Source organism: Elephas maximus, chromosome 21 (genome assembly GCF_024166365.1).
Source record: "Elephas maximus indicus isolate mEleMax1 chromosome 21, mEleMax1 primary haplotype, whole genome shotgun sequence".
NCBI lineage: Eukaryota > Metazoa > Chordata > Mammalia > Proboscidea > Elephantidae > Elephas > Elephas maximus.
The window spans coordinates 9719994-10008351 of record NC_064839.1 but is presented as its reverse complement, the minus strand read 5'-3'; positions in this window follow the sequence as shown (position 1 = coordinate 10008351).

Here is a 288358-nt window from a genome sequence, read left to right as displayed (position 1 = left end):
TCAGGAACCAAGATACTGAAGGAAGGAGTCCAAGCTGCACTGAAGGCACTGAAGAAAAACAAGGCTCCATGAATTGACAGATCATCAATTGAGATGCTACAGCAAAAGGACGCAGCGCTGGAAGTGCTCACTCATCTATGCTAAGAAATTTGGAAGACAGCTACCTGGCCAACCACCTGGAGGAGATCCGTATTGATGCCTATTCCCGAGAAAGGTGATCCAACCAAATGCAGAAATTATCAAACAATATCATTAATATCATATGCAAACAAAATTTGGCTGAAGATCATTCAAAAGCGGCTGCAGCAGTATATTGATAGGGAACTGCCAGAAATTGAGGCTGGTTTTAGAAGAGGACATGGAACCAGGGATATCATTGCTGACGTCAGGTGGATCCTGTCCTGGCTGAAAGCAGAGAATACCAGAAGGATGTTTACCTGTGTTTTATTGACTATGCAAAGGCATTCAGCTGTGTGGATCATAACAAATTATGGATAACATTGTGAAGAATGGGAATTCCAGAACACTTAATTGTGTTCATAAGGAACCTGTACATAGATCAAGAGGCAGTTGTTTGGACAGAACAAGAGGATACTGAGTGGTTTAAAGTCAGGAAAGGTGTGCGTCAGGCTTGTATTCTTTCACCATACCTATTCAATCTATATGCTGAGCAAATAATCCGAGAAGCTGGACTATATGAAGAAGAACAGGGCATTAGGATTGGAGGAAGATACGTTAACAACCTGAGTTATGCAGATGACACAACCTTGCTTGCTGAAAGTGAAAAGGACTTGAAGCACTTATTGATGAAGATCAAAGACCACAGCCTTCAGTATGGATTACACCTCAACATAAAGAAAACAAAAATCCTCACCACTGGACCAGTGAGCAACATCATGATAAATGGAGAGATTGAAGTTGCTAACCAAAAAGTTAGTGGTTTAAATCACCCTGCAGTGCCACAGAGCTAGGCCTAGTGATCTAATTTCATAAGGTTACAGCTTCTAAAAACCCTGTGGAGCACATTCCACTCTGACACACACAAGGTTACCATGAGTCAGAATCTACCCAATGGCAACAGGTTTGGTTTTGGGTTTAATTTATCTCCTAGGACAGAGACCATGTCCTCTCTGCATTTGCAAAAATACCCAGCATTATAGATGTTAGTAAATAAATTTTAAATGTATTTTAACAAACTAAAGTCACTATGGCTGTTAACCAAAAGGTCAGTAGTTTGAATTCACCAGCCACTCCTTGGAAACCCTTTGGGGCAGCTCTACTCTGTCCTAGAGGGTCACCATGAGTCAGAATCAACTCGACAGCAACAGGTTTGGTCTAGTCACCAAAGTCACCAAAGTTTCAGAGCCGTGGCAAATTCCAGTGATCAATCAATTTCTCTCTCTCCCCCAACATCAAAGCCACATCCACTTGGGCTTTCCAGAAAACTACTTTCTGGCCAGCTCTGACTGAAAACACACCTTCCAACTTTCCATTTGCTCTAGCCCACTGTGCTCAGAGCATGGAACGTACTTAACAACTTGATTGAATCTAACTTTTACTCTTCTTTCTGTAAGACATGCTCAGACTTGCCATATCATTTAAATTTTCTCTGGGCCCTTAGAAAATAGAATCATGAAGAGATGCATTACCTTCCAACTTTAGAAATTTCTCCTCAAGTCTTCAGACAAAAGGAGCGGGAGAAAGAAAGAGATGGAGACGGAAGAAAAGGTGGAGGACGAGGCGGAGAAAGAGAAAATGAAGGAATTTTTTTCTTCAACACTGTTATTTGATACAAGGCTAATAAAAGTAAATCATTTTTTTTTAACTTTTATTGAGCTTCAAGTGAACGTTTACAAATCAAGTCAAACTGTCACATATAAGTTTATATACACCTTACTCCGTACTCCCACTTGCTCTCCCCCTAATGAGTCAGCCCTTCCAGCCTCTCCTTTCGTGACAATTTTGCCAGCTTCCAACTCTCTCTATCCTCCCATCCCAAAAGTAAATCAGTTTTGAGGATATAGATTTCATTAAACACTCCCACACAAAGCCAATTATCATGATTTAGATGGTGTTTGCATTCATGTGGGCAAATAACAAGTTTAATATTTTTTAAAGACATTATCAAGCAAAATGGCAGTAAACGATCATATTCTGAGAAATCATCTTCTAACGACTCCAACCTCAGAAATTCCAGAACCAGAAGCTGGGGGTGGGGGGCAGTTTTTTAAAAGGTCTGAAATTAGTGGATATGGCAAGGCAGCTTTTGGGAAGGTATGGATCTAGCCCCTCCACCCACTGCCTAACGGCTTTCTGAGAACTGGACTTCAGAATTCACTTGGTCAACCCAATGGTCCACATTTGCCTTGACCTTAGGGTTCCTCCTGGTAGAAGAAACCACCCCCAAAAAAACATGTAATTGATGTGAAGCAAAGAGGTGTTAACTCTTTGGGGAACTGGCTCCCCAACCTTTGAAAGCAAGTGACCAGTGGCCTCCGCATTTCCAATTTGGGGCTGGTAGAAACATGCCCATACCTTGGTGCAACCAAACAAATCCTGCCTCTTTCTGAAAGCAGATATTCCACTCTATCACTGGCCCGGGAATTCACTATAAAAGATTCACTGTCTAATTATATCAGGAGAGTTCAGGACAAGCCATATAATTAGATTTTTTTTTTTTGAAACTGTTTATTTAAGCAACTCAGCATGAGAAAGTTCAGATTCAATTTCAAGTTTTTAAACACCTCTTAAATAAGCAACTCATTAAATGAAAACTGCAAACACCTGTGACCAGCCCCGCACTGGTGTCCTGTATTACCAAGAGCCAGAAAGAACAGACAGATGAGGAAATCAGGTGTGCGGCAAGTCGCAAGGATTTTCTCAGACCCCCAAAATTGTGACCAGCAATTACGGGACCAGAATCAAGGTCCCCAAGTCCTAGCCTGAGAGGTGATGGTGGGCAGGTGGAGTAGCCTCATGAACAGAGTCAGATATCAAACAGAAGTCTTGGTGAAAATCCAGGACGTGGCAGCAAACTTAGCTGGAAATGCAATCTCCTCTTTAGAAGAGGTGTGAGCTCCCTGCTATCCCAGAGAGCATTTTCCCTTCGACCAGCAGTTACTGACCTGAATTTATTTAGTTGTGGAGATGGGTGAGGAAGGCCTACACTGTGATGAGCTTATGGACAACAGGAACCAAGCTATCTTTCTGGACGATGACATTTCATGGCATACTGAGATGTATGCTCTAGGAAAGAGACAAAACACTATGCTGCCTCTAAGAAAAGAAAATATGGCAGAAAGTCCTGGGGGGAAAGGAGAATTATAACTCGGAACCTGTCCAATGTATCTACAGTTATGATCATTCCAACAGTGTGCTATCAGCACCAAGATCAACAAAAAAGATCAATGGAATACAGTTACCAATCCAGAAAGAGATGCATGTGGGACTTTAGCATGTGATAAAGATGACATGTCAAATTCGTGGGGAAAATATTCAACACATGCAACAGTTTGGTACCCATTTGGGAAAGGTTAAATTTAGACCACTCACCCAGTACCATAAACAAAAAATGAATTCTACACGGTCCAATGAGCTAAAAAACCCATATAAGTAATAGATGAATCTATATATTTTTTAATGTTTTTATAATTTTGGGGTGGGGAAAGGTATGACATGAAACCCAGAAGCTATAATGGAAGAAGACTGAGTGATTTGACCGTTTACATTTTTTAAACTTGTATGTAGCAAGCATATAAAAAAAAGGTTAGCTTTTATCATTATTACTAAATTCGTAAAACAAGCCTGCAAGGTAGTATGATCCTGTTCTTACCAGGAAAGAGGCTTAGAGAGACTTGTAGCTCAGCAGGCTCTGCCAGGAGAAGGGGCGATGCTAAGAGGCAGGCTTTGCTAACGGTCCCCCACCCCACTCACTCCTTTGTGAGTCAGTCCAGGACTGGCAACGTGTTGCTCAAAATAACTCTCTGAAATCCGGGTCGAGTAGCAGGAGCAATAACTTGTGTTCTACTCTGCACTTTTCCAAGCATTTTCTGTGGTCACCTCACTTCGTTCCCACAGCAGCCCTGTGCCATGGGAACACGGGGCACTACAGTCATGGCCATTTCACAGATGAGGAAATTGAGGTCTGTGACAGTCAGTGGCTGGCTGGGTCACGGAGTTCATGAAGCAGAGATGTGGCTGGACTCCAAAGCCCTTTCTTCCTAGTTAAAAGCTTCCATCGTTTTATCCTGCCATCTCTCTGAAACACTCGCCAATGTTTTAGCGTCTTCAGCAGCGAACGGCAAAACATCTCCAGTTTGCAGACATTTCAATGTAAACCTGTGCATCAGACAGGCAAAGAAGACTCAAATCCTCCCCAGAAGAAACCCAGAGAGCAGGCTCCTTACCTCCACCTTCTAGCTTCATACTTAATTCCATGGGTAGCATTGCTGATAAGCCAGCCTTCAATTAACTGTCAAGAGGAAAAGGTTTCCCCAGCCTTTCTGGGGGTGGATGAGAGGCAGCAAGGAAAACCCATGATTCCAGGGTACATGCTCACCATCCTTCTCATTGTGTCTCAACACGTTTCATTCCTCTGCATTCACTCTTCCTGCGATGCTTGAGCAGATTCTAACAACCGATACGGCAAGCAGGCCGAGTGGGTATATAGATTCCCCGTAAGCACACAGGCAGTTCCACTTAATTTATAATCATTTTTATTTCATTGAAAGACTCAGACAGTGTCATCAGGTACTATTAACTTAAGTGCTTCGTGGTAGAGATGCACTTATTGGGGATAATGGAGAGAGACAGTCACTCTCAGTAGAGTCGCTATGAAGGCCCTTTCCACTGGAGGGAGAGTCAGGAACAGCGTCATGAGATAGCATCGTAAAACCGGCCATGATCTCTACGTAATTACGCTTTATGGATCTTAAAGGGATCTGCTTCCCGGGAGTGTGCCATTAGCAGCTGTCTCATGATACTGACCAAGTCCAAGCTAGACAACTCACTACTGTTTCTGTAAACCACAGACAAGGGGCCAAGAGCTAGAACCATCTGGCCAAGAGCTAGAAGGGCCAGTTCTAAGGTGGGGGTGACAGGTTCCCCAACACCCGACCCACACCTATGTAAATCATCTCTTCTTGAATTAGCTTAATTTTCTGTTTGCTAACTGATATATTATGCTTTGTCATATGCTAAGTTTCTAATCTTGTAATTATGCTCTTTGTTCTTCTCTTTGATGTAAGACAATGAAATGGGGTAAGCACAATTATAGGGAGCACACAGGTGGTGGAGGAACACATACTAGGGACATCTAACTTAGGATGAAGCAATCAATGAAGGCTTGTCAGGAAAATAATATCTAAGCTGAGACCTAAAGGGAGAAGAGTTTGACAGCAAGTGCAGAGACCTGGAGGGAAGAAAGAGCAAGAAGAAAAAGGGAAAATTAAGAGTCCAGAAGGTGGGGCCAAGATGGCGGACTAGGTAGATGCTACCTCGGATCCCTCTTGCAACAAAGACTCGGAAAAACAAGTGAATTGATCACGTACATAACAATCTACGAACCCTGAACAACAAACACAGATTTAGAGAGGGAAAACGAACAAATACGGGGAAGCAGCGATTGTTTTCAGAGCCTGGAGCCAGCGTCCCAGTCAGGTAACCTTGGTGCCCGATTTAGGGCAGAGCCTAGGGGAGCTGACGGCGCAAACAAGGGGCCCAGCCCTACCCCCCTGAACTCACCCCGGGAGGGGGCCCAGCCGGTTCACGCCGGCGGCGTGGCTACGCAGCCGGTGGGAGAAGTCCCCGGGAGGCAGTGACTGGTCTTGGAGCTGGGAGAGCAGCGTCCCAGCCGGGGAACCGTCCCGCCGGGATTTTGACTGGGCGCTGGTACAGCACAAGCATGGGGAGCTGCTCCACTCCCCTGAACTAACCCCAGGAGGGGGCCCAGCTGGTCCGCGGGAGTGGCGCGGCAACGGCTGGTGGGACAAGAAGTCTCCGGGAGGCAGTGACTGATTTTGGAGCCGGGAGTAAAGCATCCCAGCAGGGGAACCTTGATGCTAGGAGTTGGACTGGCAGCGGGTGGCTTCAGAGGGCCAGAACCCCGGGGGCAATCTCCACACAGCCAGCACACATAGGCGACACGCCCCGCGGGAATCTCAGATATAATAGTCATTCCAAGCAAGACAAGCAACTCTGGCTATATTCCGAGGTGCTACTCTCCTATCTCGCTGATCCCTCCCCCACCCTTCCCAGGCGGCTTCATTAACATTGGAATTGCCTGAGCCAGAGGGAGAACGGCTCGGCTCCGCGGCGGCTTTGCTTTTCCCCCTTTTTTTTTCTTCTTTTGGTCTTTTCCTAACCCACTCTTTCGGCCTGAGAGAAGGAACAAAAACAACAACAACAAAAAAAACCCAGGGACCAAAAATCCACCCTTAATTGGACTAAAAACACAGAACCAGCTACAGCCAAGCATATATGATCCAAATCTCAGACTTTAATCCTTACAGGGAACAAGGTGGCGGTTATAATCCAAAGGCAATTCTGATAGAGATCTGACTGCATTTTTTTTTAGCGGATTTTCTGGAAAAACTAGTTTCCCAGTGATGGCTCGGAGACAGAAGTCCATATCAAACCACATAAAGAAGCAGACCATGACAGCTTCTCCAAGCCCCCAAACAAAAGAATCAAAATCTTTCCCAAATGAAGATACAATCCTGGAATTATCAGATACAGAATATAAAAAACTAATTTACAGAATGCTTCAAGACATCATAAATGAAATTAGGATAAATGCAGAAAAAGCCAAGGAACACACTGATAAAACTGTTGAAGAACTCAAAAAGATTATTCAAGAACATAGTGGAAAAATTAATAAGTTGCAAGAATCCATAGAGAGACAGCATGTAGAAATCCAAAAGATTAACAATAAAATTACAGAATTAGACAACGCAATAGGAAGTCAGAGGAGCAGACTCGAGCAATTAGAATGCAGACTGGGACATCTGGAGGACCAGGGAATTAACATCAACATAGCTGAAAAAAAATCAGATAAAAGAATTAAAAAAGATGAAGAAACCCTAAGAATCATGTGGGACTCTATCAAGAAGGACAACTTGCATGTGATTGGAGTCCCAGAACAGGGAGGGAGGACAGAAAACACAGAGAAAATAGTTGAAGAACTCCTGACAGAAAACTTCCCTGACATCATGAAGGACGAAAGGATGTCTATCCAAGATGCTCATCGAACCCCATTTAAGATTGATACAAAAAGAAAAACACCAAGACATATTATCATCAAACTTGCCAAAACCAAAGGTAAACAAAAAATTTTAAAAGCAGCCAGGGAGAAAAGAAAGGTTTCCTTCAAGGGAGAATCAATAAGAATAAGTTCAGACTACTCAGCAGAAACCATGCAGGCAAGAAGGGAATGGGATGACATATACAGAGCACTGAAGGAGAAGAACTGCCAGCCAAGGATCATATATCCAGCAAAATTCTCTCTGAAATATGAAGGCAAAATTAAGATATTTACAGATAAACACAAGTTTAGAGAATTTGCAAAAACCAAACCAAAGCTACAAGAAATACTAAAGGATATTGTTTGGTCACAAAACCAATAATATCAGATACCAGCACAACACAAGGTCACAAAACAGAACATCCTGATATCAACTCAAATAGGGAAATCACAAAAACAAATTAAGATTAATTAAAAAAAAAATACTCATAACAGGGAATCACGGAAGTCGATATGTAAAAGATCACAATAATCAAAAAGAGGGACTAAACACAGGAGGCATAGAACTTCCATATGCAGAGTGATACAAGGCGATATAGAACAAAACAAGTTAGGTTTTTACTTAGAAAAATAGGGGTAAATAATAAGGTAACCACAAAGAGATATAACAACTCCATAACTCAAGATAAAAGCCAAGAAAAAAGTAACGACTCAACAAACATAAAGTCAAACACTACGAAAATGAGGATCTCACAATTTACTAAGAAAAACGTCTCAGCACAAAAAAGAAAGTGGAAAAATAAAATTGTCAACAACACACATAAAAAGGCATCAAAATGACCACACTAAACACTTATTTATCTATAATTACGCTGAATTTAAGTGGATTAAATTCACCAATAAAGAGACAGAGAGTCTAGGACTGGATAAAGAAACACGATCCGTCTATATGCTACCTACAAGAGACACACCTTAGACTTAGAGACACAAACAAACTAAAACTCAAAGGATGGAAAAAAATATATCAAGCAAACAATAAGCAAAAAAGAACAGGAGTAGCAATATTAATTTCTGACAAAATAGACTTTAGACTTAAATCCACCACAAAGGATAAAGAAGGACACTACATCATGATAAAAGGGACAATTGATCGGGAAGATATAACCATATTAAATATTTACGCACCCAATGACAGGGCTGCAAGATACATAAATCAAATTTTAACAGAATTGAAAAGTGAGATAGACACCTCCACAATTATAGTAGGAGACTTCAACACACCACTTTTGGAGAAGGACAGGACATCCAGTAAGAAGCTCAACAGAGACACGGAAGACCTAACTACAACAATCAAGCAACTTGACCTCATTGACTTATACAGAACTCTCCACCCAACTGCTGCAAAGTATACTTTTTTTTCTAGTGCACATGGAACATTCTCTAGAATAGACCACATATTAGGTCATAAAACAAACCTTTGCAGAGTCCAAAACATCGAAATATTACAAAGCATCTTCTCAGATCACAAGGCAATAAAACTAGAAATCAATAACAGAAAAACTAGGGAAAAGAAATCAAATACTTGGAAACTGAACAATACCCTCCTGAAAAAAGACTGGGTTGTAGAATACATTAAGGAGGGAATAAGGAAATTCAAAGAATGCAACGAGAATGAAAATACTTCCTATCAAAACCTCTGGGACACAGCAAAAGCAGTGCTCAGAGGCCAATTTATATCGATAAATGCACACATACAAAAAGAAGAAAGAGCCAAAATCAGAGAACTGTCCCGACAACTTGAACAAATAGAAAGTGAGCAACAAAAGAACCCATCAGGCACCAGAAGAAAAAAATAATAAAAATTAGAGCTGAACTAAATGAATTAGAGAACAGAAAAACAATTGAAAGAATTAACAAAGCCAAAAGCTGGTTCTTTGAAAAAATTAACAAAATTGATAAACCATTGGCTAGACTGACTAAAGAAATACAGGAAAGGAAACAAATAACCTGAATAAGAAACGAGAAGGACCACATCACAACAGAACCAACTGAAATTAAAAGAATCATATCAGATTATTATGAAAAATTGTACTCTAACAAATTTGCAAACCTAGAAGAAATGGATGAATTCCTGGAAAAACACTACCTACCTAAACTAACACATTCAGAAGTAGAACAACTAAATAGACCCATAACAAAAAAAGAGATTGAAACGGTAATCAAAAAACTCCCAACAAAAAAAACCCCTGGCCCGGACGGCTTCACTGCAGAGTTCTACCAAACTTTCAGAGAAGAGTTAACACCACTACTACTGAAGGTATTTCAAAGCATAGAAAATGACGGAATACTACCCAACTCATTCTATGAAGCCACCATCTCCCTGATACCAAAACCAGGTAAAGACACTACAAAAAAAGAAAATTACAGACCTATATCCCTCATGAACATAGATGCAAAAATCCTCAACAAAATTCTAGCCAATAGAATTCAACAACATATCAAAAAATAATTCACCACGATCAAGTGGGATTTATACCAGGTATGCAAGGCTGGTTTAATATCAGAAAAACCATTAATGTAACCCATCACATAAATAAAACAAAAGACAAAAATCACATGATCTTATCAATTGATGCAGAAAAGGCATTTGACAAAGTCCAACACCCATTTATGATAAAAACTCTCACCAAAATAGGAATTGAAGGAAAATTCCTCAACATAATAAAGGGCATTTATGCAAAGCCAACAGCCAGTATCACTCTAAATGGAGAGAGCCTGAAAGCATTTCCCTTGAGAAAGGGAACCAGACAAGGATGCCCTTTATCACTGCTCTTATTCAACATCGTGCTAGAAGTTCTAGCCAGGGCAATTAGGCTAGACAAAGAAATAAAAGGCATCCGGATTGGCAAGGAGGAAGTAAAATTATCTCTATTTGCAGATGACATGATCTTATACACAGAAAACCCTAAGGAATCCTCCAGAAAACTACTGAAACTAATAGAAGAGTTTGGCAGAGTCTCAGGTTATAAAATAAACATACAAAAATCACTTGGATTCCTCTACATCAACAAAAAGAACACCAAAGAGGAAATAACCAAATCAATACCATTCACAGTAGCCCCCAAGAAGATAAAATACTTAGGAATAAATCTTACCAAGGATGTAAAAGACCTATACAAAGAAAACTACAAAGCTCTACTACAAGAAATTAAAAAGGACCTACTTAAGTGGAAAAACATACCTTGCTCATGGATAGGAAGACTTAACATAGTAAAAATGTCTGTTCTACCAAAAGCCATCTATACATATAATGCACTTCCGATGCAAATTCCAATGTCATTTTTTAAGGTGATAGAGAAACAAATCACCAATTTCATATGGAAGGGAAAGAAGCCTCAGATAAGCAAAGCATTACTGAAAAAGAAGAAGAAAGTGGGAGGCCTCACTCCACCTGATTTTAGAACCTATTATACAGCCACAGTAGTCAAAACAGCCTGGTACTGGTACAGCAACAGGCACATAGACCAATGGAACAGAATTGAGAACCCAGATATAAATCCATCCACATATGAGCAGCTGATATTTGACAAAGGACCAGTGTCAGTTAATTGGGGAAAAGATAGTCTTTTTAACAAATGGTGCTGACATAACTGGATATCCATTTGCAAAAAAATGAAACAGGACCCATACCTCACACCATGCACAGAAACTAACTCCAAGTGGATCAAAGACCTGAACATAAAGACTAAAATGATAAAGATCATGGAAGAAAAAATAGGGACAACCCTAGGAGCCCTAATACAAGGCATAAACAGAATAGAAAACATTATTAAAAATGACTAAGAGAAACCAGATAACTGGGAGCTCCTAAAAATCAAACACCTATGCTCATCTAAAGACTTCATGAAAAGAGTAAAAAGACCACCTACAGATTGGGAAAGAATTTTCAGCTATGACATCTCCGACCAGCACCTGATCTCTAAAATCTACATGATTCTGTCAAAACTCAACCACAAAAAGACAAACAACCCGATCAAGAAGTGGGCAAAGGATATGAACACACACTTCACTAAAGAAGATATTCAGGCAGCTAACAGATACATGAGAAAATGCTCTCGATCATTAGCCATTAGAGAAATGCAAATTAAAACTAAGATGAGATTCCATCTCACTCCAACAAGGCTGGCATTAATCCAAAAAACACAAAATAATAAATGTTGGAGAGGCTGTGGAGAGATTGGGGCTCTTATACACTGCTGGTGGGAATGTAAAATGGTACAACCACTTCGGAAATCTATCTGGCGTTATCTTAAACAGTTAGAAATAGAACTACCATACAACCCAGAAATCCCACTCCTGGGAATATACCCTAGAGAAACAAGAGCCTTCACACAGACAGATATATGCACACCCATGTTTATTGCAGCTCTGTTTACAATAGCAAAAAGCTGGAAGCAACCAAGGTGTCCGTCAACGGATGAATGGCTAAATAAATTGTGGTATATTCACACAATGGAATACTACGCATCGATAAAGAACAGTGACGTATCTGTGAAACATTTCATAACATGGAGGAACCTGGAAGGCATTATGCTGAGCGAAATGAGTCAGAGGCAAAAGGACAAATATTGTATAAGACCACTATTATAAGATCTTGAGAAATAGTATAAACTGAGAAGAACACATACTTTTGTGGTTACGAGGGAGGGAGGGAGGGAGGGAGTTTTTTATTGATTAATTAGTAGATAAGAACTGCTTTAGGTGAAGGGAAGGACAACACTCAATACATGGAAGGTCAGCTCAGTTGGACTGGACCAAAAGCAAAGAAGTTTCCGGGATAAAATGAATGCTTCAAAGGACAGCGGAGCAAGGGCGGGGGTTTGGGGACCATGGTTTAAGGGGACTTCTAAGTCAATTGGCAAAATAATTCTATTATGAAAACATTCTGCATCCCACTTTGAAATGTGGCGTCTGGGGTCTTAAATGCTAACAAGCGGCCATCTAAGATGCATCAATTGGTCTCAACCCACCTGGATCAAAGGAGAATGAAGAACACCAAGGTCACACGACAACTAAGAGCCCAAGAGACAGAAAGGGCCACATGAACCAGAGACCTACATCATCTTGAGACCAGAAGAACTAGTTGGTGCCCGGCCACAATCGATGACTGCCCTGAAAGGGAGCACAACAGAGAACCCCTGAGGGAGCAGGAGATCAGTGGGATGCAGACCCCAAATTCTCATAAAAAGACCATACTTAATGGTCTGACTGAGACTAGAGGAATCCCGGCGGCCATGGTCCCCAAACCTTCTGTTGGCACAGGACGGGAACCATCCCCGAAGACAATTCATCAGACATGAAAGGGACTGGACAGTGGGTGGGAGAGAGATGCTGATGAAGAGTGAGCTAATAATATCAGGTGGACACTTGAGACTGTGTTGGCATCTCCTGTCTGGAGGGGGCATGGGAGGATAGAGAGAGTGGGAAGCTGGCAAAATTGTCACGAAAGGAGAGACTGGAAGGGCTGACTCATTAGGGGGAGAGCAAGTGGGAGTACGGAGTAAGATGTATGTAAACTTATATGTGACAGACTGACTTGAATTGTAACCGTTCACTTGAAGCTCAATAAAAGTTAATAAAAAAAAAAAAAAAGAGTCCAGTTCGTTCATTCAGCAAATGAGTATTGAGGGCTACTATGTGCCAAGGGAAGCCCTGGTGGTGCAGTGGTTAAGAGTTCGGTTGCTAACCAAAAGGTCAGCAGTTTGAATCCACCAGCTGCTCCTTGGAAATCCTATGGGCAGTTCTACTCTGTCCTATAGGGTTGCTATGAGTCAGAATGGGGTCGACGGCAATGGGATGTGCCAAGCACCAAGTAGAGAGTTCGTGGACACTAACAATTAAAACTACCCGTTGTCATTGAATCGATTCTGACTCATGGCAACCCTATAGGACAGAGTAGAACTGCCCCATAGGGTTTCTGAGGCTGGAATCTTTACGGAAGCAGAATGCCACATTTTTTTCCCGTGGAACAACTGGTGTGTTCAAACTGCTGACCTTTCAGTCAGTAGCTGAGCACTTTTAACCACTGTGCCACCAGAGCTCCAGCCAAAACTAGAAAGGCTAATTACAGATAAGAGTACTGCAGGGGGAGGAGAGAACTCTTAAGACTGCATGGGCGGAGTAGTGCTCTCCAAGGATGCAACATTTGAGTCAAGGCCTAAAGGAGGAAAACCAACAGCCCTCATAGAGCTAGAGGAGAGCATCCTAGAAAAAGGAAAAAGCAAGGGCAAAGTATGAAGGCAGAGAATGGCATGGTCTATTTCAAGAGAAGCAAATAGACCAATCTGAAGAAGAGAAAGGAGGCCTATGTGTGTGGGGAGGAGGGTGTGTAGGGACCGAAGGAGAGATGGTTTGGGGTGAAATGATTAGGCTGCTCTCACATGAGGCCAAGAGAGCCAAAGTTTGATTTTCATTTCAACTGCAGTGGGAAGCCTTTGGGAGACTAAGGGGGGGCCGATATGATCCAGTTTAAGCTTTAGATCACTGTAGCTGTTTGGAGGAGAAAGGATTGTAGGAAGACCAGTGACAGCAACTTGGATGGAGTTGGCAGTTGTAGAGAAAAAGAGAGAAATGGGGGGATTTGAAATATATTCCATAGGTAGAGCCCACAAGATTTACCATCAATATCGAACGAGGAAAAAGGAAGGGTAAGAAATGACTTGTAGCTTTGAAATTGAGCAACTGGATTGAATGGATGGCTGGGGTCCAGCGTTTGATGCAAGGCGGGAGGTTGGGGAACTGTTGAGGGATAAGGCAGGAAAGGTGGGGAGAAGCCAAGTCATAAAGCTCCTTGTAAGTTCTATTAAAGAATTGAGTTTTTTTCATGAGGGCCGTGGGAAGCCCATAAACAATTTGAAGAAATCAGTCTGTTGTTGTTGTTTTAGAAGTACCACTCTGGAGGTCTCACCGGAAACGGGCAGGGACGGGGATGAGGGGCACTGTGAGGGTGCAGCCATGCTGGGACAAGCAGGGCCTGCCATGGTCTTTGGAATTTAGCTGGGTGCACTGTGGTTGTTTCCTTGTCTCGTCAAGCCTCATGCCTCCTCCAGGGACAGCAGAGTTTGAAGTGGGAACCTGCCCAATGATTTATGGGGCTCTCCCTTGGGGGCTGAGGATAGATGCCCTGTCCTTTCAGGGTCTCCGCTTCCTCCCCCTAAAAAAACTGAGGACCACAGAATTCCATCCTCCTAGTAAGCCAATTTTTTTTTTTTTTTTAGTAAGCCACAAATAACTCTGCTTTCCTACCAAGGCTGACTGTACTTAAAATCCCCCAGGAAACACCAAGGAAAAGATCCTGGACACTACTAATCTCCTTGGGGATGGGTGGCAGCGGAGGGGGGAGTGCTCTTATGCTAATGTCAAGTTGCGATTCCTTATGGTGTTTTCTTTAACGACTGAATTTCCCTTTTAAAAAAATCACATTAATTAAACAGTGTTCTCCTGCCCCCAGCAGTCTAGTTATCACAGCCATGTAATCCATTAAAGTAGCTGGATTTAAATGTTTGATTTGAACACCTGATTTTTCTAGGAAGAAGTTTCCTAAGTGCCCGACATTAGCTAATTGGAGAGAAAAAAAAAAAAAAAAGACCATAACTTCTGGCTTAAATATAGCCAGAAAATAAGCAGCCAGGTCATCCCTCTCATAGCACAACCCTCCAGAATCCAGCCCTCAACAGAATTAAGGGGTCTACAGAGATTGCTCTGAAGCTCCCCAGCTCTGACACCACCACCGAGCACCAAGTCCAACCACCAAGGCTTTTCTTGCCCTGCATAATGTAGAGGTTAAGGGCACATGCAGTCTTGGGACTTGCCCTACTTACCTCTCTGGTCTTTCCTTCAGAGGACTGGTATGAGTAACATATGAGTTAACATATTTACATGTTGTCTTTCCTTCAGAAGATTGGTATGAGTATCATATGAGTTAACATGGTTACACATGGTCTTTCCTTCAGAGGGTTGTATGAGTTCACATGTTTATACACTTAGAGCAGTACCTGGAACACAGTGAGAGCACGTCTATAACTCTTACTATGTTCTAAGTGTGCTGTTATTATTATTTTTATTACCACTTCTACCACTGCCAAAGGCTTCCTTATTTACTATGTGGTGTGGATTTAAGACGCTGACTTCGTTCTCTCAGGGGAAACTGCACTAAAGCTATAGCCCTAATGGTGAACCAAAAGCGCTGCTTCTGGATTGTGGTGCAATGACTCACTTAATATGGCCCTTCTAGTCATGGTCTTTGTGACTCGCACACAATGACTGAGTGGGACTGTGCAAATAAGGTATATGGAACCTGTGATGGTTGGGGTTATGTGTCAACTTGGCTTGCCGTGATTCCCAGTACTGTATGGTTGTCCTCCGTTTTGAGATCTGATGTAATTATGCTAATTTTCTCCATTTTATGTGTTGTAAATCCTGACCTATACATGTTAGTGAGGCAGGATTGGCGTGGGGTGTATCTTGAGTCACAGCCTTGCAGGAGGGTGTGACTCAATTCCTACCCTTACACAAGTTGTGCCTTTCCCTCGGTGTGGCTTGTATCCTAGGAATTTATGTGGGTCCTTTGGTGGGGCTCTCTCTGCATCTGGATCCTGTGTCTGGTTTGTCTCTGTCTGACCTCCAGTTTTAGGAACTTGAGCCAGTGGCCTGCTGTCTGACCTGTTGATTCTGGAATTTCCCAGCTTCCACCACCCCATGGACCAGAGACCTATTGTCTGACCTGATCAGCCAGCTTCCACAGCTATGTGAGCCAGCAGCCTATTGACTGATCTGACTCATCAGCTTCCACACCCTTGTGAGCCAGCAGCCTGTCACCTGGCCTACTGATTTGGGTTCGTCCACCACTGTGGCCATGTGAGTCAAGACAAGCCTATGCCTGATCCACAGATTTGGGACTTGCCAGCCTCCACAACCACATGAGCCATTTTGTTGATATGGTTCAAAAGGTCTGTGAGACATTGCTGCAAATTAGGGAACCCAAAAACATGCGGGAGAACACTGAGGGGAGGGAGAGTAGTTGGTGTTAGAGATGACAGAGTGGGACAGCAGTTTGGAAAAGCTGGACATCTGGGGCATCTTTAATCTCTGCCTCACAGGCACCAGCTTTATGCTGATCCTTGTAAAACAAATTATTCACTTATGTGTTAAACTTATCTCAGGCTGAAGGGAAGTAGAGAGAAGGCCTCATAGAAGTGAATGTTTCTTCCTGAGGGGGAAAAGATGTTCTCCTGACATCTGCCTGGTCCCGCACGCAGACTGAGCCTGGCCTGCCTCCCCTCACCCACCCTCCCTGTTCAGAGGAGTCAGTATAGGCCTGGGTTACCAGACCCGCAGCCTATACTGGGGTTTACCAGCTGCCGTGGAGTCGAATCTGACTCAAGTGACCCCATGTGAGTAAGAATAGGATTGTGCTCCATACGGTTTTCAATGACTGATTTTTCAGAAGTAGATCTCCACGGCTTTCTTCCAAGGCACCTCTGGGTGGGCTCTAACCACCCACCTTTTGGTTAGCAGCCAAGAGCGATAACTGCTCCACCCAGAGCCTCCTTGTACTAGAGTTTAGGATCTGGGGAAGAAGAGAGAGGAAGAAAGCTCAGGTCCCACTAATTTTACAACCAGAATATCCAGAAAGGAGCTGTTTCAATTTCAGCATACACATGCATTTTGTTTTGTTTTGAGGAAAAAATACACACACACACACACACACACACAACTTCCATCAGCTCTGAGCAAACCTGCATGGAGGAGAAAGGGTTGTGGGTCCACCCTCTGGCCCTAGGAGTAATAGCTATGAACAGACAGGAGCACACCCTCCGTGGCCCAACAGCCCAGAATATGCAGGGAGACAGAGTAGGGGGCAAGGCAGGGGACCCCATCCCCCAGCTGGCCACATTCGCTGCTCGATTCCCACCATGCACCTGGGCAGCCACAAAGCCCATGCCCGTGATCACAACAGAAAAACGGAGAGTGACAGAAAGTTGGGTGCTTTTATGTTAATGCACCCAAGTCATGTTGGACCCCTGTTTAGAAAAATGATTTGGTTTTTCTTTTTTGTTGTTGTTTTTGTTTTCATTCAATCAGTGATTTAATTATGAGAAAAGCGAATAGTGTTAAAGCTGTGAGAGGCTCCCTGAGTCCGGGAGGCCTGAAAGGGTAAATACAATTACGCATTGTAATGAAAGCTAGTGGAGCACCTTCCTGCCGCTGGTTCAGAGCACTCGGATATGCTTCTGGAGAGGCATAAACAATGCAAAAACCTATAATTGCTGTGTCAGTCACGGAGTACAGGCAGAATACCAAGTACTACTCCCAGCTGCTGGCTTTCCACCCCCATTCCGAAGGCAGGATGGGCGTTCAACCACATAGTCCTCTGCTGGGTGCCCCCCCCGAGGGATCAGCGTCACTTCTCCCTGCCCCTGGCAGTGGCCCAGGCCTTCATCCGCCCACCAGAGATGCCTTCAATTACATGCCACCCCCCCATGTCTACCGCACACCAAAGTCACAGGCTGTAGATGATGTGGGTGGTCTTGCTGCCTCAACTGCCCCCCAGGGCACCCTGACCCATGGCTTCATGAGCACAACTCTCCCTAGGGCTGCGCTATCCAGTAGAGATGGTCCGAGCCACACCTGCCATTTCATGTTTTCTCAGAACCACATTGAAAGTGGAAAAAAGAAATACGTAAAATTAATTTTAATAGTTTATCTTGTTTAACTCAATTTATCTAAAATATTATCATTTCAACGTGTCATCAGTATAAAAAAGCATTAGTGAGATATTTCACATGCCTTTTTGCAGGAAATATTTGAGGTCTGGTATGTATTCTGCACTCAGAGGCTCAACAGCCACGTGTAGCTAGTGGCCCAGCACAGCCCAGGGAGCCAAGATAGCCACTGTCTTCCTGGAGCCCACCTGCCCAGGACCCTGGAAGTCCCAGTCACCCCTAAATGAGGCAAACCCTGGCCTGGCTCTGAAAGCCAGAATACCGGAGATGTGCCCGACACCTCCTGTGCCTCCCTCCTGCACCCAGCTGTTCCGAGACCTCTCCTCCAGGCTGGAGAAGAAGGCCTCAGGGCCTGGGCTGGCCCAGGTAACTTGCTGAGGTTGGATAACACTTCTCTTTGCACAGTGGCATCCACCAAGAGCCACAGGAGACCAGAGGTTCAACAAAGATAGCTTTTGAGTCTGGGGACTAGGAAAAAGGATCGTCAAGACTTCCCTCTAGTGACAATGGAGACAGAGGGAGAAAGGGGACCCCACACAGACAGCCTGTGCTTCAGTCTGCCGCAGGAGGGTCTGCCTGAAACACTTCCAGCACGGTATTCAGCTTACAAAACTGTCCCAGGGGAGCTTCTAAAGCCGGGCCCAGCAGCCCTCCCTCCAGGAAGTCCAGCCCAGGAGGAGCTGGAAGCTGCTCTCTGGGCAGCAGGGGGCTGCGCTAGCCCTAGGTGCTGGCTTTTCTTTTAATGCAGCTCAGTCTGCCCTCTGGGCACCTGTGGGCACAGCACAAAGAGGCCACACAGAGCAATTTAATTTCCTGTGGTGCAGACAAAGGTAGCTGGTCTTCCAGAAGAGGGAGGAGAGATGCCTGCCTTCCATACTCCCAAAGAGAGTTGAAAATCCCATGCATTCCTAAAAAAAAGAGCACCCCCTTCCCAAGGACCTCAGGTCTCCCACCTCTGCCCCCTTTAACTCTGAGGGCCCAGTTTACCTTCCCTCCTCTCTCTTCCACTCAAATGAAATGCTTCTCTACCCAACCCATCCTCCTTCCTTCCCATCTCCCAAGAAAAAGTGTCTGGGGAAAATCCTACCCCCCAACCCTGGTCCAATCCCCTTCCACCTCCACCCAGGCCTTGTTCACCCCAGTTTCCACTGTCTGGCACCTTCAATTTCTGCTTCTCCAGACCCCTTTCTGCGGCCCACACACAAGCCTCCTCCAAGTTCCCACTGCACCTCGCCTTCCTCTCCTGGTCAAGCCTGCTTCCTTCACACCCCTTGTTCCCTGATCTTTGGCAATCTGACTTCCCTCCCCATCGCTCTGGGCACCACTCTCAGAGTTCAGCAGGGCTCTGGTCACACAAAATCTAATGCTCACCCACCTCTCAGAGCCACCTTCACCATCAGCCCACACTCATCCCCTCACCTTAGTCTTTGTACAGCTTGCAAGCCCCTAGGTGTACTGTTCAAGGGCTCAACAGCCACAGGTATGGTGGCACAGTTCACTCTTTGGGCCTGCGCAATGGGATCTACACCCCGTAAGGGGGCTTCTTGATTTCAGGGGCCGTGACACCCATTATTCAGTTCGTGCTCTACAATAGCTATTGAACACTAATGTCTTAGTTTACTAACACTATTGTGGCAAAAATACTACAAATGGGTGGTTTTAAAGAACAGAAATTTATTTACTCACAGTCCTGGAGGGTAAAAGTCCGAATCAGGGTCTCAGCTGTGTTGATTCCTCCTTGTAGGTGGGTCCTGGCGTTTCTTGGTTCCTTGGCTTGTAAACAACTCTTGCACGTCTGTCTTTCCACGCGTGGGTATGTTTCTGTGTATTCTGGTCTTTTTTTTTTTTTTTTTAACTCAGAGGTGATTAAGTTTAGGATCCACCCTATGTTGGTTGATTGATTGATTGATTGATTACACGACTTTAGATTGCATTATGAAATGTGATTGCATTCTATTACATCACATCATGAAACGTTACGCACTCTATCCAGGGCTAACTGATTTCATCACATATAACCACTCCATAACAGCAACTAGACTAGTGTTTGGTCGAAAAACTAGGAACCAGAGCCTAGCCAAGCTGACACCTAAAATTAACCATCCCACCTCCTGTGTGACAAGCCTGGGCTAGGCCTTGTGATCCTGCAAGAAAGAGAACAGCAAGGTCTCTGTGCCTTGCAGATCTTACCTTCTAGTTGCAAAGACACTAAATAGGCAAAAAAACAAACTAAAAAATCAAGATAACTGCAGATAGGGGAAAGTGGGAAACCCTGGTGGCGCAGTGATTAAGAGCTATGGCTGCTAACCAGAAAGGCTGGCAGTTTGATTCCACCAGCCACTCCTTGGGAATCCTACTGGGCAGTTCTACTCTGTCCTATAAGGTCGATAAGAGTGGGAATCAACTGGATGCCAACGGGGCTGATTTTTTCCGGTTTAGTGGAAAGTGCAATGGAGATTAAAGAAAAAAAAAAACAGAGAGGCGGAGCCAAGATGGCGGACTAGGCAGACGCTACCTCGGATCCCTCTTACAACAAAGACACGGAAAAACAAGTGAATCGATCACATACATAACAATCTACGAACCCTGAACAACAAACACAGATTTAGAGACGGAGAACGAACTAATATGGGGAAGCAGCGATTGTTTCCAGAGCCTGGAGCCAGCATACCAGTCAGGTACGGCACAAGCACAGAGACCTGCTCCACCCCCCTGAACTAACCCCGGGAGGGGGACTAGCCGGTTCCACGGGCGGCGTGGGACGCAGCCGTTAGGAGAAGTCCCCGGGAGGCAGTGACTGATCTTGGAGCAGAAAGAGCAGCACCCGAGCCGGGGAACCGTCCCACAGGGATTTGGACTGCACGCAGGTACGCCATAAACACGGAGAGTTGCTCCACCCCCTGAACTAACCCCGGGAAGGTGACCATCCGGGTCGCGCGGGCGGCGTGGGACGCAGCCGGTAGGAGAAGTCCCCGGGAGGCAGCGACTGGTATTGGAGCGGGGAGAACAGCGTTCCAGCCGGGACACTCGGTCGCGGCACAAGCACGGGGAGCTACTCCACCCATCTGAACTAACCCCGGGAGGGGGCCCACCTGGTTCACGGGGGCGGCACGGCCACGCGGCTGGAGGGACGAGAAGTCCCCGGGAGGCAGCGACTGATTTTGGAGTCGAGAGTGCACCGTCCCAGTAGGGGAGCCTTGACGCTGGGCGTGGGGCTGGAAGCGGAGGATCTGACCGTGACTCCAGCGGGCCAGACCCCCCGGGGGCAATCTCCACACAGACAGCACACATAGGCGACGCGCCCGCGGGAATCTCAGATATAATAGTCTTTCCAAGCAAGACAAGCAACTCTGGCTATATTCTGAGGTGCTACTCTCCTATCTCTCTGTTCCCTCCCCCACCCTCCCCAGGCGGCTTCATTAACATCTGAATAGCCTGAGCCAGAGGGAGAACTCTGATAGGGATCTGACTGCAGTTTTTTTTTTAGCGGATTTTCTGGAAAAACTAGTTTCCCAGTGATGGCTCGGAGACAACAATCCATATCAAACCACTTAAAGAAGCAGACCGTGACAGCTTCTCCAACTCCCCAAACAAAAGAATCAAAATCTTTCCCAAATGAAGATACAATTTTGGAATTATCAGATACAGAATATAAAAAACTAATTTACAGAATGCTTAATGATATCACAAATGAAATCAGGATATCTGCAGAAAAAGCCAAGGAACACACTGATAAAACTGTTGAAGAACTCAAAAAGATTATTCAAGAACATACTGGAAAAATTAATAAGTTGCAAGAATCCATAGAGAGACAACATGTAGAAATCCAAAAGATTAACAATAAAATAACAGAATTAGACAACACACTAGGAAGTCAGAGGAGCAGACTCGAGCAATTAGAATGCAGACTGGGACATCTGGAGGACCAGGGAATCAACACCAACATAGCTGAAAAAAAATCAGATAAAAGAATTAAAAAAAATGAAGAAACCCTAAGAATTATGTGGGACTCTATCAAGAAGGATAACCTGCGGGTGATTGGAGTCCCAGAACAGGGAGGGGGGACAGAAAACACAGAGAAAATAGTTGAAGAACTTCTGACAGAAAACTTCCCTGACATCATGAAAGACGAAAGGATATCTATCCAAGATGCTCATCGAACCCCATTTAAGATTGATCCAAAAAGAAAAACACCAAGACATATTATCATCAAACTCACCAAAACCAAAGATAAACAGAAAATTTTAAAAGCAGCCAGGGAGAAAAGAAAGGTTTCCTTCAAGGGAGAATCAATAAGAATATGTTCTGACTACTCAGCAGAAACCATGCAGGCAAGAAGGGAATGGGACGACATATACAGAACACTGAAGGAGAAGAACTGCCAACCAAGGATCATATATCCAGCAAAACTCTCTCTGAAATATGAAGGCGAAATTAAGATATTTACAGACAAACACAAGTTTAGAGAATTTGCAAAAACCAAACCAAAGCTACAAGAAATACTAAAGGATATTGTTTGGTCAGAGAACCAATAATATCAGATATCAGCACAACACAAGGTCACAAAACAGAACGTCCTGATATCAACTCAAATAGGGAAATCACAAAAACAAACAAATTAAGATTAATTAAAAAAAAATACACATAACAGGGAATCATGGAAGTCAATAGGTAAAAGATCACAATAATCAAAAAGAGGGACTAAATACAGGAGGCATTGAACTGCCATATGGAGAGTGATACAAGGCGATATAGAACAATACAAGTTAGGTTTTTACTTAGAAAAATAGGGGTATATAATGAGGTAACCACAAAAAGGTATAACAACTCTATAACTCAAGACAAAAACCAAGAAAAACGTAACGACTCAACTAACATAAAGTCAAACACTATGAAAGTGAGGATCTCACAATTTACTAAGAAAAACGCCTCAGCACAAAAAAGTATGTGGAAAAATGAAATTGTCAACAATACACATAAAAAGGCATCAAAATGACAGCACTAAAAACTTATTTATCTATAATTACCCTGAATGTAAATGGACTAAACGCACCAATAAAGAGACAGAGAGTCACAGACTGGATAAAGAAACACGATCCATCTATATGCTGCCTACAAGAGACACACCTTAGACTTAGAGACACAAACAAACTAAAACTCAAAGGATGGAAAAAAGTATATCAAGCAAACAATAAGCAAAAAAGAAGAGGAGTAGCAATATTAATTTCTGACAAAATAGACTTTAGACTTAAATCCACCACAAAGGATAAAGAAGGACACTATATAATGATAAAAGGGACAATTGATCAGGAAGACATAACCATATTAAATATTTACGCACCCAATGACAGGGCTGCAAGATATATAAATCAAATTTTAACAGAACTGAAAAGCGAGATAGATACCTCCACAATTATAGTAGGAGACTTCAACACACCACTTTCGGAGAAGGACAGGACATCCAGTAAGAAGCTCAACAGAGACACGGAAGATCTAATTACAACAATCAACCAACTTGACCTCATTGACTTATACAGAACTCTCCACCCAACTGCTGCAAAATATACTTTTTTTTCTAGCGCACATGGAACATTCTCTAGAATAGACCACATATTAGGTCATAAAACAAACCTTTGCAGAGTCCAAAACATCGAAATATTACAAAGCATCTTCTCAGACCACAAGGCAATAAAACTAGAGATCAATAACAGAAGAACGAGGGAAAAGAAATCAAATACTTGGAAAATGAACAATACCCTCCTGAAAAAAGACTGGGTTATAGAAGACATCAAGGAGGGAATAAGGAAATTCATAGACAGCAACGAGAATGAAAATACTTCCTATCAAAACCTCTGGGACACAGCAAAAGCAGTGCTCAGAGGTCAATTTATATCAATAAATGCACACATACAAAAAGAAGAAAGAGCCAAAATCAGAGAACTGTCCCTCCAACTTGAACAAATAGAAAGTGAGCAACAAAAGAATCCATCAGGCACCAGAAGAAAACAAATAATAAAAATTAGAGCTGAACTAAATGAATTAGAGAACAGAAAAACAATTGAAAGAATTAACAAAGCCAAAAGCTGGTTCTTTGAAAAAATTAACAAAATTGATAAACCATTGGCTAGACTGACTAAAGAAATACAGGAAAGGAAACAAATAACCCGAATAAGAAATGAGAAGGACCACATCACAACAGAACCAAATGAAATTAAAAGAATCATTTCAGATTATTATGAAAAATTGTACTCTAACAAATTTGAAAACCTAGAAGAAATGGATGAATTCCTTGAAAAACACTACCTACCTAAACTAACACATTCAGAAGCAGAACAACTAAATAGACCCATAACAAAAAAAGAGATTGAAACGGTAATCAAAAAACTCCCAACAAAAAAAAGTCCTGGCCCGGACGGCTTCACTGCAGAGTTCTACCAAATTTTCAGAGAAGAGTTAACACCACTACTACTAAAGGTATTCCAAAGCATAGAAAATGACGGAATACTACCCAACTCATTCTATGAAGCCACCATCTCCCTGATACCAAAACCTGGTAAAGACATTACAAAAAAAGAAAATTATAGACCTATATCCCTCATGAACATTGATGCAAAAATCCTCAACAAAATTCTAGCCAATAGAATCCAACAACACATCAAAAAAATAATTCACCCTGATCAAGTGGGATTTATACCAGGTATGCAAGGCTGGTTTAATATCAGAAAAACCATTAATGTAATCCATCACATAAATAAAACAAAAGACAAAAACCACATGATCTTATCAATTGATGCAGAAAAGGCATTTGACAAAGTCCAACACCCATTTATGATAAAAACTCTTACCAAAATAGGAATTGAAGGAAAATTCCTCAACATAATAAAGGGCATCTATGCAAAGCCAACAGCCAATATCACTCTAAATGGAGAGAACCTGAAAGCATTTCCCTTGAGAACGGGAACCAGACAAGGATGCCCTTTATCACCGCTCTTATTCAACATCGTGTTGGAAGTCTTAGCCAGGGCAATCAGGCTAGACAAAGAAATAAAAGGTATCCGGATTGGCAAGGAAGAAGTAAAGTTATCACTATTTGCAGATGACATGATTATATACACAGAAAACCCTAAGGAATCCTCCAGAAAACTACTGAAACTAATAGAAGAGTTTGGCAGAGTCTCAGGTTATAAAATAAACATACAAAAATCACTTGGATTCCTCTACATCAACAAAAAGAACACCGAAGAGGAAATAACCAAATCAATACCATTCACGGTAGCCCCCAAGAAGATAAGATACTTAGGAATAAATCTTACCAAGGATGTAAAAGACCTATACAAAGAAAACTACAAAGCTCTACTACAAGAAATTCAAAAGGACATACTTAAGTGGAAAAACATACCTTGCTCATGGATAGGAAGACTTAACATAGTAAAAATGTCTATTCTACCAAAAGCCATCTATACATTTAACGCACTTCCGATCCAAATTCCAATGTCATATTTTAAGGGGATAGAGAAACAAATCACCAATTTCATATGGAAGGGAAAAAAGCCCCGGATAAGCAAAGCACTACTGAAAAAGAAGAAGAAAGTGGGAGGCCTCACCTTACCTGACTTCAGAACCTATTATACAGCCACAGTAGTCAAAACAGCCTGGTATTGGTACAACAACAGACACATAGACCAATGGAACAGAATTGAGAACCCAGACATAGATCCATCCACGTATGAGCAGCTGATATTTGACAAAGGACCAGTGTCAATTAACTGGGGAAAAGACAGCCTTTTTAACAAATGGTGCTGGCATAACTGGATATCCATTTGCAAAAAAATGAAACAGGACCCATACCTCACACCATGCACAAAAACTAACTCCAAGTGGATCAAAGACCTAAACATAAAGACTAAAACGATAAAGATCATGGAAGAAAAAATTGGGACAACCCTAGGAGCCCTAATACAAGGTATAAACAGAATACAAAACATTACCAAAAATGATGAAGAGAAACCCGATAACTGGGAGCTCCTAAAAATCAAACACCTATGCTCATCTAAAGACTTCACCAAAAGAGTAAAAAGACCACCTACAGATTGGGAAAGAATTTTCAGCTATGACATCTCCGACCAGCGCCTGATCTCTAAAATCTACATGATTCTGTCAAAACTCAACCACAAAAAGACAAACAACCCAATCAAGAAGTGGGCAAAGGATATGAACACACATTTCTCTAAAGAAGATATTCAGGCAGCCAACAGATACATGAGAAAATGCTCTCGATCATTAGCCATTAGAGAAATGCAAATTAAAACTACGATGAGATTCCATCTCACACCAGCAAGGCTGGCATTAATCCAAAAAACACAAAATAATAAATGTTGGAGAGGCTGCGGAGAGATTGGAACTCTCATACACTGCTGGTGGGAATGTAAAATGGTACAACCACTTTGGAAATCTATCTGGCGTTATCTTAAACAGTTAGAAATAGAACTACCATACAACCCAGAAATCCCACTCCTCGGAATATACCCTAGAGATACAAGAGCCTTCATACAAACAGATATATGCACACCCATGTTTATTGCAGCTCTGTTTACAATAGCAAAAAGTTGGAAGCAACCAAGGTGTCCATCAACAGATGAATGGGTAAATAAATTGTGGTATATTCACACAATGGATTACTACGCATCGATAAAGAACAGTGACGAATCTCTGAAACATTTCATAACATGGAGGAACCTGGAAGGCATTATGCTGAGCGAAATGAGTCAGAGGCAAAAGGACAAATACTGTATAAGACCACTATTATAAGATCTTGAGAAATAGTAAACCTGAGAAGAACACATACTTTTGTGGTTACGAGGGGGGGAGGGAGGGAGGGTGGGAGAGGGTTTTTTTATTGATTAATCAGTAGATAAGAACTGCTTTAGGTGAAGGGAAAGACAACTCTCAATACATGGAAGGTCAGCTCAATTGGACTGGACCAAAAGCAAAGAAGTTTCCGGGATAAAATGAATGCTTCAAAGCTCAGCGGAGCAAGCGCGGGGGTCTGGGGAACATGGTTTGCGGGGACTTCTAAGTCAATTGGCAAAATAATTCTATTATGAAATCATTCTGCATCCCACTTTGAAATGTGGCGTCTGGGGTCTTAAATGCTAACAAGCAGCCATCTAAGATGCAGCAATTGGTCTCAACCCACCTGGAGCAAAGGAAAATGAAGAACACCAAGCCCACATGACAACTAAGAGCCCAAGAGACAGAAAGGGCCACATGAACCAGAGACCTACATCATCCTGAGACCAGAAGAACTAGTTGGTGCCCGGCCACAATCGATGACTGCCCTGACAGGGAGCTCAGCAGAGGACCCCTGAGGGAGCAGGAGAGCAGTGGGATGCAGACCCCAAATTCTCATAAGAAGACCAAACTTAATGGTCTGACTGAGACTGGAGGAATCCCGGCGGTCATGCTCTCCAGACCTTCTGTTGACACAGGACAGGAACCATCCCTGAAGACAACTCATCAGACATGAAAGGGACTGGTCAGCGGGTGGGAGAGAGACGCTGATGAAGAGTGAGCCAATTATATCAGGTGTACACTTGAGATTGTGTTGGCAACTCTTGTCTGGAGGGGGGATGGGAGGATAGAGAGAGAGGGAAGCCGGCAAAATTGTCAAGAAAGGAGAGACTGAAAGGGCTGACTCAAGACGGGGAGAGTAAGTGGGAGTAGGGAGTGAGATGTATGTAAACTTATATGTGACAGACGGATTGGATTTGTAAACGTTCACTTGAAGCTTAATAAAAGTTATTATAAAAAAAAAAAAAAACAGAATGATACAATAAGAAAGAGAGTTTTATGGGGGGCGGGAAGCACTTAAGATTGGGTGGTCCCAGAAGGCTAGTCTGAGATGGAGACAGTTGATTTGAGGCCTGAGTAAAATAAAGGCTCAGGTCAGGGCTGGTATGTGGCTGGTGGACAACAGTGCAGACATTCATGTTGCCCACAGCCAGCACCTGTTCTTACTGGTCAGATCCCATGCTGTGCTAGGCTCTTTCCTCTGGCCCAGCTGTGATAAAGTGAAGGGGCAGAGCACACGGTACAGAGACCCTGAGCTGAAGGAGAATGTGACTTGTTCACGAGAGAGAAAGTGAGATGGCTGCCCGGGAGATTAGAAATCATGGAGGCCAAGGACATGGTCAGGGTCCAGACCACATATGTCTTGTCCACTTCAGTAAGGGGGTTGGATTTTCAGTGCCTGGGAAAGTGCTGAACAATTTAAGCAAGAGAGCAACATGCTCTGATTTGTGGGTTTTTTTTTTTTTTTTAATTGTGCTTTTGGTGAAAGTTTACAGCTCAAGTTAATTTCTCATACAAAAATTTATACACATATTATTATGTGACATTAGTTGCAATCCCTATAATGCGACAATGCACTCCTCCCCTTTTCACTCTGGCTTTCTTGTGTCTGTTCAACCAGTTTCTGTCCCTTCCTGCCTTCTTATTCTGCCTCCAGACAGGAGCTGCCCATTTGGTCTTGTGTATCTGACTAAACTAAGAAGCACACTCTGCACGAGTATTATTTTATGTTTTATAGTCCAGTCTAATCTTTGTCCCTGAGGAAGGACACCACGCTTGGGAAAGTAGAGGGTCAAGGAAAAAGAGGAAGACCCTCAACAAGGTGGATTGATACAGTGGCTACAACAATGCACTCAAGCATAACAATTGACTGTGAGCATGGCGCAGGACCAGGCAGTGTTTCGTTCTGTTGTCCGTAGGGTCACTATGAGTCAGAACCAACTCGAGGGCACCTAACAACAATAACAATCTTTGTCTGAAGAGTAGACTTCAGGATTGGTTTTAGGTCTGGGTTAACAGAGTGTCTAGGGCCATGGCTTTGGGAGTTCCTTCAATCTCAGTCAGACCATTAAGTCTGGGCTTTTTACGTGAATTTGAGTTCTAAAAGATAACTCCAGCTGCTCTGTGAAGAGTGGATTTGAGGGAGGGGAGTGTGAAAGCAGAGAGCCTAGATAGGAGGCTGCTGTCTTTGGCTGGGTCCTCCAGATCCAGACTCAGAATGAGGCATCACATGTAAGTAGTTCACCTGGAAAGTGATACCAGATAACTGAAAGAAGAGAGGGGAAGCGAGACAGGGAAGGGAAGGCAGCCGATATTGGGTGTGTTCTCAAGCAAGTTACCATCATGGGCAACTGGAATTTAATTCCTCTGGGGAACTTTGGAAGGCAGTGTGGGGTCACGCATCTCAGATTGTCCCACTTAAGTGTCGAGGAAGCGGAGTATTTACACCCCAACTCCTGTCATTGGTTGAAGGCTACAGAGGGAGGGAAGGCTGTTGATGGTGTTAATTCCCAGCATTTCTGGTGCTGGGTATGTAAGAAGAGGGAACTCTGGCAAAGAAGGAGACATGGGTGCTGGCAGTGGGAAGTCAGGGCATGTGGGTAGGGCACTGGCAGCATCGGCTACAAGAGCTGTTTTTGTAGTCCAGATGAGAGACCACGCAGGCTAAGAACTGAGTGGTAGAAGCAGTGATGAAAGGAGAAGTGAAGAGATTGAGAACATGAGTGCAGCCCATGGGACAGGCTGATGCGTTGGGTGTTGTGGGTGACAGAGAGTCATCAAGGACGATGGCTAGGCACTGAGAGGACACTATCTTATATACACTGCCATTACCCATTGCTTAAGCCAAATTAGTTGGAAGCTGCCCGGTAACGTTGGCTGAATGGCTTCTTTGGGCTTGGAAGGTCACAGGGAGCTCACCAGGAGAAGGACTGGGCATCTGGCAGTCTTACTCACAGCCTGTCATAAAATGTAATGTCCTCAGTTTCTTTTCCCTACCCACATGCTTTGCACAAAGCTCCTCAGTAGCTATTGGGTCAGCTGAGACGGCTAGATTCCAGGGAGCTGGGTGCCTTCAGGTCACAGCCCATCCTTTTCAGTCAACTTTTCACCAGTCTACCCAGGGCTGCCATCCATGAGCAATGGGTGCTGCAGCCAGAAGCCAGTGAGCAGGTTCAACACGACCCAGCGTGCATATACCGCCACCAGTGTCCTTCTGGGCTTCCTTCTTACCTGACTCAGAAAGTCTGCTTTAGCTTATTGCAGTTGGCTAAATCAATAAGCCTACATTTTATTCGATCTCCTTTTAACTAGCTGAGCTTGTAAAGCTATATGTGAGCCAAGTGAAAAACGTCACCTGTGCAGGCTTTTGCATTGCATCTCATTGAACCAGTACGATTTTCTGCGTTGACTTAATTCCCCAGCAAAGAATGCTAATCTGTTTTAAAGAATGATGTCTTGACTCAGTCACAGGCTGAGGACTTGACAGCGCTACCAAGAGTGGCCATGATGAGTGTGTAATGGGCCAGGTGGAGAGGGGATAGCCTAGCCAGAAACCAGCCCCTTTGTGTGCACGCAGAGCTTGTACATATAAACACTGGCAGAGACTCTGAAGACATCTAGTTCAGCTTCCGATTTCTCTGATGGAGGATGTCCAGCCCAGAGAGGCTCAGCGACTTGCTCAAAGTCACGTAGTCATAAGCGTGGCCAGGCTAGAGCCCTGGACTCCTAATTCTCAGGCCATCGTCTTTCCCTGGTGTCACACTGCCTTTCATTGCCAACAAAGACTTTCCAGTTGACTCCAATGTTACAACATCATAATGAACTTTGGTAAGAAGAGCGAAATGCAGCAAACAGAGGTAACAGCAAAGCATAAGGAAGGGCTACTCTGTGCCAGGCATGTGTTGTCTCAATTTGCCATCCTGCTTGCTAAACCTGCATGTGTGGGAACAGTGGGGTGCACAATTTGACCCTCTGTGTCTGCAGGTTGCCCTGATCCAGAAGATCACATGAGAGGGAAACACACAAGCAAGGGGTGAGGGGGGAGTCTGATCAGGATGGGACACCAGGAAATATCAAAGGGAGAGTCTGGCTGGCAGATATGGGTAGGAGGATGGCTTGAGCCTTACAGGCCATGTGCTGCCCACTCGGCTGTCCTTTCAGGGCTATTTATCATCTCCATAAAGCTGGGCTTAAATATGTCCATGAACAATGTCAGCTGAACAACTGCACCTAGTTATGCTTTTCATTGCAGTCTTTTAAAACCCCATCCATTCCTGCCACCTCCCCTCATTATGAAAATGGCACTTGCAGTCATCACAGGAAGAGGCACCTGTGCTGCCCACCTCACACCTCCTCCCCTCCTGGCTTCCCCTCCCATCCTGGAAGGCCGTCTGGACGGCCAAGGAGAAGCCTCTAGACCTGAAATGAGGTTTTATTGAGACTGGAAGGAAACTCTGCTGTTTTTCATGGGTGGGTGGGTGTCGGGGGGAAGCCTGAGTCTCTGGTGCACATTTCTTTACCACCCACAGTGAAAATTTCTCAGTTACCAGCTAAGTCATCCTCTGGCTTCATTCTTTCCTCATCACAGTTTAATGCAATTAGAAACAGGTCAGCCCCCAGGCTAGTTAAAGCCAGCATTTGTGATGGTCATTGTTGTTAGCTGCCATCAAGTTGGCCCCTGACTGACCATGACCACACGCACAGTGGAATAGTGTCCCATCCTGTGCCATCCCCATGGTCAGTTGCAGATCATTGTGATCCATAGGCTTTTCATTGGCTTATTTTCTGGGGGTAGATTGCCAGGCCTTTCTTCCTAGTCCCTCTTAGTCTGGAAGCTCTCCTGAAGCCTGTTCAGCATCACAGCAACAGGGAAACCTCCACTGACAGACAGGTGGTGGTTGCTTATGAGGCACCTTGGCCTTTAAGGCAGTTTATTCCAGACTGGGAGTGAGGCTGATGGAGACAAAGCCTACAGAAGGAATCTAATAACTCTAAAATGGGGGAGTAGGCTGAGGGGGCTTCACAAAGGACAGGCCATCCAGATGCCCCAACGCTGAGTGGCTATGCCTCTTTCAGTGTCTCCTTAAGTTTGGGCTTTAGTATTGACACAAAAAAAAACAAAAACTGTGATGATTGAAATCACCCCTGAACCTCTCTAGAAAGACGCTGTGCTGGACACCAGGACACCCTCTCATGATGGGTCCACCCTAGCCAGCTTCCTGGGTTGGCTTGTGTTTTAGCAGCCATGCTGTACGGAAAGTTGACGAGTTTAATTAACAATCAGTGATGTAAGTTGCTCATATCTGGAGGCATCTAGGCCCAGCATGAGCTGTTGGTGGGCCCACGGAGTCTGCTCTCCCCTTGCCGGGACAAACATTCACTGAGGGGTCATGGGCACAGCTTGTCAATGCTGTTTACATTAGTCTCTCTCTCTCTCTTTTAGTTCAATTCTTGTCACCTTAATACTTTTGTGGAGGACTTCTCTGCCCAGCCCCACATGTGGCCTGCGTGTGCATGTCTCTCCCACCCAGTGGTGGTATTTTCACAGAGCCCGTGTGTGTCAGCAACATTTGCTGACTGACTGCAAACACACTGGAGTAAGGGAAGCAAACGTCTTCTCCTAACTCTGTATCCACTCACAGTGCACACAGGCCAAGGCCCAGAGCAGGAAGGAGCCTGACACCTGATTGTTGGTGAGATCCTCATAGCACGGGCAGCCCACAGAGGTCCTTCCCCTGATGCTAGATGGAAAAGCGCTCAAGGCCCCTTCTGGAGATGTGTGCTTCATCCAGTCCAGCTCTGCAGCCTCCTCCTGACTAAGCATGCTGCCTCTGAAGCTAAGTACTTATACCCTGTGTGGGGGGCCAACCGAGGCAACTCCCTTCCTGCACATGACCCCAGCCTAACACGGCACCTCCAAGAGCCAGGAGATACCTGGCCAGGCTGTCACCGGTCTCAATCAGATTTCCTGGAAAAAAAAAAGGGGGCCTAGGGAATGATGAAGGGCTGGGATGGTCATCATGCCCCCAGGACCCCTGCCAGGGGTCTCAGGAAAAGGGGAAAGGAGGAGGCTGGGGACTCAAGGGGAAATCTTCTGACCATATTTTCCTAACTTCTTTCGAAACAGGTTAGTCAACCCTGCAACTGCACCTTCCTTGATCCCTTGCGTAGAGCCAACTAAAACGCAAGCAGGGTGTGACTGAAGGCCAGTCGCTGGACCGCCAGTGCCCTGGGTTCTTTTCTTCTGTAAAATGGTAACAGTAATTTCACAGGATGATTTTGAGATTAAACAAAAGGAACTCAACGTGCGGTGAGCTATGATGTTCATGAATGCTTGTGGGCAAAGCCCCACCTCCAGGAGAGGCTCACAACATTTCACACGATTTTATAAAAAAAGCAGAACATGGACACTGGAGTCAGCGCCAGTTCAACCCACCCAGGTCAGCCACGGCAATGGAGCCTCAGGGTTGATCTCTCCCTGCCTGGCCAGCACCCATTCTCCCTTCTGGTCACTTTCCTTTGGGGGACACCCCTCCTCTGCTCTCAGTCAGCCTGTATTTGGGCCTGGGGTTTGTAAGCTGACTCCGTGTCCCAGCCCCAGGACTTCTCAGTTATATAAACCAATAAAAAGGTGCCCCGGTGGCACAGTGGTTAAGCACTTGGCTGCTAACCGAAAGGTCAGCAGTTCGAGACCACCAGAGGCTCCATAGGAGAAAGATGTAGCAGCCTGGTTCCCTAAAGGTTACAGCCTTGGAAACCCTCTGGGACAGTTCTGCTCTGCCCTGTACGGTCATTATGAGTCAGAATCGACTTGATGCTTGATGACAATGGGTTAACCAACACAGTCCCTTTTTGGTTAAGCCAGTGGGTGATGGGCTCAAGTTACTGATAACTGAGAGTCTTCTCTAATTCAGGACATTTGGAAAATGGGTGGCATTTAACCAAAAAAAAAAAATCTGCTCCACAGGGTTTCCAAGGGACTGCTGGTGGACTCGAACTGCCAATATTTTGGTTAGCAACCAAGCTCTTAACCACTGAGCCACCAGGGGCCTGCAAGATGGAGCCAAATTAGCCAAGGCCTTGAGTGCCAAGGGAACTAATTGGCCATGCTGTGCCAAGCAGTGTCACCTCCATGAATTTGAACTTGCTTTGCCTTTTTGGGCTGACTGGTGGGCTCAGATACAAGGCAGCCCGTGCTGACACAGCGCTCACCTACCCTTGCATCTGTCTTGCTCTCAGGAAGCCCAAGGGAAGCAATAAAAGTTAGTGGAAAATGTGAACACAGCATGTTCTCGGGTGATTCACTTTGGGTCTCCAGAGTGGAGACGCCTTTGACAAAGGAACCCAACGTTCCAAGCCTTCAGTCCTACTAGGAGAACAAAGGCATCCTCTTGTTTCAGCAGTTGATAAGATGCTGCTGACATGTCAAATGGTTGCATATGAAAATTTGGACAACTGTAAGTATTTCTGACTGCAAAGTATCCTGCCGCAGCTGCAAGATGAAGAGGCTGTTTCAGAACCTATAATGACCTGTAAGAGAGATTGACTCATTATCTCCTGGGAACCTAGTCCATTCTGGTAAGAAAAACCTATTCTATTTTCAACTCTGGTAGTCAGATCTCCTGGGCCACCACTGCCAATCACAGTAGTTCTGGGTTTTAATACAACAGGCACCAGCTGCCTTGGGTTTTTCTCCGGCACCTCTGCTACGTTTCATTTCCAGCCTCTGCTACGTTTCATTTCCAGCCTGCTACAACCATAGAGGGACCTTTATCGAATCATGTTTCATGACCGTTCAGGGGGCTGGAGGTAAAAATCAGCATTGTCATCTCATTGTACTTTCATAAACTGCTGCCATTTCTTTCCACCCATAAGAGTTGAAACCTTCAAGTTGGACAGTTTTAAAAGCCACACAATCAAATTTTGATGATTTATGTATTTGCCAAAATCACTCCCCTTCAGTCCTGTCTAAACATGTGGTAGGGAGAAAACTGAGGGTTTGCAACAAACTGTTCTAGGTTTTCTTTTTTTTTCCCCAATGCATATTTCTCGTGTGTCATTCCTCTTGTCAGGGAGGCAGGTTTGATAGTTGCAAGAAAGCCAAAGAATCCACACACAGATGCCCAGACACATGTCTCTCTCTCCAGGCATGCTTGAACAGCACAGCAACCAGTCAGAGAAGACAAGCTTTGCCTCCATGGCTGTCATGGATTGAATTATGTCCCCCCAAAAATGTATGTATCAATTTGGCTGGGCCATGATTCCCACTATTGTGTGGTTGTCTTCCATTTTGTGATTGTAAGTTAATGTTAAAGAGGATTAGGGTGGGATTGTAACACCCTCACTCAGGTCACATTCCTGATGAAACCTAAAGGGAGTTTCCCTGGGGTGTGGCTGGTACCACTTTTCTCTCAAGACATAAAAAGGAAAGGGAAGCAAGCAGAGAGTTGGGGACCTCATACCACCAAGAAAGCAGCACTGGGAGCAGAGCGTGTCCTTTGGACCTGAGGTCCCTATGCCTGAGAAGCTCCTCAACCAGGGGAAGACTGATGACAAGGAATCATCCTCTAGAGCAGACAGAGAGAAAAAGGCATCCCCTGGAGCCAACACCCTGAATTTGGACTTGTGCCTACTAGACTGTGAGAGAATAAGTTTCTTTCTTAAAGCCATCCACTTGTGGCATTTCTGCTATAGCTGCACTAGATGACTAAGACAATGATGGGGATATCCCAGGTATCCAGGAACATGAGATTCTGCCTTGGGAAGACTGTGATGTCAGGTAAGAATGTTTTCAGGTAGCCACTGCACCCCCTATGTGACTCTGTCCTAGATTTCTAAGTCCCTTCCCTTTCTAGTGGAAACCCTGGTAGTGTACTGGCTAAGAGCTACGGCTGCTAACCAAAAGGTCAGCAGTTCAAATCTACCAGGCCATGCTTGGAAACTCTATGGGGCAGTTTTACTCTGTCCTATAGGGTCACTATGTGTCGGAATCGACTCGATGGCCATGGGGTGGGTTCCTTCCTAGCAGAGCCCTGGTGGTACAGTAGTTAAGAGCTCAGCTGCTAGCCAAAAAAAAAGGTCAGTAGTTTGAATCCACCAGCCGCTCCTCAGAAACCCTAGGGGGCAGTTCTACTCTGTCCTTTAGGGTCACTATGAGTCAAAATGGACTCGATGGCAATGAGCTTTTTTCCGGGTCCCTTCCTAATAGACTAGAACCTTCTCTCTGGTTCTGTCATCACAGTGCATCCACATCCACTAGAGGGGGAGACCCATGTTCAACTCTTCCTCTTTCACATAGACTGCCGACCGGTCAACAGGGATATCGACTGTTCCAGGCTCTCCCGCTACCCACCGCACAGAAAAATTGTATTAAAGCTCTGACGAGAGGTAAACTTAAGTTAGTATACTCGAGCAGCTGCCAAATTCTGGCTGAGAACAACAGAACTAAAGCAAAAGCAAAGAAGTTTCCTGAATAAACTGAATGCTTCAAAGGCCAGCGTAGCAGGGGTGGGGGTTTGGGGATCATGGTTTCAGGGGGCATCCAAGTCAATTGGCATAATAAAATCTATTAAGAAAACATTCTGCATCCAATTTTGGATAGTGGCGTCTGGGGTCTTAACCGCTAGCAAGTGGCCAACTAAGATGCATCAACTGGTCTCAACCCACCTGGAGAAAAGGAGAATGAAGGACACCAAAGACACAAGGTAATTACAAGCCCAAGAGACAGACAGGGCCACATAAACCAGAAACTACATCAGTCTGAGACCAGAAGAACTAGATGGTGTCTGGCTACAACCGGTGACTGCATTGACAGGAAACACAACAGAGAACCCCTGAAGGAGCAGGAGACCAGTGGGATGCAGATCCAAAATTCTCATAAAAAGACCAGACTTAATGGTCTGGCTGAGACTAGAAGAACCCCAGTGGTCATGGTCCCCAGACCTTCTGTTAGCCCAAGACAGGAACCGTTCCTAAAGCCAACTCTTCAGACAGGGATTGGACTGGACAATGGGATAGAAAATGATGCTGCTGAAGAATGAGCTTCTTGGATCAAGTAGACACATGAGACTATGTTGGCATCTCCTACCTGGAGGGGAGATGAGAGGACAGAGGGGGTCAGAAGTTAGAAGAATGGACACAAAAATAGAGAGTGGAAGGAAGGACTGCGCTGTCTCATTAGGGGGAGAACAATTAGGAGTATATAGCAAGGTGTATAATGAACATCGACTAATTCTTTTTGGTATAATGACTCTGTATATTCCTTCCATCTTCTTTTGATGCTTCCTGCGTCATTTAATATTTTCCCCATGGAATCCTTCACTACTGCAACTCGAGGCTTGAATTTTTTCTTCAGTTCTTTCAGCTTGAGAAACGCCAAGAGTGTTCTTCCTTTTTGGTTGTCCATCTCCAGCTCTTTGCACATGTCATAATAATATTTTACTTTGCTCAAGACACCCTTTGAAATCTTCTGTTCAGTTCTTTTACTTCATCAATTCTTCCTTTTGCTTTAGCTGCTCTATGTTCGAGAGCAAGTTTCAGAGTCTCCTCTGACATCCATCTTGGTCTTTTTTTTCTTTCCTGTCTTTTCAATGACCTCTTGCTTTCTTCGTGTATGACGTCCTTGACATCATTCCACAACTCATCTGGTCTTCGGTCACTAGTGTTCAATGCATCAAATCTACTCTTCAGATGGTCTCTAAATTCAGGTGGGATATTCTCAAGGTCATATTTTGGCTGTCGTGGACTTGCTCTGATTTTCTTCAGCTGCGGCAGTATATCGACAGGAACTGCCAGAAATTCAGGCCAGTTTCAGAAGAGGACGTGGAACCAGGGATATCATTGCTGATGTCAGATGGACACTGGCTGAAAGCAGAGAATACCAGAAGGATGTTTACCTGTGTTTTATTGACTATGTAAAGGCATTCGACTGTGTGGATCATAACAAACTATGGATAACATTGCGAAGAATGGGAATTCCAGAACACTTAATTGTGCTCATGAGGAACCTTTACATAGATCAAGAGGCAGTTGTTCAGACAGAACAAGGAGATACTGATTGGTTTGGTGTGCGTCAGAGTTGTATTCTTTCACCATAACTATTCAATCTGTATGCTGAGCAAATAATACAAGAAGCTGGACTATATGAAGAAGAATGGGGCATTAGGATTGGAGGAAGATTCATTAACAACCTGCATTATACAGATGACACAACCTTGCTTGCTGAAAGTAAAGATGACTTGAAGCACTTACTACTGAAGATCAAACACCACAGCCTTCAGTATGGACTGCACCTCAACATAAAGAAAACAAAAATCCTCACAACTGGACTGATGAGCAAAATCATGATAAGCAGAGAAAAGATTGAAGTTGTCAAGGATTTCATTTTACTTGGATCCACAATCAACAGCCATGGAAGCAGCAGTCAAGAAATCAAAAGACGCATTACATTGGGCAAATCTGCTGCAAAGGACCTCTTCAAAGTGTTGAAGAACAAAGATGTCACCTTGAAGACTAAGGTGCGCCTGACCCAAGCCATTGGTATTTTCAATCGCATCATATGCATGTGAAAGTCGGACAATGAATGAGGAAGACCGATGAAGAATTGACGCCTTTGAGTTGTGGTGTTGGTGAAGAATATTGAATATACCATGGACTGCCAAAAGAACGAACAAATCTGTCTTAGAAGAAGTGCGGCCAGAATGCTCCTTAGAGGCAAGGATGGTGAAACTGTTTCTTACATACTTTGGACATGTTTTCAGGAAGGATCAGTCTCTGGAGAAGGACATCATGCTTGGCAGAATACAGGGTCAGCGGAAAAGAGGAAGACCCTCAATAAGGTGGATTGACACAGTGGCTGCAACAATGAGCTCAAGCATAACAACAATGGTAAGGATGGTTCAGGACCAGGCAGTGTTTTGTTCTGTTGTGCATAGGGTCGCTGTGAGTCAGAACTCACTCGACGGCACCTAACAACAACAACAGCAAGGTGTATGTAAATTTTTGTATGAGAGACTGACTAGATTTGTAAACTTTCACTTAAAGCACAATAAAAATTAAAAAAAAATTCTGGCTGAGAGATGATCTCTAAAGAAGTCAGACTAGGGGAATAGTAATTCCTACATCTATCTTCGTGTTTCACTTTATCCTTGTTGTTGTTGTTAGTTATCGTTGATTCGGCTCCCACTCATGGTGACCTTATGGATAACCAGGACAAAACATTGCCTGATCCTGTGCTATCTTCATGATCGTTGGTATGTTTGAGTCTGTTGTAGCAGTTGTGTTGATCTATCTCATTGTGGGTTTCCCCCATTTTTGCTGACCCTCTGCTTTACCAAACATGATGTCTTTTTCTAGCAATTGGGCTTTCCTGATGACATGTCCAAAGTGAGCTGAAGTCTGACTATCCTCATTTCGACAGAGCATTCTGGTTGTATTTCTTTTAAGACTGATTTGTTCGTTCTTTCGGCAATCCATGGTATATTTAATATTCTTCGCTAACACCACAGTTCGAATGTATCAATTCCTCTTCTGCATTCTTTTTTCATTGTCCAGCTTTCCCATGCACATGATGGAACTGAAAAAACCTTATGTTAATATTAAAATATTAGATCGACCAAAATAGGCTTTGGCTTAGTTCCCATGGAAATGCTGAAACTTTCATTGAGTGACTCTCATAAGTTGTTTCGTACCTTAGATTCTGTCAAGGCTACTTTTAGAGACTGTAAAGTTTCGTGGATGCAGCAAAGATTTTGGAGGCAGAAGTCCTGAGTTCCAACTCCAGCTCCACCTCTTACTACCTGTGAGACCTTAGGCAAGTCTCTAAACTTCTCTGAGCCCTTGTTTCTGCATCTGCAAAATTCCTCTCTCCTAAAATGATGGCATATGTCCCCTTAACAGATAAGTAGGTACCTGTAGCTTTAGCCTGCCCAGCCTCAACTTTCATCTCTCCTGTGAGCAGTATCTCAGCTCTGGGGGGAAGAAAACAAACCCTTCTTACTCTGCATTCCTGGGAAAGGTTGGAGGTAGTGTGTGGTCCCACCAGTGATTTCAGAGTTGGGCATGAGACCCAGGCCTGGCCAGTCAGATTCCCATCCAGCCAGTCACAATGGTTGGTGCAGAGGAGGGTGCATGACTCAAATGGGTCTAATGAGAGTCAGCCCCCAAATTTGTGTCCCAGTTGTATCCTGAGTAACCTGACATAGGGAAAGGCTCACAGTAGGTACCCTTTCAAAGGTTTAGTGGTCCAGGTCATTCTTAAATTTTTCCCGCTGCTGATCTCACCATTCTGAAATGGCCTCTGAATACTTCCACTTCAGATCCTGATGTCGAAACGGCCATGTGAATGCAGTCCTGGCTGCCCAGAGAGCAGCTGAAACCACAGAACATAGGGATTTCAGTAGAGACTCAGAAGCTCAGTTATGCTGATAGTCTCTAACTGCAAGCTTCTGAGACTGTCTACCTGAGAGCTTCCTAAATTGTATTTGTACCTGCACAGAGGAAGGGCAGGCAGGAAATGCTGAGGGGCTGATGCCCTTAGAACAACCTCCAGACAAAGATGGGGTTAGCTGCCATGGAGTCAGCCTCCAACCCATGGTGACCTTAGCTTTGACAGAATGAAGCGCTGCCTGGCCCTGCCGCCATCTTCACGATCATGGGATATTTCAGTCCACTGTTTTGGCTATTTTGTCAATTCAACTTATTAAGGGTTTCCCTTGTTTCTGTTGACCTTCTACCTTACCGAACATAATGTTCTTTTCTAGCAATTGGTCTTTCCTGTGGATGTGTCCAGAGTAAACAAGCTGAAGTCTCACCATTCTCTCATATAAAGAGCTTTCTCGTTATATTTATCTAAGACTAATTTCTTTGTATATTCAACATTCTTCACCATCACCACAGTTTGAACATATCAATTCTTCTTCTGTCTTCCTTTTTCACTCTCCAACTTCCCATGCATATGAGGCAATTGGAAAGACCATAGTTTGGGTCAGTCATGCAATAGTCATCAAAGTGACAACTTTGCTTTTTAAAACTTTAAAAGAGGTCTTTTGTTAAAGATTTGTCCAATGTAATACATTTGATTTCTTGACTGCTGCTTCTATGGATGTTGGCTATTAATCAAGTAGAATGAAATTGTTGACAACTTCAATATTTTCTCCATTTATCATGCTGTTGCTCATTGGTCCAGTTGTGAGGATTTTTGTTTTCTTTATGTTGAGGTGTAATCCATACTGAAGGTTGTAGTCTTTGATCTTCATCAGTAAGTGCTTCAAGTCCTCTTCATTTTGGGCAAGGAATGTTGTGTCATCTGCATGTCACAGGTTGTTAATCTCAATCTACCACAGTAGGAAAACTGACAGATGGGTGGTGGCAGCCAATGACAGTTGGGACTACAGGATAAATATCTCAGGTTCCTCACTCCTCAGGTGGTATAACTCTAAGGCTTATAGTCCATACTGTTTCCAAGAGTCCCAGGGGACTTGTGCCCCAATTGTCCACAGCAGTAACCTGTACATTACCACACCATGTATTGTTTTTTCCCTCACTGTCTCTCTTCATTCCTTCTCTTTTGGCGCTTTCTGAGATCACCTCCCAAACAAACTCCTTGCACTAAAATCCTTGTACCAGCAGCAGCTGCTTCTGGGGGAACCAGGCCTAAGATAAGTCCCTTCAGATTCAAGATAACAGGTCTACCCTAGATTAAAATACAAGCAAACCTAGGTTGGCACAGAACGGAAGTAGTAACACCTCTGATGAGCCATCTTAGTAAAGTTCTTGTTTCACAAATTGATTCCAAAACCCAAACATGAGAATCTATCAAATTATTTTACTGACATGCCTTGCTTGCACTTTAAAGTCATAGAATCTTACAGCTAGAAGATTGTGTCATCTAATGACTTGACTTTTAAACTCCTTTTCTTTAGCAGTAATTTTTTTTTAATGAAACAATTGTTAACAGCAGGAAATGTTCATTGAGCTCTTTCTCTGTATTATCTCTGTACTAAGAACTTTCCGTACTCTTGTTCTTAGGTTTCTAAAAAAAAACTATGATACAGGTTCCATTATTTTACATAAAAGGGAATTGAAATCTTACAAGGATCCTCCCCACCCCCGTATGAAGTGAATGAATGCAGGAATTCTTTTGTAGAAGTGATCAGTGGCCACAGACAGAGTACACATGGCAGATGACTTTCTTGGACTGGACAACTATTGAGAGGCTGCAGGGACATGGGACCCACCTTCCCCTAGAAATGAAAACACAGTAGTACAGAGTTTTTCTTTAAGACTTCAGAGGATATCCATTCATAGGTCATCTGAAGATCCTCCCACTCTCCCTCCTTCACCCTTGGCATCTCACCAGCATCCCCCAAAGCCCTGCCCATTCTACATGCCCAAGATGTCAGACTTACCCTGCATATGCAATTAGGGACACATCTCTGGTTCTCCAGGAAAAAGAAAGATACTAGATATAGCACACCAACAGTTAAAAGGATGCTTTTTCCCCTAAAATCCCTCTTCTTTTTGATAATGTTAAACCTAGCCGTCCCATGCCTGCTCCTACCAACCAACGCGGCAGTGATTATAGCCAATTCCTGCCCTCCCTGCTGCTTAGATCCCAACCAATAGCTGACTTTTGCTGCTTCCTAGCACTTGCAGGAATGATCATAGTCCAATGTTTATATTGACCAATGAGTATGTGGCTAGAGCACTTTTGAACGATGAATGTCTAGTTCTACAGAGACTATCAATCGTGGCTAAATGAACTGATGGAGTTTTCAGGTCAGAGGCTAGAGATCAATGTGAGATGTTGCCATCAACACCCCCCATTGCACTTGCAGGCTGCGTATAGGACCAGCGAAGACCCTGCAGTTTGAGGGTGGTCATCTGCTGCAGCCACCACAAGGGGGGGCCCTCTTTGCTGGGGTGCATAATAGACCTGTGGTTTCAAGGAGCTTTTGCTTAGAAGTAATGGTTCTCCTTCCGGACCAATGGCTGGGATTATTACTTTTGCTTTTAGAAATTCTGTAAAGGAAACAAGAGTCTGTCTTCATTCATTCAGCCAAGATTTATTGAACTCTGTCAAGTATTATTATATCCATATTCGTGCATTCATGGATACGGATCCTGCATGCATGAGTTTAAACGCTAGCTGGGGAAGACGGACAATAGGCAAACAAACAAATAAGATTATTTCAAGCAGTGATAAGTGCTATGAAGAAAATGAAACAGGATAATGAGAGACAGGGCTATGAAAATGAGGAGGGGGGTTACTTAAGATATACTGGTCAGGAAAGCTCTCTCTGAAGAGGTGACTCTGGAGGTACCACCTGATGGAAAAGGGCCAGCTAGTGAAGGCCAGGAAGACAATACCTTCTGGGATTGATATGAGCTTGGCACATTCAAGGGACAATGAGGAGGCCCGTGTGGCTGGAGCAGAGCGAGTGAGGGTTGTGTCATCAGTGTTGGACCAGTTCCTTCTGCTGTAGAACATGTAAAATCCATGGTTCTGACTCCTCAGAACCATGAACAGAGGCAGCCCCACAACCACACACCAGTTCTTGCCAGGTCCCTCGCAGTCTGTGCTGCTTTAGCCCAGAGGCTCCCACGCCCTCTCACCTGGACACCTGCCCACCTCCCTGTAGCTCTCTGCCTTCAGCTTCATCCTCTCCAACATGTCCTGTCCAGGCCCCCGAGTCCATTCTCCTGAAGCCCAGCTCAGAGTGGGTCATGCCTGCTCAGAAACCTTCTCTGGCCTCCTGCTGGCTGCAGAACAAATCCAAGTGCCTCTGCTTGGCTCTCAGGCCCACTTCACGCTGGCCTAGCCTCCTGTCCTGACCTCTGCCTCTCGCTTCTCCTTCATGGCCCTGCGTCTGGGTCGAGGCATGCTGCCCTCCTTGTGACTTCTGTTATGAAGCTACTCCTTCCCAGCTGAGGGCCTTTGCGCAAGTGGTACCCTCCTCCTGAAATGATGCTGACATTAATAATGGACACGCAAATTTCACCTTGATGTTCACAAAGCCCTTTCCCACATGTCATTTTCTTCATCTTCTTAACCTCCTAGGTAGGGCTCTTCCTCCCATCTCTACAAACCCAGCCCAATCTTCAGGGCCCAGCTCCAATGATGTCTACTACAAGGAACTCACTCGGATCTCTCCTTCCTTTGTACAGTCGTGGTCCACTCTCTGCCTCTAAGAGCATTTATCATGTTCAACGTTGTACATTCATTAGTTCCCCAGGCTGATTCCCCCACATCAGACCATCCGCTCTTTGAGGACAAGGACTGTGCCCAGACCTTCTCTCCATGGAACCAGCACAGGATGGAGCAGAGCCTCAGGCAACACTCAGCACTGAACCAACAAATAACGATTGGTCAAATGTATATCTGAATGATTGAACAAACACATGAACAAGCTTAAAGTCTCAATCCTTAGTGGTTCTATAGATAGGAAACAAAGAATAATCCAATACCTTCCCTAAAATCACACATAAGCTTCAAATGTATAGAACGCACATGGAATTTGTAGTATGCCTCTACAGGAAGTCCGCCAGGAGCCCCCATCCCTGAACCTATCCCCGCCCGTAGTACCTACCTAGAACCAAACGTGTTCCATTGCTGTTTGTATATGTATATCTGTATACATACTTATGGATCTCTTTGCCCAATTGAGAATTCCAGCAATTTTTTAAGAGCAAGAACAAAGCCGCAGCCCCTGGTGCCCTTCCCCGACACTGCCTCAGCAGGCAAGGGGGAGGTGCCACACCACATCAGGCAGGAGCTTGCCAAATGCTATCTAGAATCAGGAGTGCAGAGAAATGGAAGCCATTTCTGACAGCTCTGATATACTCACTTTTCTGCGCCTCCCCTCCTGTTTTGAAGTTCCCCGGCTGTCAGATTCAGACGCTTCTGTCCCACCTCTTCCATGTCTTATAATGATGTCTGTTACAACCAACTCCACTAAGAAAGCACACCCCCACTCCCGGCCCTGATCTCTGTGCCCTTACGTAGGCCTGGAACACTAGCGACTCCAAGACCCTGTGGGAGAAGAGACACCATGGATGTCGAGCTAGCATTGCACTCACCAGAAACAAGGTCCACCTGGGTCTCCAGGAAAATCTGTGTTCCCTACTCTTCCCTCCAACCAGCTGGAATGATTGGGTCTTGGAGAGTTTGTAGGATTTATTTTACTTATTTGAAAAGCACTCCAATATTGCATACCAAACACTGTCCTTAAACCTTTGTGTTAGCCCATTTAATCCTCATAACAACCCTAAAAGTAGGTATTACTATTATCTTCATTTTGCCTATGGGGAAACTGAGGTCCAGCAAGGTTAAACAACTTACCCATGGTCACACAGCTACTAAGCAGCAGACGCTGGATTTGAATCCAGCAAATCTGTGTTCTTAACTCCCATTTGAGTCTGCCTGTGTAAGTTAAGGGCAAATTCTCTGGGTATAGGACCTAAGATCTAGAAGTTGACTGCAACTACTCCTTTCAAGGGCCCCAGACTAACCAAGATCATCAGCATGGCTGGTTTTGATGTTTGTTGGGGTCTGTGTGACACTGTGTTAGCACAGAGGCCTCACGGTACAGCCCTTCTTGGGTTTGGAGGCAGGTTTCTTTCCCTGGGGCCTCTCTGAGTCTCTGCCTCCTTGTTTGTACAGCTATAGTTATCTCGTGGAGATGTATGTGGGATTTCACAGAGATAACCATGTAACCTGCCTTGGGCAAGGTGTGGGATCTAGTCAGTGCTCAGTGAATGTTAGCTGATGTTCTTGTTACTTGGCTGCTTCTTCTAAACAAGCTTCCTTCCTCTGGCCATCCAGGTACCTTACGGCACTTAAAAGTACCGGGGGGAGTCTGATAAATGCAGATTCCTGGGTGCCACTCCCCGAAATTCTGACTCAGTAGATTTCAGGAGGGGCCCAGGAATCCGTAGGGGATTCTGATGCAAGAGTTCTTAGATTCTGAGGCACCCCTGACCTTAAAGACATTACAAAAAATTGCATTAAATTCCTCACAAATTACAAGAAGTGTCCACTGCTAAGTAATCAATGGACTTTGGCCTTCTTAAAACAAGTACAAATGGTAATGGAAGTCGGTGATGGCTGGAGCAAGCAAATGGTCTCTGCCAACTGTCTCCTTTGCTCTCTATAAACACAGATATTTCCCAGGCAGCCCTGCCTTGTAGAGAGCTGGATTAACTGCAATACAGCTAATATTTACTGAGTGCTTACCAGGGGAAATCCATCATTCTAGTGCTTTCTACACATCTCCCATTGAGTTCTCCTGACTACTATCTGTTATTATCTCATTTTATAGATGAGAGAACTGAAGCCCATACTCACTCAGTTTGAATTTAAGTTTGAATTCTTGTTCCATTGCCTACTGTCCAATTCCAAAGCTAGTGCACTCAATTAGTGTAAGACCAGCTACAAAATTGGTGCCCGAGGACCCAAGTTTCCAACCATGCCAAGTCTCCATGACATACGACCCTCCCTGAAATAACTTGAACACGGGCTGTTGACCGAATTGTCAGTGTTATGGGTTGAATTCTGTCTCCCAAAAGTATGTGCTGAAATCCTAACCCCTATACCTATAAATAGGAGCCCTGGTGGTGCAGTGGTTAGAGTACTTGGCTGCTAACTGAAAGGCTGGTGGTTTGAATCTACCAGCCCCTCCATGGAAGAAAGATGTGGCTGTCTGCTTCTGTAAAGATTCACAGCCTTGGAAACCCTATGGGACAGTTCTACTCTGTCCTATAGGGTCACTATGAGTCAGAATTGACTCGACATCAGTTAGTTTGGTTTGGTTTTGGAACCTGGAAATATGACTTTGCTTGAAAATAGGTGATTTTCTTTTGTTGCGTTAATGAGTTCATACCAGAGTAGGGTGGGTTTTAAAGCTAATCACTTCTCAATTATAAAAAGAGCTGAATGGACAGATATATACACAAGAGGAGTTGGGGAAGAAGACAGATGACAGAGACAGATGCATCTACAAGCCCAAGAACATCAAGCACTGAGGCCAAGCCAAAAAAAAAAAAAACCACATCCCCTGGTGCTGAGTCAATTCCCACTCATAGCAACAGAGCACAACCATCCCATGGGTCTCCAAGGCTCTTGTACTCATAGGACAGAGTACAACTTCCCCATGGGGTCTCCAAGGCTGTGAATCTTTACAAAAGCAGACTGCCACATCTGTCTCCCATGGAGGACCTGGTAGGTTCGAACCACCGACCTGTCAGTTAGCAGCTGAGTACTTTAACCACTGCCACCCACCAGAAACTAGGAGAGAGGCCTGTAGAAAAAACCAACATGGCTGAAACCCTGACTTGGACTCTTAGTCTCCAGAGCTGGGAGAAAATAAACACCTGTTCTTTAAAGCCATCCACTTGTGGTATTTCTGTTACAGCAGCACTTGCAAACCAAGAAAATTATTGCCCCAAAGACCTCATGATAACTCAGTTTTTACAAAATTGAAGGAATATGACATACAATAAGGGGTATTTAGTTTTTAACAAATACAAAATTAGATGGTCAATGAATTTTGTCCTCCAAAGATGGCACCTCGAGGATCTGCGCCCTTGTTCCAGCATGTGGCTTTTATGTGCAATGTTTTTGAGAACTCTTTTCTTGGCATAGTTTCCAGACCAGGGTTTTAGCCTCACAAAGTAACCCATATATTATAATTAATTCTTGCATTGGATCAAGCACAGTATTATCCAGTTTGAATATCAAAAGCTGCATATGCCCCAAGAAGATAAAATAAAAAAACATAGGAATAAATCTTAGCGAAGATGCAAAAGACCTGTACAAAGAAAACTATAAAGTACTACCACAAGAAACTAAAAGGGACCCACATAAGTGGAAAAACACACCTTGCTCATGGATAGGAAGACTTAATATAGTAAAAATGTCTATTCTACCAAAAGCCATCTATACATATAACGCACTTCCGTTCCAAATTCCAATGACATTTTTTAATGTGATGGAGAAACAAATCACCAACTTCATATGGAAGGGAAAGAAGCCCTGGATAAGTAAAGCATTACTGAAAAAGAAGAAAGTGGGAGGCCTCACTCTACCTGATTTTAGAGCATATTATACAGCCACAGTAGTCAAAACAGCCTGGTACTGGTACAACAACAGGCGCATAGACCAATGGAACAGAATTGAGAACCCAGATATAAACCCATCCACATATAAGCAGCTGATATTTGACAAAGGACCAGTGTCAGTTAATTGGGGAAAAGATAGTCTTTTTAACAAATGGTGCTGGCATAACTGGATATCCATCTGCAAAAAAATGAAACAGGACCCATACCTCACACCATGCACAAAAACTAACTCCAAGTGGATCAAAGGCCTAAAAATAAAGACTAAAACGATAAAAATCATGGAAGAAAAAACAGGGACAACATTAGGAGCCCTAATACAAGGCATAAACAGAATACAAAACATTACCAAAAATGACTAAGAGAAACCAGATAACTGGGAACTCCTAAAAATCAGACACCTATGCTAATCCAAAGACTTCACCAAAAGAGTAAAAAGACCACCTACAGACTGGGAAAGAATTTTCAGCTATGACATCTCCGACCAGCGCCTGATCTCTAAAATCTACATGATTCTGTTAAAACTCAACCACAAAAACACAAACAACCCAATTAAAAATTGGGCAAAGGATATGAACACGCACTTCACTAAAGAAGATATTCAGGTGGCTAACAGACACATGAGGAAATGCTCTTGATCATTAGCCATTAGACAAATGCAAATTAAAACTACGATGAGATTCCATCTCACTTCAACAAGGCTGGCATTGATCCAAAAAATACAAAATAATAAATGTTGGAGAGGCTGTGGAGAGATTGGAACACTATACACTGCTGGTGAGAATGTAAAATGGTACAACCACTTTGGAAATCGACCTGGCATTTCCTTAAAAACTAGAAATAGAACTACCATACGACCCAGAAATCCCACTCCTCGGAATATATCCTAGAGAAATAAGAGCCTTTACACAGACAGATATATGCATACCCATGTTTATTGCAGCACTGTTTACAACAGCAAAAAGCTGGAAGCAACCAAGGTGTCCATCAACAGACGAATGGATAAATAAATTATGGTATATTCACACAATGGAATACTACGCATGGATAAAGAACAATGATGAATCTGTGAAACGTTTCATAACATGGAGGAACCCGGAAGGCATTATGCTGAGTGAAATTAGATGCAAAAAAGGACAAATATTGTATAAGACCACTATTATAAGAACTTGAAGTTTAAACTGAGAAGAACACATGCTTTTGTGGTTATGAGAGGGGGGAGGGAGGGAGAATGGGGAGAGGGTTATTTACTGATTAGATAGTAGATAAGAACTACTTTAGGTGAAGGGAAGGACAACACTCAATACAGGGGAGGTCAGCACAACTGGACTGGACCAAAAGCAAAGAAGTTTCCAGAATAAACTGAATACTTCAAAGGTCAGCAGAGCAAGGGCGGGGTTTTGGGGACTATGGCTTCAGGTGACATCTAAGTCAATTGGCAAAATAAATTCTATTAAGAAAACATTCTGCATCCCAGTTTGAAGTGTGGCATCTGGGGTCTTAAACACTAACAAGCAGCCATCTAAGATGCATCAATTGGTCTCAACCCACCTGGATCAAAGGAGAATGAAGAACACCAAGGTCACAAGGTAATTATGAGCCCAAGAGACAGAAAGGGCCACATGAACCAGAGACTGCATCATCCTGAGACCAGAAGAACTAGATGGTGCCTGGCCATAACCGATGACTGCCCTGACAGGGAGCACAACAGAGAACCCCTGAGGGAGGAGGAGAACAGTGGGATGCAGGCCCCAAATTCTCATAAAAAGACCAGACTTAACGGTCTGACTAAGACTGGAAGAATCCTGGCGGTCACGGTTCCTAAACCTTCTGTTGGCCCAGGACAGGAACCATTTCTGAAGCCAACTCAGCAGACATGGATTGGACTGGACAACGGGTTGGAGAGAGATGCTGATGAGGAGTGAGCTACTTGCATCAGGTGGACACTTGAGACTATGTTGGCATCTCCTGTCTGGAGGGGAGATGGGAGGGTAGAGGGGGTTAGAAACTTGCAAAACAGTCATGAAAGGAGAGACTGGAAGGAGGGAGTGGGCTGACTCACTAAGGGGAGAGTAAGTGGGAATATGTAGTAAGGTGTATATAAGTTTATATGTGAGAGGCTGCCTTGATTTGTAAACTTTCACTTAAAGCAAAATAAAAATTATTAAAAAAAAAAAAAGCTGCATATGATGGTACTTCTCACATTCAACACAAAAACCATCTTGAACAAGGGTTGTAAGCCAGTTAGAATGCTTTTAAGAGCACATGGTACAAAACCCACCTCACAGGTCACAAGGAGAATGGGGCAGGGCAGTTCCTGAATTGGGTACTTCAGATGCCCAGCAGCATTATTAAGGACCAGGTCCTTTCGACCTCAATATTCTGCCCTCTAGGCCTGTCAGTCTTGGCCCCTTCGTGTTCCCAGTGGTACTATTTCTGCTCCAAGCATCACATTGTCACACTCCAAAGTCAAGAGCAAAAAAGGAGGTATTTCTTCCACTCATCTCTTTTTAAGAGCCAAGAAACATTTTCCAGATGCCCCACACTGGCCTTCACCCTTAAGTGTCTCTCCGTCCAGATGCATATTCCATGCCTTTCCTAACCCTCCCCCTAGAAAGGGGAAAGGAATTAGCGTGGTTTTCTTAGATTAGTGGAGTTCATCCCTTGGAACTAAGGAAAGGGCTCCTTCCCTAGTCAAAATACACACCTAGGTAAAACTGCCAATGAACACCTGTGGTGTTTTCTATAAGAGACACTGAGAGGTTGTATAATATTCCAGAACATACAAACCTTTGAAGGAGACATCTTCGGAATTTACGTTCTGGAGAGTTCCTTTAAAAACCAGCCAAACTGCTTTATAGTTACAGCATAGTGAATTCCCAGTGATCCTCAAAATGAGAGACAGTGACTAAGTCAGGATTACACTATTGTAAAGCATAGAAACTGACTGGTCAATTTATACTGAAGAAAAAAAAAAAGACTGTAAGGACATGGCGAAGCTCATAAGATGGAGACTAAAAATTCAGGATCAAATGAGAACAAGCAGCAGGATAGTCTAAAGGATTGTTGTTGTTGTTGTTGTGTGCCACCCAACTCATAGTGACCCCATAGGACAGAACAGAACTTCTCCGGAGAGTTTCCAACGTTGTAATCTTTTCGGAAGCAGACAGCCACATCTTTCTCCCACGGAGCAGATGGCCAGTTTGAACCACCGACCTTTCAGTTAGCAGCTGAGTGCTTAACCACTGTGCCACCAGCGCTCCTTGACAGTCCCAGCAAGGCTGCCCTCAAAGACTGAGGGGAAACCACCATTGTAGTGTTTTCTGTGCATTTCTCACAGAAGAAATTCCCCCAAAAGAAAAGTGAGATGTTGTTAGCAAAAGAAGGAGACCTGGAGGCCAGGAAACCCGCGTAACAGCTGCCCAGTACAGATGCCAAAGAGTGCAAATCTGATCTTGGATCTTGAGAAGCTGCGGTGTCAGAACCATGACTTTTTTGAGCCCCAGAAGACCAACCGTCAGTCTTCTGGAAACCCCATGTGGTAGACGCTGTTGGCCCTCAGGCACCCCACTTTATCAGACCACCACACGTATCTATCCCACAACTTACCACATTGCCCTTCTTCAGAGAATTGGTCCTGTCCAGCAGGATGCATCTGACCGGAATTGCCTGAGGGGTCACACCTTACCCCCGGTACGCTCATCTGCATTCTGTGGGGAGTAAAGCACAGGAAAGGCCTTTTAAACATTTGCTCCCAGTGAAGAGGGAAATAGAGTCTATCATTTTCTTTAAGAATCAATGAGGTAAATAAAGTATTTACTATCCTGTAGAGATGTTTCCATATTCTGGATAACATGAAAGAGACTAAAAACTAACATTTTGACCCATTTGCCCAACACTGAATGGAGTAATCAAGCAACCACCACATTGGGAGCCAACCCAGAGAAGGCTTTGCACAGAACTAATCTGGTAACCATAGCAACCTGTATGCATTTCATCCCAACTTTGACTAAGTGGTTATTTGAATATGATTTAAAAAAAAAAAAAAAAGTAAATCTGGGATTCTCTTCAACATCAAGAAACAACAGAACTGTCTTACCTTAGAAAATAGGGCCTTGAAAGTTTAAGAAAGGACACAAGGAATTGGTTTGTACGAGGCTGATTTCTGAGGACTTACAGGTGGACCTCAGCTTTGCCTGAAGCCTGACCCATAACATCTCGGAGGTGCAAGGAATTTTAGTACCTGCTGAGAGAATCTAATTTGTTAAACATCCCATGAAACTCTCCTCTCTCTTTCTCCTCTGGGTAAAAATCCAACCATTTTGGCATCAGAAAAAAAAACACCCTGAGTTATCCACTTGGCACATTCAAGGTATTAATTTTCCAGAGGAAAAATCATTTCCCAGCCTCTTGCCTCAATGATGAAGGAGTCTGTTGTTTCAGCTGGAATGGCTCCCATGAAAGTTTGATGTTTCTGGCTGAGCTAATGGAGTGAGAGGGCAGGGGTTTGTCTGCCGGTGAAGGAAGGCCACAATGCCGCCATCGTTCAGTTCAAGTCAGAGCCAGCCACTTCCGTCCCCTACGGCTGCTCGCTGAGCTCGGGAATAAATGATTCCCCCTTTATTTGCTATGCCAAGAAAAGATAATGCAGCACATTCCGTTAACATTTGTCACCGAAGCACAGTCCCCTCCAGGGATAATATGTGAAAGCAGCAAGGACCCAGTATTGCCAATTAATCAGAGCCAGGATTACTCATGCAAGAAATGAAAGGGAAAATTTAATATTTGGGAATAGAATGAAAGCGGTAGCCAAATCTAATTAAAACACACTTTCTGCTTTTAACTTCTGTGACAGGCTCCACTTTACCAGTCGCCTTAATTCTTGAGGTATTTCTCTTGCCCTCCCCCCCCCCCCCCCGCCGGGGCTACCCTGGGTAAGGCTCCCAGGTATTCCTACCTGCAGAGGGACTTCTTCCTAGCACCCTTCCGGGAAGCCCGAAGGCAAGACCTGTCAGAGGTGACCAGGCCTGGTGCAGGTCTGTCTGGCTTGTGGCCGTGTTGAATTCTTTTTCCTTGCCCAAGATTACACCCTGGTACTCGTGTGTATCAAGCCCTACTCTTTATTCCCAAAGGCAGCAGCACCTAGAACTCTGAGTGAGCAGCTGGAATACAGCTCTGTTGGTGGTAAATCTGTGGCCTGAAGCAGGCTTTCGTGAACACACCATTCCCCTCGCTTTCCTCTGCCAGGGTTGGAGCAGACCCACTTGGGCCCTGAGAACTGCAGCAATGTCATACCACAGCCAAGAGGCTCCTACCAAGAGGCAAACCAATATCCAGTATGGAGTTCTGAGCCAACTAAGCATAGACAGGATTGGTTGTGACTAATTAGTTTTATCACTTCATAAAATAACAGCCCAGGTCCCTGGTTTTCAGGGAACTTATTACAATTGCAAATGAGCTGGCATCACTGAAAGAGAAGGTCTTCAATGCCAAGGTAACTACAGTCCCCACAGTGTCTCCTCCGCAGTTCACACCCTGCCCAGGCTCGGCTCCTGGCTCTGGGAAGACCCATGAGCTCCTGGAGTCACCCAGTTGCCCCGTGGGCCTGGCTTGGGTGCCAAACACACGCGGTGGGTGAAACACACATTCATGGGCCTCTTCAACTCCCTGTGAGTTCACAAAAGATGTCTCAAGGGTCAAATATTATTTTATTTTATTTTCACAGGCCTGGATCAGATAACCTGAGCCTCACAACAAGATGGACATCCATAAATGTGTGTAAACAGAAGGCTTGAGCTTTGGGAAGGCTGTAGGATTCTTAGACAGCCAGAGATAGAGGCCAGACCCTGTCAGGAGTGGGACCGATGAGGATCTTGCACTTTCCGAACATTCACGGTGTTAGAGAGTGAAAGGAGACAAGAAAGAAAGTAGAGGCTCCCCTTTTGTGCCGGATAAACTCAGACATTAAAAAAACACCCTGACTATAGAAACTTGGAGTTGTTGTTGTTAGTTGTCATCAAGTCAGCCCCGATTCATGATGACCTTATGTACAACAGAACGATCTGCTGCCCAGTTCTGTGCCTTCCTTATGATCGTTGGTATGTCTGAGTCTATTGTTGTGGCTCTTATAGATAGGTTTTCATTGGCTAATTTTTGGAAGTAGATCACAAGGCCTTTCTTCCCAATCTGTCTCAGTCTGGAAACTCTGCTGAAGTCTGTCCACCATGGGTGACCCTGCTGACAGCATCATAGCAACACACAAGCCACCACGTCATAGTGCGACAAACTGACAGATGGAGTATATGATTTAAATAACTAGTTAAAAGGCCTATGTTTTTTTTTTTTTTACTTTTCAACTGATGCCTTCAGCGTCATTTAGACTTAATCATCACTAAGAAGAGCGAGAAGGAGAAAGAGGCTAGCTATAGATTTACATCCAGCATGGATATACATCCATTTCTATCCTCTTTATATAGCTGTGTGGACCCTGTTCTCAATTAAATTACCATTGCTGGGCCAGGAATATCACTCTTAACGACACCTTCATTTGCGAATATATAGGCACTGTCAGATGCTCAACTCTGAGCACATCACCACCATTGGTTGAAACTTAAAATGAGTCATTGTCACATATTTCTCCCAGAGTCTTGGAAGGAGCCCCTTTTCTCTTCATTCTGACTCCAACCCAACCTAGTTTCACCTCTGGCTTTAATCCTGGGACCATTCCTTTGCCCTCACAACACTTTTGACAGCCTTGACTAGAGAGGGACAGAACTGGTTTGGTAGATGTTATAGATTGAATTGTGTTCCCCAAAATGTACATCAACTTGGCTAGGCCATGACTTCCAGTATTGTATGGTTGTCCTCCATTTGGTGATCTGATACGATTCTCCTATGTGTTATAAATCCTCACCTCTATGATGTTAATGAGGCAGGATTAGAGGCACATACGTTAACGAGGCAGGAGTCAATCTACAGGATTAGGTTGTATCTTGAGTTAATCTCTTATGAGATATAAAACAGAGAAATGAGCAGAGAGGAGAGGGATCTCATACCATCAAGAAAGAAGGACCGAGAGCAGAGTGTGTCCTTTGGATCCAGGGTTCCTGTGCTGAGAAGCTCCTAGACCCAGGGGAAGATTGATGGCAAGGACCTTCCCCCAGAGCCAACACAGACAGAAAAGGCCTTCCCCTAGAGCTGGTGTCCTGAATTCAAACATCTAGCCTCCTAAACTGAGAGAATAAATTTCTCTTTGTTAAAGCCACCCACTTGTGGTATTTCTATTGCAGCAGCACTAGATGACTAAGGCAATAGAGAAGGTCAGCCAGAGGCCTGGCAGAAAGGGTACGCTGACCACACACAGAAAGGGCCACATCAAACATTTGAATGTAGAAGCGGGAGAAATAGGGACTCTGAATTCCATAGCTTCTTATAGGAACAGAGCTCAAGGCTTTGCCCATCCTTCACTTTTCCCTCTGTCTTCCCCAGACAGGAAGCAGCTATCTATCTCCCCTTAGTGACTGGATGTACCTCTTCCAGCTCAAGATTACTTAGGCTGCTGTGTTCTCTGCCCAAGGCCTCAGAGCTTACCCTCTCCCAAAGCAAAATGTTAACGGGCCCCTTTGCCTTCCCTGTCCCTCCTGGCTGGCCTCAGGTGGCTATTTTTTCCTAATGTCATAGTACCATAGTCTGCTCAGCCTTTTTCCTCAACCCACAGAGATTTCAGCAGAGATGAGACCTTCTCAGGGTGTGCCTTCAGGGTGCACAGCCCTGGGGACTGAGCATGGGAATCACCCCACCCCAAATCCCCCCTGCTCCAAGGAGTAACAGAGAGGCAGAGTAGACAAGACGTGCCAGAGCTTGCTCCCACACGTATCTCAGAAACTTCCCACTAGAGAATACATCTTAGAAGGGAAAATGACAAAGTATAAACTCAGAGGCGGAATTTTTTAAATCTGACTATAGAAAAGAATTTTGAGAAAATGTGTTAACTTTGTTGATAACACTCTGTCCAATTACCCTTGTTATCCCAGAGCAGTGATTTCACCCTTCTTAACCTTTACAATGGTTAAGAGCTCGGCTGCTAACCAAAATGTTAGCAATTTGAATCCACCAGCCACTCCTTGGAAACACAATGGGGCAGTTCTACTCTGTCCTATAGGGTTGCTAAGAGTCGGAATTGACTGGATGGCAACAGGTTTTGGTGTTAATATTTGAGTATCAGCCCCCCGGTTCTCCTCAGGAATTTTATAATTTTGATTTCAAACTCTGGGCGGCCAGGAGCTGATGTCTGTCCTCCATTTTTTCAGAGCTATCAGTCCACGTCTGCGTGGAGAAGGCGGTGTGGCTCCATACGGTGCTTCCTACTCTGGGAATGTCTCACCCAGCAAGGCCCCATCCATTCCTGTCAAGCCGAGGTGGTAGAGTGCTCTTCTTGTGGCGAGCTTTATACCAAAATCATTTCTTTCTTCTCAGTCTCTAGATAAGACAATTTGAATTCATTTTGATAGCTTGTAATTCTGGACTGCCTGCCTATAAATCAGAGTGCTGTAAGGGGGGAGAGAGAGCTCTTCTGAAGCTGGGATGAATCCCATTGATGGACTCACCTGTGTCTACACATTTAGTGATGGCTCCCCACACCTGACTGTACAGCCCACAGCTCAGCATCCATCATGCTCAACTAGGCCGGTGTCCATTCTATTTACAAACCAAATCCCAGGTCTTGTCTTCACAGGGTCCCTACCTCCCCCCAGGCACTAGACTTTAGAGAGGCGTCCTTCCACCGGCTGGCTTTTCCCAGAAGAAATCCAGCCCCTTGCTTTGCCATTCCCCTCTTCCTTGAAGCAGGTTTTTTTCTCTCAGACTGAGGAGCATGGTAACCCACGCCAGCCTGGGAACCCCTTGCCAGGCCACCTCACACACACAGGCCCTCTAGTGATCCCTTTGGTGTCTCCATTGTCTCACCACTTTCACCTCCCTAGGTCTGGCCTGTACGCCAGAGTGTGCAGAGAAATACATAGTAAAGACAACAGAGATATGAAACCACATGGGAAACCATGTGGAACCATGATTTATGAGATCTGGGAAATATTGGAGGCAACAACACACGCACAAACTTAAAAAAATGCAGAACCACACACACACCCATACAAAGGTATAAAAACTAACATGCACACACAAATATATACATACACAACTTCCACTAAATCCCTGAGAAATTTTGCTTTAGTGTTAAGGATATGGTATTTCTACTCTGGATCTTTCTGTAAGAGGTATTTGTCTCTCTCGAGAATCAATCTGGCACCCACTTTCAACCAAGTAGGTAGGAGAATAGCATGTCTCTCTCATAGGTAACCTGTATCGTTTTACCTACATGTCTTCTAAGCACCTCTTTTCCAGCCATTCCCAATCTAGAAGTTCTTCTCCTTTTTAATCTAAATTTTTTAAAAAATAAAACTACTTTGAATTCTTGAAAAAAGAAAAATAGGTGGGTTACTTTTCTCTCTGGGTTCTTTGCTTCGAGGGGCTGATCACGTGCAGGTCCTCTAAGGAAGAGGAGCTGAGGACCTTTGTGCTCAGGGCTCTCTGGGCCATCTCCTGACTGCTAAGACTGATGACAGTGACTCTCAAGGCACTATAATAAGGAAGTGCCTCCAACAGTCAACTCCTGCCACAGAAAGGAATTCCTCCAAAAACGGTGCCTTGCTCTGCAGTGTTGCTCCTAAGATTGACAAATGGCCCTGTTTCCTCCCATCAGCCAAGCAAGGCCACAGTGCCAGGTGAGGGAGGTCAGAGCATGGAGGATAGTGTGTCATGGAACCATAGAAACTGGGGCAGTGGGGACTTGAGCCCTACCATGTTTCCCCTATCAGCTTATATATTCACTCAATGAATATTTACTGAACACCAACCTTTGCCAGACTGGTCTGAGCTTTGAGAATAAAGTGTAAACAAGACAGAGAAGATGCCTGGTCTTGTGAAGCCTGGGGACAAGGAACAAGGTACATACAGTAAATAAGCAAGTAAATGAGACATTTTCGGATATTCACATGTGCTAGGAGGATAATTAAAGGGGCAATGTAAGCGGGCATAATCGGGGAGGAGGGCTACTTTAGATTGGGTCCTCAGAAGGCCTCTCTGTGTTAAGACTCAAATGGAGAAAAGGGACCCAGTTATGTGAAGGAGGAAGATTCCAGGTGGAAGAAACAGCAAGTATACAAGTCCTAAGGCAGGAACATTTAGCAAAATAAGTGGTTTTACAAAACCCATTCAGCCCAAATGCCACCTCATTGAGGTCGACCAGAGATACTGCATATCCCATCCTCTGAGTCCTCTGAGTCCTGTGAGGTGCTGGGCCTTTCTGGTGGCCCAGATCACATACCATCCTGCTGCCTCCCTCACCTTCTCTAGACTGCAGGGACAACATCTTCTTTAGCTCTGTCTTTTCACATCACCAAGGAAGAAGTTGAACAGAGATTTACTGAGTAACCGAACCAACGAATTAATGAGTGAGTGGAAAATATCGGACTAGAATGACATGTTTGTCCCTTAATCGGTGATTATTTTACCTTTCAGGCACCCGCCCATTTGGGGTATATTTCTCCATATGAGTTGACCATGAGTTGTTTGGGGGATTTCACTGCACCTTTTTCAGATAAGGAGATGTAGGCTGCTCAGTGTCTTGAAATCAAGGCCAGTCTCATTGGGCTGAACTGACAGGATATCTGATGCCATAGAGACATGGTCGCAACATGGCCAGACAGGTTTCACAACAACTTCGAAAGGAAAAAGAGAAGGCAGACGTCAAAGAAAATGGAGGAATATGGACCTCCAAAAATTCATTATTCTATAAAAGCAATGAAAAAACTGGCAAAAAATGTCAGAATCAACTTTTTCAAAACTCTAGAAATTGACCAAAAGCTTGTAGCAACCCAGAGAGCATTTATAATTGAAAAAAAAAAAAAAAAGCAGCTAAATCTTGGTAAGAAGAGTGGGCTTTGTGGCGTTTTAACTTACCTAGTCCCCTCCTCCTTCCCCAGCTCAGTGGTAGCATTGAAAATAACAGCCTGGATTCTCAGTGCTAAGGGGAGCAGAATGAACCTCATTCCCCAAGAACTGTCCTTATTTGACCTATCTGATAGTTCCCTGGAAGGCCTCACGTGAAAGGGTTGTCTTTATCAGTGGCACAGTGTTAAAAGTCTCTTGAGGGGGTGGATACGTGAGGCCATAGACAGCAGTTGGGGCTAACAATAAACTAACCAAAAAGTTTAAAAAGAAAATCTGCAGAAAGAGATACATAGAGAGGCTTTGAAAAGCTTCATTGTATTCCTGGGAATCTAGAAAGCCCCTTGCATCTACAGGGCTATGCTTATGCTGAGGAAAGGTCTGAAGAGACCCTAAGCTCTCACTCTGGCTGATCTTCGACTCTGCAGAAGCAGAAAGTAAAGGCTAAGGCAGTGTTGTAAGCTACCTGGCTGAGTGTGGAAGGCATGGCCCAACACACACACAGAGCCCCTTGGTAACGACTGGAAGATTTATTGGTTCCAAGTGTTTAAGAAAATCTATACCCAATCATTAGCTATCAACTAAGTTAATGGACCACCACCTGTCTGTCAGTTTGTCACACTGTGGCAGCTTGTGTGTTGCTATGATGCCGGAAGCTATGCCACCAGCATTTCAATAACCAACAGTCACCCATGGTGGACAGGTTTCGGCAGAACTTCCAGACTGAGACACACTAGGATGGAAAGCTTTGCAATCTACTGTCAAGATTTAGCCAATGAATCCTGAGACTAGAAGAACTAGATGGTGCCTGGCCACAACCGATGACTGCCCTGACAGGGAGCACAACAGAGAACCCCTGAGGGAGCAGGAGATCAGTGGGATGCAGACCCCAAATTCTCATAAAAAGACCAGACTTAATGGTCTGACTGAGACTAGAGGAATCCCGGCGGTCATGGTCCCCAAACCTTCTGTTGGCCCAGGACAGGAACCATTCCCGAAGACAACTCATCAGACATGGAAGAGACTGGATGATGGGTTGGAAAGAGATGCTGATGAAGAGTGAGCTACTTGTATCAGGTGGACACTTGAGACTGTTGGCATCTCTTGTCTGGAGGGGAGATAGGAGGGTTAGAAACTGGCAAAATTGTCACAAAAGGAGAGACTGGAAGGGCTGACTCATTAGGGGGAGAGTAAGTGGGAGTATGGAGTAAGGCGTATATAAGCTTATATGTGACAGACTGACTTGATTTGTAAACGTCCACTTAAAGCTCAATAAAAATTATTAAAAAAAAGATTTAGCCAATGAAAACTTTATGGATCACATCAGAAAACTGTTCAACTTGCTGCTTTGAATGGGTCATCAAGAGGGATCAATTGCTAGAGAAGGACATCATATTTGGTGAAGTACAGAACCAATGAGGGAGGAGCACACCCTCAGTGAGATGACTGGTACCATAGCCACAAGGATGAACCTTGAACATGTCAGCATTTGAGAGGATGCCGCAAGATCAAGCAACATTTTGATCTGTTGTACATAAGGTCACCATGAGTCAGAGCTGGCTTGATGACAGCTGACAACAACAAAAAGTTAGTGAAACTAAGATTTCAGTGGCCATCTTTGACAAAGAATACAGACCAACCAGAATTAGTTCAGAAAAGTCACCAAACAAACAAAGAGTAACTTCAAAAAGCAGTAATAACAACAAATCAAGGGGATGGGGGAAAATCTGATTTCCAGAGTTGGCACATTATATTACTTATAATGTTCAGTTTTCAACGAAAAATTATGAGACATGCAAAGCAACAAGAAAGTATAGTCCATACACAGGGGGAAAAATCAATCCATAGAAACCGTCTCCGAAGAAACCCAAATATTGGACTTACTAGACAAAGACTTTAAATCAGCTATTTTAAATATGTTCAAGGAGCTAAAGGAAATTATGAGAACAATCTCTCACCAAACAGTGAATATCAATAATAATAAAAAAAAAAGAGACTGAAATTACAAAAAAGAAACAAGTAGAAATTCTGGAATTGAAAACAGCAATAATAAAATTTTAAAATTCATGAGAGGATCTCAACAGCAGATCTGAGCAATCAGTGAACTTGAAGACAGGTCAATTGAGATTATCCAGGCTGAGGAACAAAAAGAATGGAGAAAAATGAACAGAGCTGCAGAGAACTGAGGGACACAATTAAGCATATGGAGTTTCGTTTTGGGGTAATGAAAATGTGCTGGAACTAGATAGCAGTGATGGTTGTACATCTCTGTGAATACAGGTAGTCCCCACCTTATCAAGGGGTTCCATTGCAATGACTTCACTGTAGGTCAATTCTGACATAAGTCGAATATCACTTTTTTTTTAAGTTTTCAGTATTGTGGTCTTTATTATCAGTATCTTTATAAACCCCCAATCTTTGTTTGTCTTTGGGGTGTTGGAAGCATTACATGTAAACTTGTAGATGCGATGATGTCAGCAAATTAGGTGCTGCAACACTGTACGGAGTACTTACTGCTAGTGAGAAGGCTTACCCAGCCAGGAGAAAGAAGTATGGGCATAAGTATGGATCATCCTAACTTGAATACTTTAAGTCAGTGGCTGGGGGACTACTGTAAACTAAGGACCACCGAATTGTGCACTTTAAAATGGTAAATTGTATGTATGTGAATTATATCTCAATAAAAAAATAATTTAAAAAAAGGAATAGTTTCATTTTACAGCACTTGCAAACACTAAAACACATTGTGGTGAATGTGTCCTTCCTCCCCTGAGCAGTAAGTTTCCTGGTATATATGTCTGAACAGTTGATAGCTACTTTCTTGATGCTGTTGTTATTTTTCTAATCTATTGTCCCTTTTACAGAATAAAGGTGAGAAAATATGAAAGGAAGTTTACAGAAATAATGGCAACTACTCTTTGCATTCATGTAGCGCTTGGCAGTTACATGATGCTTTCATCTTTATTAATCAGCTTAATCCTCCCTTTGAACGTAGGGTAGCTAAAGCCAATGGAAGAAATGATGACGTAAAAGAGCTGAACAGAAGATTTCAAAGGGTGGCTCAAGAAGACACGGTAAAATATTATAATGAAATGTGCAAAGACCTGGAGTTAGAAGGCCAAAAGAGATGAATGCACTCTGCATCTCTCAAGCTGGAAGAACGGAAGAAAACATTCAAGCCTCAAGTTCTAATTTTGAAGGATTCTACAGGGAAAATGTTGAATGACACAGGAAGCATCAAAAGAAGATGGAAGAAATACACAGAGTCACTGTACTAAAAAGAACTGGTCAATGTTGAGGCATTTCATGAGGGATTTGTTCTCACACATCCTATTTTAATAAGGTAAAAAGGTCATGCTTCTTTTCAAAGTACAACAGGCTATGCCAGTAATGCTGGTTCTAGAACTGTAGGAAACAGAGGCACGCTCAAACTGAAGGATAAGTTGAGGGTGTCTGTGGGGTGCAGCTTGTGCTGCAGGAAACAGGCTGATCTCCAGAAGAGAGGAGCCTGGATTTGAGATGAGATGCCCCTTGGCTCACAGGTTTGCACTAGCAGCGGTGCGCATACCCTCAGTCACCAGAGCCTCACCAGGTCCACGTCCTCCTGTGCATCACTGTTTAAGTGCAGCAGTAGAGGCACCGTGTTGGCCAGAAAATGAAGATGGCCTGACACTCACCCCATCCCTCACAATAGCCAGTTCCTAAGGATTACTGGGGGGCAGGTCAGTGTGTCATTAATTATATGGCTATTATGCCAGCTTTGGATCCCTGGGGGCTCAGTGGTTCAGAGCTTGGCTGCTAACCAAATGTCAGCAGTTCGAATCCACCATCCACTCCTTGCAAACCCTGTGGGGCAGTTCTACTGTCTCCTATAGGGTCACTATGAGTCGGAATCGACATGAGGGCAACAATTTTTTGGTTTTTTATAATAGCTTTTCCAGAATGGAGTTTTCCAGCCCCACCTGCCCCCAGAAACTAATGTGAGCCCCCTACTGAGTCTTAGTGGTGAGTTACATCACTCAGCAGCTTTATTCAGAGGATTTGGGGGTTCTAGAACCCACAAAGAGTCTGTTGGGCTTCTGCAGACATGGCAACTCTCTTCCAGGTTTGGAGTGAAAGCAGTCCTTCCTGGTGGAAAAGAATTTCAACAGCAGCAAAGCTCTGGTTAACAGGACAAGAAATAGTGATCTCCCAGCCTCAGGAAGATAGGATTTCATCCTTATCTCTAAACCTAAACTTTCAGAGACCAGCAGGCAAATTAGCACAGTACAACACTGCCATCAAGTGGTCGAAAAAGGAAAAGAGCCAATGACTGAGGAGGTGGTTTCCAACAGCTGAATTCTAGGTGAAACTTAAATGAGATTCATCCATACCACCCTAACTATACTTTTTGTCCAGGTAGACAGCACAAATGTCCACATTTTAACTCCTTCTTTCTCATATCACTCTTTTCAGTCTGTTTTCCTCGTCTCGGGGGCTTTGCTCTTGCTTGCCCTCTGCTTGGAATGTCCTTTCCTTAGATCTTTTGATGGTTGATCATTCGTGTCACTCAGGTGTCAGCAGAAAGGCCACCTCCTCTGGAAACTCTTCTGTATTACTGTATCTGTGTCTCACCTCACAAGACACTCATAATACACAACTTTAATTTTTCTTCATAGCCCTTCCACACTCTGAATTACCTTATTTATTCATTTATTTACTTCTTGCCTGCCTTCTCCACACCCATATATCGTAGAAGGAAATTTCATGAGAGCAGGAAGTCATCTGTCTTCATCATCATAACAGCTACATGGAACAGTGCCTGGGCTACAGGAGCCGCCAACACAGTACGTGAGGCTTGGGTGGGTGGGTGGGTGGGTAGATGGACGAATGGAAGGACGGACGGATGGACCGATGGATGGATGGATGGACGGACGGACTGACAGATGGGTGGATGGATGGACAAACAAACAAAAAAAAATGCTGGACAAACAAGGGAACAAAAATGCCAATGTTTTACATTGGAGGCCCAAGGAATGCTGTCTCCATTAGCAATCCAACAGCCAACACGTGAGTTCTGTGTTTTTCAAAATTCAGTGACTTTGAACACAAGGACAGCCGATATCACCCATTCTTATTCAGAGAACACCTGCAATCAGTTAATCTGGCTTCAAGAAAAGCCACTCCAATCTTCTACCAGGTACAGAATTACCCCAGGTATTGTGCACAGGCTGAACCTTCCTTTAAAACCCCTCTCTGCTCATAAAGGTGCTGTTGACACAAGAAGACTTAAATGAGTCTTTCCTGTGTAAACTGAGAGCACTCAGGCTAAGATACAGAGGCTCTCTGGCAACAGAAAAAGGACGCACATTCGCCTGCTGAATATGGCAATTTCCTCCAACCAAAGGCCTCCGTCACAGTCATTTGCTTGTGTTTTAGGTCCGGGGCTTGAGCTTGCAGATGTGGGTTCATCAATGTACCCTACCAACAATGGGCATCCACTTAAGTAAAATCAAAACCTGTAAGCAAACTTGCCAGAGCTGGTGTTTTGTGGGGGCCTCTTCTCTCCAGAACTAAAATTAAGTTAGTGTTACTGTTGAATTATGTTCCCATTCTTACATAAATAGCTTTGGCAGGTCACAGTGGAGGTGACATTGCTAAGGAACTCTGCAGTGCTTTCTTGAATTGCCACGCCACTATCTTAAAAGGCAGGCAGGTAGTCTATAGCAATTGTGCAGAAACACTCAAGCTTCTACTTAGATCCTCAGCCACCCCTTTAGGTAATTAGATTCAAAAATTTGCCCTCTGACGCAGATAAAGATGATGGAGTTTTCCAGTAAGGAATTGCATGGCAAATCCAGGTGAAAGTTCCCTGCCAAAGTGTCTGGTAACTAAGAGGAAAATCCTTTAGACTTCCTAACCTGCAGGGTTTTCAGGAAACATTTGGAGAAAACCCTGCAAACATGCAAAGACGGTATTTATAGCCCCAGGGCTGGAAAAGTACCTTTCTACCTAGTGACAACCATTCTGGCTTCCCTGTAAGCTCTTGTGAATTGCTTTCTAACTTACATGCAAAACTATAACATCTGCCTCTTCACACATACAGCCAATATGAGGAGTGGGTACACCCCACCTTCATGGCACAGGCCAGCTGTTCTTACGCATCCAGGCCTTCATTTAACAGACATGTGCTAAGCACCTACTAAGTGCCTACAGCCCACTGTGCCAGAATCTGAGAGGCTATCCTACCCTCAAAGCCTAGAGTAGTTATAGCACAAGGAAGAATATTTCTTTGAAGCAGAAAACAAAGGCAGCAGTTCTGAGCTCCACCAATCACTCACGATGTGTATTTGGCAAGGGGTTTAAACTCTCTAAGCCTCAGTTTCCTTGCCTATAAAATGGGGATAATAACAGAATCTACCACTGAAGGATACCAGGACCCATGTAAATTGTCCAGGACACGTTCAGACTGCAATAAAACCAAACCCGTAGCCATCGAGTCAGACTCATAGCAATCCTATAGGACAGAGTAGAACTACCCCATACAGTTTCCAAGGAGTGGCTGGTGGATTCCAACTGCCGACCTTTTGGTTAGCAGCTGAGCTCTTAACCACTGCGCCACCAGGGCTCCAGACTGCAATAAGCACCCAACAAGCCAAGAACTTCAAGGGCTCAGAGGAGAGAGGGGAGAGTTTCCAGGGCACTCATGATCACACAGCTAGTGAGCATGCTCTGAGAGGCTTTGTGGATACCTGGCACTTTGGGCAAGTCACTTCCTTGCTCCAGGACACATTTCCTCACTTCTCAGATAAGGAATTTGGGGTAGAGTTGATTGTATCCTGCTCTTACTTTCTGTGGTTTGATCTGAGTCTTGAAAAATGAGTATGACTTGGATTTCAGAGATAAAGGAGGAATGGACATTCCCAGCAGAGACTAGAAGGGAATGTTCTTTAATCAGAAAAATCACATTTGTTGGCCACTATGTAGGCTATTGAGCAATTGCTTCCTGAGCACCTACTGTATGCCCACGGGAGACATTCAAAACATTTAACAACCAAGCGTGGGTCCCCATGGACCTAAAGAAATGGATACATGGGCCCCCACTGGCCTCAGGAATGGATGCCGGCCAAGGTGTTGGGCAGGATCCAGAGATCCCTGATGGGCCAACATTACCTAATGGCAGCTGGATCACGGGGAGATCCTGGGAGGAGCAGGTATGGCCAGGACAAGAACAAAGGACAGTACTTTGGCAGCTCAGGACACCAACCCATTACCACTGGGCCCATTACTAATTTGACACGTAGGGGAGCATGGCAGCTTTCCAATACCAGCACCCCTGTGTGTCAAAGTTGAGTTAAGACCCAGCTCCTATCCTCAAGGGGCTCTCAAGCAAGTAATGCTCCCACAGGCTGGTAAGCTGTACAGTGGAAACTGTGACTAGGTCTACTGGAGCCACCCAATCCACAGGAGGCAGGGGACAGCACTCTCCAAGCAGTCAGGGAAGTGGAACCAGGCACAGTGCTCCTTTCCAGGTCTACTCCTGACCCAAACTTGGCTGCAGCCATAAGTGTGGTCTAAGGGAAGGGGGCAGAGGTGCTAATCTGTGCAGAGCAAGGACCAACTGTTGTTGCTGGTAGGTGCTTTCAAATCGGTTCTGACTCATAGCGACCTTATATACAACAGAATGGTCCTGAGCCATCCTCACAATTGTTGTTATGCTTGAGTCCATCGTTGCAACCACTGTGTCAACCCATCTCTTTGAGGGTCTTCCAATTTTTCGCTGACCCTCTACCTTACCAAGCATGATGTCCCTCTCCAGGGACTGATTCCTCCTGACAACTTGTCCAAAGTATGTGAGAAGTAGTCTCACCATCCATGCTTTTAAGGAGCAACTATGGCAATACAAATGTAGTATGGTGTCTACAAAAGTAAATATGGCAAATACAGGCAAAGCCAGGAGTTTTTACAAGCAAGTCTAGGGTGATGAACCAACCCTTCTTTGGGAGGTGCATGGTGTTATGTGTGCTTTTTAATCATAACCATCAGAAGAGACACAACCAGTATGTACAGCTAACGTGGGCCCTGACGATATCCAGTGTTTATTAAATGTCTACCCTGGCTCCGATGCTGTGGTAAGTCACCAGAATGCATGATTTCATTTGATCTTCAGAACAGCTCTATGAAGAAGGTACTGATGTTATCCCCATGTTACAGAAGAAGAAACTGAGGCTCTGGAAGCTTGCGAATCTTGTCTGAGTTCACAAAGCAAGCTAGCAGCCAAGCCAGGACTTATGCTAAGGCCTGACTGACCCTGGAGTCTAGTTCACAACCACCTTCTTCAACTACAAAGGTTGGTGTGTGTCTGCCGTTAACCGAGAACACACCTACCCATCAGCTGGCTGACCAAATCCCCAGCCCTGCACCATGAGCACTTGGTCACTTGGAAACTATCCCAGAATCTAAAATCAGAAAAATGAAAGCATAGTGCCCCCTGCCCCAAGAACACAGCACTGGTCTTCCCAGTAACCAAAATTTTTGAAACAAAACAAAAAAACCATTACTGTCAAGTCACTTCCAACTCATGACGACCTCACTTGTGTCAGAGTAGAGCTGTGCTCCATAGGGTTTTCCACGGCTAATTTTTCAGAAGGAGATCACCAGGCCTTTCTTCCGAGTTGCCTCTGGATGGACTCCAACCTCCAACCTTTTGGTTAACCACTTGCACCACCAAGATTACTGGGATAATATTCTGAGGTACCAGCTGAGGGTTTTTACCACAGAATTTCATTGTATCCTTTTCTTTCCCCCTGTCAGACCACTAGGTCATTTCCTGTTCACTGAGAGAAAGAATGGCATAGAGGAGTGAGAAAGAGCAAGGGGTTTGAAGCAAGCGCTGCATCCACATCCCTTGGGACTTCATCGTGTCCATGTGCACCTGCCCGAAGCCCAACCTCCGTATCTGCAGTTCTTCCCCTGGGAGCTTTCTCTTCCCAGGCCCAGGGAAGGCCAAATGTGTGAGGAAAATGACAACTTCTAGGAGCTGCTCTCACCAATATCTAACGTGAGCTGGTGGATCCATACCGCGACTCCCTCAGCCCTGCGGTGGGATGACTCTGAAGCTTGCAGTCTACACTGGCTCCCAGAGCTCCCCGGCAGCATGAAGCTTCAGTTCACAATGGTTACTGGCTTGATATTTCCTGCTATTGTTGTCAGGTGCCATTGAGTCAGCTCCAACTCATAGAGACCCTATGTACAACAGAATGAAACACCGCCCAGTCCTGCACCATCCTCATAATCGTTGTTATGCTTGAGCCTATTATTGTAGCCACAGTGTCAATCCATCTCATTGAGGGTCTTCCTCTTTTTCACTGACCCCCTACTTTACCAAGTATGCTGTCCTTTTCCAAGGACCGGTCCCTCCTGATAACATCTCCAAACGATGTGAGACATAGTCTTGCCATCCTTGCTTCTAAGGAGCATTCTGGCCATACTTCTTCCAAGACAGATCTGTTCGTTCTTCTGATAAGTCCATGGTATAGTCAATATTCTTCTTCAACACCATAGTTCATAATGCACCCGTTATTAGCTGTCTTCCCTCCCTGTCTGGTGTTCCCACTCCTCTATTAGTGCTTCCTGGGACCATCTCCCAAACAATCTTACTACCCTTGAGCCCTTGTCTCAGGGTCTACTTCTGGGACCAAGCCAGCCTAAGAAAAGAAACAGCTTTTCATTTATGAATCTTAAAGGCTCCAAGAAACTCAAAGCATAGAATACTAACAGAAAGGGCAAGGTTTTCACCCTTAGAGTTAGAACAGATCCTTGATTTGAAGAAAGCGTGCCAGGACTGCCTGAACCTTGAGTGTCTGAGAAGGTGGTGCCCTGCCCTGTCACCACCTCCCACCACCTGCTCCGATCCAAGAGGAGAGAAAGCAGAAACTCCAGAGGTATTGGAAAGGGCCACCAAGTTCTCTTTGGCTGGGTTCCCTTTCTGGAAAGAGCCAGAAAGAAAACAAACACATCTGCCTGGAATGTCTCGGCGACCATGCCAGGCAGCATCACGGAGCGCCACTGGGCGCAGTGATTCCCCATGACACATGGGGGCCCAGTAGCAGAGCATCCTCCGGCCCAGCATAGGGGAGGGGCAGCTACTGCTGCCCATCTGCCCCAGGTGGCAGGACTTGCCACACACCCCGAGGCAGAGGACCAGACATGGCACACATCTTGTGCACGCAACAGCACATCTCATGTGCCCACCCCCATCCTCATGACCTCTCCCCTGATTTCACTGTGGCTGCAGGAGTGGTTTTGCCCACTTGAGGGTCTTGCTCAATTGCATGCTGTACCTTGTTCACTTTCTGTACCAGGTCTTCTCCAACACTGCCAGTACAGGGCGGGGGGCAGGTAGAAGCCCATTTGCATGAATGTGGAGCAGCCTAGAAGAATAGAGAAGCTGCTGCCTCCCACCCCAGACACTGGAAAAAGAGAACAATGGATAAACGGCCAACCCTCAGATGGACAACTCTGAGGGGCCATCACATATTCCTCTGAGGTCCCGGGGAGGGGGGGGTCAAGCACCAGCTGCTCAGAGTATGACCAACTCAATGGCACACCTATCTTTTGATCTTTCCCATGTTTCTCACCCCCTTGGTCAGCTCCCAAACACACCACTTGCACAAGCAGTCCCTCAGGTCTTCTGCCAGGGGAAGCCTAGGCTAAGAGATACGCTCAGGAGAGGCCAGTGTGAACAGTGAAGATGTGAGGACCTTGGCACTGTAGAAGCTCCTCAGAACTAGACTCAATTCCTTTGGAAGGGCAAAAACTCTAATGGACTGAAATGCCCATCGCCCACAAGAAGGGGAACTCACAAAATAAATTTTTAGTTGTAAAAAACAAAACAAAACAAAAAATAGACAAAGTTGCATTTCTTATACACATGAGTTTGTGGCCTGAAAAAACTACCTGCAACTTGAGGACGAAACATGAGAGAAAGGGTACTTCTGCTCATCGTGCCAGGCAGGCCAGGCTGACGGTTAGGCTCCAACGGGTGAATGAGTGCCAGCTCACCATTTCTTCATTCACAAAAGATCATGACTGCGAGGAGCTAGGCAGCCTGGCTCTCCACATTTGCAGTAAAAAGGACATTTGGGGACATTCTCTAGGTTACTGTGGGTGGAAGAGATTCTGATGAAGCGGGCAGGTCAGGGGCACTGCCACTTGCACAGTGAGAAAACCCGACCAGGTTTCCACTTCACTCATGCCCAGTGATCACAACACGAGCTAGCCACCAGGAGCTTCCACTTCCACACTGCCGGGCATCCCAGGTGCCGGGTTCTCCCTCGGGCTCTGCAGCTAGCTGAAGCAGGGGCTGTGGAGTAACGGGGGCTCTGACGGCCCCGAGGGCTCTGTCAGTAATGGGGTGACGTGGTTTTCCTGCATTTCTATGTGAAAAGTGCCACGGAAATGATGGAAGAAATAAGTGAAGGACCCCTAACGTTCATAGCCAAATCCCTGAATAATTACGCCAAAGGTAGAAAAAAATGTCCCTAAATATGCTGTTAGTGGAGAGAAGGTTTTGGGGTTCCCACCTTCTGTTGTACTCACCATTAATCCTGGAGACAAGGACAGGCTGTGGCAGACGCTGAACGTTGCCTCCCAACAACCCTTTCACTTTTATTGCTCTTTTACAGAACCCTGAATTTGTGTAGGTGTTGGGCAGTCTCTCTTCAGGGAGAGGACTTGACTCACTTCTCAGCCCTAGAGGGTGAGTTTTTATTGGTAACAGCCAATATAACTATGTCATTCGCCTTTCCACTGATTGGTCAGAACAGGGTCACACGCCCACCCCTAAGCCAATGAGGGGCGGGCATATGATATAGGTCTGTCCAGTAAAATGTGAGAGGAAGGCTTTAAGATTGCTTCTAAGAAAAGTTTTCCTTTTAGATACAAAGAAAAGCCTTTGCAGTTGAGGGGATTCCAACTCATAGCAACCCTATAGGACAGAGTACAACTGCCCCATAGCATTTCCAATGAGTGGCTGGTGGATTCAAAGTGCTGACCTTTCAGTTAGCAGCCGAGCTCTTAACCACTGTGCCACCAGCATTACTCAGATACAAAGAGGGGGTAAAAAGTCCCTCTTCTGTGGCTGGCAATTTTGTGTCTATCTGTGATGCCTGGTGCAGCAGCAGTCACCTTGTATCCATGAGGGAACAAGCCTGTGGACTAAGCCACTACACCATTGATAATGGAGCAGAAAAAAGAAAGAGTCTGCATCCTTGAAGTTATTGATGAGCCACTGAATTAATCCTATAAGTGCCTGCATCTTTCCTATTAAGATAATAAACAGTGCATTGTTTTAAAGTATTTTTAATTAAGGTCTCTGTCTCAACTTAAGTATTAAAGACAGAAAAGGATTCTGCCATGAAATAAGTTTGGGAAATGGTGATTTAAATAAAATTGAACAGTTTCTGACTACAGGACTTCTCAGAGAGCAAGTGCACCATGAATTTTCAAGGAGCGAATTGTCTTAGTCAACTAGTGCTGCTATAACAGAAATACCACAAGCGGATGGCTTTAACAAAAAGAACTTTTCCTCACAGTAAAGTAGGCTAAAAGTCCAAATTCATGGCATCAACTCCAGGGGAAGGCTTTCTCTTTCTGTTGGCTCTGGAGGAAGGTCTTTCTCATCAGTCTTCCCCTGGACAAGAGTTTCTCTGCGCAGGAACCCCGGGTCTAAAGGACCTGCTCTGCTCCCTGTGCTTCTTTCTTCGTGGTATGAGGTCCCCAACTCTCTGCTTGCTTCCCTTTCATCTCTTGAGAGATAAAAGGTGGTGCGGGCCACACCCCAGGGAAACTACCTTTACACTGGATCAGGGATGTGACCTGGGTAAGGGTGGTGTTACTATCCCACTCTAATCGTTTTAACATAAAATTACAATCACAAAATGGAGGACAACCACGCAATGCGGGAAATCATGGTCCAGCCAAACTGATACACACATTTTTTGGGAGGGACATAATTCAATCCATAACAGGAATGTGCTATAGAAATCCAGTAATCTGGTATGTTCCAGCCTGGGATGGTGCTGGGTTACTGAATTTTTCAGGCCAGTGGAAGTTACTGTATTGATTCCCCAAGACACCTTCATTCCACAATGTCACGGATTGAATTTACGTCCCCCCAAATATGTGTTTATCAATTTGTTCCAGTACTGTGTGGTTGTCTTCCACTTTGTGATTGTGATTTTATGTTAAAGAGGATTAGGGTGGGATTGTAACACCATCGCCCAGGTCACATTCTCATTCTCGATCCAAGGTAAAAGGAGTTTCCCTGGGGTGTGGCCTGCACTACCTTTTATCTCTCAAGAGATAAAAGGAAAGGGAAGCAAACTGAGTTGGGGACCTCATACCACCAGGAGAGCAGCACCGGAAGCAGAGGTTCCTGCCCTGAGATGCTCCCAGGCCAAGGGAAGACTGATGACAAGGACTGTGCTCCAGAGCTGAAGAAAGCCTTCCTCTGGAGCTGACTGCCTGAAGTTGGACTTCTAGCCTACTATAGTGTGAGAGACTGAATTTCTCTTTGTTAAAGCCATCCACTTGTGGTATCTCTGTTATAGTAGCACTGGATAACTAAAACACACAATTATAATTAAAAAGAAAAAAAAACCTACAACTTAAACAGGAATTCTCATTTTTCATGGAAAGTTTTCTGTATTGCAGTAAGTATAACTTAAATTATAATATTTATTATTTTAAAACTTTAAAAGTTTGGTTCACTTTTAACGTAAAAAAAAAATTATTTTCTTATAAAGAGCAGTCAACCAATAATTTGGGGCACTCTCCCTTGCCCATCCTCAGGCCCCGGCCACAGTCATGATGGTTGTTTTCAACAAAATCTTGAACTAAAGCTGTGGCAGGAGGAGCTGAGGATAAAGCAGTAGACAATATTCAGGTCACTGGTTTCAGCTGTCATTACTACATGGGTGACTGTCACCTCTCTGAGTCTCAGATGCCCCATTTATAGCACAGAGGTCTCATCCACCTGCAGAGGAAAGAGACCCAGAGAACACAGGGAAGATGCAACATGCTTACTCAGCACAGTGTGTGGCTCACAGCGAGTGCGCGATCCACGTTCCACGTGGTCGCTTCTTCACCTCTCTACCTCTCTGCTCTTCCTCGGCAAGGCCTGCCTTCGCAGCCCCAGTAAACATTGTTTCCTCCCTTCTCTGAGCCCACAGCACTCTCTGCAAATCACATACTAACTTATACCCAATGCTGTTCCGAATGGTCTCTAGCATTTTCCTGTCTAGGTTTCATCTCTAACAGTAACAGAATCCCGCCATTGCTATGGCGCCTCCACCCTGCATCCCATATACCTCACCCAGTGCCGGGTGCCACCTCCGCCCTGCAGCCCGTACACCTCGCCCAGTGCCGGGTGCCACCTCCGCCCTGCAGCCCCGTACACCTCGCCCAGTGCCGGGTGCCACCTCCGCCCTGCAGCCCGTACACCTCGCCCAGTGCCGGGTGCCACCTCCGCTCTGCAGCCCCGTACACCTCGCCCAGTGCCGGGTGCCACCTCCGCCCTGCAGCCCGTACACCTCGCCCAGTGCCGGGTGCCACCTCCGCCCTGCAGCCCGTACACCTCGCCCAGTGCCGGGCACAACAGAACTTGCTACTTGGCCTCTCCCCGAACTCCTTCCCAAGTGGAAGGCAGATGTGGGGGCAATGTCATGGGAAGACATTCATTTCTTCTCAATGGGTCCATGTAGACTTTGGTGTTGTCATAGGTGCTGTCAATTTTGACTCATAATGCCCCATGTGACAGAGTAGAAGCTCCCCATAGGGTCTTCTTGACTGTAATCTTTATGGAAGCAGATCACCAAGTCTTTTCTCCCAAACGGCCAACCTTCCATTTAGCTGCTGAGCGCTTAACCATTTGCAAGACTCTCCACCGGAGATCAATTCCAATGTACACTTCAGCAGATTTCACTATCAATGGTAGCTTCTGAGAAATTCCTTCTTACAATTCAGCGCCAACGATAACACCCCCTCCGACTCCCCTCGCTCCCTCATAGCTCTAGGTGTGTGACGGCTGCCACTGAAGAAAGGTCCCCAAAAGCTTTCCCGGGCACCCATGAGCCCTGCGTACAGACAGGAGACTGAAGCTCCGTCATCCCCCTGCGCTGCACGTCGGTCCTGCTGCGAGGCTGCTGGGCTGGCAGGTGCCTTCTCAAGAGTCCAGAGAAACTCCAGGAGGAAGGCCGAGGAAGCTCTGACCCTCTGTGGTGGGCGGCCACTGGTTTCTGTCAGGCACCCTGGTAACAGCACTTGAATTTCCATTCTAGGGGCCACGTCCCCCTTCTTATCCATGCGAATGGACTCTCCTCCCTCATGGGTCCATTTCTGGACCAAGCCATTGAGACTTGACTCAGGGGCTTTAGTCCTGGTCTGGTGGCACAGTGATTAAAGCAACTGCCAACTGAGACATCAGTGATAGGAAACCACCAGCAGCTCCGTGGGAAAAAGATGTGGCAGTCTGCTTCCGTAGAGACTGACAGCCGTGGAAACCATATGGGGTCACTAACCTTGGAAACCGTATGGGGTCACTATGAGTGGAATCAACTTGAAGGTGGTGGGTTTGGATTTTTTTGTTTTGTTTTGTTTTCGTTCTGAGAAACACTCCATTGCCCATAACTTTGCAGAGGACACAGCGTGGGAACGGCAGCCAGTGCGCGGAACAGGACAGAGAACTTGCAGGAGGGGGAGAGAACAAAGAGCTCCGTGGGAGCCCCCAAACCCAGCTCCGCCTGGCCTTCACCCCCCCAAACCCAGCCCCACCTGGCCTCTGCCCCCCAAAACCCTGCTCCGCCTGGCCTCTGCCCCTGGATCTCTCAGTTATGTCCACCATCAACTTCCCTTCCACACTTCAATGTTTCCAAAATGTTTTTAAGACAGTTTGAAAGGGCTTCCTGTCACTTGTAATTCAGAGAGTCAGAGCAGCAAAACTTCCAAACGAATTGAAAAAAGTTCAGCTACTAACAACTGACTATAAAATCCCTCTTTCTTTCTGAAAGCCACCTCATGTGCATGGTCTCATTTCACCCTGAAAGCAGCAGGTCAGGAATTAGAGACCTCCTTTTACAGAGTCCGCCTCTGAGCCCGGAAGTTGCTGTCAGCTGCCCATGACCCCTTAGTGTGAATTAAAGAGCCACCCCACTGCTGGGCTGCCTTTACCAGGTCATGCTCACCTCCAACTTCCTACAGAGCATCATCTCCAAGCTTTAGAGGGTCAGGATGAATTTATCCCTCATCACTAATGCTACTTAAAGCACCTTTTCTGCACCAGGGCAGCTGTGGTGATAAGGTACAGGTGTGATCTTTCACAAGCCAGGTGCCTTGGCCAACACACTGCTCCCACACCCGAGCGTGCTCCACAAAGCTTCACTCACCAATTTCATGAACTCCCTGGGAGAACAAGAGGATTAGTAAGAGATTAGCTTAGGCATCTTGAATCTCTGCAGGAAAAAATACAACAGTCATTCTTTAAGCTCCCAAAGATTCAGCTGCTGGGGAGGAAGAGAGGAGTCGGAGATGGGCTACTGCTTTGTTTCGCTGCCCTTCTTGGTTTTAAACCTGCAAGAGAAAAAGATTTTATGAATCCTTAGGCAATTGCTAATGAGTTTTGAACTGTGCAGTTCAAAAGTAGTCTTCAGAGAATTAATTTTTTCTCAGTTGTGGGGTCTCTGTGGGCTTCAGCAACTCTGGAAATGAGGAAGAAGTCTCACTGATGATGTGAATGATGGTGTTGTCATCAGACGTACTATAACTGTTAGAATGGGCTTGGCTTTGCTGTGGGGCAGTGTGGTTCAGCGGTAGAATTCTCAACTTCACGCGGGAGACCTGGATCCCATTCCCAGCCAATGTATCTCATGCTAAGCCATCATCCATCAGTGGAGGTTTGCATGCTGCTATGGTGCTGAACAGGTTTCAACAGAGTTTCCAGACTAAGACAGGCTAGGAAGAAGAGCCTGGTGATCTACATCTGAAAATCAGCCAATGAAAGAAAACTCTCTAGATCACAATGGTCTGATCCACAAATGATCACAGGGCTGGCGGAGGACCAGGCAGCATTTTGTTCCATTGTGCATGGGGTTGCCATGAGTTGGGAGAGAATAACAACAATGACAGATTTTGTTGTAATAACAAAGAACCCTAAAATCTCAGAGCTTGTGATGGTAAAGGTTGTGTGTCAACTTGGCTGTACCATGATTCTCAGTGGTTTGGCAGTTATAATGTAGTTTGGTAGCTGTGAAATAATATAATCACCTTCATGATGAGATCTGTTGTGAGTAGCCAGTCAGTTGAAAGGGAGTTTCCTTGGGGGTGTGGCATGCATCCAATATAGGTGAGCTTTCTGGCAAAGCTCGTTGGCTCTTGCTCGCTCTGGATCCTGCAGCTGGCTCCTGTTCATCTGACCTTCATTTCTCAGGACTTGAGCTAACAGCTTACCTGATGATCTTGGAATTCATCAGCCTCCGTGGCCTGTGAGCAAGAGGCCTGCTGTCTGACCTACCGATCCTGGATTCACCAGCCCCTGCAGACACATGAATCAGGAGAAGCTTCCAGCCTAACCCACAGACTTGAGACTTTCCAGCCTCTACAACTCCGTGAGCCATTTCCTTGCTATAAATCTATCTAGACATATACATATTTATACACTTATATGCTTCTCTAGAGAACCCAGCCTAAGACGGGGCTTAACACAATAAATCGTTATTTCTTAGGTACGCTCCATGACAGTTTGGTTAGGTCAGCATCTCTACTCATGGTGGTCACTCTTGGACCCAGGATGACCAGAAGCTAATTTTGGCATGTGCTTCCATAATCACTGCAGAAATGAGGGAAAAAAGAAAAGAAGGAAAAAAAAAAAAAAAAAACGGTGAATTATAGGCTGGCTCCTAAAGTTCCCACCAAGAAATGACACACATCATTTCCACGGGTGCATCATTGGCTTGAGAATCACACGTCCATGCTGAACTTCCAATGGCTGAGAAGTTAATCCCACCACGTGCCTGGAAAGAGAAAAGGAGGGTCACACGTGGCTTAACATCTTAAAACCACAGTGACTGCCTCAGGTGACCCTCACAACACCCTACAAGACAGAAAACCCTGAGACGGCTACCGCCTTAGTAGATGGAGAGACTAACAGCACAAAGACTGTAAGCTACAGGCAGAGGAAATCTCGGCGCCCTGGTTCTAAACCCAGTTTCCTTTCCTCTATATCATGGACCCGCTATCATCAGGACTTGGGGGGTGCCAATCCGTCTCGGAAGAAGTACAATCAGAATGCTCCTTAGAAGCAAGGATGGCGAGACTACATCTCACATACTTTGGACAGGTTATCAGGAGGGATCAGTCCCTGGAGAAGGACACCGTGCTTGGTAAAGCAGAGGGTCAGTAAAAAAGAATAAGACCCTCAATGAGATGGACTGACAAAGTGGCTGCAACAATGGGCTCAAACATAACAACGATTGTGAGGATGGTGCATTTCGTTCTGTGGTACACAGGGTTGCTATGAGTCAGAATCGAACCGACAGCACCTAGCAACAACAAGTATCAGTCCCTTGTGGACACATTAATGAGAGGCACATGGAAATCACGTTTCAAATAGATCCTGTGAAATCGGAAGTCATGATAATTGATGGACTCTCAGAGCTGAATGGGGTGCAGTGTGGAAGCCACTGCACTAGATGATATCTAAGTGTTTCTAGGGAGCACATTAAGAATGTCCTACTAAGGGGACAGGAAACCCAGACAAATGGAAACGGGGAGCTCAAGGTTGAGAAGGGGAGGGCATTGAGACATCATGGGGTTGGCAACTAATGTCACAAAACAATTTGTGTATTAATGGCTTAATGAGAAAATAATTTGCTCTGTAAACCTTCACCTAAAGCACAATAAATATATATATTCTATTGATATAAAGTGGTTTCATATAAAATGGTTAAGCACTTGGCTGCCAATTGAAAGGTTGGTGGTTTGAACCCATTCAGCCATTCCACTGAAGAAGAGACCTGGAGATCTTCTCCCACAAAGGCTATAGCATAGAAAACCCTACAGGGAGTTTTACTGTGTCACACGGAGTTGCTGTGAGTTGAAAATCAATCTGACAGTGCTTAACAACAGCAAGATGAAAACATCAACTGCCTTGTGTATTTGGATAAGCAGCAAGCAGCAATTTTCATTTGTAACACAGTTTGTGGCACTGGAAGAAAAGGATGCTGTGATTGTTGATATAAAGTATGTCATAAATGCAAAAAGAAAGTGAAATATTAAAAATATATATATTTTCTAAAAAAATTATTTTGCAAAGAAAAGAATGTCCTGTGGAGCTTCAGAGAGGGAGGGGATGGCTCTGGGCCTCAGTCCTCTCACTAGTCGGCCCAGGTAGCTCCACTTCTGCAGGGTCATACGCTAATTATGTAAAATGGAAACCGTTGATTCCAGTCCAAGCACTTCATTTTGCAGATAGAAAGAATGAGGTTCAAAAAATGAGGAGACTCCGCAAAGGGAGATGTTGGCAGAGCTAGGGCCCATCTTCAAATAGGACACGTTAGGAGCAGAAGCGTCTAGGCTCCAGTGTGCTACCCACTAGCTGTGTCACCACAGGGAAGACACTTAACCTCTGTGAACCTGCTTCTTCGTTTGTAAAATGAGCATAGAACTGTCTGTCCTGTTGCATGTAATCAGAACGCAAACATGGAGAAACGCCCAATTTCCCAACACTGAAACTCTACATGAGAATATCAGTGAAAAATCATTATCAGGTATTTTATTAGCCATTTAAAGAAAAACCATAATACCTAATGCTGGCAAGTGTGTGGAGAACTGGTACATACGTAACAATATACATGCTGCTGACACAGCCCTTTTGGAGAACAACGTGATACTAAAAATCAAAAGCCTTTAGAGATACCCACGGCCTTTGTCCCAGTAATTCTGCTTCCAGGAATTCAGTCTTGGGGGAAAAAAATCTTAAATCCCACAAATGTATGCACTAAAATTGTTCCTCTGGATATTACTTAAAATGGCAGAAAATTGAAAATGAACCAAAAATGGAGTAAAATACAGCAAATCCACCAAAAATTTATGATTATGGAAAGTACAAAAAAATTCATGCAAATTCTTATGATGTAATATTAAGTAAAGCAGGATTCAAATGGATTATAAATTCATAGTAAGAAAAGGATACATTTCTCAAAACCAGGAGGAAATAATGGGCTATTGTTTTGTTTTTCCCCTCTTTTCTCTATTTTCTAAATTTCCTTGTATGCAAATATAATAAAAGATAAACAACAAAAAATCCCAAATATCTGCCCTGCTGTGAAGGTTACTGGCAGGAATGAATTCTCTAATTGGTATGAAAGTGCATTGTTCTCTTTGGAATGTGGTCAATGGGTAAGAGATCAGCATGATCAATGTTAAACTGTGTTTGGTTCCAACCTGCTTGCTTTCAGTCCAACACTATCATCTCATTTTTTCTTTTCTGGATTAAACTAAAAGCGTAAGAGGGTAGATTCTCACCCAATTCCACACTTAATTAAGCTTTTAGGATACATTCTTCTTGTGTAGGTTTGATGAACTGCAATTTAGCAGAGGCTCACCCTTCCACAGAACAAAATACAGGAGATAATTCTTTATGGTTACAACATCTGTGATTAAGAGGATTCGTGTAATATTTGCATTTGCGGCACCACAAAGAGGCTCCTCCCAGGGTTTCCCCAGCCAGGGCCAGCGCATACACTGATGCTCGGCAGTCCTCTCCTGAAATTCGGAAGGAGTCACAAATGCTCAGAATGGTCTCCCCATCACAGGGGTAAATGCCAGCAGGTTAGCAGAGCGTGCCTAGGAAAACCTGCTAGGTGCCAGCGGAGGGCCACCCATCTGTCACCTGAGACTTGTCAACTCAGACATGAGTTTTACTTTCCCCAGTACCCACCAATTACTCTTCTTTTTGCATCCAAGCATCTGAACAGGTTTATTAATGTTTCTCATAATGGTTTCATTTTCACACTCATGATGTCTGTCCAAAAATTATCTAAATATTCAGGTTTCACCGTAAGATCAGGTGAGCCCAGAGATGAGGAAATGCATAAATTAGCATTCCCTTGACATTTAATTCCTGATATAGTTCACACTGTTCCAAAGGCTTTACACCAAACACAGTCTAGAAAATGGATACAATGTTTACTTACACATCTACTTAGATGCTCTTTGGAAAATGCAACAGATAGCATACCAACGAGTAAGTTAGTTATCTAGTCAACAAATGTGCACCAAGCAACGTGCCTGGCCCTGTGCCAGGTGCTGTGTAGACTACAAAAGAAGGAAGATACATGATCTTCAACTACCAAGAGTTTGTAGTTGAATGGAAAAAAAAAAAGATACATATTAAATAAAATATGCGGCAGGATTTTACCCACACATTTTGACACCTGAGGAAAAGTCAGAGTGAGGAAAGAATGGTGGAAGATGTAGCGATCATGAAACTTTCTGGGAGAATCTGGAGTAGGGCTGGGCAGGGACCGATGGGGAGGTCTGGCTGAACAGACAGAATGGGGAAAGGACACATGGCCTGTCTAGGTAGAGGAACAGGAGGCGTGTCAGCAGGGGCAGGGGTGTGTACAGGAGTAGGTGCTGTGGTGGATTCCAACTGCTGATCTTGCGGTTAACAGCCAAGCTCTTAACCACTGTGCCACCAGGGCTCCTCAACTCGATTAACCAAACCAAAACCAAACCCCTTGCCGTTAAGTTGATTCCAACTCATAGCGACCCTATACGACAGAGTAGAACTGCCCCACAGAATTTCCAAGGACTGGTGGATTTGAACTGCTGACCTTTTGGTTAGCAGCTGAGCTCTTAACCACTGTGCCACTGAGGCTCTGTGGAGAAGTAGCAGGTGTAAATGAAGAAGTTCAGGGGATAGAGGCTAAATGTGGAAAGGAGGCCAAAACATGCCCGGAGAGTTCCTTCCTAGATAAAATCCTGGATCTCAGCTGATGTCTGATGCGAGGGGAAGACTGATCATGCCAGAGGAGCAGGAGAGTAGAAGTGGTCAGCCTGGTAAGCCATGAGGAAGGGACACCAGGACTAAGGGAAACATCACAATTACCAAAAGGCTGGCAGGTACCATAACAAGCCCCCTTCCTTCATCGTTGTTAGTGCCGCTAAGTCAGCTCGACTCACGGCGACCCCATGTTCAATAGAACAAAACATTGCCCGGTCCTGCGCCATCTTCACGATCAGTGGTACGCTTGAGTCCACTGTGGCAGCTCCTGTGTATTTTGAGTGCCTTCCTACCTGGGGATGGCTCATTTTCCAGCACTGTATCAGACAAAATTCTGTTGTGATCCATAGGGCTTCACTGGATAACTTTTGGAAGTAGATTACCAAGCCTTTCTTCCTAGTCTGTCTTAGTCTGGAAGCTCCCCTGAAAACTGTTCCCTATGGATGATCCTGCTGGTATTTGAAAGACTGGTGGCGTAGCTTTCAGCATCATAGCAACACACGAGCCTCCACAGTACAACAAACTGACAAACGGGTGGTAGTCCTTCAACAGAGCTCTCTCTCAAAACTGCATCCTTCATCCCCACGATCTTCCTGCACACACTGGGAATATAAGCTTTTTGTACCCTTGCCACTGCCACCCTCCCAGACTCCAGGGTGAAAGAAAGCTCACCTAGGCCCAGCAGCATTAGGGAACCTAGGAGAGTGAGGTCTCAAAGCCGAGGAGGGCCCTCTGACTCTGATGAAGAGCAAACACCATCAAACATAGCTGAGATCAGGGATTTCACCCAAGAAAAAATCTCAGGGGTGTTGTGCACTCATTTCACATTCAACCCAATCTCTTTACCTTCTTCATTTCAATCTAAACTGTCAGACAAAATCCTCTGATTTCCCCAGTGACGTCCAAGAGACCCTGAAAGATAAAAATGTCTACAATAGACACTTAGAATTTCTAAATCATGGTCTGAGCAGTAGGGCTTAAACCTCAGTTGTCTAGAACTCCAGAAGTCCAGAAAGCCCACTCCCACATTTGACTCTGAATGTGAGCCTGCGAGCACTTCATGGGGAGCTCGCCTGTGTGGCAGAAGTCCAGAGGAGAGCAGAGTAATGGTGATACACAGGAAATATCTGGACCCCTATTCTTCTTTCTAGATACATTGCTCAGACTTCCAGCAGGAAATAATTTATCCCAAATGTTTCCAATGGAGAAACCAGGGCTTTCGACCCTGGGTTCAAACCTCTGTTGAGAAATCTGCCTTTCTAACAAGTTCCTAGCCAGATGCCAAGGATTCCACCCCAAATGGGCTGGGACCTTGTTAGAAATGCAAATTTCTCAGCAGGGGTTTGAACCCAGAGAAACTGATGTGAAAGGACTGCTTACAGATATGTGGGGAGAGGGTTAAGAGACAAACAAGGAATGGAGAGTCATCCAGAAATTAGGAAGAGCAGAGAGCAGTTACGACCCCCGCCCCCCCCCCCCCCCCCCCCCGGCTGAAGAGACCAGGGAGGGAGTGGTGTTGCCTGAGCAGGAGCCCAAAGGGAGGAAGAAGCCCAGAAGCTGTAGGCCTGGGTGAAGGGACACAGCTGGTGCCACAGCATGGCACTGAGCGAGCTGAGCAAGGAGGAAGCAGAGAAGATATACTTGTTCTGTCTCTCTTCAGCCCTCTGATCCCTTGCTAGAACCTTCCATTGGCCAAATCTAGCCAGAAGCCAGAGGACAGGGGATCCCAGGTGATGAAGTTGGCAGGGGTCAGCCCTGCAGGACATACAGCAGGGCACAGAATGGAGAAGAATCCATTTGGGGGTGATAATGGAGAAAAAACAAAACTCTCCCTATCAGGAGCACCATTGCAGCTCAGAACTTCCAAAGAATGTTATTTGTACCACAAGAAGTAAGTAAAACAAAAGCCCTCCCCTTTGATCCAGAAGCAGAAAGCAGAGACAAGACACAGCACCAGAGTTCACTGCACAGACAAGCAGGGACATGAAGAGTGTTCTAAAAAGGAGAAGCCATTCCCTGGGCAGTGAATAGCACATGGCAGGAAGTTGTGCAGAGTATCGGAGAAGCAATCCTCCCTAGCAGCACGGTTGGTAAACGTTATGCTTAAGGTGACCTCTGAGCAAGACTTTATGTCCCTAATCCCTAGCACAGTACCTGACCCTTCACAGGGGCTCAATAGTCAACCAACACAGGACTAACTGGTGCATCGGCAGACATTGCGAGGAAGAACAGGGCAGTAATAAAAGTGCTGACCATGTGGGTCCAGATGACCAGAGGGACCATAGAAGAAGAAGGTCCAAACTTGGATAACTCAAGAAAAAAGTCAACTTGGACCAGGACAGGTAGTGATGAAACTTCACCAATTCCTTAATATAATGTGTAACCCAAAGCAGGTCCCGCTCTGTGCGGCTTTTCATCAATAAAGACACACGGAGGTGGGGGGCGGGGGAGAGCATTTATTGCAAGCTCGCAGGCAAGGAGCAAGGAGGTGTAGACCTCAAATCAAGCTCCCCAAACAAAGGGAGGCAGGACCTTTTACACCGTCCTTCACCAGGAAGTACACATAAACATCATGGACTACATAGGTTATCATGGTACGCAGGTGTGGTAAGACAAATGGCATTTTTTCTTTGGCCTGTAGGCTAGTAAACTGGATTTGACTGGCTGGAGCTGCACAGAAAAAGAGGGGCAGGTTCCCCTTGGTCTGAGTAGCTCCGAGTTGAGCCACACCCAGGGCTATCACTTAAGGCTGTGTTTGATGATGGCTAAGCAGCTCCTGGCTCCTTGGTTATCAACGGACATGTATTGTTTTGTGGTCGTGAACCCATTCTCCCTTCTTCTGCCAAAACCTGGTTTTTATTTGGGGATCCAACACTTCCCACTCTCTGTCCATAAGGTTCAAGAAGTGATGAACAACACACACACACATATGCACATGAGCATGTGACCAAGAAGTGGCCCAGGAAAGTCACCATGATTGGTTCAGGAATGGGCAAATGCCCAACACAGATCACTGTGATGAGATCCAGTCCCAGAACTCTTGTTACTGGAATAAGGTTCTTGCCTCTCACTGGTCAAGAATGAACAGGTAAGGCACGTAGAGTTTTCCACATGAGCAAAGCTTTACTGAAGAGTCTTGCAAGCGGAGACCAGGAGGGCCTAAAGCAATGCTTATCCCCGTCTCACAGAACAAAAGACTAGCCTGGGTTTTTAAAAGCTCTTGGGCAGGAAAAGATTCATGTTTATTCACAGGCATAGCCAGGGTTTCCCGCAAGTAGCCAGTTTTGGGCAGAGATATGTTAACTAAGGTGCGTGCACAGCAGCTTTCTAAGATGGCTCCTGTCCCAGATCCCTCTGGGATTCGTTGCAGGGCTTATTTAGGGGTGTTGGGCCTGCACAGTCTCCCACCTGCTGCTGCAGCCACTCACTGCCCCTAGTGGAAGGTCACACAGCGGTCACAGGTGGATATTCTGCGCACGTTCCTGGCGCTGGTTTTCTGCAGTTGCTTCTGAAAGACAGCTTTAAAGAAGTTTGCAGGCTATTTTCTCATACCCTGCCCCCATTGTTCTGGGGAATGGCTTTGTTTCTGCACCCTGGCCCATTTCCTGTACTTTGCAGATTTAGGGGGTGGGGGGGCCCTCTGTTCCCTGTCTTACTGTTGGGGAACAGGCAGGCTGTTTATCAAGGGGTTGTGAAACTGTCAGCCTGAAGCTGCTGGAAGCCATCTTGACACTTGTGAGGAGATCCTACCTGAGAATAGAGCCCACAGAGAAGTAAATGGACCTGAGGTGGAGGGGGCGGAAAAAGGAGCAAGAGAAAGTGACAAAGTCTAAGCCCTGGGGTTTTTGGTTAAGCATCTCAATCAGGTCATAACTGAACTCATACCTACCTGTAGGCTTTTGTGTTATGTAAGACAATAAATTATCTTATTTTGCTTAAGCCAGTTTGAGATGGCACTTCATCAAGTGCCACCAAAATATGATTTACCAATATACTTAATGAGAAGAAATTGGACATTTATATAAGAACCCCTTAGCTTAATAATATTCTTAATCGAAAACAGATTTAAACATAGAGCATACAGTTCTCAATACCATTTTCTTCTAAATCTGATGTCTTTATAAATACTTAAGGGACAGGTATCAATAGAGCTCCCAGACTAATACAGACTAGGAAGAAAAGCCTGGTGATCTACTTCCAAATATTAGTCAGTGAAACCCATGGATCACAACAGAATGTTGTCCAATATGGTGCTGGAAGATGAGCCCCCTAGGTTGGAAGGCACTCAGAATGCACAGTGGCCACAACAATAGACTCGAGCATGCCAGTGATCGTGAAGGTGGTGCAGGACCAGGCAACATTTTGTTCTGTTGTACATGGGGGCCACCATGGGTCGGAGCCAACTCAGCAGCAACTAAGAACACTAACAACAGAACCTACCCAGATGTGGCAGCCATGGAGGTGAGCCACTCGAATTCCCCTTAAGGAAAGAACATGCTGATCAGCTGCAAGGAGTGCACTTAGCTGATAGTCTCCAGCCACAGCGTCTTTTGGAACCTGTTACAGTGTTTAAGCCGAGGCCACACTATTCTTAAGCAGCTCCCTGCCAGTGACTGAGCATGACAGGGGTTCTAAGACATTGCCATTTCTGGCAACACAGGACTCCTCTCTTAGGCTATCCTGTGATGTGTCTCCCTGTCATAATTGAATTGTGTCCCCCCAAAATGTCTGTCAACTTGACTGAGTCACGATTCCCAGTATTGTATGACTGTCTGCCATTTTGTCATCTGATGTGATTTCCTTATATGTTGTAAATCCTATCACCATGATATAACGAGATGAATTGGCGGCAGTTATATTGATGACATCTGCAAGACTGGATAGTATCTTGGGCCAATCTCTTTTGAGATATAGGGGAGATAGGCTACCAGAGAGACATGGGGACCTCATACCACCAAGAAAGCAATGCCGGGAGCAGAGTGCCTCCTTTAGACCTGAGGTTCCTGTGTGGAGAAGCTCCTAGACTGAGGGAAGATTGATGACAGGGACCTTCCAGCAGAGCTGACAGAGAGAGAAAGACTTTTCCTGGAGCCAATGCCCTGAATTTGGACTTCCAGCCTACTGGACTGTGAGAGAATAAACTTCTCTTTGTTAAAGCCATCCACTTGTGGTATTTCTGTTGTAGCAGTACTAGATGACTAAGACACTCCCCATTGTGTTGGCTGAGACTTTCTCTGAGCACCACTGAAGTCTAAGGCTCTTCCTACCAACCCTCCTTCCCTCCTCTTATCCTTTCATAAACGTCAAACTTGCATTATGGTATGAAGTTTTCCCTACCTATTCCTCTTGCACTTCCTGCTCCATCTTGTCATACACTTGCCAGAGGACCCAAGAGACACACCAGTAAAGAAGGTAGTTGAAGCTACAAAGTTTGTAGTAATGTAGTACGATAGCCCTGGAGAATAATACAGAGGGCAACCAACCCAGAGAGGAACGGGTCAGAAGACTCAGGAAGAGGTTGTTTCAAAAATATGGAATGGATAGACTATGTATTGTGTTTGAATATACCAAGAGGAGATTACACAACCAGGGAGAGTTTGGGGATAATTTGATAACTACATAACTTGTTGCTGTTGAGTCGATTCCAACTCATAGTGGCCCTGTAAGACTGTGTAGAACTGTCCCGTAGGGTTTCCAAGGAGAAACCAGTAGATTCAAACTTTTGGTTAGCAGCTGCAGTTCTTAACCACTCTGCCACCAGGGCTCTGATAACCACATAGAAAAATAAAAAAAGTATTGATTGCAGAAAAGACAAAAAGTTACGCACAAAAACAAAAATAATCAAGATGCCACATGACCCAGCTATGAATAGCACTTAATAGTCAGGGTAACATAAACATTAAACCTTTATGTAAGCAAAGTATAACTCCGGATTGGGAAGATGGGAGGAGAGACATACAAGTATGTGATGGTAGCCAAGCACTGTGTGAAGGAGAGTGAATTCCTTGTCTTGAATGGTGGGGACCAAACTGATCATACTAAAGCCAAGAAGTCAATATAAGCACGTTATTTAGAAATATGGAGTTAAATGCTTAAAGAGTTAACAGGGGTTTCCTCTGCGGACAGGAATGGAAATGAGCCTGAGGCGTATTGGGTTTTCTTGTTTGTTTTTTCATAACAAGCCTTGTGGATGCTTTGCACACACAGGCTGTTTCCAGATCCCAAGTAGGCACCAAGCGCTGGGATAAGAATTCCACCCAGGGGTGCCAACCACTCCATGGGTGTTACGCCCATTTATTCTGATCAAACCATACACACAAGACATGTACATGGTGTTGATGATAGTGAAAGCCGTTTTAGTTACACATAGTTGACAGACAGCAAACAACAGGAAAAGTTCCATCACAAGAGGTCCTCCCTAGCTCAAAAGCTGTCCAACCAAAAAAAAAAAAAAAATCAAACCCATTGCTGTCGAGTCAATTCCAACTCATAGCCACCCTATAGGACAGAATAGAACTGCCCCATGCAGCTTCCAAGGGGTGCCTTGTGGATTCGAACCGGCAACCTTTTAGTTGACAGCTGTAGCTATAAACAACTCCATCACCCAAAACCAAAACCAAACTCACTGCCGTCGAGTCGATTCTGACTCATAGCGACCCTATAGGACAGAGTAGAACTGCCCCATAGAGTTTCCAAGGAGCACCTGGTGGATTTGAACTGCCAACCTTTTGGTTAGCAGCCGTAGCAATTAACCACTACGCCACCAGGGTTTCCAAAATCTGTCCATCAGGGTGGAAAACGTTCACACATGCCCCATCTCTTTGCATCATGGACAAAGGATGCCGAGGGTATTCCCCGACCAGGTTTTCTATTCCAGAGGTTGTACACTTCACTGTGCAGAGTGCAGTGCAAATTTTCCCACCTAATCACCCCAAAAGGGATGCCAGCTAGAACTGTATCTCTTTAAACCTGCTGCTTATTTAGACAAACCATTAGGCTTCAGAGGAGGAGGTGCAATGGTTTGTTCCAAAACCCAAAGATGCTAGCAGGGCAGGCGGGAGGATCAAAAGGAATTGAAGCTGACTGGACAGCTGAAAGACTGCCTCCTCTCACTGTGACTATTTGCCTCTTTAAACATTGTGCAGGCATAACTTCGACAAAAATTAAATCTTTTTTTTTTTTTAAAAAAGGTTTAAGGAAATAACCAGACAAACCCAAATTGAGAGACATTCTATAGAACTGGCCTGGACTCTCCAAAAATGTCAATAGATAAAAATCAAAGAAAGGCTGAGGAACTGTTCTAGATTAAAGTCAGCTAAAGAGACATGACAATGAAATGTAGTGAATGACCCTGGACCAGATCCTGCAATCAAAAACAAAGTAATTTAAAAAATAAAATAGGGACGATTCAATCTTACATTTTCTGAATTTGATAGCCATACACGGATTAGGTAAAAGAATGCCCTAATCTTTTAAAAAAATATACACTAATTTAGCCAGGGTGAAGAGTAATGTTATTTGAAATTCACTCTCAAATGATCCAGTAAAAATACATAGTATATGCCAGGCACTATACTGTACATTCTATGCATTGTCTCATTAAATTCGCAGCAACTGTATCAAATAGGTTCCATGATGATTTCAGTTTCTCTGAGGAAAATGAAGCCCAGAGAAGCTCACATATCAAGTAAATGACAGAGCCAAGACTTGAATGCAAATCTGTCAAATTCCATTGTCCATTTTCTTTGTGGAAAAAAAAAAAAATTTAAATAGGCTTTACTTTTTAGAGCAGTTTTAGATTTACATAAAAATTGAGACTAGAGTACAAGTAGTTCCCATATACCTGCATCCAGTTTCTCCTATCATTAACACCTGACATTACCACAGTACATTTGTTACAATAAAGGAACCAGTATTGATACATTGTTATCAAAACAGTTGCCCTTGAATTCTTTCCCACTCATGGCGACCCCATGTGTGTCAGAGCAGAACTGTGCTCCATCGGGTTTTCAATGGCTGTGATCTTCCAGGAGTAGATCACCTGACCCTTCTTCTCAGGTGTCTCTGGGGGAACTTGAGCCTTCAGCATTTCCGTTTGCAGCCAGCACATTAACGGTTTGTTCCACAGGGACTCCACTGAGTAAAGGCCATACTTTTTTCAGATTCCCTTAGTTTTTTTTTTTTTTTTTTTTCAAGTGTACACCTGATATAATTAGCTCACTCTTCATCAGCGTCTCTCTCCCACCCGCTGACCAGTCCCTTTCATGTCTGATGAGTTGTCTTCAGGGATGGTTCCTGTCCTGTGTCAACAGAAGGTCTGGAGAGCATGACCGCCGGGATTCCTCCAGTCTCAGTCAGACCATTAAGTTTGGTCTTCTTATGAGAATTTGGGGTCTGCATCCCACTGCTCTCCTGCTCCCTCAGGGGTCCTCTGCTGAGCTCCCTGTCAGGGCAGTCATCGATTGTGGCCGGGCACCAACTAGTTCTTCTGGTCTCAGGATGATGTAGGTCTCTGGTTCATGTGGCCCTCAGATTCCCTTAGTTTTTACCTGATGTCCCTTTTCGGTTTTAGGATCCCGTCCAGGGTAGCACATACATTCAGTCCTCATGTCTTCTTAGGCTCCTTTTGGCTGTGACAGTTTCTTGAACTTCCTTTGTTTTTGATGACTTTGACAGTTTGGAGGGGTACTGATCAGATATTTTATAATAATGCCCTCTATTGAAATCTGATATTTTTGATTGGAGTTTTGGATTTGTGGAGGAAGACCACAAAGTGCCATTTTCATCACATTATGTCAAGGGTGAGTGCTATCAACATAGATTGCCCTGGTGGTGCAGTGGTTAAGAGTCATGGCTGCTAACCAAAAGGTCAGCAGTTTGAATCCACCGGCCACTCTTTGGAAACCCTACGGGGCAGTTCTACTCTGTCCTATAGTCACTGTGAATCGGAATCACCTGGCCAACAATGGGATGGTAGAACGGGTCTATCAGCATGATTTATCACTATTGGTGCTAATCTTGATCACCTGGCTGAGGTCATGTTAGGTTTCTTCACTGTAAAGTTACTCTTTTCTCCTCTTCTCTTCATATCGTACTCTGTGGAAGGAAGTTGCTATTCACCTGGTAGAGGGTCAATGAAAAAGAGGAAGACCCTCAATGAGATGGGCTGACACAGTGGCTGCAACAATGGGCTCACGCATAACAACCGTTGCGAGGATGGCACAGGGCTGGGCAGTGTTTCATTCTGTTGTGCGTAGGGTCGCTATGAGTCAGAACCAACTCGACAGCCCCTAACAACAACTAATCAGCTTAAAGGCAGAATATCAACACAAATTATTTGGAATCTTTCTGCAGGGAAGATTTTTCTTTTCTCTCCCAATTATTTATTTATTCAATCATTTATTTATGTCAGTATGGACTCAGGAATATTTATTTTGTACTTTGGATTATAATCCAATTTTACTTTATTTTGTTGCTCAAATTGTTCCAGGGAGTTATTTTGGTTGGTTCCTGTGTCCCTTTGACCTAAAACCATTAATGTGGGCTTTGGGTTGTTTTTTGTTGTTGTTGTTTGCTTTTCAGCACTTTCTTACTTTTGGGCATTACACGATGCTCCATGTTCATCATCCAATAATTCATTCTAGAATGAATCATTTTTTCAAGGAACCCTAGTTTCTTTCATTGAAGAATGAATGATATTAGAATCCAAGATCTGGGTACTAGGTGTGCTCATTGCTGTGAGGGTGTCATTTCTTGTGGGCCCTCTCAGCAGCAAGAGCAAGGAAACATATGTGTGTATACAGATTCATGTCTATACACATATCTATAAATATTTCCATATATAACCAGCTGTCTCTATATTAAGCTAAACATGAGCTTGTACTGATGTCTTCAACTCTAATCCATTCATCTAATCTAGCCCCCTCCCCATGTGGGTCTGTAAATTCCCACTCTTACAGTGACAAACCTGGCTCTCCCCACCCGCCACCATTTACATAATTAGTCGATTCCAGTATGCTTGTATAACAGGGTCAGAATCATTAAACCATATTCCTCCAGGAGTGCAGTGTTTATGTGCAATTCCTTTTGTCCTTAGTCCTACAGTCTCCACTCATTTCCAGAGTTATTGAAGCACCGTTCCCCCTTCACCTAGACTGGCTCATACATTTGTAATAGAGTCGGATTCTCTTGTCACCATCTGCATTCATTTCTAGGATCCCCAACCTCCTAAATGACTTTTTAAAATTAAATTTCTCTCTGTGTGCTGCAAGCTCTATGAGTTTTGACAAACGCATAATGTCATGTATCCACCACTACAGTATCACACAGAATTGTTTCACGACCCTAAAAAAATCTCCCGTGCTTCACCTATTCAGTCTTTCTCCTTAATCCTGGAATCCTTTTTAGTTCTCTAGAGTTTTGCATTTTCCAGAATGTCATATAAGTGGAATAATATACTATATAGTCTTTTCAGACTGGCTTCTTTCACTAAGCAATATTCATTTAAAGTTCATCCATGTCTTTTTGTGGTTTGCAATCATTTCTTCCATCACTGAATAACATTTCATTGTATGGATGTGCACAGTTGCTTCTACTCCTGTTGAATATCTTGGTAACTCTAGGGTTTTGGAGATTGCGAATACAGCTGCAGGTTTTTGTGTAGACATAAGTTTCCAAATAAGTTGGGGGATGTCATGGATTAAATTGTGTCACCTAAAAAATATGTGTCAACTTGGTTAGGCCATGATTCCCAGTATTGTGTGGTTGTCCTCCATTTTGTGATTGTAATTTTATCGTCAGAGGATCAGGCTGGGATTGTAACACCACCTTTACTCAGGTCACCTCCCTGATCCAAGGTAAAGGGAGTTTCCCTGGGGAAAGCAAGCAGAGAGTTGGGGACCTCATACCACCAAGAAAGCAGCACCAGGAGCACAGCACACCCTTTGGACATGGGGTCCCTGTGCCTGAGAACCTCCTCGCCAGGGGAAGATTGAGGACAAGGACCAGAGCCAATAGAGCCAGAAAGCCTTCCCCTGGAGCCAATGCCCTGAATTTGGACTTATAACCCTCTAGACTGTGAGGAAACTAATTTCTCTTTCTTAAAGCCATCCACTTGTGGTATTTCTGTTATGGCAGCACTAGATGACTAAGACAGGGGACTTCTGGCCAACATGGCACCATAGACAGAAGCACCACACTGTCCTTCCACAGCAAAGACCCAAAAAACTAAGTAAAACAGAGACAAATGTCATTCCCAGAACCTGAAGTGTTAAATGAAGAAATAAAGAACTCAGCCAAGCACGAAGGGAATAAGAAACTGACAGAGGACAGAAAGGAGAAGAAATACCGGTGGAGGGCCCCATCGCTAACACAGCACGGATCCGCCATCTTGGACTCCTGTCTGGGATCAGCAGTCAGGTAGCAGGGGAAAGCAGCCTGCGGGACTCCCAGCAGGAGATAGAGCGCCCGGTAACCTCCTATACAGGCTTTCGGTGCCCCCATTCTGCCCCGCTGCTCTACCTCTGGAGCTTGCTGGCTGGCTGTGGCGGCTCCACGGGCGGGGAAGTGCAGCATCGGTGCTGCTGGGATTCGCCCCACCCCCGACGGAGATCAGTGGATGGGAGTAAGGGAAAGCAGCTCACAGGAAACAGAGCATCCAGTAACAAGCTATAGGCTTCTCCTAACCTCTCTCTTCCTCCCCGCCCCTCGGCCTCCTCTGCTCCCTGCCAGACACACTCGCTTGACCAGGAGGCAACTCCTTTGGCCTCAGGCTGCTTGGATTCACCGTGCCCACACTGGCCAGGCCCCTGAGCAGGTGTTGTTTCTTTCCATCTCTTTTGGTTTCTTCTGGGCCTCCTACAACCTCCCCCTCCTGTCTCAGGAACACCTGGCTCCTGTGCCATCTTTCCTTCTTCTTGAAAGGCTGTGAAGCCACGTTCAACTGGAGAACCACTCCACCAGCCCGTGACACCACCCTGGCGGGATCCCTGAGGCCTTTTTTTTTTTTTTTTTTTCCCCTTGTTTTGCATTGTTCTGTTTTGTTTTGCTTTGTTAGTTTTTTTTTCTTTTTCTTTTCACAGCTTGGGAGTCACTTCTAGCCGGGCTGCACTGCACGGCTTAGGAGCCACTCCCCCAATCTGCGCAGCCAAGTAGGTGGGATCCCTGGGGGTATTTCTTTCTTTTTCTTCTCCCCTCTCTTTCTTTCTTTTCTCTCTCTTTTTCCTCTTCTGTCTTTCTCCATTTCTTAGTTCTTGTCTCTCTACACTTACCTTCCTTTCTTGTCTCCTGAATACCTGGTGCTGTGTGACATCTATACCCCCTCCAGTTGGGCTATACTGTGCAGCCTGGGAGCCACTTCCCCTGTCTTAGCAGCCCCACTGGTGGGACTTTGGAACTCCTGGGGGCTTTTCTTTTCCAAATTTTTATCTGTTTTTTCTTTCTTCTTCCCTTTTTCTTCTTTTTTTTTTCTTTTCCCTTTTGCTTTTCTCCATTTCTCAGTTTCTCATCTATCCACTCCAATGGCAAGCTCCATTAACACTTTTTTTTCTTTATTTGTTTGCTTGTTTTTACCTCCTGTTTTTCTCTCCTCTTTCTCCTCTCTCCCATACCCCTATTAGCTCCACACATCACAACCTCCCCCCTCTTTGCTGCCTACCTGTACCATGCACTGAGCATCACACCCCCAAGCAGCATAAGCATGGCCTACTGGAACCTGCCAGCACTGATTCCTGGCCTACCCTGTCAGCCCTAGTATACATGCCACAAACAACTTCTCCCAGCCCCTCCCCTTCAGCTGGATCTGCCCTCCTGCACCATAGCTGAATGACTGGCCCTGCCCATTGGACAAGGACGTGAAAAGTACCACGACTACAAATAAGCAAACAACAAAGAACCCACAGCCTGCCCCCTCAGACATAACCAAATAAAACAAAAAAGCAGGATGAAAAACCAAGAAAATAACTACTGAACATCCCAAAGACAGAAGACAATATCAAAACATATATCTAAAAAAAAAAGAAAAAGGACAGGATGTTTCCAGAAGGTGCCCAAAATAAAACACCGGATGACTTGCCAGTAGAAGAAAAGGCACTAGGACTACCTGATAGGGAATTCAAATCTCTAATATTTAGAGCAATCCAAGAGTTGAAGCAAAAAACAGACAAAAATAAGGAAAAAATAGACAAATTTATGGAAAAGGCAGACAAAAAAATGGAACAATTCAGGAAAATAATACAGGAACAAAATGCAAAATAAATTCACAATTAGAAATCATTCAAAAACAGCAATTAGAAATCTAAAAGATAAACAACAAGATTTCAGAAATGGACACTGTCATGGAAGGGCTGAGGGGCAGGTTTGAAATAACGGAAGACAAAATCAGCAAAATTGAAGACAAATGCTTGGATAGAACTCTGTTGGAGGAAAAATCAGAAAGAAGAAGGAAGAAAAATGAAGAAACCCTGAGAATTATGTGAGACATAAGTAAAAGCAAAAATTTACAAGTGATTGGAGTTCCAGAACAGGGAAAGACGTCCGAAAACACAGAGACGATCATTGAAGAACTGCTGACAGAAAACTTCCCTAATATCATGAACGATGAAAAGCTGACCACCCAAGAAGCTCAGTGAACCCTGTATTGGATTGGGCCCAAAAGAAAAACACCAAGGCATATCATAATCGTACTCGTTAAAACCAAAGACAAAGAAAAAATCCTATGAGCAGCTCAAGAAAAACAAAAAGAAACATACACTGGAGAAAAAATAAGACTAAGCTGTGATTCTTTGGCAGAATCCATGCAGTCAAGAAGGCAATGGGATGACATATATAAAGCCTTGAAAGAAAAAAAATTGCCAACCAAAAATCATATATCCTGCAAAACTTTCATTCAAATATGATGGTGAAATTAGGGCATTTCCAGATAAACAGAAATTAAGGGAAAATGTAAAAACCAAACCAAACTTACAAGAATTTTTAAAGGGAGTCCTTCAGTCTGAGAAAAAACAACATCAGACCACAGCCTGAATCTAGGATGCAAGATTGTACCAGCCAGATACCAACCTAGTAAATGAACTCTCAAGGACTATCCAAAACCAAAACAATTGAAACAGGGAACCAGAGAGGTTAATCTGTAAATGACAACAACATCAGAACAATAAAAGAGGGAATGAATGGTATAGGTATAGAACTTTCTAATGGAGAGGAAAGGCAAGGCGATACCAAGTAATTAACAGACTGGTTCAAACCTAGGAAGATAAAGGTAAATTTCAAGGTAACCGCAAAGAAAGTTAACAAACCTACTCATCAAAATAAAGAAAAACATAAAGTCTCAATAAAACAAAATCTACAAAAACAAAAGAAATGAAAAAGAAATCCACAAGCAAAAGGAACTCAGCACAGGAGAGTAAGAGGAACAAAGAAAATGTCAGCCCTACAAAATGACAGCAATAAACTCAAACCTATTAATAATTACACTGAAAGTAAATGGCCTGAATGCATGCATAAAGAGACACAGAGTAACAGACTGAATCAAGTAAGTTGGATAGATCATGTAGGCGTGAGATTGTTGGATCATTTGGTTAGACTATGCTTAACTTTACAAGAAACTGCCCAAATTTCTTCCAAAGTGGCTGCACCATTTTTGCATTCCCACCAACAATGAATGAGAGTTCCCATTGCTCTACATCTTTTCCAGCATTTGGTGTTGTCTTTTGTTTGTTGGTTTGGTTTGGTTTTAGCTATTTTAATACCATGTAATAATATCTCAGTGTTGTTTTAATTTGCAATTCCCTAATGACAAATGATGTTGAACAAGTTTTCATGTTATTATTTGCCATCTGTGTATCTTCACTGATAAGGTGTCTTTTATCCATTTTTTAATTGAATTGCTTGCTTTCTTATTGATGAGTTTTAAAGAATTCTCTGTACAGCTCAACCAAAAAAATTTTAAAAATGGAAAAATTATATGCAATCTACATCAAAATTCCACCAACTTTCTTTGTAGGCATGGAAAAGCCAATTCTTAAATTTGTATGGAACTGCAAGGGTCCCTGAGTAGCCAAAGCAATCTTGAAAAAGAACAAAGTAGGAGGGCTCATACTTCTTGATTAAGAACAAAGTAGGAGGACTCGCTTCCTGATTTCAAAGCATATTATGAAGCTATAGCAATCAAAACAGTCTGGTACTGATAAGAAGACATATAGACCAGCGGGCAGAATTGAAAATCCAGAAATAAGCCCACACATCTGTGTCAATTGATTTTTGACAGGGGTGCTAAGTCCATTCAATGGGGAAAGCATAGTCTCCTTAATAAAGGGTGCTGGGACAACTGAATGTCCATATGTAGAAAATGAAGCTGGATGCATACCTCACACCATATATGAAAGTTAAGTAGAAATACTACCATCAGACAAAATTAGACTTTAAGTCAAAATTTGTTACAAAAGACAAAGAAGAATATTAAATATTGATAAACGGCTCAATTTATCAAGAATATATAACAATCTCAATTTGCCTGCTCAAGCATATGCATATTGAACAGAACCCCTGTTATGGATTGAATTGTATCCCCCGAAAAAGTGTGTCAACTTGGCTAAGCCATGATTCCCAGTATTGTGTGATTGTCTACCATTTTGTCATCTGATGTGATTTTCCTATGTGTTTAAATCCTACCTCTATGATGTTAATAAGGCAGAATTACAGGTAGTTATGTTAATGAGGCAGAACTCAATCTACAAGATTAGGTTGTGTCTTAAATCAATGTCTTTCGAGATATAAAAGAGAGAAGCAAGCAGAGAGACAAAAGAATCTCATGCCACCAAGCAAGAAGATACAGGAGCGCATGTCCTTTGGACCCAGGGTCCCTGTCCTGAAAAGCTCCTAGACCAGGGAAGATTGATGACAAGGACCTTCTTCCAGAGCCAATAGAGAGAGAGAGAAAGCTGTGCTGTGGGGATGGCACCCTGAATTTGACCTTAAACCTCCTAAACTGTGAGAGAATAAATTTTTCTTTCTTAAAGCCACCCACTTGTGGTATTTCTGTTATAGCGGCACCAAATGGCTTAAGTCAACTCCATAATATATAAAGTAAACATTGACATGATCAAAGACATAAGCAGACAATTCTACAATAATAGTTGCAGACTTTAATACACTATTTTTAATGATGACTGTAAAAATTAGACAGAAGGAAATACAGGACTTGAATAACACTATTAAAATAGCTAGAATTGCCAGATTTATATAGGACATTACACCCTATGACAGGAAAATACACATTCTTCTCAAGTGCACAGGGACCTTCTCCAGGATAAACCGTACGTTAGGCCACAGAACAAGTCTCAATAAATTCATAAAGATTAAAATCATACAAAGTATCTACTTTGAGCACATTGGAATGAAATTAGAAATCAATAACAGCAGGAAATTTGGAAAATTACCAAACACATTAAACAATCTTATCATGAAACACTCTTAAACAACTAGGGAGATTAGAAAGTTCTTTGAGGTTAATGAAAACTAAAACATAATATAACGAAATTTATGTTGTTGTCAGGGATGCAGTGAAAGCAGTGCTGGGAAGGATATTTACAGCTGTAAGTGTCTACATACATTAAAAGGAAAAAAACCTCAAATCAATAATTCAATCTTCCATCTGAAGACATAGGAAAAAGTTGTTGTTGTTGTTGTTAGGGGCCATCGAGCCGGTTCCAACTCACAGCGACCCTATGCACAACAGAACGAAACACTGCCCGGTCCTGAGCCATCCTCACAGTCGTTATGCTTGAGCTCATTGTTGCGGCTACTATGTCAATCCACCTCGTTGAGGGTCTTCCTCTTTTCCACTGACCCTGTACTCTGCCAAGAATAATGTTCTTCTCCAGGGACTGATCCCTCCTGACATGTCCAAAGTATGTAAGACGCAGTCTCGCCATCCTTGCTTCTAAGGAGCATCTGTTTGTACTTCTTCTAAGGCAGATTTGTTCATTCTTTTGGCAGTCCATGGTATATTCAATATTCTTCACCAACACCACAATTCAAAGGCGTCAATTCTTCTTCAGTCTTCCTTATTCATTGTCCAGCTTTCACATGCATATGATGCAATTGAATATACCATGGCTTGGGTCAGGTGCACCTCAGTCTTCAAGGTGACATCTTTGCTCTTCATATAGTCCAGCTTCTCGTATTATTTGTTCAGCATACAGATTGAATAGGTATGGTGAAAGAATGCAACCCCGACGCACACCTTTCCTGACTTTAAACCAATCAGTATCCCCTTGTTCTGTCCAAACAACTGCCTCTTGATCTATGTAAAGGTTCCTCATGAGCACAATTAAGTGTTCTGGAATTCCCATTCTTCGCAACGTTATCCATAATTTGTTATGATCCACACAGTCGAATGCCTTTGCATAGCCAAAAAAACACAGGTAAACATCCTTCTGGCTTTCAGCCAGGATCCATCTGACATCAGCAATGATATCCCTGGCTCCATGTCCTCTTCTGAAACTGGCTTGAATTGCTGGCAGTTCCCTGTCAATACACTGCTGCAGTCGTTTTTGGATGATCTTCAGCAAAATTTTGCTTGCGTGTGATATTAATGATATTGTTCTATAATTTCCACATTCAGTTGGATCACCTTTCTTGGGAATAGGCATAAATATGGATCTCTTCCAGTCAGTTGGCCAGGAAGCTGTCTTCCATATTTCTTGGCACAGACAAGTGAGCACCTCCAGTGCTGCATCTGTTTGTTGAAACATCTCAATTGATATTCCATCAACTCCTGGAGCCTTGTTTTTCGCTAATGCCTTCAGAGTAGCTTGGGCCATTGGTTCCTTCAGTACCATCAGTTCCTGATCATATGCCACCTCTTGAAATGATTGAACATCGACTAATTCTTTTTGGTATAATGACTCTGTGTATTCTTTCCATCTTCTTTTGATGCTTCCTGCATCGTTTAATATTTTCCCCATGGAATCCTTCAGTATTACAACTCGAGGCCTGAATTTTTTTCTTCAGCTCTTTCAGCTTGAGAAATGCCAAGCGTGTTCTTCCCTTTTGGTTTTCCATCTCCAGCTCTTTGCGCATGTCATTATAATACTTTACTTTGTCTTCTCGAGAGACCCTTTGAAATCTTCTGTTCAGTTCTTTCACTTCATCAATTCTTCCTTTTGCTTTAGCTGCTCGACGCTCAAGAGCAAGTTTCAGAGTCTCCTCTGACATCTATCTTGGTCTTTTCTTTTTTTCCTGTCTCTTCAACGACCTCTTGCTTTCTTCATGTATGATGTCCTTGATGTCATTCCACAACTCGTCTAGTCTTCGGTCGCTAGTGTTCAATTCATCAAATCTATTCTTCACATGGTCTCTAAATTCAGGTGGGGTATACTCAAGGTCATATTTTGGCTCTCGTGGACTTGCTCTGATTTTCTTCAGTTTCAGCTTGAACTTGCATATGAGCAATTGATGGTCTGTTCCACAGTCGGCCCCTGGCCTTGTTCTGGCTGATGATAATGAGCTTTTCCGTTGTCTCTTTCCACAGATGTAGTCAATTTGATTTCTGTGTGTTCCATCTGGCAAGGTCCGTGTGTATAGTCGCCGTTTATTTTGGTGAAAGAAGGTATTTGCAATGAAGAAGTCGTTGGTCTTGCAAAATTCTATCATTCGATCTCCGGCATTGTTTTTATCACCAAGGCCATATTTTCCAACTACTGATCCTTCTTCTTCATTCCCATCTTTCTCATGCCAATCACCAGTAATTATCAATGTATCTTGATTGCATGTTCTATCAATTTCAGACTGCAGCAGCTGATAAAAATCTTCTGTTTCTTCATCTTTGGGCCTAGTGGTTGGTGCGTATGTTTGAATAATAGTCATATTACCTGGTCTTCCTTGTAGGAGTATGGTTATTATCCTATCACTGACAGCGTTGTACTTCAGGATAGATCTTGAAACGTTCTCTTTGATGATGAATGCAACACCATTCCTCTTCAAGCTGTCTTCCCAACATAGTAAACTATATGATTGTCCAATTCCAAATGGCCAATACCAGTCCATTTCAGCTCACTGATGCCTAGGATATTGATGTTTATGTGTTCCTTTTCATTTTTGATGATTTCCAATTTTCCTAGATTCATACTTTGTACATTCCAGGTTTCCGATTATTAACAGATGTTTGCAGCTCTTTCTTCTCATTTTGAGTCATGCCACATCAGCAAATGAAGGTCCCAAAAGCTTTACTCCATCCATGTCATTAAGGTTGACTCGACTTTGAGGAGGCAGCTCTTCCCCAGTCATCTTCTGAGTGCCTTCCAACCTGGGGGGCTCATCTTCTAGCACTATGTCAGACAATGTTCCACTGCTATTCATAAAGTTTTCACTGGCTAATGTTTTTCAGAAATAGACTGCCAGATCCTTCTTCCTAGTCTGAAAGCTCAGCTGAAACCTGTCCTCCATGGGTGACCCTGCTGGTATCTGAATACCAGCACAAAGCTTCTAGCATCACAGCAACTTGCAAGCCCCCACAGTACAACAAACTGGCAGACACGTGGGGGTTGGAAAAAGTAAAGCCAACTAGACCCAAAGCCAGCCAAGGCAAGGAAATAAGGATTATAGGGATACATAAAATAGGGAATAGGAAACAATAGAATCAATGAAACCAAAAGTTGATATTTTTTAAAAATCAACAAAATTGACAGACCCTTAGCTAGGCTGACCAGTAAAAAAGAGAAATGATCAAATTATTAAAATCAGAAATGAAAGTGGGGCTATTAATACCCACCTAATATAAATAAAAAGGATTATGAGAGAATACTATGAGCAATTGTATGCCACCAAATTAAATATCTGAGATGAAATGCACAATTTCCTAGAAAAACACAATAAAAAATGACTCAAAAATTGAAAATCTAAAAACATTGAATCAGTAATCAAGAAACTTTTCCAACAAAGAAAGGCTCTGGACCAGACAGCTTCAGCAGTGACTTCTAACAAACTTTTAAATGCTTCAATACAAATTCTTCACAAACTCTTCTAAAAAATACAGGAACACAGAACACTTTTCAACTCAATGTATGAGGCTAGTATTACCCTGATATCAAAACCAAAGACATCGCCAAAAATAAAAAAGAAAGAAAAAGAAAACTACAGACCAATAGCTCTTATGAATGTATATTCAGAAATCTCTGACTAAATACAAGCAAACCAAATCCAGCACCATGTTAAAAGGGCTATATACCATGACCAAGTGGGATTTATCCCAGGAATGTAAGGGTGGTTCGACATAAAAAAAAAAAATTAATGTAACTCAGCATACTAATAGAATGGGGGGGGGAGAGAGAAATAAACACTTGACCATCTCAATTGACACAGAAAAAAAATTTTTTTTGACAAAATTCAACACCCTTTCTTGATTCGAAAAAAAACACTTAACAAACTAGAAATAGAAGGGAAGGCCCTCAATCTATGAAAAACACATGGCTAATGGCATGCTTAATTTGAAAACCTGAAAGCTTCCCCCTAAGATCAAGAATATGACAAGGGTGCCCACTCTCATCACTTTTTAAAAGTATTTTACTGGAAGTTCTAGCCAGAGCAAGTAGGCAATGAAAGAAATGAAAGTCATTCAGATTGGAAAGTAAGAAGTAAAACTATCCCTGTTTGCAGATGACATCTTACATATTGAAAATCCTAAGAGAATCCACACACACGCACACAAAAACAAGCAAACAAAAAACTATTAGAGCTAATAAGCAAATTAGGAAAAGTCACAGTATACAAAATCAACATATGAAAGTCAATTGTATTTCTATACAAAAAAAAGCAATGAGAAACCCAAAAATTAAATTAAGAAAAAAGTTCCATTTATAGTAGCATCAAAAAGAATAAAATACCTAGGAATAGATTTAATCAAGGAGGGGCAAGACTTGTACCCTGAAAAGTACAAAATATTGTAGAAAGAAATTAAAGGAGACCTAAGCAAATGGAAAGACATCCTGTGTTCATAGATTGGAAGTCTTAATATTGTTAATATAGCAATATTCCCCAAAACAATCTACAGATTCAATGTAATCCCTACCAGAATTCCAACTGTCTTTTCACAGAAATGAACACATTGATCCTAAAATTCACATGGAATTTCAAGGCACTTCAAATAGCCAAAATAATCTTGAAAAAGAAGAACAAAGTTGGAAGACTCACACTTTCCAATTTCAAAACATAATATAAAGCTACAGTAATCAAAACAATGTAGTGCTGGCACTTGAATAGATATATATATCAGTGGAATACAATTGAGAGCCCAGAAGTAAACTCCTACAACTATGGCTAATTGATTTTCAACAAGGATGCCAAGACCAATCACTGAGGAAAAAATAGTCTTTTCAACAAATGGTACTGGGACAAGTGGATAACCACATGCAAAAAAATGCAGTGGTTCCTTACCTCACACCATACACAAAAATTAACACAAAATGGGTAAAAACCTAAACAAAAATGCTAAAGCTATAAAACTCTTAGAAGAATGTATAGGCATAAATCTTCACGTCCTTGGATTTGGCAAAAGCAGGAGCAACAAAGGAAAAAATAGATAAATTGGACTTCATCAAAATTAAAAACCTTTGGTGCATCAAGGAATATTCTCAAGAAAGTGAAAAGACACCTACAAAATGGGAGAAAATATTTCCAAAACATCTATCAGATACGGTCTAGTGTCTAGAATGCATAACAAAAGGACAAAAGCCCAATTAAAAAATGGGAAAAGAACTCGAATACAAATTTCCCCAAAAAAGATATACAAATGGCCAACAAGCACATGAAAAGATGTTCAACATCATGAGTCATTAGGGACTTGCAAACCAAAACCACAACAAGGTACAATGTCACACCCACTAGATACTTAGAATCAAAAATTCAGATAATAACAAGTGTTGACGAGGCTGTGGGGAAATGGGAGCCCTCATATATTACTGGTAAGAATGTAAAATGGTGCAATTGCTTTGGAAAAGTTTGGTAGATCTTCACAAAGTTAGACAGGGTTACTATAAAAATTAGGACCCAGCAATTCTACTTCCATACGTATACACATGCACACACACACACACCTAGAAGTATATATACATATATATGGATTAAAAACATATTCACACAAAAACAATCCAAATGTTCATAGTAGCATTATTCATAATAGCCAAAAAGTGGAAACAATCCAAATGTCCATCAACCGATGGATGGATAAAGAAAACGTGGTCAGACCACACAACGAAATATTATTCAGCCGTTACAAGGAACGAAGTAGTAATAGATCCTACAACATGGATGAATCTTGAAAACATTATGCTAAGTGAAGAAGCCAGAATAAAAGGCCACACATTGTATAATTTATACGAAATGCCCAGAATAGGAAAATCCGTAGCGGCATAAAGCAGATCAGGGATTGCCAGGGGCTGGGAGAAACGAGGAACAAGGAGGAACGGCACAGTGGGCACGAGGCTTACCGGATTTACATAGCAGAGATGCTGTACAATATTGGGGATGTTCTAAAAGCCACACAATTGCACACTTCAAAATGGTTAATATGGTAAATTAATGTTAAGTAAATTATACCCCAATTAAAAAAAAAAAAAAAAAGAAACAATTCCGTACAAGGTTTTCTCCCCGTACACACTCACCTCTCTTCAGCTCATGGTCCCCGGCAGTTACAGGAGATGACCAGACGTTTAGCTCTTGCACAGTGTGACTCACCTTTATTCCCAATAAAGACTATTCTTTTTTCTTCTTATTTGCTATGAAATTCGTAAGAAGGCTATAAACTTGGCAGCAAATCACCCCTGAACCTCCCATCAATATTTTAATAATATCTTTGCTAATGAAACTAGACATCAAGTGTCCACAGGCTCAACAGCAGCTCCAGTGAGTGCCGGTGACTCACCATCCTTCCTCTTCCACATAAATATCTCTTGACTTTTTCATTGTTTGAATAAATGACTACAAGTCAAGCGCTCCTGAAAGGTTGCTTATTAAAGTGCCCTTTATTGTTAAAAACATAATTAAATAATGCTTGGATTTATCACTTTCTTTGGGGAGATGGGGCACCGGAAGATATTAGAAGCTCAAATGACACAGCCGGAAAGTCATCCAGTTAATAATACTTTTCAATGATCACAGCTAGCCGGCACTGCCAACACGTCTGCAATTCTCCATTTTATTTACAGAAATTAAACTACAAATCAAGTTGTGAAGCTCTCCCCTCTTACAAGTAGTCCAAAGACTATTAAACAAAAGAGAATTTAAAACAGCATGGAGTTATAAATAGCCTGCTCTTTGGTATACCTTGTCAATCTGCTACCACTTATATATTTTCTCTAACAGCTCTCTAATTAGCACTCACTTTTGATACTACTGCTCCTAAAATATTTAAGCTGGAAGTTACAAATTACTGTCCAATTACACTGGCTACTTTGTTTTGCATAAAGCGTAAATAAAATTCTATTCATGCTGTAAAAAACCTGAGCTGTCATCACCTTTTCTATAGATGACTAATAACGTTTGCCAGTTTTACACTGGATGTCAGTGATGAGCAACTTAATTAAATTTGGTAGTGTAAGGATTCATGACTTTACTTCCTTTGAGAGTGTATCGCTTGCAAGTATGAAAAGTTTCCGTAAATAGAGTCAAAAGATACACTTCCGGTACAGTAGCAAACTCAGCATGTGACACGCAAGTTCTAAGAAAAAGAAAAAATTTTTTTTTCAAAAATTTTCAGCTCCACATCTGTTGCTGTGCAACAGGGAACTTGGAATATTTTTACTTATACAAATGCAGCCTGAGTGAACCCTGGAAATCAGTGCTGGGAAGGAGTTGTGAGGGTCAGGACAAGGCAGAAACCTCTACTTCAGCCAAGAAAATCAGAATAATTTTCTTGATAAAACTCACTTGTTGGCAGATCCATTTAAGTTCTTCATTTTCCATGACATCCCCCTGTAAAATGAGCCAAACCATTCATCAAAACCATTCTGTCATTGGGAATTTTTCATCCAAGATCTCCTGCAGTTTACACTGAAGTAGACTGTATTATTTGTCCAAAATATTCACTGCTTCTCCTACCAGAGAGAGGAAATTACAGAATTATACAACTCACTTCCCTGACAAGGCTCCTTCTACCTTGGTCCTGGAATGAAGACGTGGAGCAGAGCCACAGTCAACCCACGATGGACATGAATTGAAATTTAGGGACGTTGTTACTGCAGCATAACTTAGCCTACATGAGACAGGCAGCCTCAGAGCTCAGCCCTTGTAGGAGGTGCCTGCTCTGGCTTATCCTCCTACACAAAGCAGAATAGGCTGCACCTTCTTCTGCAATTATCCTTGACAAAACAACCATAGAACAGCCATAGCTGGCCTCAACCAGTTTTAGCAAGTTTTCTACACCATCTTAATACTTTAGTGATCTATTAGCTCATTAAGTGCAAAATACAGATGAGAACCCCACCTCTGTGTGGAGACTTAACATGCTAATGGAGGAAAATCAACCTCTTTCTCCATCCCGGGGAATCAAACCCTTGTCTATAGAAAATGCATAGTCATCCCCAAGCTCTGGGCAACTGCATGAAGGTAAGTCCTGAATATTCATGATAAGTTTGCACTTCCTTTTCTGCTCTCTGTAAAAGCCCACTTCTCCAAGCTGCCTGCGAGCAGCCTTGGAGTAGCAGCTCCAACTGTCTTCTTTCCTTGCACAATGAAATAAAGAAACTTTTCTACTCTCCCACCTCAGCCTCTTGTTTATTGGCTGTAATGAGTGGAGCCAAGCAGAACCTGGGGTTTTTACACAAGGACTGATGCCTACACTTAACTGCCACGTGCCATTTAGAATTTAGTAATTAGTCAATAAATATTTAATGAATGAACTAATGGATGGATGGAGTGAAGACTATAAAAATTAATCTATGGATTATATCTGTACATTTAAATGCAGGTTGTCCTTATAACCAGAGCCTTGGTGGTGTAGTGGTTAAAGCGATAGACTGCTAATCAAAAAGTCAGTAGTTCAAAACCACCAGCAGTTCCATGGGAGAAAGATGTGGTAGTCTGCTTCCATAAGGATTTCCAGCCTTGGAAACCCTATGGGGTTGCTATGAGTTGGAATCAAATCGACGGCAATGACTTTGGTTTTGGTTAGTCCTCATAACAGCAAATTGTTTTACCTTGTATTGAGACCAGCTGTATTTTCTGGGCCCAAGGCCCACACATCTACATATTATCCAAAATATCAAAGTCTATTAACACTCTACATATTCTCTGATTACTAGAAATGGTAGACCATGTCATAGTCCAGCTTGCTAGTTTCCTTTATAACCTGGTTAGTGGTGGTGATCCTTCCCCACCACCCTGCCCATGATTACAAAATAAATCCCTAACACAACATCAAACTCTCACTTCAATGTGTTTCACAAACCCTTTTACGATAGAAACAGGGCCAAGTGGCAGTTCCAATGCATCTGCATAATGAGAAGTATTTCAGTTTGGAAAATAATCAGGGTACAATACAGGGCGTTCCTGCCTCCCAACATAAGCAATCTCCTGGTTCAGCCTCAACACACACAATTTTGGATTTGTTCGTATGCTAATTATCAGCTATTCTTCTAAGTACATAAAATATTAACACTCCATATAAAACCTCAAATTTCACTGTCTCTAGTGATCTTCATTAAGCACCACATATTGTGGAAATTATTCTTTCTGGTCTGTAAATGCTGGCCACCATAACTAGTTGGTAGTTTTGTTGGAAGTTTAAATTTCAGAACTGATGCTATTTCACATACCCCAAGTCCTCCACACAAACCGTAACTAAGACCAACTTCTTACGAACCCCAGAGCCCTGAGCAATGCAAACCATTTATCAAAACTGTGTTTCTGGCTGGAGTCTGATGCATCATTTGATGCCACAGTGGGCCTGAAACATTATAAAAATGAGGAGGCTCTTCTGGCTAGTGGCAAGATAGACAAGACCAGCAGCTCTCTGCAATCTCCCCTCAAAAAACCTTCTGTATTTCACAGAAAAAAAAAAATCATCTTTTTCTGTCCAAAATATTCACTCTTACTTCCAATACTACCTTCCTTATAAACACAGCTACCTGTAGAGGAGAGATGCCTGGCCATTAGAAACATGAAGGCCAAGGTCTCTATGAGCCTGGAGAAAGTTGAATTTGGATGCCTACTAAATATTTGAGCAGTCAGATTGCCCCTTGGGAGAAACTACACTTTCATTCACCCCTTCGTTGAGCTTCTGCAGCTATGTACAGGCCTCTGCTAGGTGCTGTAGGTAGAGTGATAAGCAAAGCTGACACAATTCCTGGCCTCAGGGACCTAGAGGTGAGCAAGAGTACGAGGCCAGTAAAGAAATATTCATAATAAATAGTAATCAGTGTTGTGATAGCAAAATCACTGCATGGGTTAGAAGTAAAAAGAGTAGCTCCTGCCCTAGCTTATAGTACTGGGTCAGGAAAGAAGGTTTCTGTGAGGAGTGATGATTGAGCTAAGACATACTAGAGCCACATCTGGACCTACAAGGTAGCCACGTAGAGAGTGAGAAAATAGGAAGCTTCCTGCAGGAATAACAGCAAGTGCAAAGGCCTGGAGGTTGGAATGTACACGGGACCAGGAGAAATGGAAAAAGGTGGACTGGTGGAGTAAGTACAAGGTCCAAAGAGGAAAATGGCAGGAAATGAGGCTGGAGAGCAACCACCAGTCAGAAAGAACCACTGAGCAAAGCTGGGGACTTTGGAATTCATCATGAGAGAAAAAAGGAGCTATTGAAGGAGTGTAAGCAACATTCAGATTTACATGTTGTTAGCATCCCTCTGGTTGCAGTGTGAAGTGGATGTGGGAAGCCTGGTTAGGATGCTGCATTAGTGACCTATTACTATGGAACAAATTACTCCAGAACTTAGTGGTGTAAAACATTTATCATCTCACAGTTTCTGTGGATCAGGAATTTGAGCGCAATTTAGCCAAGCTTTCTGGCTCACAAAGCTGCAATCAAAGTGGCAGCTGGAGCTGAAGTCATCTGAAGGCTCAACTGGGAAAGGATCTGCTTCTAAGTTCACTCATGTGGTTGTTGGTATGGTTTGGTTCCTCACCAGCTGTTGGGCTGGGGGCCTTAATGTCTTGCTGGCTGCTAGTTAAAGGTCTAATGGGGCGCTCGCAACATGTCAGCTTACTTCATCAGAGCAAGCGAGCAAGAAGAGCCAGAGAGAGAGGGAATGTGCAAGACAGAAGTCATAGTCTTTTATAACCTAGTCTCAGAAGTGACATCCTATCGCTTTTGCCATATTCTGGCCATTAGAAACAAGTCACTGTGTCCAGCCCTCAAGGGAGGATATCACACAAGTGCATGAATACCAGGATGCAGGATCAAAGTGAGCCATCTTAGACGCAGCCTACCACAAGGGCTACTGCAATAACGCAGGCAAAGGACACTAGCAGACAGTATTAGGGTACAGACGGGAAAAACAGGAAGAAGAAGACGGATGTGGTCAATACATAGAAAGTAAAATCAACAGGATTTGGACATTGGAAGTAGGAAGAGGTGGAAGCGAAGAATGATTCTCAGGTTTTGGACTGAGAAGATGGTGATGTTACTTGCCAAGGTGTAAACACTCAAGGAAAAGTAAAAACTTCAGGGAGGAATTTTATGAGTTTTGCTTTGTACATGTTGAGTTGGAGGCGCCTGTGAAGCATCCAAGCAGAATTGTCAAGTTGTTGTCTTTCCAGGTCTGAGCTGGAACAAGAGATTTGGGGACCTCTCTCAAAGGTCTGACTTCAGGGGATTTTTTATGGATACATGTATTTTTATGGATACATATATTGATTCTATCCACCTGTTGATATGATTGTACAATACCATGGATGTATGGACGGACGGACGGACGGTCAGATGGACAGATGGATGACCCTTCTGGGTTAAATATAGAAGGTAGACCCATGCGGCAGTTACCGCTGACCTGATTAAATACCCATTTGGGAAAAATGTGGAAAAGCCCAGTAAATTTATGAATTTTTCACTGGTTCCAATGTATTGAGATTGTACAAACCTCTCTGTATCTCCACATTGGATACGACAACAGAGTTATCTAGCTGGTGCTCAAACAAAACTTTAAATTCTCAAGAACCATCAAGCCCCTAAATGCAAAGGACTTGCAGACAGAAGCTTCAATTTAGATGTATCCCACCGATGGAAGAGAATAGGGTACGCTCAGGGGATCAGAACTGCAAAAAGCAGAGGCCACCTCCCTGCACAGGTGCAACATCTCCACAGGGATCTCTCATGATGAGTTAGTTTTGGGACGTGCAGTCTGGTACTCACCCAGAAAATGTAAGAGCATAGCAAGAATCAGTGAACTGTGGTTTACTTTTATTGCTCAATAATATCTCTTTATTATAGCCTCTCCTGTAACATTCATGAGTTATGACTCTGAAACTTTATTTGATGACAAAGACAAAAGATGGCAAAGCTTTGCAGAAAAGTCTCCTGAGAAAACAGGTGGAATTATCGTGAACATATAAATCAGAGCTAGAAAATCTAGGCTTTACTCAGATTGATGATGAAAAAAGAAAGGGAACAGGATGTTGGAAACAAATGCTCCTCTACTAGCTCACACATGAACTGAAATCTTGGAGCTCACAGGGGCTCAGGATGGTAACCAGAGAGGTAGGACGCCATACTGCTTCTTCCTCAGAAGGTCTAGAAGCCAGGTCACGTTCTTTTATTCCCATGGGTGACACCAAATCAATGACCTCCATTTGTTTTTCCATTTCAAAGATGCCTGCAAGTTTTGCTAAGGAGAATTCCAGTAAAATGGGCAACCAAAGCCCAACATAAAATCACAACACTTTCTTCAATTAATTTGTTGGGGAAATTCTTCTAGCCATGGTGGAGTGACTGCTAATTACCCCAAAACTTTGCAAAGTACAATCAGAAGTCACAACAAGAAGATATCACACCTGCTGAAGGTCTGATTAGAGATACAAAAATCAGCTGCCAGTATTCTGTAAAGAACAGTACAATATCAAATATCAAATATTTATTGAGTACTTACTATCTGCCAGGCATGGCTCTAAGTGGCATACATTTATCTGCATAACAACCCCACAAGATGGGTACTTTGTACATGAGGAAGCAGGTGCACCAAACGATGAAGCAGCTTGTCCTAGGTCACACGACAGGGAAAAGGCGGACTTTTTTTGGGATGAGGAGTCGCTGTATTCAGAGCACTGTACTATGACTTTAAGTTCATTACAAAACTCAGTCCACACAACATCCCTATAAGGCAAGCAACAGAATCACCACCATTTTATAGATGTGAAACTGATCCTCTGAGTGAAGAAATAACTTGCCTAAAGTTGTTCCTGTTGCTAGGTGCTGTCGAGTCGGTTCCGACTCATAGCGACCCTGTGCACAACAGAACGAAACACTGCCCAGTCCTGCACCATCTTTATAATCATTGTTATGCTTGAGCTCATTGCTGCAGCCACTGTGTCAATGCACCTCGTTGAGGATCTTCTTCTTCTCCACTGACCCTGTACTCTGCCAAGCATGATGTCTTTCTCCAGGGACTGATCCCGCCTGACAACATGTCCAAAGTATGTATGACACAGTCTTGCCATCCTTGCCTCTAAGGAGCGTTCTGGCTGTACTTCTTCGAAGACAGATTTGTTCGTTCTTTTGGCAGTCCATGGTATATTCAATATTCTTCACCAACACCACAATTCAAAGGCGTCAACCCTTCTTCAGTCTTCCTTATTCATTGTCTACCTTTCACATGCATACGGTGCAATTGAGAATACCAAGGCTTAGGTCAGGCACACCTTAGTCTTCAGGGTGACATCTTTGCTCTTCAAAACTTTGAAGAGGTCCTTTGCACCAGATTTGCCCAATGCAGTGTGTCTTTTGATTTCTTGACTGCTGCCTCCATGGCTGTTGATTGTGGATCCAAGTAAAATGAAATCCTTCACAACTTCAATCTTTTCTCCGTTTAGCATGATGTTGCTCATTGGTCCAGTTGTGAGGATTTTTGTTTTCTTTATGTTGAGGTATAATCCCTACTGAAGGCTGTGGTCTTTGATCTTCATTAGTAAATGCTTCAAGTCCTCTTCACTTTCAGCGAGCAAGGTTGTGTCATCTGCATAAGGCAGGTTGTTAATGAGTCTTCCTCCAATGCTGATGCCCCATTCTTCTTCATATACTCCAGCTTCTCATATCATTTGTTCAGCATACAGATCAAATAGGTATGGTGAAAGAATACAACCCTGACACACACCTTTCGTGACTTCAAACCTATCAGTATCCCCTTGTTCTATCCAAACAACTGCCTCTTGATCTATGTAAAGGTTCCTCACGAGCACAATTAAGTGTTCTGGAATTCCCATTCTTAGCAGTGTTATCCATAGTTTGTTATGATCCACACAGTCGAATGCCTTTGCATAGTCAATAAAACACAGGTAAACATCCTTCTGGTATTCTCTTCTTTCAGCCAGGATCCATCTGACATCAGCAATGATATCCCTGGTTCCATGTCCTCTTCTGAAACCGGCCTGAATTTCTGGCAGTTCCCTGTCGATATACTGCTGCAGCCATTTTTGAATGATCTTCAGCAAAATTTTGCTTGCATGTGATATTAATGATATTGTTCTATAATTTCCAATTACGGTTGGATCACCTTTCTTGGGAATAGGCATAAATATGGATCTCTTCCAGTCAGTTGGCCAGGAAGCTGTCTTCCATATTTCTTGGCACAGACAAGTGAGCACCTCCAGTGCTGCATCTGTTTGTTGAAACATCTCAATTGATATTCCATCAATTCCTGGAGCCTTGTTTTTCACCAATGCCTTCAGAGCAGCTTGGACTTCTTCCTTCAGTATCATTGGTTCCTGATCATATGCCACCTCTTGAAATGGATGAATACCGACTAATTCTTTTTGGTATAATGACTGTGTGTATTCTTTCCATCTTCTTTTGATGCTTCCTGCATCATTTAATATTTTCCCCATGGAATCCTTCACTATTGCAACTCAAGGCTTGAATTTTTTCTTCAGTTCTTTCAGCTTGAGAAACGCCGAGCATGTTCTTCCCTTTTGGTTTTCCATCTCCAGCTCTTTGCACGTGTCGTTATAATACTTTACTTTGTCTTCTCGAGATACCCTATGAAATCTTCTATTCAGTTCTTCATCATCTTCATCAATTCTTCCTTTTGCTTTAGCTGTTCGACACTCAAGAGCAAGTTTCAGAATCTCCTCTGACATCCATCTTGGTCTTTTCTTTCTTTCCTGTCTTTTCAGTAACCTCTTGCTTTCTTCATATATGATGTCCTTGATGTCATTCCACAACTCGTCTGGACTTTGGTCACTAGTGTTCAATGCATCAAATCTATTCTTGAGATGGTCTCTAAATTCAGGTGGAATATTCTCAAGGTCATATTTTGGCTCTCGTGTACTTGCTCTGATTTTCTTCAGTTTCAGCTTGAACTTGCATACGAGCAATTTTTTTTTCCACAGTCAGCCCCTGGCCTTGTTCTGGCTGATGATATTGAGCTTTTCCATCATCTCTTTCCACACATGTAGTCAATTTGATTTCTGTGTGTTCCATCTGGCGAGGTCCATGTGTATAGTCGCCGTTTATGTTAGTGAAAGAAGGTATCTGCAATGAAGAAGTCATTGGTCTTACAAAATTCTATCATTCTATCTCCGGCATTGTTTCTATCACCAAGGCCATATTTTCCAACTACTGATCCTTTCTCATTCCAATCGCCAGTAATTATCAATGCATCTTGATTGCATGTTCGATCAATTTCAGACTGCAGCACCTGATAAAAATCTTCTGTTTCTTCATCTTTGGCCCTAGTCATTGGTGCGTAAATTTGAATAATAGTCGTATTAACTGGTCTTCCTTATAGGCATATGGATATTATCCTATCACTGACAGTGTTGTACTTCAGGATAGAGCTTGAAACATTCTTTTTGATGATGAATGCAACACCATTCCTCTTCAACTTGTCATTCCCAGCATAGTAGACTATATGATTGTCCAATTCAAAATGGCCAATACCAGTCCATTTCAGCTTGCTAATGCCTAGGATATTGATGTTTATACTTTCCATTTCATTTTTGACGATTTCCAATTTCCCTAGATTCATACTTTGTACATTCCAAGTTCTGATCGTTAATGGATGTTTGTAGCTGTTTCTTCTCATTTTGAGTTGTGCCACATCAGCGAATGAAGGTCCCGAAAACTTTACTCCATCCATGTCATTAAGGTTGACTCTACTTTGAGGAGGCAGCTCTTCCCAGTCATCTTTTGAGTGCCTTCCAACCTGGGGGGCTCATCTTCCAGCACTATATCAGACAATGTTCTGCTGCTATTCATAAGGTTTTCACTGGCTAATGCTTTTCAGAAGTAGACTGCCGGGTCCTTCTTCTTAGTCTGTCTTAGTCTGGAGCTCAGCTGAAACCTGTGCTCCATGGGTGACCCTGCTGGTATCTGAATACCGGTGTCTGTCAGCTTGTTGTGCTGTGGGGGCTTGTGTGTTGCTGTGATGCTGGAAGCTATGCCTAAAGTTACACCACCAGTAAGGATTGTGGTGGGACATAAACCCAGATGTAAATGAGTTGTAGCCCTGCACAAAGTTCAAATTGTCTGTTTTCCGATATAAAAAAACCAAACCCAATTCTGACTCATAGTAACCCTATAGGACAGTGTAGGACTGCCCCACAGAGTTTACAAGGAGCAGTTGGTAGATTCAAACTGCCGGCCTTTTGGTTAGCAGCCGTAGCACTTAACCACTGCACAAGGAGATAAGTTCTGTATAAGGCGCATTCAGCTTATTCCCTATCACTCAGCTGCACAAATTTAGCAAGTAACAGGAAGGCTGGAGTCATGCACAGTGAGGAGGCACTCCATCATAAGAACTTTCCAAGAACAAAAGCAGAGACCACACAGTGTGAGTAGCCCATCACCAACAGAGTAAGGCCAAGGCCGAATATACGCTGAGGCTGCTGAAAAAGGATTTCATGCTTTAGGAAAAAGGTCAACCCAGGACCTCTGTGGTCCTGTCCAACCCCAGGACTCTATGATCTACATGGCTGAAGCCCTCATTCCTTCAATTCCTTGGAGCCTTGTTCTTTGCACTCTGCACTTCTCACCATAAAATCAAGACACGTTGCATATATGGAATGCAAAACTAATTTTAAAATTTTATTTTTCTGTTTCTAGCATCCAACAGAATTAGAGTTCAGGCCAAGTGATCTGAAAAATATAAGAAGCTAACCTCCAGGGTCTGACTTTCTAAGAAGTAATACCAGCCTTAAAGTTAGTAAGAAGCGCTTTCAAATTCAGCAGGGAGATTTCATTTCACAACTGCCAGTGAGGTGATCCACACTGCATGGACAGACACATTGAGCTGTGAGCTGCATGTGTGCATGCGTCAAAGAAGACTGGAGATGCTTGGCTTGGGTTTTAAGTTTGGTGCCTGCTTTAGGTGAATTCTTTTAAAGAATTTTGCAAATATGATTCAAGGAGACTGAGCCTCATGCAGTAAGAATTCTTTGCCAAGACCGTGGATGCTAGACATCCAGCTCATAGTTCCTGATACACAATGTAAACATCCCAAGTGCCATCAGCCTACTCAGTCCCATGACATGAGTATACCATGCTTTGTATACCATGCTTCTTTCTTTTTTCAAGAACAAGGTTTTGCTCCAATTAGGTCTGCCAAACTCATGAGGAGGCATGGATTTTTTTTTTTTTTTTTTTTGGCAAATGATAAAAGCTGAAAAGAGTAGTTGACAATTTGCATGTGTCCAGCTCAGTGTCTCCAACTCTTACCCTAGGCAGGCTGAACTTCAGTCTTTGCATTCAAGTGGGCCCAGGGGTGGCATAATAGTTAAGACCTATGGCTGCTAACCAAAAGGTCGGCAGTTTGAATCCACCACGCACTCCTTGGAAACCATACGGGGCAGTTCTACTCTGTCCTATAGGGTCGCTATGAGTCAGAATCGACCCGATGGCAGCGAGTTTGGGATTTTTTTGTTTACTAGAGAAAAATGTATTTCTCAGATAACTCTCTCATCTGCCCTCTACCAAATCTATAATTCTTACTGCATTGTTATGGGTTGAATTGTGTTCCCCCAAAATGTGTGTCAACTTGGCTAGGTCATGACTCCCAGTATCGTGTGGTTGCCCACCATTTTGTGATCTGATGTAATTACCTTATGTGTTGTAACTCTTAGCCTCTGTGATGCTGATGAGGCAAGATGAAAGAGTTATATTAATGAGGCAGGACACAAGCTGCAGGATTAGGTTGTATCTTGAGTCAATCTCTTTGAGATATAAAAGACAGAAGCAAGCAGGGAGACAGGGAGACCCCATACCATCAAGAAAGAAGAGCCAGGAGAATATTGCATTCTTTGGACCTGGGGTCCCTGTGCTGAGAAGCTCCTAGACCAGGGGAAGATTGATGACAAGAACCTTCCCCTAGATTCAACAGAGAGAGAAAGACTTCCCCTGGAGTCGGTGCTCTGAATTCAGGCTTCTAGTCTGCTAAACTGAGAATAAATTTCCCTGTTAAAGACATCCACTTGTGGTATTTCTAAGAAGCACTAGATGACTAAGACATGCATCAGTGCCTCTCCTCTTTCTGCCTTCTCATAATTGAGGAAGAGGCCCTTCCCATATATAAGAAAAGCCCACTCCTCTGTCCATGGTATGAACCTCAACCTCTTTATTCTTCTGATGGACCCCACTGACTCCATTGTCTATGCTCCCTGCCCCCTTATGTTCATCATTCCCTTCTTCTTTGTATACATCTCATAACCACTAAAATATGCTCAAGCCTCTCTCACCTTTAAAAAAAGAAAAAAGGAAAGACACTCTTTACACATATGTTTCGGATTGAATTGTGCCCCCTAAACGTATGTGTTATAAATTCTAACCTCTATGCCTATGGTTATAATCCCATTTGGGAATGGGCTGTCTTTGTTATGTTAATGAGGCAGGATTCATGTAGGGTGTGTCTTGAGTCAATCTCTTTAGAGATATAAAAGAGATTAAAGCCAGCAAGCAGAGACCAGGGAAAAGAGTTACCAAGCCACAGGAAGATCACACAGGAGCAGAGGCTCTAAAGAGACAAAGACCTTCCCCCTGAACCAACAGAGAAAGCCTTACTCTACAGCCCATACCCTGAATCTGGACTTCTAACTTCCTAAACTGTGAGAAAATAAATCTGTTTGTTAAAGCCACCCACTTGTGGTGTTTCTATTATAGCAGCACTAGATAACTAAGACACACCTGAGCAATCTCTTTCCTCTTCGCAGTCTTCTCAAAAGATTTGGAATTGTGTATATACACTCTCTCCATCTCCACCTATTTCCTACTCTCCCGTCAACCCATTCTGAGCTTCATCTTCACAGCTCCACTAACAGAGCTCTTGCCAAGAGCACTAGGTGCCTCCATATTTCTAAGTACAGTGACTACGTTTTAATCACCACATTACATGGCCTTTTAAAGCATTTTTTTCTTGAAAGGAAAGGCTGTTTTATCCTGGCTTCTGTGACTGCATGACCTCTCAGTCTCTGTCTGGAGCACCATCACCTCCACCCACTTTGCATATCAAAATTCTTCAGGGTTCATCCCTGGCTCGTTGTCTTTTCTCATTTCTTCCTGGAGATCTCTCACCCCCAAGGTGCCAAACACAACCCATGTGGAGAAATCGTGTCTGTCTTATTCACAATTCCTCAGCACCTAGGGAAACGCCTCACCAATGTAGGCTCCTTTATTGTCTTAATTTCCTAATGCTGCTGTAACACAAATACCACAAGTGGGTGGCTTTAAAGAATATAAATTTATTTTCTCACAGTTCTGGAGGTGAAAAGTCCAAACCTGTGTCTTAGCCTTGTCAATTCCTTCCTTGTAAGGTAGTCCCAGGCCTTCCTTGGCAGCTTGGATTGTAGACAATCCTCGCATGGGTCTGTCTTCCCCCTGTGTATGAGTGTCTCTGTGTCTATTCTGGTCTTTTATAACTAAGAAAGGATTAGGTTTAGGACCCAACCGACACTGATATGACCTCAACTGATTGATTGATTCCCTCACATTAGATTGCATTACAGAAAGTGATTGCAGTACATTATGTTACGTTACATTACGTTAGGTCGTGTTATGTTACCTTATTGGCGGTCACATGTTGACTGCTCCATGACAGCAAGTAGGCTACTATTTGGCGAAACCACTGGGAATCATAACCTTGCCAAGTTGAAGCATAGAATCAACCACCACAATTATCTTTGCTTAATCAATTGACCTTGAAGCCAGAAGTTCTAGGCTCATCGTGGAGAGTGGCATAGGATGGGACAAGGAATAAAATGCAAAGGTTAAAAGTATAAGCCTTGGAGTCAGATCCGGGTTCATAGATCAGCTCCTCCATACTAGTGTTGCTACCTTGACAAGTTACTTAGTATCTGATTCTTTTTCCTTCTCTCTAAAATACAGCTAATATAGCATTGTTCTGAGAATTAAAAGTACACTAGAATGAAATCTAAACCTAAGGTCAGTAATTTCTAAACACAGTCTTTTGATCATTTTTCCAGGCAATGGATAGGCATATACTGTTTTGGATACATGGCATCCATCCTCCCTTCTTTGAAAAACTTTCCTAATTTTCCTCTAGGAAACCACCTTTCCCCACTCTCAGGACATGAGTGTCAGGTGGAATTGAGCACACTTGGCTGGAGTAGAGATTGTGAACGTTGAGGCTAAACAGCCAGAACATCGGGTCCTCCTAGCCATGGCGATTGGTTAAAGACCAGACACGTGGCCAATGAGAGGCAATGAGACTTTAGTGGGCCATTCTGGGAGAGGGGCATGAGCTATTTTCCACCAGACATAAGCCTGAAACAGTGAGGGATTCGAGCCACAGGCAGCCATTTTGCCACTAGTGGAGTTTGATAATGTAGCCAATATGGAAGAGAAGAATCAAGAAATGGAGGGGAATTGAGGCCCAGTGACATTGTTTGAGCCCCTGAATCAAGAGCTCATCTGACTTTGGTCTGTTTATTCATCATGTGGCTCAATAAACTCCCTCTTCAGCCCAAGCCAGGTTGAGTTTGAGCTGGTTGGGTTGGAAGGAATGGAAAATCTAACTGAAACACCTGTGTTCCATATTTTTATACAAATAATGCACAACTACGTGTGTTTACCAACCATGCCCTCCCCCAGCACAAGATATTTTCATAAGCATTCTATATGAATTTTTTTTTTTTTTTTTTGCAGCAACATGTAAAAACAAAATTGGTATAGCGACACTTTAAAACATACCTTGCTTGAGGAGGACACAGTTGACAAACAAATGTAGAAGGCACCAGTTATTTGCATAAAAAATACGGTAGTCTATCCTTCTCCATTTCATGCTTGACCTTGCCACCTAATAAGTGGAACAACAGCCTTTCCATGAAACATCATCAGGAAACAACCATTCATTCCAAAAACATGGCATAAAAACCATCATGTCAGAGACTCCATGTTTGTAAGAGGCCAGCTGTAAGATCTTTAAGGACAAAATTCCAGAATTTTAAAGCCTGATGTGACCTTGGAGAAGACCATATATTTAGAGAGCCACAAATCCAAAAGCAGGCTAAACCAGGAGGGATATGAAGGAGAGAAGGAGGCCAGGCATAAGAACGGTAGCAGCACAAGTACAATGAAAAATGACAGCCAACACGTGGCTCAGGGGCCAGGAGCAGAGTGAGCAGTGGGCACAGGGCTACACCACAGGCACAGAACCTGCCTAAATGAGCAGCCTCTACTCAGGCTCAGCTGTGCACGAAGGGAGGCTCAAGGAGATATGTGAAATCTTTCTGTTTTTGCATGTGGACAAATTATTCACTTTTTAAAAAATGTGTCACTCAAGTGTAACACGTATCCAGGCCATACTCAGCCCATGGTCTGCCAGAATACCCATTGTGCATAATGAACACGGGTATGGTGGTGAGGAAATTAAATCCAGACACGGGCAATGTCTTGTCCAGTTGCCACCCAACAGCTAACAAGAAGCGAGCACTAAAATCCCAGTCCCCTGACTCATTCCCCTGCACTGAACAGACTCAACAGGCTGAAGATTGCACTTGAATAAAGGCAGACTGGAGAGCACGGCGGTTTGTGCAGTGTTCTCACACATGGTGAGATTTAATCCTTCTGTTAACTTCTATGAGGTAGGTATTACCAGTCCCATTTTACAGGTAAGGTAACAGATGTTCCTGGAGGTTAAGAGACTTTCTGGAAGTTGAATACAAAAGCCAGGACTCGTGTGTTCCCAAGTCTTAACTCATCATCTTTCTTCTTAATCTGCTTTTGCTCCTGGGTCCCAGATCTCGGTGAACGGTGGCACCGTCTATCCACACTCTCAAGCCATGCACACACACACACACACACACACACACACACACACAGGCATATCTGATTCTGCTTCCTAAACATCTCTCCAATCTCTCTTTTCTCTCCAGTTCTTCAGCCAGTCACCATCATCATCCTCTCACACTGGGATCACGGCACCCAGCTCCCTGTACCATCTTTTCCTCTGCTGTCCAGTCTTCACACCACAGTCAAAGGGACCTTCCAAAAAGGCCATCCTTGCCTCTCGCTTGCACTGTCTTGCCCTCCCCGAAGCTTACTGCTTTCCCAGCACAGCCACGTTATGGTGTACTTGCCTTTGCACTTGCCTGTCTATCCCCGCTGGACCAAGAAGTCCTACAAAGAAGTGATATGACACTGGGTTCCTAGCACCTATTTCCTGAGCTGTAGTATAGCCTAATGGATGTGGAGGGAGAGAGGAGGCAGAAACATGAGGAGGAAAAGACAAAGCTCCCATACTTTTAGGAAAAGTGACTTTAGAGACCACCCAGTCTCACCCTCCCATTTCACAGATAAGGAAACAAAGTTTAAAGGAGAAAGTGCTCTTGTAAAGTCCATACAGGCTCTGAATGGAGGAACCAGTATCAAACTTAGCTTTATCTCAGGTCCCTTCTGCACACTGTTAAAAAATCATGCATCAAGATGAAAAACTTAACTTCATCAACATCAGGCATAATTTCCTGCTATTTCCAAACAAAGCCATTTAAAGACACAGTGGCCACAACAATGGACTTGCGTGTACCAACAATCATGAAGATGGAACAGAGCTGAACAACATTTCTTTGTATTGTACACTGACCCGACTCAACGGCAACTGACAACAACAACAACCCTAATTTCAAAGGCCTCAGTGCTACCTTTGGTAGAAATAATACATTAGTCTTAGAGAAAACTTGGATGATCAGTAAACACTTGCTAATTTGCCTCTGATTTTAAAACAAGCACTACAACATTAATGCAATAAACTGGTGTCTGTTCACAGACAAACAGAACGACCTTGGTTATATTCAAGCTGCCCTTCCCAGGGGTTCAATCCTCTAATTAACTTTTAACTGGTCATTGTTTAGCCAGGAAAAAAATCCAGAAGTATCCTCTTTATGTTCATTAAACCATCCGGTTTAGGGAAGCATACAAAACAAATTTTTCCTCTCCTGAGAGGTCCACGCATGTCCAGAGAGGGATTTATTTTCACTATGAAACATGACGTTCTACTTGGTCTTAATTCTCAGGCACAAATAATCTTTTGGATGCATTGCGTACTGAATATTTTTGTTGCAGATGGTTATATAATAGCAGCATTGGAGCCTGGTGCATAATTGATCATGAAAAATTGTGTCTAGCTCATGAAATAAAAATCAGGTCTCCTTGGAAGTATGGCCAAATACATCTCTTGGAGTTCCACACATCAGAGCCTGGGGATCTGCTCTAAGAGTCGGTGAAAAGGCAGAGAGGCAAAAAAGATGATTTTCTCCCACTTGGAGGTACTCTGGCTCCTCTCTCCCTCTTGGAATATTCAGAGCTACCATAAAAAGAAGTTCAGCCAGAATGCCCCTTGGAAACTAGGATGGCGAGACTTCGTCTCATCCACTTTGGACATGCTATCAGGAGAGACCAGTCCCTGGAGAAGGACATCATGCTTGGTAAGGTAGAGGGTCAGTGAAAAAGAGGAAGACCCTCAACAAGATGGATTGACACAGTGACTGCGACAATGGACTCAAACATAGCAATGATTGTGAGGATGGCGCAGGACTGGGCAATATGTTGTTCTGTTGTACACAGGGTCACTATGAGTCAGAAGTGACTCAATAGCACCTAATAACAATTAAATTCTCTCTGGCACAGATGCCTTCTGTTTTGACTCTGCATACTGCCAACAGAAGATGAATTTACATGTGGAAAAAGCAGAATGGTGGACTAAGCACTGGGATTTCAACCTAGGGCCTGGGCTCAAAGCTTGGCTCCATCCATGACTAACAAGCCACTCAGTCACATGGGGTTTTAAAGGATCCAATAAGCATTGTACATAAAGTTTCTTTTCAAATAAACCTGACCATCAGGAAACCCCTTATTGAATGCACCTCTCCTTGGAAACCTTATCACAGTAATCATTTTATGGGTTTTCTGGGCTAATGTTTGATTAATGCCTGCCTCTGTAGCAGATATGGTCTGTGTCCCACCCATGTCCCTCAGACTCTATAATTTTAGGGAGCTTGGACAATTTCTGTATGTCTGGTTCAAAGAGCTTTTCTTGGATCCCCCAAAATGCCAGAAATGCCAAGAAATAAATAGCCTCCAGCAGCAGCCCTCAACCGATGATGCTCTGGAGTTGGTCTACAAATACCCCTTTGGAGGAATGACTCTGAGGTATGTGCTTTACATCTTTTCTTGGAGTTTCCCAGAGATTTATGTTGTAGTTGCTCACTGTGGTACCTGGCTTAATAGCACATGATTTATTGATTGCTTTCCCTCTCAATTCTCCACTTCCCTACCTGGGTTTCCTGCATATCCCGAATGTGCTACTTGCACTGGAACCCTTGTTTCAAGACCTGCCTCTGAGGTACCCCAGACTAAGGGAGTCTCATCCATAAGACTGTAAGCTTCATAAGGACTATATAGGGCTTTTTCACCACTATGCAAGGCCTACCACAGTGTCTGTTAGCAGGTATTCAATAAATAATTGAGTGAGAAAGGAGGAAAACATTTCTTATTATTATTCAAGGCAAAACACACAGCATCCATTCACAAAGCAGAGACAGCAACATCTCTCTGATTCTTGAAAAAGGTCAGGTTCTGGCAATCCTGTATTGCACTTAGGGAAAATAAGAAAACCTGAAAAAAGTCAGATCAGTTGCAGCTGAGTTGATTCCGACTCAAAGCAGCCCAATAGGACAGAGTAGAACTTCTCCATAGGGTTTCCAAGGAGCAACTGGTAGATTAGAACAGCCAACATTTTGGTAAGCAGCTGACCTCTTAACCACTGCACCACCAGGCTCCGGAAAATGAGAAAAGACTTGGAAATCCAGGCTTGTCGAGGGAAGGCTGCCAGGTGAGGGGTAACATCTGCCTTGCTCTTCTGTCGAAGTCAGGATTCCAAAGCAAGAGACAACTTGTTTTTTAGTGAGAAAGCCTCCAAGGTTGTCAGCTCTGTGACAGGCACTTAACGAGACTTCAGCGAGCACTGACCTCAGCCAGCACACAGTCTCAAGGAGGTAATTTAGAATTAAAGCCAAATCGACAAGCCACTCTTATAATTGAGAGTGAAAGCAGAAGAAGCTGAAGATATAGTTTGTGGCACAAAGGACAGGCATGTCACCTTCAGAAAAAGTATGAGTCAGGCCAGCATGTCACCTGCCACTGCTAGATACACAGAGATTTTAATGACACATTCTTGGGATTAATCCACACCAGAGGCCAGCTGCACCCAGCTCCTGACGGGGGTAATTTATAACTTAAAGAGATGTCATCAGTTTTAATAGGCTTCACATCACACCTTAAAATCACTGACTCCTTACAGGATCCAGTATTTCAGGACAGCTCCATCCTACCTAACCATTTTACCTCACTCCAGAATGGGTTTGGGAAGCAAAAGAATCAAAAGGCCCTTGAGCTTCAATACAGAGCTAGAAAGGACCTTATTAGCAGAGAATCACACAATCAAGTGTCTCCAGCAGCCAACAGGCAGAGTGAATGAGTAAAGCCACTGGTCAGGCACTATCAGGACCAGGGGAGGATCCGCTAGGTCCAAGGAGGCAACTGCTTTTGTCACGAGTCATTTGTGTAGGCAGAAGTTCAGGTCCAGTGTGTCCAGACATTCTTACTTTTTTTTTGTTAATATAAGCTTAACATCCAGGTTTGTACATGAAAAATCATCTGGTCTTAAATATTCACAATTAATTTAATTTTAAAAAAATAATGAAAGAACTATACAGGCAAGACTGGTACTCATCAGCTGGTACTCATCAGCTCAGGTGTAGGTGTCGTTAAAATAACGAAATCCTTCCACTTAAATTAAACAGCCCAACTTAGCTCAAATCCTCCAGACTTTCCCCACTACCACCCTGGAGTCCCTGGCCTGCCCCAGAATCTCTCAGACTGCTCCATCATCCAAGGACTACAGGACTTACAGCTAAACTAACAGAGCACCACAAGGATCCTGTTTCAGCACCACGGCCAGCGTCTAGGTGGCTTGGCTTGGTCAACACCTGCACCATATTGGTGAGGTATTTTTAATATCACTCCTGTGTACACAGCAAACAAAGCACATATGCCAGGAAAACGTGAACAAACAAATAAGGGATTGAGAATTGAGAAAGTGCTAAAAAGGTAGAAAGTAGGAGTCAGTATTAGAAAAAAACAGAATGGAAGACCTCTTAGATCAAATGATCAGAATCAGGGGAGGCTGTCTGTGGGGGTGGTGTATAAACTGAGGCCTGAAGGAACGGAGGAGCCACCATGTGAAGAATAAGATTAGGGAAGGGGATAGGGTCAGCTCTCCAGGCAGAGGAAACAGCATGTGGAGAAAAGGCCCAAAAAGGGCGAAAGCTTGATGTGGTCTTGGAACAAAAGGTCAGAGTGACTGAAACAGTCAACAACGAGAGAATGAGCAGGGCCTGAAGCTCATAGCAAAGAGTTTGGAATTTATCCTCAGTAAAATGTGAAGTCATAGAAACATTCATTTTTAGTTTTTATTTAGTGTCTATCATTCCAAAAAGAACCCAAATCTAACTCATTGCCATCTAATTCATTCTGATTCATAGCAGCCCTACTGCACAGAGGAGAACTGCCTCATAATGTTTTCAAGGAGAGACTGGTGGATTCGAACTGCTGAGCTTTTGGTTAGCAGCTGACTGCTTTAACCACTGTGCTACTAGGCCCTTTTTCTATCATTAAGGGGTTTTAATGAATGAAAGATGGATGGACTTTTTGCTCCTACAATATTGTGTTAGCAATAGTTCTGAACAGAGGCAGTACAGCTACCCCTTGGAGACATTTGGAAAAATATAAGGATATTTTTGGTTGTCACAATGACTTCAGGGCACTACTGGCATTTAGAAAGGACCAGAGATGCGAAACATCCTTCCCAGCAAAGAATCACCCCACCCTAAATGCTCTGGTGTCCCTGATGAGACTCACTGAGGGCCTGGCAGCTGCATAGAGACAAGAGTGGTAGTGGTGACACCATAGGATGGTATGTTGTAGTTCCCAGGTGGGACAAGATGATGCCAAGAACAGGCTGTGCCTCAGACATAGAGAACAGTGGGAAAGTGGGAAGATAGAAGTAACACTGTAAATTAATCACATACTATTTCTTGTTAATCTGAGACACAGTCACAGAGTCTTTCTCAACATTAATCCTGGTTGCCGCTACCAGTTGTTTGGAGTTAGCAATTGAGGTGAACCTATTTGAAAAATACCTCATTGGGGTATCCATTCAGAGATCCTGCAAAGATGATACACACAGAAAAAATCGTGAGTATGAAAAAAGACCCCGTGGGCAGGTTATAGAGGGTCTTGAATGCTGGAATGAGATTCCTGAATATAAAAAAACAAAATCTCTCCCTTCTTCCAGGGGATTTCCCCTAGAAGCCCACCAGATTGTCACCTTTCTTCCTCTCCGCCACCCCTACCAAAGCCTCACAGCTGCAATTGTAGTGTTCTCCACAATTCAAAACAAAGCCCCTAAATACTTGCCTATCACTAAGAAAAATTAGCTGCCATACATAATTGGGCTAATTTAGCATAATACTCATCTGATGTGAACACATTATTAACAACGAAAGCAAACATGTGCAGGAGGTGTCCCTGTTCTGCTCAGAGAGTTTGGCTAAGGCAGATGAGACCTCACCGAGCCTCAGAATCTCAGAGAAGTCCCCACTCAGAATTACCTGTTGGGAACTTGTAACTTTGTAGATACATGGAGTTAGCATTCAGCCCAGTGGAATGACCCCAACCTCGGACAAATTCAGAAAATGATTCCATTCAGAATCAGCAACATTTATTGTGATCCTCTCTGCTTCTTGGCCAACCCTAACCTGTATCCTCTCATGGGCTAAAAAAGATTGCAGGTGAGGTCCTAGAACGAGGACAATCAAATTGTCTGTTCATGGGGTGGAAATGTATAGACTAGGTAGGAAACAAGAGATGTGGCTGAGTGGGTTCCTCGTTGAGAATGCTTGATCCATTGTGTTCTCTACCAACTGCAACTTTTTCGTACCACAAGGCGTCCACACCACAGCCCTGCCTGGAGGCTTGCTGCCCTTTTCCCTCAGGAAATGAGGCTCTAAGATGTGGACTCATGAGTAGGAGTGCTCATATGAGCTTCCAGAAATCAAGGAAAGTGTTTAAAATGAACTTCCCTAAAAGGCAAGGTTTTGAAGCTGGACCACAGGAGTCAGCTATAGTGGAGAAGGAAACCATGTTCTTCTCTCTCTGGCACCGTGATGAGTCCACTATGGCCAATTAGAATTTGAAAACTAAAATGGATTTTTAAAACTTTTTTTAATTTTTAGGTCAATCGGATCTGTCTTTCACACTAAATCTCCTGAGATGGTATGTTCACCACAGATCAAACTTTATAAAATTTCTTCTAGGGGTGTTCTCCTCAAGAAAGCTTCCCTAATTATGTTCAGTCATTCATAACAGAAAATGAAATTGGGAATCATGTGTTAAAAGGCAGTCTTTCAGTGACATCTGACTAGTAAGACATGATCCTGGATGTGTTTCTGAGCCAAACCCAGGAGACAGCAGCCCCAGCCTTAGAGATAGGCCCAAGGTCCTGATGGCCACAGATTGGCACCAACACAAGCATCCCTTGACTGTCAAGGAAAGAGGGTGGTGTAAGTGGGCAAAACTCCCAAGTCCCTGCATATTCCTGAGTGGCAACATCACATACCTGGCTAATATTAGATCTAAAATTAAACTCTCACAAATCCATATTATTAGTTTATTATCCATGCCACTATGCCAGCCTGGCTTGTGGAAAGTTACAGAAATCATTTTTCTACTTTAAATATAGTTGGAAACCTGGGACTTTCTAGAATCACTTATAAGGCCATAGCAGACTCTGTTAATGTTGTCATATGCCTTTGGTCCATTTGAGGTCATCTGCAGCTGTGATAAATTGGTCCCCAGTATGAAGACAGCCTTCTGCCTCAGACATTTGAACCTCTGCTTCTTTGCCTGAGGACTTTCTCCAGCAACCCCAGAGCTTGCTCCACTAAGTGGAGATTTGTACTAGTCAGTGCTCTCCAGAGAATCAGAACTAATAAGATAGACGGATGGATGGATGGATAGATAGACAGACAGATAGTAGATAGACAGATAGATAGATAGATAAGTAGGTAGATAGGCAGGTAGATAGATAGACAGACAGACAGACAGATAGACAGGCAGACATACTTCATTTAAGAAATTGACTCACATGATTGTCCAAAATCTGTAGGTTAGGTGACAGGCTGGAAATTCCAGCAGTCTTATGTCCAAAATTGGTAGACCAGGTAGTAGACTGGACTCCAGCAGAATATCTGTGTTACAGCCTTGAGGCAGAATTCCTTCTCCTCTAAGAAACCTCAGTTTTTGTTCTTAAGGTCTTCAACGACTGGATAAGGCCCACCTACGTTATCAAGTGTAATCTCCTTTACAAAGAGATGACTAATTATAAATGCTAATCATATCAACAAAATACCTCCACAGCACATCTGGATTAGAGTTTGACCAAACAACTGGGCACCAGAGTCTAGCCAAGTTTACACATAGAATTAACCATCACAGACATGAAATGGAGATGCAGGGGGTAAGAAACCAGGAGAACTCTTCAACAATGGGGATGGAAATCAGTGAATAAGTGCCTCAACCTCCCTATCTTGCAGTGGGGCAACCCTAGGTGTATCCATATAGTTTCTTAGAAGATCCCAAGCCCTGTGGATTCCCAGCTATCAACTCATTTCCACACTCTTTCTCAGCTTTTCTTCCTTCTCTTTCTCAATTTCCTCACTCCTTCATGTATGCCTCTTAAATTCATACCCCAAATAAAATAATGGCATGTGATCACTAGTGTTGTGTGTCATGGCTAGGCCATGATTCTCAGTATTATGTAATCATCCTCCATTTTGTGATCTGATGTAAGAGGAGTTTCCTTGGGGAGTGTGGCCTGCAACATACAGGGATGTAATGGCAAATTTCACTCACTCCGGATCCTGCATCCAACTCATCATCCTCTGACCTCCCAGTTCTTGGGACATGAGCCAGCAGCCTACCTCCTGAAGTGCAGATGGTGGGATTCACCAGCTCCCACAGCCCCATGGGCCAGCAACCTTCCACCTAATATGCTGATTTGGGGTCCATTAGCAACTACAACCACAGGAGTCAGGAGAAGCCTCCAGCCTGATGCTTAACCCATGGATTTGGGACTTGCCAGCCTCCACAACTGTGTGAGGCATTTCCTTGAAATAAATCTCTATATATATATTTATATACATAGGCTTCACTGGTTTTGCTCCTCTAGAGAACCCTGCCTAAGACAAAGCACAAGTCCTTGAATCAGGGTCTACTTCTGGGAGAACCCAAGCTAAGACAAAGACAAAGATATTTTTGTAGAGAAAATAACCTTCCCCTAACTGGTAAGTTTTATAATATGGCGCTTTCTTGTATGCTTTCAGAAATATATGTGTATATGTTTTTATATGCTGGTATAGACAATAAAAATTTAATAAATGGGATCAAATTATGTGACGAACACAAAAAAACACTGCCCATTTCCCCTTAGAGAGAGGACTTTTTGCCCCAGATGCTGTGGGTGCTGTCACCTCAGCCTTCAGCTGTCAGCCCCTCAGGATTACCCAGCTGCAGCATACACCTAGACTTCCTTGACCTTCCTGGCCAGGTGGCCCATATCCGATAGCTGACTGAGGTGGAAGTTAAAAGGCCTGGATATTTGGGCCCAATGCAGAATAATCTCACAGGCCGAGATAGCTAGAGTTCCCTGTGAGATCAGCTATACTGTTGTCAGGCCAGCCTCATAGCTTGATTTCTCGACCTTTCTCATCTTCAGCCCTAATAAACATTCAGTAATTAAACTCTGTAGCCCCAGATGTGAAGTAGTTAAGAGCTCAGCTGCTAACCAAAAGGTCGGCAGTTTGAATCTACCAGCCACTGCTTGGAAGCCCTAAGGGACATTTCTGCTCTGTCCTATAGGGTTGCTATGAGTCAGAATCTACTTGATGGCAATGGGTTGATTTTTTGGTTTCTTTAATTAAACTCCACCTCAGAATCTTCTGCCTGGAGGACCCAACCTGTGACAGTGGGACCCAGGAGGGATCTGGGAGAGCAGCTGATAAGAGGGGGTGTTGGAGTTAGACCACCCACTTCCCAGCCAGCAATGAAGACCTCATCACTAGTGGTCACTAAGTAGCCCCTGGCACAAGGTGAGGACACAACTGTTAAAATTACACTGGATGGTAAACTGGGGGGAAATAATGCACTAGCTTATACATTATGTCAGGCATTTGAGAAAGGGCAGTGAAACTGGGTAGTTATCACTAACATGGATAGAAGAAGATAAACAAGTTGCTGAGAGTCATTAAGTGCCTTGAAAGCCAGAGGGTCTCTTTGGTAGCATGCAAAGAGGCTATCATCTCTTGCAGCTGAGAACCAGCAGCCAAGATCCAGAAAAGGCCAACCTCCCAACCAGAGCAAGGCTGCTATGCCAAAATCCAGCCCTGGATAGAGAAGAATGGGGCCTTCATACGTGTCTGTGTTTGTGTCTTCAAATTCTTCAACTCAGACTGTCCTGAGCCCTCTGAGTCAGCAGAACTACCAAAACTTCCCAGTAAAAAGTCCAAACAAAATGACATAGGCACATTTCTCCCTGCAACTCCCCGCTAAAGTCAACTATGGGAGTAACGCAGGAGGCAACCCAAGGAGAAAGAACTCTGGAAGGTGGTTAGAGGAACACGAACAAGTTTGGGACCCCAGGACTGGAGGAACAACATAGCAGTAGGGTGCCTTAGGTCCCCTCACTCAACTGAGGAAGGCTACCTAGGCCCGGCTTCTCCTGAACCCCAACCTAGCAACAGAAGGCAGCCCAGGTAGGATCATTTCTCCCCTGGATGGAACGGGAGTCTTTTAGACAATACCAGGCCAGCCCACCAGCACCTAGAAGGGAGATTAATTGTAAGCCGCACTGACTATGATGGGCAAGGAAAGTGCTTTCCTTCCACCCTGGGCCTGAGATTCCTCATCCGCCCATCCAGAGACAGCATCAGGGCATGTGCCCCCTCAGGGTCTGTTTCCACCACCCCACATGACCCCTAAGCGTATAATAAGATTCAGTCCAACATAATGCAGCCAGAGATGAGCTGGGCCTGACAAAACTGAAAAGGAAGTATAACCCCAAAAGAGCTGCAAAACCTACCCGGCAGGCACTGGCAGGAGATGGGGAGTGTGTGTGAGACTCGATTCTGACAGCACTTGATTGAAGGGCCTGGAACCTACAACTGGAAAAAGGAGCATGAGCTGATTTGGGAGCACTGTCCTGAGATACAGGATTTAATACCCTGGCAAGAGCTCAAGAAATAGTGCAAACTTGCTAACAGGATGGTTCCTTGAAGCACGAAAAGAGCAATGGCCCATGCTAAGCAAGGTCAAAGCACCAGGACTACCATGGAAGGTAGTGGAGGAAAGAATTAAAAGACTCGAAGAAGTAGGTATTCTGGAGTACGTGCTATGTAAGGCCAAGAAGCTCACCAGAGGGCCATGTTCCATGCAACCCAGAAGCTTCACCAAGGCCATGTTGTTGTTGTTGTTGGGTGCTGTTGGGTCGGTTCCAACTCATAGCAACCCTGTGTACAACAGAACACTGCCCGGTCCTGTGCCATCCTCACAATCATTTTTATACTTGAGCCTGTTGTGTCAATCCATCTCGTCGAGGGTCTTCCTCTTTTTCATTGACCCTCTACTTTACCAAGCATGATCTTTCTCCAGGGACTGATCCCTCCTGATAACATGTCCAAAGTATGTGAGACATAGTCTTGCCATCCTCACTTCTAAGGAGCATTCTGGCTATACTTCTTCCAAGACAGAGTTGTTTGTCCTTTTGGCAGTCCATGTTATACCGAGGCTATAGCGATGTACTAATGGAAGGGGCTCCAGCACCACTAAGAATCTCAGTGGCAGCTCTGCTCTGCTCTGCAGGCCAGGGATAATGTTAGGAGACATTCTTTGGAACTAGACTCACTGACAGCAAAGGGAATAATAGGACCCAAAACAGTCGAGGCCAGGCAGTGTCACCTGACAGTCAGAAGTCAGGTGGATGCAATGATCATGAGCCACCAAGTTGGAGTGACAACCCAGTGGGCCAGACCCACAGAGAGTCAAGGCCCACGGGACAAAACGGACATGAAGCTAACAAAGATACCACTCAAATTAGGGGGAAAAAAATCCATGATAGATTATCAATAAGCTGAAGGCGGAGCCCTGGCAGCTCAGTGGTTGAGAGCTACAGCTGCTAACCAGAAGGTCAGCAGTTCAAATCCACCAGCCACTCCTTGGAAACCCTGTGGGACAGTTCTACTCTGGCCTATAGGGTTGCTGTGAGTCAGAATCAACTCAACAGCAATGTGTTAGGGAAGCTGAGGGCAGACGCTCCAATAAAATGCCATAGTCAATTGCCCAGTTTCTGGACATGAGAGAGTTTGAGATCCAAAATCATTGATCAAAGTGGACGCTAGGTCCCCAGAAGAAAGGACCTGAACACAAAGCAAGCAGTGAATCCTTCAGTCTTCCTCCAAAGGGATGTACGACACTTTCTAGGGCAGTGGTTCTCAAAGTGTGGTCCCTCACAGGACCCTGTCAAGCCATCTATGAGGTCAAAACTATTTACATAGTAATATTAGCACGTTGTTGCAGTGATGGTACAAAAGCAATGGTGAGAAAACCACGCCACAGGTGCTTTAACACAAATAATGGTGGTAGCCCAAGCTGTACTCATACTTATTGTATTCTTCCCCTCAGACACTCACGGTATAAGAAAAAAATTAAAAACACCTCAGTCATACTTAAGAATGTCCTTGGTGAAGCAGTAAAAATTATTATATCTTGACTCGTGAGCACGCATCTTTTTGACAAAATGGAAAGTGTGCTGAAGCATCGTGATGGTCTCAAGGAAAAGCACTAGTAAAACCATTTCAGTTGCAAGCTGAACTAGCTGTGTATGTGCGTACGTGTGTGCGAGTGTGCGTGGAAACCATTTTAACTTGGAAGAACACTGACATACAGATTATTGTTCAGACATGGATATTTGGCAGACATTTTCTTGAGAAAGAATAAAGTGAGTCTGTCACTGAAAGGAAAACAGTAACAGCATTTGTTGCCAATGATAAAATTCAAACAGTCAAGCAAAAGAATTAAGATTTTTGGAGAATTCTGCCATCATGAGCTTAACAGCTTCCCAATGCTTAAAGACTTTCCTGATGAAATCAGTGGTGGTAGGAAAGAATATGATTTTTAAATATTGTATAATGAAAGGTGTCAAAATTTGAAAGATCTGCATAACTCAGTGAACTCATGCGTGATGTTTCAAAATCGTATATAGGTAAACAATCCATTCAAAGTAAAAGATAGATCAGTAGATTATAATGTAACCAAGAACAAAATTTTCATTAGTATTGTTTCATATTCCACATTGTTGTTAACCTTGAAGAACTTACCACTTGTCAAGTTTTGATGTAGTATCAAAGAACATCCATAATTACCTAAAGAGCCTGTTAAAATAATCTTCCCCTTTTCAAATACATATGTGTAATGAGGTTGGATTTCTTCATCATATTATTTGAACCAAACAACATTTCTCAATACATGGAAAGCCAAATCAGACACAGAAATTGGATACGGGAATCCAACTGAATTAGGACTTCTTTTAAACCAGGCTTTTACAGGAATTCAAAAAATATAAAACAGTGACACTTCTCACTAAAGATTTTGTTCAGGAGAAGATAGTTATTTTTATTAAAAATACGTTAACAACATGTAATGAGTTAATATTTTGCATTTAATAATAAATTTTTAATAATTTTCTTGGTTTTCTAATTCAGTAAATATTGACATATGCCCAACCCATTGCCATCAAGTTCATTCCAACTCATAGCGACCTTATAGGATGGAGTATAACTGCCCCATCGGGTTTCCAAGGCTGTAAATCTTTACAGATGAAGACTGCCACTTTTTTCTTTTTTTGAGAAATGGGTGCTTTCTTGTTTTATTTATTTATTTATTTTTGCCTTGTCATAAAGCCGGTGCTGACATAACAAATTCATTTGTATCTTCAGGGCTCCTTTTTTGATAGATATAACCCACATAAACAAAATCTATTTGGGGATCCTCAATAATTTTTAAGAGTGCAAAACAATCCTAAGACCAAAACCTCTGAAAACCATTGCGCTCATGCATGGGGAAAGGGAAATGCTGAAACATTATGAGGACAATTAACGTAAGATCAGAATTGACATTGACCATCATGATGGCATCGTAGTGCCCCCATACTCAGTGGAATTATATACAGACCAGGTCATAAGTACAGTCCTGGACAAGGACGATTCACAGTGGGTCCCTTCCTGCAGATTCACCTAGTAGTCGTTCCCCTGTGCCTGACTGTGTCATTGGAATAGACATACTTAGCAGTTTTGGTGCAACCCATATTAGATCTCTGGCATTTGGGGTAGAAGCAATCATAGTGGGGAAGACCAAGTGAGAGCCACTGAAACTGTTCCCCATCACTGGCCAAAAAAATGAGAATCTAAAACAATATAGTATTTTGGCGCCTGGAGGGAAAGTGAATGGGGATATCAGTGCCACTCTTATAGATTTTAAGAATGCAGGGGTGGTGGTCCCTATCACTTATTTGTTTAAATCACTAATCTGGCCCCTGAAGAAAACAGATGGGTCCTAAAGAATGACTGTAGATTACTGCAGAAATAACCAAGTAGTAGCGCCAAATGTAATTGGAAATAAAGTCATGAAGAAATGTGAGGGACCTTTGCAAAGAAAGCAAGATAAATTTTTTTTTTTTTTTTTTTTTTTTTTTGCTAATGAGCATAAAAAAAGAATTTGGAACAATAAATGAGCAAGAATAGTCAAAAATGTATTTAAAAGAAAAATATTTGTGGTGAGAAGAGTGGCAGGATAATTCTATTATCAGATACTTAATACACTGTAAACTAAAATAATTCAAATAGAGAGATACCAATACAGCAAAAATAAAAAATTAAAAATAATAAAAATAGAGTACAGACTAGAACTTCTGAAATGTCAGAGTAAGGGCCTCTGAAAATCTGCTTCTCCATGAAAGCAATAAGAACACTGGGGGGAAGGGAGAGGAACTGTCAAAATCAACATTTCTAGAACTCTGGAAATTAACTCGCAACAACCCCAGGAGCATTTATTGAAGCAAAAACAGCTGAATCTTGGTAAGAACAGTAAGTTTTGTGGTGTTTTAACTTGTCCTACTCCCACTCCCTCTCCTCAGCACCAAGGAAAAGACCAAAGGTACCTTGGAAAACAGAGCCCCGCAACCATGGTAACTATTAAATCATCGGCCTAGCAGCCACTAGAGGGGGAAGCCTGAGTTTAAAGCCAAAAAAAGAAAAGAAAGAAAACAAACCCGTTGCCGTCAAGCTGATTCCGATTCATAGAGACCCTATAGGACAGGGTAGAACTGCCCCATGGGGTTTCCAAGGAGCTCCTGGTGAATTTGAACTGCCAACCTTTCAGTTAGCAGTTGAACCCTTACCACTATACCACCAGAGTTTCCAGTCTCAGTTTGAAGAGTGTAAGAAAGTGCCATCCTCAGAGAACTCTCACTATTTTATCTGACCAAAAACGCATTGCTGTCGAATCAATTCCAACTCACAGCAACCCTACAGGACAGAGTAGAACTTCCCCATAGGGTTTCCAAGGAGCATCTGATGGATTCAAACTGACGACCTTTTGGTTAGCAGCCTGGGCTCCTTGGAAAAGTCCCGTTCACAAGACTTGTTATTACTTGACCTGACTCAGAACTCAGTCAATGAGAAAAGCCCAACCTCCAGGTGTTTGTCAAAAACAATAAACACCAATTGCTTAATCTCACAACTGCTTGAGGAAATAATACTGGTTGGGTATGTGAGAGGCTGGCTAAACAACTTAAAAGGAAGATTGGAGGGAGAGGTGTTCATAGGGGCTTTGAAAAGTTCTGACATATTCCTGGTGATCAAGAAAGCCACATGCATGTACAGGACTCTGAGTATTCGCAGGAAAGACCTGAGAAAGCCCAATCTCTCACCTCTGGATGACCTTGAGGTCCTGAGCAAGCAGGAAGCGAAGGCTAAGGCAGAATTGCAAACTGAAGGCATAATTGCAAACTGCCAGAGCATTTGGAAATGTAACAAAACACACAAAGATAGTCCCTCAGTGAAGGTTAGAAGACTTCCTGGTTCTAGGCAATTAAGAAAGTCTCTGTTCAATCATTAGCTAACCATTAAACTAATAAAACAAAGACTTCAGTGGGTGCACAGGACAGGTGATACAGGCTTCGCATAACTCGTATAGGAAGATCACTAAATGAACAACAAAACCCTGGGGAGAGGGAATAATTTATTTCTAGTATTCCCAAGTTATATTATTCTAAATGTCCAGTTTTCAACAAGAAATTATGAGACATGTAAAGAAACAGGAAAGTATGACTCATACACACAAACAAAAAGCAATCAATAGAAACTGTCTTTGAAGAAGCCCAGATGTTACACTTATTGAAGAAAGACTTTAAGCCAGCTGTTATAAAATATGTTCAAAGAACTAAAGGAAACTATGCCTGAAGAATTAAAGTATGAAAATGATATATCACCAGAGAATATCAATAAAGGGTAGAATTATAAAAAAGAACCAAATGGAAACTCTGCAGTTGAAAAGTACAATAGTTGAAATTTTTTTTTTAATAAAAATAAAGCCCAAGAGAGACTCAACAGCAGGTTTGAACTGATAGAAGAAAGAATCAGCAAAATGGAAGATAGGTCACTTGAGATTATCTAGTCTGAGAGAGAAAAAAGAATTAAAAAAATAAACAGAGCCTCAGAGACCTGCGGTACACCATCAAGCATACAAACAAGAACATAATGGGAATCCTAGAGGAGAGGAGAAACAGAAAGGGACAGAAAGCACATTTGAAGAAATAACGGCCAAAAACTTCCCAGATTTGTTGAAAATCATCCATCTACAAATCTAAGAAGCTCAACAAACTCCTAGTTGGAAAAACCCAAAGAGATTCACTCTTATGCACATAATAGCAAAACTGTCCAACTACAGAGTACAGAAATAGTCCCAAGTAGATCTGGTAATTTAGTGTATAATAGAAGTGGTATTTCAATTCAACAAGTAAAGCTGAATTGTTCATTTAATAACATTGGGCCATCACGTTAAATACAAAATCTGAAAGGCTAAAAGCATTAGAGAAAAAAAATAAGTGAAAGTTTTTCTTGCCTTAGAAGAAAGACATCAAAAGTAATGAAAGTTTGAAGGAAAACACTGGTAAGCTTGATTAAATAAAATTTTAAATTTCTGAATAGCAAAAACCAAAACCAAATTCAAACCTAAAAAACAAAATATAACTAAAAAATATTTGCAACCCTTGAAACACACTGAAGGCTTAAAACATGAATGTATTTCAAATCAAAAAGAAAAGGCATTTGCAGAAAACAGAAGAAATAAAATAGCTCATTAAGAAATAAAAATTATACGGAATATCACTCAAATTTAAAGATACAAAATAACAACACAAGGCAATGCAATTTTCCACACATCAGATTATGGGTTGTCATCCTTAAATCTAGGTTCATGTAGACAAAGATGTGAGAACTAAGGACAGTGCCGGATAACAATTTGGCAAGACCTATTAAAATTTTTAAAGTTTATATCCTTTGGCACAGTAATCCCACATACAGGAAATTTACCCTATAGAAACACATACCACTTGCACAAAATATATACAATAAAATGTTTATTACAGTGAAATAACAGAGAAAACAGCGAACACCAAAATGCCCATCAACAGGTGTTGATCAAATTACCTGTAATTAATGATGATGTTTAATATCATGTTACCTTTATTTAAAACTATGTTGTTGTTTGTTGTCATTGAGTCCATTCTGACTTATAGATACCCTACGTACAACAGAACAAAACACTGCCCAGTCCTTCACCATCCTCACAGTCCTTGCTATGTTTGAACCCATTGTTGCAGCCACGGTGTCAATCCATCTCGTTGAGGGCCTTCCTATTTTTTGCTGATCCTCTACCTTACCACGCATGTTGTCCTTCTCCAGAGACTAGTCCCTCATGATAACATGTCCAATATTCAATATTCTTTGCTAACACCATAATTCAAAGTCATCAGTTCTTCTTTGGTCTTCCTTATTCATTGCCTCGCTTTCTAATGCATACAAGGTAATTGAAAATATCATGGCTTGGGTCAGGCACACCTTAGTCCTCAAAGAGACATCTTTGCTTTTCAACCCTTTAAAGAAGTCTTTTGCAGTAGATTTCCCCAATGTAATATGTCATTTGATTTCTTGACTGCTGCTTCTATGGGCATTATTGTGGATCCAAGTAAAATGAAATCCTTGACGTCAGCTTTTTCTCAATTTATCATGATATTGCTTATAAACCTTAAATATGTTAATCACAGAGTGATAGAATACAAGTGTGAAAACATTTCTTTCACTACTTTATTAATTTTATGACAAGGCTTCATCTCTGAAAGACAGAATATACAAAATATTGTCAGGAGAAATTACCAGAGCTGGAAGAGATCTTAGAAACCATCCAGTCCTCTATTTTCATGTTTCATATGGGAAAACTACGACCCACAGAAGGGAAGTAACTTGCCCAAAGTCACACAGTAATAGAAAAAGTACAAAACCTCAGGTCTTCTGACTGCTACTTTAGCCCTTTGCTCCCTAAAACCATAAATCCCTTAGGGACAGGCCCTTTGTCTTCCCCTTCCCTTACCTCCTCCACGATCAGCACAGTACCATGCACACCAAACCAAACTCGTTGCCACTGAGTTGATTCCAACTCATAGCAACCCTACAGGACAAAGTAGAACTGCCCCATAGGGTTTCCAAAGAGCGGCTGGTGGATTCGAACTGCTGACTTTTTGGTTAGCAGCCATAGCTCTTAACCACTATGCCACCAGGGTTTTTGCAATGCATATAGTAGACCCTTAATGCATAGGTTAAAGAAAAAAAATAAATGAAGAAGGAAGAAAAAAATAGTTAAATTTAAGCAACTTTCTGATCCTCTACCTGCTTGGGCTGTCTAGATGTATGACTTGATCAGATTTGCTGAATTAGCAAGAAACCTTCCCTTTCAGCACGGTGACTGGAATCAAACAGCTAACTGCCTTCAAAGATCTCCCCACACTGTAAGGTGAATTTCATAAGAGGTCCTAGGAAGGCTTCTCATATAATTCAATGAGCCTTAAGGCCAACGTTTGAATTATTTTCTGTCAAGTCCTGTCTGATACATGCCTGGTGTAGAGCGTTAGCCAGGAATTCAGAAACCTTATCATCAGTCCTGTGCTTTCTTACCTTTACAAGACCCAGAATGGATATTCTGTTCCTCCGGATGTCATTTTTCTCTCTGATTCTCCCAAAAACAGATCCTGAGGCAAGGATTCAAGAGTAAGAAATTTATTTGGAAGGTGATCCCAAGAAACACAGGGAGGGCAATGCGAGGTAGTAAAATAGGAATAGGAGGAACCAATAAAGGGTAAGTTATTGAACTAATTACCACTGTGGGCAACTGGAGCCTAAGCCCTTTGGGGAACACTGAGGGTCAGTGTAGAACTCATCCAATACAGAATTGGCGTATTTATTCACCAACTCGAGTCAGCCTTCCACTGTGGGTTGCTGAGGTGGCGGGGGGGACGGGCACAGGTGCGCGGGATGAATTTTCTTGCTCTTCAGTCCTGCCTAAGAGCAAGAAGAATGAACTCCGCCTCCAGAGATAGCCCTCAGGCTGTTAGAAGTCTGCACTACAGTAACGTCCAAGGGTCTGTGGGTGGGACATAGACATTAACTCCGATGTATATTTTGTCAGCAAAGGAACAGTAAATTCCAGCTAATAGGACAGGCTACATGAGAAGGAACTTACGTCTTGGGATAGGACTTTAAAGAACATTAGCTCAAAGCCACACCCCAAGATTATATTTGCTGCCCAAAACTGCCCACCTACCCACTCATTGACTTCCCCAGGTTTTTCAACACAAAGGGAGACTTGGAAACAATTTCAGGTTAATCAGAAGTAAAATATTTTTCAATAAGAAAATCACTGTGGATGGAAAATGGAGGTACTCCATGAAAGAGTGTCTGCCTGAGCTCAGAGCTGCCATATGCACTTTATTGGCCGTGGGAAGAGGTAACCAAAGCAGAGCAGTTCTCACTAATGGTGGGGTAAACTGACTTGAGCAGCTGTGGCAGGCCAATGACCCCCAGGGGGAAACTCTGGGCATGCTCCATGAATGAGACCATCTGTGGCTGTTTGTGAGGATGTGCATCCAGCACAGAGAAGCCTCCTCCAAGAGGGTCATGGTCCCACTCCTGAGCTTCCATCCCTCTTGGACCTCGCTGTGCATTGTGCCAAGAGGCTGTCTCCCCGGGCATCACTCAGCCACAGGGAAGCATGGACTATCAAGGTGGCCCTGCCTCTCCAGGGTCTCCAAATCTTGGTCTGGAGAGCTGACACAGGAAAATGGGCTCCTGGAGGAAGGACAGGAGTACCTGACAGTTCCAAGTTAAGAGCAAAAAGGAAATAAAAAATTCATGAGCCTAATCATTGGTTCTTAACTCACCTTATGATGCCATCTTTGGTCCAAGTGAAGGAGGCAAAGGGAGAGGAATGCCAATGGGTGGCTATTATTGCTGTGAATGGGGAGTGGGGGCAATCCTGGCTCCAGGGCTGCTGGGGGGGACAGTCTTTGGCTGATCCACTAGCCACCATCCTCCATGAAGCTGTTCTGTGTGGAGAGGCTCCCTTTTGGACACTGGTTATGCACTTCATTTGAAAGAAAAACTTCCTTGTGGAGAGGAGGAGGCAGGGGTGGGATTTATGGACTGCTTTTTTTTTTTTTTTTTTTTTAGGCAGCAGCCAACCTGTGCTGCAAACTTCCTGCACATTTTGCCTGATGCCGGTGCCTGGTGCACCTCGTAAAACGTCAGTCAGGAGTTGGGAGCAGGAGCAGCATGGTGGACAGATTCTGGCATTGTAGGCAACTGCGAATCCCTCCTCTCCCCACCCAGTAATATTCACAACACGCAGGAGGCCTTTAGGAGCTAACTGAGGGAAAATAGATAAATAAACACAAAACATTGCTCCTCAAAGGAGTAGAAAATGTGCCAACTTCGTGTGTCGGGGCATACCACCTGCAATCACCAGTTCCAAGGACAGATGTGTTGTTAGCTGCTGTCAAGCCGCCTCCCAACTCATGGTGACCCCTTGCACCCAGAGGGAAACGCTGCCCGTTCCTGCACCATCTACGTGGTCAGTTGTGGATCCACGTTTCCTATCTTTCCTAGGATGCCATTAGTATAATTGCATTCCAAGGGTCCCCCCTGCTTTCCCTTCCCACCGAGGCTGCAGTAAAAGTGAATTACTTTTGGTCCCTTGAAATTACTCTGCATATTCTTGCTAACTCCTCTAACTGGGATCGCTGGTCCCCCAGATTTCCACCTCTGGAAGTGGAGTGCTTCACAACTCAGCCCCTTTGGCCCCTCTCCTGTGAAACCATTCCAGAGCACCCCTGGTGCTGTCATGGTACATGGTGTCCCTCTGGGACAGCTATTGGCAGCCTCACCTGCACTCACTGACACACACGCAGACCTCTCCCATTGGGATCCACACTCACAGATGCAGGGATCATGCCATTCAAATGCATCTCTCCATGACCAAGATTCCGTGTGTGTGTGTGTGTGTGTTATGTCTGCATACATGTGCACACACACACACAGTAGCTGCACAATAAATTCTTATTGAATGAACAGATAAACAAACATTTGCCTAAGTTCTATAAACCATATTATTCTTTACCTTCACTAAAATTTGAAATCCAACCCTGAGAGCTGAATGGCACTTTTTTGAGCAACTACAATGACCCACACAGTGTGCTATGTAATTTCCACATGCTTTCTAATTTGAAGGTATTAACTCTCTCACTCTGATACTTAATCAATATTGTGGTCGGTTTGAAGCATAATCCCAACGTCACCAGGCTGCACCAACCTGGGGGTGTGTATGGCAATCACAATTACATTTTGGTTTAAACTATAATGGCTCAAAATTTTCCACCTTCTGAGCCAGCTGCCTGGGTGTCCCCCACTCCCAATAACAGCCCCAGATATTTCTAAGAGTTCCCGGAAGAGAGTCTTGTGGGCCACACAACCAGCTCAGCTCCATCACCGAAGCAGCATGGCCTGATTCTCTGCCAGATACCCGTCAGTGCCTGCACCAGGCGCCCCCTAACACCCCAAAGCCACCAGACCTGTGGGAGCTGTGTAGGGTGAGGCAAACGACCCTCTCTGCAGCTCATGCCACTCTCTGTGGGCTATGGGCACAAGCAGAGAAGCTTGGGGCCCAGCTCATAACGACTGTAGTCAAAACCACCTCTCCAGCTTCTGATCCCCACTCTTGTAGCTGTGGGACTCAAACCTGGTCCAGGGCCTGGACAGGGCAAAGATGTCAGCCTTGTTAGCCTCTCCAACACCAATAACAATCTCCTCCCAGCCTCCCCAGTCAGGAAACATAATCCCCCCATGGTAAGAGGAGGAGAGGAGGGGAATAACGTGGGCTGTCCTACCAGTTAAGCCCTGGTCCACCTGCCAAGACGCCCTGCCAGACAAGAGGCTTTAATAGCTTCCATTCTACTTGCCAAGCTCTGGCTATGTGCTTTACATACATTATCTCATGCGAATGCTTGCCTCAATTGCGTGACCAGCTATTGCCAAGTCCACCCGAACTCATACTGAACCCATGTGTGTAAGACTAGAATTGTGCTTCACAGGGTTTTCAATGCCTGATTTTTCAGAAACAGATTGCTGGGCTTTTCTTCCGAGGCACCTCTGAGTGGATTCAAACCACTAACCTTTCACTTAGCTAAGGGCATTAACGATTTGCACCACCCAGGGACTCCTGAGTCTGTGAAGATGCCTATTACTGTCTCCCATTTCCAGATCAGGAAACCAGCTGCAGTGGGTTAAAGAAGTTGCCTAGGGCCTCAAAATCAGTGATGGCTGGAATGTGAATCCAGGCCTGCCTTGTTGCAAAGCTGCACTTTTAATAATACAATGCACTGCTTCTTGCATTAGCTTGGTTTCCTCTCATTGATCTGCAAGTGTCTCCCAAGCTGTTTTGATATTTGTACCTCTCTTGTTCACGGGGCTTATCCCAGTGCTGAGCATCAAGTAGGTCTGAGAAGAAACTTGCTGAATTAAGTTAAAATTCTGATGTCATCCTAAATTGCCAAGGGAAGTTATCTTTCCCAGAAACCTATAACTTTTCTCTGGAGCTCCCTATCTCCTTCCTTCAAGCAGGAAATATACATGAAACAAGACCTTTAATTAGCCCTCACTATTAGCTCCTCCATCCTGTAATAATTATCTTTGGCGATGTCATCTTGAATCCCTTGGGCCGCGTGGATATTATGGACTATTAGAGGCTGTTCTCAAAGTTGGCCGTCAGTCTGATTCCTATTAGGCCAATTACTTTTACTGAAATTAAAATTTGTCAAGGGTAGTTTGATGATGAGTCTTGGCAGCTAAAGAGAGCCCTTAAAGAGCCATGTAGCACTCTTTGGCAAAAGTACCACGGCTTCATCTCAAGGTGATGGTCTGGTTGTTAGTGAAAGTACCAGGGATCAAAGAGACAAACTTCTCTGGATTTGTAACTTTGGAAAGAATCCCTGGCTCCTGGAAACTGCTGCCATTGGAATCAATCCACTAAAAAAAAAAAAAAAAATAGGTCTTTATTTCTCCTGTATGGCACTTGAGGGTCCACAATAAAGACCAAAGTAGAAAACATGGACTGCGCATCCATGGATCTTACAGCTTAGTTGGCATAACAAATCTATTAGTTGCCTTCTCAATATCCTGGTTTTGCTAGGGGTGGCAATATGGTCTGCCAAAAATAATCCATTTCTTAGTCCCCTTTTAGCAAAAGCTAGTCATGCGACAAAGCTGTGAGACCTAAAAGGAAGTCTGCTTCAAGGTTTCTGGAAAACCTTTTTCTGTCCTAACCAAAGAAAGTGTGCTTGACTATTGTTTTCTTTTGTCTCTTCTCCCTTCTTCCCACCAGTGAGGATGCAATTGTTGGAGGTGAAACTGCTATCTTGCAAATACGAGGTGATAAGCTTAGGGATGAAATCTAGCCTGCTGAGAATAAACCCATTGCTGTCAAGTCGATTCCGACTCAAAGTGACCCTATAGGACAGAGTAGAACTGCCCCACAGGGTTTCCAAGGAGTGGCTGGTAAATTCGAACTGCCGAGCTTTTGGCTAGCAGCCAAAGCTCTTAACCACTGCACCAGCTAACAAAGGTAGAGCAGAATACTATGAAGAGCCTGGACCCTTGAAAGCACATGGAATTGTTGCCCAATCCCTGGGCTGCCCACCTCCAAATTAAGTTTCTGTAGTTATGTTTTCTGTTACTTGCTGCTAAAAGCATTCCTAATAGTCACAGTTGGCCAGACAAGTGGACAGGGATACATAATCATGCCATTTGAACAGGGAAAATGAAATAGTGTGATCAGTAATTCTATTTAGAGCCCAATTAAGGCTGTGGCTGAGTGTGGACCACAGATATGATTGGCATGGTTTACGACACCCCTCTTTGCACGTAACTTTTGTAACAACAGTCACTCATTCATTCATCCTCAAATATGAAGCACCTGCTGTGTTTAATTGTTAGATATTGGCTGTGTGATAGGAATACATGTTAGAAACGGTTCCTGTAATTTGGATGAGAAATAATAAAGGGTGGACTAGAATGGTAGTTTTGGGGATGGAAAGAAATGGACGGGCTTGAGAAATATTTATGAAAGAGAATTCATCAAACTTGATCATTGATTGTCTCTGGGCCACAAGAAAGAAGGAAGAGTCAAGGATATTGCCAAGTTCCTGACCTGGATGCGTGGCAATCATTTATACAGAATGATTGAGATGCCATAGATGGTAAATTCCATTTTATTGAGTTTGAGGTGTCTGGGACATTCATAAGGAAACCACCAAAGTCAGGAGTATGTTTGGGCAGGATCAGAGATGAAGAAGTCATCATCATATATAAAATGGCTGCCACTGGTTGAGGGCTGGTTGTGTTCCAGGCACTGTGCTAAATATGTCATCTTATAGGCTTATTGTAAGAACCCACATTTGGGGTACTAGTTGAAGTTGGATTTCTGTTCTTCCCATTCACTTAAGTTAATGAAACTGAAATGTTTAGAGGATAAAAGGTGCCTCATAGAAGCCATAGGCAAGGAAGCTGTAGGGCTTCTGGGAAGAACTGGAACCAGCAATTAAACATGCTCAGGGCTGCTTTCCCACCTCTTGTCTGTCCTCCTCTCTAAAGGTCAGGTTCACTCTGCCCTCCAGCTGCAGACCGGTTTCCCCTGGGCTTTGGTTCATTTAATGGAATATGACCAGCAACAGCTCACAAGTATGATGTGGTCCCAAGTCCAAAATCCCAAGGAAGTTGTTTGATTGGCCCAGCTTTAGGTGGCGCCCAACTCTGGACCAATCACCTATAAGCAGGGGGCAAGGACACACAGAGAAATCATGTGGTTGGAAGGAAGAAGAGGCAACATTTCCCAAAATAAGGGATAAGGATGAGGTAGTTTCCAGAAAAAGATGAAAAGGTAGGCAGTCAAATCCAAGGGCTTCTCTTACAGGAAGCTATCATCACCCCATTTTACAGATGAGCAACTGTAGACACCAAGCTAGTGAATGAGGTGCCCCAGGCAGAGGTTGGAGAACAAGAGTAGTAAAGGACCAAGGAGATTTCTGTTTAGTCTCCGTGTTTATGGAGAAATTGGAAGAAGAGACGATTAAGGAGTCTATAATAAATCCTGTTGTGCCCCACCCATATTCTCTCAGCCTATCTTAGAGGACATTTACAGATATTCTAGTTCATGCCGATGGCTTCCTATGTCTGTCTGCCTGAAGGCATTCTCTGGCCACTAGAGTGTGCTCAGCCCCATACAGCCAAACCAAACCCATTACCGTTAAGTCCATTCCAACTCATGGTGATTTCACCTATCACAGACTAGAACCAAGAAAATCCTATGGAGCTCAGCCTCCGATTGGGCCCCGAAGCAGATTAACATCTTGGCAGCCACTAACCACAGCCATCCATCTCCCATCTCAGCAATGCTCCAGCAGACAACCTGAAGGGGGCCTTTTGACTATTCCCTAGATCAGTAAATAGATCGAACTTACAGACAAGCAGCCCACTCCTTCCTTGTTATTGCTGCTGCCGCCTCACTCCTGCCCCTAATCCCTGGCCCACGTCCAGGGCTTTGTTTTGTTTGGAAAACAGCGGAAGAAACAACACAATTTTTCTATTGCAGAAAAAAGGCGCTCCACTAAGCAATTTTTATATCCTGGCTGTCAGGCCTGTCATAATCTCCACTGGGTAGGAAATTAATTGGGGGCCTGAAAATACAATTTTCCATAGGTGATTATTATAAACCATTGGGTTGCCTTGCAGAGAAGGGACCATTTCCAATCTCAGGCTAGGAAAATTCAATGCATTTTTTGCATTGTCTCTAAGACATCATTTGCCAATTACCTTTGAAATGCTTCCCTGGCAGCTCTCCAAAACAAGTCTTCTCCTTGCTAACAGGGTGTATGGGGGAATGCTAGCCACATCACTTAGAGAGCTTTATAGGCACAATCTCCCCAAACACAAGCACTCCCTAAAGCATTGGACAGCAGCTACTTGGGCTAAAACTACTCCCGATATCACAGGTGAATAATTGCCAGCTCCTCTTCTCTGAAGACGCAGGGATGGGAGAGGATGGTGACAGGCAGGAGAAATGCCTGGGAGAAGGAAGGAAACAGGACTACTTCCACCCCATTCAGGAAGCATTAGGTTAGAATTTCACCTTGAGTTTTAACCTCAGTCAGTCAGCCTCTCTCTCTCTGTCTCTCTCCCTCTCTGTGTGTCTCTCCCTCTCTCTCTGTGTTTCTCCCTCTCTGTGTATGTCTCTCCCTGTCTCCTTTTCTCTCTCCCTCCCTGTCTTTCTCTCTCTGTCTCTCTCCCTCTCTCCCTTTCTGTCTCCCTCTCTCTCTGTTTCTCCCTCTCTGTGTGTGTCTCTCCCTCTCTCCCTTTCTGTCTCTCTCTCTCCTTCTCTCTCCCTCCCTGTCTGTCTGTCTCTCTGTGTGTATGTCTCTCTCTCATAATGTTTCCAGTTTCTCACCAATATGACACTTCAGTCAATCAACTGGGCTGACAGGGTTTACACGAAAAACATCAGCATGACATATAAGCCATGCCAAATGTTGGGGAGTCAAGATTCGACACATTAAGTAATTAGGGCACCATGCAGGAGACTACATAAACAAGCAACAACTTAAACGGTAAGGATTTCAGAAGTGAAAGATGGAGAAGGAGGAGGAGGATGGCCAACATCTGGACAATAGTCACCGTAGCATCTTTGTGATGTTTAATGTCATGTGTCAGCTTGGCTAGGCTATGATTATCAGTGGTTTGGCAAACATTGGACTGATTGCTCTTCCATAATGTGATATAATGTAATTACCTCCATTTTGTGATCTGAGGTAACCAAGCCAATCACATGAAAAGCCAATCAGTTGAAGGCTGATCAAGTTTCCTTGGGGGTGTGGCCTACGTCCAATATCTATGGATGTTCTGGCAAAGCTTGCTTTCTCCGGATCGTGCATTGAACTCATCATCATCTGACTTCCAGTTCTTGGGATGTGAGACAGCAGCCTGCCATCTGACCTGCTGATTTTGAGATTCATCAGCCTCTATAACCATGTGAGTCAGGAGAAGCAACCAGCCTGACACCTGACCCATAGACTTGGGACTTGACAGCCTCCACAACTGTGTAAACCATTTCTTTGAAGTAAATCTCACTACCTATATCTGTACATGTTTCACTGGTTTTGCTCTAGAGAACACAGCCTAAGACGTTGGTACCAAGACTCGTTCTAGAGGAAGAAAATCATGAAGATGAGTTTTCTGAATTGGTTCTCAAGGCTGGTTAGTCTTAAAGGTGCTTATGTCTCTGCCTCCTGTAGTAAAAAGGGCTCTGCTAATTCAAGGTGTGAGGTAGCAACAGAAATATGAAAAATATCACCACCAATGGATCAAATATTTGTGAGAGACAAGGCTTTGGATGATTGCATATTTGATACTTTTTCACAGTTTTGTCAGAATGAGAGGTATAGGGAAGCTGGTTGGTTGGTCCTACTTCCACTAGACAAAGTGGTGAAAGAAAGAAATGAGCTCAAAGTTTCAGAGTCACAGCTCAAGGACTGCATACAAGACCTGAAAGTTGCCACTCACGACCTAAAAGAAAGCCTTATTTCTTATAGTAACAGAGCTGATATTGCTGAAAACCAAACCCAGAGTCTTATCATAAGAGTGGTTAAAGTACAATGCAAACTGAGTTTCCAACCTCAAATGGTGTCTGATGTTAAAGTGAAGGAGTCGATTGAGAAGGAATAGGATCCTGAAACTTGAGATGGGGACATATGGGCAGATAATGAGGAAACTGGGGATATTGAGCCCTCAGATTCCATTGAATCACTCCTACCAACAGAACCAGCCCTCCTACTCCCATCTAAAGAGATTATTCCATCTTTCTGCTAAACTACCCTCCCCAGTAAAACCATTATCCTTTCCACCCCCACCTGATGAGATTAACCCAGCTGTATCTGCAGCCTTTGTCTGACATATCACCTGGAGTGGCAACTAGGGCATTGCTTGAGGCATCACCTGAGGCAGATGCCTGACAAGACATTTCTGAATGTCTCCAGAACCCACTTATTTTTGCTTCTAGACCTATAACCAGACTTAAGTCCCATCAAGTCCCACAATGTGAAGTACAAAGCATGACCCAGGAGGAGGTACACTACACTCCAAGAGAACTGTCTGACTTTTGTAATATATGCAAACAGAAACCTGAGGAACATATGTGGGAATGGCTGTTAAGGGTGTGGGATAATGGTGCAAGGAACATAGAGTTAGATTAGTCTGAGTTTATTGATGTGAATCCACTAAGCACAGATTCTTTATTCACTGTTTCAGCTCAAGAGGTTAGGAAAGGATCTAATAGTTTATTTGGTTGGTTCGCTGAAGCATAGATTATGTGGTGGTCTACACTAAATCAAGTTGAAATGCCAGACCTGCCTTGGTATACTTTAGAAGAAGGTATCCAAAGGCTTAGGGAAGTTGGCACATTAAAGTAGATTTATCAGGTTGGACCACAGACCCATCCATGGAGAGCCCAGAAGGTACACCTTTTACCATAACAGTGAGGAACAAATTTGTGAAGGGAGCCCAGCATCCTTGAAGACTGCTGTGGCTGCTATTTTACGTAAGTCAGGTTTAACAGTGGGAACTGCCCTAACTGAATTAAGACACATAACTACAATGGGGCTGATTGGACCCTGTGGTGGTAGGGGCCAAGTGGTGGAACTCAATCGACAAAGACAAGGTGGGCGTGGTTACAACAATGGACAGTAGAGTCAAAGCAGTGGTCAGAATAGTCTGACTCATATGGACTTATGACATTGGCTACTTAGTCATGGTGTCCCTAGGAGTGAAATAGTAGGAAATCCACTAAATATTTACTTGATATGTGTAAGTGGAAGAATTCTAGGTCAAGTGAATGGCAATTTAACTCAAATCACCAAAATTGAGAGTTAAGGACCCTCAATCAATTTTCAGACTTGAGCCAGTTTATAGACCCACAATCCCTCGAATGAAGGGGAAGCTGGGTCCCTTTGAGGAAGGACCCCACCACATTGCCAAAAATTTATACTGTTAATCTTTCTCCCAGCTTTCCCCAAAGGCACCAACTGTTCATTGGGGAAAATGAAATAATCAGGCTTTCAGGGATTACTGGGCACTGGCTCTTAACTGACACTAATTCCAGAAGATCCAAAAGGCCACTGTGGCCCACCAGTCAGAGTAGGGGCATATGGAGGTCAGGTTATTAATGGAGTCTTAGCTCATGTCTATCTCACAATAGGTCCAGTGGGTCCCTGAACTCATCCTGTAGGAATTCCTCCAGTTCCAGAATGCATAACTGGAATAGACATTCTTAGCAAGTGGCAGAACCCCCATATTGGATCCCTGACATGTGGAGTAAGGGTTATTATGGTAGGAAAAGCCAAGTGGAAACCATTAGAACCTCCCCTACCTAGGAAAATCGTAAACCAAAAGTAATACCACATTCCTAGAGGGATTGCAGAGATTATTGACACCACCAAGGACTTGAAGGATGCAGGGGTGGTGATTCCCACCACATCCCCATTCAACTCTCCTATTTGGCCTGTGCAAAAAACAGATGGATCTTGGAGAATGACAGTGGATTATCAAAAACTTAACCAGGTGAAGACTCGAATTGCAGCTGCTGTTCCAGATGTGGTCTCATTGTTTGAGAAAATTATCATATTTCCTTGTAGATAGTATGCCACTATTGATCTAGCTAATGCCTTTTTCTCCACACCTGTTTTGAAGAACCACCAGAAGCAGTTTGCCTTCAGCTACCAAGGCCAGCAACACACCTCCACTGTCCTACCTTAGGGGTGTATCAACTGTCCAGCCCTATGTCATAATTCAGTCCTCAGGGACCTTGATCACCTTTCCCTTCCACAAGACATCACACTGGCCCATTACAGTGATGACATTATGCTGATTGGGCTTAGTAAGGAAGAGGTATCGATGACTCTAGACTTACTGGTAAGACATTTGTGTGCTAGAGGGTAGGAAATTAATCTGACAAAAATTCGGGTGCCTTCCACCTCAGTGAAATTTCTAGGGGTCCAGCGGTGTGGGGCGTGTTGAGATATTCTTTCTAGAAATGAAGGACAAATTATCTCATCTGGCTCCTCCTACAACTAAAAACGAGACACAATTCCTGGTGGGTCTCTTTGGATTTTGGAGGCAACATATCCCTCATTCGTGTGTGCTACTCCAGCCTATTTATCAAGTGACTTGAAAAGCTGCTAGTTTTGAGTGGGGCCCTGAACAAAAGAAGGCTCTGCAATAGGTTCAGGCTGCTGTGCAAACTGCTCTGCCACTTGGACCATATGATCTGGCTGGTCTAATGGTGCTTGAAGTGTCAGTGGAAGATGGAGATGCAGGCCCCTATTGGTGAATCACAGACCCTTAGGATTTTGGAGCAAAGCCCTGCCATCCTCTTCAGATAGCTACCCTTCTTTAGAGAAACAGCTTTTGGCTTGTTACTGGACTTTAGTAGAGACTGAACACTTAATCATGGGCGGCCAAGTCACTGTGACCTGAGCTTCCCATCATGAACTGGGTGTCATAAAGTCAAACGTGCGCAGCAGCACTCCATCATTAAATCAAGGTGGTATATAGGAGATCGGGCCCGAGCAGGACCTGAAAGCATAAGTAAGTTACATGAGGAAGTGGCTCAGGTCCCCATGGTCCTAACTCCTGTCACATTACCTAGAGCCAGCAACCTGATGCTTGACCAACAGATTTTGTAATTCACCAGCAGCCTGCTGCCTGACCTGCCAATTGGGGATTCATCAGCCCCTGCAACCACATGAGTCAGGGGAAGCCTCCAGCTTGACGTCTGACCCATGAATTTGGGACTCGCCAGCCCCCACAGCTGCAAGAGCCACTCCCTTGAATTAAGTCTTTCTCTCTCTGTCTCTGTCTCTTTCTCTCTATATATATCTATAGTCATCTAGTGCTGCTATAACAGAAATACCACAAGTGGGTGGCTTTAACAAAGAGAAATTTATTTCCTCACAGTAAAGTAGGCTAAAAGCCCAAATTAAAGGCGTCAGCTCCAAGGGAAGGCTTTCTCTCTCTGTCAGCTCTGGAGGAAGGTCCTTGTCCTCAATCTTCCCCTGGTCAAGAAGCTTTTTAGGTGCAGGGACTCTGGGTCCAAAGGACACGCTCTCCTCCTGGTGCTGCTTTCTTGGTGCTATGAGGTCCCCCTGGCTCTCTGCTTGCTTCATTCTTTTATATCTAAGAGGTTGCTTCAAGACACAATCCAATCTTGTAGATCGAGTCCTGCCTCACTAATACAACTGCCTATGTTTCACTGGTTTTCCTCCTCTAGAGAACCGAGCCTTAGACAACCTTGGAGATTCTCACCGTCCCTCGTAGGGTCTGACAGATTGCTGAATACCCCACCTGCCCAGGGCCTCGTTGGGCAACGCTCATTCTTGGAAAGTTCCTCTTTACGTTGAGCTAAAAACTGGTTTCCAGCAGCTCTGGTTCTCCTTCCCTCTGAAGCCTCAAGATTACTGAGTTCGTTTCTTCTTCTACAAGATACATGGAAACATTAAGTCTTTTCTGGGCTCTAATTTCCTGACTCTAATAGAATATAATAAAATAAAATAAGTGGATTAATCTCACCCTATACCCAATTTTTTAAAAAAGCATTTCAAATGAGAGAAACCGGACATATTCTAGGATTTAATCTTGATGAAAGCAGCCTGATGTCTACCCTCTGGAACTTCTCTCAGTTAAGTTTCCTGAACTGATTGTAGTCAATTCACATTACACCAAAACAAAGCATTGGTGATGATCCTCCTGTCCCTTTGTGAAGGGGGAAGGAATACCCAGAATGCTCATCTCACATCTCCCCGTGTTCTAGCCCTCCTCCCCTGCTGCGTATGGAGCTGTGTGCCAAATATCAGAGTCCTGTGAGTTACGCCCACTACGATGATTTTTCCCCTCCAGCCCACATCCCTGACCCATAATCACAGACACTGTAGCCTGGGCCAGAGCTGGTGGGACCTGGGGAGGCAGCTGGAGAGGTGAGAGCTGATTTTTACCCAGGCATACAAGAGTAATAGAATGCTAGACAGGATCTGAAATCATACATACATGAGGCCAAGAGAGGAAGGGGCTTGCCCAAGGTCACAGAGGAGAAGACAACTGAGTTTAATCAGCACCCAGGAGTGTGTTGATGCCGACATGACCACTGTGATGATGTGCCTGGCACTGCCTGTCCCAGCAGGTGGAGCCCAGGATTCAGTACAAAGGCTCGTTCTCTGAGTGTTTGCTTTCTGAGTCTATGCTGTTACAAGATTCCAGATGGAATAAATTACCTATTCTATGATAACTGGACTTCTTGTAAGTCTCAGATTTCCTACCCTCATTCTCCAGACTGGCCACATCACCCAGGGACCCCTCGCAGAAGCCCCTGGATTATCAGATGTGGCAAGTGCCTGGCTATACGATGCAAATGCAACACAGGTCAATTGCCAGGTGAAACCGGGAAATCCTGCATCTTCTGCAAGATTTGCAAAGCCAGTGAAAGTGACAGGGGAAAAGGCTTTGAATCCCACTTAAAAATCATTGACAAATGAGGATAAAGCAGAGATAAGCCAGTTAACGCAGAAGAAAAAAAAAATACAAAGATGATGACTTGACCAAATATGAGCTTCAGAGGAGAAAGATGTCTTCAGAGAGGTTGCTGGGAAAGTTGAAAGCTCTTCAAACATTTCTGCACAAGGATTCTCTTAAGATGGTTACTGGGTTCCTGTAACTAGTTAGTTAGTTACTTACTTAGTTTTTCAGGGAAAAAAAATGCTTCTTTAGTTCATGACTGCAACCAAAACAAAGATTTTATTAACTATAAGACATGTTTTGTAGAGGGCCAACAAAAATGAGGAAAACTCTCAATGAAATGGATAACACGATAGCCACAGCAATGGCCTCAAACATACACACAGTCATGGAGATGGCGCAGGGCCAGGCAACGTTCTGTTCTGTTATACATAAGGTCACCGTGAGTCAGAGCCAACTAGACTGCAACTAACAACAACGAAATAAACTTGTTAAAAAATAACATGAACTTGATTTCCAGTTTGTAATTGTATTTCTCAGGACAAAGTTTCAATCAAGCCTTTTTGTGGTCCCCGTTTTAAAGGGACTCCTGTTTAAAGGCTGTTCTCCAGTGACTCCGGGCTCGGCTAACATGAGCCTGCTGTGTGTGCACACAGGCCACTGCCTGCCAGAATCAGACGGTGAAGACAAGGGCCGAGACCATCAGGCACATGTTAGGTTCAACAAGTCAGTAAATAAAATACCGATACTATCTATACAGTGTCACCACTCAGTCACTCTCCAAAGGATCTTATTTTGCATATCTCCAGGAATGGGGGATAAGTTTGCAAGGGGTATTTCCCCTCCCCGCACATGGTGTTTTCAGCCTGGTGAGAGGGCTTTCATCCAGTTACCCGTCCTATCTTGACAACAACCTTCTAAGAATTTAGAGCAGGAGTTACCACTGCATCTGACAAGCTGAGGAAGAGAAAGGGTCTGCCCACTCAGCCCTGGCTTCCGCCCACCCTGGAGGCTCCTACCTCCCAGAACAGGCACCACTGACCCCTGACCTGTAGGTCCAGCGCTGAAAATCTCTCCGAGGTCAGCTTGTGTCACCCGTCTTCTCGCTTCCACAGCCCAGCTCCATAGTGTGATATTCAGCAATCCAACAGCCTTAGGACAGGGGCAAAAGGCACCCAAATTCACAGAGATTTCTGACCCATAGTGAAAAAATAGGTTACTGGATTCAGCACTGAATAAGATGCCAGCAGCCCCAGGTTCAAATTTCAGCCTTACCCCTCACAAAGAGTCCCCGGGTGAAAAAAAAGGTGGGGCAAAGGTTAAACTCTCAACTACCAGCTGAAAAGTTGGCAGTTCGAACACACCCAGAGGAGCCTTGGTAGACAGGCCTAGCAATCTGCTTCTGAAGGGTCACAACCTTGAAAATTCTGTGGAGTAGTTCTACTCTACACAGATGGGGTCGCCCTGAGTCGGAATCAATAGAGAGTGAAATGGGACTGGAATTGATGTCATGCAAGGTGAAGATACGGATAAAGGCCTACAAAGTGTGCTGAACCTCCAGTGCTGTCCAGTAGACCATTCTGCAATGACAGAGATGTTCTTTATCTGTGCTACCCAATTTTTTTGTATGGGTTAATCCTATGTAGCTCCAGAGTACTTGAAATGTGTCTAGTGTAACTGGCACTATTTAATTTTAGTTACTTTATTTTCAATTTACATAGTCACAGGTGGCCAGTGGCTACCATACTGGACACAGCAGGAATACGTGTGCTGAGCAGTGAGCTGACTGAATTTCTGTAAGAAGTCCTAGCATGGACCAGGTTACTACTCAGTGCTAAGGTCTCTGAAGCCCAGGATTCTGTCCTTAACCAGCCATACTGATCATTTGTCACTTTTTGGCTGCTTGGTGTTGGTTCTCCCTCCTAAGAGCAGCCTAATTACCTTTGGTGACTTACTCTTAAACACAGTCTCAGTGAGGCAGTAAACCCAGGATCTTGCTTCCCACTAGAGAGAGTAAAAGGGCCTGATCCCTGCTCTCCCACTAGGAAGTGCACATATGGGCTAAGCTTACCCAATCAGATGGCCCCTTCTAGGATTTTGACTATTTAGGATCCAGAACAACTGAAGTTTTCCATTACAGTGGAGGTAGCTGCTCAGATATCACTGGCCACACGGCAGCAGACCACATGGCAGGGACCGATTTCCACTCCTAGGACATCTGGAGCTCCCCTTTGCCAATCGCCGTCGAGTCGATTCCGACTCATAGCGACCCTATAGGACAGAATAGAACTGCCCCATAGAGTTTCCGAGGAGCGCCTGGTGGACTCAAACTGCTGACCTTTTGGTCAGCAGCCGTAGCTCTTACCCACTAAGCCACCAGGGTTTTCGGAACTCCTCTAGTCCTGCTTATTTCGAAAGCTGGTCCTTCATCTCCATCATAAAAAAAACATCTCCATCATAGGTCCTATAAATTCCTTTACACATAGTCACCAGAAACTGTTGCTTGCAACCTAGGAACCCTAACAGGCCATAAGGATGAGTTGGAGCACTTTTGAGGGGTCACCCTCTGTATCCTGAACCCAGGATGTGCTCCAAGTACTCCCCCATCTCCATTCTTCCCCTGGTACTGTCTGATCACCCAGAAACTAATGTCTTGGCTATTTACGTTTTCAGCCTGAACCATATCAAAGCCCAACAGTGCCACAGGCTTTGCTTCCTTTCTACAAAGCAGGCCCATTGTCTGCCTATGGGCTGCTGTGCATGGCAGGACATGTCAGTCCAGAACCAGGCAGAGAACCCACCATATACTCCTCAGCCTTTCTGCTCGCTGTACACCTCTCAACCTTTCTACCCCTTTGTATACTGCTCTGCCTTTCTACACCACTGTACACCCCTCAGCCTTTCTACCCACTGTACACCCCTCAGCTGTTCTACACCCACTGTACAACCCTCTATCTTTCTACCCCACTGTACATCCCTCAGCCTTCCCACCCGACTGTACACCCCTCAGCCTTTCTACCCCACCGTATACCCTTTGGTCTCCAGAAACAACTCATCTGGACCACCAGCACTGGTCCATAAACATCTTATCTAGGCAAAGAAACCCCCGATAGGGGGCTGGAGGGGTCTCTTAAAGAGCTTTTCTGCCCACTCTCAAGCCAGGACCATAAACTCTCACTCAAAGTATCCCTTCAAGGAAACACAACACATAATACAGGAGAGATCAGCACAACTGGACTAAACCAAAAGCAAAGAAGTTTCCTGAATAAACTGAACACTCCGAAGGCTAGTGTAGCAGGGGTGGGAGCTTGAGGAACCATGGTTTCTGGGGGCATCTAAGTCAATTGGCATAATAAAATCTATTAAGAAAACTTTCTGCATCCCACTTTGGACAGTGGTGTCTGGGGTCTTAAATGCTAGCAAGTGGCCATCTAAAATGTATCAATTGGTCTCAACCCACCTGGAGCAAAGGAAAATGAAGAACACCAAAGACACAGGGTAATTATGAGTCCAAGAGAGAGAAAGGGCCACATAAACCAAAGAACTACATCAGCCTGAGACCAGAAGAACTAGATGGTGCCTGGCTACATCTGATGACTGACCTGACAAAAAAGAACCCCTGAGGGAGCTGGACAGCAGTGGGACGCAGACCCCAAATTCTAGGAAAAAGACCAGACTTGATGGTCTGACTGAGCCTAGGTCTCACTGAGGTCATGGTCCCCAGACCTTCTGTTAGCCCAAGACAGGAACCATTCCTAACTCTAACTCTTCAGACAGGGATTGGACTGGACTATGGGATAGACAATGATACTGGTGAAGAATGAGCTTCTTGGATCAAGTAGATACATGAGGCTATGTTGGCATCTCCTGTCTGAAGGGGAGATGAGAGGGTAGAGGGGGTCAGAAGCTGGCTGAATGGACATGAAAAGGGAGAGTGGAGGGAAGGAGTGTGCTGTCTCATTAGGGGAAGAGCAATTAGGAGTATATAGCAAGGTGTTAATAAATTTTTGTATGAGAGTCCAACTTGATTTGTAAATTTTCACTTAAAGCACAATAAAAATTAAAAAAAAAAAAAGTATCCCTTCAAAGGACATGAGCAACAACAGAGGTGGAGCATTCCCAGTACTCCACTTACCTCATCTCGTTAGTACGACGTAACCCAGAGCTTTGCCTTTGATATCCTCACACTTTGAAGACAAGTGCTGATTACCAACAGTGCAACCATGAAATGGCACTATGGGGAGCATTTTTAACATATTTACCTAATTAGCCCATTAGAAAGTGTAATGTGATGTCTTGCCTTATCCTGTGATTAGTTTTATGAGAATCTTTAAGAAATGACAGAGCCAAAGGGGAGAAGGAAGACACGTAGCGTGCTCAACGCAGTGTGCTTCCCTGATGGCCCACACTGTCCTTGAATTTAACGAGGTGCACATGATGACCCCGACCTTGGCACAAGGCCTTGGCTATGTCAAAGGAATTGTGGGGAGGGGCTCCTTCCAGCAATTTATATGCTCATGAAGATGAGTGTTGGTGTCGTGTTATTAGGTGTGGTCGAGTCGGTTCCGACTCAGTGACCCTATGTGGGACAGAACGAAACACTGCCCAGCCCTGGACCATTCTCACAATTGTTATGCTTGAGTCCATTGTTGCAGCCACTGTCAATCCATCTCGTTGAGGGTCTTGCTTTTTTTTGCTGACCCTCTACTCTACCAAGCATGATGTCCTTCTCCAGGGACTAATCCCTCCTAATAACACGTCCAAAGTATGTCAGATGAAGTCTCGCCATCCTTGCTTCTAAGGAGCATTCTGGCTGTACTTCTTCCAAGACAGATTTGCTCATTCTTTTGGCAGTCCAGGGTGAAGATGAGTATAGACTCTAATTACCGAATACTCCATATCAAAATAGCTTTGGGGAAATGCTCGTTTGAAATGGAGCATTAGTGTAGCAGCAAGAAAAAGAGGTTCCAGTCTCAGGCGTGTCTTTGACTAGCAAAATGACCCAATTCACTTAACCACTTAACTACTCTGAGCCTCAGATGAACCTTCAGCTATACACTGGGAAGAACAACACCCACAAGCTACTCATGGGGCTCCTGACAAGCCCATGAGAGGATGGGCATGAAGGTGTTTATTACAGTCATCACGTACATGTAGTGAGCGTTTACTCTGTATAAGGCCTGCTTGGCATGATTTCTCAATAGCAACATCAACATCGTCAATATTTTTCATTACTTTTGATACAAATCTCAGAAACAACCTTCTGAAAAGCAATATCCTGAGAGAGGTCTTCCCTCAGCTGCCAATCAAAAGTGGGCCTCTCCTGTTGCTCTGTTCCAGCAATCCACCTCTTCTCTTCTTAGGCCTCAAAACATATTATAGCTTGTGTTAAGAGCTTTGCCTTGTTTTATTCTCATCTCCTCAATCAGACTGTAAACTCCACGAGAGCAGAGACCGTGTCTGTTTCATTCACCCAATGTGTGTGTGGGCGGGAGGTAGTATTTTCAGGGGAAAGAGGCCTGGTGGTGCAGTGGTTAAGCACGTGGTTGCTAACCAAAATGTCAGCAGTTCATACCCACCAGTGGCTCCGCAGGAGAAAAGACCTAGCAATCGCTCCGGTAAAGACTATAGTTCAGAAAACGTTATGCAGTAGTTCGACTGTGTCCTAGAGGGTCGCTATGAGTTGGAATCAACTCAACAGCACACAACGACAATAATTTTCAGGGGAGGAAGAAAGGCCTGAAGATTTACTTCCAAAAATCAACCAATGAAAATGCTATGGACAACAATGATCCAGTCACCAGCAGTCATGGGGATGGCACGGGACTGGGCATCATTTCACCCCAGTGTTCATCAGATCGGCATGAATCAGGGGTCAACTCAAGGCAGCTAAGAACAACAACAGTGTTCAGGGGGCCCATGCCACTACAGGTGGATTGTCTATACATAAAGAAGAGAGCTGCAAAGAGGGACTGCCCAGGCCATTGCCTTTCATTCCAGGCATCCCATACAGCATGAATAGAGTCATAAAAAGGACTCATTCCATTGACTGAGGACTGCACTGGTAGGACAATCAAGTTCTTGCTTTTAGATCATGTTAATGCAGCTATTCACTACTAACATGCCTCGCTATTATATATTACACATATATAACGTGAAGTATGACCAGCCTCTGGGGGCAATGGTGATCCAGTAGTGGTCCAGTGGTAGAAGCCCTGCCTTTCTGAGGGGAGACCAAGGGTCAATTTCTAGCCAATGCGCCTCATGCGTAGCCACCCCACATCTGTAGTGGAGGTTTGCGTGTTACTATAATGCTGAATAGGTTACAGTGGGGCTTCCAGACTAAGACAGACTTGGAAGAAAGGCCAGGCGATCTACTTACAAAAATCAGCTAACGAAAACCCTATGGACCACAACGGTCTGATCCCCAGAATTGGCAGCATTTCTTTCTGGGGTTGACATGAGTTGAACTCCAACTCAACAGCTGTTAACAAATACAAATGAACAGCCTAGAACATTCCTTCTTTGGTTCACTCAACACAGATAAATCGAGCGCCTGTTGCAAGGCAGGCATCATGTGGGTCCCTGGTCAGTATTTACGGAAAGAATGAATGAACTTTATTCTTAGAGTTTTGGACAATAATCTGAGCACCCATATTACATACCTCCCACCCCGTTCTCACTCTCGAGTGCCTAATAGGAGCACTGTCTTAACTTGGTTCTGAAGCAGGAGCCCAGCCATCAAGGAAGAAGCTCTGGCATGGGAGCCGGAAGGCTTGGCTTTGGTCCTGCCTCCCACCCTGGCTCTCTTAGTGAGCTACCTGCTCAAGTCACTTCTCCTTTCCCAGCCTCAGAGTCCCCATCCCACAACGAAGAACGATGTCTAGACTTTGTCTAAGGCTCTTCCAGCTCTAGCCATCTATGGCCCTCCCTCTCTCCCCCACAGTCGGCATCTCCAGTTTGCTGCAAGGAGCCCGTCAGATAGGAAACCCCCGCCCCTACAGGCAAGTGAGGAAAGGATGCAGCCTTAGCACCCCACATGGTGCAGTTAGCACTGGTAGGCCAAGGTGGGAAAAGGAAGACTAAATAACTGCTATCATTATTATAGGAGCCCTGATGGTGCAGTGGTTAAGAGCTCAGCTGCTAACCAAAAGGTTGGCAGTTTGAATCCACCAACAGCTCCTTGGAAACCTTAGGTGGGCAGTTCTCCTCTCTCCTATAGGGTCACTATAAGATACAATCAACTCGATGGCAATGGGTTTTTTTTTTAATCATTATTATTGTAATAGAAGGATGAAAGACTGTGCCACACTAAAAACATACACGTGATGTAATGTTAAATCAAAGCGTAGAACATAAAATTTTATTAATTCCCATGCCACAAAATAGTAAAAATTATGAGTAGGTGGATCAGCCAGACATGTCATAGTTGCAAGCAGCAAAAACCAGTTCTAGTTAATTTAAACTAAAAAACTAATTAGAGAACATTAGGAAATTCAATGAAATGTTCGGGCCCTTGGAGGAGATAGGAATTAAACAAGTCAAAGTCTTTGACTCTGGTTATAACCGTCTGCGTTTTGAGGGCTAAGAGAAAGAGCTGGATGTAAGACAGCATTGCCTCAAATCACAGCATGGAATGACTTGCCCCACCCACTGACAGTGGACTCCCCACTGGGCATTGCTGTCTTCAATATCGCCATCACTGCCTCAAAAACCCTTCTTGCTAAAACTGACAGTGTTCCACAGAAAGGCTTCCCTAGATTCACCTGGTTTGCAGGTGGGAGCATCTGAGTGATAGAGCCCATACTGCGTGTCAGTGCCCTAGCTTCAAGGGAGGCAGGACAAGGCCCAGGCAGGCTTGTTTCATAAAGGTGGGAGAGCTGACGCATAGGAAGGAGTTCAGATGCAGGGAGACCAACGAGAATAATCATTATGGATTGCATGGGCACATGGAAAGAGACCAGACAGTCACAGAAACAAATGCCATCATTTATTTGAATAGTTGATGAAGTTGAGATTTTGCTTATATTCTTGTTATTATTCTAACATTGTTTTGCAATAAAGCCTTAAAAAAAAAAATGGCTTAAAATGAGAAAAAAGGAACTAGAAGGAATAACCTTGTAGACCCGGCCACTGAGGCCCATGCCTGGAACATGGTAGGTGCCCTCAGATATGCGGTGATGGCCCAGCGCAGGCATCAGAGAGGCTCAGACGATTCTCCTGTTCAAAAACTCCTGCTAGAACCTGGTAAAGGGGCAGTCAGAATGAAAGGGAAATTGGGAAAACATGGTAAATATTTTCTTCATGCTGTCAAATACCAGGAAGTTCGCTGAAATGGGTAGTTTTCTCTATTTCATCATGAAAGCAGCAGCGAACAAGCCCAAGAGACATGCAGCAGCTCACTGTGTGTGCTTTGAGTGGCCTTTCCTGGAATGGGCAGCCGCCTGCCTGAACACAAACACCAGCTCCATGGCCCTGGGTCAGGGGTCTTGGGACCTGAGGGATAAACCCCATTAACTTTCTCTCCTGGCTTTGCATTGTCAAACAGAGCTTCTGGTCAACCTTCTTTCTGTCCCAGCAAGATCACCTCCCCAGTGGCCTCCAAAGTCAGCATTGCTTCTTCCAGCTGGTTCCCCATTTGGAAGAGATCTTCAGAATCATCAAGAGGCAAGTGCTTTATTAAGTGTGCACACAGCTAGATTCCTGGGGCTTAGTCCTAGGCTCAGCTGGAACGCACGTTTGAGGAAAAGATGATAGTCTTTGGAGTATAGGTCTAGTTCGGAGGTCTACTAAGTGACAGGCACGTTTACAGACACGTAGTAGTCCATTTGAACAAGACAGAATAGAAGCTCCATGAAGCAGTAGCTTTGGCTAACTGACTTGGACACTGTCAACCAGAAACAACCATAAGCAGTGCAGGCAAGTGCCAGGGGTTTCTAGCTAAAATTATAAACCCTTCTTAACTGGGCCTTTCCAAACGCACATCCTCTCAAGACTTTCTCATAGGATGGCCAGGAACCCTTGCACCTATTACAAATGTAAAGAAGGACACGTGGCCCAATCACAACCTCACCCCTGCTTCACAAGGACCCACCTTTGCATAAAGGACAACTTTCCGGAACCTATCCCTTTTTCCAATCTAGTTCCCACAAAGGTTGTTATAAAAAGAAGCTGCTGACGATTGTATTAGGCAAATCTACTGCAAAAGACCTCTTTAAAGTGTTGAAAAGCAAAGATGTCACCTTGAAGGCTAAGGTGCACCTGACTCAAGCCATGGTATTTTCAGTCACATCATATGCGTGTGAAAGCTGGATGATGAATAAGGAAGACCAAAGAACTGATGCCTTTGAATTGTGGTGTTGGCAAAGAATAATGAATATACCACGGACTGCCAAAAGAACGAACAAATCTGTCCTGGAAGAAGTACAACCAGAATGCTCCTTAGAAGTAAGGATGGCGAGACTACGTCTCACATACTTTGGACATGTTGTCAGGAGGGATCAGTCTCTGGAGAAGGACATCATGCTTGGTAAGGTAGAAGGTCAGTGAAAAAGAGGAAGACCTTCAACGAGATGGATTGACACACCGGCTGTAACAATGGGCTCAGATACAGCAACGATTGTGAGGATGGCCCAGGATTGGACAGTGCTTCGTTCTGTTGTACATAGGGTTGCTACGAGCCTGAGCTGACTCGACGGGACCTAATAACAACAAAAATCTTTCTCAGATTGAAGTCATTGGTATTTCTTCTTGAGTACCAGGCTTCCTTGCTGCAGCAATTTGGTTTACTCCCAAAGAAAATCTTTGTTAATATTTTTACAACTCAATTCCAGAATCTATCACTTAACAAGATGAATCCATGCCCATTGGCCAGGCCCTGGAGGTGGTGGGGTTCTACCTGTCCTTTCCCCTGACAGCAGCAGAGGAGAGGCTGGGCAAATGGTGTGGACAGGATGATTTTGCTCAGTTCTGCGACCACCTGAGCTACTTTTCTAAAGAACCTAAGGCCTCTCCCTGCATTTGAGGGTCCCTGCCCTCCTGTCCCTGGGCCACGGCACCCTGCGTCAGCACAGGCCAGGCAGCACCCCATGCTAGATGGAACAGCTGCCCACAGTTCCCGCCTGGGTTTCTGAGAGCCGCTCAGCACAGCAGCGGTGAGATTCTGCAAGGCCTTGCCAGGTCTCCAGGCCAGGCATCCATTTCCCCGCCACCTCCAAAGCCCTCCGGGGCTGAACAAAATCCATGTTTCATTAACACAAAGATTATTCATGGCTCCCTAATGCATTCTGTGAGCCAGGAGAGCCTTAGGTTAAATCATGACAAATGTGAACACACAGCCTGCAGTTGTGGCCGAGCCAGTCTTGGGCAAGCAGACCACGTGCGGAGGGATTTAAGGCCCTTGGTGCTGGCCAAATGTGCCTTCCCTCCTGCCATCGTGCCTGAGGTCCCCTTTGTGTCTGGTGTCACTAAGCCTCCCCTGTTGACCTGCAGTCCCTAGGTGGCACAAACAGTTAAGCACTCAACTACTAACCAGTAGGGTGAAGGTTCAAGTCCACCCAGAGGCACCTCAGAAGAAAGGCCTGGTGCTCTACTGCTGAAAGGCTGCAGCCACTGAAGACCCTACGGAGCGCAGTTCCACTCCGTGACACCTGGGGTCACCACGAGTCAGAATCACTCCACTGCAATTGGTTTGGTGCAAGGGACGTAAGTGGCGAAGCTGCCCTTTGTGGCCGGCTAAGCAGAGAATGCCAGCCCGGCTAAGGCCCTCAAGTTCTGGTTTGCCTTCGCACAGCTAAATAGATCATTTCTGCGGGAAAATTCAGCTGCCAGTTGGCCACTTATAACCCCTGGACTAGAAGTTTCCCACTTCTGGCAGTGCTGTCTGTGGGACTCTTCCCTAAAAAAGCAACATTTTCAAGACCAGTTTGATCGTTGCTGCCACAGGCAGGTACACCCCACCATGGGGCATTTACCTAGCGGGCTGAGCCTCCTGGAGTTTTTAGGTCCTGGTGTTTGGAGAAATGAACCCTAATAGGCCCCAAGATTGCCTAGTGACGTCCCCATCTTATAGGACCCGAAGAGAAGTTAAGGACCCATTCAAGGAACTTGAAGCCTGAGCTCAGGGTGAAGACACAGAACGGTCAGGTGGGCCCATCCCCTCCACTCCGAGTGCTGACTCTGAAAGGCCCCTCCCTGAACAGTGAAGGAAATGTCTTAAGTCAAGGTTCAACTCCCGTTGCTCCAACAACGTGCTTGTGTTGAGCTCAGCCTGACCCTCTCCATGAAGTTCTTCTGTCACCCGGCAGAAGAGCCTGTGTTTGGTGTGGGGCCGACTAACCAGGCAGGAAGACTGAGCAAAAGACATTAGCGGCTCTCCAATCACCTTTGGGGACTCCTGCAGAGAGAGTAAGGGGGTTGTCACCCTGCCCCAGCCTCCCACCATGAAGATTCCTGCAGAGACAGCAAAGGAGGTGGTCATCCCATCCCCAGCCTTCCACGGTGGGTCACTAAGTAAAATCACCCCTGGTCATCAGGAAGGGCAGCTGATCCACACGTATGTACATACACATATGCGCACATACACATGTATACACACACACTTAAACCTTCAGGGCTGCAACACTGGAATTTGATATTTTACAGACAACCATCCAAACCGGTCGTCACTGAGTTGATTCTGACTCATAGCAACCCTATAACACAGAGTAGAACTGCCCCTCAGGGTTTCCAAGGAGAGCCTGGTGGATTCAAACTGCCAATCTTTTGGTTAGCAGCCTTAGCATTTAACTACTATGCCACCAGGGTTTCCACAAACAACCATAAACTTCCTCAAGAGAGCAAGAGGAAAAAGGAGCCCCTTCCCCACTGAGAACTTTAAGCAGCATGCTGTGGCTTGTAGTGCCAGGACCAGGAGCCACCAGTCTAGTGAGGAGAGACTGAATGGAAAAGTAAGGGAACAGATTAACAGGACCACCAAAACCAGACAACTCCCGTCCTAAAGGGAAAGGGGAAGCTTGAAAGTCAAGCCTGTCCTTGCATAAAGGCTTGACCCTGCTACTCCCCAACACGTTTTCTCCTTTTCAAAATGGGCGAATGAGAGCTTGATGTAACTAACGCCATGATGAACCTGTAAGTTTTTCTCCTTCCTCTGCCTGCCTCCTCCTTCACGTGACTTTGTTTTGACCTAATGTTAATGACTTTGTTCTTTGTTTAAATCTGATGCAAATAACTTTGTTTTGTTCTGTCCACCACCTGTGACTTACAACCCCTCACAGGGAAATCAGAGCCCAGGTGTCTGACATGTGTATCTTTAGCCTGATAAAGAGATGTCGGCATGTATCTCTTTAGTCTGATAAAGAGTCTTCTGTCACTATCTTGTAATGAATAACTCCTCTGCCCAGGCCACCTGCGGACTACAGGGACTCTTCTAGCCCTTGTAAAACTCTATATAAGCTCTAATGTAACACTGTTCTTGGGGACTCCACAGAGACAGCCTGTGTTGCTGTGGGTCTCTGGTGGTGTATACATCTCCTGAATAAACTTTCTCACTCTTTCTGACTTAGAGGACGTTTCAGGGCAGGGACCCTAACTGGGTAACAAAAGGACAGGGAGAGTTTTTTGTCTTGAATGACTTTAGCTTCTTTACCCCGTTGACTTCTTACAATTGGCTCTTAGAGGCACAGATAATCAGGGTAGACTCGGGGTGCTGCCACCAATATGTGTAGGCTCAGTCCTCTGCAGGCACTTTACGTGCGCTCGTGGTGGTTATAGCTGTGGTAATAAAGAGAGTGGAGGGAATGAGTGGAGGGGGCATGAGGGGCTCCATGGCTGTGAAAAACGCACGGCTCCTGGAAGGATAACGGGGCAATTAGACAGAAGATAAGCTTCTCTTTTCCTCTCTGACAAACTCGTCCATCCTTCTCCAAGGCCCTACACTACATGCACAGTCTCCTGCTGCTCCCATGGCACCACCACCACCGTGATTGCAGTGGGTCATGGTGCAGGTGTCTGCGGTCAAGTCACGCTGACCCTCTAGCCTCCACCAAGGAGGTCTCCAGGGAGAACACCATGGGGGACCTGGCCAGGGCAGAGAGTCCTTACTCCAATCCAGCTGAGGTCTGTTCTGCCCATAGGCAGGCTCCAAGGACTCCAGAGCACCTCTCTGAAAGGCTGGCAGAGCTTGGAAGGGACAGGAATTAGACACCCCAATGCTGTGGGGCCCCTCACCAAGCACACAACTTTCAACTGAACAGATCAAGGAGGACACTTAGGCAATGCCATCAAAGGGACCTGGCAGTCCTGGGGTGGTAAAGCCCCAGGCGGAGATCCCCGCGTTGGGTAGGGCCTGGGGAAACTGGAGAAGACTCTAAGGGCTCATCCTTCTCTGAGATTCCCCAATTCTCCTGCCAGTTATGACATTCCATGTCTTCACGTTCCTAAAAAGCACTGAAACCCTGGCATCCTAAACACCTCTGAGGTGAATGCAATTGTAAATCGCATACCCACGCCTCTGGGAGGTCAGGATTCAATTCCAGGTGGCTTATCAGTCCATCACCTGTTGCCATCTGTCCCTGCAGTCTGGTCTGCTCCAAGATAACCTGGCAGTAGGAGCCATATTCCCAGCACAGGTATGTACAACCACCCTCAGAGAACAGGCTCAAACCCTCGACTCCTTTCCACCAAACATGGGCACTCATTTCACACACGCACACCTATACACACTCACAAAGAGCCACAAACACTTGTATACACACTACACGCACTCTCTCACATACAGAGCTAGCACTCATTCTTACACAGGCACACGCTCACACAGACCTGTGCACACTCACAGGTGCCATCATACACACCCAGCACAAACTCAGAGAAACACACTCACACAGAGACACACACACATGCACACCTCTGCTCTTTAACACAGATCTCTCTCTCTCTCTCTCTCTCACACACACACACACAAACACAAAGTACTCAATAAATCCACACAGCACTCAATAAATCAACACAAGCCTTTACCACTGAGCCAGGGGAGCTTTTTTTCAGTCAAGGTTCTCAGCCCCCAAACAAAACCAATTAATGACACAAATAAAAGCGTTGCAAATAAACCTGTCTCATGTAGAGTTTTACGTGGTGTTGATTTTTTGAGAGAAGGAAAAACGTAACTCATCCTCCTCAGGTGCCCCCTTGTGGGAAATCCCCCTGCCCTAGCCCCACCAGGGCCAAGCAGAACCCGGCCTTCCATCTTCTGAGGGGCTCCATCACTGGGCACCGAAAGCCAGGCCCTATGGCAACAAACACCAAGGTCAGAGCTGGAGACGGGAGCTAGGGGCTGTGAGAGGGAGCCAGGCCAGACGGACGGAGCTGGGGTAACAGGGCCCAACCCTGAGAAAGGAGGTCAGCGACGCCCAGGAGATGACAGCAAGGCCGCCAGCTGCGGCGGAAAGCCCAGGAGAGGTCCAACACACACGGTCGCCCACAGGCAGAAAACACACCCCTGCACACACACATCAGAGCGCCAAATACAGAGACGCTGCCACAAACGGAGGCTGAGGCAGAGGGATGGTTTCCTCTCCGCCACGCTCCAGGTTGTTGGCCTGAGGTCATACTGCCCTCTTGTGGACATTTCGGATAAAGTCGATAAAATGAGATGCCTTTTCAGAGACACTGTGCCCTGGTGTCTCAGTGGTTAAGAGCTGGGCTGCAAGTCAAAAGGTTGGCAGTTCGAATCCACCAGCCACTTCTTGAAAACCCTATGGGACAGTTCTACGCTGTCCTATAGGGTTGCTGTGAATCGGAATCGGCTTGATGGCAAAGGTTTGGGTTTTTTGGTTTTTCAGAGACATCAGATAGAAACTTCACCCTGATTTTTTTTTTTTTTTAATAAAAACATGTTCAAAGGAACTAAGGAATGTAAAGTTACAAAAATATTCCTGACAGAATGAGGTGACAGATACTGGGGTGGGCCTTTGGTAGAACTGATAAAATCTTCTCGGGGAGAGGAAAGAGGAAGACAAGGGCTTAAAGCGTAAACATCTACTAAATCAGGATTCTGAGCATACAGGGCTCTTACATTATTGTCTGTATATTTTTTAATATTTTTAACTAAAAGTATAATTCAAGAGAAAAATTACAATGTGAACAGAGGAGAACTCTATGGCTAATCCTGTTAAAGGGAGAAAAATTAACTTTGAACAATGAATGAATACCCCATAATTTTTCACCTTTTCAGTGATAGATTGAAGGTCACTGGGTGGAGAAAATGGCTTGTGTTCCACTACTAATGTAAAGGTTGGCAGTTCGGCCTCACCTGGTGGCACCACGGAAGAAAGGCCTGATTGGTGATCTGCTTCTGTAAAGATTACAGCCAAGAAAACCCTATGGAGCAGTACTGCTCTGTAACATATGGGGTCACCATGAGTCAGAATTGACTCAGCGGCAACAGATCTGGGTTTGGTTTTTGGTTCAGTGATAGACTGTATTGCTCCCAGTCCTTCACCTTTCCCTGTATCCAAGCAATACAGCGGCTTTGCACTTCTTCCAAATAGAAGCAACACACACTTCTGTCCTTTGGGCTTGGCCATGGGCTTGCTTTGGCCAATGGGATATTAGCAGACGTGACACAAGCAGGGACTTGAGATGTGTTGTGCAATTGAGCCTGTGCTCTTGTGTTTCTGACATCACCATGAGAAGGACATTCCCCAGCTACCTCACCAGGTCAAACAAGATGAGAGCTCCATGGGACAGACCTGGGCCCGACCTGAGCTTGGCGCCAAGGCCAGCTGACTTCAACCTTCTTTGACCCATTCCCAACCAACCTGCAAACCTGCAAATGAGTGAGAATAAATGATTGCTGTTTTCAGTCACGGAGGCCTGAGGTGGTTGGGACACAGCATTATGTAACAATAGCTGACTAATACACTCTCTTCCTTCTCCATTGCTGCCACCAGTTCCACCCCTGGAGGTCTTCTGCCTGATTCCTCTCTCATTCTTACACCCAGCCCATCTGCTCCTCAGCTGATCTTCTTAAAGCCCAGCAACCCCTTAGAAATCCAACCTTCTGGCCTGACCCCTAGGGCTTTGCATGGCTGGGCTCCAGCCAGTCAGTCCAGCTCCCAATGGCCTCACAAATGCTCCACTCCAACCAAGCCAGTCTCCTTCCTGTGATCAAATTTGCCACTCACATTTCCATGTCACAGCTTTGCTCACTGCAGACCCCTGTGTGGAATGCCCTCTCCATGTTAGATGAAGCCTAGACATCTTGCTCAAGCCTCACCCCTTCTGGGCAAACTTTCTTTTGAGCTATATAGCTCTTCTTTATCCTCTACTGTCTTAGTCATTTGGAAACCCTGGTGGTGTAGTGGTTAAGTGCTATGGCTGCTAACCAAGAGGTAGGCAGTTCAAATCCACCAGGTACTCCTTGGAAACTCTACGGTGCAGTTCTACTCTGTCCTGTAGGGTTGCTATGAGTTGGAATCAACTCAATGGCAGTGGGTTTGGTTTTTTTGATTTGGTCTTAGTCATTTAGTGCCTAAAACAGAAATACCAAATGGGGATGGCTTTAACAAACAGAAATTTATTTACTCACAATTTAGAAAGCTAGAAGTCCAACTTCAGGGTGCTGTTTCAGGGAAAGGCTTTCTCACTTTGTCAGCTCTGGAGGAAGGCCCTTGTCTCTTCAGCTTCTGTTTTCTGGTTCCTTGGCATCTCTCTTGTCCCATCTGTGTGTGCTAGCTTGTTTAGCATCTTTTATATCTCAAAAGAGATTTACTCAAGATACACCCTACATTAATCCTGCCTCATTAACATAACAAGGACAACCCATTCCCAAATGAGATTATAACCACAGACAAAGAGGTTAGGATTTACAACACATGTTTTAGGGGAACATGACTCAATCCTTAACACCTACCCAGCACCATTCTTCTTGTTCAGCATCTGATTTTCTTAGGGACTCATCTCTCCTCCAATCTTGTAGTTTGGGTGGGGCTTAGTCCACCTCTTGGCTCCAAAGATAGGCTGTGACCAAAGCTTGGCCAATCTAGGAGGGAATTCCACCTCCCCGCCCAGTAGTTAAGGAACCCTTGTGGTGCAGTGCTTAAGCGCTAGACTTCAAACTGAAAGCTCAACAGTTCGAACCCACCAGCTACTCCAATGCAGAAAGATGTGGTAGTCTGCTTCCATAAAGATCCAAAAAAAAAAAAAAACTACAGCCTTGGAAACCCTATGGGGCAGTTCTACTCTGTCCTATAAGGTCACTATGAGTAGGAATCAACTCTATGGCAATGTGTTTGGTTTTGGTTTTGGCCAGTAGTTGGTTCAGGTATGGGCATGTGACTCAGTCAGAGCCAATGGGAGCCTGGAAATTTTGCTGGAACTTTTTGGAAAGCAAAGTCCACTTTTGTCTGGAGAACATAGCCTGTAGCTGCGTTCTGGCCGTGTCTGTCACCAGGTGGGGAAGCTTGCCTGAGAATGAACCCAACACAGAGGAACGCAGAACCAAGGTAGGAACAGGCAGACTCCTGAGGAGACCTTGGAGCTCCTGCGTGGAGTAGACTCCCCTCCTGGACTTTCCAGTTCTTGAGCCAATGATTCCCTTTCATCACTGGATCTCAGTCAATTGAAGTCAAAGCAGGCCTACCTGGCACATCCTTTCAGCTCTGGGCATCAACATCTCTCCACCCTCTGAACCCCTCAGCAAAGGACACCTCACCACTTTTGGAACCACAGTCACTAAGAGGTCCAGCCATGAGTCTGAACAGCGTGGAGGGTAAAGTGCTCCAGAGAGGACTCCTAACCATCTCCTCAGGGTGGTACACCAGTCTCCTCAGCCACACTCCAAGCTCTTCAAGGGCAGACAGTTCATCTCCTCATTTCTCTCTTTACATCCTGTAATAGACTGAACTGTGCTCCCCAGAAATGTGTGTCAACCTGGCTGGGCCATGACTCCCAGTCTTGTGTGATTGCCCACCATTTTGTGATCTGATGTGATTTTCCCATGTGTTACAAATCCTACATCTACGGTGTTAACAAGGCAGGATTAGAAGCAGTTATGTTAGCGAGGCAGGACTCAATCTACAGGATTAGGTTGCATGTCGAGTCAATCCCTTTTGAGATATAAGAGAATGAAGCATAGAGGAAAGAGACCTCATGCCACCAAGAATGAAGAAACAGGAGGGGAAAACATCCTTTGGACCCAGGGTCCCTGCGCTGAGAAGCTCCTAGACTAGGGGAAGATTGATGAGCAGGACCTTTCCCTGGAGCCAACAGGGAAAGACAGGCTTTCCCTGGAGTTGGCACTCTGAATTCGGACTTCTAGCCTCATAGACTGTGAAAGAATAAATTTCTCTTTGTTAAAGCCATCTACTTCTGGTGTTTCTGTTACAGCAGTACTAGGTAACTAAGACATCTCCCCACCTATGGTCATTAAGGTTGAGTGTCAACTTGGCTAGGCCATGACTCTGGCAAAGCTCACTGGCTTTTGCTCTGCTTTGGATCCAGCATTCGGCTCATCATCATCTGACTTCATTTCTTGGTACGTGAGCCAGCAGCCTTCCATCTTACCTGGCAATTTTGGTTCCTCAGCTCCTGCAACTACATGAGTCAGGAGAAGCCTCCAGCCTGATGCCTGGCCCAAGGACTTGGGACTTTCCAGCCTCTACAATCCTGTGAGCCATTTCCTTGACATATATACACACACACACACATAGACACACTTTACTGGTTTTGCTTCTCTAGAGAACACATCCTGAGACACCACCCCACTAGTGCTGCGTAGGGAGCCCAGCTCATAACATATGCTCAAAAACTTATTTGCTGATTCAGTGGGTTTTTCTACCACAGGCTTGTTTTGTTTTGGTTTTGTAAATTAGACAGACTAATGCTGTTTTTCAAAATATTTAGGGGTGGCCCCTGATACCACAGAAATCCTTCAGCATGTATGCACTGGTAGTTAAGTCTATCTAATGCCAGACCATTCCCCCCATACACACACACATATGCATACACTCATACACATACTCACATGCATACATACATGCATGTACACACACATACATACACATACAGACACACTTATATATACACACATACACACAGAGATACACACACACTCACACACATACACACACACTCACACACATACACACACACTCACACACATACACACACACTCACACACACATACTCACATGCAGACATACATACACACATACTCACACACGCACACATACACACACACACCGGCTTTTACCCTGGAATCTCCGTCTCCTCCCATGTCAAAAGCAGCTGAGGTGTTATATGGGAATTCCCACGAAAGGAGAGCAATGAATCAAATTAACTGATAATTATAATTCTCCCTGCTCCCACTCGAAAAACACTGTAAATGTTTTAGTTGTTTTGTTTCAACACACTGTAGTTGTTGTTGAAGTCGTCTTGGCTCCACTTGGGAGTACAGAACTGTCTAAACACTTCAGGTGTGGCCTTGCTTTCAGCTGCTTCCCAGCAGGGACCACCTTACTGCCCCTCCCTGACATGATTGGACAGTGCAGGCCTGGGTTACCCGGGGCAGTGCTACCGATGACTAGGATCTGTGCCTGTCAGTAGCTCCTGAGAGTTGGGGTGAGGACCAGAGGCCTCTGCACCAGTCCCTCCTGGTGCACTCCAGGCGGCTCACAGCAGCTGAGATGAGGCACAGGCTCATGAAGGAATGAGAGGTTCCCTCAGAGACTGCATCCAGGCTGTCCTTGTCCTTCAGCTCCAAGGGCCCCCGAAATGGATGCCCTGCCCCTCCCAGGAGCAGTGAAAGGCTCTGGAGTTCGTTTCCCCAAGGGGTTCCAGCTCTGTCTTGGAATTGAGCAAGACACACATGGGAGGGTTCCTCTTCCAGTATGTCAGGATCTCATTAGCACCTCCTCCTTCTCTGGCTTTTTGTCCAAGGGCTTCAGCAGTTCCATTCCAGGCTATTCAGACTTGTGACTGTGTATCTTGAAACTGAGCCACTGTGACAACCAGACTGGGGCTGGCTCCCAAGCCACAGACTGTGAACCCCCACTTTCATGGCTGGTCAAGACTCACTCAAGAGTCTTCCTGAGGGAAGATATGTGGCCATGGTGGCCAGAAAGAATTTTCTTAAAAACAAGAAAGAAAGAGAACAGGTGGGAAGGGATTTAGAGAAAAGACAGAGATAGAAAAAAGAAAGAGAAAAGAAACTGGAATTGCCAGTAAACAGTCCTTGAATAATTCAAGCTTCCAAACAAATCACATATTCTTGACACTATGTCTGAAAAATACTTTTTGCATAAAAAGAAAAGGGCCCTTTGGGCACATCTTTCTACCACAGGGCTCAGCATAGAGGCAAGACGCATTTGAGAGAGAAGCAGACACAGGAAGAGTTTTAGTTCTTTCAGTTTTGCAGCTGGAATGATGAATGGATTTGGAAGTCATCTGTCTTCTTATTTCCAATCCATTCATCCAACCAAAGCAAACAGAACCACTTTGGCTTTTAATATTATTTAACAGTCTTCAGACAAAGAGGAGCCTTTTCTTGCCAGAATTTACTGGGTATTCCTGGTGAGAGAGAGACCCAGGCCAGAGAGATTCTGCTCCCAGGGCCCCTTCTGCTTCAAATGTCTTATCTACAGCACTGAGGGTGAGAGCAGGTGAGTCATTAGACAAAAAACAAAGCCCTACAGAGTTGCGGGTAGAAATGTACAACGCTCCAGTGGGAGTGCTAGCTGGGAAACCTCCGAGCAAGCGGTGTGGGGTCAGGGTGGCTGGGTGACCGCCTGGCCTTCAGCAGCTCCTGGCCTCACACGGCTCATTTAATCTCCCTCGGCCTCAGTTTCCTCAGAAAGTGAGAGAACTAGGCTTTACTTCCAAGGCTTTTTTAGCTTTAAAATTCCCATTTTGGGTGTAAAACAATCTGTTTATTCAGTGACAGGAAAGTGGTAACGCCCTCCCTCAGGCCGGACCGACCTCTCAGCAGACACAGCAGGCAAAGGCCCACACAGCTTTCAGGGGGCACAAGGATATTTTCATTGTCTTTAAAATCAGAAGAAAAAATAAGTGCAATAGTAATGAATACATAATAATGAATCCATCCTGGATTATATTTGTCTTCATACAAGTCATTGTAAAACATAATTTTTAATATTTTTTATGGAGAAAGGGGCCCACGCAGGTGAAAATGTCTCTGGCTTACAAAAGTCCTCATGCGGCCCTACACGGCCTGGGAGCGTGCACTCCACCCTCACACACAGCTGGCACCTATGTGGGGCGGTCCCTGTGCTCCTCACCCAGTAAGGAGCGTCCGAGTGCTCCCGGTGCTCCCCAGAAACTCCCCGCTCTGCACTGGCTCCTCTCCAGGCAGGAAGCAGCTGACAGACCAGCCAAGTCTTGCAGCTCACGCTCCTTGGTGTGCTGGCTGCGGTGTGAGGTGGTCAAAACAGAGAGTGGGGTGGGGGGGCGAGGAGAAGGGGGAGGAGACTGTACTTGCTGACAGAGGGGAAGGCTGTGCTGGGGGGAGTGGTGCAGAAACCTTTGCAGGATGAATGTGTCATCCCAGGCAGCAGGGGTGCACTGAGCCGGTGCAGCCTGTCCCTGTGACACTCCACCTTCTCCAGTCACCTGGGGCTACTGATGGATGGAGTGAAAGGAAAGCCAGCTCAGGGAGAATAAACCAAAACATGTGCAGACACACACAATATGCACAGACACACACACAGACAGAGATACACATACACAGAGACACACACATGGACACAACATGCACAGTCACACAACCTACAAAGATACACACATACACACAACATGCACAGACACACAGGCACACAACCTGCACAGACACACACATACACACAACATGCACAGACACACAAAATATATGGACACACACAGACACAACCTGCAGACACACACACACAACCTGCACAGACACACAAAAATACACACACACACAGACATACAACACACAGAGGCACAGAGACACATGCATGTGCATACATACATACACACATACACACACACAGAGGAAAGGACTGAAAATAGTTGTACATAGAAATAAGTGAAAATGTAAAAGAATGGTTCTCCACTGGGGAGTGCAATTTTTATAGGATTCTTTGAGCTAAACGTTAGAGAAATTAAATACTGGCATGTCAGATCAGGGAGGCATCCTAGAGCTCTCATCTGGCTTCCTCATGTTACAGACCAGGCAGGTGAGACTGGGAGGAAGGGCTTGGTCCAAGGCCATTCAAGGTCACCCATAGTCAGACAAAGGTACAGCCTTTAATGGGGAACTTGTTGGCACTGGTCATCAAAGAATAGAAGTTTTCTTAAAGACAACAAACACAGAATATATATATACGTACACACACACGCATATTCATATATATACATATATATAAAACATTTGTTGTTGTGTGCTGTCGAGTTGATTCCTACTCGTAGCGAGCCTATAGAACAGAGTAGAAAAAACTATCAGGGTTTCTTGGCTATAATCTTTACAGGACCACATCGCCAGGTGGTAGGTTTGAACCTCTGACCTGTCAGCAGCTGAGCGCTTAACCATTGTACCACCAGGGCTTCTATATAGACACACATATATGTATTCCACCACACGCAATGGTAAAGACCTGCCCATATCATTCAAAACCCGGGAGGGCCCCCTCCCTGCCACCAACCACGGACCTCAGCTCACCAGTACTTAAAAAACATAGGCCCAAGCTCTAAGGAAGTAATACTCCCAGGAAAGCAAGACCATCAAAGGGAGCTGTTGCCCAAGGCTCTGAATAAAACATAACTACACTGCTTCAAATTCACAGGCTCCTGGAGGGGAGGCAGTTTCAGCGTTCAGAAAAGACTTGTCCGGCACCTGGTGACATCTCTACCAGCTGGCTTCCTTGTGGGTAGATGGGATGTCCCTTCGTGATATGATTTGGGGGACCCCAGGAGGAGCCCCCTGCTGCAGCATTCTCCAAGGGTGACTGAGGTTCCCCAAAAAAGAGTTACTTATTTGGTTTAGTCACTTCCCTTTCCAGATACCCTCTTTAAAGTGCGAAGGTTTCTAAGGAGAATCCTGGCAGTACTGGGCAGAGGTTACAGAGGAGAGGGTGTAGATACATGCTGGGGACCAGGGTGGTGACAACGCTGAATTTTAACTGAGCCCTGTGATCCTGAAAACCAGAGGTTAAGAAATCCCCCACTCTGAGTTCCAGAAAACAGCTTAATGAAAGAACCACCCTTCCCATATGACTTAGATAAGACTCACGGATGTCTCCTTGGTTACCTAGGACATGGCCAGAACCGACCCTCTGAATTCCCATTCTTTGTCTCATAAATGATTAGCTGAATTGCTTGTCATCACTAATCAAGAAGAATAAAATGTCTGTTAACCAAACTTTGGTTAACCTTCTCTCCTTCCCCCAGGTCCCACCCTCAGCCTGGGCCAACATACCACCTCTCCTTAAGGGCCAGGCCTGAGAAAAGGCTGGCCTCAGCACAAAACACTCTCTGATTTACTATTCCATCGTGTCGCCCTTCCGTCCCCCTTCCTCCCCAAACCTGGTTCTTTCTAGTCTTGTCTACTCCTCTCTCTAAGAGAAAAACCATTTCTGCCTAACTCTTGAGACCCAAGTATGTGGTAGAGTCAGGATGTGAACCCCGGTAGTCTGACCCCAGAGCCCAGATCCCTCACCACTGTCCCATTTGTTGGACATTCCTGTGGGCCCTGCGTGGTGCTAACCGTTGTATGGAGCTAAGCATTTTGATGGTATTTGTCTGAGCCAGGGTCAAGATTCTGAGAGGCCAGGAAGAAGAGATAGCCCTCTGGGGGTCCACTGTGAGCTCTGGGCTGGCAACCTTCCCAGGACACTCCTAGGCATATCCCCAATTCCCTAGGACCAGGAGCCCTGTGGGACTGACATAAACCAAGTCATGACTGGCCTTCAGAAATATACAGACATATCTGATAGCCTATGGCTCCACAAAGCCTGGTAGTGGACAGTGGGGCTCAGGGCCAGGCAGAGCAGATGGGCCGAGCAAAGGTAATAGTAGCTGTGCCTGGTCATCTTCTGACTTCATCCTTGTTACCTGCTCTGGGATGCTTTGGGACAGAGAGGGCTGTTACACAAAGATCCGTATGTCAATAGCGGTTTCACTGCAGAGCTAAAGGGACCACCTCCCAAAAGACAGACATGAGAATCAAGATGGCTGTAAGAGGCCAGCAAAGGGGTGAAAGCAGCCCTCGTGGAAGGGCAAGAGGGGTGGTGGGGGAGCAGTTAGAAGTGGCTAGGCACCCTGACAGGGAACACAACAGAGAATCCCTGAGGGAGCAGGAGAGCAGTGGGATGCAGACCCCAAATTCTCGTAAGACCGGACTTAATGGTCTGACTGAGACTGGAAGGACCCCGATGGTCATGGCCCCCAGACCCTCTGGTTGGCACAGCACAGGAACCATTCCCAAAGCCAACTCTTCAGACAGGGATTGGACTGGACAATGGGATGGAGAGGGATGCTGGTGAGGAGAGAGCTTCTTGGATCAGGTGGACACTTGAGACTATGTTGGCATCTCCTGCCTGGAGGGGAGATGAGAGGGTGGAGGGGGTTAGAAGCTGGCGAAAAGGGCACGAAAAGAGAGAGTGGAGGGAGAGAGCAGACTGTCTCATTAGGGGGAGAGTAATTGGGAATGTGTAGCAAGGTGTGTATGGGTTTTTGTGTGAGAGACTGACTTGATTTGTAAACTTTCACTTAAAGCACAATAAAAATTCTTAAAAAAAAAAAAAAAAGTGGCCAGGCAGCCACTCTGGACTCCGAGTCACTCAGGACAAAAGAGAAGTGGGACTTCAGGACAGCCACAATCAGATGTATGAACACAGCCTTTCCTGGGATCCCTGGAGGGAATCACTGAGGAAAGGATCCTGGGTTGCCAGCTGAAGAAAGGTGGTAGGTGAGAGTCAGGCTATTGTAGTAACTTGTCTACGTTTGTATTCATCATCAGTGGGGGCTGGGACTACTTGTTTACACTCCCCTGATTTCCTTTGATCCCCCCAAACCCTGTAATCAGAGGCATTACTAGTCCCAAATTATAGATGAGAAAACCAAAGCACAGAAAGGTAAGTAAACGTCTCAGGGTCACACAGCCTGTTAAAATGACATGGCAGAGATGTCTGACCTCCTCTAACTTCACGAGGGGTAGAGAGTCACCATGAGCATCAGCCCAAGGCTGAGTCCTGTGAAGCGGAGGTCAGACATACCTCCTCTCTCTAAACTTTTTACCAATTCTGACACCAGCTGTCCCTCCCATGGCACTCTCTACTTCACTGCTGGGTTTGATAATTTGTTGCAATTATCATAGAACTCACAGACCATACTCACCCTTATGGGCTTTATTAGGGAAGTAACAGACTACAATTCAGGATCAGGGATAACTCAGGATACAGTTCTTCAATCAGGACAGCCTCTTCTCAGCCGTGCTCCCAGGCACGCCTCTCTCTGGCCCTCTGCCTCTCAGCCCTTCAGTCCCTCGGCCCCTCGGCCCAGCTTCTGCCCTACTCGGGCAAGTGTTACAAAGCTCTTTAATTCTGCCAGTAAGTGCCTGGGGGCACCCCACTCTGCCAGGGAGCCTCCTGCCTGAAGGCACTCAGCTCTCCCACTCTGAGGATTGGCACACCGCTGTGACAGTCTTGCTCCATGGGCCAGGAAGCCCACTGCACTGTCTCACGCTGGTCTCTTGGTTCTGCTGCTGCTGTTTCTCTGCCACTCTTCTCTCCATCTTGTACCATGTCTGATGTTACAGCTCTTTCTGTCTCCTGGGTCTAGGAGGCTCTCAGTGCAGTAAACTTGAGTCCAAATGACAAGCTCTGCTCCCATCTTTTCTTCTTGGTGGTAGTGAGGTCCTCACTTTCCACCTTTGGGGTGGCTCATTTTAAGCCTAGCGGGATGGCAAAACTGACCAATACCCTCGTTAGGGTTCCGTACACTGTGTTTACATGGTCCTATCCCCAAACCAGGAAACCCTGGTAGCATAGTGGTTAAGAGCTAAGGCTGCTAACCAAATGTTGGCAGTTCAGATCTACCAGGTTCTCCTTGGAAACTGTACGGGGCAGTTCTACTCTGTCCTATACAGTCGCTATGAGTCAGAATTGACTCGAGGGCAACGGGTTTTTTTTTTAATCCCAAAAAGAGTTTCCATGTGCCTTATTTGCATTAGAGGAAAGCCATCCAATCCCATTTGTGGGCCATAAGCACCTTATTTGCACAGGTTCACCCAACTATTGTGTGGGAGTCACAAAGACTATAGCTGTTGTTATTGTTGTTAGGTGCCATTGAGTCAATTCCAACTCATAGGGACCCTATGTACAACAGAACAAGACACTGCCCAGTCCTACACTGCCCTCACAATCCTTGCTGTGCTTGAGCCCATTGTTGCAGCCACTGTGTCAGTTCATCTCACTGAGGGTCTTGCTCTCCTTCACTGACCCTCTATCCTACCAAGCATGATGTCCTTCTCCAGGGACAGATCCTTCCTGATAACATGTCCAACATATATGAGATGAAGTCTCGCCATCCTTGTCTTTAAGGAGCATTCTAGTTGTACTTCTTCCAAGACAGATTTGTTCGTTCTTTTGGCTAGAAAAGACTATGACTGGAAGGGCCATGTTAATTAATTCACTGCACTGCACAGCTGCTAAATGGCAGAACCAGGCATCATACATGGGCTCGTCTCACACTAAAATCGTGTTCTTCCTGAGAAGCTAAATTGAATGACCTCTCAAGGAGGAGTCTCTAGTATACATTCTAGAAAGTCATTAAGGCTTATTATGTTTTATTGACTATGCAAAGGCATTCGACTGTGTGGGTCATAACAAACTATGGATAACATTGCAAAGAATGGGAACTCCAGAACACTTAATTGTGCTCATAAGGAACCTTTACGTAGATCAAGAGGCAGTTGTTCGGACAGAATAAGTGGATACTGATTGGTTTAAAGTCAGGAAAGGTGTGTGTCAGGATTGTATTCTTTCACCATACCTGTTTAATCTGTATGCTGAACAAATAATATGAGAAGCTGGACTATATGAAGAAGAATGGGGCATCAGGATTGGAGGAAGACTCATTAATAACCTGTGTTATGCAGATGACACAACCTTGCTTGCTGAAAGCGAAGAGGACTTGAAGCACTTACTAATGAAGATCAAAGACCACAGCCCTCAGTATGGACCGCACCTCAACATAAAGAAAACAAAAATCCTCACAACTGGACCAATGAGCAACATCATGATAAACGGAGAAAAGATTGAAGTTGTCAAGGATTTCATTTTACTTGGATCCACAATCAACAGCCATGGAAGCAGCAGTCAAGAAATCAAAAGGTGCATTGCATTGGGTAAATCTACTGCAAAGGACCTCTTCAAAGTGTTGAAGAGCAAAGACGTCACCCTGAAGACTAAGGTGCGCCTGACCCAAGCCATGGTATTTTCAATCGCATCGTATGCATGTGAAAGCTGGACAATGAATAAGGAAGACCGAAGAAGAGTTGACGCCTTTGAATTGTGGTGTTGGCGAAGAATATTGAACATACCATGGACTGCCAGAAGAACGAACAAATCTGTCTTGGAAGAAGTACAATCAGAATGCTCCTTAGAGGCAAGGATGGCGAGACTGCATCTTATATACTTTGGATGTGTTGTCAGGAGGGATCAGTCCCTGCAGAAGGACATCATGCTTGGCAGAGTACAGGGTCAGTGGAAAAGAGGAAGACCCTCAACGAGGTGGATTGACACAGTGGCTACAACAATGAGCTCAAGCATAACAACGATTGTAAGGATGGTGTAGGACTAGGCAGTGTTTCGTTCTGTTGTGCATAGGGTTGCTTTGAGTCGGAACCGACTCGACGGCACCTAACAACAACAACAACATGGATTGAATTGTGTCCGCCAAAAATGTGTGACAACTTGGCTAGGCCATGATTTCCAGTATTGTGTGATTGTCCACCACTTTGTCATCTGATGCAATTTTCCTTTGTGTTGTAAATTCTACCTCTATGGGGTTAATGAGGCAGGATTAGAGGCAGTTATGTTAATGAGGCAAGACTCAATCTACAAGATTAGATTGTATCTTAAATCAATCTCCTTTGAGATATGAAAGAGAGAGGCGAGCAGAGAGACGGGGGAATCTCATACCACCAAGGACGTAACGCCAGGAGAAGAACATGCCCTTTGGACTTGGGGTCCCTGTGCTGAGAAGCTGCTAGACCCAGGGGCAGATTGATGACAAAGACCTCCCCCGGAGCTGACAAAGAGAGAAAGCCTTACCCTGGAGCTGGTGCCCTAAATTCAGACTTCTAGCCTCCCAGACTGTGAAAGAATAAACTTCTGTTTGTTAAAGCCATGCACTTGTGGTATTTCTGTTATAGCAGCACTAGGTAACTAAGACAAGGCTGCAGTATAATGATAACAATAACAGTAATAGTAAATACTTATATATGCTTCACAACAGCTCTATTATAATAAGCTATTATTACTATTAATAATAATTACTATTATTAATATCCCTGTTAAAATGAGTGCAGTAAACCTCATGGATGCTTACTAATGTCCAACTTTCCTCTACTTCCTGATCCTGGAAGGATTGCAATCCCCCACTGCCTTGAAGATAAAAAAGCCAGTTGCCATGGAGTGGACTCTGACTCATGGAGACCCCATGTGTGTCAGAGCAGAACTGTGCTCCACAGGGTTTTCAATAGATTTTTTGGAAGAAGATTGCCATCCAAGATGCCTCTGGGTGGACTCTTTGGGGTTAGCAGCCAAGCACCTTGACCATTTACACCACTTAGGCTAGGTCATGTGACTGGTGTGACCAATGTAAGAGCAGAAGTGGCTGTGTCACACCCACGTCAGCATGTCTGTCATGAATTGAATCACGTCCGCCCAAAAATGTGTGTGTCAGTTGGGCTGGGCCATGATTCCCGGAACTGTGTGATTTTCCTATATGTTGTAAATCCTGCCGCTATGATGTTAATGAGGAAGGATGGGCAGCCGTTGTGTTAGTGAGGCAGGACTCAGCCTACAAGATTGAATTGTATCTTGAGGCAAGCTCTTGAGATATAAAAGAAAGAAACAAGCAGAGAGACAGGGGACCTCATACTACCAAGAAAGGAATACTGGGAGCAAAGCACGTCCTTTGGACCTGGTATCCCTGCGCAGAGAAGTTCCTAGTCCGGGAGAAGATTGATGAGGAGGCCGACAGAGAAAGAAAGTCCTCTCCCCTGGAGCTGACACCCAGAATTTGGACTTTTAGCCTACTTTACTGTGAGAGAATAAACTTCTCTTTGTTAAGGCCATCCACTTGTGGTATTTCTGTTACAGCAGCACTAGATAACTAAGACAGTGTCTCACTGCAGACGTTCAGTTCACCAGCCTGCCAACCGTGCTATGGCAAACTCTGGAGCCTTGAGATGACAGCACTGCCATCCTGGATGACTTTACGGAGCAGAGTCCCACACCCCCACCTCAGACCTACGTTAGCTTTGCAGCACAACTGAAAAATAAACTTGTGTGGTTTTTAAACTGAGATTTGGCAGTTGTTTATAATATAGCCCAAGGAACCTGGTAGCGCAATGGTTAAGTGCATGGCTGCTAACCAAAATGTGGGCGGTTCGAACCCACCCAGCATCTCCATGGGAGAAAGACCTGGCCGTCTGCTTCCACAAAGATTACAGCTAAGAAAGCCCCCTGGGGTAGCTCTACCCTGTCATATATGGTCGCTATGAGTTCAAAATCAACTCAACAGCATCTAACAACAACAGTAACAATAGTCGTTCCTGACTGATACACGGAGCCCCAGAAAGGTTAACCAACTTGGTCAAATTCACACAGCTATTTAGAGGTGGAGCTGGCATTCGAACTTGCAGAGTAAACAGCTTCATCGGTTTCTCCCTCCTGATCCAGCAGTATGAGTCCAATAGGGGCAGGAGGTAGAGATGTGGAAGTGAGAGGAAAGAAGTCCCAAGGGAGAGGACTGAGTGGGTACACCAAGGATGTATTTTCTTTGAAATCAGGCTCCAGACCACCTGCGGACAAAGAGTGTGAGAGTGAGAGACAGGGTGGTATAGGCTGGGCCAGGAGACAGGCGTGGCTGCTGTGGAAATGCCCCGGCTCCAGCTAGCTCAGTAGGCAAGTGATGCCAGCACAGGGTGGCCCAGAACATGAGGCAAATAACCAGGGATGGGGAGGCGACTGGGCTGAGAGCTGAACTTTAGCAATGTGGCGGGGACCTAAACCGCCCACTACCAACTGCTAATGCAGGAACACTGACTCCCAGACCCTCCCCTGCAGGATGGCCCAAAGCCAAGCCTGAGACAAGCTATCCTCCGAAGACGGTCACATGTGGCTGCTTCCAAAGATAACTCATGACACAATGTTTACATGGAGGACTGGATGGGGACTGGAAATTAAGCAAAATCTGCCTTTCCCAATAGATGAAGACAAAAATGTCTTGCTGCCCTTTGACCCCATTAGGCACATGGTTTCCAGAGGCACTGGCTCATGGCCGGGCTGTTGGGCATAGGGAGGCAGAGGAGCTTTCGAAGCTTTGGAAGGAGATGAGGAGGAGACGGCAAGGTGGACATCAGGAGAAGCAGAGAAGCTCAGCATTAGGCCTCTTGTTTAAATATGAAGCTACCTCTGCAAATCCTTGTCATGGGAGAACGTGGGTCCTCGACATTGTGATTATTTATGGGGTCATCATCAACATCCACTGAATATTGAATATAACACAGACTGTCAAAAGAATGAACAAATCTGTCTTGGCAAAAGTACAGCCAGAATGCTCCTTAGAATCAAGGACGGCAAGACTTAATCTCACATACTTTGGACATGTTATCTGGAGGGACGAGTCCCTGGAGAAGGACGTTATGCTTGGTACAGTAGATGGTCAGCAAAAAAAAGGAAGACCCTCAACGAGACGGACTGACACAGTGGCTGCAATAATGGACTCAAGCACAACAACGATTGTGAGGATGGTGCAGGACGGGGCAGTGTTTTGTTCTGTTGTACACAGGGTCGCTATGAGTTGGAACTGACTTGGCGGCCCCTAACAACAACACCACCACCATCCATATCCACAACGCCTTTGACATTTACAAACTGTTTGAAGTCATCTCCTATTGACCGACCCCTCCCAGTAACTCGGTGACATGGGCAGTTTGGACAATGGAGCATCTCCACTTTACAAATGAGAAAACAAACTCAAAGACATCCCGGGCACACAGCTGGGCAATAATAGAGCCATATCCACTACCAGCGTCTGGAGTCAGAGCTCTACCCCGCAGCGCCCCTGCCCCAGCCCAGCAGTCACTGTTTTCTGGACCCTAAGAAACGGCTGCACAGAAAGGACGTACAAGGACAATGTCAAGCTCGGTTAGACCAGTAACAACTGCTGCTGGCATCTCTCATTACTGCGTCTATTCCTGAGTCTGGCATGCCGCCTAGTGCTCAGAGACCCACGGCAAGGGAGCGGGGGTCTCCAGGGTCACTCCACAGGGAGACTGCCCGTCCGTGTGCACAGACCAGCTAGCACCCCTCAGTCCCCAGCCACCTCTGTGGTCCTGTTGCCTGAGGCTCCTGCCTCATTGAGTCCACACAGCAGGAGGTACAAATTGAGGGAGAATTGGCAGGAAGCCTCCACACGCAACCACTGACCAGCTGGAGGGCCTCTGTGAACAGAGCCTGAGGTGGAAAACAATCCCCTTATGTGATCCTGTAAGAGGCAAAATCAAGGCCCTCAGACAGCACCCCAGAAACAGGAGCCTGGGGGTACAGGGGAGCAGTCCTCAATCCCAGCTCCTCCTACCATCATCCTCCGTGGCACAAGACCCAAGCTGAGGGTTTTCAAAAGGTACCCCTGGGATGCTAGAATGAGCAGCTCGTTTGTAAACATCAGCGCTATTTGGTCCAGATCTAATATCCCACCATTCAGATAAACTGAGGCAAAGAGTCCCTCTCAGAGCAGCAAAAAGTGCTTCTGAACAATACCTGCCACCCTCTGCTGCCCAGTCCTTCCACCTCCAGAAAGCCTTCCTGGATTTTCCAGCCAAAGGGGACACTTGCAGCTTTCCTTCTAGATGTTTGTTTTCTAGCCCACTCTTTGGGTATGGTGGGTGCACCTTGCTTCAGGGCTTGGTGTACGTAATTCTGGAGGGTTCCTTGTTTCACAAAGTGGTTGAACTCAGGAACTCCAAGCTGGGTGACTACTAGGCACAAAATAAATGCCCAGTAAATTGATTTCCACCAAAAAATATCACTCCATAAATTGACCTGGTTTGTTACGTACCACACCAACCTGTTTCCTGGAGCTCCGTTGCTGGATCCCCTAACTCATGGCCACATGTGCCTGGAAAGCAAGGATTCCAGACTCTGATCACTCCACCTGGGGTGATCTACCGGGACATAGATGATGCTGCTGCCTGGCTAACATGCAAACACCAGGCGGCTCCAGTCTTCACTTCTCTAGATACATGCCCTCTCTTGGTTCCTGAGAAAACATGGCCCAGCTTGGCCATTATTTTTTGTTTTTTACTTTTTATAGAGATAGAGAAGGACATCGTGCTTGGTAGAGAGTCAGCAAAAAAGAGGAAGACCCTCGATGAGATGGATTGACACAGTAGCTGCAACCATGGGCTCAAGCATAACAATGACTGTGAGGATGGCGCAGGACCCGGCAGTGTTTTGTTCTGTTGCACATAGGGTCACTATGAGTTGGAAATGACTCCACAGCACCCAACAACAACAACAACCATAGATATACATACCAGAAAGACTCTCGTGTGTTCCCCAATATTATCAAAACAAGCAAACAGAAGCAGCCCAAGCATAATGACAAATGGCATTTGTCACCCAAGTTTCAGGGACCCGTGGGCAAAAGGGAGTGGTGGGGACTGTGGCTAACTGGCAAGCACATGGCCCTTTAAAAGAGACAGCTGCTCCTTGCCTCTCACTGCCATCTAGGAATATTGTGACATCCAGTGATGTCAGACATTTCCATTTTTCAGAAGCTACAAATCCAGATTTTAATCTGAAACCTCCCTATTTTAAAATGTTGGTCAATAATTATGTTATTTTAAAAAAAAAAAAGTGTGTGAGCCAACTGTGTGCATTCAAACAGAACCCATCCAAACACCAGCTCTGTCTCCTCTAACTGCCAGTGGGTCTCTGCTACAATAAAACAGTGGATCCTCCATGTCCCCCATTAGCCTCTGGGGTGGAGGCCATTTAATACAAGAAATCCTAGCTTGGCCCATCCGCGCTACCTGCGAAATTAACAGGTGAAGGATTATATCTGACATGGGCCGAGTTTCCAGCAGGAAACGCCAGCACTTTGTCAAAATCCGTTTGCTACTATTCCATCCCTCTATCATTCTCCCTAACGACAAATGTAATTAACACACTCATATAAAAGCACAGGACAAAAGCGCTTCAATTTCTTCATCTATTTCAGGGTCATCCCTGTTACCCATATATGACAAGTTAATGGGGCTTAATTAACAAAGCAGCAGTAAAGCGATTTAGGAAGTTGAGGGATTATTTTGAGTCCTGGCTGTGGTGGCGTGTTTTGTGCACGGTGTAAGATAACAGGTTTGCTTTCTGTGGTATCTCATATTCATCATCCTGAAACTACCTGCTGTTGAGGGTAGAGAGGTATCGTCTTATCTTTGCAAAAAGTGCCTGGGTTTGGTAGCTGCTCCCAGGATGGCAGAAGTAATGTGGTATGAGAACTAGGCAAGGCTATGAGAAGATGGTATCAGCAGGTCTGACTCCAGGGCAAGGGTCATGACCCTGGAAGCATTCAGGAGCCAAAGATCAAGTCAGGACTGTACATCAGAGTCTTTGTTAACCCATCCCTCTTTGCCCCTCCCCCAAGGCCAATAAATTTCTAAGGGTTGGGGATTCTATTTCAGAAATATTTCCCAAATCCACGTCCTCTTCACCACTGTTGCCCGGCCCCTGTCACCTCTCACCTGTAGTGCCTCACCTCTCACCTGTAGTGCCTCACCTCTCACCTGTAGTGCCTCACCTCTCACCTGTAGTGCCTCACCTCTCACCTGTAGTGCCTCTGTAGGCCACTTCCTAACTGGTCTCCCTGCTAGTCCACTTGGATTAAGTCCATCCTTCCTAGAACACCCTTCAGTTGCACCAAGTTCCAAAACAGAAATTAAAAATCGACTGCCTGACAAACACGTCTTCTTTGGACCACTGTTTATCAAAATTTTGAATTCATTTTAAGTGGGATTGGCAGATGTTACATAAAAATATGGATTGCTTGCAAGACTGGGGCCACATTCCCACGCGGCAACACTGAGATGCAGCGATTCCATTTAGGCAGCGTGTGTGGTTCACCAGGGGGTTAAGAATGGCGTGGGGGCGGAATCTGACCTCCCCTAAACTTCATGAGGGGGAAGGAGAATCAAGGTCAGCAGCCCGAGGCTGATCCCTATGAAGCATAGATCAGACATGCCTTCACCCTCCAACCTTTTTACCAATTCTGACACCAACCATCCCTCCCACAGCACACTCTACTTCTCTGCTGGGTTTGATAATTCATTCCAATGGCCAACAGAACCCATAGACAATACTCACAATTATGGGGTTTATTAGGGAAGTAACGAGTTACAATTCAGGTTCAGGAATGCTCAGGATACAGCTCTTCCATCAGGACAGCCTCTTGTCAGCCGTGCCTGCAGGCATGCCTCTCTCTGGCATGCTCAAGCAAATATTACAAAGTTCTTTTAGCTCTGCCAATAAGTGCCCCAAGGCACCCCACTTACCAGTAAGCCTCACCCTGAAGGTGCTCAGCTCTAGCTCCACGGGTCAGCAAACCCAGTTCTACCTGCCCCAAGACACTAAGCTTTCTCACTCCCTGGGCTGGGAAGCCCCCTGCTCCATCTCTGCCAGTCTCTCCTGCCACCGTTTCTGACACCGGTTCTTGCCATGTTCAGTGTTACAGCTCTTTCTCTCTCAGTCTCCTGGTTCCAGGAGTTTCTCAGCACAGGGATCCCGGGTCCAAACGACATGCTCCAGTCCTGGCTCTTCTCCCTTGGTGGTGGTGAGATCCTCTCTTCCCTACCTCTGAGATGGCTCATTTTAAGCCTCGGGGGATGCCGAAACTGATCAATCCCTTCATTCGAGTTCCATAGACCTTATTTGCATGGTTCTACCCCCAGGCGGGTGCTACGAACTTTATTTGCATCATTAACAAGACATACAGTCCCCTTGGTGGGCTACAATTACCTTATTCGTATAGTCCCACCCAGTCACTGGGGTGGGAGTTACAAGCCCACGGCAAGACAAGCCATCTAAAAGCAATCCATTGCACCTCAGGGGGCCACGGTCCCCAGAGCTCCCTGTTATCACCTACAACTACTGTTCCAGTTTCTGTTACCTGCCTGGGCCTGTGGACATGGGGGTTTGCAAGTAGGAGACCTGAGACTGGACAAACAGGCACCCAGAAGACACAAGGGCTCTAATAAATGTTCAGATGTTTCCTGCTAGGGTGAGAATTCATCTGAGGACATGAACAGATCAGATCTTGTGAGAACAGGTCAGTGGTGTATCCAGAGAGGAGGGCAAAGCTCATGGAAAAAGGACGCAGGCCTCCAGCCCTGGAGCTCCGCATTTGTCACAGACTAGGAAACCCACCCTCCCTACAAAAGAAAGCAGCACAGGACTTCCCTCAGAGCCAGCGCATCTTTAAACCCAAGCAGCACCCTGCTCAGGGCGGCCCCTTGGAAAGCCGGACGAGAGGGACAAGGTGATCCTTTGGTGATCCCTGCTCAGCTTTGAGCATTGAAAAGTCTGTGCACAAACCTTTAAAATGTCTGAATCAGAGAGGGCTTTCACGAGCCAAGTTTCCACTTTATTCTTAAATAGTTTTAACCCACCTCTTGCTTTGTGATTCAGGGACACACATCACAGAAATTCTGGGCCTGAGAGCTACTTGGTCCCTGGTCAATGGGAGCCCTCCATTGGCCCACAGCTCAGCTGGGCTGGCCTGGGAACACATGCATTTGACCCCTCCAAACATGAGCCTTCCAGTGCTTCCTCTCCTCGTCTACATCTCCCAGCCCCAGTTGTCTGCCTAGGGATTTGCCACTCATCTGGCCCACTGGATAGCTCTTTTGAGCTCAATGTAAAACAGGAGGAGAATAAAACTGGAGTCCAGATAAAACTGAGCTATGCAGGCTGGTAGCCAAGACATGCCCGGAGCTCCTTGAGGTGTTTCTCACCTTCATTTGCCTCTTAGGACTCAGAGATGCCGAGCTCAGACACAAGAGCCCAGGAGTTACAATTACACAGAGCAGCTGTGAACCTGGCCAGCTTCCGAGTGAGAAAAAGCCTTTTACATGTGATTTCCTGAGGTCAATCCAGCCTCGCGTGCCCCCTCCCCTCCTAGAGGCCCTCAGCTCTCTGGCAAAGCATTAGAGCAAGTGGGTATAGAGATTTGCTCGGAATCAAAAATCATTCTTCACGACAGCAAGATACACGCTAGGTGGAGGTCACTGCTACACAAACTGTGTCGTTTCTCCAGCCATAGTCTTGGCACCTCCATGGCCACAAACGTTGTCCAGTGAAACCCAGAGCCCATTCAACTCGAGGTCAGCCGTTTTCTCTATCCCAGTATTTTGTGCTTCTGAAACATCTCTGCAGAATTGGTTTCAACCTGTCTTGTCAACAACAACCACCTTCCACACATTCCTTTCCAGTCACTAATTTGATGTCTTCACTAACAGAAATGCCAGTAATTTGAAGGTTTCAAAGGAAAGTGCCTTGAGCTCCACCAGACAGCGAGAGAGTGAGCGGGTGGCCCCCTGACTCTCCTCAGCTGAGTGGGTGCACTGGTGTACCGAGGGCCTGGAATCTGTCACTGCCTGCCCAGAGCACAGATATAGCAGGTGTTGCTTATAATTGCTTCTAGACTTCCTGCTACGGTCAGTTGAAAGTCAAACCCATAAATGCTGCCTGATACAATAAAACTGGAGTACACAAGCATTTTTGCATCATTGCCTCGTGAAAATATACTGACTGAAGTGGGATGAAATGGATGCAAATGCCTGAGAAGGGAACACTGCAGAAATAGCAACCAATAGACTGTCAGCCTGTGCTTCCTTTTCTTATCTGCCTTTTTTTTTTTTTTCCTTTCAGGACCAAAAGAGATGACAGATATGTAAGGAGACAAATTTGTTCATTTCCCAAGCTGCTTTTTTCTTTGATCCTTCTAAGAGCAAGTCAGTGGAAGCTATTTTTATTTTACTTAGGTCCTCACTAGGGCTGTTTCCTGAGCTTCTACACGGACGTTCCATGTTTTAAAGTCCCCTTTGGAATCCAGAATCAAATCCACGCTATAGAGCCATCTCTCAGTTCCCAAATATGAATTTGAACTCTTTTTGAAAAGGGACCGTTTTTTCCAGGGACCCAGGACGTAGTTTACACTGTTGTTCTTGTTGGCTGTTGTTCAGCCAGCCCTGACTCATGGCGACCTCGTGCACAACAGAACGAAATGCTGGATGGTCCGGTGCCATCTGCGTGATCGGTTGTGGAGTGGACCATTGTGATCCAGAGTCTAATATTTGGAGATCGCCAGGCCCTTCTTCCTACTCCGTCTTAGTGTGGAACTCCGCTGAAATCTGCTTAGCACCATAGCAACAAACAGGCCTCCGCTGACTGATGGGTGGTGGTGCGTATGAGATGCACTGACTGGGAATTAAACCCGGGTCTCTGACACGAAAGGTGAGAATTCCGCCACTGAACCACCGCTGCCCCCAGTTCAGACTAGGACAACTGTTTCTTGCAGATCCATCAAAGTCCCAAGGAGGCCACGATACAGAACGGCTGTCAAATTGCAAGCACGGTCTGATATTGGTCACGAGGGATAACAGTATTATAAGAGATAATATTTATTGAAGGCTTACAATACGCCAGGCACTATTCTAAGCTGTTTATATATAATAATTCATTTATACCCTTAACAACCTTATAAGGGAGCCCTGGTGGGCCAGTGGTTAAAGTGCTCAGCTGCTGAGAGAACAGTGGTTCCAACCCACCAGCTACTCCAAGGAAGAAAGTTGTGGCAGTCTGCTCCATAAAGATTACAGCCTTGGAAACCCTCTGGGGCAATTCTACTCTGTCCTATAAGGTTGTTAGGAGTCGGAATTGACTTAACAGCAACTGGTTTGGTTTGGTTTATGAGTGGACCCTATTCTTAGCCTCATTTTACTAATGAAAAATTTATAGCACAGGGAGATAAAGAAACTAGCCTACAGTCACACAGCGAGGAAGTGGAAAGGAGGGATTTGCACACAGGCCATCTTCTGCAGAGCCCACACTGCCTACAGCCTCCAGGCAGGACACATAAAAGACTGAAGCCGATCAGGTGTAAGACAATAGGGAGCTGTGGGGACTGAGGCAAACTGGTATGCACGTGCTCTGACTTAAAAGAAGTAGTTTTTTCTCAGATCCAGAGTAGAATACAAGCCTAGTTTTGCCAAAATTATTTTTGCCAAGAGATGCTGGGAATCTGAATGTGATGTGAAATCCTGCAACCTGTAAATGTTAGTGGCTACTTCAAAATATGGGGCCCTGTTGGCACAGTGTTTAAGAGCTCGGCTGCTAACCAAAACTCTAGCAGTTCAAGTCCACTAGCTACTCCTAGGAAACCTTTTGGGGCAGTTCTACTCTGTCCTATACAGTTGCTATGAGTCGGAATCAACTCGATGGCAACGGGTTTGGCTTTTGGTTTAATGTTAAGAATTTCAGTAAACACAGAAACAAGACTGTGGAGATAACAGCAATGGTTTGAGAGCTGGGAAAGCTGGGTTCTCAATCCTGATAGAAATCAGGTGTGACCTTGAGCACAGCCTCAAGGTCGTTCCCCACCTGTGGAGTTGAGTCTGACACAAAACAGGTGGATTAGGGGTAATTGTCCACATTAAGAAAACATTTTTATCTTTCTTAAGGACTCACCACAGTGTTTCTTTAAACAGCAAGCTTTCCTGTGTTTGCTTACCAGCTTGGTGGAGAGGTGGGGGAAAGGTCACAGGAAATTACAGCCTAAGCATCCACAGCCTCTTGGCAGTAATCGTGCTAGTGAGGAGAGCAGAATCACAGTGGCTCCTCAGGAGGCGCTGCTGCAGAAAGGATGGTGCCTAGGGGCGGAGCGCAGGTGCAAGGGGCCGGAAACGCTCACAGAATGGAGCCAGAGAGCTCGTTCTGAGAGAGCCCCTGTGAGGTTTCATGTCAGGCTGAATGTGTTTTAAGCAAATGCCAAGGGCATGACTTTGGAAGAACTAAAATCAGACACACACAGGTTGTTTTCTGCATCACAAAGCCCACACCCTCCCAGAAGCTTCTTTGGCTCAGCAGACCGGAGATTACTGGGTCATTCCACGGGTGCCAAACCCTCCAATCAGATCCCCCAGTATTCCGCCCTGCAGGCCACCTTCCCTGACCAGCCCAGGCCAGAATGGCCTCCCCTTCTCTGGACACCCATGGCACCCAGGAGTGGCATATCCTATTTCAGAGCTCCCTAGTCTTCAGGCTGGATCCTGTTTATACATGACGTGTGTAGGCAGAAGACAGTAGAGAGGTGGCCCCTCTGCTCATTGCCCCTCTCCCAGCCCTGGAACCTGTCTGAAGCCGGGCTCCCCAAGAGCAAGGTACGCCTACAAGAAGTCTGTTATGGAGGTGTTCCCAGGAAAGTGAGAGACGGATGGGGGAGCAGCAGAGAGGAGGAGAAGCCAAGTGAGGGTGTGACTTCAGGACAAGTCTGGCCCTCAGCCTGAGCATGTGGGGTGACTCCGGAGTGCCTGTGGGGTGACTCTGGAGTGTGGGTTACAGTTCATCCTGATGCGAATGGAAGGACCTGGACGTTCATGTTCAGTGCAAGCCAGGGCAGGGACATCAACTCCCAGCAGTGTCACGTCCAGCGCTCCACACCTGGGAGCAAAGCCCAAAGGCGGGTGACCAAAGAGAGACACAGGGGTGGACCCGAGAAGCTGAAGAACACAGATGCTTAGGAATGAAAGGTAAAAGGATCCAGGTGGAGCACCTACCCTCTACACAGCCACTGTTGCTGTTGTCGGGTGCCATCGAGTCAATTCCAACTCATAGCAGCCCTATGTGACAGACTAGGGATTTCTCACCTGTAATCTCTACAGAAGCGGATCGCCAGATCTTTCTCCCACCGAGCCAATGGTGAGTTAGGACCACCGTCTTTTCGGTTAGCTGTCAAGTGCTTAACCATTGCGCCACTGGGGCTCCTGAACACAAGGCTTACCTCCTGCCAACTACACTAGATGCTCAAAGTAGCAAGAAACCAGGTCTTTTATTTTCTCTCTGACTTCACCAGCTACTAACAGAACCAGGAATAGAAAGAGTACACAGGCACTTAGTTATGTTTTTTAATTAACATTTAGTTAATACTATATTCCAGGAGCCCTGGTGGCGCATTGGTTAAGCATTCAGCTGCTAACCAAAAAGTTGGCAGTTCAAATCCACCAGCCACTCCTTGGAAACCCTATGGGGCAGTTCTGCTCTGCCCTATAGGGTCTTTATGAGTCAAAATTGACTTGACGGCAACAGGTAACAGGAGACATTTTTGGTTGTCACTACTGTGGGAGGGGGTGCCACTGGCGTCTAGTGGGCTGAGGCCTAGAATGCTGCTAAACATCGTACAATGCACAGGACAGCCCCCCACAACAAAGATATTGCCCAAAACATCGATAGTGCTGTGGTTGGGAAACCACTGTCTAGCCCAACCCCTGCCCTACACAGATGCAGAAACCAAAGCACACGCAGCCAAGTGTCAGACATTTACAAAACTGGGTAGCAGGTTTTGAAGCCCTCATAGTTGGTGTGAGAATCAAGTAAGACATTAAGTGTAAAAGCCCTTTGACAAATATGGCATGCTCCACAAACCTTTTAATATACGTAAATAGACCTTGTATTAGGTCAGTTAGTTTTTCAACAACTGTATCTGAGGCTTCAGATGGCAGCACCTACGTACAACCCAGTTAAAGGTCTCCTACGCCGGCTGAGCAGCACTGGAAAATGCCACGCCTGGCTCATCCCACCCTCCAGCTGATCCCCAAGTGATTAATAAGGTGCCTGGCTATGTTTGCCTCCCTGCAGACGGATGCTAGGCCATAAATTCATCCACATCACCCCATTCACGCCTGTGCAGTAACAGAGTTGAACACATAAGAAAAGCTACACGTGTCTCACTCCCACCACTATACAGCAGACGAAATTCCCCAGTCTGATTTTCACCCCTTCCTGCCATTCCAAGGGCACCTGAGGGCACACTTTGCTTTGCCTCAAGTCTCTGCAAATTGCATTCCAACACTGCGATACAGTGTGAGGCGGTGGATCTGAACAGACACCCTCTGCACGGCCACGTAGTGTGTGACGCATGTCCAGGCAGGGCTCCCCACCATGAGACAATCAACACACACCCCTCCAGTGTGGCCCAGAGAGGAAAGTCCTCCTCACACCCCCTGCTGCCCCCACCCGAAAGGACTAGAAATAGGAGCTTTCAGGAGCTTCTTGTCAAGTGTGTGTGTTGCTTAGCTGGCTCCCCAGAGTGACAAGGCACCTGTGACTGATGAGGAAGGAGCCCACCGTTGTTCCTGACCCCCACACTCTCTGGGAAAGCTGAGCCATCTGGCACCTGGCCCGAGGCCTTTCCCCTGGTTCTAATTACTGACAGGCCTGCTGTTCCACCCCCTACCCCTTTCACCTCATCTAAATAGGGGAGATGACTTCGTCTTACCTGCTGCTTCTATCCCCACTTCAGCCCAGGAGCTCATTACACCTACAGCAGCCTTCAGATGCTGCTGATAGAAGATGGGCACCGTCGCTGCTGCTGCCAGGGGCTTGCACACACACACACACATGCGCACATGCACACACATGCATGTGTACACACGCATACACACACGTGCACACACATATGCACGTGTGCACATATGCACAAACATGTGCACACGCACAAACACAAACACATGCACACACACGCATACCGTGTTGGGGGCGTTGTGCACATTTTCGCCTTCAATATTGTAATTAGAGTGTGAAGGAATAATGAAAGTTGAGTGTAGGTGAAGGTCCTTTTATTCCCTTGTTTTTCTCATAAGCCATTCAACAGTCTTTTTTATTCTTCCCAAAATGCCACCATCACCAGCAACAACAACAACAATAATAAAAGTGACTATCATGTAATAAATAGTTCCACATTCAAGACAAACTTTTGAGTATGTTATAAAGCTGGTCTGTAAATGACAGCTCTCTGAGGGAGTCTGTCTTGTCAGCCCCCTTTATAGTTAGAGAGTGAAGACTCTAACAGGTTCAGTAATTTGGCCAAGTTCACACAGTGAACAAGGGAGACTGTATTTGAACCCAAGTGGGTTAGACTCAGGGTCATACTATTCACCACAAAATTCCGTGTGCTGAATTTTTATAAGTTCGGCTACTAGTAACGAGGCAGAAAAATTAAGAAGCATGTAAGCTGTATTTCTAGCTCTGAGATACTTTCCAAAAGGAATCATTTGGTTCTAGAAAGCTTTATACCTGTATAAAGTATATTAAATATGAGCTACACCCGGTGTGGGATTTTAAAATAGCTTATATGTCTAAATTTTAATTTTTCTTTTAGTTACAAATGGCTGAGGTCAGACCTCTTTAGAAGCCTGTTCATTGTAATGGGACTTGGACCAAACCCACTGTAACCCAAAGGAAGGCAGATTTGTTATCTTGTGCTTCCCAGGGGTCAAGTCCACCAGCTTCTCTATTCCTCACTGGGGAGGGTTCCGAACAAAATTGTTCAGACAGGGAATAAAAATCTGTTACTGGAAAGCTTCTGGTGGAAAGGGTCTTTGATTGCAGCATTGCACACCCAGCCTCTCCACCATGGCAGGTCACCCCAGTATCTAGGACTTCATCTTGGTTGTTTTTTTGCCTCTGAAACCTTGATAGCCTTGGGGACTGTGGCATGGGGCAAGCACTGGCCAAGAAGCCAGGTCTTCTTGCTGCAAATACACTAATGTCCCATAAGAGTGATCTTCTGTGCCAAAGGCAAGCCCCACCACATGGCTGCAGCATGCCCTCAGCAAAGTCAATAGGCTACTTTATTCAAGGCAGAAGGGGACATGAAAATCTGCCATTAACAGAAGCACATGGCAGGCTGATTACTGACTTAGCCATTGACTTAGCCATAGTGAGCAGTTTGAATCCACCAGGTGCTCCTTGGAAACCCTATGGGGCAGTTCGACTCTGTCCCATAGGGTCAGTATGAGTTGGAATCGACTCGACGGCAGTGGGTTTGGCTTGTTTTTGTTTTTCAGGAATCATTAGTGGATACTTTGCCTGACTTTGCAGGCTAAGCTATCATTCAGTTAAAAGCAATTCTTTCTTGACATCAGAAAACTACAAAGCACTGTACCAAGAGGACTTTGGGCTCCATCAGCTCCTCACTCAGACTCTATGATGAGATTATTAGTCAGGATAATCTAGGCTATTCCACAGTAACAAGTTAGCCCTGAAACCTCAGTGGCTGAAAATCTACAAGTTTATTTCTTGCTCACGCAGATTCTGATGTTGGCCAGGCAATTCTGCAGAGTAGCTCGTCTTCCACACAGTGACTCAGTGATTCAGGCTGCTTGACACTTGTGGTGCCACCATATCGAAAGGTGGACTCCAGGTGACCACAGCAGGGCAGGAGAGAACTGGCAGCTGTGGATCAGATCTTAAATGCTTTAGCATTTCTGCTTATGTATAGGTCCCTGGGTGGAGCAAATGGTTTTCACTCCGTGACTCACTTAAAGGTTGTCAGTTCAAACCCACCAGGTGGTGTCACAAAAGAAAGGCCTGGAGATCTGCTGCCATAAAGATTACAGCCAAGAAAACCCCATGGAGCAGTTCTACTCTGTAGCACATGGGGTCTCCATGAGTGGGAACTGACTCGATGGCAACAGGTTTGATTTTTTGTTTTTTTCTTCTGCTTATAGCCCATTGGTCAGAGCTAGTCAGATAGCCCCACCTAGCTTCGAGTGGCCTGGGAAATGTGGGGGAGCACATTGAATTCAGTGAGGAACTATCTCTGCCACTTGCAGCCTACTCAAAAACATTCTTTCCCGTTAACCTAAAACTTAAATCCAGAAGCTAGTGCTGATTCATAGAGAAGATTTTTATATGATACTTAATTTGGTAGGCTATAATTTAATGAAACTGTCCTTCTCCTAATCACATTATGTCATTTTCTATAATCTTGTTACTCTAACACCAATTTAAGATAAGGAATATATTTAAGCTCCATATCCATAAGCAATACGGTCATTAAATCTCTTTGGTCACTATTACTTAAAAAAAGAAAAAAAAAACTCTGTCCAGTTATTTTCAGCAGAGTAATTTGCCAGAGATTACAGCCCAGCATTTAATTGCTTTTTGTTTCCCCCTCTTTTTTTCCATTGGTGAATCATTTTGAGCTTATGATAATTTCAAAATAAATATTTTTCAAAGCCTGGGGGCATTCATTGTGTAATGATCATTTGAAAGATTTCTTAGTTATGGGGTTCTCAAAAGAATAAAAAGCTTGTCTGCAGCACCAGTTATTTCTATATTAAAAAGATGAAATTGCTCATTAAATTGTACAAGTCCATTTCTTTCATCAGCCTAACTGCCCAGTTTAGCCAAGATTCAATCTCTGAATGAAGCAAATGGCGATACATTTAAAAGTCTACTTCCTTTAACAGGAATGTCTTAGACATCTCAGAGCTGCCAACCTCTTTACTGTGCCTTTTCCTGAGAAAACCAAGGATGGCGTTTTGCTATTGTTGTTGTTGTTTATTTTATTGTTTGGCTTTTTTTAAAGCAACGTGTGTGGGTTTTAGCTAATGTCCGGTTGGTCCTGACAAGCACAATCAAAAAAGAGCCGGATTTTTTTTTTTAAGTGTGACTTTAAAAGCATGGTAAGGCTGAGTAGTTCATTCAACGATACAACATTAAGGGTTCATGTTTCTGTCTGTCTGTTTGTAATTTCCCCGGGAAGAATTGTTTCTTTCTGTAATAAAACCAAAACCCAATGTAATGAGTAATGTCTGGCCTATGGAGCTTTGTGGCTAACCCACATATGGAACACCCAGACTTTCCTTCCATTTCCTCTTTCCTACCAAACCCTTGAAGGCTGGAGCCTAGAAGGGAGGGGTCGGGCTGGCGAGGGAGGGGGGCGTGGAGGAGAGGTGACCTTGCAGATGGTTTCAAATTCTATAATGAATAAAAAAGTGATCAGGATGAGATAGCTGGAGAGTCAATTCTTTAAAGAGAGATTCAAATTCGTTTGTCCTTTACAGGAGCCCAAGAAAAAAAAAGTCATCATTAATTTAGGCAATTAGAGAACTTTGAAAGCAATATCCAGTGCATTTAAAAAAAAAAAAAAAAAAAAACCCTGTCCCAAGAGTACAGCCTACAACCTAGGAAAACTTAATTTTTCTAGCATTTAGAATAAAGAAAGGTCGTTTCTTAGATGTGCTCAGCAGAAGATTGTAATTTTAAACTGGTAATTTAAATGGGATTTTCATAAAAAGGAGTCAATGCTTGAGTGAGCTTGAAATGAAATTAGAGGTGCGTGTTCTGCCCATCATGGCATGTCCAAATGAACCCATGTTCCCATTACTGTGTCCTACTCTGTCTCACTCCCTCCGGAAAATTCCAAAGCCTCAGTGCCTACATACACCTGATTCTCCTGCTTTCTTGCCGACATTAAGCAAGACAGTGCACCTTTTTCCTCCATGAAGGGCCTCAGCTCCCTAAGACATCTGGTCCATCAGCGGTTTCTCTTCTGTGGCTGATCAACAGGGAGCACTGCCTGGACCATTCCAGGTTGAGGACAAAGATGGGGTGGGGGGCTTAAGGGGTGGGCCCCATGGAGCAAGCCCCCAATGTGGAGCTGTGGGTTACTTGTGATGGCCCTTGCCCCTCCTGCACCCACATTTTTTGGCAGACCCAAGAGCTCACTTGAGGTGCTTCCAGGATGAGGACCACTGGGAACATGATGTCCAGATGGTTATCAGCCTCGCCTGCTCCTTGGAATCACCAGAGAGCTTTCAAGACAGTGTCTCGGTCCCATCCCCATAGAGTCTCATTCCACTGGCCTGGAAGGCAGCCTGGGCATTTGGAGTTTCTTAAGCCCCCGGGATGATTCTAACGCTCAGCCAGGGCTCAGAACCACGGTGTTAGAGCCCCTGTTGGAAGCCTGGTAAGCAAGAGGTGAAGTAGAAGATGTGGGGCTAGAGGATGGGCAGGCGAGGTCATACTGGGCCTGTCGTCTGTGTCAGAAGAAACACCAACCCCTTGAGAGGGAGGGAAAGGCCATGAAGGGTGTAAGGAATTGAAAGCAGGAGTGCATACAGGAACTTGTACACCGATGCTCATTGCAGCACTATTCACAACAGCCAAAACGTAGAAACAGCCCAAATGCCCATCAGCAGATGAATGGATAAGCAAAATACGGTACATACATACAATGGAATACTACTCAGCCGCAAAGAGAAGTGAAGTCCTGATACATGCTACCACATGGAGGAACCTTGTCAATATCGTGCTGAGTGAAATAAGTCAGTCTCAAAAGGACAAAGGTGGCATAATCCCACTTACATGAAATCACTAGAATAGGCAAGTGGTGTACAGAGACCAAAGCTTATTAATTGTTACCAGGGTGGGAGGGCGTGGGAAAGGGGGACTCAGTGCTTACGGAATGCTGAGCATCTGTTAAGGCGGATGGTATAATTTGGGAACAGGTAAGGGTGATGGTTGAACAATATGGCAAACATAATTAATGTCACCAAACTGTGCATGAAAAGATTGTTAAAATGTCAGATGTTTTGATACATACATATTTACCACAACTTTTTTTTCTAAAAGTTGTACGCAGAAGTGCAATATGGCCAGGTCTTGGTTGCCATCTTGCTGTTGCTAAAATAAAAGCATACTGAACACATGCATTCAGGTGGGAACATCAGAGGCTCAGGAGGAAAGCTACTACCACCTGGGAACCAAGCCTTGTCTGACCAAATGTACTGAGCCCCCTCAGGTAACTGAGCGGTCAAAAGCCGCTCATCTCAGCTGAGGAAGCAGCAATTCGCTTTAATTCACAGACCACCTCAACAGCCATGCCCTGTTCCCCTCGCTGTCCTCCTTCCCTGCCACAATAAGTCATTCCTGAGTGCCAAGCTCCACTTAAAAGTAAGCAAACACCTTCTGTCTCCACCCTGGCCCAGTTTCAGCTTATTTACCATTGTAACGTATGTCACCTGTTTTCCTAAACAACACAACACAGGCACGGTGTGGTGGGACTGGTAATCCAGGCAAAGGAGAAACAGCCCGCCATCAGCACACACATAATGATATTTGATTTGCTCTCAGTAGATACCACTGTGTGTCTCTTCTCTTCTCTTTCTTGGAAAATAAAAACAGGACAAATAAAATAAAAATAAAAGGCTATGAGATGTCTAGCCCTGGCCCTTTTAGAAAAAAAAATTATTTCAACACTGCCTGGAAACCCTGGTGGCACTGTGGTTAAGTGCTACAGCTGCTAACCAAAACACCAGCTGTTCAAATTCACCAGGTGCTCCTTGGAAACCCCACAGGGCAGTTCTACTCTGTCCTATAGGGTCACTCTGAGTCAGAATCGACTCCATGGCAACAGGTTTTGGTTTTTTGGTTTGCCTTTAAATGCCCTATTTGTTTGGCAAAGAATTGACAGCAACCACGTAGGAGACACTTGGGTGTATTGGGGAATGTAGCAATGGCCCCTGCTAGCAAGGGGCTTCCAGCTTCATGGGAGAGAGCAGACCACAGTGCAGCTCGTAAAAGAAGCAAGAAGAAACCACACAGGGAGGGTGTGCTCCATCACCACTTCACCCACCCCCAGACACATGAAGGAGAAGCTTCCCCAAGAGGTCTTGACTGGAAGAAGTTACCCCTGCACTCAGGCCGGTTCATGATTTCTGTTTCACCCACATGGACATTCTCACAAAGAACTAAGACCTTGGGTTGTCTCATTCCCGCGGTGACATTCTCTTTGGTGCCTCCCCAACCTCATGTCCAACTCATTCACCAGAAACTCCACCCTGTTCATTCAGAGAGGGGCCAAGCTAAAGGCCAGGGCTCCGCCTTTCAGGGCTAGACAGAACACAGCGTGACCACTGTGAGGACAGAAGGATCCAGAAAGACTCTCGCTCCCATCGCAACCTGGAACTTGCAGGCCTATGTTCTTCCACTCACTCACTTGTTCATTGGGTCAACCTTTCAACAAATACTCAGCCGTTGGCACTCACCAGGCTCAGAATTAACCCAACACATAAGCCCAGAGTTAAGACCTTGCAGAGCTGTCAATCTAACGGCGGAGGTTTGTACCAGGGAGGTGGGACCACTGAGGTATTGACAAAGGGCTTGAGGGTGTGCCACAGGGATGAGAGAAGAAGCTTTAGAACTGGACACACCTTTATCTTTTCTAGAGAGTCCCTGAGTTCCCCTTGTCCCTAAGGTGAGGTTACATCCGCAGACCTTCCCTGGAGTAAGCAAGTACAGCTGGTCCTGCCTTGGGATCCATGCCTGATCTGGCCCTACCATGAGAGGCCTCAGGCTTTGACCCAACCCCAAGTTCTAGAAATCATTAGGGGGACAGTAAAGGGGAGTTGTCGTTGTTGTGTGCCATCGAGTTGATTCCCACTCATAGTGACCATATGGGACAGAGTAGAGCTGCCTCATAGTGTTTCCAAGGAGCAGCTGGTAGATTCAAACTGCTGCTGGTTAGCAGCCTGAGCTCTTAACCACTTCGCCACCTGGGAGGTAGCAGGGGATATTTGCTACCTTGGAAATAGCAGGGTCCTCAGCCTGTGTGTCCAGCCTAGTACCTCTTCCCTGTTCCAGGTCCATTCCTTCATTCATTCCCACAAATTTATTCACTACGTTGTCCTGGAAGGGCCCAATCCCTTTCAAGGCCTAAAGCCCCTGCTTAATAAACATTTAATGATTTTTTTTCCCACTCTATCAGGAAAAAAGATGGGCATAAAGATTGTCACTGTTAACTATTGTTCTCAAGTTTAAGTCCCACATTTCTCAGAAAGATGCATTTCACGTTCCCACAAGAAATGGAACATGCAATGCTTACAAAGTTGCAATGCGAAGTCTCTCACCCAAGATGGAGCCAGCTTTCTGTTGCATGTTCCAGTAAAGAATGGAGAGCGAGCTGGGAAAGAGGCTGGGCACAGACCCGGGGAGATCCCAGCAGTCCAGGCTATCTGAGGGCAGAGGTGGCCCTGGGAGAAACGTACTCTCTGCTCCCCACACTTCTCGCCCCTTTCCCAATATTTAGTCTCCTTAAGACAAAGTAAAAGAGGCCCAGATGGACAACACCAGGAACAATAAATGAGAACACCAAGGAGACAGACTTTAGCCCAAAAGCTTTGTAACGGAGCTTCCCAGGCATAGAACGAATTGGTATAAAAGGTAGTGATCTCCTTGTCCCCGGGGACTTGTAAACAGGTAATAGACAATAAGTGGATGATAAAACTATAAAAGGAATTTAAAGGAGAGAAGAAAAACAACATTGCCTCGGTGTCAATTATGTGCCAGGCACTCTGCTAGGATGTTAAGTATGTCACTTCATTCAATACCCACAGCAGCGCTGAAGAAGATATTACCATCTGCCTTGTGCCTATGAAGCAGTTATAGTGCACAGAGGTTAGATTACACATTACAAAGCAATCAACTGGAGAGTGGGCCTGACTCCAAAGCCCGTTCTCTTTCTATGGTAACATGCCACCTCTTCAGAGGGGGTCAGGGACAGTGCAGAAGATTCATTCATTCATATATTTGAGTATTTGGGGAGTGTCCACCTACTGCGCCATTGCTGGGGACACAAGGTAAGTACCTGGGTCTACGGCATCCTGGAAGGCAGCTCCAGTGCCTGCAGAGCTCACCAGGTGGGTAAGGGCTGAGAAGGTTGACACTTCTCCTCCTCCTTCAGCTCCTGCCCCTTCTGCCCAGCCTGCAGCCTCGATGAGTCGCCTCCATCAGCACAAGGTCACCCACCAGTCAAGGTCCCATTGTCCTCGCTGATTCTCTCACCCAGAAGTGGCATTTCCCAAAGTGCAGCCCTCAGAACACAGGGCCACGGCATGCTCCTTAGACAAAGACAGTTTGCTGGGCCCAGGTGTTGGGGAACTCTGCAGGACGCGCTTGCCACTAGGTGGTCATGGAGAGTGCTGAAGCGCAGTAGGGCCCACTCCTGCTAAGGCTCAAGCTGCGTCTCTGACTTGGGACCTGGGAGGGGTTCATAGCTCTCTTAGAGCAATGGCTTTCAAACTCTTTTGAGTGTGGCCCACAGCAAGAAACACATTTTACATTGCAGCCCTCTGCAAATAACACACACTCACACACACACAATTGAATCGAAACATGTAATGAAACAATACTCGCCTTCATTATGTGGGATGCCCTCAGATAGTTGCTATTCTGTTTTCTTTTAATTCTGGGTCATGACCTTCTAAGTCAATTTCAGGACTTCACAATTTGAAAAACACAGATCTAGAATACAAGAAGCCACTCAAACTGATTGCTGTGCAAGCCAACCCCACTCTGAGCCAGAGAGGGTCAAGGAAAAGTCAGGAAACTAGCAACCAGGAGACTGAGGCTCTATCCCAGCCTCACCGCTTCCTGACAGCGTGACCTCGGTCAAGGGGCTTCTCCTCGCTGCGTGGATGTGATAAGCTAATTGCATTAGCGCTGATAAACCTGGAAAAGTACAGGGCTTGGATGGAGTTCTCGAGGAGGATTCAACAGAGGGGCTGTTTACAGGAATGTGTGCTGCTGTTGTTGTTGTTAGGTGCCATCAAGTCGATTCCAACTCATAGCGACCCTATAGGACAGGGTAGAACTGTCCCAAAGAGTTTCCAAGGCTATAATCTTTACAGAAGCAGAATGCCACTTCTTTCTCTCCCAGAGTGGCTGTTGAGATTGAACTGCTGACCTTTCAGTTATCATCCGAGCTCTTAACCACTGCACAATCAGGGCTCCTGGGGTGTGTGCAGGGTTAAGGTAATACACAAGGAGAGGGAGTGTGCACTGGGACCTAGAGAGAGAGCTGATGGATGGACGACCAACAGGATGCTGCCAACTGTGGCCAGGGAGGGAGGAAGCCATGACAATAAATACCCCAAATCTCTCCTGTTTCTCCCTTCAACCTCCAGCCAATGCTCTCCATGATCCAAAATGAACTGGAAGCCAGAGGGCAGGAGAACTCACTGATGAAACCCTTACGGTCAGTGTCTTAGTCATCTAGTGCTGCTATAACAGAAATACCACAAGTGGGTGGCTTTAACAAACAGAAGTGTATTCTCTCACAGTCCAGTGGGCTAGAAGCCTGAATTCAGGGTACCAGCTCCAGGGGAAGGCTTTCTTTTTCCATCAGTTATGGGAGAAGGTCCTTGTCAGCAATCTTCCCTTGACCTAGGACCTTCTCAGTGCAGGGACCCTGGGTCCAAAACATGCGCTCTGCTCCTGGCACTAATTTCTTCGTGGTGTGAGGTCCTCCAGTCTCTCTGCTCACTTCTCTCTTTTATGTGTCAAAAGAGATTGACTCAAGATACAACCTAATCTTGTAGATTGAGTTCTGCCTCATTAACATAACTGTCTCTAATCCTGCCTCATTAACATCATAGAGTTAGGGTTTACAACACATAGGAAAATCACATCAGATGACAAAATGGTGGAAAATACTGGGAATCATGGCCTACCCAAGTTGACACACATTTTGGGGGACACAGTGCAATGCATGACAGACAGCTTTCTGGGGCCCCATCAGAGTGAAGAACAGAGAATGGGTCAGGAGGCAAAAACGCAGAATACCCAGCAGCCCCATTCATATCAAGACGATGAGGAGCAATAATGGCTGACCATGCTGGCCTTCCTGTTGCCATGTCAACTCAGGGGATGGGTGAGGCTCTCACTTCTATAGCCCTTCAAATTTTGGAAAATGTTTCCCATCCACGTTCTGATCTGATGCTCAACTGAGTCTGCTTTTACAGGAAGAGCCTGCCTGGGAATCGACATGGGTCAGGCCAGCCCCAGCCTCAGGGAGCTCAGAGAATCAAGTGAAGAAAAAAAGCCATGGTGTAAATGACAGTGGCATAAAACATAAAATAATTGTTGTTTTATTGTGAGGTGTCATTGAGTTGATTCTGACTCATAGTAACCATGCATACAACAGAATGAAACACTGCCCAGTCCTGTGCCATCCTCACAATCATTGCTATGTTTGAGCCCATTGTTGCAGCCATTGTGTCAACCCATCTCATTGAGAGTCTTCCTCTTTTCGCTGACCCTCTACTTTACACAACATGTTGTCCTTCTCCAGGAACTGGACCCTCCTGATAACATGTCCAAAGCACACAAGGCGAAGTCTCACCATTGTTGCTTCTAAGGAGCATACTTCTTCCAAGACAGATTTGTTTCTCCTTCTGGCAGTCCATGGTATATTCAATATTCTTTGTCAACACCATAATTCAGAGGCATCAATTCTTTTTCCTTCTTCCTTACTCATTGTCCAGTTTTCATATGCATATGAGGTGATTGAAAATACTGTGGCTTGGATCAGGTGCACCTGTCATTAAAGTGACACCTTTGTTTTTTAACACTTTAAAGAGGTCTTTGGCAACAGATTTGTCCAATGCAACACATCATTTGATTTCTTGACTGCTGCTTCCATAGGCATTGATTGTATATCCAAGTAAATTGAAATCCTTGACAACCTCAGTAATGACAATTGTGAGAATGACACAGGATCGGGCAACATCTCACCCTGTTTACGCAAGGTCACCATGATTCGCGGATGACTTAATGGCAGCTAACAACAACAATGTCAACTACGGTTGTATTTCTGGTGTTCTTTGGCTGGAAGACACTGATACAAAGAAGGAGGAATGGATTCCACAGCAAGGCTCCAGGGCTGGTCCATTGGGCTGACCCTCCAGGGCTGGACAGAGGCACTGGCCCTCCACTTCTGGCAATGGGGGATCCAAGCAAAGCATTGAGGTTGAAGGTCCTCTGCCTGTTTCTATAGTAGGAAGTAGCGGGATTGGCCAGAGCAACACAAAGAAGAGGATGAGAGGTTTCAGAACTCAGGCTTTACTCTTGGAAGGGTTTTATTTTAAGGAGGGAAAGCGACATAGCAAATGCTGCACTTAAAAAAAAAAATCCATCTGGCAGCTCTGTGTTGGAAGGATTGAAAGGATAAAGATTTCTGAGTCAGGAAGCCCAGTTAGAAAGCTGTGCCCAAACTTTGCTTTGCTGTTCAGTCGATTATGACTCATAGAGATCCTATAAGACAGAGTAGAACTGCCCCATAGGGTTTCCAAGGAGCGACTGGTGGATTTGAACTGCTGACCGTTTGGTTAGCAGCCATAGCTCTTAACCACTGGGCTACCAGGACTCTAGGAGGCTGTGAGAAGGGAGTGAATTGGAGTGCCCAGCCCACCCCAGTCTCCTGAAAGGGTGGCAGGGAGGGAGGCAGTTAGAGTCTTCCTCTCCCTCATTCTCTACAAACTCAGCGTGTTCCCTTGCAGCCAGTGTGAAGAACCTAAGCATCTCCAGTTCTCAGATTCGTTTGAGGGTCCCAAATGGGAGCTGCGATCTCCTTGCCCTTGGTCAAAAACACTTAAAGGACTGCATTTGAGAACAGATGAGATCGCTGCTTTAAAAAGCATTACACACAGATGTCTGAAGAGGAAATTAATCCAGAGTTTGTGGATTAAATTCCCTATCAGTCATAGAAGATGTATTTTTAATTAATGGAAAAGACTTTGGTTGAATGCATTTGGTTTCACTAGCGGAAAATATGTGGGGCTGGGGGATTTGTGCAAAATGTGAGCATTTTCTTGGTCCAAAGGACCTTGAGTAAGAAGAAAAGCTAAATGCAAGCTAAGTGTGAGTGATAGCCAATTTCCAGTTTGTGATGTTTGATTTAACAATATTTAGTTCATTTGCCATTTGGGAGAAAAACTTTTAATTCCATCAGGTACCTAATCAGCCCTCAGCAGGCACTCTGAATACCTTAATTAGCACCTATGAAAAGTGGCTCAAACTTGAACTACAAAAAGCTAAATAATAATTTGGGAGCTTACCATGCTTCAAAGTAAAGCCTGTCCCAGGCTGGCAAGGATGTCTGCAGGGTTTCATGACTGTTGCGTGCCCTGTGTGATTATCTTCGATAATCCCAGCTCACGCAAATCCCACACCTGGTGATGAACCGGCTGTGGCAGGCTCTATTTCAGATCTTCATGTGGAATTATTCAGCACCTAGACTTGATTCCGCTTCTGTTTGGGCCCATAAACATACATATTTATCAAACCCCTTGGCAATTCCGATACCATATACTTTAAAACACTGTCCTATTTGTGGGTAATCACTACTTCATGAATATTAGATTTCCACCTTAATTTCACTGGCGGGGCTTTTTCTTGGCGGGAAAAGGTCAGGACTCAATCACGGTCACACTGCTAGAAAGCAGGAGAACAAACTCCTGTCCTGGCAGGAAGATGTTATTATGGAAGAGGCAGATTGGGCCTTCCATATACTTCTGTCTTCTGGTTCTCTCCTTGGTTCTCCACAAAGCCCACCTCCACCCTGCCTCCCTATCTCATTGCCCAAGCCAAAAAATAAAACAAAACTGTGAATCATCCTCAACTCATGGTGACTCCATGTGGGCCAAAATAAAACTGCTCCATAGAGTTTTAAATGGCTGGTGTTTTTTTGGAAGTAGAATGCCAGGCCTTTCTCCCGAGGAGCCTCTGGGTGGACTCGAACCTCCACCCTTTCCGTTAACACCCAAGCACAAACCATTACACCACCCAGACACCATTAAGTGGACTCACTCACTGAACAGAAGCAAAGAGGTGTCAACAACACAATCACTGCAGAATCAAAAGAACTCAGAAATGAACTATAGGAAGATGTTGGGGGAGGGCTATGTCCTGCACTGAGAGCCCAGAGTGCAGAAAGGTCCTGCTAGTCTCCATCTTCAGCTCAGAAGACTCAGCCTCACATCAGAGCCTAGCCCCTGCTCCTCAAGACACCAAACCCACTGTAATAGTGGCATGGGAGCGGCGTCTGACCTCTTCTAACTTCACAAGCGGGAAGGAGATTCAAGATCAACAGCCCAAGGCTGATTCATATAAGGCAAAGGTCACACATGCCTCGTCTCTCTGCCATTTTTACCAATTCTGACACCAACCATCCCTTCCACGGCACTCTCTACTTCTCTGCTGGGTTCAATAATTCATTGTAATGGTCACACAGAGCTCACAGACAATACTCACGATTATGAGTTTATTAGGGAAGTAACAGGTTACAATTCAGGTTCAGGAATGCTCAGGGTACAGTTCTTCCATCAGGACAGCCTCTTCTCAGCCAAGCCTGCAGGCATGCCTCTCTCTGGCCCCTCAGCTTCTGCCCTGCAAGGCAAGTGTTATAAAGCTCTTTCAGCTCTCCCAATAAGTACCTAGAGGCATTCCACTCTGCCAGTAAGCCTCGTCCCCAAGGCACTCCACTCTAGCTCCATGAATCAGCAAACTCAGCTCCACCAAGTGCCCAGAGGCACCCTACTCTGCCAGCAAGTCTCCTGCCAGAAGGCACTCAGCTTTCTCACTCCATGAGCTGGGAAGCCCACCACCCTGTCTCCTGCCAGCCTCTCATGCTACTCTCATGCCAGTCTCTCCTGCCACCATTTCTCTGCCACTGCGTCTCACCGTCTTCGGCGTTACAGCTTTCTCTCTCTTTCAGTCTTCTGGTTCCGGGAGCTTCTCAGCCCAGGGATCCCAGGTCCAAAGGACATGTTCCGTTCTTGGCCCTTCTTCCTTGGTGGTGGTGAGATCTGCTCTCTACTGTGGAACTCGCCCTCTTCCAGGCCCAGTGAGATGGCAAAACTGACCAGTTCCTCTGCTGGGCCACAATCACCCCATTTGCACAGTCCCACCAAATCACCTGAATGGGAACCACAAGACCATGGTGAGAAAGACCACACAAAAGTGATCCATCACACCACACTCACTGAGAGGGGTCTCTGAGGGTGAGATGGCGCACAGAATGATTTTCACAGCAACCAGCAGACAGAACACTCAAAAGTCTTACCCCAAATCAGCCACTTCCAAAATAGAAAGAGGAAGACAGAATAAAAAGGAAAAAGGAGCATGAAGTGAATTAAACAGTTGGACTGTGGGAGGTGGTCCAGGGCTAGGCAGTGACTCAGGCAAGGTCTGGGGCTAAGCTGGGCCCTGACACTGCTGTGATGCCCCCTCAGCCACTGCCCTCTGCAAACCTTCCAGCCAACCAGGCTTGAGTTCACTCAGCTCTCGTTAGATGAGCACCTGCCTGTGCCAGGCATGGAGCTTAACACCAGCAATACAAAGACGAATTTGACAGCATTCCAACCCTTGAGTCATCCATTCTACCATCATTTACTGGTCTCTTACGAGGGGACAGACACTGCCAGGTTCTGGGTTTACAATGAAGAACAAAGCAGACATGGTCCTATCCCCATTGGGCTTAGAGTCGGTGTGGGTAGAGGTATATCTGTTTGTGTGTTTACTTATTGGATGACTAATTATACATTGTGCTGAGTGCTATAAAAGCAAGGAACTATGTTCAGTAGCAAGAATAACAGGAAAGAGCTAATCTAGCCTGGAACATTAGAAAGGCCACTGGGAGGAAGTTATATTTCAACTGAGATGTGAGGAGTGAGACCAGGTAAACAGCTGAAGGAACATCCTGGGCAGCAGGGACAGAGGCAAGAAGACCCTGGCACAGAAAGAGTTGACATGTTCAAAGAGGCACTGCCTGAAGGCCAGGGGGCTGGGGCAGGGTCAGGGAGGAAGACAGTGGTAAGAGATGGGCTGGGAAGGCAGCAGGGCCTGACTGGGGAGCCTAACCTGGGATTCAGAGGTTAAGAGGTCCCTGGGAAGAATCCACGGAGTCTGTGAACTTGGGTGGGAAACATTCACTAGGTCCTCTAACCTCTAACTGCAGTGTAGCAGTCCTATGACTTTGTCATCAACAGAAACCACAGATGTTTCCGTATCACATCACAGTGGTTGCAGATCTAGAGCTTGTCATCTGCAACCATCACTACTTTGAAATTATGGTGGTTATCAGACCTACAACTATGCCCTGTTCTGTGATGTGGTACTGAAGAAGTATGTGTTAATATTTTTTTAATATTTTGATAACTATATCAATATTAATTGATTTTCTTAATAAATGCTGTGTATTTTATTTTCTGCATGTAAAAACATCATTTGGAGAAGCGGTTCATCTTTGACTTCACCCAAAGAGGCCCACAACGAGACAAAGTTAAGGACCCTCGGGCTACATAAACCTGCCTCCAGGAGTTTGCACCAAGTGGGAAAGGCAGCTTCAGGCCAGAATGAGCTGAGCTGTGAAACAGGCAGGCCCAGGGGCTCTGGGAAGACAAAGGAGGCCCCTGTTACCCAGCCTGGCAGGTCATCCATCATGCCCACCAGCGCTGCCCTGTTGGAGCTAATCTTACCTCTGCAACTAGCCAAAGGGGGTCCAGCAGAGAGAGGGCCCTTAAGGAAGGCACTGGCCCAGCTACATGGCCTGGGCTGCTTCATTCCAGGAAGGGGCAAGGGCACCCATCCTCCTTCCTCGTCTCACCACACCCCATCACCATGGAGACCAGCAGCCAGGCAGAATCTAAAACAGATGGAGGACATTCTTTCTCACTGTCTTCGGTTCATATTGTCCATCTGTTTTCATTTTCTCTCTCCCTCATCTCGTTCCTGCTACCTCTTCTCTTTAATTTTTCTTCTCTTCCCTTCTTTTCTCCTTCCTTCTTTCCCTCTCCACCTTCCTGTCTTGCTTCTGCATTTTTTCCACAACTCTTTACTTCCAAATAGCAGGAGCGTTAAACCTCGTAGTTTGGGTTTCTCTCAGCCCTATTTTAAGGTGGGAAAACAGAGGCTCAGGGAGGGGGAGAAGCTGTTCCCTGGGTCTCAAGACATACCTGGCACATCCCTATTCCCAGTCTTGCTCTTATTCGGCCCCAGTGCCCAGCGAGGGGTTGTAAGAGGACAGAGACGGACAAGAAGATCTCCCAGTGTGGCCATCCCTGCACATCCACCAGCAGCCTTCAGGTGTCCGGGGGCCAGGCAGGGGTGAGGACTCAACTCTCTCTGCCTTGCCCTCAGAGGAGCTGTTTCCCAAGCAGAAAAGCAGCAGAGCAGGTGACCTCCGCAAGGGTGGACACATCCTCTCCCCAAACAGTGGAAATGAGCATTTCTCTCTGCTCCACTTGCCTCCCCAGCGCCAGCCCCAGAGTATGGAACCCCAACACCGGGGGAAGGAAGGAGCAGGAACAGCAGAGCCCAAAGGCAGCCCACTGATCATAGCAAAGACCTCGCAGCCTCTCCCCTTCCAGAAAAGAGAGTGATGGGGGTGGGGATACTATTCCTGCTGAGTCTGCTGGGGTTGGGGGGGGCCAAAGTGGGTAGCGTCCCAGGGTTCCGGGATGAAGCTGATGTTCCCCCAGCCCCTACCCTTTCTCCTTCTTCCGTGCTTCCCAAACATTTTGCACATACCAGTGTTGTTATCAGTACAGCACTGTGTGTACTTAACTGTGACTTGCTTGAGCATGGAGCCTAGTCAAGAGTAGACACTTGATGAATTTTAGCTGACATTGAGTAAAACTGAGTGAATTTTAACACAGGAAGAGCCTGTTACATAAAAATTTCTAAGCTTAGGCAGTAAGGGAAGAAAGAGACATAATTCATATTGTGTATTAAAACAAATTTCCACATCACTTTCTTCTCTTCTGCAAGACTGGAGAGGAAGCATCAATTGAAGGAACTGGATTATCTCCCAGTTCTTGGCTACCAAAAGGTAAGGCCCATCTTTAGATGATATAAATGGCTCTTCGGCCAGGCAGAGGAGTGGAAGCAAAGAGCTCTGCTAAATATAATGAGGTTGAGATTTAGAGATGAGCCCAAAGAAATGGATCTGAAGATGGAGAACTGGGGAGTAGTGGGGGAGTAAGGGGAGGCTGAGCAGGGTCACTGGGTGGCTGCAGAACCTTTACAGCCCCCTGACAACGTCACCACCCGCTCTGTCTCTCCAAAACCTTCAGTGAAGAACAATTGTTCAAGGTGAGGTACTGTCCATACGACACAGGTTGAAGCCAATGGAAAGATCTGCCAAAGTGATGGCTGGATTCAGACGGGAGGCTGACGGGATGTGCAGCAGGAACAAGAGGTGGCCAACACAGCAGAATACATCAACAGTAAGTCAAAACTCCAGGAGTGTTGTCTGGCTCTCTGTACCACCTTCTTCCACTGCTCCGGACCCAGTGGGATGAAGTTCCCCAAGACAGGACTGGGCCAGTGGGAACTAGGTTGGCTGAGCGGAAGGGCACACAGTGGGCTGCTCAGACCAGCTTTGCATCTAGGCCTCGGGCCCTGCTGACAGGTGTGGCTTCAGTCTTGGTCCAAGCCAAGTAAGGATTCAGGGAACAGGACTCTAGGCCCCTCTGTTCCACCAGGAGGTGCAGCAGAAAGAGAGCTGGAGAATCCTCTGGTTGTCTGGGCTTATAGTTGATGTAGACTGCTGTGTTGGACATCTTTGTCCCTACTGCACATCCTTTCGGCCTCTCTTCTGACTCCAGCCATCACTGCAAGCCCCACTCACAGCCTCCTCCCAAAGACAAGTCCAGGGACACATTCGCAAGGAGGCAAGTTCCATGCCACCTAGATGTTGACTTGCAACAGTCTTGTCCCATTTGTGAATGAGCCTCACTGCCCTGCAGAGGGCTGGGCTCAGCCATTGTTCATTGTCTCTTAGAAGGGCCATGTCAGAGGGTGAAACTTTCTGACCATGTCCCCGATTCTAGGAGCTCCACGCCATCTTCTGGTTCTGGGCTCTCTTCTCAACCACAGGGAAGCAAGAGAGAAGGCAAGTCTTCAGAAGCACACTGTGCTATGAAAGGCGGACATCCTGGCCCAGGCCCTTCAAATTCCCCAGGTCCCCAATGAAAAGTGGGCATCAAGGTACCAAGGCCCTCACAGGCTTGTTCAGTGGGTGTTCTGTCAAAGAGCTTGGGAAAGACCACAGGTTGGGAGGTGATGGTTAGATGAGAATGACTATGATGAAGACATCAATGATGGTGTTTGTTACTCAGAACCTCCCCGCTTTCTTAGATGAATGGACCGTGAAGAGGAGCCTTCATTTTGCTGAGCATAGTGATGGGTGGGGATATAAGGGGCAAAAGCTGGTGCTGGATGGAGTAATGCTCCCAAGTTCAAATGCCTGCATGATCCAGGGAGATAGAAAAGATGAGCGGGACAGGCAGGGGTGGATCTCGCTCCCTGCAGGGCCCATCCTTTTAGGACAGTGACCATCCCAGCCAGCCATGGTAGATGATCATGGCAGAGTGCAGACACAGTGTGGTCAGTTTTCCGATTTTTAAAGAGAAATCAGAAGTCTGTTTATTTGTGTGAAATCATTTAATTATTTTTTTAAATGTTAGCAATGAATTCAAATTTTTTTAAAAACACCATACAAGGTGTGTGGTTACACCTGAGGACTGATCTGATTCAGAGGCCACCACTGGGCCACCTCTGAGATGAAGACGGGTTCCCAGAGAGTGGGATCTGCCTGGTGCTCAACATCAGGGTCCGGAGCCCAGACTCGCAGACTGGGCTCTTTTGGAGAAAGGGCCACCCAGGTTCAGGCATGTTTTTAAAAGCTGATTGTTAATGAGCTGGAAAGGCGAGGAATAAAAACCATTACGATGGCTCTAAGAAAGCACCTCTAATTCATGGATCATTCACTATTGATTATCGAAACAAACACAACCACGCCTGCCCTATGGCTGGTTTTAAGACCTCTGTATCTTCAGAGTTTGTCATTCATTTGGAAGTACTGTCATAAGCAGCATGTGACAATTACTTCCTTCAGCACTCCCTGTAATCAAGATAAATTATCTTGCTATTGACGTAAATGGGATATGAAAATCTACAGAGTTCTCCAGGGGCCAATACGCTCCACATTATATTCACCACGTGTGAATTTGCAACAAAATCATTTTGGGGTCAATCAAAAACACATTCCGCCAAACTTTCATGGCCATCCATCCCAAGTCACCTCCAGAAATAATTAGCAGAATACCAACGAGCAAGCATTTAGCCCAGTGGTTGGCTGTGTTGCTGTTATTCCTTACCCCTTACAGAGTGTTCACGCTTTCAGAACTGTGGTATCATCTAACACTCACAGGTGTCTTATTATAATGTATTTACATATTATACATATTTATTTACAATTCCTTTTCCCCACTGCCAAACAAGTTCTTAGGAAAATTCAAAGAACAATTAATCATATATGAATTTTTGTAAACACAATAAACTCAATTTGCATTGTTCCCCCTTCTCTCATTTCTCCCTCCCCTTTTCATGGAGTGCTGTACTGTTTCAGCCAGTTTCTCTCTAGCTAGTTGCTCTTCTGCCTGACAAAAGTGCTGCCCTGCGCACCTTCTGCCGTGGTCTTTGTTCTTCCTGTTCCCGCAGCCCAGGCTTTCTTCAGATCCCTTGGGGATTCCATGGCTGTCCTTGGGAGCCCGCCACCCTGTGCGGATCCTTCTGGCCATCCAGAACCCCTTTCATGCACCTCTCTTCTCTCTCCAATGCTGCTATTTAATTTATTTTCCTCTTAGGAAAACCCTCACAACTAGTCCAACAAGCAACATTGTGATGAACAGAGAAAAGACTGAAGTTGTCAAGGATTCCATTTTACTTGGATTCATAATCAATGCCCATGGAAGCTGCAGTCGAGAAATCAAGAGATGCATTGTATTGGGCAAATCTGCTGCAAAAGATCTTTTTAAAGTATGGAAAAGCAAAGATGTCACCTTGAGGACTAAGGTGCGTCTGACCCAAGCCATGGTGTTTTCAATCTCATCATATGCATTCGAAAGCTGGACAATGAATAAGGAAGACCAAAAAAGAATTAATACCTTTGAATTATGGTGTTAGTGAAAAATATTGAATATACCATGGACTGCCAAAAAAACAAACAAATCTGTTTTGGAAGAAGTATAGCCAGAATGTCCTGTAGAAGCAAGGATGGCAAGACTTCGTCTCACATGCTTTGGACATGTCATCAGGAGGCATCAATCCCTGGAGAATGATGTTTTACTTGGTAAAGCTGTGGGTCAGCAAAAAAGAGGGAGACACTCAACGAGATGGATTGACACAGTGGCAGCAACAATGGGCTCAAGCATAACAAGGATTGTGAGGCTGGCGCAGGACTGGGCAGTGTTTTATTCTGTTGTGTATAGGGTCATTATGAGCCGAAATTGACTCCATGGTGTCTAATAACAACAACTTATTCCACGTCCTCATTGTCAAAGCTCCATCTTTACAGCCAGAGAAGTATTAAGTCATCCCTCAGTCATATCTTTCCAAGTTACTTATTTCCAGCCTCAGTTCTCCTAATCCCACCTGTTAAAATAGGAGAGACAGAGAGGAAGGACGAGAAGAAGGTGGGGAGAGACTAGGAGTTGGAGAAGCAGCTGCAGCAGGTACTCCAGTAGATCCACAGTGGCTATCGTTGGGTGGTAGGTAGGGTTACGGGTGATCAGTGTGTGTGCATGTTCTGTACGTTTTTCAGAATTTTACAATTTGTTTGTGATGAACATAGACACTTGGCCCAATTTCCCCAGAAAGGAGAGACTGGGGCAAAAGTTTGTATGCTAACGCTTTATTGGAGGTGCAATCCCAGCAAAGCAAGAGTGAGGCGGGAAAAAAGGGAAAACACACACTAAAACCCAAACCCATTGCCATCAAGTTGAATCTGACTCATACGGACCCTGTAGGACAGAGCAGAACTGTCCCCATAGCGTTTCCTAGGCTGTAATCTTTAAGTATGGCACAGGGCCGGGCAGTGTTTCGTTCTGTTGTGCACAGGGTCTCTATTAGTGGGAACCAACTCGATGGCATCTAACAACAACAACCACAACAATCTTTACAGAGGCAGACTGCCATGTCTTTCTCCCACGGAGCAGCTGGTGGGTTCGAACCACCAATCTTTCGATTCGCAGCTGCGCACTTAGCCACTGCACTAGCAGGGCTCCTTAAATACATACTAAATGGTATAATTCCAAGTTGGTCATAATTTCACAAGAAAACACAGCTGGTTACTCGGTCACTTAGGACATCTCCAGAGAGGGTCCCCATGGAGCTGGGTCTCAGTACATTTAGCCAGGAGGGGGAGAGGCTGACTCACCTCTGCTGTTGGCCGCCGACTGCCCCACACTTGTAGCACCTGCTACGTGGCTCCTCCAGCAGCCAACGAGACAACTGGGGCCTCCTCCCTGAGCTGGCCCAGGCCGTGCACAGGTGCAGCGTTCCTCCTGCCACTTGGTGCCCTGCACAGGGCTCCTTGGTCTGCACAGTTGATGCACAGCGTAGCCTGAGCTATTGCGAGGGCTGCTCTGGTGAGGAGGCAAGGCAGGCAGCCAAGGCCCAGTGATCCAATTTCCTTATAGCTGAGAAAATAACACTAAAAAGTTTGTTTTAAAACATGCAGTTACATTTACACGTATTATCCTTTTAGTCTTTGCTTACTTATGGCCCATTCTAACATCTTTACATCCCAGGTGTAAATTGGACACAGTACTTTAAGACTGAGGCTGTAAACTGCAAAGCCCACAGGGGCCAGACCAGTAACATAAATAGCAAAACAAGCTCAGCGGAGACCATGAAAAGTACAAGGACCATGGTGAGCTGGGAGTGCTCACCCATCATTCATAACTGCTCAGCTCCAGCCCAGGTTGCCACATCTCCTGATGTTTCCCCCACCCCCCAAGAAAAATTTAAACTTGAAAATCAGGATTTCTCTGAAAAATTTCCTTGTTTTTCATTTTTGATAACAACAACAAAAAAAAATTCCTTTTTCAAATACTTTGAGCCAAACAAAGCATGTCAGCTGGCCACAGACATTCATCTAGTTGTCCACCAACTTGTGACATATGTTTTTAAAAAACCTAATGTTATTAAGTCAATTCTGACTCATAGCGACCCTACAGGATAGAGTAGAATTGCCCCGTACGGTTTCCAATGGAGTGGCTCGTGGATTCACACTGCTGACCTTGTGGTTAGCAGCTGAACTCTTAACCACTGTGCCACCAGGGCTCCTTTGTTTTTAAAAGGACAGCATCAAACATAGAAAAACTTCATTTTCCCAGCTTTTGCATTGCCTCCAAATACTCATAGTTCACAGGTACTCAGCACGTCACACGTACAAGACACCGTTATGTGTTGTACACGGAGTCCCTCACTTCATTGTCTTTTTTTTTTTTTTTTTTCTTGGCTGCAATCTTTTTTTTTTTTTTTGTTTAGGTGAAAGTTTGTAGCTCAAGTTAATTTCTCATAAAAAACTTATACACATATTGTTATGTGACCCTAGTTGCTCTCCCTACAATATGCAGCACACTCCCCCTTTCCACCCCAGATTTCCCCTGTCCATTCAACCAACTCCCATCCTTTCTGCCTTCTCAACCTGCCTCAAGACAGGAGCTGCCCACTTAGCCTCGTGTATCCACTTGAACTAAGAAGCACAGTCTCCAGAAGTATTATTTTATGTTTTATAGTCCAGTCTAATCTTTGTATGAAGAGTGGGCTTCAGGAACGGTTTCAGTTCTGGGTTAAAAGAGAGTCCGGGGGCCACATCTTCTGGGTTTCCTCCAGTCTCAGTCAGACCTTTAAGTCTGGTCTTTTCATGTGAATTTGAGCTCTGCACCCCACTTTTCTCCTGCTCCATCAGGGATTCTCTGTTGCATTCCTGTCAGGGCAGTCGTTGGCGGTGGCCGGTCACCTTCTAGTTCTTCTGGTCTCAGCTGATGGAATCTCTGGTTTTGTGGCCCTTTTGTCTCTTGGGCTAATATTTTCCTTGTGTCTTCAGTGTTCTTCATTCTCCTTTGCTCCATATGGGTTGGGACCAATCGATGTACCTGAGATGTCCACTCACTAGCTTTTAAGACCCCAGACGCCACTCACCAAAGTCCTCGCTTCATTTTCAGCACAGTGCTGTTATATAGATTGATATTATTACCCCAATATTACAGAGGAGGAAATTGAGATTCAGAACATTTAAGCATCTTGCCCAACATCACTCGGCTAAAAAGTGACTGGTGATGGAACCAAGCCACCTTTCAGAGGCCACCTTCTCAGCTGGCTTTTCAGCTTACAATGTATTTTCAAGTACGTTAGCTCACCTGAACCGCACAATGATCCTGTCTAGTTGGTTGTAAAATATCCTTATTTTACAGATGAGGAAACTGAGACTCAGGTAGAGTTCCAAGGAGATATGAGGGGGTCAGGATTCAAACCCAGGTCTGTGTGACTCCAGGCTGGTAAATTCACAGAGCTTCAGAGAGGTCCCAGATGTCCTAGGAAGGACAGATGGAGATGGGCCCAGATAAGATGTCCATGGGAAGAGTGCACTTTAAAGGCATGATTGCACATCAGGGAGCCCACCGATGGTTAAGGAAGGAGTTGGAACTGGAAACCCGAGAAGCAACCACAAAGCCAACGGCCCTCCCACTTCTACTTGTCTCTCATCTTTGCTTCTCTCTTTTGTTCCTCCCTTTCTCTGCTCTTCCAGCTTATGTCCGTCCCACCACTCCCAAGTTTGGATTTCCTCTGGAGAGAGACAATTCCAGATGGGTGGCCACTTCTCAGACCCAGACACAGAATCCCATGAGGAAGAATCTCCTCTATCTTGGAACTACTAATCTGTGGTCAAGAGGGTTGGGCCACTTAACACAAGCCTGGCAACCAGAGAAAGTGTCCACCCATGGGGAACAAGAAATACAATGTGGGTGAGCGTCATGGAAATGAAGCAGTCAGGAGCAGCAAGCTCCATGTACACAGAGCAACACAGAGCCTAAATATGTATTGTTGGGTAGAAAAATTAAGAAACAGAATGAGATCTAGACCAGAGCTTCTCCAGCTTTAACATACAGGTGAATCACTGAGGAAATTTGTTAAAATGCAGGGTCTGTTCCAGCTGGTCTGGGCAGAGCCTGAGAGTCTGCATTTCCTACTAGCTTCGGGTGGCTATGCCGGTCCTGGGGCTACACTCTGAGTGCAGGCTCTAGAGCACAGTCTCAGCCATGTGCATGAAAAATATACACCCAGATCTCAAGGGACATCTAGCTCAAACGACATAACACAGTTTATAAAGAAAATGCTCTATATCCTACTTTGGTGAGCAGTGTCTGGGGTCTTAAAAGCTTGTGAGCAGCCATCTAAGATATTCCACTAGTCCCACCCTGTCTGGAGCAAGGGATAATGAGAAAACCAAAGACTCAAGGGAAAGATCAGTCCAAAGTACTAATGGACCACAACTACCATGGCCTCCAACAGACTGATTCCAGCACGACTAGATGATGCCTGGCTACCACCACCAACTGTCCTGACAGAAATCACAATAGAGGGTCCTGGACAGAGCTGGAGAAAGATTTAGGACAAAATTCGAACTCACAAGAAGACCAGACTTACTGGTCTGACAGAAACTGGAGAAACCCCAAAATTATGGCCCCCAGACACCCTTTTAACTCAGTACTGAAGTCACTCCTGAGGGTCACTCTTCAAGCAAAGATTAGATAGGCCCATAAAACAAACCAAGACTAAATGAGCACACCAGCCCAGAGGCAAGGAAGAGAGGGCAGGAGGCGACAGGAAAGCTGGTAATGGGAAACCCAAGGTCAAGAAGGGTAGAGTTTTGGCATGTCATGAGTTGGCAACCAATGTCATGAAACAATGTGTATTAAATGATTAATAAGAAACTAATTTGTTCTGTAAAACTTCATCTAAAGTACAATAAAAATATGCACCCAAACAACTCCACCAATTTCACAAGGACACATACCTTCTCTAGGACATATATCAAAAACAAGATGGGTACCGAGGTGAATGGGAGAGGCAAGCATGTGGAACACAGGAAGAAGGCAAATATACAAAACAAGAGATCCGGGTGTTTGCCTTGGACAAAGTCCCCTGGGCACCACTTGGCCCTTCTGTTCCAATTTCCCTGGGGCTTTTGCTGAAAAGAAGACTGGCTCATCTGATGGAGCCCTGAGGTAGGCTCCTCTGGGCACCATCCTCCCAGACCTATTTCCCCGGTGGCTTCCATTTCCCAGGCCCCACTTTCACCTTGGACAGCCTTCTCCCCTGCAGACTGAACTGTAAACTGATGGGAAGGGTGTGCCGGGAACCTAGGGGTAAGATGAACTCAACCCTCTGTACCTGCCATCCAAGGCAAAAGGAGGAGGAAGAAGAGGGGGCTGTTGGGCACCTCTTCCTGTGGTGGAATCTCAGAAGGAAGCTTCCAAAGGCTGAGCAGACACCACAAACAGGGTTTCCCACCTTCAGTGTGCCTCCCATTCCCCTGTAGCTCCCCAGGCCACAGTGGCCTGGTAGGTTTACCTGGGCACGCCCAGCAGGCTTCCTGCTCTCCATCTCTTAAGTACCATTTGAAATGCTGGCTTACTACTCACCTATAAGAAGATGGCTTGGTGCTAGTGATGAGATTTAAAATCCACTGCCCCCGCTCTTCCCACACAATGGTGTTTAGTGTCTTTCCAGGAAATCGGAAAGCCATTTGCTTAGATTTATTCTGATAATTTGATCCGCATGCACAATGCAAAAAATCAGATCACCATCAGTAATCAAGGAGGCTAATAAGCAAATATGTCAAATCCTCTTCTCCAGGATTTTCTAATAAAGAAAGGCTAAGGTCCTACAGCCAATGATCCGGGAGAGAGGAGCAAGGAGAGAGAGAGAATCTGCAGCATGCCTCAGGAGGGACTGGAGCATGGCGCTCAATGGGTACCTAGCGATCAATTCCTCCTGCCCCCAAATCTCATTCCCACTACTATATTAGAGAGATCAAAACATATGTGTGTCTCTAAGACAGGAAGGATTGGAAATATGAAATACCCTACACATAGCATGATGCCAGATTGGGGTCACACACTCTACTTTCCCTCAAAAACCCCATTACACTCCTGTGTTCTCTTCAATTTCACCTTATTACCTGGAGAGTGGGGGGAAGGGGGAGTTAATTCAAACAAATCATTCAATTCAAGGAGCAATTTTTCAGCTCGTGGAATCTCTCTGAAGATGAAACATGGGACTATATTTTGAATTGCTCATAACACACTGATTAACTCAAAAGAATAAAGTCATCCATCATATTGTTATCAAACACAGTGACCTAGGTTTTGTGTTAATCAATGGATAGGCACTTATTAAGTATCTGCTGTATGCTTGGTGTACTGGATACTGTGATTGGCAGAAGTATTGGATCTGGATTTTGTCTGTTAGGAACGAACTATCTATCAAGAGAGGTAGGACCCACTTATACAAAATAATTTAGAGAAATGAACTGTATACTTGTACCTAGGTTGTCCAACTGGTCAGCTTCATCCTTCAGGTATGGCTGGACCCAGACATGCAAACAATGTCACTCAGACACTGCTGCCCCACAGAGAGAACACTCTCAAGCATTAAGCTCCCACATCAGGAAGCAGGGCCAAGAATAGAAGGAGAAGCAAAGAGAAAAACTGGCAGATTTTGGCTGGGATCTGCTTTTCTAAGGTATTTTAACACTAGAGATAACAAAGAGCCCCTCGTGTCTATATCAGTCTCCCAAATGAATTATGATCTGCTTTCTCTGGGTCACTGACTCTTTCTCCCCCACTGAACAGTAGGCAGGACTGTGGGACACTCTGGTCAGTTTGAATCCTGTACCTGAGTGGGAATCAGGAGGCTTCTCCTCCTCCACCCTGGATGAAGCAGACTGCCCACCACCCCTCTCTCACACAATACTGCACTCCACCAGGGCAGGCAATATATCTGAATTGATGACCAGTGTAGTTCTGCTGCTAACCAAAAGGTCAGCCACTCCTTGGAAACCCTGTAGGGCAGTTCTAGTCTGTCCTATAGAGTCTCTATGAGCTGGAATTGACTAGACGGCAGCAGGTTTGGTTTGGTATGTACCCATTGGAGCTCTGGTGACGCAGTGGTTAAGAGCTCTGCTGCTAACCAAAAAGCTGGCGGTTTGAATCCACCAGTGGCTCCTTGGAAACCCTAAGGGGCAATTCTACGCTGTCCTATAGGGTTGCTATGACTTGAAATTGACTTGATGGCAATGAGTTTGGTTTTTTCGTTTGTTTGTTTGTTTGTTTTGGTTATGTACCCAGGAGGAGTCCCTGGGTGGTACAAATGGTTAATGTGCTTGGCTGCTAACCCAAAGGCTGGAGGTTTGAGTCCACCCAGGCCTGTCTCAGAAGAAAGGCCTGATAATCTACTTCAGAAGAATCACCCATTGAAAATCCTATGGAGCACAATTCTACTGTAACACATACGGGGTCGCCCTGAGTCAGAATCGGCTCCAAGGCAACTGGTTTGGGTTCCAGGTATGCATTTCACAGCCCTAACACAGAGTAGGAATTTAATTCTATTCTTTTGTTTGACAAATATTTACTGAGCACTGACTGTGCAGGAGCTATGACAGGTACTTAAAATACATCAGTGGCCCAAACAGACTAGACTCTCTACTCTCAAGGAGCTTGAATAGAAATTGAGAAGCTGGGTAACTATGCAGATGGAAGAACAAGGTAACAGCCCAGCAGGCATAACAAAGATTAGCAAGATCTTCTCCTGTTGAGGCTTGGCCAAACTTTCCTTCCTACAGGCCCCCTAAGCCTGCAAAGAGTACGGCATCTCCCCCGTGGCACAACTTGGCCAGCAGGAAGAAGCTGAGCAAGCATGCATGATGCAGGGCTCCCCCACCCACCCATCCTTCCAGTAGCACAGGGAGCCAACCAAAGACCTCTGTGAACAGCACTCTACAAAAGTCAAGTGCCATCTGCCTGCTGAATCCCACTTGACTTTTTGCTGAAATCATGACAATTACAGGATTGTTCCTGATCCTCTTAAGTATGACTTGATGGCCCTTGAACCAAATTAGACGTAGGGTGGGCCTCGCATGGGGAAGGATGAGAAAGGCTTTCCTGGCTTCCCATGAGAATTTCACTTCTCAAGATCCCACTGCCATAGCTTTCAACAGGCCACTCTGAGTAAAAGACCAGCTTGGCTTGATGTTGTCTTTGTCTTGTAAGGACACTGTAATTTATGATCATTTAGATACCTAAAGTATTCATTTTTTAAAAATTCATTTTTAATTAGAAGAGTAATAGGTAATTACATCCTCCATGTAAAAATATAAACAGTCAGGGAAGTACCTTTTGACACTCACCCCCGAAACCAGTCCCTTCTATCCATTTCTGAAATAACTACTCCTACTAATTTGGTGTTTTTTACTTCCAAACTGTTTTTTTTTTGCATTTACATATACATATGTACACATATATAAAACCCAAACCTGATGCCAAGTCAATTCCGACTCATAGTGACCCTATAGGACAGAGTAGAACTGCCCCATAGGGTTTCTAAGGAGTGGCAAGTGGATATAATAATAATATCATATTATTTCACTTTTTTCTTCATTTTTGTTTTGTGTAAACAATTCCATATTGTATTTCAATTCTACAGCTTTCTTTGCTGTTTTCTCTACAGTAGATCTTGGAAGTCTTTCCATACTAGTACACATAAATCTACCTATTGTTAATTGGTGCATAGCATTCCACAGTAACTTTATGCCATATTTAGCATTAGTTTTTAATAATTCTGCTGTTAATAAGCACTTAATCTCCAGTTTACAGTGCTGTGATGAACAGCCTTGTTCACATCTCCTTGGGTCTATGCGTTGGTGTTTTTCTAGAGTGGATGTCTAGAAGCGGAATCTCTGAGTCACAGGGCTTATAGGTTTATTTTAACTACTACTACCAAATTTCCTCCAACGTGGCTGAATTTACCCTTCCACAGCAGTATAGGAGTATGCTTATCTCCTCTGTCAATGCTGACACAAAAACCATCTTCTTTCTCCAAACTTATGTGACATTTTCCCCTAAACCCTCTATCAAGTACAAGTGTGCCACTAGGAAAGCCATGAATAAGAACTGATGACCACTTAAATAAAATTACCGTCCTGAGCATGGGTACTTTAATTATCCTTCAGTATTCCAAGTTCTTCTCCCAGGATACACAATGAGCCATTCGTGGACTGTCCAGAGAAGACACTCGATGTAGCCAGCATGATGAAGGGGAGAAAGAACTGAGGTAACAGTCCAAAAACTAGTACTGGCTTTGGGCTCAGTAACAGAGCGCACGACCCTGAGCAAGGCTTTCCAACCTGATGAATCCTTAGTTCCCATCTCTAAATGATCCCTACCTCACACCAATTACCATAAGACTCGAAGTAAAATTAGACAATGGTAAAAGTACCAACATCAAGCTGCTGGAGAGACTGTCAGCTACATTCATTAAGAACGTTCTTAGTGCCTATATTTCTGCTTAACACCAGTTGGGTTCCCAGTTCCCTATTCTGGGAGCAACTATTTCTACCAAATGGGGCCAAACAAATCCTTCTCCCTACCATTGCAACAACAAAGAATAGAACCTAGAGACACCTAAGCAAAAGATATTTAATCACAGAGTAGAGCTGCCCTGCAGCCTCCTACAAGCATAGCCAAACTCTGCCTACCCGTGATAAGTAACCAGCTGATGGATTTCCACACACCTTCTAATGGAGGCAGGGAGACTTCCTTGGGTGTGTAGTTGACGGAGACTCATCCCTCAGGCTACTTCAGTGTGCAACATTGACTCCACACTGGTATCACCTGGGGAGCTTTAAAAAATCTTGATTTTATTGGTTTGGGATGTAGCCTGAGCATAAACCTTAACCAAACCTGTTGCCGTCGAGCCAATTCCTACTCATAGCAACCCTATTGGACAGAGTAGAACTGCACCATAGGGTTTCCAAGGAGCAGTTGGTGGATTCGAACCATCAACCTTTTCGTTAGCAGCAGAGCACTTCACTGCTGCACCACCAGGGCTGTAAACAGAAGGGAAGGGGTAGCAATATTAATTTCAGACAAAAGACAATTCAAGGCAAAAAATAATTTTATATTGCTAAAAGGTAAATTCATAATGAAAATGAAGCAGACGTGAACTTTTATTTGCCAAATAACACATAATCAAAATTATATCTACCAAATACACCAATTAAACGTAAGTTGACAACCGCTTAAAATCACAGAAATACAGCTGCTGTAGACAACTCTAGCATACCACTCTCAGAAGTCAACTGATCAGGTACAAAAAAGGACAGAGAATTTTAAAAACACAAAAAGGCTGACCTAACCCATCTGTATCGATCTATATCCACAAACAGAAGCTATAGCTTGTCTGAAATGACCCATAAAGTATTTCTAAAATCTGATTATATACCAGGAAAAAGGGAAATGTCAATTAATTGTAAAACTCAGAATTTCAACCTACCACATATTCTTACCAATGGAGTAAAACAAGGTATTAATAAGAAAAATTAACCAAAATACACAAACATTGGAAATACTGCAACACTTTCCTAAATTAATGTTAGAAAGAAAAATAAGTCGAAATGACAAGCATAGACTACCTAGACGAAAATGTACAACATAGAATGAAACAAAAGCTTAATACAAGAGGCAGTGCTTTTAAAGGATTAAAATAAATTAATGGAGCATTCAACTTAATAAATTAGAAAAAGTCCCCTGGACACTTTTAATTCAGTATTGAAGTCACTCCTGAGGCTCATCCTTCAGCCAAAGATTAGACGTGCCCGTAAAACAAACAGTAATACGGGTAGCTCAGCCACGTATACGAGACTAAATGGGTACACCAGCCCAGGGGCAAGGACGAGAAGGCAGGAGGGGACAGGACAGCTGGAGGAACGGAAACAGGGAAACCAAGGTCAAGAAGGGGAAAATGCTGACACGTCGAGGGGTTGGCAACCAATGTCACAAAACAGTATGTGTATTAATTGTTAAATGAGAAACTAATCTGCTCTGTAAACCTTCATCTAAAGCACAAACGTAATTTAAGGAAAAAATAAGTCAGGAAAAAATAAATTAGAAAAAGAACAATAAAACAAACTTAAGGAAGACAGAAGAAAGCAAGTAATAAAGATAAAACACCTATTGATTAACCATTAAAGAAAAAGCTAAATTATTGATAAGTTAATTCATATTCTTAAAAACATTAGTCATACCTCAGCAAATCTAACCAAGGAAGAAGAACAACGAAAACTATGAGTAATAAAAAGCATCATAATAATAGATGACAAAATTCAGAAGGAATTCTATACATTAACCCCTCGTTATCAAAGTGAAAAGCCCAAAGAAGGGAATTTTCAATGAAATTTTGCATTATCAAAATTGATGCCAAAAAATATTAAAATTTCTTCCATGTTTGTCAGTCTACTTCAGTTTGCTAAGCTATTAAACAATTACCACAGCAGAAAGAGACTAGGGTTAGACAGTGTATAAGTTACAATAATGAAAATATTATGATACAGCCAAAAGATACAAATAGTACACACAAGAAAAAGAATAAATAATCCAAAAAATCTACCAGTTAGAAAATATAAGATTATTCAAAACTTGATTAATTATTTGGAAAAAAAAAATTATACCGTTACCTCTCATCATGCATGAAAAATTAATTCCAGGTAAAGTTAAGTAGAAAAAATATGTATTTGTTTATTTATAATTTCTTCTCTTTTTATAATGTACAGGTAAAAATCTTCACAACAGTGGAAGAAATTACATCAGAAGAGATCAATAGATGTAGCTACAAAAAAAACTGATTATCAAATACAATAAACAGATCCAAAAACAAATGACAGACTGGAAAAAAATGCAATAAATGAGATTTTTTTTTTTAAGTGAGTATTTTTAGGTATCTTTAAGTTATAAAGAATTGTAACAAAACAAATACTCCCGGCAGAGGGGAAAGAGGCCAAAGGACAAAAATCATTCTAAAGAAAAAAAGAAGAAGAAGAAAAGGGTAAATAAGTACATGGGGAAGAAAAAGACCAACCATGCTAGTATAAACAAGAAGTAAAATAATATTAAATTAGCAAAGATTTTTAAAACTGTGCTCAATGCTGATGACCATACAAGTAAACAAGCATACTTTTTCACTGCCAGTGGAAAGGTAAATTTTGGGTCATCTAGGGAATCACGGTGGGTGGTGGAGGGAATCATGGGTTTTAGGAGCTACTTATAAGTACATATTTTTTTAATTCACATTAAAATAAATACAAGACTATCAAAATTTGTAGAATCCCTGGATGGTACAAACGGTTAACAAGCTCAGCTGTTAACTGAAAAGTTGGCCATTTGAGTCCACCCAGAGGTGCCTCAGAAGAAAGACCTGGCAATCAACGTCCAACAAATCAGCCACTGAAAACCGTATGGAGCACAGTTCTACTCTGACACATACCACATACGGTGTCACCGTGAGTCAGAGTCAACTCAACAGCAATTGGAAAAAGAAAAGAAGGAAATTTGTAAAATTGCTTATCTGGGTGTGTCTTTCTTAAAAATCACCTCACAAACCATCAGCAGAGGTAACTTGCAACACACTTCGGGAGACATGCTCCCTCTGACTCCAAGCTATGCATAAAACTGCACTACTATTTGTTCAGATTTACGATGTATGGTTTCTGCTTGTTGTTCATAAGAAACCAGAGTGCGGGTCAGACGATTTACTCACTGTCAGCTTCAAAAGGAAGAGGATTTTCTGATAAATGCTCTTCTCACAGAAAAACCCCTTACCCAGACAGAGAGGAGGCTGGCAGGCACAGAGACCAAGAGGAGAGGTGCCCCCTCCACGTGCCTCAAAGTGCTCAGGGGCCACCACAGTGGAGAAGTCTGTTTGGACCAGGACTTCTGATGTCCTCTCCATGGGATGTGCTTGGTTTACCATGATGCTCCTGAAGCCCCTTGACTTCCAAGCACGGCTCAAGGACCCTGGCCCCATCTCTCTGTTTTCTGCATTTCAGAGTGACAATTGTTATGCCTCTGGCTGTGAAATCTGATTACCTACCACAGGTGGCTTCCTGCACCCCGCTGGGCTCCCAAATATCCTACAGTCTTGCTCTTTCTCTTCAGAGTTAGAAACTGAAAAGGTGGACTGGGCAGAGCACATTTCTCTCTCTCTCTCTCTCTCTGTGTGTGTGTGTGTGTGTGTGTCTCGCCCCTCGGTGTGCCTCAGACCTGCTTCCTAGTGGTTCCTAGCTTGTCAGGTCATCCCTCTCAGGACTTTCTACATAATTCATTCTACTCCCACCCCCTCTGCGTACAGCCACGCCTGCCAGCCTCTGAAGAGATGGAAACTACCCCAGCCAGTCCACCTCACACGCAGCCACCACCCGTCTGTCAGTGGAGGCTTGCGTGATGCTCAGTGGAGGCTTGCGTGATGCTGTGATGCTGAACTAGTTTCCAAGGAGCTTCCAGAAAAAATGGACTAGGAACAAAGCCCTGGTGATCGACTTCCGAAAATCAGCCAGAGAAAACCCTACGGAGTACGACAGTCCGATCCACGATGACTGATGGGGACGGCACAGGTTGGGGCGGCGTTTGTCCTGTGCGTGGGACACGAGTTGAGATGGTGGCTAATAACACATGTCATCAGCAGCCTTTTCAGTCTGGGCTGCTGTTTTGAACTTCCCATGAGGCTCTTAAAGGAACCTTGCGTCCTTCCCCTTCTGATTACAGGTATCCCTCCCTCTCCAAACCCTGAATACCTGATCTCAGGAACCAAAAGTGCCAGGTAAAGGGCCCGTAGGAAACTTTGTCTCTCACACGCCGAAAACTCGAGAAGCAAATAGGTTCAGATAAGGTGTTAACTTTTACTATTTGAACTCACTATCCAAATTCTCACTACTAAAGAACTCTGGATAGCAGGCAATGCTGTTATCTTAAACAAGTTCTCCTGTAGCCTAAATGCCTGTCAGCACGATTCCGCCTTGGCTTCCTCACAGAAGCTCAATAGGGATGGAATTCTTACAGAGCATTTCCCAAAGGAAGTTCTGGGCAATGCCCACAAAACCAACCAAACCCGTTGCCGTCGAGTTGATTCTGACTCATAGAGACCCTATAAGACAGAGTAGAACTGCCCCATAGGGTTTCCAAGGAGTGGCTGGTAGATTCAAACTGCCAACCTTTTGGTTAACAGCCAAGCTCTTAACCACTGCGTCACCAGGGCTTCTGGGCAATGCCAGTGCCCCCCAATCCACAGGTTATGGTCAGGTAAGCTTGGAAATGCTACAAAAGCCATCCTTCTGATAGATTCACAGGCACATTGCAAAGCTGGGCTTAACAAACTCAGTAGGCTTCTTTGCTGCAGGAATTTTCCGGAGCTAAATTTGATCACGCACCTTCTGTTCACGTACCTATTAAAATCCTACGGAATTGTGTCCTTTAAAACACACCTTGGGAAATGCAGGCTGGGGGCACATGTGGTCTTGTCACCAACACCTTGTCCTCAGACATAAGCCCAAGAGGAACTTCAGTGCAAATTAGAAAAAAGCACCCCTTTTCCTCAGGACGTGTTTTACCTCCATCTGTTGGAACATTGTTGCAACAATGCAGGGTTTGTTAGCAAGGGCCCTTTCAGAGGTTACACGGCACTTGTCTGCCATCTACTGGGAAGGTGTTGAAATCCCTACACCAGTGTATGGCACAAACCAGGATGTGCACAAGGAGGAGGGGGTTTGGAGGCCATTCTTGGGCTTCTGAGCACAGGGCACATGGCAGAACAAAGTGAACTTCCAGAATCTGTTACCTAGAGAGAGAAAAAAGTTTTTTTTAAGTAGATTTTTTTAAAGTTTGGACAAACATACTGGTTTTTAGGAGGAATCCTATCACTGAGTTCTGAGAAACGTTAAAAACCAAGTAGCCAAGCCCACCTTCCTGCTGGTTTCACTGGAGAGTCACGGGGGGGTGGGGGGGGACCACAATTCCAGAAGAACGTGGCCCTTCTCTAATTAGAAATGTGGTCTAATGGCCATGATAGAGGGGCTGCTGGGGAGAGGGTCTTAGTTCTGAGCCTACTAGTTGGGGTAAACGACACAGTCTCCTTGGGCCTCAGTCTTCTCTTCTGTAAAATGGAGACAGTAGTTCCTGCTCTGCCTGCCTCGAACAAGTACTTTAAAGATAAACCAATCACTAAAGGTGAAAGTGCATTATAAACTCTAAGGTACTATACACTTAAGAGCTGATCTTTGTTGCTCAAAGATGCAAATCAGCCCCGGCTGACCGAGGATAAGGCCTCTTCGGTGTACCAGTAACTGGTCGCTGTGGAGTCGATTCTGACTCACAGGGACTCCACGTGTGTCAGTGCAGAGCTGGGTTCCCAGGGTTTTCAAAGGCTGGTTCTTTCCAAAGCCGACTGCCAGGCCTTTCTTTTGAGGCTCCTCTGTGTGTGTCCAAACAGCCAGCCTTTGAGTTAGTAGCTGCACCCTTAGCCATTTTCTCCATCCTTCCTTGGTGTGCCACCAGAAGACAAAAACCAAACCCGTTGCTGTCAAGTCAACTCTGACGCACAGCAACCCTATAGCAGAAGTGCCCCACAGGGTTTCCAAGGAGCAGCTGGTGGATTTGAACTGCTGACCTTTTGGTTAGCTGCCAAGCTGTTAAGCACTGTACCACCAGGGCTGCCCTTGGTACACAGCCCTGTAAAAATCCTTTCCCTGTTCACAAGGTGATTTACTGTGCTTGGTTTCCTGGGACTCTGGAAAGATCCTTTTTTCTGACTCTCAGAGGCATCTGTGTAACACATAAACCTGACCCTGTCACTCTGGCTCATCTCCTGTCAGGTCTCAGATCAGACGTCAGCTCCTTAGAGAGGCCTTGCCTGGCCTTCCCCATCTATAGCTGCAGACCTCCCCCACTCACTCATCACAATAAATCCAACCAAACTGTTGCTGCCGAGTCTATTCAGACTCATAGCGACCCTACAGGACAGAGTAGAAGTGCCCCATACGGTTTCCAGGGAGCTGCTGGTAGATTCCAACTGCTGACCTTTCGGCTAGCAGCTGAGCGCCTAATCATTGCACCACCAGAGCTCCTCATGACTCTTACCACTGGTCAAATTGCTTTATTCCTTTTATTTTGTGTGTCTCCTCTCAAGAGAATGTAAGCTTCTTGATGGCAGGGAAGGCCGGATTTGTGCATTAACTACTCTCTCCCCAGGGCTGGAACAAGGTGCCCTCAGGCATTCAGAACGCACTGTGGGGTGAATGAGGCCGTGTCTGTCTCCCTGGCGGAGGCTGCTTTCAGATCTCAGTGACCCCTTTTCCACGAAAATTTGCCCCTATCCACCCACAGGAAAGAGTTCCTGGAAGCCAGGTGTGACTGAGGACTGCAGCCCCACCTAGCACCAGCTGACTGGACCCCAAGGCAGCACCAGCTCCAGGTGGGCGGATCCAGGCTTCTCTCTTGGGACTGTGGAACAGGGGTCCACACCCAGTCAGCCTGGTTGTAGCTTGACCAGAAAACAGATATGTCGGGAGTTATGGACAGGCCATGTTTGTCCATCTGCCTGCCAAAATGAGAAAGCCAGTCTGTCCAGGAGGGAGAGAGAGATTTAGAAGAAAATTATGAGGATTCAAGAGAGAACGTTCTGGTTGTCCAGGTTCTGACCCAGGTCCTCCCCATGAGGCCTGATGCCCATGAGTTCCATGAGAGCAATGGGCTCCTCCCAATAAATTCTCTTTTTTTAATCTTCTAAATTAAAACAGAGTTTCGTTACTTTAACCAAATGAGCCTTGACTAAGCCACACCTTTTACTAAATGAGAAGCCTCTGGCAGTCAGGGACTGTCCCCCACCTGCTCCTGGACCCTCAGAGCCTGGCACAGGGATGGACATAGAGTAGATCCCAGCAAACATCTGTGAATGAATGGAGTTAATCTCCTCCCTATACAAAAGTCAGTTTTTCATTTTCCACTTACGCTACGTTCCCACATAGGTCAGAGGTCACAAACTGGTTACCCAAGTGTTGAATCAGCCTACAGACTTTTTTTTAATTGTTTTTCCCTGTGTTGTTTTGGAAGGAAGGGGAGGGGAGGGGAGGGGAGGGGAGGGGAGGGGAGGGGAGGGGAGGGGAGGGGAGGGGAGGGGAGGGGAGGGGAGGGGAGGGGAGGGGAGGGGAGGGGAGGGGAGGGGAGGAAAAGGAGGGATAGAGGGAGCCAAAAAAAGGAAGGAAGGAGGGAGGGAGGGAAACAACATTTAAAAATGGGGAGATTTGCTATAGAAGGTCCTGGATAGAATGGGGGAAAAATGTAGAACAAAACTCAAATTCCTAAAAAAGGCCAGACCTACTGGACCTATAGAGACTGGAGGAACCCCCAAGACCATTGCCCTAAGATACCCTTTGAACTTGGCACTGAAGCCACTTTTGGAGTCACCTTTCAGCCACATAATAGATTGGCTTATGAAATAAGCAGTATCACCCGTGAGTATTGGGCTCCCTTAGACAATCAGCTATACGAGTCCAAATAGCCAACATTTAACCAAAAGTAAAGATGAGAAGGCAAGGGGGAAGGGAAGCTAGATCCACGGAAACAGAGCAAACAGAACGGAAATAATGAGAATGCTGACACATTGTGAAAATTGTGATCAATGTCACAGAACAACTTGTATAAAAATTGTTAAAAGAGAACCTAATTTTCTGTGTAAACTTTCACTTAAAACACAATAAAATGTTTAAAAATAAATAAATAAATATGGAGAGGTTTGATATAAAATCTCAGATTTCTAGCTCCTTTTTAAAAATCAGAATATTTAACGGCACTGGGTTTTTAACCCTAAGAGTTCTTCCTACTACATCTTCTTTCTGATGGTCTAGGGAGAAACGATTTGTTTTCTCATTCCAGGAAAACAAGAAACTCTGAGACTTAGCAGTCCCAGAGGGAAATGAGTTAGACCAAAAAGTCTCTCTCTCTGCCTGTCTCTCTCTCTCTGTCTGTCTCTCTCTGTCTGTCATTATTTGTCTCTCAGCCAGAAAAACCTGAACCCCCCAGACACAGAAACCACAGGATTATGAAATTGAGGCTCAGCTACGGACCCTGCCAGCATCTCCACAAGAAAGATCTCCGAGTTTCTTACTGGCAGCCAGGGCTCTGCTGCCTGGAGTCACCCTTGAAGCTAATCTGCATACGGCTTTTGGCCTTGCTCACTCAAGAAACCTGCTAAGACAAATGATGGTGTCAAGAGCAAGCTCATTAAATTTTTGCACTGCTCTGCTGCATGGCCCTCACTCCCCAGGCACTCAGACCTCTCAGAGACTTGGGGTTTCTGTCTGAGAGGCTCAGTCCTGCACCCCAAGGAAGGCAGAGGAGCCAAATAAACACAGGAGAAGGGCGCTGGCTTCCAATGGCAATGCAATATCCACCCACCATGAAAGCGCTTTCCACCAAGTTGTTGCCAGGCAGGTCCCCGGGGAACAAGGCTGACACAAGGAATTGAGGGCAACTGTTTTCTGGAAGGTGGCCCCAGGAACTCCTAGTGGGGCAGTGTGGGAGTGAGACAGGGAAGGGACGGCAGCCAGTACAGAGTATGTTGTCAGGCTGCTTATGGCTGAGGGCCACTGGAGTTCAATCCCACCAGAAAATTCTGGGCGACTGTATGGAACGTGCCTCGGAGTCATCTCTTCCAATCAAGAGATGAGAAAGGAAGGGTGGTTACCCTTCAAGCCTCGTTCATCACTGGCTGGTGGCTGCTCCAGGGGCATTCACTCCTCAGTGCTTCCAGCCTGCACCAAACCTGGAAGCCCTCAGGCGGGGAGCTGGGGGTGTTCGCAGGGGGATGGAGAGCTGGGGGTGCTCACAAGAAAGCTGAAGAGCTGGGGGTATTTGCAGGGGGGTGGAGAGTTGGGGGTGCTCGCGGGGGAGCTGGAGAGCTGGGGGTGTTTGCAGTGGGGTGGACTTCTGGGGGTGCTTGCAGGGGTGTAGATAGCTGGGGGCGCTTACATAGAGCTGGAGATCTGGGGGTGCTTGCAGGGGGAATGGAGATCTGAGGTGTTTGCAGAGAGGTAGACAGTTGGAGGTGCTTGCAGGGGATGGAGAGCTGGGGGTGCTTGCAAGAAGGGTGGATATCTGGGGGTACTATGGGGGAATGGAGATCTGAGGTGCTTGAAGAGAGCTGGAGAGCTGGGGGTGCTCGCAGGGGGACTCGCATACTAGAACCTTGAGCAGGGCACTGCCAGCACGGGCTACGACTGCTCCATCCCTGTACCCCTACCTCAGCCTGGCAGAGCAGTCACTTCTCCAATCAGGGGAGTAGTAGTGGTAAGACAAACTGACAACTACACATCACAATGTGGAAGTTAAACATATACACAACAGTTTGCTTGCCTGGCACGATCACTTTCTTCATTGTGATCAAAATGAAGCCAACTCCTCTGTATATTCAAAACCATCAGAGAAAAGCCGGACTTCAGGAGTTCCCCTCCTGCCGTCTCCTTGGGCCCAGGAGAGATGCAGGCTGGAGCCTGCTCAAGAAAACCCATTAAAAACTGGAGAAGCAGACCTTTGATTCGGAGCCAGCTGTTCTTATCTTTGCCAGAGCCCACCTGGGACCTGACGTGTTGAAATACCTCAGTTTTCAAGGCAAACGGCTTTCTCATACATGTGCGTGCACACACACACAGACACACGCATGTGCACACACACACACATGCATGCCTTGCCCATTCACCCATTCGCACTGTTCTCCTTTGCGGCTGGAAGGCCGAGCCTTATGGTGATGGTGGAGTTAATTCTGATTATTTATCACTGAAACATTCTTCATTCATGTGCTAATGTTTACATCTCACTGTCGCTTCAAAGAAGTTCACCAGATGTTCTGGATGAGTATTTGATATTTTCTTTATAGAGACACTCCGTTCTCTCAGTCACTAGAGGGTCTCCCTCTACATCAAAATCCCAGCGCTAACGCTGTTCTCCACTTCTTCACAGCTACTGACATCTCTGCGGGCGAGTCACCGAACCCTCCACAGAGGCGAGCAGTCCAGGGCTGCCGTGGCGAGGGCTCCTGACTGCAGGGCCCAGTGAGCAGAACCAGGTCCAAATCTCCGCACTCAATTCAAGTCAGCAAGCACCCTAAGCTTCTGCTTATGGCCAGTGCTAGGCTAAGCGCTGGGGGTAGAAACGCAGGAAGGTTCTCTCTGCTTGCAAGAAACTCACAGGGAGGTAAAAGGATGGAAAAGTAATCATTTCATTGCAGCATGTTATGTGTGTGTGTGAATAACAACTCTCTCTGGAAGGAATCAATAACACTTAGTTGCCAGTCAGATGTGGCAGGTGAAGCAGACTCCCAGATCTCTGGCTTGGATGAAGGGGAAGATGGTGGAACAACAGAAATAGGAACTATGGGGCAAAGAGACTCTTGGGGCAGGGATGGTATAGGGAGGACGGCAGAGGGAAGATCAGCTCAATAGGCCCACTCGTTCAGCTGACCCCCGCCATGTTCTAGGCCCTGTGCTGGGAATACAGCAGGATCCACACCAAGTTTTTGTCTCTATGGAGCTGATGTTCTTTTGGAAGAAGACAGAAAATAGATAAAGATGCTAATAAATAGACAAGGTATTTTCACAAAGTGTTAAGTGTCTTGGTTTGGTTGTCTTTGTGGTAATACGGGAAAGAGACCCATGAGAGTTAGAAAAGCTATACAACAGTGTCGTACAGCAGGGGTTCTCATCCTGACTCTCTCTAGAATCATCTGGGAAGGTTTAAAACATATACCCAGTGATTTATTGGAGCCTTGGTGCAAAAAATAAAAATAAAAATAATATTTATTTTTTTTTTTTTTTGGTGCATAGTGGTTAAGAGTTTGGCTGCTAACCAAAAGGTTGGTAGTTCACATACGCCAGCTGTTCCTTGAAAACTCTATGGGGCAGATCTACTCCATCCTACAGGCTATCAGTTGGAATTGACTCAATGGCGAAGGTTTTGGTTGTTTTGTTTTGTTTTTTGGTACTCTGGTGGTATAATGCTTGGATTTTTAAATCAAGAACAGGCTGAGAGAGGGGTGTATGTGTGTGTGTTCCTGTGTGTGTGTGTATAGAAAAAGAGAAAGCACTCTGATTTTGCTAAACCAAAGACAGCAAGGGAGAATTCAGAATTCCTATAGACCATAAAGAACAGTAAAATTGAAAGTCTTTATTCTCAGAAAGCACTCACACGCAGCAAGCTTACAGCTTGTGCCTGCATTCCTAAGTGTTCCCCCTTCATCTAAAAAGCATCAAGAAGAGAGGGAGTATGGCCTTTAAAAATAAAAAAGGTCATTTCTCAAAATAGCCTTGAATATTTCACAGCTTCAAAGTCAGGAGCAGCCTCAAAGGAAAGCTTAGCACCATCTGCCTCTTGTCTTAGCTTTCAGCTTTGGCTTTTCTTGGGGCCGACTTTATTAAATAAACAGCAAAGAGGCTGAGTTAGTGAGCAGGTTCAGAGGCTCTCACCTTGGTGAGGGGGTGGCATGTGCTCCAGGCTCTCTGGAATAAAGGACAGGCAGGGTGTGTACTGGGGAGTCCCCAGAGCCCTGAACCAGGAAAGCAATAACTAAAGGGTGAGTCAGGACTCCGGGTCGCCTATGTCCCCGCTGACTGGAAGGGGATCTGAAGCAAGTCATTGGACCTCTCTGAGATCAGTTTCCTTGTCCCTAAAGTTGAGGTAAAGCTGTCCCTCTGGTCCCTCCCAGGGGCACAAAGGAATTTATTTCATGAAACACACAGGGGGCTGCAGGAATGGGAGAGCCTGAGTTTAAAAAGGGGCAGAGAGTGCCAAGAAGAGGGGCCTGTCTTCCTGGGGAAAACAATTCTTCCCACATGTTAACAAGAGACTCAGCCCGGCCGTCTCCTTTATGGAAACTTTTCAACATCAGTAAGACGATTTCTATGAGCAATAGTTAGGAGGATAACTAAACGTCTCCATATTGCTCAAAACTTAGCATCAGCTTTAATTGTTTTACCCTCAGTCAATAGCCATCATCTTCATTTTATAAGATATTGCTTTTGTCCTGTGCTGGGGTCCAGCCAAACACCTCAGCAAAGCGAGCTGGTCCCAAGGTCATCACCACAGCACACATCCATGAGTTCCCTCCAAAGGTTCCTTGTAACTCCTGCTGAAATTAAAACAGTATTTTAATAACCTCCCCAGCCCGCCCTTCTCCCCTGCCTCCGGAGTGCTCAGCGAAGTCCCCGGCAAGACAAGGAAATTGCCTGACGTCTCTGGTCCGGCTCGGGCAGTGCAGCCAGCTCGGGCGCTGGAAGTGCGTGTTGATCAGAAGCTTCTTGACTGACGTTATCTCCTCCTGGACAGAAACCAATTTCGGCAAGAACTTTGTAATTTGGAACTCAAGGATATAAGATGCATTCAGGGAATCATTCTCCCTGTACAAATTATAGGTTTGTCATTTAAGAGGTTTAATATCTCTGAAAGAGCCTGCTTCTCCCTTTTTCTTTTTTCTTTCTGAAAACTGCCATATTGATGGTTTCAGAACAGAGGCTTGGAAATGAGAATATAGGCCAGTACTTCAGACAAACAAATCCATTGTTTTCTACACGGAGGCAGAAGAATGATGGCAGACAATATTCCTTTATTCAGCAAGCACTGGCATGCTCAGGCAGGGTGGCAGAGCTAAAGGCCTGGCACATAGCAGGTGTTCAGTAAATACATGAAGGGAGGGAGGGAGGGAGGCGGAAGGGAAGGGGAAGCGGGCAATGACTCTACGGCAGAAATCCCAAGACACTGCACTAAACTGGAAACCAAACCCTTTGCCATTGAGTTGGTTCCAACTCATAGCGACCCTAGCGAACAGAGTAGAACTGCCCCATAGAGTTTCCAAGGAGCACCTGGTGGATTCGAACTGCCGACCTTTTGATTAGCAGCCATAGCACTTAACCACTACACCACCATGGTTTTTCAGATCTAAACACCAACTCAGCTACACCAGACACAATATTTAAGTCAAAATATCCTCATGATTGCAAAGGCAATATGCTGGAAGAAGAGAGACACGGGGTGTCTGGAATGAGAAGAAATAGCAGTGGTTCAGAGTCAGCAGTCTCTCTGAACCCGCTCTATTTCTGACCAGGTGTGTGATAAGAAGCAAAATACTTCACCTCTCTGAGCCTCAGTTTCCTCATTTAAAAAATGGAACATATTCCTATTTTGGAAGATAATACTAGTTCACTCAAGATCCATTTTTAAGCCCCTTCTCTTTTGTCTTCCTCACCTTTAAAATGTTATTGTTGTTAGGTGTCATTGAGTCAGCTCCGACTCATGGCAACCTTACGTGTAACAGAATGAAACCTTGCCTAGTCCTGTGCCGTCTTCATGATCGTTGGTGGGTTTGAGTCCATTGTTTCGGCTGTTGTGTCGATGCTCGTCTCACAGAGGGTTTCCCTCATTTTCGCTGACCCTCTACTTTTCCATGACGTGCCCGGAGGCCCTGGTGGTGTAGTGGTTAAGAGCTCAGCTGCTAACCAAGAGGTCAGTGGTTCAAACCCACCAGCCGGTCGTTGGAAATCCTATGGGGAATTTCTACTCTGTCCTATAAGGTCAGTATGAGTCAGAATTGGCAATGGGTTTTTTGGTTTAATGATGTCCTCAAAGCAAGTGAGCTGAAATCTCGCCATCCTTGCTTCTAAGGGCATTCTGGTTATATTTCTTCTAAGACTGATTTGTCCGTTCTGGAAGTCCACGACGTACTCACTACTCTTTGCCAGCACTTGATTCCCTAGCATTCACTGCACCTTAGAGGGAGCTGTGTGACATCACTGACAGTCGGCAGTGGGGTTCATGGCAAAGCAGGGTTCATGCCTTCCTGATAAAGGGAAGGTGTTTGTTTGGTCTCCCAAATGTAAGCCTCTTGAGAGCAGAGGCTACATCTTCTCCCAGGGAACCCCGACTTGCCAAGCCCAGGGCTAGAAGTGTGGCTAGTCTTCTTGGAAGACTCAGCAGATGACTGTTCACCATGAAACCAGGCACAACTGACTGTGAACTGGACTATGTTCCCAAAACCCCAAACCAGACCCACTGCCATTGAGTCGATTCTGACTCATAGTGACTCCATAGGGTTTCCAAGGCTGCAAACCTTTATGGAAGCAGACGGTCACATCTTTCTCCATGGAGCCACTGGTGGTTTCAAAATGCCAACCTTTCAGTTAGCAGTCAAGTGCTTTACCCACTGCACCATTCCATGTGGTGGGCTTTGAAGAGGTTGTCAGGTAGAGACATAAGGAATTGATTGTTGAAAAAGTGGGAAATTTGATGAGCACGTTTGCAAGGAGGGGAAATAAAACAACGTGTCTGGCACTCTACTGCAGCCTGACAATGCGTTATTAAAAAAAGAACAAACCCTGGTTGGATTTATTTATTGCATTTTTTGCTTTTAATTTTAAAACCAGCCGCTCTGTTGAGGACCTGTGGGCATGTGCTCACGCTTAAAAACACATCACAGTGTTCTCACCACCACAAAACAGATCAGAAACACATCACGGTGTTCTCACTACCACAAAACAGCACAGAAGCAGTGGCCTGATTACAGCCCTGGAGGTGCAGCGTTTACGTGCTCAGCTGCTAACTGAAAGGCTGGAGGTTCAAAACACTCAGAGGAGCCTCAGAAGAAAGGCCAGGTGATGTACTTCTGAAAAATCAACCAATGAAAACCCTATAGAGCAGTTCTACCCTGGCACAGGTGGAGTCGCCATGAGTCTGAACGGACTCAACAGCAACTGGCTTTTATTTAATATTAAGCAGGGTAACACTTTCCCCAAACAACCTTTAAAACAGTTGAATACGGGTATCACTTTCCACGACACTCATCGTCTTTAAGAAAGGGTAAAGTGCAAGGACAAGAACACAAGAACTCTTTCCTTGGCGTTCCAGGCAAATCGGCACTGCCATTGCAGCCAACGGGCAGGGCAAACGTCTTACGCTGAGAGCAGACGGGCCTCCGACACCTCTGGCTCCTACGAGCTCCTTCAATCCCTTCATTCTGAAATGGAATGGCTGCAGCCAGATGCATACTGTTGTTCTGCACAACCCAATCCCCTTCCGTTGGGGAGCTTTTGTAATAACCTGTTTATCAAACTGTTCTTTAGAAAACTAGAGTGGCGTGGACCAAACCAACTGAGGGGCTTCAGAACCTTTTTAAACCCCAGCGTGAGCACTGCCCAACACAAGCTAGATTATCAAGTACTTTCCAAGAATACTTTAATGCCTCAGTCTCATGAACTCCGACAGTCTGACGATTAAGATTAAAAGGAGCCATTTGTTTATAGGAATTGCATAAAAGCCTGGAAGTGACAAGCAATCCTGCCAATGCTCCAGCTGGGAGTTGGGGTTGGTACAGGATGTTTGTGCCAGCTGGGCCCCAGGAGCATATTGTTGCTCTTTGTAGCAGACATCTGGGGGTGCCCCACTCATGTCCCCTTAGCACCTAGCACTTCCATACTCACCAGCCCACCTTCCAATGGCCAGACTTGCCTTCCTTTGTCTGAAGATTTCCTCTTGCCACTGGAGTCTGTTCTGCCCGTATATGTGGCAGGCTAGAAACGCCAGGGGATTAAGTTCCTTGGGAGCAGCTGACGACAGCACCCAGTTCCCTCACCCACTCAGTGGGGTAACTCTGAGGCTCATGCTCCACTCTGTCCTCCAGACTTCCAGCACAACTGAACCCCAGTTGCCACAGTGGTACCTTGTTGATGTCTTCTCTTTGTTGGCTGTCTTCCCTTCCCTGTCTCACTCCTACATTGCCCTACCAGTCTTTTCTGGGTTCACCTCCCTGATAAGCCACCTGCACTCTAATCCTTGCCTCAGGGCCTACTTCTGGGGCAACCCAAGCTAAGACACCACTGTGTTTACTGAGGTTTAAGATCTAAGATGTAGGGCCCACTCATCCATAAAGAGAAATGAAGTCCTGATACAAGCTACAACAAGGGTGAACCCTGAAAGCATCATCTTAAATAAATCAATCACAAAAGGACGAACAATGCATAGAGACCAAAGTTTATTAGTGGTTACCAGGGGCAGGAGGAAGGGGGAGGGGGGAGACGTTATTTATAAAGCGTGGAATTTCTGTTTGTTGTGATGAAAAACTTGGCAACAAATATTGATGATGGTTGCACAGCCTGATTAATGTAATAGGTTATCACTAAGCTGTACACGTAAAAAATGTTGAATTGGCAAATGTGCTCTCTATTTACAATTTAAAAAAAGATGCATATGAGACGAAATAACAACACCTGCCCAAAAGCAAAGACGTGAAGGCCAGAAGGGATGGGAAACCTGGATGAATGGATACAGGGAAACTGGGGTGGAAAGGGGGAGAGAGCTGACACATTGTGGGGATTGCAACCAATGTCACAAAACAATTTGTGTATCAATTTTTGAATGAGAAACTAACTTGCGCTGTAAATTTTTACCTAAGACACAATAAAAACCTATTGCCGTCGAGTCAATTCCAACTCATAGCGACCCTATAGGACAGAATAGAACTGCCCCATAGGGTTTCCAAGGAGTGTCTGGTAGGTTCAAACTGCTGACCTTTGGGTTAGCAGCTAAATGCTTAAACCACTGCACCACTAGGGCTCCAAAACAGGATAAAATTTTTTTTGAAAAGATGCTGTGCACAGCTCCAATGCCACCTGCTGTCTCAGAGGTTTTGCTGAAGCTGAGGTCACTACAAATATGCATGATCTGGTCATGGAATGCAAGGTCAGTGTGTGCCTCCACACCAGCACAGCAGTGGTCAATCTGATCCAGTCGTCGTGATCCATGGCCTGTGCCAGGGCTTGGGGGAGTGGGGGGCAGGCTTTCTGATGCCCGTCTCCACCCACAAGCAGCTTCCCTCCGGCTATCCTTCTTCCTGTGGTCCTCGCTAGCTTCTAGAGAAAATCAGGAGAGAGAGGAGCTTGTAATCACAGGGCTGTGAGCCGTGACAAATCCTAGAGCTCCCGACAGCCCGTGTCTGAGAATAAAGGAAGCTTGCATCTTTGATGGGGACGGCAACACCGGAGCCTGTAGCAGCCGCCTCCGGGGTAGCTCCGTATGCTCAGTTCTCTTATTGTGAGACGATAAATAGCATTCTGACTTGGTGAATTTGAATACAGCTTTTTGTATCTGGGAATCTGCATCAATGTCAATCAATGAACAGTCTCTGAATACCCGTTATGTGGCGAGCCCAGTGCTCAGCCGGGGACTCCAGGGTAAATAAGACCCAGTCAGTTCCTGACCTTGTGGCAGCAAGCAGGAGACAAACACAAATAACGTTGCGTGGAATGACGTGGCACATGATGACAAAAATACTGCACCCAGCAACTCTGTGACTACTGACCCCGCCGGTGAGATCAGTGCAGGCTTCCAGAAGGAAAGGACCCCAACATTGTGGGGTGGGCAGAGTTAGCAGGTGAACAGGCACCAGGAGAGCTCATTCCTGGCAGAAAGAACGGCGTTAAAACAGCACGGAAGCAAGAAAAAAAAAAGTTTTAAAGAACATCACCTTAGACTGAATGGTCAAAGAAATATTGCTGCTTCTGTATAACCACAAATGATTTTGTGGTTTCAGTACATCAATAATGCGTTTTTAATTAACAAGTGAAGGACAGTGCTCAATAGGTCACCTTGACACCCCGTCCTTGTGCTTCAAGTGAGCCCTCCCTCCCCAGGCTGAGAGATGCAGGGGGAGGTGGTGGGGAGGGGAGTGGGGAGAGGTGGGAGCAGGGGTGAAGTGAAGGAGGGAAGGAGGCAGGGTGGAGGGAAGGGAGAAATGGGGGAGATGAGGGATGAGGTAAGCAGAGGAGTGGGAGAAAGGTGAGGGGAGGGGGACGAAGACAGAAAAAGCTGTTCACTTGTTTTTAATGTGACACTTTGGTGTGGTGACCATCACAAAAAAGTCCCTGAATCATAAGAACCTACTGAAAAGAGCTGTCAAATTGTCCAGTGCCCTCGGTGTTCTCTGTCTCTGTCTCCCTCACTTGCTCTCTTGCTCCCTCACCCTCTCTCTTTCTCCTGCTGGCTCTTTCTCACTCTGTCTCTTTCACTTTCTCTCTCTAGCTCTCTCTCTGATTAGCTCTTTTTATCTCTTTTGCCCTCTCTCTCTCTCTCACTCTCTCACTCCCTCTCTCTCTTTCTTTTTTGCTCTCTCTCATTCACTCTTTCTCTCTTCTGCTCTCTCTTTCTCTCTCACTCTTTCTCTTTCTTGCTCTCTCTCTGTCTCTCTCTCTCGTTCTATCCCTCTCCCCCCCTCCCCCTCCCCGTCTTCATGTAACATGGAGACAGCTGTGTCCCTGGACACAGTGGACTGTCCAGGGCTCGTCATTAAGTTCCCACGACTGCCTTGAAATTACTACAGGATTCTGAACAAATGGAGTAACCTCTTCCGCCTGCTTTTCTTTTCTTTTTTATTGTGGTAAAAATATATATAAGCCAACGTTTGCCAATTCAGCATTTTTTACATGTACAATTCAGTGACATTATTACATTCATCATGTTGGGTGACCATCACCAGTATCTGTTGTCAGATTTTCCGTCTCCATCAAGGGATGCTCACTGCTCCCTACCCAAGGACCTCCCCCTGCCGCCCTGGTAACCACTAATTAACTCTGCTCTTCTTGGATCTTATCGAGGTGGTGGTGATTGGGTGTTGATAACAAACGAAGTAAAATAGGGCTTTGAAAGATACAGGAGGGTGAAAACTGAATAAATTTAATTCATTAGCTCCAAGTCAGTATAATTTCCTACCAGTAATAAGGAGGCCAGCTAAAGAAAATAATCACATAGGTCTCTTCTTGCCCCAAACAGCCTCAGAACCTTCTCCAGGAGCTGTGTGGATTCTCTCTTTCTCACCAAAACTTAGGATCATCTCACCAAGGCCTCTCCAAAGGTGATGAACCTTATTCCCGCTTACGGAGAGACCCTGGCCTCTGGAATTGCTGGAATATAGACCACTGTGCCCTGGAGGTACAAAACATCCCTGCCATTCCTGTGATAGAAACATCTGTCTGCTTTTCACGGCCGGCTTTATGGAAGATAGAGACGTTAGTAAATTTTTCTTTTTTTTTAATGACAGCTGTTTTGGTGACTTAGCCCCTTAGCGACACATGAAAAATTACTGGATGATGTAAATATTGAAAATGTAAATGTCGATATTTAAATTAGGAGTGTTAATTCACAATTTGAGGGGAGGACCCCGGAGGGATTTTTTTTTTTTTTTTTTGAAGCAAAAGAGATTATCCACAGCCTAGAAACTAGAAACGGCTCCAATGCTTGTAGAAACAAGAAAATCACAGGAAATGTTGCAAAATCATGGGTTGCAGCATGAGGAGCGGCCTGGAAGTCCAGGGAGGTGGGAGACTGGTCAGCCCCAAGGAACGGGGCATTTTAAGCACTTCCCAGTTGACAAACAGCTTCTATTTTTCATGACTGCATTTAGCTTTCCACAGCAAGCTGGCATCCATCTCCTTGCTAGCTTGCTGTGGAAAGCTAAATGGACTCATGAAAAATAGAAGCTGTTTGTCAACTGGGAAGTGCTTAAAATGTCCCTTTCCTCGGGGCTGGCCAGTCTTCCACCCTCCTGGACTTCCAGGCCACTCCTCACACTGCAACGTGCGATTTCAGATGTCTGCTCTTAACCCCATTTTACAGATGAGAATAGGAGGCAAAGAAAGGTCAAAGGCGGTTCAGCGTAAGTAACAGTTCTGGAACTTGAAACTGCAGGCTTCAAGGTCCAGCACCTGAGCTTTCTGCCCAGAAACCGTGAAACTTAGCCCTCGTAGGTAAGGTCACTTCTCTCTCGCCACCCAGCACAGTGACCCAGAGACCCTGGGTGGTGAAAAAGGTTAACACAATCAGCTCCTAAAAGAAAGGTTGTAAGTTTGAGTGCAGCCAGAGGCACCTTGGAAGAAAGGCCTGGCAAGCTACTTCAGAAAAATCAGCCATTGAAAACCTTAGAGAGCACAGTTCTGCTCCAACACACATGGGGTCCATGAGTCAGAGTTATTAAAGGAATGGACAAACACACAAAAGGAAGGATGAGCAAATTCCCACCCCCACTGGGCCCCTACAGCTGGCGGCTCTGGTTTTCCGCTGCCCACGCTTTCCCTAGTCCCTGAAACTCCAGATTCTCGCTCTCCAGTGGCCCACACCACAAGCCAGGCTTGTGAGAACCACACTGAGTGCCTCGGAGAAAGGGCTTCTGGGCCTGCGTCTGAAATCCACTTTGTGGAAATTCAGAAGTGAAATGCTTGTTTCATTGGCATCTTTTGAAAAGGTCTGCGAATACACATTTGGCCTAGGTTTGTACTGAAAATGCCTTCAGACTGAATATTTATAACATAAAAAGATTAGCTTTTCTCTGATGAAACTTGAATCATTCAGCTACCTGAACCTAATTCAGCACTTCCATTTTCTTCCTTTCTTCTGTACACACACAAGTGCACACACACACACAACATGTGTGCACACACACATATATACATGAGTGCTTTTGTGTACACACACAGTCACCTTTGTGTGCACTCACACATACACACATGCATGCAGGTACACACACACACATACACACCACTCACACATACACACATATACACATGCATGCAGGTACACACAAACACATACACATCTGTACTCACACATACACACCGTACACACATATACACATGCATGCAGGTACACACACATACACACCACTCACACATACACACATATACACATGCATACAGGTACACACACATGTACACATCTGTACTCACACATACACACGAAACACACATACACATGCATGCAGGTACACACACGCACACACACACACCACTCACACATATACACATATACACATGCATGCAGGTACACACACACACACATCTGTACTCACACACACCATACACACATATACACATGCATGCAGGTACACACACACACCTGCACTCACACATATACATGTGAATACAGGTGTGCACACATATACACACACACACACTTGCACTCACACTTCAAGTTTACCATGCACACACTTCAAGTGCCCGCCCGACGGAGGAAGGATTAAGTGTGGGCTGTGGGACCTGTGTTTGAATATTCCTCCATTTTAATCTAATTCTGAATCAACCAAACCCTTGCTCTTCTTTCGCTCTTTTACTTTTGGAGACTTCGCTCTGGTGCGTTACTACACCACAGAATCCTGGGTTTGAAGGCATCTGAAGGCATCATGAAGCCCCTCCACAATGGCCATGCCAGGAAGTTCAGGCACTCTTGAATGCCTCCAGTAACAGGCAACTCTCTCTCCAGAAGCAGTCCTATTCTTTTTCTTACATCTCTGACTTCGGAGTCATCAGGTAGCTAAAGTTCTAGCCCAGCCCCCAACACTACCCATCTGTGTGGTCTTGGGCACATCAGTTCCTGCCTGGGCTTCATTTTCTCCTGAGAGAATTGGAACAAATGATCTTCAAGGCTCCAACCAAGATGTTTGGATAACTCAGAAAGTTGAAATATCCTTCCTTTATTTTAAGTCAAAAACTTCTTTCCCCAGAGTGTCCACCCTGGTCTGAGGCCCAGCCCTGGGAAGTTTCCTGAGTAGACAGCTTCCCCTTTCTCTTCAGGTGAGACACTTCCCCTGTCTCTGGGAGACTCTGTATTCGGTACCCCCTGTGCCCTGCCTCACATCTACTCTGCCCACCTTTTACTCCAGCCATTGCTGCAGTACCTGAAGGCGTAACCTGACAGCTCCTTACCTCAGCCCTGTCACATTCCCCTCACTTTCCGCCCTGGAAACAGCTCACCTTTTGACACTCCACTGTGGGTCCTGCGGGGTGGACTAGGGTGACCAGCCCTCCCAGCTTTCCCAGGATTGAGGGAAATCAGAACAGTCCTGGCCAATCCGGCTCACATTGGTCAGTCCAGCCTGGACTTAGGAGGGCTTTAACACTCGTGGGGAGCCCCTCAACAGTGGAGGACTAACCCATTGCCGTCAAGTCAATTCTGACTCATGGTGACCATATAGGACAGAGTAGAACTGCCCCACCGAGTTTCCAAGTTGCGTCTGGTGGATTCAAACTGCCAACCTTTTGGTTAGCAGCTGTAACTCTTAACCACTACGCCACCAGGGTTTCCAGTGGGGACAAGGATGGCCTTAACCCTCATGGGGAACCCCTCAACAGTGGGGGACTAGGAGGGCCTTAACTTTCAGGGGAACCCCTCGATGGTGCGGAACTAAAGGGGAGGAGATACCAGGCTTAGGCACCTGGGAAATCTGGTTGATGAATATGTTACAGGGTTTTTCTGTTTAGGAACCAGACTTCTATTTCTAAGATCCAAATGTCATTTTACAAGGACGAAGGCCACCAGAAATATTCTTGATTTCTCTACAGTTTCTTAGTATTCTTGTTTGCACTCCGGCCCAGCCAGGTGACTGCGGCAAATCATTTCTGTAGTTGTTGGTTCATTTCCTCAAAATATGGGATTTGGGGGCTACGTCTAAGAACCACACAAGGAATCCTGTCTCTGATCAAAATCAAATCAAAACAATCCCCGTGGAGGCATAGCAGGCATTTTCTTTCCTGACACTGTTTCTCCCATCCCAATTCAATTTCAGCAAGTGAAACTCAAGTGGATGTAGGTGCAAGAACTGAGAACTGAGAATAACTTGACTTGTGTTCTTTAATAAAAAAAAAAAAATTAAAGCCCTATCATCAATAGAAAAGTGAGAGAAACCCACTTCACACGTACACATATTCTGAATCAAATCAAGCTTTTCTGATGACCAAATAAGAAAACAAGTTCACTGAGTATGCCTCAAATAACAATCGTGAACATCTAAACAACATTTACTAGAAGCTATTCTAAGCAACTTATATGTATCATCTTACTTCCTTCCTTAAAAATAGTTCCATGGAGTTTATTTGCTCTCGTTGCCCCATTTTACGGATGAGGAAATCGAGGCTTAGAAAGCGTAAGTAACTTGCCCAAGGTCACACAAATGGTGATTTGTAGAGGGGGGATTCAAACCAAGGCAGTCCAGCTCCAAAATCTACATTCCTAACCACTACACACACTGCCTGTCTAGAGGTGTGGGGATCTAGAGAAGCTGAGTAGGGACAGACTCATGTCACCCCTTCTGGGCATCCTTCCCCATCACTTTCCTCCTCTTCCCCTTACCAGAAATCTCTTTACCCATCTACCCACCACCTCCAGTTCCACCTGTGGAAATTCTGCCAGTTCTTCTTGGCCAAGATCACATCTCAGCTCCTTCCCAAGCCACACACTGGACAGCATCACTCCCTGCACTAAGCCCCACCATTATTTACTGTATAACCCACCCTGTATACAGTACATAATGAGCCCTTACCAGGCCCTGTACTAAGCGTTTTACATCCATCATCTCAATGAATCTTCCCTTCAACCTGGGTCAAGTTACCATTGTTTCTCCTGTAGAAAACAAAATACAGGAAGGTTAAGTAATTTGCCAACAGTTACTGAGCTGGTCAGCAGGGAAGCCTGAATTAAGAGCCATCTGACCCAGAGGCCTACCTTTAACCACTAAAGATCCCGCCTCCCTACTATCTGCTACACTGTACTGACGTATTCTTGAAAAAAGCATTTGCTCCCCAGTCAAATTGTACATCCTTGGGGGGCATACCCGCATGGCTGGCTGGTCGGGGGGCCAAGGGTTTCACATTAGGGTCAGCCCTAACCCAGATGATCTCTGAACAAAGGACTGTAGCCCAATCCAGGGAGTCTCTTGTGGGGATTCTCTCTCTCTCCCTCCACCCCAGACTCTCCAGGCCAGAGAAAAGAGCTTCCAAAATGATTGAAGAAGGCTACCCAGCAGGCTGGCCAGTGGTTCTGGGGCCCCGTCAGCATTCAGACCAGCCCTGTTCTCCAAGGCTCCTCCCTGGGGCCCAGTCAGCCTTCAGACCAGCCCTGTTACCCAAGGCTCCTCCCTGGGGCCCTGTCAGCCCTCAGACCAGCCCTGTTACCCAAGGTTCCTCCCTGGGGCCCTGTCAGCCCTCAGACCACCCCTGTTCCCTAAGGCTCTTCCCTGGGGCCCAGTCAACCTTGAGACCAGCCCTGTTCTCCAAGGCTCCTCCCTGGGGCCCAGTCAACCTTGAGACTAGCCCTGTTGTCCAAGGCTCCTCCCTGGGGCCCAGTCAACCTTGAGACCAGCCCTGTTCTCCAAGGCTCCTCCCTGGAGCCCAGTCAGCCTTCAGATCAGCCCTGTTACCCAAGGCTCCTCCCTGGGGCCCTGCCAGCCTTCAGACCAGCCCTGTTCCCTAAGGCTCTTCCCTGGGGCCCAGTCAACCTTGAGAACAGCCCTGTTCTCCAAGGCTCCTCCCTGGGACCCAGTCAACCTTCCACCAGCCCTGTTCCCCAAGGCTCCTCCCTGGGGCCCTGCCAGCCTTCAGACCAGCCCTGTTGCCCAAGGCTCCTGCCCGGGGCCCAGAAAACCTTCAGACCAGGCCCATTCTCCAAGGCTCCTCCCTGGGGCCCAGACAGCCTTCAGACCAACCCCATTCTCTAAGACTCCTTCCTGGCCCCTTGACTCTGTGGATTTTCCCTCCTGTATCTTCTCCCCACATTGCCTAGCCTCAACATCCATCCAACAGACGTGGGTTGAGTGCCAATACACTCCAGCACTGCTTCAGAGCCAGAAGCTCACGTCCTTTTGGGAAGGAGACTTGGTAGATAGGATTAAGGTAGATAGATAACAAGACATATCACTAGCTGATATTTTTCTTTTCTGTTTAAGAACAACATTATTCAGAATTTGCTAAGGGTCATTTGACACTCAAGAAAACGTGACTTAATTTCCACAATTAATTAGGACCCAGATATTTTATCATTTTATACAACTGTCGAGGTTCAATGAATTACTTTCTCTCCAGTACAGACAATAATCCCAGAGGTTGTGTTTGTATTGCCCTCCAGAGTATCAACCAGGTTTGCTGTAATGTAGCAATCTTAGCATTTCTTTCTTTTTTTTTTTCTTCCCTACTCACTATAAAACCCCAGTTTTCCATATTCTCCTTTTGAACTAGGCTTATTGTTGATGAGTTCAATGAAATGGTGACACACGTGTACTCTCTAGCTATATGGGGATTATGGTTTTTTTTAACATTTTGAGCGTTATACTGTAAAAACCATATTCAGAGAACTAAAATGGTTGATGTGATCATGAGAGAACAGGTGGCTCCTCTAGAATGGGTGTCAGGGAAGACCTCTCTGAGGGGGGGTCACATGAGCTAAAGGACAGGAAGGAGCTGGCCATGCAAAGATGAGGAGGGGGAGTCACTCCAGGTAGAGGGAACAGCTGAGCCATGGACCTAAGGAGAAAAAGATTGGTTTGTTCAGTGGTGTGCTGGTAAATGTTTAACAACTGGCTGTGTGTGTGTTGGGAGCGGAGGATGGAGCCCTGGTGGCCCAGTAGTTAAAGCCCTTGGCTGCTAACTGAAAAGTCGGCGGTTCAAACCCACCAGCTGCTCCATGGGAGAAAGATGTGGCAGTCTGCTTCTTTCTGTAAAGATTTACAGCCTTGTAAACCCTGTGGGGCAGTTCTACTCTGTCCTATAGGGTTGATGTGAGTCGGAATGGACTCCACAGCAATGAGTTTGGTTTGGGGGGTGGGGAGGAATTGGATTGTTTGTAGCATTTGCCAATTTCTGAGGTTTAAATGCGCCCACTATGTCCTCTGTTGAGCAACCAGTATGAGGCCATTGAACACAGACTTGGGAAGCTATGTGCACTATTGGGTCCTGTGAGCCAGTACAAGCCAGCTTCAGCACACCACTGGACTTCCAGAAAAAGAGCTCAGTGCAGAAGAGAAATGGAAGCAAAGGAGACAGTGGGAGGACATGAAGTCAAAGAGGTTGGCAAGGGACCCGTCTTGGAAAGAGATCTCATAATAATTTGGATTCTATTCCAGTTGTGATGGGAAGCCATTTGGAGGATTTTTTTTTTTTTTTTAAACACAGGAGTGACACACCCTATTCCCTTCTACCTTGTTAATGTTTCTCTGGAGAGGTAGCGGGAAGAGGATGAGGAGGACAGAAACTTCTCTCCTGGCCTCATGCATTAGCGATGAGCATGCCTTCGGTGTCTCACCTCCTACTCCTGAGGCTTATCAGCAAATGCCATGCTATGTAATTTTCCCCATTTTCTCACAATAGCAAGCACTCAATTTTTTTTGAAAGAAGGCAAGTAAATTCACTCTCGTAAGACTATACAGAAAAGGAATTGCTAAGGAAAATTGTTTTAAAATGTGTTGTTCTGTTTCAAACTGTTGAAAATTGTCACCAGGCTAGTTTTTAATCCCTTTTAAGGGGTAATTGCTGTCAGCAACAGCTGGCTGACTGTCTGGCCCCTGAAGCTGCTGGAAGAGACAAGACAGTTGCCATGGTGTGCTAACTGATCTGCTATGGAAAAGGTGACTCAGGCAATCTCAGACCCAGAGCTGGGGGCATACATCTGGACACGGAAACCTGGGGCTAAAGCTGTGGGAGAGTCCCTTTGCCTCTGTGCCTCATTGATGTAGCAGCTTATTGGCTCAGGGACTGGGGGTGGGAAGGTGGCAAAGCCATATCTTCTCTTTTCAGTTTTACTCTAAACTGAGGTTAGGAGCTGCAGCCACAGAAAATGCCCTTTTCTGGACAGTCTTGCACTTCTTTCCTTGGACTTGAGTTCCTCAAAGGAAGGCACCACATATTATTTCTTTCTTTCTCTCTCACAGTGACTAAGAAGTGCCCGGTAAATAGCAGGAGCTCATTAAGACCTTTCATTACCAATATTTTTTTTTAGTTGTTTAATGTCATGTGTTTTCAGTATGGGAATGCATGCTTACTAATTGAGTGTGTTTACATTTTGAGTTGGTAATAGGGGTTTTGAGAAATATAATCTGGTAATACAAGCCACCAATAAGGCGAGTGGCACTCTGGTGCCACCAATCTGTGGTGTGACAATATACCAAGAAGACCTAAATAGGGAATTTACTGCAGGCACCTTTCCATTTTTTTTTTTTTTACCTTTCCATTACGTGACATGAGGAACCTCTAGTTTTCCAAATATGACACAGAAAAAATAAAACAAACCCATCGGGGATCCCTAACTATCACACAGGAAAGCCATCATTATACTTGCAGTACTTCATCTCACAGAAATGAAAGGAGAAAGAGGCAAAAGTTTACAAAGCTAACACATCCAGGAAGCATCACCTAGTAAGACACTCAACCTACACAAAAATGAGGCTCCAACTCCACTCCACCGAGGGACCCACACTGATGCCAAATGCATTAGAACTGGAATAGGATACTACCTACGAGGTCCAGAGGCATAAAAAGTGGCTGGTATACCGTTAAACCAATAGTAACCAAAGAGTTAAATGTCCACTCATTAGCAAACAAATTTGTGTGCCCTTCTCTAGAATGATTGCCAGGGACTCAGATAAACAAGGTGCAACAGCATTAACACATGAAGAGAGAGAGAGAGAGAATTACAACATGCAAGCCCTGCAAAGAATGTTTTTTCTCCCTCACCCTGTCACTAAGCTCCGTTCCTTCTACTTTGCTCTACTCTTTAGTGTCTTTTTTTAACTGTGCTTTAGATGAAGGTTTACAGAGCAGACTAGTTTCTCATTAAACGATTAGTACACATATTGTTTGGTGACAGTGACAGTGCTTGCCAATCCTATGGCATGTCGACATCTCCCTTCTCGACCTTGGGTTCCCCATTACCAGGTGTCCTGTTCCCTCCTGCCTTCTAGTCCTTGCCTCTGCGCTGGTATGCCCATTTAGTCTCGTTCTCTTTTATGGGCCTGTCTAATCTTTGACTGAAGGGTAAACCTCGGGAGCTACTTCAGTACTGAGCAAAAAATGTGTCCGTCTGGGAGCCATACTCTGAGGGTTTCTCTAGTCTCTGTCAGACCAGTAAGTCTGGTCTTTTTTCTGAGTTAAAATTTTGTTCTACATTTTTCTCCAGCTCTGTCCAGGACCCTCTACTATGATCCCTGTCAGGGCAGTCAGTGGTGGTAGCCAGGTACCATCTAGTTGTGCTGGACTCAGTCTGGTGGAGGCTGTGGTAGTTGTGGTCCATTAATCCTTTGGACTAATCTTTCCCTTGTATCTTTGGTTTTCTTCATTCTCCCTCGCTCCAGATGGGGTGAGACAAGTGGAGTATCTTAGATGGCAACTCATAGGCTTTTAAGACCCCAGATGCTACTCACCAAACCTACAAAGAATTTGACATGGTTAACAGTCTCACATAGAGAAAAACAGAGAAACAGAGCCAACCATAGATCTATAGGTAGAGTGAGTACTAAAACAGAAGAGATAATTAAAAGGTTATGGCCGCGGCAAGGGAATAGTAATGGCTGCTCTGAAGTTTTTCCAGGGTAACGTCATCTTAGCTATGCTTAATGATGTAGAAACTCAACAGCCTAAATCACATGTAGGAGCAATGGCAGAATGATTTTCTGATGAAATTCTCGACCCTGCTTGTATAGCCTGGGCAGCATTAGGGTGGTCACCAATGAAGTTTTGGGTCCTAAGGAGACAATCACCCTGTGCAGAACCTAGTGGACCCTAACTCCCAAGGACCCAATGTGCCATCATGTCCCCATGTGACATAGAGTTGAAGCCTATGGAAATTAGGTACTATATGGAGTCCTGGCCCATGTCTGTCTCACAGTGGGCCCACATGGAAATCTTCGCCTGAGTTCCTGGGTTTATCATCGGAATAGACAAACTTAGGGGCTGTAGGACCCTCCAGTTGGTTCCTTGACTTGTGGAATAAAAGCTGTTACAATAGGAAAGACCAAGTAGAAGATCTGAAATTACCCCTGGCCCCCAACACACCCCTGGCCAAAAGAACAAATAAGAAAACAGCATGTTGTATCCTGAGAAGAAGGGTAGAGGTTAGTGCCACTCTCAAAGATTTAAAGTATGCAGAAGTAGTGGTCCCCATCTTACTTCCATTTAATTCACAAGTACAGCTCCTGAGAAAACAAAATGGGTTCATCAAATGGCAGCAAACTACCACAAACATAACCAAGTAGTAGCCTTAGTTACAGCTACACTGGTTGTGGCATCTTTATTAGAACACGCTAATACAGACTCCAGTATGTGGAATGCTGCTGTTGATTTGGAAAACATTCCTTTCAATACCCGTCATGAAGGAGGATCAGAAGCAGTTAGCTTTCTCATGGGATGGGCAAGAGTGTACATTCATGGACTTACCCCAGGCAGGGCTAAGTTCATCCTCTCTCTGTTACGATACAGTCTAAGGGACATTCCACAGAACATCATGTTGGCCCACTATATTAACTACATCAATGTTAAATTGGACCGGAAGAGCAAATCATTGAGATGCTTCATTAAGATACATGTCCTAGAAGATGGGAGATATACCTACAAAAAATCCAAGGGCCTGCCATTTTGGTGAAGTTTTTTTGAGTCTGGTAGTCTGGGGCATTCTGGGACTTCTCCTCAAAGACAAGGACAAGTCACTGAACCTTGCACCTTCTGCCACTAAGGACAGAGCACAAGGCTTGGAGGCCTCTTCAGGTTTTAGAGTAACATAAACCACACTCAAGAATCCCGCTGTGACCCATTTACCAGGCAACATGGAATTCTGTTAGTTTTGAGGGGCATAGAGCAAGAAAGGGCTTTGCAGAAAGTTCAGAATGCAGTAACAGCAGCCCTGCTGCTTGGGCCACATTACTCAGCAGCATCCCCACAGATACTAAAGATATCTGTGACGGGAAAGTCTGTGCACAATAGAAGAGTTACAGTGCAGACCCCTGTAGTTCCAGAGCAAGACCCTGCCATCCACAACAGAAAACCACAGAGCACTCGAAAAGAGCTCCCACTGGCAAAGGTTATGCTACTAGGCCTTAATAGAGATTGAGCGGCTGACCACAAGGCACCAAGTGACCTTGCAACTAGAACAGCCCATCATGTGCTGGACCGTCAGGATCACTAAGTCATAAGTCAGAGGAGCCCAGCATCAATTCATCATAAGATGGCTGGTTGAGAGGAGACAGATTGGAAGAGCAGGGATAAGGATCTCCAGAGAAGAGACCAGGTGCATGTACATAAAAGAGTTGGCACAGAGAGTGAGGGTCTTAGCATCCTATGTTAATCTCCTCCAAAAAACAGCCACAGCAGAAGAGGCACCAAAGAACCAAGTGGACAGAATGACTCAGGTAGCCACAGCCATGGCCACCCCAGTGCTTGTCCATTTGTTTATTTGAGATGGTTAAAGGTAGAAATTAATTCTGGACATTAAAATAAGACTATTTTCAAATGAATTAATCAAACATGTGAAACTGCTGTAAAATATTTTTGAATATATGTGTAAATACATATGTGCAAATGATTTTAAGGCCGACCATTAGAAGACTAGAAATATGTAATTGCCAAACCACCAAAGGAATAAAAATAACAAGAAAAACAATAAAACCAACACCAAGAAGGTATTTTAAGCCAGAAACTTAAAATAAGGTAGCAGCAGTTAGTCTGAATACCTCATAAATCACAATGAATGTGAATTTAATCACCCTTTTAAGAGAAGCAGAAACCCTGGTGGTGTAGTGGTTAAATGCTACGGCTGCTAACCAAAGGGTCGGTAGTTCAAATCCGCCAGGCGCTCCTTGGAAACTCTGTGGGGCAGTTCTACTCTGTCCTATAGGGTCTCTATGAGTCGGAATCGACTCGATGGCCCTGGGGTTTTTTTGTATTTTTTTTTTAAGAGAAAGCAACTTTTATACTGGAATTTTTGAAATCCAGATCTACGGTATTTATTAAATAAAAAAAAGTATGCATCAAATAAAACAGAAATGTTTAAAATGAAAGGATGGACGAAGGTGTACCTGGCAAATGCTAACAAAAAGAAGGCAAGAATGCTAGCAGCAATAATGGTCTAAATAGAATTCAAGGTGAAAACATCCAAGGGGAAAGAAGTGGATATTTTATAATATAGAATTTGCAATCCCACAGAAAATACAATATTCATAAACCTTTATGCACAGAGCAGCATAGCATGGGTATTTATAAAGCTAAAACCACTGGAAATATGACAGAGGTTGACAAACTACAATTTCACTGAGCGGTTTTTAAAAGTGCTCTAGGAAATTAAGATACTAAGTAGATAAAAAAAAGAATAGGTCATAGAGGATTTAAATAAGACAATTACTTAAATACGACAAGTACTCTTTCATACTTCCATGTGAATTGTTTGTGTCAAATTCATTTAACTAGATACTTCTATTGCTAATATGAGTTGTACCCAGCACAGAGACTACACATTATTTCATATACCTGTGGAACATTTTTTTAACTCATCATTTATTAGGCTAAAGCAAATAAATCAACAAATTCCAAAAGGCAAAACTCATACAGGTCATACTCCCTGAAACGATTCAATAAAACCAGGTATCACAAACACTCTTTTGGAAATTAAAACCCTTCTAAATGAATCTTTTTGCAAAATCGACTTCTTCATTGCAAATACCTTTTTGCAACAACGTAAACGGTGACTATATACGTGAACCTCGCCAGATGAATACACAAGTATCAAATTGACTGCATACGTGGAAGGAGACGATGGAGGAGCATACTATCATCAGTCAGAACAAGACCGGGGCTGACTGTGGAACACATCATCAGTTACTAATATGCAAGTTCAAGTTGAAGCTGAAGAAAATTAGAGCAAGTCCATGGGAGCCAAAATATGACCTTGAGTATATCCCACCTGAAATTAGAGACCAAATCAAATAAATTTGATGTATTGAACACTGATGACAGAAGATAAAACAAGTTGTGGGACAACATAAAGGATATCACACATGAAGAAAGCGAAAGGTCATTAAAAAGACACGAAAGAAAGAAAAGATCAAAATCATGTCAGAAGAGACTCTGAAACTTGCTCTTGAATGTAGGGTAGCTAAGTGAAAGGAGGAAATGATGAAGCAAAAGAGTTAAACAGAAGGTTTCAAAGGAAGACTATAGGAGACAAAGTATTATAATGACACGTGCAAAAACCTGAAGTTAGAAAACCTTAAGGGAAGAACACACTCTGCATTTCTCAAACTGAAAGAAGTGAAGAAAAAATTCAAACCTCGAGTTGCAATATAGAAGGATTCTACAGGGAAAGTATCTAACAACACAGGAAGCATCAAAAGAAAATGGAAGGAATACACAGGGTCACTACACCAAAAATAATTGGTTGACAACCATTTCGGGAGGTAGCATATGATTAAGAACCAATAGTATTGAAAGAAGTCCAAGCTGCACTGAAGGCATTGGTGAAAAACAAGGTTCCAGGAATTGACAGAATACCAGTTGAGATGTTTCAACAAACGGATGGAGGTACTCACTTCTCTATGTCAAGAAACTTGGAAGACAGCTTCCTGGCCAACTGATTGGAAGAGATCCATATTTGTGTCCATTCCAAAGAAAAGTGATCCAACAGAATGTAGAAATTATTGAACAATATCATTAGTATCACACAAAATTTTGCTGAAGATCGTTCAAAAGCAGTTGCAGCAGTACATTGACAGGGAACTGCCAGAAGTTCAAGCTGGATTCAGAAGAGGAATGAGGGACGTCATTGCAGATGTCAGATGGATCTTGGCTGAAAGCAGAAAATACCAGAAAGATGTTTACCTGTGTTTTGTCAACTATGCAAAGGCATTATAAACCTTTATATAATCCATTATATGGATTATAACAAATTATGGATGATATTGAGAAGAATGGGAATTCCAGAACACTTGATTGTGCTCATAAGGAACCTGTACATAGACCAAGAGGCAGTCACTTGAACAGAAAAAGGGGATACTGTGTGGTTTAAGTCAGGAAAGGTGTGCATCAGGCTGTAACCTCTCACCATTCTTATTCAATCTGTATGCTGAGCAAATCATCCAAGAAGCTGGACTATATGAAGAAGAATACGGCATCAGAATTGAGGAAAACTCATTAACAACTTGCTTTATGCAGATGACACAACCTTGCTTGCTGAAAGTGAAGAGGACTTAAATCACTTACTGATGAAGATCAAAGACTACAGCCTTCAGTATGAATTGTACTTCAACACAAAGAAAACAAAAATCCTTACAACTGGACTAATAAACAACATCATGATAGACAGAGAAAACACTGAAATGGTTAAGGATTTCATTTTACTCAGATCCATAGTCAACATCCATGGAAGCAGCAGTCAAGAAATCAAACAATGCATTGCTTTAGGCAAATCTGCTGCAAAATAACTTTTTAAAGTGTTCAAAAGCAAAGATGTCACTTTGAGGATTAAAACACACCTGACCCAAGACATGGTATTTTCAATTGCCTCATATGCATGCAAAAGCTGGACAATGAAGAAAGAAGATCAAAGAAAAATTGATGCTTTTGAATTGTGGTGTTGGTGAAGAATATTGAATATACCATGAACTCCCAAAAGAATGAACAAATCTGTCTTGGAAGAAGACAGAATGTTCCTTGGAAGCAAAGATGGTGAGACTTCATCTTAGGTATTTTGGACATGTTATCAGGAGGGACCAGTCCCTGGAGAAAGACATCATGCTTGGTAAAGTAGAGGGTCAGCAAAAAACAGGAAGACCCTCAAGGAGATGGATTGACACAGTGTCTGCAACAATGGGCTCAAGCATAACAAGGATTGTGAGGATGGTACAGGACTGGGTAGTGTTTCATTCTTTTGTACATAGGGTCATTATGAGTCAGAATTGACTCGTTGGCACCTAACAACAATAAAGAGAAATGAACCTGGGTTTAAAGAAAATATCGAAATTGAAATTCCTAAGTAATTGGAAATAAGTGACCATGAGAGTATTAAAAATAGAAACCTATAACCAAAAAAACCTGTTGCCATCGAGTCAATTCCGACTCATAACAACCCTATAAGACAGAGTAGAACTGCCTCATAGAGTTTCCAAGGAGCACCTGGCGGATTTGAACTGCCAACATTTAGGATAGCAGCCGTAGCACTTAACCACTATGCCACCAGGGCTTCCAGAAACCTATAAACAAAAAAACAAAAATTTTGATCATAATTATATTCATTAGCATGCAAGAGAGGCCAGAAATAAATTAAGGATTCAATTCAAGAAGGTAAAAGTAAATTAATAAACTTTTATTAAGTAAAAGTAAATTAATAAACTTATTAATAAATAAGTTGTGACTTAATTATGATAAAGGAAATTAATGTAGCATAAATCAGAAATACTACCAATAAAAAAACAAAAATGAAAAATCCTAAATAAAATATTAGCTAATCAAATCCAGCAGTCTTTTAAAAAAGAGTAATAATTCATAATCAAGTGTGCTTCATCCTAGAAATACAAGAATATGGCAACATTAGGAAATGTATCACTACGTTAAAATCTGTCACATAGGTCAAAAGAAATAAAACGTTGCCTTCAGGTTGACCTTGACTCACGGCTTTCGGAGCAGAACTGCACTCCGTTGTGTTTTCAGGGCTGTGACTCTTCAGAGGCAGATCTCCAGGCCTTTCTTTTGAGGAGTCTCTTGGTAGGTTCAAGGCACCAACCTTTTGGATAGTAGCCACACATTTAATTTTTTGTGTCACTCAGGGCTCCTCACATATATTGACACTATGTTTAAAAGAGAAGCAATGTGGTCACCTCAAGAGAGAAAAAGGCATTCCGATTCCTGTTTTAAAAAATCTCTTATCATCTAGGGAAATATTTAAACTTTCTTAACTTGATAAAGGAGCGCTGGTGGCACAGTGGTTAAGAGCTCGGCTGCTAACCAAAAGGACGGCAGTTCAAATCCACCAGCCTCTTCTTGGAAACCCTATGGGGCAGTTCTACTCTATCCTACAGGGTCGCTATGAGTCTGAGTCAACTCGACGGCTACGGGTTTGGTTTTTGGTTTTGATAACTTGATAAAGGGTCACTTCCAAAACCTATAATAGTAAACACACTTATATCAGAAGTGTCAGAAGCATTCCTAGTAAGCCAGACACAAGAAGGCCCCAGCTCAACCGTCTAAAGTGCTGCTAGAGGTCCTGGAAAACACGAGAAAATGAAAACAAGAAATGACTATTAATACTCAAAAAAAGAAGAGATGACACTTATTTTAATTCACTGATGATATGACTGTCTACATAGAAATTCCAAAATAATCAGCTCAAAATTATTAGACTCTATGAGAGCTCAGTAGAGAGGCCAAAGAAGCCAGTAGGTTTCATGTCCACCAACAATAACGAACTAGAAAAAGATGAACTTGGGTAGTTTGTGGCTTTCAAGGAACTGGCCTATTCCTTCTAAGTTGTTGAATGTATTAATGTAATGTTATCCTTTTAATGACTGAAGAATCTGTAGTAATAACTCATTTTATTCCTGCTATTGGTGATTTTGGTCTTCTTTTTTATCTTTGTCAGTTTTGTCAGAGGTTGGTCAATTTTACTGATTTTAGTTTTTGGAGAACTCGCTTTTTGTTTCATTGATTTTCTCTATTGTTTTCCTGATGTCAATCTCATTGATTCTATCTTATCTTTACTTTTTCCTTCTTTCTACTAGCCTTGGGTTTGTTTTGCTCTTCGTTTTCTAGGTTCTTGTGTCAGGCACTTGGGATGCCTGTGAAATATCTCAGTGGGCTCTCACATAGGATTGCGGATACCTTAGTTTGGGGCTGGGAGGAGAAGTCTGCCCTGGGGCTATGAGTAAGGTGTGTGTCAGCACAAACGATATCGAAAGCTGTGGGATTAGGTGAGATGATGACGTGCAATTTGCAACCAGGGCCCAGGACAAAGCCACAGTAATTTGAAGTCTGCAGAAGTTGTTGTTGTTGTGTGCCATCAAGCTGATTCCGACTCATAGCGACCCTGTAGGACAGAGTAGAACTGCCCCATAGGGTTTCCGAGGCTGTGATCTTTACAGGTGCAGGTGGATACATCTGTCTCCTGCAGAGCCTCCGGTGGTTCGAACCAAGGATTGCTTAGCCACCGCACCACCAGGGCTCCTTACATAAAGATTACAGCCTAGAAAACACTGTGGGGCAGTTCTACTCTGTCGCATGGGGTCACTATGAGTTTAAGCGGGCTTCAGCACCTAACCACAATGCATAAAACCTACAGCTATCATCATTAGTGATGGGGAGGAAAAGCCCCTGCCTCTTCAATGCACGGAATAAGCACCAGCCACCTGTGTCAACTGTCACTTAAGTTCACGGACTTCCCTGTGCAGTCTTGTTCCGAGGAGGTTCCTTCTACGGTAGGATACCCAGAGCTTGCTCCCCTTTGGCAGGAACGGGGATGCTCTCCCTGCACGGCTGCAGGGGCTGGGAGCATCCTCAGTAAGCCAGGTCACTCGTGAGTACTCACAACACAGGCCTGTGCACGATGGGTTGTCCTGCCAGGAAAGCACCAGAGATGCATCCGTTTCCCTGTGTGTCTTGGGGAAAGAATTCCAGGAGATGCAGGGTTAGTCTCCCTTAGCCTAATGGCAGTGCAGTGGTTAAAGCGCTCGGCTGCAAACCAAAAGACTGGTGGTTGAAGCCCATCAGCCACTCCACAGAAGGAAGATGTGGCAGCTTTCTCCATAAAAACCACACCCTTGGAAACCCTGTGGGGCAGTTCTACTCTGTCCTACAGGGTCGCTATGAGTTGGAATCGACTCAACAGCAGTGGAGCAGGAAAGCCTAATGAGAAGGAAACATTTTGATTTTTTAGGTTATTTTCTCTCCCCAACCCCCAGTACATGGTACAAAAGCATAATAATTGCTGCTTAGATCAATGACCTCACCAGAGGAAGTGTGTTGAGCTCCTAAGTCCTTGTGCCTCCTGCCAGGCCCGGTGTCACCACGATTAACACAGCAATCACTGGCCAGGGAGCCAGGCCACTCTGCCTACCAGACACCCTGACTGGGTGACTTATGGGTTTATATTCTTAAATTGCCTCTTCAGCACCATCTGATAAATCAACACAGAAGTCATTAAATGGTTCATTATCCCAGTAATATGATTCATTCTCTGTGCTAAGAAATGCAGGAGACGTCAGGAAACGTGGAAATATCCCATCCGAAGCCATGAGTGCCCATCAACACGGCAGATTAACTGGACGGGAGAGAGCAGTTGGACACAGAGGTCAGAGCGAAGGCGCGGCAGGTGGTGGTCTCCCTTCCTGCAGTCTATGACCTCTTATTAGAAAATAGAAGTCACATTCTCACCAGACGAGCACCATGCCACTCCATACTGTCTCTCTGTCATACGCTCAGAAGGTAAGTAGGCTGGTTGCAGGAGTTTGGTATGGAATTCACAGCCAAGTACACTCACTGCTGCAGGAAGAGTATCAAGTCCAGACAAGGGGGCAGTGTGGTAGCGTAGAAAGTGCGCTCGGTCCCAGTCCCACCACTGGGTTTGTAACTATAAAAAATAACTTGAAATCACAACAATTCAGCAGCATCATCTATCAAGTAATAAGGTGATTCTTCACGTATTCCAAGTTCTTCCTAGCTCTAAGATTTTAGATTCTAGTGAGTGGACTCCTATAAAGTGCTAAAAAGCAAAGATGTCACCTTGAAGACTAAGGTGTGCTTGACCCAAGCCATGCTGTTTTTAATTGCCTCATATGCATTTGAAAGCTGGACAATGAATAAGAAAGACCAAAGAAGAATTGATGCATTTGAACTTTGGCTTTGATGAAGAATATTGAATATACTGTGGAGTGCCAGAAGAACAAACAAATCTGTCTTGGAAGAAGTACGGCCAGAATGCTTCTTAGAAGCGAGGATAGTGAGTCTTCATCTCACATACTTTAGCCATGTTATCAGGAGGGACCAGTCCATGGAGAAGAACACTGTGCTTGGTAAAGTTGAGGGTCATTGAAAAAGAAGAAGACCCTTGAAGAGATGGATTGACACAGTGGCTGCAACAATGGGCTCAGACATGGAAACAATTGTAAGTATGGCACGGGACCAGGCAGTGTTTCATTCTGTTGTACCTTGGGTGGCTATGGGTGGGAACTGACTCAACAGCATCAAACAACAACAGTGTGTTGGAAGAAGACAGAGAAGCGGGAGTTCAGAGCTTGGTCAGGGACGAGGCTCAAATACACCTGGTGAAAGGAATTAGTCAAGAGACACACACCCTCCCCATCCAGACATTAACCATTTTGCAAGAAGGTTAGGATATCCTCTGTCTAGTTTATGCTGATTGCTTCAGTGATGATCCTTTTAGTGAAAAGAAATTAAAAATCCAAATAAAACCAGCTTAGGCAATAAGGGCATTTATTTATTCATTTATTGAGCAACTTCTGAATGTCTGTTCTGGTCTTCACTGTAATAGCAGAACCTGGGACAAATCTCGCACTCATGGAACTTCATTCTACTAGAACAAAAAAATACAATGTGAGGTAGTGGTAAGTGCACTCAAACATGAAACAACATCAAAATTCAACACACATTCATGAAAAAAGCTCTTAGCAAACTAGGAGTAGAATGTAACCTCCTCAATCTGACAAAAGGTGCCTATGAAAAACCTACAGCTAAGTCATTCTTCGTGGTCAACCATCAAATGCTGTCCCTTTAGGATTAGAGACAAGGCAAGAAAGCTCACTCTCACCACTTTCATTCGGCATTGCCTTGAAGAACATATTCAGTTCAATAAGGCAAGAAAAAGAGATAAAAAAGGCCTAAAAATTGAAAAGGAAGAAATAAAACTGTTCTTATTCCTGAGAAAATCTAAGTAATCTACAAAAAAATTAGCAAGGTTACAGGATACAATATCAATACAAAAAAATAAATTACGGCCACAACCGATAACTGCCCTGACAGGGAGCACAACAGAGAACTCCTGAGGGAACAGGAGATCAGTGGGATGCAGACCCCAAATTCTCATAAAAAGACCATACTTAATGGTCTGACTGAGACTAGAGGAATCCCTGCGGCCACGGTCCCCAGACCTTCTGTTGGCACAGGACAGGAACCAACCCCGAACACAACTCATCAGACATGAAAGGGACTGGTCAGTGAGTGGGAGAGAGATGCTGATGAAGAGCGAGCTAATTATATCAGGTGGACACTTGAGATTGTGTTGGCATCTCTTGTCTGGAGGGGGGATGGGAGGATAGAGAGAGAGGGAAGCTGGCAAAATTGTCACGAAAAGAGAGACTGAAAGGGCTGACTTATTAGGGGGAGAGCAAGTGGGAGTACGGAGTAAGGTGTATATAAACTTATATGTGACAGACTGATTGGATCTGTAAACGTTCACTTGAAGCTTAATACAAGTTAATAAAAAAAAAAACTATACCACTCTTCTCAATATTTTGTTTTGTTTTCGGAATCATAATTAAACTATATTATTTATATTAATGCAAAAAATTAATAAATAAATTCTATTTCTATATAAAGCTAGTGGGTTTGAACCACAGAACTTCCAGTTAGCAGCCAAATGCTTTAGTCACTGTGCTGCCAGGGTTCCTATACAGTGGCAGCAAACAATTGAAACATAAATTTTTTTAATCCCATTTGTAATAACATCAGAAAATTAAAAGGATATATAGAAATAAATTCAACAGAAGACATGCAGGGCCACTGCAATCTAAAACATTGCTGAGAGAAATTAAGGAATATTTAAATAAATGGAGAGAGATGAAGTAGTCATTGACAGGAAGACTCGATATTGGTAAGATATCAGTTTTCTATGAATTGATCTACAGAGTCTACACAACACGAATCAGAATCTCAACAGGATTTTTTTCCAGAAATTACCAGGTTGATCCCAAAATTTATATGGAAATGCAAGGGACCTAGAATAACCAAAACAATCTTGAAAAAAGAGAAGAACAAATTTGGAGGACTCACACTGTTTTCAAGAATTACCATAAAGCATGTAGTAACAAAGAACATATGATTTGGTGTAAGAATAGGCAAATAGGTGCCTAGAAAAGAACAGAGAATTCAGAAAGAGATCTGCACATACCCGATCCATCTGCTTTACATGAGGCAACAAGACAAAGTGATAGGGAAGGACAGTCTCCCATTACCAGTGCCAAAAAACTCAACAGACATCTAGAAAAAATGAACTTGGCCCCCTTCCATGCAACATACACAAGAGTTAATTCAAAATACACTATAGACTTAAACATAAAAGTTACAACTATAAGCCTTCTAGAAGAAAATACAGGATAATATCTTCAAGACCTTGGGTAGACAAATATTTATTAGAAAGAACTCAAAAAGTGCAAACCTTAAATGAAAAAAAATTGATTAATTGGGCCCCATCAAAATTTAAAAATTTGCTTCTAAAAAAGACACCATGAAGAAAATGAAAAGCTAAGCCACAGGCTGAGAGAAAACGTTCACACTACATACATGGATCAAAGGACTCCTGATAATGAATCATGAAAAGAAAAAAATCCAATCTTAAAATGAGCAAAGAATTGAATAGACACGCTTCACAAAAGAAGACGTATGAATGGCCAATCGACGCATGAAAAGACGCTTTATATCTTTAATCAACAGGGATATTCAAATGGAAACAACACATCCACTAGGGTAGCTATAATGAAAAAGTTGAGTAAAATATGGCTCAACTGAAACATTTTACACTCCCATATTTTTGGTGGGAAATGAAATAAAAATATATGTCCCAAAAAGATTTGCAGGAGAATGTTGCCAGCAATTTTATTACTAATAAACCTGGAAAGAACCCAAATATGAATCACTGAAGTGGACCTAGGGGAACTTGCTGGGGTGGCGTAAACATTCCACATTTGATTGAGGTGTCCCATACATGGCTGTATTCGTTGGTCAAAACTCATCAAGTTGTATACCTAAGATCTGTGCATTTCAATACAGATAAAATTTCTCTTAATTTAAAAAATAAATAACGAAAATAAATTGATGAACGAAGACATCTATGTTATTATTTTCACCAAAAAGCCCACCAGGAGCCCTGGTGGTCAGTGGTTAAGAGTTACAGTGAGCTATGGCTGCTAACCAAAAGTCGGCAGTTTGAATCCACCAGCTGCTCCTTGGAAACCCTACGGGGCAGTTCTACTCTGTCCTATAGGGTCAATCAACATGACAGCAACAGGTTTGTTTTTTGTTCATTTGTTTTAAAAGCCCACCAAAAGAGATTATTCTCTTAATGTCTTTTTCCAAGGACCTTAAAAGAGATAATTTTTTATGGTATTGTACATCATTTATATCTTAGTATGAATTCTTTCCTTCTAGAATGACCTCAAGACTCTCTACAATAGGCCCTTCATTCTGCCCCAGTAAAGAGCAGAAATTTAGATACGTCAAGTGCAGGAAAACCCACTGGCCCCTGGTATAAAGAAGTGAAGGTCACATGTGGATGAGGGAAGAAGACAAAGTTCTGAGTCCTTGTTTAAGTTGCCTATTACTGTATAACAAGCCACCCCAAAACTTAATGGCTGAAAACAGCAAAAAAAAAAAAAAAAAAAAATTTTTTTTCTCATTGTTCTTCTGTCTAAAAAAAAAAAAAAGGTGGGTTCATCTGGGTGTTCTTTTGTTCCATGTGATTTGGGGGCTGAATATCCAAAATGCCAAAACGGATTCTTCACCCACACATCTAGCGCCTCAACTGAGATGGCTAGAACAGCTGGGGGCCAGCCTGGCGTCTCTCTGTCCACAGGGCCACTTAACGCAGCTTGTTTGGGCTTCCTCACTGCATGGTGGTCTCAAGCTAGTCAGGGTTCTTACATGACAGCTACATTCCAAGACAGAAGCAGCAGCTACCAGTCCTTCTAAAGGCTGAGCTCATTGTCACTGTTGCCACATTCAGGTCAAAGCAAGTCACCCGGCCAGATCAGATCCGAGAAGTGTAAATAGGCCCTCCTTCTTGATGCCAGGAGCAGCATGTTTGAATAGAGAGGAGAGGAGTTGATGGCAGCCATCTTTGGAGACCATCTACCAAGCACTTGCTGTGGCGACTGGGAAAAGGCAACCTCTGGGCCTAGGGGCTGGTGCCCAGACCCCGGAAGATGCTCCTACTTAGCGCAAGCGGGAGGATTAAGCCAGTTCTAAGCCTTAGGGAACAAAGCTCTGTCTGCCTTACTTGATTCTGTCATCTTGTTTTTCTCTGAAGCCATACGTCCTCACCTTTGAGGGGTTGGTTGGCCTGGGCCTGGGCTAAGCAGAAAAGAAAAAAGAGACAGCAAGGGTACACTGACCAAAAGAAGCCCTCTCAGCAGTCCTGCCTACTTTAGGACCGGGGCCCAAATTCCATCCACAGCACTAAAGAGCATTTGCTGCATCCTCCAAGCTCTCAGGAATATGTGGAGCAGGAACTGTGCCAGGACAGGGTTCTGGTGTTTGAAGATCCTGGGTCTCAGCCAAGTACCACGATGACCTCAACATGTCTGGACTTCCGTGAAAGGATGCTTCTGCTCTGGGAGGTGTTTTGATGGAATAAGAGCGGGGTGAAAGGTGATGTTACTAGGTAGGGGGAGAGTGGTAAGGAGCCACACTTTCTTCCTTTTGGCCCAGAGCAAAGGCTCAGCGATTGCACTGGGCCATATAGTGACCCCCCCAAAAAAAACATATGATCACCCAGAACCTCAGAATGTGACTTTATTTGGAACAAGAGTCTTTGCAGGAGTAATTAAGGCAAGGATCTGGCAATGAAATTTCTCTGGATTAGGGTGGGCCCTAAAACCAATAATGGGTGTCTTTGTAAGAGACAAGGAGCCCTGGTGGCACAGTGGTGAAGAGTTCAGCTGCTAACGAAAGGTTGGTGGCGGTTCACAACCACCAGCCAGGAGAAAGATGTGGCAATCTGCTTCCATAAAGATTACAGCCTTGGAAACCCTAAGGGGCAGTTCTACTCTGTCCCATACCATAGGGTTGCTATGAGTCAGAAACAACTCGACGGCAATGGGTTTGGTTTGGTTTCATTGTCGTCTGGTTTTATAAGAGACAGAAAAGGAAAAGATCCGCAGAGACACACAGAGGAAGATGGAGGCAGAGACCGGAGGGCAGCCACAAGCCAGGGAATGTCAAGGCTGCCAGCAGTCACCAGAAGCTACAAGAGAAGCAGAGCATGGAGTCTCCCTCACAGCCTCCAGAAGGAACCAATCCTGCTGACACCTTGATTTCAGACTCCTGGCCTCCAGAACAGTGAGGGAATAAATTTATGTTGTTTTAAGCTTCCAAGTTTGTGGCTGTTTATACAGCAGGCCTAGGAGACTAACATGGCGATAAAACCAAAGAAACAAACAAACAGGTCCATTTCCGACTCACAGCGACCCTATAAGACAGGGTAGAACTGCCCCTGGGGTTTCCAAGCAGCTCCTGGTGGATTCAAACTGCTGACCTTTTGGTTAGCAGCCAAGCTCTTAACCACTGCGCCACCAGGGCTCCAGCATAGTGCTGAACTCTTTCAAACACTGAGTATAGTTGCCCTGGATCGCTGATTCTCAAGTGGAGACCACGTTTCCCCCAGGGGACATTTAGCAATGTCTAGACATATTTTCTTCACCACTCGTCTGTCAGCCTGTTGTACTGTGGTGGTTTGCATGTTACTGTCACCAGCAGGATCACCCATGGTGGAGAGGTTTCATCGGAGCCTCCAGACTAAAACAGATGTGGAAGAAAGGCCTGGTGATCTATTTCTGAAAGTTAGCCAATGAAAACCCTATGGCTCACGACAGAATATGGTCTGATATAGTGCTGGAAGATGAGCCCCCTAGGTTGGAAGGCATTCAAAATACACAGTGGCTGCAATAATGGACTTGAGCATACCAGTGCCTGTGAAGATGGCACAGGACCAGGGTAATGTTTCATTCCGTTGTACCTAAGGTCACCACGAATTGGCTGCTAACAAGAGACATTTTCTTTTTAAAAAAAAACCTGTTCTTTATTTACTTATTTATTTACGTTTTTTTTTTTTTTTTTTTTTGTAATAAGAACAAGAGACATTTTCAATTGTCTCAACTCCGGAGGTGCTACTGGCATCTAGTGGGTAGAGGCCAGGTTGCTGCCAAACACGCTGCAGAGCACAGGACAGCCTCAAACAAAGAATTATCCGGCCCAGACTGTAGATAGTGTCAAGATTGAGGGACTGCCCTGAATGAACTTTAATTTTCCCCTTTGCCCTGACAGAAGTGTGGGGGCTACTTGGGAAAGGGAGAAAGCACCCCAAATTAGTAGTGTGTTTACCTAGTTAGTCAAGTGACCAAAAGGCCCATAAAGACAGTTTGGCTGCCGCTTGATCTCCACAAAGTCCCTTCCGTTTCTTTGTTTCCATTTTCCTGTTCCTTTGGTCTCCTCTGAACGTTGCTTCTGGCCTGTGTACCACAAGCAGCAAATGACTGCAGTAGTTTTTGATCTTTGTTTACCGCCATCCACCTGCTCCCTCCCGTGTTCCCGCCTCCAGCCTAAAGATCCGGCTCTCTGTGGAAATCAACGGAGAGGCCAGGGCTGCATTAATAATTGATTTTGCACTTCTCCCCCAGCAAGCTCTGGCACTTGACTTTGAGTCGTCTTTTTTCAGACCAATACTGCCACAGCATCCTTCCAGCGCTGTTTTCAGTTGTGAAGCTCTTTGGTGGGTGATTTCTTTATTCCTTTATTGTTCTGCTATTAGCACGGTAATAACGATCATAGCATTTCCATCCCCCCAGACCTCTTAGAGGGGGTGACACACGTGAAAGGGACTAGAGCTTCTGGCAGTGACATCTTTGTAATTTTTTTGAGCTCTGCAACAGAAGCAGCCCTGGCTGCTCATTAACTCGCCAGTGGTAATGAGGTATCCCTGACACTTCTGGGGAGTTTGATTTGTCAGAGGGCAGCAAACCGTGGCCCTGAGGACGTGAGACGAGCCCGTCCTTGCCCTGATGTGACAACACTGGCATTTTCACGGCTGACGTGGCAGCTGCTCTCTCCCCCACCCAGTGCTGGGTTCCTCATCAGTCATCTGCGTCATTCCAAGTTGTGCGCCACACGGGTTAAACAAACGATTCTGCATCGGTTCTTCAGGATCCTATGCAGCCATTAAATAAGATAAAGTACACCTAGAGTAGTAAGGTGTACTAATGCATGAATGGTCGCTCTTTAAAATATTCTCTATCGTTAATACATTAATAGAGACATATAAAGCATCCGGAGGAATGTAGTAAAATGGTTAAGTGATTATCCTGGGGCTGGTGAGGAGGTGGGGAAAGTCACAGGGAAGTTGTCTTCTATGCTTTGTAATCCACCACCTGTCTGTCACCTTGTCATACTGTGGTGGCTTACAGGTTGCTGTGATACTGGAAGCTATGCCACCAGTATTTCAAATACAAGCTGAGTCATCCATGGTGGACAGGTTTCAGCAAAGCTTCAGACTAAGACAGACTAGGAAGAAAGGCCTGGCCATTTACTTCTGAAAATTAGTCAGTGAAAACCTGACGGATCACAACAGAACATTGTCTGACTTACCTGCTTTGGACATGTCACCAGGAGGGATCAATCACAGACAGAAGACATCACGTTTGGTGAAGTAGAGGGCCAATGAGGATGAGGGAGACCCTGCATGAGAAGGAAGGATGGGCACGATAGCTGCAACGAGGACCAGGCAACGTTTCCTTCTGTTGTACGTGAGGTTGTCATGAGAAGGAGTCCACTTGATGACAGCTATCTACCTATCTGCCTATCTATCTACCTACCTACCTATCAATCATCTATCATCTATCTATTTATCATCAATCTGTCATCTATCTATGCTTTACAATGAGCATGTTTGAAGGGACATGTGTAATTGCCTGTCCAGCATCCATTCCACCCTCTTCTGGTAAAAGCCTCCACTTTTTGTTTGGCATCTACCTCACCAACCCCCCTCAGTCTGTGGGGCCCAGGTGGGGTCATGTGATGCAGGTTAAGCCAGTTACACTGCCCTGGACACAGAGATAGGTTCAGGTATGGGCACGTGACTAAGCTAGTGAATCATAGTGGCTCTCAGGGCTTGTGTGGAAATCACCCAAGAGAAAACTCCCCACAGATTGAACTGGTGGGAATGTCGACTAGAACAGCTGGCGGCCACCTGCTGCCCCCAGAGGAACGGTAACAGTGGATAGAAAGGGCCGAGTCCTGAGGAGTTACCCACGCCCCAGTGAAGGCCCACCTGAAGTCAACCCTAACCCTGGGCCACTCAGCTTCAGGAGCCAATAAATTCCGTTTTTGCTTAATCCAGTTGGGCTGGGATTTCTTTCACCAGACATTGCAATTGTTATAAGGTAGCTATTGGTTGCACTGTGTTACTTTGTTGCAGGTCCAGAACAAGGGTACCTCCTCCTAGAAGCTTCTCCCCAAAATCACTCCCAGCAGCAATGCATATGCCTCTAAATTTGGCTCCAAAGGATCAGCAGCCTCATGTCAACCTTGGTTTCATCTGCAGAAGTCTGGTCTGTCCTGTAGAGTCCAAGTCTTTGTGGACAGCATGCACTAATTACAGTCAGAAGTAACATCTGTTAGGAGCTTTCTAAGGGTAAAGCACTGGATTAATACTTCACATTGATAATTTCATTTATTCCTCATAACATCTGAAGTTGGTTCCAGCTCATAGTGACCCCATGTACAACAGAACAAAACACTGGCCGGTCCTGCACCATCCTCACAATTGTTGCTATTCTTGAGCCCATTGTTGCAGCCACCAGGCCAATCCATCTTGTCGAGGGTCTTCCTCTTTTTCATTGACCCTGTACTCTGCCAAGCACGATGTCCTTCTCCAGGGACTGGTCCCTCCTGATAACATGTCCAAAGTATGTGAGATGATGTCTCACCATCCTTGCTTCTAAAGAGCACTCTGGCTCAGAGAGCCTGTGATGGGTACTTTTTCCAAGACAAAATAACAACCAAACCCATTGCTGTAGAGTCGATTCCGACTCACAGCAACCCTATAGGACAGAGTAGAACTACCCCATAGAGTTTCCAAGGAGCACCTGGCGGATTTGAACTGCCGACCCTTTGGTCAGCAGCCGTAGCACTTAACCACTATGCCACCAGGGTTTCCAAGACAGAGTTGTTCATTCTTCTGGCAGTCCCTGGTACATTTAATATTCTTTGCCAACACCGTAATTCAAAGACATCAATTCTTATTTGGTCTTCCTTATTTATTACCTAGCTTCCACATGCATATGAGATGACTGAAAATACCATGGCTTGAGTCAGGTACACCTTTGTCCTTAAAGTAACATCTTTGCTTTTTAACACCTTGAAGAGGTCTTTTGCAGCAGATTTTCCCAATGTGATGTGTCATTTAATTTCTTGACTGCTGCTTCCATGGGCATGAGGTAGATACTATTAGTTTCTTTGTTTGTAAATAGGATTGTTAAGTCTGAGGTATGTTAAGTGACAAAATTTGCTACCCAGCGTTGATTATTTCTCTCTGAAGGTCCACAGTCTCTCCTTCTTCATATGCTGCTTGTGGAGTTGATTTCACCCCTGGTTGGGAGGCGGAGGGTATGACTCTATCCTGGCCAATTAAACTGTCATCTTCCTAATCACAGTGAATCTCAGAACTTCTACTAGAAATGGTGGGTTTATACCTAAAAATACACAACTTTAAGAAATACTACTGGTCATTTTTCAACCAAGGGAAAAGGAATATTAAGAATTAGACCATTCTCTAAGAAGCCATGTCATCAAATGGAGAGAAGCTCAATTCTGTCACATCATTTGAGCCCTGGATCAAGCTGTACCAGAAACCATACTAGCCAGAAACTATTCAATTATGTGAGTTCCTATGATAGGTATCAATCTCCACTGAGGGCTTTTTTTTCTTGGGCGCTTTGTGGATGGAAGCTGGGGTAGGGAAGGTGTAGGAACCCTGTGACTTGGCAGAACAGTAATAGAAGAATGGGCTCTAAAAAGAATTCTTTGTGAAGGCTTGTGGGCTTGGTGAAAGAGAGGTGTATAAAAAATTAAGGAATTGAGTGACAGAGCTGTAAGGCAAAGATAGAAACACACTTTTTCCCATGGACCCCAAATGTAGGCACCATACCCTTATTTAACCCCCCCCCCACACACACATATCACACATTTCTCATTCTCTCTCTCTCTCCCTCTTTCCTATCTTTCTCAATCCCTGTCTTCTCATTGACACACCAAAGGGCCTTTTAATAATTTCCTTTGTTTCATATACATATGATATCATCTAAAATATACTTATAATCATCTAAAATACATATAATATCATCTAAAAGCTGTTTCTATGTAATATGTATGTAATAATAACAATTGCGATAATTGTAATGTAATAATAACTATTATAAATGTAATAATAACAATTGTGAGGATGGCACAGGACCAGGCAGTGTTTCGTTCTATTGTGCATAGGGTTGCTATGAGTTGGAACCGACTCGACGTCACCTAACAACAACAATAACAACAACATGTAATATAACAGCAAAACTTTAAAATGGCAAATACTTCGTGAAGCAAGAATAAGGTGAAAATGGTAGTCTAGCTGAACTAGAAGAGACCTTGATTCTAGCACAAACTCCTGATATGGCTGACATTACAAACTGCAACAAACTATTCCAACCTCGTTCGTTCTGTTGGCACAAAGCAAAACCAAGAACTGGGCAAGTGTCAAGCTAGTATATGAAGGGTTCAGCCATCAGCCAGTCCAGAAGAGTCCATTAAGGGGCCTGCTTCCAGGCTGTTCTGGAGTACTCTGGCCTGGGTCCAGCCTGGTCAGGTTTGAGACGTTGAATGAGTCTTGAACCATGTCTACAGGACTCACCAGAGACCCCAGGTGACCACCTATATCATTCTCACCTGAGGAAAAATGTGCTCTGAGCAGGACAGCCTGCATTGCTGCTGCCTCTTCACACAGTCTGGCCTTTGGGAAAACTGCCGGTTCACAGAGGCCCCCTCCTCAGAGCCTGTGGTGGGCAGTGATGCAAAAACAGAGAAAGGACTTGGTCCAAAGAGCACCCCTGCATGGGGCTGATAAAGGGAATCCCCCAGCCCTGCAGCAGGATACAGTCTGAATCCTACCTTTGAGGCCAAAGACCTGGCAGGACCACAGCCTCCCTGCCCTCTCCCAGTCCCACGCCGTGAGCACAAAGCTGCGTCTTCCCAATGAGAGGTATGCACCTGGTTCATCCAGAAAACAAACCAAAATCATGAAGAAACTACTGGTTTTCTAGAAATCGTCCTCTCCTCCATTCAGCAAGCAGTTTCTGCCCTAGTCTATTTATACCAGCAGCCACATCCTACTCTTCAAAATGTGTTCAGCTTTTGGCTTCCAAAGCACCCCACTCTCTTCCTTCCACCTCTCTGGCCACCCTTTTACAATCCCTTACCAGGCCCCTTGTCCCATTGTTGGTGTTGTTAGCTGCCCTGATTCATGGCAAACCCATGTATAACAGAGTCAAATGCTGCCCGGCCCTGCACCTTTCCCATAATCGGTTTGTGGATCAGATCATTGTGATCCATGGAGTTTTTGTTGGCTGATTTTTGGAAGCTGATCATCAGGGCTTTCTTCCTAGTTCATTAGCCTGGAAGCCTTGCTGAAACCTGTTCAGCATCATAGTAAAACACAAGCTTCTACTGACAGGAGTGGTGGCTGCACATAAGACACATTGGCTGGGAATCGAACCAGGGTCTCCCACATGGGAGGTGGGAATTCTACCACCGAACCACTACAGCCCCCATCCTTACCCCTTCCCCACCCTTAAACCTTGTTGCCATCAGAGACTGACCCTGGGTCCTCCTCTCTCTCTGTGCACACCCTCCCTCCTCCAACGGCCTCCAAGTCACCGTCTTCCAACAAGTTTCTTCTGAGCTGAGCTTATCTGGGTCCAAATAAGTGGTGTCACTAAGCATTTTGGTGTAGTGGGGAGACAACTGGGCTGGGATTCAAAGGACCTGGATGTGAGCCCCGGGTCCACGGACATTCAACTGTGTGACCCTGGGAAATTTCCACAGCTCCTGATGAGAACCCAAGTCACCATCCGTAAAGTGAGCATAATTGCCACACTGCTTCACAAGCTGTGTGAGGACTGACTGTGATGAAGTATAAAACCAGCTGTCCCTGTCAAGTCAATTCCCACTCACGATGACCCCACAGATATCAGAGCAGAACTGTGCCCTGTAGTGTTTTCTACGGCTCGTTTTGCAGACTTGGATCGCCAGGCCTTTCTTCTGAGGCACCTCCGGGTGGACGTGAAGCTCCAACCTTTTGGTTAGCAGCCACACACATTAACCATCTGCACCACCCAGAGACCACGCGACAATGTATAAATAGGCCCTTTGTAAATAAAAAGGGTTGAGACCTTAGGAGGCTGCTTATTCCTGGTGCCAGGTAAGTGGACCAGACCACCTGAGGGCTGTCAGTCCACAAACTCCCCGGGATGTGGGCAGCCTATGAACCAAATGTTAAAAGATACAGTCACCACTGATGGAATATCCACACTTCTCCTCAGATAATTAAAAAAACATTTTGAAACAAATTATTTTGGAAGAGAAAATGTTTATGCAAAGAAGGTAGTTTAAAGCTCTTTTGAAGACAATGTTCCAAAAATATTTATGGATAAAGAAAGAAAGGAAAAACACCTTCTGGAAATGTTTCAGATGAGTTGGAGCTTGCACTTAGAAGTTCAGCATTGGAAGGTCCTTCAGGGGACCCCATTAGCTGCAGAACTCTGGTGTTTAAAAGAATCCTACAGAGAAGTCCATAATGAAACAGATAAAAGTGGAATTGAAGGAATGGTAGGGTCTCAGGGCCCCTCCTGCATTGCGTGCCCATCTTCTACTCTTTAAAGTCCTGGGCACCTCTGGGAAATTCTTGGTTCAGGCAAACTACATTCGAAAACCATCATTCTAGCCAGCCTCTCCTTTGATGGATAAGGACAGAGGCAAGTGAAGAAAAGTGTTTAGAGTGAAATCAAACAGAGGGCTTGTGGTAAAGCAGCCTGGATCCTGGGCCTGGCAAGCTACGAAGCCATCTGCCTGTGGGTGACAGTAGGACCTCCAGCATGTCAGCCACCTGCGGACTTCTGGCAGGAGCAACGCCCACCTGTGGGCTCAAGTGTTGCTCAGCCCTCATGTGACAGTATCTGTTTCAGCAGCCTAGGACACTCATAAGCTCCTGAGTTGGAGAAGGAACCCAAGTTCTTTGGTCACAAGGAACGGAAAGAGAGCCTGGCCAATCTAAGCAGCCTAGAGATTTACACAAAGGATGTCGGCTGAGTCAGAAATAGAAATCTCACAGAATCAGACCCAGAAGAGGACCCATAGTCCTGTCAAGGTGTTAGAGCTGTAATGGACAACCTCCAGCTGTTTTTTCTCTCTTTGAATCGTGCTGCTCAGAACTCAGCGTTCTCAGAGAGGCTGGCTTAAGTCATGGGTTCACCTCACGTGGCCAGAGAAAACCCAGTCCTGGTTCCAGAAGGCAGGGGAATGGAAGCCTGAAAAGAGCCCCAGTGACCATGCACCACACGTGTATTCTTCATTTCCTTGTTCCTCCCAGCACCTTGTACATGGTGGGGGCACAAATCTAGGTTGACACTGATGGAAGTGGCTTGCTCGGTGATGGGCAGGGCCAGGATGACGGCCAAGCCTAACAAGCCAGCCCAGCGCCCTCTGCACAGGTCATGCTGTGCCTCCTGGATCACACTGCAGACCTCTTCTCCCGTACAGTTTGTGTTTGGCACCAGCCGCTGGGAGCTTTCTGAGCCTGCCTCTGCCTCCTGCTCCTCCAGCCCTGGCCCTATGGGGCTTTGCTTTATCCTGTGGCTGGAAAGCATCCTAATAAACCTTTCCTCCATCCTTAACAATAATTCTTCAATTTGAGCATCAATTACAGGCACCGAGCACTTTCACGTACATTGTTTCTGGTGTGGCACAGGCAGGACAGAGGAGGAAACTGAGGGTGTATCAGCTTGCTATTGCTGCTGTAACAAATTGCCATAAACACAGTGCTTCAGACTAAAACGACACAAAGACAGTCTCTTACATTTCTGGAGGTCAGGAAATCCAAAACTGGGTCTTAGGGGCTAAAATCAAGAGGTAGGTAGGGCTGGTTCCTTCTGGAAGCTCATTTGCATTCCTTGGCTCTTGGCCCCTTACTCCATCTTCAAAGCCAGCAGCATTGTACCTTCAATCTCTCTTTGCTTCCATGGTCACATTGCCATCCCTCTGGCTTTGACCCTCTCACCTTCCTCTTGTAAGAACTATTGGAATTACGATGGGTCCACTCAGATCTTTCAAAATAGTCTCCCCATCTCAAGGTTCCTAACTTAATCACATTTGTGAAGTATCTTTTACCATGTAAGGTAACATATTCCCAGGTTCCAGGGATTAGAACATGGACATCTTTGGGGGGTCATTATTCAGCCTGCCACAGAGGGGAATAAACTAATTAAGAAGTTACTAAGAGCCAAGTGCTGGCCAGGTGCTTTACACAGACAGCCACAGACCGCACCAGATGACCCATTATTGTACTCATTTTAGCAGATGAGAAGCCAGGACTTTTAAATGACAAAGTTTCACAGGGAATAAGTGACAAAAAAAAAAAAAAAAAAAAACTCATATTAAGTCGATAGGAAATTTGAACTCACATCTGGGCCTGAAGTTGGTGACATTCCCATGATTCTGGGGTCCTCCGTGTGAGCATTTATCTATGGCTAATCCCAAGGGGGGAGCCCTAGTAGCACGGTGGTTAAGTGCTCAGGCTGTTAACCAAAAGATCGGCAGTTCAAATCCACTGGCCGCTCCTTGGAAACTCTATAAGGCAGTTCTACTCTCTCCTATAGGGTAGCTATGAGTCAGAATTGACACAACAGAAATGGTTTGTTTTTGTTTTTATTTGATCCCAAGGGACTCCAAGACACTTGGAAAGCTTTCAAGACACAAAGAAATAAATTTCAAATTATAAGCATGCTAGTAATAACTTCCCAGTCTTTGCCTCCTAGAGCATTCAATTCAGCTGTTGATTCAGCCATGTTCCCAGCAATTTCTTTGCTTATTTACTCTTTCTTGGTAATTTATGTCATTGTGTGAACATAGGGATTTTCTAGGCTCCAGAATATAATATCGAAGAAATGAAGGTTTAGCCGTTTATAACTAAATTACATGTTAACTTTAATACAGATTAATTATATCACATTTAAGTTTATTGTACAGTTGGTGTCTTTTTTCACACTCGTACTAAAAATTGCAAGTTGTGGGGCAGGGAGAGCAGCGGGGAGTCAAACCACAGAGGTGGATTTTCTGTAGAAGTATAAACTGCTTCAGAACTTAACCTGAAGGGGTTCTTCTCAAGGACCTGATTTTCTGAGCATCTGATTGCAGGGGCTGGATTTTCCTAATGCCAGGTGCTCCTCCTCCACCAAGGACCCAGTGGTCTCCAGCCCATAGGCTACGCCAGCGAAGAGCAGAGAAATGAAGCAATGACACCATTTAAATGGCAGTTTTAGAGCCTTAGTCTTTTGCCTCCTTTATCTGAATGTTTCAGGCAAATGTGTATTTGGGTACCTGAAATATTCAGAGAATTTTTCCCTGAATGTTTGGAAGTTTGAGGAAGTTCTGAGAACCTAGGAGTCATTTGTGTCCCTGGTGGTGCAAACAGTTTATGTGCTCACTGCTGACCAAAAGGTTGGAAGTTCAAGTCCACCCAGAGACACCTCAGAAGAAAGGTCTGCCAACCTACTTCTGAAAAACCAGTCATTGAAAACCCTGTGGAGCACAGTTCTACTCTGACGCACTTGGGGTCAACACGGTGGCAGATCTGGTGAATACGGCGAGAATAATAGTGAGTGTTGGCTTTGTGGCAGGTGCTGTGCCACACACTCTGCCTGTATTAGCTCAGTTAATTCACAAAATGCCTGTTCATTACCCTCATTTTGGCAGATGGGGAGACCTAGGCACACAGTGTCTAAGTCATTTACCCCTGGTCATGGGGCACATACATAGAAGTGCCAGAGTTCAAACCCACAGTCTTGGCTCCAAGCCAGCACCCTTAGCCACGCTTCACCCTAAATTTCTGTCAACCAAGGTAGACAGAGATCAGAATCTGACCAGCCTTGAGCCACCACTTTGCTGCCCCTTGACCTTGAACCTACTCCAGGACACAGGCTAGGGTAAGGACATAGCTACTCCTATTTCTAAAGACAGCAGCCTCACCTCACGCTCCACAGTGCTCTTGTCAGCCTCTGACGAATGCACCCACATTAGTCTAGAGCCAGAAAAATGACAAGTGCAGCTTAAAAGACGTGGCTCGAGGTTCCCTCTCTGACGGACGACCTGGAGCCTCAGGAATGGAAGCAGAGTTCCTGATGGACCGCACTCACACTGCTGCTCAGAGTAGGAGACTGCCAGCTCGGTTTTTATGGATTTCCACTTCACACAAAAGCCTTGTAAGTCAACACAAGTTCAAAGGAAAATGCGGGGTGGGAGGAGACTGTCCTTTGTTTGTCTCTAAGGCGTTGAAGGTCCACCCTTCCTTCCAAACTGCTCAGGGGCCAAGAGTCATCCTGAAAGCATTACCTCAACTTGCTGGCCTTCACTTCTGTCAACCGGAAGGCAGTTCTTCAGCTGCATGTTGTTGTTGGTTCCTGCCAGATGCTTAATCCATTAATACAGAGGCCTCGGAAACAAGCCATGTGCTGCTACGCTTCTCTCCTTGGCTCTCTGCTCTCTCTGCTCCAGTCTAACCTCAGGGAGGGGGGATCTGTGTTTCCAAAGACGGGGACCCAGTGTAGGACGAGGCAGAGAAAACAGAGGAGTCAGTATTGTCGCCTGAAAATGTCCCTGTGCACCTGGCCGGCTCCTTACCATCCTTCATGGCTCAGCTCAAAGGTCACTTGCTCAAAAAGGGCTTTCCAAGACTTCCTACTCAAAAGCAAGTCAAATCTTTATGACCTTGGGACAAGTAAAAATATTCATATAGTGAACAAAAAATATAAAATGTAAAAAACAAATCTGACAAATTGGTCTATACTAAAAATATTGAAAATATTGACATTGTCAAGGATTTCGTTTTACTTGGCTCCATAATCAATGCCCACAGAAGCAGCAGTCTAGAAATCGAATGATGTATTGCATTGAGCAAATCTGCTGCAAAAGACTTCTTTTTAAAGTGTTAAAAAGCGAAGATGTCACCTTGAAGCCTAGAGTACACCTGACCCAAGCCATGGTGTTTGCAATCACCTTATATGCATGCCAAAGCTGGAAGATAGAAGAAGTGATGCCTTTGAATTTTGGTTTTGCCAAACAATATTGACTATACCATGGACTGCCAGAACAATGAACAAATCTGTCTTGAAAGAAGTACAGCCAGAATTCTCCTTAGAAGCAAGGATGACCAGACTTCGTCTCACGTACTTTGGACATGTTATCAGGGGGGTTCAGTTCCTGGAGGACATCATGCTTGGGAAAGTAGAGGGTCAGCAAAAAAGAGGAAGACCCTCAAGGAGATGGATTGACACAGTGGCTGCAACAATGGGCTCAAACACAGCAAGGATTGTGAGGATGGCTCAGGACTAGGCAGTGTTCCGTTCCGTTGTACATAGGGTTGCTATGAGTTGCAACTGACTTGACAGCACCTAACAACAACAATAAAAACTTCTGTTTATCAAGAGACCAGTGGGAGGGTGAAATGGTACACCATGGAAGGAATCATACATTCACAGTACATATAGTCCCAGAGGCATCCCTGCCAGAATGTGTAACGTAGGGACCGGCATGTCCTCCCCACCCACCTCAAATCCCACAGTGAATGTGGGTGTCTGCTGACAGCTACAAGGCGCTTCAAACATCCATATGAAGAACGATACACGTGGGTCTTCTTGGTGAGTTATGGCAACAGTGCCAGGTACAGACCAGGCAGGTCTGCACTAAACCCAGCCCCTTCCCTCCACACCATACAACAAGGGGTCATCTGTGTAAGTACAAATGCCATCATATCACCCTTCTGCTTAATGCCCTCTAATGTCCCACAGCCTACAGGATGCCACCCAGGGTCCTCGCTCGGCACGTCCCTCAAGGCCTCTCATCAACCAGCCCCTGCTGCCATCTCGGCACCCTGTCCTCACCATTGCCCCCCCCCCATCAACGCTGAATCCAGCCACCCAGTCACCTCACCAGGCCCTGAGCACGTTAACGTCCCCGGGCTTTTCACAAGCTCTTCCTTCTGCCCAGAACTTTCTTTCTTCCCTTTCTGCCCTAGAAGCTGGCACTTTCAGTCTAAGACGTCTCAGGGCTAGATCTGCTGTGTGGGTCACTTTGTAAGAATTGCTCCGCCTGCCCTCCATGAGATCCTGGAGTCTGTGGTCCTAGTGTCTCACCACCTCCTGGCCACAAGGGTATAGTGATTGGTCCCAGGGTGGATTTGTGACAGAAGTCCTTTCCTGAGTTAATATACAAACACTTGGGAAGAGCTATCCCTTTCCCTCCAGGGTTACCAAACTGGAAGGGTGTGAGTCAGGAGCTAAAAGCAGCCATCTTCCATAACCCACAGGGAAACCAGTCTACAGTATGAAGCAGCACAGAGGGGAAGCAGAGGCAAGAGGCAGACACAGGGACACAGAGAGCTGGGTGACCTGGCAAGAGCACTCAGATGCAGCCAGGCTAGAGGCTTCGCAGTGTTGTCAGGCTATAAAAACCCAAACCCACTGTCAACAAGTAGATTCTGATTCTGGCTCATAGCGACCCTATAGGACAAAGTAGAACTGCCCTTAGGGTTTCCAAGGAGCGGCTGGTGGATTTGAACTGCTGACCCTTTGGTTAGCAGCCAAGCTTTTTAACCACTTTGCCACCAGGGCTCCTGCGAAGCTATATGGCCCCTTTTTTGCCTAAGTAGTTTGCACTGGGTTTCTGGCCCTTGCAACCCAAAGAATCTTGACTAATAAAACACACCTCAAATCTCCCTTCTGGAACGTTTCCTGGAAACCCCAGACACATCACTTCCCCCTTCTTGCTCTAAGTGTATATTCTATCATCGCACCTGGAATTCTGTACTGAAATACCTGCTTACTTTCCATCCTGCTCTAAACCATGTACCCTCAAGGACGGGGACTCTGGGAAGCAGTAAATTCACCAGAGTGGTGTGGAGAGCGCTGTGGCGCCCCAGATGGCTTTATGTGGTAGGAAGAGTAATTGTTACTTAGTTTATTTATTTATTTTTAATGTATATTTTTAAAATATACACAGCCCATCAAAACTGTGGTTTCACTGATACTATTGCTTGGATTGGAACCCTGGTGGTGAAGTGGTTAAGAGCTCAGGCTGCTTATCAAAAGGTTGGCAGTTTGAATCCACCAGCCGCTCCTTAGAAGTCCTATGGTGCAATGCTACTCTGCTCTATAGGGTCGTTCTGAGTCAGAATGGACTCAATGGCACACAACAACAACAACAATTCCTTAGACGGAGCCCTGGTGGTACGGTGGTTAAAGAACTTGGCTGCTAACCAAAAGGTCAGTAGTTGGAATCCACCAGCCGCTCTTTGGAAACTCTATAGGATCCCTCTGAGTTAGAATTGTCTTGATGGCAATGGGTTTGGTTTTTTTGTTTATCACTTAGATGCTTTTACATTTATTTCAGTTAAAAAAAAATAAGTGAGTTGAGCTGAAGAGAGATACAAAGCCACTTATAGTTGTAAATGTTGCCTCCAACAAGCACAAGCTGTGGGGTAAAATAAGAAAGCAAGTTTGTATCTGATTCTATCTGTCCCTTTAAATCCAGCCTGTGGGGCTAGTCTTTTCGCCTGAGCAAGGATAAAAATGCCTGCAAGTTCCATAACTTTCCTGTCACTTTCAGGTAATAAAATGCCTCTGGCAGAGTCCCGTGTTGTGAAGGTCAAACGCCTTCCTCCCCATCGCACTCCCACCAGCGTGGGCCTGGTGCAGGCAGGAAGGGGACGAGGAAGGATGGGTCAGCTCCACCTCCCCTAGCTGGCCAACCTCTGGTTCTGACTCCCTGGGACTGGACACAGGAGGAAGAGAAGGTAAAGGAAGCAGGAAAGTTCTCACCTGAACAGTACTGAACCTTCTTTCCAATGAAATCCTATCCAAACATCCTCCTCCAACCTCCAACCCCGTCCTTTCATAACCTAGATGTGGATTGGAGGTTTAAGAATTGCAAAACTGATCTTCCGTTACCTCCTTGGTAAATCCTGTGTCATGAAGGTATTTCACCTCATTCAGGAATAAACCTCTGTTGCCATCCACTTGATTCCGAGTCACAGCGACCTTATAGGACAGGGTAGAACTGCCCCCATAGAGTTTCCAAGGCTATGATCTTTACAGAAGCAGACTGCCACATCTTTCTTCCGTGGAGCAGCTGGCGGGTTTGAACCACAGACCTTATGGTCAGCGGCCAAGCACTTAACCACTGCACCTCCAGGGCTCCTTTGCCCATTCAGGAATAGGATGCCTATTTGGGGACTCTCGGTCAAACATCTTTCTAACATCTCTTACATAGTACAGATGGTGCAACATGGAAAAAGTCATGGCTGTGTATCCATTATGATGGGTCTAATTCCTCCTTGTCTCCCCAGCACCCAGCATCCTGTGCGGAGCCTGGCACCCAGCTGCGCTCAGTAAAAGACTTGCTTTGTGAATGGTAGTATATCAGGGGGGTCCAGGATTTGGATGTTTCAGTTGCCTGGTAAGAATTTGCAACGTCTCACGTGGGGATGTGAATAGAGGGTTGCTTTTGTTTTGTTTTGTTTTGTTTTGTTTTTTGAATGCAGCACATTTTCCTGTCTCCGAGAACCAAGACGCTGCCTCCTGTGCACAGGGCTGTGCTGTCTAGGATAGCTCTAAAACATCTTAAATCACAAAGGTTAAAAATAAAGACATCAGGGGTGTGGCTTCTGGGATTGTGAACAGCCAGGTGAGGGCTGGAGAAAAGTGACAAGGTCAAGCCAAGAGTCACTAATTGGTGGGAGGCCTGCGGCCAACCACAGTGTAGTCTCCCCAGCCCCTTCCCCAGGGGAAAAAAGATTTAATTAGGCTGAGGTCCTCCAGGAGAGCTGGGCGGGCAGTCAGGGCTGAAAGCTGCACAGCCTGGGGAGGGTATGCCTCAGACAAGGGCGGCCCTGTCCCTTGGTCTTGGTGATGGATGAAGAGAAAGTGAAGTCACCACAGATGAAGAAGGAAGACTGATGAAGAAACTCCAGGCAACATCGTATGTGAGGGTTGTTATTTTTTTTTTTTTTAGAATAATCACAGCAGAGGAGCATGCATTAACCAGCCAAAAAATTCCGGCTTTGGCAACAGACAGACATGGGTCCCAAGTCCCAGCTCTGCCCCTTACTGGAGCTTGAGCTCTCAGTTTCCCCCTCTATCAGCTGGGGTGGGGGGGTCACAAAGCCAGCCCCTCCATCTACAGACATTAGACAGAGCGGCTGTTCTGCTTTGGGACTGGCAGGAGGGGGTCCCCATTCTAGTAGAGCGAGCTGATAAGGAAATCACCAGTTCAAACACTTTAATGGCTTTTCCCATTTCCCACTTCAGTTGTAATGACTCTAAAATGGCAATGATTCCCTTCATCTCCTCCATTAGAGGCTGTCCCCAGGCCTCGGTGGAGCCTACGTCTGTCTGCTGCATCAGCTTCGCCATCCTTCCCGTCTTTCTGAGTCTCTGAAGACTTCCAATCATCAAGCCTCCGCAAATCCCACCGCAGCCAGGGGGATCATTCACCACCCTGTGCACTTCAGAGGTTCATCTACAGCACCACCTGAAAAGTTTGTTTTTAATGGCAGCGCACTTGTCTGCTATGCTGCCCAGCCATCTCGGCTTTACGCAGCTCCATGCTAAGCAATCCCTTGAAAGCAAATGGAGACAGTTTCAGACCTGGCTGAAAACGGTTCAGATTATGTAAACTGGTAAACGTTTAAAATTCTGGATGTCCGGTAGAGGGCTCTGTTTGGTAGCTATAAAAAAAGCTATAGGAGGGGAAAACAAGAACAGATATTTAAGCATTTTGAACTTGGGAACAGAGTGGAGATAAACAAGCTTGTTTATGTATTCAAAGTGATGTGTTCAAAAACCTAAAAACACTAAATCATGCTGAAGATCATAGCTGGAGATGCTAAACCAACCTTTCTTACACAAGTGTGTTAGTTGGTGTCTTAGGCTGGGGTGTCTAGAGAAGCAGAACCAGTGCAGTGTATAAATACCTACAGAGCTTTGTATAAAGGAAATGGCTCATGAGGTTGTAGAGGCTGGAAAGACCCAAGTTCGTGGGTCAGACTGGAGGCTTTCCTGACTCACATAGCCACAGATACTGGCGAATCCAAGATCAGAAAGTCAGATAGGAGGCCTCTGGCTCACAGGCTGTAGAGGTCAATGAATCCCAAGATTGGCAGGTAAGATGGCAGGTAAGCTGCTGGCTCAAGTCCCAAGAACTGGAGGTCAGATGACAGGAGCCAGCTGTAGAATCCAGGGCAAGCAAAAGCCTGTGAGCCTTGCCAGAAGGTCCACCTATATTGGATGCAGGCCACACCCCCCAAGGAAACTCCCTTTCAACTGATTGGTTGCTCACAGCAAATCTCATCATGGAGGTGACACAGGTACTCAAACTTCTGACATAGTGACACAGGTTCTCAAGCTCCTCCATGTGGTGACACAGGTGCCCAGGCCCCTCCATGTGGTGACACAGGTGCCTAGGCTCCTCCACATGGTGACACAGGTGCCCAAACTCCTCACACGGTGACACAGGGGCTCAAGCTCCTCCACATGGTAATACAGGTACCACGGCTTCTCTGCGTGGTGACACAGGTGCCCAAGCTCCTCCACGTGGTGACACAGGTGCCCAGGCTCCTCCACATAGTGACACAGGTCCCCAAACTCCTCACACGGTGACACAGGGGCTCAAGTTCCTCCACGTGGTGATACAGGTGCCCAGGTCCCTCCACGTGGTGACAGAGGTGCCCAAGTTCATCCACTTGGTGACACATGTACCCAAACTTCTCCACATGGTGACACAGGTGCCCAAGCTCCTCCATGTGGTGACACAGGTACCCAAGTTCCTCCATGTGGTGACGCAGGTGCCCAAACTTCTCCACATGGTGACACAGGTGCCCAAGCTCCTCCACGTGGTGACACAGGTACCCAAGCTCCTCCACATGGTGACACAGGTGCCCAAGTTCCTCCACGTGGTGACACAGGTGCCCAAGCTCCTTCCATCTGTGGTTCTGCCCTCCTCGGGGCTTTCCAACTATACTTCATAAACCCATTGAAAGAGAAAATAAGTAACTAGTACTACTGGAAGATTCCAGGCGCAGGACCTGTTAAGAGCCGTATCACTCATGTCCACATCCCATCGACTCCACTTAACTACAGCTGAGGCTGGGAAATGAGTCTCACTGTGCACCTGGGGCTTGGGGTTAGCGAACACACCAGTCTCTGCCATCACACACATAAATGAGTCAAAAAAAAAAAACCTTCAAGTCGATTTCAACTCATAATGACCCTATAGGACAAAGTAGAACTGCCCCATAGGGCTTCCAAGGAGCTACTGGTGGATTCAATCTGCTGACCTTTTGGTTAGCAGCTGAGCTTTCAACCACTACACCACCAGGGCTCCAGGGTAGGGTCTAGGCCTGTTCAAATCTGCCATCCTCTGCGTCCAGGGGCTCTCTAAAATCCTTGGCACACACGCAGACATTTCAGGGACTGTGGTAAGCAATCAGTTACTGCCGCAGATTGCAAGCCTTCTAGAAAAGGATGCACAGAAGGCTGGCAGCACCTCCTCGCTTCATCTCCAGAGCAGGGCCCATTCCATCTTACATCAGAAGAGAATGGCCACAGGCCACCACCTCCCCTCCCACAGCCTTCTCTGTTTATCAAACGCGTATAGAGCCATCTCTAAAAAGTCTGTAAAACCCAATAAACATCCAAGAAAATAATAATTAGATATCTGGGCACTGGGCTGAGTCTAAATGAGTTATGCAGGTCTCATTTGCATCTCACAAAATGAAGTTAACTGTCTCAAAAAAAAGAAAGAAAGAAAATAGTCTGAGGCATCTTCATTCTTTTGGCAGCAGCCACGCACGATGAGCAGGTAATGAAATAATTCAATTCCAATTGCACCTGCTCTCAGAATTCCCTCTCCTTCTGTGCAAAGCAGATTTACATTGACTGGGTTTTTTCTCTAAATCAATGCACTAGCTGTAATGTGTCACTATGAAGTCATTATTAATCCTGATGATCACTGGGAGCTGGGTGGACTTGGGGCATTTCCTCCCATCAGGAAGGCCAGTTCCTTGCAAGGACCCAAAGCCCCAAGCAAGAACCCAAATCCATTGGTGAAAAAGCAATGAAAAGGTAGGTCTCCCCAACTTCTATTTCATCAGGCAAGACTCCGGGAAGAACAGATAAAACGCTGAGCCGTGACCGGAAGATCCCACCTACCAAACCTTAGGTGGCAAGTTTCTTTGAAACTCAGAACAGCCAATCCCTCTCAACGATCCTTCAGAGTTAGCTCTCTGCAAAGCCCTTTAGCACTTTATAAAGGGGTTTCTCAGTTTGTTTTGAAAGCCTCTGAGCCCAGGCAAAACGAAATAGCGTATTTTCACTCCTGCTTCAATGTCTTATGGTCGCAACAACACAAATGCTAGATTGAGTCTAAAGTGTATGATTGATTGCTTGATCTGTTTCTTTTTGTCATTATTTAAAATAATGTTTGACAGCACCCTGTAGGGAGAGGAAAGAGACTCGGGTACCTTTCACAGGTACACGTGGGAATATATGTACCGAACTGTTTTGCTGGGCATATCAACGGGCACATCACCCTTGGTAAAGTAGAGGGTCAGCAAAAAAGAGGAAGACCTTCAACGAGATGGATTGACACAGTGGCTGCATCAATGGGCTCAAGCATAACAAGGACTGTGAGCATGGCGCAGGACCAGGCAGTGTTTCATTCAGTTGTCATAGGGTCGCTAGGAGTCAGAACCGACTCATCGGCACCTAACAGCAACATCATCAACTGGCACAACCTCTTTTGAGGGCTATATGGCAAATAATGAAATTTGTAAATGCGTTTACCTTTGACCTAGTACTTTCATTTCATTTCAAAAAAATAAATACCCCAGAGATTCCTAAACATAGCAGAAAGGAGTGTGTACAGGGATATATGTATTGCAACATCAACATCTACAGTAGCAAAAGACTGGAAGCATCCTGAATAGCCATTACTGGGGGAGGAGGGGGGCTGTTAAGTGAATCACGGTGCATTCAAACAGTGACATGTTTTGCAGCCACTAAAAACAGCAAGGCTGCTTTATATGTATGGATTTACAACAAACTCTGAACTACACAACCAAATCAAAAGGCAAAGTAAAGACCTGTGTGTAGAATGCTTTCATTAGGGGGACAGAGGGAAGGGAGATTCATACACATAAAAAAACTCTTGCCATCAAGTGGAGCCTGTTCAGACTCAGCGACCCTATAAGGCAGAGTCGAACTGCCCCGTAGGGTTTCCGAGGAGCGGCTGGTGGAGTCAAATGGCTGCCATTTTGGTTGGCAGCCAGACACTTAACCACTGCGCTACCAGGGCTCCAGTTGTAAATATAGAGACTACCTCGGAAAGGATTCAGAGGCAACCACTTTTCCTCTGGGGAAAGGAAGAACTCTGGGAGTCTTGCTTTTCACTCTATACCCTTATATGCTGTTTGAGCTACCTATGAGAAAAAATAATTTAAACAAAATAAAATAAATGGAAAATGTTCTTTTTTCTTGGTACAGTAGCAACACGCTCTCACTAGAGAGAAATTATAATATAAATGAAGAAAAAAATGGTCAAAGATAATCATTTCAAATTCTCCCAGGAATTGTTTCAACAATTCCAAGAAGTATTTCTTATTCCTCCAAACCTGTTTCTATGTGTTTTTAATTTAAAAAATGGATTATGCTGGTAATAATATACCTATATCACAGTTTTGTTAAGAGGTTTTAATAGTGAGTAAACGTATACAATGTTTATCACCTGCTCCAAACTGTTCTAAGTAATGTAAACACGTTGCTGTTGTTAGCTGCTGTCGCGTCAGCTCCGGCCAATGAAATGTAGCTCGTCCAGCACCATCACGATCATTGCTATGCTCAAGTCCATTGTTGCGGCCACTGTGTATTTTGAGTGCCTTCCAACCTAGGGGCTCATCTTCCAGCCCTATATCGGACAATATTCTGTTGCGATCCATAGGGTTTTCATTGGCTAATTTTTGGAAGTGGATCCCCAGACCTTTCTTCCTCA